The sequence below is a fragment of the Rutilus rutilus genome, assembly GCF_951802725.1.
Source record: "Rutilus rutilus genome assembly, chromosome: 7".
NCBI classification, from domain to species: Eukaryota; Metazoa; Chordata; class Actinopteri; order Cypriniformes; family Leuciscidae; genus Rutilus; species Rutilus rutilus.
In genome coordinates this window covers 9,353,321-9,641,678 of record NC_140221.1, presented here as the reverse complement: position 1 = coordinate 9,641,678, position 288,358 = coordinate 9,353,321, and the positions used below count along the sequence as shown (strand labels likewise).

General features: G+C 39.4%; 11 protein-coding genes and 1 long non-coding RNA gene across 18 annotated transcripts; 6 read left to right on the top strand and 6 right to left on the bottom strand.

Annotated features, from left to right (window-relative positions):
• Positions 1 to 7,278: 7,278 nt before the first annotated feature.
• On the bottom strand, positions 7,279 to 15,463 carry LOC311292987 (mitochondrial import receptor subunit TOM40B). Its single transcript, XM_084412831.1, has 10 exons — positions 15,220 to 15,463; positions 14,774 to 14,971; positions 14,583 to 14,650; positions 14,377 to 14,469; positions 13,357 to 13,458; positions 13,170 to 13,275; positions 10,069 to 10,191; positions 9,825 to 9,901; positions 9,631 to 9,733; positions 7,279 to 8,767 (listed from the first exon to the last, which is right to left on the bottom strand). The coding sequence occupies exons 2-10, from the start codon at positions 14,916 to 14,918 to the stop codon at positions 8,628 to 8,630; spliced, it is 957 nt and encodes a 318-aa protein (XP_084268957.1). The 5' UTR covers positions 14,919 to 14,971; positions 15,220 to 15,463; the 3' UTR covers positions 7,279 to 8,627.
• On the top strand, positions 15,429 to 18,795 carry ufc1 (ubiquitin-fold modifier conjugating enzyme 1). Its single transcript, XM_084412833.1, has 6 exons — positions 15,429 to 16,014; positions 16,228 to 16,295; positions 16,380 to 16,443; positions 16,526 to 16,602; positions 16,712 to 16,802; positions 16,920 to 18,795. Exons 1-6 carry the CDS (start codon positions 15,892 to 15,894, stop codon positions 16,998 to 17,000), a joined length of 504 nt encoding a protein of 167 aa, XP_084268959.1. The 5' UTR covers positions 15,429 to 15,891; the 3' UTR covers positions 17,001 to 18,795.
• gig2p (grass carp reovirus (GCRV)-induced gene 2p) lies at positions 17,177 to 18,728 on the bottom strand (the record flags this gene model as incomplete). Its single annotated transcript, XM_084412832.1, has 1 exon — positions 17,177 to 18,728. The coding sequence occupies one exon, from the start codon at positions 18,726 to 18,728 to the stop codon at positions 18,081 to 18,083; it is 648 nt and encodes a 215-aa protein (XP_084268958.1). The 3' UTR covers positions 17,177 to 18,080.
• An 855-nt stretch (positions 18,796 to 19,650) lies between the features above and the next one.
• Positions 19,651 to 27,550, top strand: fdxacb1 (ferredoxin-fold anticodon binding domain containing 1). 3 transcript variants are annotated; one of them, XM_084412828.1, is made up of 6 exons: positions 19,651 to 19,734; positions 20,699 to 21,002; positions 21,356 to 21,512; positions 21,674 to 21,877; positions 22,225 to 22,383; positions 25,861 to 27,550. In XM_084412828.1, the coding sequence occupies exons 2-6, from the start codon at positions 20,828 to 20,830 to the stop codon at positions 26,912 to 26,914; spliced, it is 1,749 nt and encodes a 582-aa protein (XP_084268954.1). In that variant the 5' UTR covers positions 19,651 to 19,734; positions 20,699 to 20,827; the 3' UTR covers positions 26,915 to 27,550. The 3 variants fall into 3 exon arrangements, with proteins under 3 accessions (XP_084268954.1, XP_084268955.1, XP_084268956.1); XM_084412829.1 differs by lacking the exon at positions 19,651 to 19,734 and adding an exon at positions 20,209 to 20,604; XM_084412830.1 differs by lacking the exon at positions 19,651 to 19,734 and having other exon boundaries at positions 20,700 to 21,002; positions 22,228 to 22,383.
• Positions 27,551 to 29,243: 1,693 nt separating this feature from the next.
• On the top strand, positions 29,244 to 43,634 carry alg9 (ALG9 alpha-1,2-mannosyltransferase; the record flags this gene model as incomplete). Its single annotated transcript, XM_084415430.1, has 15 exons — positions 29,244 to 29,416; positions 30,180 to 30,315; positions 32,995 to 33,129; positions 33,341 to 33,411; positions 33,526 to 33,614; positions 33,763 to 33,898; positions 36,452 to 36,539; positions 36,718 to 36,823; positions 37,561 to 37,683; positions 37,831 to 37,985; positions 39,634 to 39,763; positions 39,976 to 40,123; positions 41,265 to 41,394; positions 42,212 to 42,342; positions 42,783 to 43,634. 15 exons carry the CDS (start codon positions 29,244 to 29,246, stop codon positions 42,904 to 42,906), a joined length of 1,875 nt encoding a protein of 624 aa, XP_084271556.1. The 3' UTR covers positions 42,907 to 43,634.
• A 2,299-nt stretch (positions 43,635 to 45,933) lies between these two features.
• LOC311294277 lies at positions 45,934 to 47,329 on the top strand. The gene is made up of 3 exons (XR_014628031.1): positions 45,934 to 46,087; positions 46,597 to 46,667; positions 46,774 to 47,329. It is a non-coding gene; the product is annotated as an uncharacterized lncRNA (long non-coding RNA).
• A 1,588-nt stretch (positions 47,330 to 48,917) lies between these two features.
• ppp2r1ba (protein phosphatase 2, regulatory subunit A, beta a) lies at positions 48,918 to 66,907 on the top strand. The gene is made up of 15 exons (XM_084414292.1): positions 48,918 to 49,124; positions 50,020 to 50,110; positions 50,250 to 50,350; positions 50,462 to 50,694; positions 54,024 to 54,171; positions 54,397 to 54,552; positions 57,116 to 57,230; positions 57,770 to 57,840; positions 60,581 to 60,715; positions 63,174 to 63,347; positions 63,566 to 63,626; positions 63,827 to 63,981; positions 64,991 to 65,133; positions 65,243 to 65,334; positions 65,817 to 66,907. The coding sequence occupies exons 1-15, from the start codon at positions 49,047 to 49,049 to the stop codon at positions 65,831 to 65,833; spliced, it is 1,770 nt and encodes a 589-aa protein (XP_084270418.1). The 5' UTR covers positions 48,918 to 49,046; the 3' UTR covers positions 65,834 to 66,907.
• Positions 66,908 to 70,204: 3,297 nt separating this feature from the next.
• On the bottom strand, positions 70,205 to 108,230 carry sik2a (salt-inducible kinase 2a). Of its 5 annotated transcripts, XR_014627894.1 has the most exons (16): positions 107,837 to 108,230; positions 106,373 to 106,489; positions 104,874 to 104,937; positions 99,156 to 99,317; positions 89,483 to 89,607; positions 88,654 to 88,777; positions 88,189 to 88,415; positions 87,205 to 87,357; positions 86,718 to 86,876; positions 83,231 to 83,447; positions 81,081 to 81,329; positions 78,060 to 78,187; positions 77,763 to 77,882; positions 75,520 to 75,586; positions 73,328 to 73,422; positions 72,053 to 73,150 (listed from the first exon to the last, which is right to left on the bottom strand). XR_014627894.1 is itself a non-coding variant. In XM_084413199.1 (15 exons), exons 4-15 carry the CDS (start codon positions 99,283 to 99,285, stop codon positions 72,721 to 72,723), a joined length of 2,157 nt encoding a protein of 718 aa, XP_084269325.1. In that variant the 5' UTR covers positions 99,286 to 99,358; positions 104,874 to 104,937; positions 106,373 to 106,489; positions 107,837 to 108,230; the 3' UTR covers positions 70,205 to 72,720. The 5 variants fall into 5 exon arrangements, 4 of the variants coding, with proteins under 4 accessions (XP_084269325.1, XP_084269324.1, XP_084269326.1 ...); XM_084413199.1 differs by lacking the exon at positions 75,520 to 75,586 and having other exon boundaries at positions 70,205 to 73,150; positions 99,156 to 99,358; XM_084413198.1 differs by lacking the exon at positions 75,520 to 75,586 and having other exon boundaries at positions 70,205 to 73,150.
• Positions 108,231 to 125,965: 17,735 nt separating this feature from the next.
• Positions 125,966 to 129,697, bottom strand: LOC311292946 (extracellular superoxide dismutase [Cu-Zn]-like; the record flags this gene model as incomplete). The annotated part of the gene is made up of 2 exons (XM_084412779.1): positions 125,966 to 126,697; positions 129,649 to 129,697. The coding sequence occupies 2 exons, from the start codon at positions 129,695 to 129,697 to the stop codon at positions 126,099 to 126,101; spliced, it is 648 nt and encodes a 215-aa protein (XP_084268905.1). The 3' UTR covers positions 125,966 to 126,098.
• A 7,233-nt stretch (positions 129,698 to 136,930) lies between these two features.
• On the bottom strand, positions 136,931 to 149,636 carry layna (layilin a). Its single transcript, XM_084414582.1, has 8 exons — positions 149,558 to 149,636; positions 149,128 to 149,145; positions 141,717 to 142,014; positions 141,484 to 141,641; positions 140,098 to 140,142; positions 139,193 to 139,276; positions 137,422 to 137,524; positions 136,931 to 137,339 (listed from the first exon to the last, which is right to left on the bottom strand). Exons 1-8 carry the CDS (start codon positions 149,631 to 149,633, stop codon positions 136,988 to 136,990), a joined length of 1,134 nt encoding a protein of 377 aa, XP_084270708.1. The 5' UTR covers positions 149,634 to 149,636; the 3' UTR covers positions 136,931 to 136,987.
• Positions 149,637 to 150,072: 436 nt separating this feature from the next.
• On the bottom strand, positions 150,073 to 163,004 carry hoatz (HOATZ cilia and flagella associated protein; the record flags this gene model as incomplete). Its single annotated transcript, XM_084415374.1, has 6 exons — positions 150,073 to 150,181; positions 151,138 to 151,193; positions 155,475 to 155,534; positions 162,272 to 162,345; positions 162,440 to 162,475; positions 162,803 to 163,004. The coding sequence occupies 6 exons, from the start codon at positions 163,002 to 163,004 to the stop codon at positions 150,115 to 150,117; spliced, it is 495 nt and encodes a 164-aa protein (XP_084271500.1). The 3' UTR covers positions 150,073 to 150,114.
• A 7,181-nt stretch (positions 163,005 to 170,185) lies between these two features.
• On the top strand, positions 170,186 to 172,257 carry btg4 (B-cell translocation gene 4). The gene is made up of 4 exons (XM_084414896.1): positions 170,186 to 170,551; positions 170,636 to 170,773; positions 170,873 to 171,152; positions 171,258 to 172,257. Exons 1-4 carry the CDS (start codon positions 170,379 to 170,381, stop codon positions 171,459 to 171,461), a joined length of 795 nt encoding a protein of 264 aa, XP_084271022.1. The 5' UTR covers positions 170,186 to 170,378; the 3' UTR covers positions 171,462 to 172,257.
• Positions 172,258 to 288,358: the final 116,101 nt, after the last annotated feature.

The following is a 288,358-nucleotide window of genomic DNA, read 5'->3' as shown; positions in this document are numbered from 1 at the left end:
TTTTCATGTTTTCGTCTGCTTGACGGGACCATACAAATTTGTATGTATCTTGTAAAAAATGTTGTATCTTGTATTAGAGCAGTTCAAATTTGTGATGTCATTATGGAGGAGTGGAAGAGGATCCCAGCAATAACCTGTGCAGCTCTGGTGAACTCCATGGCCAGGAAGATTAAGGCAGTGCAAGATAACAATGGTGCTCACATTAAATATTGACACTTTGGACACAGTTTTGACATGTTCACTTAGGGTGTCCGCACCTTTGTTCACAGCTATTTTGACAATAATGGCTGTATGTTGAGTTATTTTTAGAGGACATGTATACTGATATACAAGCAGCACAGTGACTACTCTAAAATATATCCAAGTTTCATTTCTATAGTATTGTCCCTTGAGAAAATATACTCAAATGTTTGCTGAAATGCGAGGGGTGTACTCCATTTTGTGAGATACTGTATATTGTCATGATTCCTGTCTTGTGTTCCCCTTGTCTTGTGTGGACTTATTTCCTGTTCTGTGCCATGTTTTGTAGTCCTTTGTGTTTTTTCTTGTTGATTTGTTCCTGATTGTTCCCAGGTGTGTCTTGTTTGCAAATCTCCCATTGAGTTTATATATATATATATATATATACCCAAGTGTTTCTCATGTTCTTTGTCTGGTGTTGTCCTTAGTGAATGTTTTATGTGAGTTGGTTTCAGTTCTGTTCCCTGTTTGGATTTACTCTGGTTTTTGCCTGTCCCCTGTTGCCTGGTTTTGTTATTTTGTTAATAAACTGCCATACTGCACTTGGATCCTCCTCTTCCTTGTTTCTGAAACACTCTGCATTACATATATACATGCAAATACTTTATAATGCCATGAAGTGGAATAATTCCACCCAGGTAAATCAGGACAAACAAGATACATCCACATTTTACAGTGAGTTTTTACATTTTTCTGTTGCAGTAAAAAAAAAAAAAAAAAAGTAGTAATGTGCATACCTATGATCCACAAACATTCTGTTTCTTCTTTTCCACAATTTTCTGCAATATTACACAAGCAAAAGTGTAAACTGCATGTGTAAGTCTATTGTAAACTAATATCAGCACAGCTGTTATTTGTCCATATAGTCACGAGTGTGCTATTGTTTTTAGACAAGAGTTTGGAGATACTACAAAGTAACTAACATTTCTGGAAAAATTTGCCAGTTAGGTTGTATATTTTTGTCAGCCAACAGAATTTTCTCCAAAAGAAGCCAGTTTTAGGTGTTCTATTTTTTTAAATAAACCATGTACTCTTAAAATAAAGGTTCTTTATTGGAATTTAAGGTTCCATGAAGAACCTTTAACATCCATGGAACCTTTTCACTCCACAAAAGGTTCTGTGGATTATTAAAATAATCTTCACACTAAGAAAAAAATATTATTTTAAGAACGGTTCACTGATAGGTTCTTTGTAGAACCCAAAATGGCATCACTGTGAAACAAACCTCTTTAGAACCTTTATTTTTAAGAGTCATTCAAAAAAATACATTTGAAAATATATATATTTTTTAATTATATAATTAGAATTTAAAATCAAAATGACAGTAATTACGTCCTTGTCATATTTGCATACTGTATTGGTCTACTTTCTTCCATTTATTTGTGATCGGACTTCCGTCCATTTATTTGTGATTGGTCTTCTTTCTTCCATTTATTTCCAGGAACACTGAGATTTTGAAACGTCTTTTGTTGGGACTTTATTTCTTGGAAACACTTTATCATTATAATATGTAAGATACAACAAATTTGCATTCACCCATATAGTTACCCTTTAAGGAACCCACATGGTGATGACCATTACCATATCCTTTTTCAGTCACTATGTCAACTATCTCAATTTCTTTTGGATAATTTGACAAAATTTGTTTTAATATGATCACAATAAAACCTATATGAATAAAAAGCATATTTTGCAACACGTTTTGTAACTCTGTGTTTTTCGAAGGGAAAGATAACTGGAAAAGCATATCATGATTGGGAAGACTGAGGGTACAAGGTGCAGAGAAATGAAATGGATCGTATGCTGGAGAATCTCATCAGACTAGCACAAAACTGAATTATTTTTAATTCTGTAGTCTATCAAGTCACATGCATCCGAAATCTAATACTCCCCTACTATATAGTATGTGAAAAACAGTACCCCAAAAGAGGATTGAGAAACGGCCCACATTTGGAAGATGCTAAAATGATCTGTACTTTGTACCTGCCGAAATGACTGATTATCCATATGCCTATAAGTACAAGTGTTTCTTTATTCTAAGTTAGTTTGAGGCTGGATCCTCTAACTCATTTCTATGAACTTTGGAAGTGTGTCGAATTTTGTCTTCAGTAAACTTGAGCATATTGGTGTCTTTGTGGAGTCAAGGTGTGTTTTTTTCCCAACATTGGTGGAAAAGCGGGCAAGTTTGTTAGGCATCCCCTGGAAAGATGAATTGTTCAGATGAGCACAGATCCTAACAACTTCCTTTCTGTGAGATAAGTTTTTATCAATAAGAATGCATTCTTTTTTGTATTGTTTTTTTCATGTATTTTAGAGGTCTTCAATCCTGCTCCATGGGGACTCACTGTCCTGCAGAGTTTAGTTCCAACCTCAATAGCAGCTATTCAAGCTCTTCAGGGTTGCTTGTAAACGCACAGGCAGGCAGAGTCAAGTCAAGTCATCTTCATTTATATAGCGCTTTTAACAATGTAGATTGTTTCAAAGCAGCATTACAGAGATAAGCGTATAATTTAAAGTAACAGAGATTGTTTTGGCTTTATAGCGGTTCTTTAATAAAGTTATTTTCCAGCTAAAGTTAGTTTTGATTGATTCGCTTCCGTCGCAACGATCATTTGTTATAAATTAGAGGCCGCTAAGACGACACCATTCTCTTGAAGGGAGTGGATTGGAATCCACTGCTGCTTCAATGTATATGTAATGAGTGATTATAATCAAGGTATTAATCAATATTTTTCCTTCTAAATATCAAATGAGTTGAATGACTTCTCTGGAGATTTTTCTTTGTTATAGAAGTTACCAGTGTGATTACTGAAATGTTCTTTTCATGTATTGTTTTTAATGTCAGTATTTGATATTTGAATGTAGCAACAGTGCTTGCTCATTTATCCCGGCTTCCAGAAATTAAATAGGGACTGGTTTTGTGTTTGTGTTTGTCTTCAACGTGTTCAAACAAATAGGGGTCATTGAAGTCTATAGTTTAAGGGACCATTTGTAAGTTAAAGCCTATATTTTCCATTTAGACTAAAGTGTCCTATCCTGAGAGAAAGAACTTGTTATCTTGATGTTTTGAGAGGACTCTCCTGTTTATAGTTAGAGCCTGGCCAAATCCAACCTTGGAAAAGATGTGTGTCGGTGTGTGTGTTAGTCTTCTTGCTTACAGGTTAAGGAACCACTGGCATTGTTGGAGATTGACTGAGTTGTTGTTCTGGACATGCTGGCACCCAGCAACCCAAATCTGCGACCTGGAAGGTCACGACGTGCCTAACTTTAGTGTCAGCTGCATAATCTATGGAGATATGCTTCTGTCTATCTGTATATGTGTGGAAAATTACTATGTTTATCAATTTCTTAGCCAATCAGAATCATTCAACCTGTAAGCAATGACGTAGCTTAGGCCTTGGAAATGGTATAACTGCTGTGATCTTTGTAACTGTAAGTGGGGCGGCCTACAAACTCCTGTGTGAGTCTTGAAGCTGACTTCTGCTCATGAAACTGCAAACTATCTTCAGTAAAACTTTTCTTAATTTTTTTTATAATTCTGACTCCGGGTCTTCTTTCAAACATCTGGTCCTTGGGTCCTAAACTGTTAACCCCTAACACTCTCTACACAGACTTTAAACGCGAACCTGTGATAAACGCTGATGGCGTTCACATGCGCATTAAGAATTGGTTCTATAGTTATGTGCGTTTGAATATATGTGCGCAGGTTTGTAATTCTCTACAAACCAAGCCTAAACAAAGTACTGGTCTTTCCTTATCAATTTTGATACAGAATTTTATTTTGTCACTTCGGGGTAGGTACGCGAAACGAATTTTCCCGACAACGCTTTATCTGGAGTGGTAAAGGGATCCTCCATAGGGAGAGACTAGTTGGCACTTCAGCACTGCGTTGTCATCGGGTCCAGGCGAAGGTCCTTCGTCAGATCTGGATACGGCCTGGATCCGGCAGGCTGCGGGAAAACCTCGGGATAAACAAAGACACTAAAATTAGCGTAGATGCCATTCTTCTTATGATGTAACGAGTACATCAGGATTTATGGGAAGTGTTCCCGGTTCTCCCGGCTGACCTAATCTATGCAGCCTAACAGTGAATTATAGAAGTCTATAATGTATTATGTGAATGCTAGGTCAAAGAGATGTGTCTTTAATCTAGCTTTAGATTAAAGGTGTGCTGAAGCAGGTTGGAAATAAACTTTGCAGGACAGTGAGCCCTCAGCAGTATAGGTTGAAGACCTCTGTTTTAGGGACTGTTTACACAACACTGTTTAATGCATTTTGGGGGTTCATTTACATGACAAAGTTTTGGGGGCCTGAAAACGCAAGCTTTTAAAAATGGTTTTTAAAGTGCAAATTTTTGAATACGATACTGTTATCTTCCCCATGTAAACGACAAAAATGCAAATTTGTGAAAACTATTAAGTCATGCGCATGTGTATTACATGTTCAGTCTATAGGCGCATGTTTTTTACACAGTGACAACGCCAACTACTGGCCTGGCAGCATAACACAGTGTTTTTTAGACGTTTTCACGGATTTGTGTGAACGGGGATCATTACAACGTTGTTGTCTGGAATTATTTTTCCATTTTTAGTATATAGTTGTGTAAATGTACCCTTAGATCGTGCAGTTAACTTGCAATGATCTTGCACCTTTATTTTTTGTCATGTCTCTTCACAGTTTTTTCACATTTTGTGAATGCAATGTACAACACTTCTTTCATTAAAATGATCCTGTATCTGTGACTCATGGAACTGACCTGTGGTTTGACAGACTTTCTCGTGACCACTCAGTTTACAGAATTCCTCACAAAAATAATTAATACTGACAGAATACATTCTCTCAGTTCTTTATTTCCAGCAGTTTTTTACTATGATATTAAGATTTGACATCTGAAGCCAAGGTGTCTACAATACTTCTGACAATAGGCTACAGAAGTGACATTTATTTTAGCAAAAGTAAATGATGAGGGCATGGTAAAAGTCTCCAAGATCGTTTGAATGTGTCCTTCATATATCAAAAATTAAAAAGTTGAAATCTCTTAGTTTTAATAAAAATTAACCCCTACCAGAAGTAGACAAAGCACCCCAAACAGACCTACATTCATCACATTGCAGCTAAATTGCAAAGCTTGGTTGTCACTTCACCTTTTAGTGCTTAATCCTGTTCTGTACACACAGACACACACACACAGTTATTTATGGGAGTGACGACAAACAAAATTCAAGTAGTAACAGCTGCATTTACAAATTTGAATGCAGTGTGTGCACAGAACCAAACTGAATAACTATTTCTTTATGATGTATATAAACATGTATATCAGAGATGTGTCTATCTTCTCTGTGTGCACTGGAAAGAGGCAAGAGCCTTGACTCATTCGCACATTTTGACAAAGGTCTTTCCACACCAGCCTTGCGTCGAGGGTCTAAGAGATTGTGTTGCCAGATATTTCTATGAAAAAAAAAAAGCAAATGATCACATAATAAATTAAATTCAAACGCTGTTTTTTGAAAATAAAACCAAAGTATCACATCCGGCAACTGCCTTTATTTACTCTGTTTACATTATTAACGCCATAAAGCGCCACATTTTATGAGGCAAGCCCAAACAACGAGCCCAAAGACGCTTAGAAGTCGAGATGACAAGACTGCAAGAGAGCACACAGCAAAGCAGCCTTCTGAGCATAAACAAAACACCGCCATTTTGTTTATGGGGGTTTAGTTAAAATTGCCAGACATAATGGTGCATTCAAGTCGAGTCGGAAAGATTGTGGTATTCACAAGTTGAACGCACAAGAACACCATCATGAACGCAAGTTATAAATACTGGGAAGCTTGGGATTTTCTTTACGAGTTTCAGTGAGAAACGTGGCGTAATACAACGATATTAAGAGGTATTTAGCAGTGACATTGTCAGGCTTTTGTATTTACAACAAAATAAGCTAATTTCCTGCACAAAATATGATAGCATTATAATATGACAATATAATGTGTAAACATAAAGTTTACATTGCCTTCATAAATTGATTACATGAAATTTAAATTGATTAAATTAATTAAATTAATTAATTAAAAACGTTAAAAAGCGAAATACACCTGTTGCACATTTTTTGTTCTTCATTTTCTAGAAGTAGTGTTTCAAAACCTTGTGTAGTTAATTAAGAGAAGGTTAACCGCCATCTTAAACTCACCTGACATCGTAAACTCGACTTCTCAACTGGTAAATACGAACTTCCCAGGAGGACTTGAACGCACCATAACAAGCCTTTGGTATTTAATATTACTATAGTTAAAGGTGCTGAATGTATTTTTTTTTACTGTACTAAAGCATTAAAATACCATAATATGTTTGCAGATATTTAGGAAACATGCTAAATTCACATACTCGTTTCTCTGAAAAACAACGCTGAATGCTACAGCCAGTGTCTGCTTTTGTTTTGGTCTGTGTGATTACACCCACTGCCAATTTACCAAATAGTAATTTGACTCCACGGGTTGCCAGTTGGCAAAAAACACAACGTATTGCAGCCATTGAAGCCAGCAAACGAACTGGGTCAGAGATCGCAGATCTCTGCGGGGCAAACAACTCTCTCCAATCATTTTGAATTTGGACTGCAGTACCCATTTCAACCACTAGCTGTCAATATTACATACTGCACCTTTAAAAAAGCGAATACCAAACGGCTGCAAGATGCAAAAACGTTGCTATTGTTAAAGGTGCAATAAGCGATTACTGAGAAACGCTGTTGATCAAGAACAGAACAAACACACCCCGACCTAAAAAGAATCACACTCGTATCTTGATAGCTTCACCCCCAAATTCACAAACACGCTATGCAACACAGGCACCTCCCCCCTAATGAGTGTAAACTGATTGGCTACAAGTGTGTTTTGGAGCTCGGTCCGATCCACTTTCAACGGCGTTTCTCAGAAATCGCTTACTGCACCTTTAACACTGTCAATCATCGCAATTTTGGAAGTAAATGCCTTTTCATACCAGGTATGATAACTAATGATAGCTAAATAAGTGTATACACTCACAGACAATAATGTTCTGTTTATTATAAGCACAAGCTGCAGTTGTCATCTGTCGTTTTAAATCAGGGTTTCTCAAACTCGGTCCTAGAGGGCCGCTGTCCTGCAGAGTTTAGCTCCAACACTGATCAAACACACCTGAGCAAGCTAATCAATGTCTTCAGGATCACTAGAAACTCACAGCTAAGTGTGTTTGATCAGGGTTGGAGCTAAACTGTGCAGGACAGTGGCCCTTCAGGACCGAGTTTGAGAAACCCTGTTTTAAATGCTCAAGCTCTTTAAAGCTAAGCATTTTTTTAACATGATTCTCAAATGTTTTTTTATAGTTGATCAGCTGGAAAAATCATTCTGAAAGTGATTCCAATGATATCGCTCCTCTTTGTCATTTTTGTTATAGCAGTAGTGTGGAATATCACTATTCTCAAAGAATTATAAGAAATATTAAAACTTTACAGTTACAGATATCATCCTCCATGTGAACGGGCCTTACGTCATGTTAATTTAAGGGATATACTCCCGCATTTACATGCGGGTGACACTCCTGACACAATGTGGCCAATATGATGCAGGCCGGATTCACACGATGGCTCTTATGCTTCATACGAAAATGCACTACCACTCCACAGCTCTGACTCTAGTCTGATTTTAGTCAAATCAGAAAAAAAGTCCTGTAATAGCTCATGTATAATGCATCCTTGTGCAGTTCACATTGTCACTTTGTTTCCTTCCATTGTCATACTAGCTGTAGGGGAGTCCGTCCCCTAAGAAGATACGTAAAAGTTAGTTTAAGAAGGAGAGTAAATGGTGTTTTATTTGAATGGAAGTCAATTGAGGGGATAACATGAAAAAACGTTGGACCTCTTTGCTAATCTTCAGTATGTTTGGCTTGACACATTTATATTAGAGTCTAAACTATAACTGGAGTTTGCTACAAAAAATAGATCTTTAATAGAGAAGTCACAGGAAATTTTGCGACACTTGTTTACGTCACTGCATTTGCATGGTATTTGCCAACAGATGCTGAGGCTGCCACCTTGTTCTTAAATAAAGAAAATCTGTGAACATACCTCAGTTATTTACCTCAGGTTACTTAGGGGCATACATAAGACCAAAACAGCTAAACCTTTGAAACAGGATGGAACAAACATAGAGGGATTTGAGTTCCTGGTCTTTTTTAGCCCTCATTCCTGCTGGCCATGAACGGCATGATTGTCCAGTATGGCAAACAGGGCTTTGGTTGGATTTCCTGTTCTGTCCGTAGTCTGTGGTGGACCAGTGTCTTTGGGCAGACGTGAAGGTGGTTTTCTGGGGTCCCCAAAGTCTTAAGCGGTGCCTATATTGTGTTAGGATTCGTATCTAACCAACATTGACCCCAAGGCCGACCTGCAACTTGTCCGCTCTGTGGTTGACAAAGGCACCCATGATCAAGGTGGCAGGCAGAGGGTAGAGACGCTTTTCCAGAACCCCACCAATGATACAGCGGCTGTCCAACATTCCTAAAAAAAAATCAAAATGATTAACAAAATTATGAGTTACATGTTAATCATAAGTTTAATCATTTTGCATTTAAAATACTACTGACTCAACAATGGCTGCAAGTGTTATATTCTGCAATATATACATAGACTACCATTCAAAGTTTTTTTCTAAAGAAATTAATACTTTTTTAATGATTGATTTTAATTTCAAATCAATGCTTCAAATAAATGCTATTCAAAGAATAGAAAATAAATGTATTATGGTTTCACAAAAATATTAAGCAGCAAAACAGTTTTTGATAATGTTTCTTGAGCACTAAAACAGCATATTAGAATGATTTCTGAAGGATCATGTGACACTGATACTGCTAAGAAATCAGCTTTTTCATCACAGGAATAAATTACATTTTCAAATATATTCAAATAGAAACAGTTATTTTAAATTGCACAAACGTCTCTCAATTTTACTGTCTTTACTGTATTTTTCTGCAGTGTGAACTTTTTGTGTAATTCTCTGGATTTAACGGACGGGAGATGACAGGGTTTCCAACTGAAAGCAAGTATTTTGTGTCTGTAGATTTTGAATAGGATTTTTACTTCCTGAACCCTACGGTTGCCATCTAGAATGAGGAGTATGAAAAGCAAAACTCAAATTTGAGTAAGAGTCAATGTTTAAAACAGGTTTAAAAAGAGAAAGGGTTCACATTTTGTCAGAATTCAGACTGGACTGAAATTGGGTCTTTTATGATCGGTTTTGTGGCAAAAGGCTCAACTATGCTAAGATTCAATAAAACAGAGTGACAATTGAATTTTTTTTAAAGCCAGTTACCACACGCTTTGATATTTATATAGTGCACAGTCAGTATATTTGCCATTCTTACCTCTGAAGACCATTTTAGCTTCAGGAAGTTCCATTTGATAACCAAAAGAGAAGGTTGTCTCCTGGGTCCTAGTACTTGCCTCAAACTCCACTCCCACCTGAATCTGCAGAGATGAATTAACAGTCTGCAGCTTTACGAAACTATTGATGTGTCTTGTCACTGAAACAATAACATATCCATCAACACAACCATACCTGTTTGTTTGCCCTGTGGTAGTAGCTAGCATGTGCACCTCCTTTACCAGCATTCAGAGTTGCAACCCAATTTGGCCCTAAGGCACAACATGATATGACATTTGAGCTTTAAGTACCTTTGAGAAACAGAACATTGTACATACAAATAGGATGAGTTTTACTCAAGAAGTAACTGCTTAGGATTACTTACACTGGTGTATAACAAATGGATGACCATTGAACTAAAGCAGAAGACCAATCTAACCTGAGTACTGGCCTGCCAGCGTAAGTATGCCCCCTTCTTCTGCTCGACCTCGATGGTACACCAGTTCTCCCCCCAGTACCAGCTGCGGGGATACGCTTTGAAGAAAGTGTGCAACCATGATAACTGGCACAAAAAAGGCACAAACAGATAACAGCATTAACTAGAGTTTTAATTTTTTTTAAATGTGAGCAGGGCTGCCAATTCACACGCATTTAGCGTGAGACTAATGCAATTGTCGCTATGCAGAAGGTCGGTTATCTTGGCGTTTTGCAATATCCTTGCAGCACCAAAGTAGAATTAATATTAGGAAATTATTTCACAACTTTAATTATATACACCTCAGAAATATACTGAGGTCTGGGCCTCGGGGACCTCAATGGAGAGTATGGCCCTGGGTGTGACAGATCACTGTGGTGGCCTCAGTTTAAGCAGCATGCAAACCGATCATCTCTTCCTTTTTACAACTAGTTATAGCATGAAATAAACATGAATGGACTCCCGAAAATTTTATTGAGATTGGAATCGAGTCATGTGAACTTATGAAGATTGAATCGAGATTGGAATTAAATCGTGTGAAGATACGAAGATTGAATCCAGATTGGAATTGAATTGTGTGAGCATACGAAGTCCTGAAGATTGAATCAAGATTGGAATCAAATCGTGTGAACTCACCAAGACCTGAAGATTGAATCAAGATTGGAATCGAATCGTGTGAAGATACGAAGAGACGAAGGTTGAATCAAGATTGGAATCGAGTCGTGTGAACTCACCAAGACCTGAAGATTGAATCAAGATTGGAATCGAATCGTGTGAAGATACGAAGTCCTGAAGATTGAATCAAGATTGGAATCAAATCGTGCGAACTCACCAAGACCTGAAAATTGAATCAAGATTGGAATCGAATCGTGTGAAGATACGACGAGACGAAGATTGAATCAAGATTGTAATCGATTTGTATGAACATACAAAGACCCGAAGATTGAATCGAGATTGGAATTAAATCGTGTGAACACACGAAGACACAAGGATTTAATCCAGATTGGAATTGAATTGTGTGAGCACACGAAGACCAAAAGACTGAATCCAGATTGGAATAAAATCGTGTGAACATTCAAAGACCCGAAGGTTGAATCGAGATTGAAATCAAATCGTGTGAACGTACGAAGATCCGAAGATTGAATCCAGATTGGAATAAAATCGTGTGAACTCACCAAGACCTGAAGATTGAATCAAGATTGTAATCGAATCGTGTGAAGATACGAAGAGACGAAGATTGAATCAAGATTGTAATCGATTTGTATGAACATACAAAGACCCGAAGATTGAATCGAGATTGGAATTAAATCGTGTGAACACACGAAGACACGAGGATTTAATCCAGATTGGAATTGAATTGTGTGAGCACACGAAGACCAAAAGACTGAATCCAGATTGGAATCAAATCGTGTGAACATTCAAAGACCCGAAGGTTGAATCGAGATTGAAATCAAATCGTGTGAACGTACGAAGATCCGAAGATTGAATCCAGATTGGAACTGAATTGTGTGAGCACACGAAGCCCTGAAAATTGAATCAAGATTGGAATCAAATCGTGTGAACTCACCAAGACCTGAAGATTGAATCAAGATTGGAATCGAATCGTGTGAAGATACGAAGAGACGAAGATTGAATCAAGATTGTAATCGATTTGTATGAACATACAAAGACCCGAAGATTGAATTGAGATCGGAATTAAATCGTGTGAACACACGAAGACACGAGGATTGAATCCAGATTGGAATTGAATTGTGTGAGCACACGAAGACCAAAAGATTGAATCCAGATTGGAATAAAATCGCGTGAACATTCAAAGACCCGAAGGTTGAATCGAGATTGAAATCAAATCGTGTGAACGTACGAAGATCTGAAGATTGAATCGATAATAGAATCAAATCGTGTGAACACACAAATACCTGAAGATTGAATCGAGGTTCTAAGCTTGCTAAGGTTGCTAAGCTGTTCTGAGTGGTTTTAGTTAGTTGCTATGTCATTGTTAGGGTGTCTGAGGAGTTGTCAGAGTGTTGCTATTTAGCTGTTAAGGTGTTTTGAGTGCTTCAGTGTGGTGTTAAGGCCCCGATATACTTCAAGCGAAATCAAAGAACGAACTGATGTGACATTTCGAAAAGGCCAAATCAAAGTCTATTTGGAGTTCCTTTGGGAGTTCGAAACAGCATTTCAAAGCGAATTTTATGGAAAAGTTTGCTATGGCTGGTAAACAACTTCGTACTACCATTGGTCCGTGGCAATTATGTAATAGGTAGCTGTCCGCCTTCTTGCAGCGTATATTTACATATTCAACTAAAAGCAGCTCTCAGTAGTGTGGGTGGTGTCGGATGTTCGCTAACAGCATATCGCTGCTCATGTATTTCAAACTTTGATTTACTCTTAAGCAAAGAACGAAAAATAACTTCACCGTGAGTACATCGGGGCCTTTATGAACTGAACCAGTTTGACCTAAAATATTCACTTGAAGTACACCCTAAATGTTTAAGGTAATATTTCAATATTTTAACACATTCATATGTTCACAGTTCTTTTATGTCGGTTAATGGTCAGATGGCATGCAGGTAAACAAACAAAATAATCACTTTTAGTAAGTGTTATTATTTCAGCAGGTTCTATTTTAAAATGATTTATTCATTATAATCTTTAATTTTAATGATTTTTTCATTTTAATTAATTATTTGGTTTTCTTCAACTCACAAACCGCCTGCGGTTCTCTCCGGAAATCACAGATTTGTAAACCATGCCTTACATACTATTAAAGACAGACCCACTAATGACAAGAAACAACTGATAAAAAAGGTTTATTTTTTTTTTGTTTGTTTTTTTTTACAGAAGGTGACACTTATGGAGTTTAAAATGAATGCAGTGCTACTCAAAAATCTTTGCAAATAATAAATTTTTTTTTTTAAACAATTCAGTAAAATGACGTACAAGGGCAACCGCAGAAGAACCTGTTTTGCATGTTCTGCATTGTGTTGTTCTAACCAAAGCACATTCCTGTGACATATATAAATCAGTCTATCGTCTGTTGTACTGAGGAACACACGCGATCATACCTGATTCCCTGAGAATGTCAGGGTTGGCCAAAGTAATCGCTGCTGTGAAGTCACTGCCTCTATACTCCGTCTCAAACTGCCATGTGACAAATTGTGCCTGTTGAGTCTATATAAAAGAATATGAAGTCAGTCCACATTGTTAAAAAGTGTTTAATAAACTAGAGCAATATTACATACTGCTACTAACCTGAAATACTGCTTTAGCTCTTATTTTCTCACTCAGATGAAACAAAGAGTGTGCATTTAAGCTGCCAGAGGAGTCCATTTCCCCAATAAGCATAGGTGAGTCCTTTATACACAGAAGATCGTTGGATTGTAAATTCATCATATATTATCTAATGCATATATACCCAACACACTTCAGGCAATTAGTCCATTATTATTTAAACCTGTTTATGAAATGTGTTCAAACAAACCTAGTAACTTGTACTGCAGGTTTTTTATTTATTCAATCATTGCATAATATGCAGTATGAGTCATAAGCTAAAGATAACTAACTTTTAATGTTAAATAAGTTACCTAAATCAAAGCCTACTCTAATTTTGGTAAGAAAAGGCATTCAAGTTATCCAACAATGTCAAAAGTCAGCATCAGTCCATATTCATGTCTTTATGAAGTAGCGAATGTTCCCAGAACAAAACATTCCTATCAAGTAATCTTTGGCAGAATATTGACATACTTTTAAAAGGTATGCGTCTCTTGTTTTTAACCGCAAAAATGCATTCTGTGTGAAGGGCCATTAATTAATGAGCATAAGAAACTTACCGACCCCAAAATTTGGAATGGTATATAATGTATGTGAGTGTAAGCACCTTTAGAAGCACTAGGCCTATATAAAAATGAAGTTTCTTATTATTGACTTTATTACTATACTCCTAATTCAACAAAAATCACAAGTCCAATTTTTCCTGCTGAAAAGTGCTGAATTTCTCAGTGTTTAATATGTGACAGCATAGTTGCTTAACTAATATACACAACCTTGTAATGTCATTTGCAGGATAACCCAATCAAATTGTCATGCAGAAGAATAATAATACAACAAATATCGACACCCCTGTCCAAACATACTGTACCTCTTGCCAAGGATTTTTGATAAGGATGTTGTTAAATCCCCTAACCTCAGCTGTAATGCTACAGAAAACCACTTGAACAGGAACAGATGCAAGAAAAAAGAACTGAACATGATCCAGATCTGTCAGATTCTTACCGTTTCTTTGCTGTCAGTGTCTGACTGTAGGTGCTCAGCGTGAAAGCGATAACTGGACGGAGCAACAGCACTGAGGTGAAACGTGTGACTGACCTGAGGAGAGAAGAAACACAAATATTTAGTGCTACATTGTGTTGAAAACGTTCATTAAAATGAGTGAAACTGTCCTGAATAGTGTCATAATTGAACCACATGTATGAACAAACCTTGAAAAAACTGCTTAGGGTCTTATTTATCACCAGTTTTACACCTTCAATCTGCTGTGGAAATACATCTAGAAGCACAAGCAATTAAAATGACTTCTAATAGACCACTTTTTACTTAAAATGTATGTATTTTAACTGAATTTATGAAAAATGCATAAAAAAATCAACAGAGATAGAAAAGAGTATCAGACCTTTACAGTTGCGGTGCAGACCATCAAAGCTTCCCGGGTTAGGCAGCCGTCCATCTCTCCTATCCCACCGTGACAAGGGTCTATCTTGTGGAAATGGGAAGTTTTGGCGCCCTGGCCGGTTTGACAAGGCCAGCACACTGCCCATGGGAACCCAGAGCCAAATGAGAGGACCACACACTTTCAACCTGATCTTCTGAACTGTGAGAGACAAAATTATAATATTATAATAATAATTAATATTTAATAATACAAAACATTGGATCATGCATTCTTCATTCTCTAAGAAATTACACTATCGGCCACATTTCACAAAAAGGATATAAGAAAAGATAATGGGGGGGAGTAAATAATTTTCAACTCTGCAAGTACTCGAAGCAACATGATAATAACGAATGACCTGCACATTTGAGCTCGTCAATAATCATGCATTTTCTGCCATTACTTACGCTGAATAAATGTGGGTTGTGCCGTTACAGTATGCAAAAATGATATCCTGGAATCATACTGAAATATAGCTTTTACATGCAGTGACCGCTGGAAGAGAGTAAGGTGAAAGGATGCTGAGGGATGTAGAGACAACTCAACTACAGACTCTAGCGGCGGAACCAGCTGATCAGTGCAGTCATTTAAAGAGGAGCAGCTATGAAACACCTCCGTGCAGAAACATGCTGCTGTTCACTCTGCACACCGCTGAAAACAAGACATTTGAAGAATTAATGAAGCGTAATGCAAAGCTGTATTACTAGCATCATATCTTGTTGTGATATAATACAATGTATGCTCTTATAATAATAAACTTCACTTTAAATAACAGATTCTGACGTCACGGGGCACGTACATTGGGTTCTCCTGCGTGGTATGACCAGAGCCAGACATTCTCTGGTATGACTCATTTATGCGACTCGGTTCTTTTGAACAGTACATTTCAATGAATCGATTCAGTCGTTCTTTAACTTAATCACGTGGTCCCTCTTTTACTGTCTATGCGTGGTCCCTTGCGTGCCATGTTCCAATAAAGCCATCTGTAAGCGCATGTAGCACTTGTGTAGTGCGATACACCGAAAAGATCCGACTCAAAAGAACGATTCGTTTACGAATCGGACATCGCAACTGTCAACATGGCAGATGAAGCCACTAGAAAGGCAGTTTCTGATATACCGCTTTTAAAAACAAATTCAGGACCAAGAGACAAAGAACTATGGGTTCAGAGACTTCGAGAAGAATATTTAGCTCTCATAAAGGTGAGTTATTTTATTGTAGCGAAAGCATATTAGGGAGTTACGATGCTAGCTGTACGAAAGAATAACCATACGTGTCATTACGCTAAAAGTGTTCAGTCTTATTGACTTATACAGTTCATTATCATTTATGATTAACAGTTTGCATACAAACCATATATAAACTTCATGTTACAAAATATGTGCGCTTCATATAATAATTGCGTTGCCTTGCAGTATGTTGAAAATAACAAAGCAGCTGACAATGATTGGTTCCGTTTAGAGTCCAACAAAGAGGGCACAAGGTCAGTTTTATTACCATTTAACTAGTATCTTCTTTTTAGGAGCTATTATATTTTCATTAACATCTTGCTACCTTTTCTGTGTAGGTGGTTTGGAAAATGCTGGTATATTCACGAGCTTCTAAAATATGAATTTGACTTGGAGTTTGATGTAAGACATTTTGAACTCACTTACTGTACATTTAACTTAATTTCCTGAAAGATAACCTATTTAACTCCATCCCGATTTCCAGATTCCAGTTACATATCCTGCCACAGCTCCTGAAGTGGCCATTCCTGAACTGGATGGGAAGACAGCGAAGATGTACAGGTTCGCTTCATGTGTTTTATAGTTTTTTAATTTCATCACAATTATGTAATATTGTGTTAAAATGTACCTTTATTGTGAAATGATCTTTCAAAACCATCTTTTGTCACAGAGGTGGAAAAATCTGCCTAACAGACCACTTCAAGCCACTGTGGGCAAGAAATGTCCCAAAGTTTGGTCTGGCTCATCTAATGGCTTTGGGAGTAAGTAAGGTTACATGTCTAAAATGATATGTATTATGCCATTCATTTCCTAAACTAATGTGTTGCTTTGAAGTTATTGCATCTCATATTAATAACTAATCTCTGTTCTTTCCAAAGCTTGGACCATGGCTTGCTGTTGAGATTCCAGACCTCATTGCAAAAGGCATAATTGAACATAAAGAACAGCAAAACAGCTGAAAGTAGCTGTAGCATCCCTTGCATTTCATGTCTTAATGATGCAAACACAAATGAGGTTTTAACACGTTTTTTTCTTTTCTTTTTCAAAATCATGGCTACCTACCACCCTGTGGTTTCAAATGTTTGTTTGCAACCTCATAGCAACTGTGTATGTCACATTCACATTTGTACATCTGTTTGTTTTTTTACCTTTCAGGTTTATAATACCTGTTCAATGGAATGTGTATGTATTCATCAGTAAAGCCTGGTATGTAAATAAATGTGTGGGAGTCGGGACCATTTTAAATTGTGGTCTTGGGGAAACCTCAATAGGATTTAAAATGTTAAACTTTTAATTGAAGTTTTATAGCTTACAAAAAAATAAATAAATCATAGTATGCCAAATTATTCACTTGCTCATCTGGAAGTTTTTCTGTTTCCAGCTTTCTAAATAAGAAAAAAATGTAAAAAAAGAAGTTGTGTAGTAGGTTACTGTTCATCCTATAAGTTACTAGGTATTTAGTAATCCGACGTGTCTTTTAGATGACAAGGTACAGTGACAGGAGGTTCCCAGTTCCTTCAGGGCGTAATGGTGAATAAAGCAAGATTTAATGATTTCTATAATCTCAAATAAATCAAATAAAAGAACAGATATTCTAAAGATATCATTGAGGCCCATGAAATATGGCTATAACAAACATTCCTACAGGTTTTGCAATTGAAATTCTCATTACTTTTGAATGTGTAATAAGAACAGGAATAGCTCTGATCATCTATTGTCAAACATTTAATATACTATTCTGATTGCACAAAATGGATGTTTTTTTGTATACATTTTTAACAGGGAAAACAAAATCTTCATTTAGTCATAGGCATTGTTCATAACATCAAATATGGTGCCACATAACAGCAGAAAAAAAGTGATTGTCAGAGGATGAATGTCAAAGATGATTGTGTGTCCCTGAGAACTGTGAGGAAAGTCAAATCTTATATACACAGATAAAGTGGATTTCAGTTCAACTGTAAACATTAATTGCAATATGTCAACAAACCAGCCTAAAACAAGCCTCTGGATGAAGCATCCTTTATAATCAGTTCTGATTAATAGCGATCACACTTGTGTTTGATCATGAGAGCGCAGATAGTCTCTCCACATCCCCAGCATACCTGTACAGCATGAGCAGGACCTACTTTTAACTTGCACACTGTACAAGTACCTGAGGTGTTCAGATTTGTTGGAGCCTTTTGGTTTTGAGCAATGAGCTGTTTGAGTTCAGTTAAGATGGTCATGTTGGGTGCAAGAGCAATATCTGTGACCTCGATACGCGCTGGGTCAAAGACACAGTCCTCTTCTAGACCGCTAGGCACAGCTTTCATGCCACAGTTAGGAGGTACCCAGGCAGTGTCATAGCCATGACTATTCCAGGTCTTCTGCATGGGATGGTTGTCCTTATCAATTTTTTTGATCTTTCCACAGTCGACGCTTAATTTAAGCACTATTCTGTCAGTAGGTTGTGATTTCAGAGGATAGCGCTCTGCTTTCTTCTGGTCACGGCTCACATAAACTCCAGGTCCTAGCATTCCATCTGGTGATTGCTTGAACCCACTTCTTATGATCTGACGAGCTTGTTGCACAGATGTGCCGTGATACATTGTATAGTGTCTGCCTGATTTGGCTTCCTGGTTCGCCTGAAGATGACGATCTTCATCATAGAACGCCTCCCAGCCAAAGAATTGGATGGATGACATTTTTATTTCTCCTGTGGATTAAATGGAATAATAATAATAAATTGATTGTCAGTTTGACGCTACCAGTAAAATGTTTGGACACATCTGCTTAGTCTTTTTTTACTAGTTTCTATCATTTTGAATACTAATAAAGTCAAGAAAACTATAACATAACAAATAAAAGTAAGGAAATGTATGTTAGTTAGAAATGTTAAACAAATCAATGTTTCAATATAAATCAATATTATAGTTTCTTCAAAGTAACCACCTTGTGCCTCGCTTATATAATAAATGGAATTTTACTTTTGTAAAGAAATGAATTGTACGTTTATTAGAAAAAAACAAACATTTAGAATCGCAATGATACCAAACATCACAAACATATTTAAAATGAAACATAAATTCAGTTTGTCCAAATCCAAATATTTCTCTCCTAACGTAGCCTAGGCCTACTGTCAGTTCTTTAGGCGACTTTAGTGTCAGCTTTTTAAAATTAATTATGTGTAAACATTTGCAATAGGCCTATGTAAGCAGTTCCGCAATATAGTTCGTGTAAAACATTACATTTTATTTTCTCGACATATACATTGATCAAGATAGTCCTATATTATTCTAAAAGGAAACAAACCTACCTTAAAATACTTCACGCAAGTGAACAAGAAATTACATGAAACTCCGAGTCTTAACTTTCTTGGGTTATTCTCAGGACTGGAAGCTTTCACTTTCAATTCTTCTTCAACACGTCTTCCTGTTTTGCTGGGGGACAGGGGGAGTAAAAATCTCTTTAAAAAATAAAATAAAATAAAGATTAAAATTGTGTTTCACTTGCTCATCAGGGGAAGTCAAACAATGTGGTTCACCATGCATTTGTTTAAAACTTGAAGTGAAGCTAAATTAATGTGATACGTCAATCAAATAGTGTATAGACCCGCCTTCTTTTTATAAAAAAGTATTTCATTGACCAGAAGCGCTCTTACCCATAAACGGAGAAACGTGGGGACCAGCGATGTTGCCGTGTCCGCTTATTGTAAGCGACTTTTTTCTCAAAGTTGGTCAATAATAGCAGTTAGTGGAAACAACTCTACATAATGTCATTAATCACCATAGTTTCTTTCGTCACGTGTTTCTGCGTTTCCCAACTCTCTTCTAACCCCGCGAGAATTAAAAAAAAAGTACTCACGATTTAAATGACAAATATTTGTAGGATATACATATCGTATTACAAATAGGGTTGAATTCAGGTTTATTGGGATACTTTTACCATTGCCATTGAGATGACTGGGGAGAAGTGTCCCAATCAACCTGAATTCTTCGACGACGTGGCCTCTACAAAATAATACTATTATTTAAATTCCACTCAATATTTTGATCGTGTCCACGTATTTGGTAAGAGGCGATTAAATAAGATTGTATTTGCGATGGTTGAAATCGCCTTCGATTCGATTTCAATTTCGATACTGCTGCTGGTTTATTTTTCTAGTAAGATCTGGCAACACAGCCAACGCATGGTAACGGGAAACTGGAACGTGGACGGTGCATTCATATTTTAATATATGTTTTTTCGTGTTTTTGTTTTGTTTTTTTACCGGACTGTTTACTTTCTCTGTCTCAGGACACATAAAATAGTTATTTACTTTACTACATTCGAAGTGGCCATCGAGATCGCAGCGTATCTCATAGTAACCGGTGTTCTTGTTTACGGTGGCAGAAGCACGGGTTGTTTTCCACTATGCGACATTCCACGGGGAACGAAACTTCACTGCTGCTGCTGCACCCTAGCTTATGACATTGCACCTCTATCTTTCTCAAATACACTGTCTTACGTAAACGTTCCTAAAAAACATCTCTGGTCTTTAGGTCTTGCGCTAGCTCCGAAACAACGTCATTAAAAGCTTTGGTATTTTAATTAGATTTCAAGCTGTATCGCGAGAGATTCCAGAGCGTCATGGTGACATGCAGTCTAATGTTAATGCCGCATTGTGTCCTGCCAGGCTCCCAACGCTCAGACCAAGCTCGACAGTCAACGGGACGCAGTAACGCCTGCTCAAAATGTATCGAAAAGTTTGGTTCTCCAACTAATGTGACAGCTTGCTGAATTGTCCACTTGGCATTTTCTGGAAATGTCCAAGACACGCGAAGTGCTACTTGTTGGGGAAGGCAACTTCTCTTTCTCAGCAGCTTTGAGCGAGAAGGCAGGCGATGAGGTCGGCGTGACCGCCACTTGCTTTCAAAGCGAGGATCAAACATTTAAACACGAGGGAGCCGTATTGAACATACAGCGACTCCGTGAGAGAGGTAGGTTATGTGGTTCTTCTTCATGATAGTTGTCAAGATTGTCTTGTGTACATACTCTTGCAGTGCTTTCTTGCGTCTTTGTTGTCCCGTCTGCATGATTTCTGAAATATATTTGTTACATTTTAGTAAACCCAGAGTTTACAATCTGCTGATGTAAACATTCAAGTATACCTATTCTTCCCACATAAGTATCTTAGCCCTGAATTTGCATGCCTGCAGCCAAGTCCATAAATTTATACAGCCGGTTGCTATGAAACGACCGAGGAGGGTTTAAAAAGCCTCCTTGAATTCTGTATGATAATTCTGCAGAGGACATAATTCAGTATAATCTTTCCCAACAATTCCCATTGCAGGAAATGTTGTTCTGTTTGAAGTGGACTGCACATGTCTAAAGGAGCACGAAGCCATCCAGCATCATCTTTTTGACTGTGTTATTTTCAATTTCCCTCACTGTGGGCGTAAAAGTGGCGTAAAGAAGAACCGCATCCTGTTGGTGAAATTTTTCCAAAGGTAAGTGTGACACACTTGTGGCTACAACTAAGATCTTTATTAGGGTGTTACGTAAGCTTGACTTCCAGCGTTATATAATGTTAATACTGAGGGGATCAAGAGTTTCGAGGTCTTCATATTTCATGTATAATGGATGGATGTTTTGTATGTTTTTTTTCTAGTGCCGTTGCAGTCCTGAAGGACAATGGGGAAGTGCACGTCACCTTGTGCAATGGGCAGGGCGGCACTCCGTGTGACAGTCCAATGAGAGAATGGCACAATAGTTGGCAGGTGGTTGCCATGGCAGCAGAAGCAGGGCTAATTCTCAGTGAAATCCGTCCCTTTGACTGTGAAACGTATCAAGGTTACAGATGTACTGGTTACAGGTAAATAGCTTTGCACTTGGACAAGTGGACATAGTCCACTAAAATGTGATTTGACATGGTGTAGCCTTTATTGATATAGCGCTTTATACAATACTGATGATTTCAACGCAGTTTTACAGTGATAACAGGAAAATTATGCATTTCGGCTGTTGTTGGATTCAGTTCTGTTGAAAAGATCATTACTTAGCCTATTAAATTGGTTCGTTTCATATATAAAGCAGTTCTGCAAAAAATGATGTCATCGTCCAGTTCAGTTCAGTTCTAGAATAAAGAACTTTTAATGTTCCTGTTACAATTATGTAATGGCATTCAGTTTTACATTTAATAAATGAAATTATTTTGCTAAGGAGTCAAGACAAAGGTTTTCATGTAGAGGGAGGTCTGACCCACATCTTCACTCGAAGTCTCCCGCACACCATGCCCGAGAAACTGAAAATGGAGAAACGCATTGGGAAGGAGACCGTTTGTTTTGAGCTTCCGGCAGAGCTGAGTAATTATATGAACAGGTGAGTGGTAACTTGTTGCTTATTGAATAATAGCGATTGAATAATGTAATTGAATATTGAATAATAATTGTGTTTTTCGTGTGCAGACGATAATGTTGTCAAAACAATCCCGCACTAAAAACACTGTATTATGCATGCCAGGCCAGTAGTTGGCGATGTCACTTTGTAAAGAAACACTATGCGCCTATAGACTGAACAAATAATATGCATGTGCATGACGTCACCTTTTCACAAATTCACGTTTTTGCAGTTAACACGGAGACTATAACGGTATCACATTCAACAACTTGCACTTTGAAACCTTTTTTCAAAAGTTTGCATTTTCAGGCCCCAAAACGCCATTGTCCTATAAATGAACGCTTTTTTTTAGTTACAGAGAAGTCACATTCTTTTTAATAATCTGTAACATTCAGTTACTTATTTTCAGAAGTGACTTATATAATGTTATTAACGTCAAACAGGCACGAATGCGCATAGGTGGCAATAATGTCGCAGATAAGACATACTTCACCTTTAACTCATTACCCACCATTGAAGCAATTATCCATAATTTTTGATACAACGCTTTCCTGCCATTGACACAATTTTCCAGCAATCCGTGTTTTCACTTATATGGTAGGGGGAGCTATTCCACATCTTCTGAAAGAATACAGAATCTCTGGATCAAAGCACTGGCGAAGAAGCAGAAACAAGCGATAGAAGCATTGCTTATGCACATGCCTATGTAAAATAACGTGATCATAAAACATTGAACATCATATACAGTAGTCAACATTTGAAGTGGATTAAAACCTTTCATCAAAGTTATACATGAATTTTGAACAACAACTTTGATTAACTTTTTTGATCCACTTTTTGAATGAAATTTACCCACATTCAAGTTTTGATAAAAAAAAAGGAATGCATGAAGCTAGAATAAAATGTTTCTTTTAAGTTTTTGTTGTTTAAAAGCAGAGGGTCTGTTCTTTCTTTTGATATATTACATGTTCAGATATTCATACAACAAAATATTCGGAGGGCAATGAAATCTTAATGAAAATAATAATAAAATGCTGATGGTGGCTGGCAACTTTTTTAAACGCAATTAACATAGCATCTGTTTTTTTCTGTCATCCTTTGGCTGCGCTACAGTATATGATCACGCTATCATTTATTCAAGTGCTATTAAACCATTCATGCGCGATGAGACTCAAAAATAAGAAATTAAATTAAATCTGTACTGGTGCACAATCTGTGAATCTCCTCTCTGTGTGACAGACAAAGAGGACTCATGCTCACAGAAATCCGTTTCAGACAGCGCATGGCCGCTTTGAGTTCTCTTTCATCCTTGAACGGACAAAAACACATAAAAGTATGCCAAAATGTCTGCTTTGTCAAATATCCTCATAAGCACAGTCTTAAATGAGTTAAATGAAGTCTTAAATGTACGTAAAGAGTTGTGAGGATATCGGATATATGTCAGATCCACGTCATGTGGGACAAATCTTAAAGTGACAGCAGCCTAATAAACCTGCTTCTGTTATGCTAATCAAAGAACAAAAGAAAAAGAGAAAATCACTCACTGCCCTTGACTGAACTTTTGTAGCTTTAATAAGGATTAATCCATGTTTAATTTATCATTTATGCAGTGAAGACTGTGAAGATTGATAACTTTACTCAATTTCTCTATATTTCCAACCCTTTAGATCAAAATTAAAAATATATTGTCTTTATGTTGTTTCTACATTAATTATAGAATAATTAATAATTACAGTGAACTTCCGCGAATAATTACAGAAAAATTTGCGGTTTATTAGTAAATTTGTCACATGGACTACAGAAATACCATACCAACACCATTGGTTCTCACATGTCTCATGACCAGATGTCAAGAGCATCATATAAGCTTTACAGCAGAGGGGAAGATTATTAGTGAATAATGACTTGCATTTTGGTCTGTTCCTCACACAGCCATCATGGCCTCAAATGACTAGCAATATAGCAGACAAGTCATATGAACCACTTTTATGTTGCTTTATGCGAGGGATGTATGAAATAGCTGTACCATGTTGTCCGATATTAGAGATTTTTATTTATTTATCAGTCTTTATATCGAATATTTAATGTTCATTTATCATATTTTCATATTTTGATTGCCTTTCCCATCGTTTACAGGCAGTGTTGGGTGTAACTTATTACTAAGTAATTAATTACTGTAATTACTTTTTCCTAGAAAAAGTATGGGATTCATTTAAAATTTTCTGTAATTTAATTAGTTACTTCTGATTTAATTTGCATACAATTTTATATAGATTATGGAACAATTCTATATACAACAATAGTGGAATTAACATCAAAATTTGTACATCTAATGTTAAAATGTATGTTTTTAATGTAACCTTCTCCCTTTAAATACTTTATTCAGTTCAAGAATTTATGCAACTGAATATTATTTATTTGTAAGAATTAAAAGAGCAATGTCATGTCTATCATTGCATTGTTCAACTGGTCGAGGTTGATGTGGGATTTAGAAAGTAATTAGCAATAAGTATTGTAATACTTTTTAGAGAGAGTAATCTAATTACACTTTTGAAGATGTGATTAGTAGCTAGTAATTAATTACTTTTTAGAGTAGCTTACCCAACAATGCAGGTTACAGGTCATAGTTAATCTTTAAAATGTGTACTATTTCATACAATTTTAACTTAGAATTTTATAAATGTAATCTTTAGCAAATATTAAAACATTTTTCATACCGTACATTACAGTGTTGTGATGCTTAAATTGACTAATTTCAAATTTTTTATGGAATATTGCAGTATTTATAATAAATGATTTATATGTGCACATCATTTTTTTTTTATCTCGTGTCTTTGTAATCTTTAATAAAAAATTTCAATAACATTGGCAAACGACAACAATCCAATCAATTAGGAAAAATCAAGTCCTTAGATTTTTTTCTTATCATAATATGGAAGAATAGACTATCGCAACTCCCATTTCATGGCAACTTTAATCTTTAAAACAATTGTTTTATGTCGACAAAATAGGATAGGATTAATTTTTGTCATTTATTTTTTTTGCCATTTAATGGTTGTCAATAACATGAAAATGTTAGTGGCCTGGATACTTTTTTATAGAAGTCATACTGGTTTGGAACAGCATGAGTGTGAGTAAATAATGACAGAATTTCCTGTTTTGCATGACCTATTCCTTTAATGTAATGAGCATTCAAAACCTAGAAATGACGGCGTGATCATGGCATTTATCATTTATATGCAAACTCATCTGTAAATGGTGACATTGTCAAGCTAAGATCACAAATTATAATCTGTTATCAGTCTTACACTATATTATACAAAAGAGATGGGCTGTTCACTTTAAAAACAATAATTGCAATATTTTTGTCAGTATGCTTATGCCTTAAGAATTAAGTGTTAAGTGTTAATGCATTTAAGTGTTTTCATTAATTTACTTGATTCTTGTGTCTCCTGTCAGGAATTTCCTTGGTCAGCAATCCCATCATCCAGTGAAAACTGTCCAGGAACAGTTACTCCGAGAGCTAAAGTCAGTCTGGCCTGTTTGCAGTATAAATGAGGACTTCCCAGAACTGGTAAACTGCCTACCAGAAACACCTGAGGCTTGTGACTCCACTCTGACCCAGTCAGAGGTCTACTGGATTAAACCTACTGACACCTATATATTTGACCAAAGCGAAAATGAGCAAAAGGACTGTGAGTCTATGGATGACCAACAAAGCTTCACTGGCAGCTATGCACTTCGACCGTCTCTGTTGCTGCATGTCCAAGAGATCACCCAGAACGAGGACTTCAGCCCTGGTACGCTTCATGCGGTCAGTGGCCTGGTCTTTCAGAGAGTGCCCATCTCCCTGAGCCGTTCTCCTGCATTCCACCAGCTTCTATTGGTGGGAATGTTCCCTACAGAATCCCATCCTCTCCAGTGCTTCCAAGATTGTTTGGAGTCGCTCCTCGCTTCTTACAGCGTCTCCTTTGAAGAGGCGCAAATAGGCCTAGAGCAGCAAGTGTGGATGAATTCAAAGATGCTTCCCAAGTTTGGGCGGATCGCATCACTACCCTCTTTGTCTTCAGCCCTCGATGACGGTTTACAGTTAATTGGCGTCTCAATAAACTTGGATCATTTAGCCACTGTGATTTTCGGCATTTCTGACTGGCGCTTGCTTTGGAGTGCCGATCCTCGCTTTCTTAAGCATTTCGAGGCCAATCCACTTGGCCCTTTCAGTCCCTTCTCCCTTTACCCACCAAGCTACTCGCATGATGTCAGTTTCTGGATGGACCCAGAAATCTATGAGGAACTGGACTTTCATGCAGTCGTGCGAGAGGCTTCTTGCGGTTCTGTTAAAAACGTGGCGTTAGTAGATCGCTTCAGACACCCACACATGGGTCATGCTAGCCTCTGCTATAGGCTGACGTATCAGTCGTCAGATCGCGCCCTCTCACACAGCCAGGTCTTGGGACTACAGAATCAGCTACGGAGACTGTTACCCCTGCGCCTGCAGGTCACGCTGAGGTGAAGAGGTTTAACTGGATGTATAATCTCAGATTGTAATTTTTAAACATGAAATTTAGCTTCGTAGATGGGAAGAGTGAGTCTTTATTTTTATTTTTTTATACTCAAAAGTGAGTGGTTAATTTTTTTTTTTTTGTAATTAAAATGGGGTATTATTTCCATTTATTTAAAACTGACATATCAAACTATTTGAGCTGAAGGGATTCTTTTGTTGCTGTGTTTGAAATCCTATCATGTTTAAATATTTCTTATGCTAATAAATCAAAGTTTTACATTATTCATATGGATATCCAAGAAATGTTTACAAATTTCAGTGGTACTGTTAATTTTCCTTGTTGTTTAATATGAATTAATTTAGCATGTTGTTTAGGGATCTCGTTTAATTAGGAAACTTGGAGACATAATTATTAATGCACAACTGCAAATCATTTAATCTGATGCATTTTTAAAAAATGTTCTTAAATATTTTTCTAGGTTCTTTGTAGGGCACGTGTATGTTTACAATATATCTGAAGCTGCATTTGATACTGTGATATTTATGGAATGTCTATGTTTATGATCATTTGTGACTAAATTGTATTGTTGCTTATAAGTGTGTCATTTCTATTCCTTTGGCAGTAGCATCAACTAAACAGGATCTAAAAAATAATGGCTTGTTGTCAGATTACTCGAACTAACCCGCTTGGGCAAACAGTGTTGGACTGGTTGGGATGCTTAAACTGCTCCTTAAGCGAAAAGAGGTAAATGTTTTGTTCCGGGTCTTTTCTGAACCTGAAAAGACTGGCCTGAATTCCAGCCATATTGATATATGATATAAATACTGTTTGCAAAATGTGTATTATCTTAGACTCCTATATTATGGCACATATCTAAAAATAAACGCACACCAGAGTAATATTTTGTTACAAACATTTCTAAATGGTCCACCATATGGTCTATCATTGAAGAATTTTTTGAAAAAATTAAAGTGTGTAGCAGTTTTTAAAAAATTATTATTCCATATATCATGACACAATTATCAAACTATTTATCATGAGAATATGCTCCTGTTCGAGAATACTGAGGGCTCATTAGTGTAACATCTTTACACTAACAAATTAAAACAAAACAGGAAAGTGTTTTTTTCTTAATTGGTAAAAAACTATCTAATACTAAAAATGTGGAAGAAATGTCATAATTCCACATGTAGTTGTTTAAATGTAAATTTAGGGCTATTTACTTATAGATATTGCAGATCTATACAAAGCCACACTAACAAACATTATCATGGTGTTATGAAACAATTTATCTAAATGAACTGGTTCTATTCAAGTCAATAATATTGTTTTAAATGACTAAGCCAATCTAACTCATTTTTATGGGGTAAATACCCTTTTAATGTTACAGTTGCCGGTTATGGCTTTTTACAGTGAAACATGGTGTATGAATATCAAGTTGCATGTTATTACCACTGTTGGGTCACGCATTACTATGTAATTAATTACTGTAATTTAATTACTTTTCCCTTGAAAGAGTAAAGTAATGGATTTCTTTGACTTTTTGTGATATAATTACAGTTACTTCTGATGTAATTGTATAGACTACATCGAACAATTCTATATAAGGCAATAGTGGATTTAACATAAAAAAAAAATAACATCTAATTTTAAAATGTAGGTTTTAATGTAACCTTCCACCTTTAAATATTTTGGTCAGTCCAAGAATAATTACATGCAACTAACCCTCAACCAAATCCTAATCCTATACCCTAACTAACCCTATAGTAAGTACATGATGTAGTTGCTTAATATTACTCAGTACTTAAATATATAATTACACTGTAACAATGACACCTTAAAATAAAGTGTAACCGAACAGAATACTTTACAAATAATTTAGTAATCTAATTACACTGTTTAAAATGTAATTAATAACTTATGGTTTATTACCATCATTGTACCATAATACAATGGTACTACTAAGTAATGGCCTAATACTGATATTAATCTAATTAATTGTTCAGCTTGCTTAGATGATAGCCAAATGTATTAAATGAGAATAGATGAGAAAATGTTTATATTAAATGTGTCATGAAATGTTTGTATACATCGAAAAGTACTTTGGTCAAGTCAATGAAAGCATGCTAAATTGGTGTTTGCAGTAAGGTTATTAATTATAGTTATTAATTTAAACTTATTTTAAATTAAAATGAAAACGGAAAACACAAAAATAAAAACTAATTCAAAATACCAAAACAACTACAAAAACATAATAGTATCTCAATTATACTACTGATGTAATAATGTTTGCCATCCGCGTGCTAATGGCTCTCCGTCGAACTGCGCTGTGTAATGATGACGTCACGCACGGCCAGTAGAAACATGGCGACGAAGAGTCTCCGTCAACGCAACAGACGGGGAAGCAAACAAGATGCCAACAACGTGAACAACACACCTACCACTGACAGCCGAGCAACAAAAGAAGACAAGTGTGTTGAGGACAATAAGTCTAGTGACCCCCGTAATGAGTAAGTAACCATAAGCCAGTCCAGCTGACGCGCGGTGTAACATTGTGTAGTGTTGACAGGTCGCTAGCTCGCTAACGTCAGGCTGTCTGGATATAACGTTACGATTAATACAGATGGCAAACACATGAAATATCCACAGACTGTCTAAATAACACGAAGAGACAGAAATACTAAAATGTATATAGGCGACACGAATACAAGCTCGCTTTAATGTAACATGACGACTTTCATTCAATCATTCATTCGTTCAAAGGCAGCTCTTCTACCGGTGTGTAAACGCTGATCAGTTCTCCATAGAACTAACATTAACAAACAATGAAAAAGAAGTTGTGTATATAATGGTCGTTCTTTTAAAATGAATGCTTGTTATTATTGAGCTGGAATACTTTAGTGACACATTTTCAGATTTGACCATTAGCATGTCTGATGCTGTGTAACGCAACTCTCAGGTGCACATTAGCGCATGTCCAATTTCATAATCTTCTTACATTGTCATTAACGTTAGATGAACAGCGCAGGAGGAATAAAATCACACTCCCATTGACATTGTTGTCTATTTTGTTTATGCGAAAAGCTGGAATTTCTCATGCTCTCTATATTAATATGCTTGTGAATGAGTCTAATTCTATGTAGATTGACGCTGTTTTAAATACTAAATAAATTAATTACAACCTTGTGTTACCATGTGCTCTGTTCCCATATTGCTTATTAGTTTGCTCCCAGATAAGCACATTAGTTCCTATCCCCTGGCTCTCCATTACAGGTCATCCAGTAAGGCAGGACAGGTGTGGGCTCCTGAGGGCTCCACAGCCTTCAAGTGCCTGGTTTCAGCCCGCTTCTGTGCTGCGCTGCTCAGTAACATCTCTGACTGTGACGAAACCTACAATTACTGGGAGCCAGTGAGTTACATATTTTCCTGGTTCACAATTCTTTGCTAAGCTCTCAGGGTACAGTAATAAAAATGGGCGGGACCATTTTGGGCTAGTTGATGGTCCTGTTGGCCCGGCACTGCATTCTCATTACGTCTTATGTTGTTATGCTTAGCACACTTTTTTTTTTTTTGGTGTGATTTATTCATTATTGTTGTTTCAATTCTGTTGATTCTGATGTCACCACATTAATATTATTTATCTGACTAACAAAGATTTAGTAAAAATTGCGACTTGTGATTGAATAGTAAAAATAGGTCGAAAATTGTTATTATTATTAAAGGTCATATATATATATATATATATATATATATATATATATATATATATATATATATATATATATACACTCACCTAAAGGATTATTAGGAACACCTGTTCAATTTCTCATTAATGCAATTATCTAATCAACCAATCACATGGCAGTTGCTTCAATGCATTTAGGGGTGTGGTCCTGGTCAAGACAATCTCCTGAACTCCAAACTGAATGTCAGAATGCGTGGCATGGTTGTTGGTGCCAGACGGGCCGGTCTGAGTATTTCAAAATCTGCTCAGTTACTGGGATTTTCACGCACAACCATTTCTGGGGTTTACAAAGAATGGTGTGAAAAGGGAAAAACATCCAGTATGCGGCAGTCCTGTGGGCGAAAATGCCTTGTTGATGCTAGAGATCAGAGGAGAATGGGCCGACTGATTCAAGCTGATAGAAGAGCAACTTTGACTGAAATAACCTCTCGTTACAACCGAGGTATGCAGCAAAGCATTTGTGAAGCCACAACACGCACAACCTTGAGGCGGATGGGCTACAACAGCAGAAAACCCCACCGGGTACCACTCATCTCCCCTACAAATAGGAAAAAGAGGCTACAATTTGCACAAGCTCACCAAAATTGGACAGTTGAAGACTGGAAAAATGTTGCCTGGTCTGATGAGTCTTGATTTCTGTTGAGACATTCAGATGGTAGAGTCAGAATTTGGCATAAACAGAATGAGAACATGGATCCATCATGCCTTGTTACCACTGTGCAGGCTGGTGGTGGTGGTGTAATGGTGTGGGGGATGTTTTCTTGGCACACTTTAGGCCCCTTAGTGCCAATTGGGCATCGTTTAAATGCCACGGCCTACCTGAGCATTGTTTCTGACCATGTCCATCCCTTTATGACCACCATGTACCCATCCTCTGATGGCTACTTCCAGCAGGATAATGCACCATGTCACAAAGCTCGAATCATTTCAAATTGGTTTCTTGAACATGACAATGAGTTCACTGTACTAAAATGGCCCCCACAGTCACCAGATCTCAACCCAATAGAGCATCTTTGGGATGTGGTGGAACGGGAGCTTCGTGCCCTGGATGTGCATCCCACAAATCTCCATCAACTGCAAGATGCTATCCTATCAATATGGGACAACATTTCTAAAGAATGCTTTCAGCACCTTGTTGAATCAATGCCACGTAGAATTAAGGCAGTTCTGAAGGCGAAAGGGGGTCAAACACAGTATTAGTATGGTGTTCCTAATAATCCTTTAGGTGAGTGTATATATATATATATATATATATATATATGTATGTATATGTGTATATATATATATGTGTATATATATATGTGTATATATATGTGTATATATATGTGTGTATATATATATATATATATATATGTGTGTGTGTAAAACAAATTTCTACAGCTTACAATCATCTTTGAATTCAACACCCAATAATGAAATGATGGTGCAATTTGTTTTATTTTTTTTAACCCATTTAACATGTATATATTATAACATGTTTTAGCATATATTATATTGTATGTTTGTGTGTGTGTGTGTATATATATATATATATATATATATATATATATATATATATATATATATATATATATATATATATTTATATAATATATATATATATATATATATATATATATATATAATATATATATATATATATATATATGAAGCTAGCAAAAAGTGGGTCAGAGATTCCATATGTATTATATACATATATATTATATTGTACGTTTGTGCGTATATGTGTGTGTGTGTGTGTGTGTGTGTGTGTGTGTGTATATATATATTTTATACTGTGTGTGTATATATATTATTTTTATGGTGGGACAAGTTAAATAACTCCAGCTTTTAGTTCAACACTTGTTTGTGTGTGAAAATTATGACATAATGGTGCAAAATGTTTTTTGTTTATAATTTTGAACCTATTAGAAATTATAACATATTTACATATTTATTTTTAAATATATTAAATTGTATTATTTTTATGATGTAACAAGAAAATATTTACAGGGCAAGTAAAAAGCTAAAATACTGGTCTAACTGGGACAGCAGAAAGTGAATCCTTATTGTTGAGCCCTGTGTCACTGTTGTGTCCCGTGATGCCCTGGAGTATGTAATAACCCAACCCATTAGCGGCTGTCCTGGTGTAGTTCAGATTCAAGAACTTTTTATTTGTCTTCACTAGAAGGTTGTCATGTCTGTTCCTGATCACAGACAGACTATAGAGTGGTCTAAAAACCTTATGAATGTGCCATTTTGCTCAATTTCAACCTTTTTCTGAGAGCTACTTACTTTAGTATACAAAAGGAAAGTACCAAACATTCTTAAAACATTCTTTTTATCTCTCTGTTTGCTGGCCAGACTCACTACCTGCTATATGGAACAGGGATGCAGACATGGGAATATTCCCCGGCCTACGCAATTCGTTCCTATGCGTATCTTTGGCTCCATGCCCTTCCTGCCTGCTTTCATGCCAAAATATTACAAACCAACAAGGTAAACTAGTCACCAGCCCCAAACTAGGTTCTAGATTGGTGACCAGTTTTGATTTTGTACTTGTAAGCATTTGTAAAGGTGAAGGATAGGCCTATATTTTTTTTATTGTAAAGCTACCGTAATGAGAATCATTTAAATTGTAAAGTGCTACTGTGGGCACATCATGGTAGTATGTGAAGATGTAAACTAATTTGCTGATGTTCCTATTCAGGTCCTTGTATTTTATTTCCTGCGCTGCATGTTAGCATTTACCTGTTGTGTGTGTGAGCTCTACTTCTACAAGTAAGTGCAGAATACTACAAATGGCACCTCAGTATTGAGCTAAAATAGGTGAATTTTACAGTGTGTGACGAAATAAAAGTGGCTCAAAGATCTGATGTCATGGGTCTCACACAGGGCCGTGTGTAAGAAGTTTGGCCTGCATGTGGGACGGCTTCTGCTGGCGTTCCTCGTCCTGAGTGCAGGGATGTTCTGCTCCTCTGCAGGTGAGTCAAATCAAATGGGTCATTTGTGGCTTATCTGCTTGATCACATGGAATTTAGATGATAATTGTAACTGCTTGTTACTATTTTTCTTTTTTTGACATATTTTGTATACACTGCATGTTAATGTTTGTGTATGTGTTCTATACAGCTTTCCTCCCCAGTACGTTTTGTATGTACAGTACTGTGGTAGCTATGACTGGCTGGTTCCAGGGACACCCGAGTCTGGCTGTGCTGGGTATTGCAGCGGGGGCCATAGTGGGCTGGCCCTTCTGTGCCCTTCTGGGGTAAGAAATGGCCAACAGTTTATATTTTTGTATATTGATAAGCAGGGTCAAAAACCCGCCAATGGCAAACAAAAAAAAAAATCTGCCATAAAGATTTATTATCAGCCATGAAACTTTATTTTGCATTTAGCAGATTTATTTTAAGAATTATTTTCCTGATTTTTGTTCTCCACATTTTAGTTTTTGGGGGCTTAAAGTGTCCCTATTATGCTTTTTTAAAATAGTACCCTTCATGCAGTGTGTAATATAGCGGTTTGTAAATGTAAAAGGTCTGCAAAGGACAGGGGTTTAGATCTTTCTCTTTGAGAAAGGAGGTGATGCTGCAATGTATTTTACGAAAAAAATAGTGTTTTTGTCCTTTGATGCATGTAAACTTATTTTAGAAGACCTCCAAAACAAAATAAGGAACCTTTAAAATAATAGGATAATAGCATAATAGGATCTTTAAAGGAGCACTTCACCCATGGGAACATTGATCTTTATTGAAAGTGGGTCATATATGTAGTCGAAATGTAAAATTAATTTTGAATTTGGTGCCTTCTTGGCCGAGGAAAGAAAGAAAGTAACTTCAGGACGCATTTGTATGAAAGACACCAACTCCCACAATGCACCACATTGCACAGCTGCGCAAGCCACTCCCACTAATCCAGAAAGCGCATATCTGCCTAAGAGAAATAACTCTTCCGTCTACAAGGCTAGCTACCACCAGAGCTTGAAATTAATTTCACACAAAATGTCTAGTTAGTTGGCGAACTCATTAGTGAATTACTCTTCATTTGTATTTCTTTCGAAGTGGTGAATTATTGCATTGTAACGTTACCTGGATGTTCAGTCAGATGCGGTGCGAAACTAGGATAGTTCACAACACAAACGTCCGTGTCCTCGACTGATTCACAACACAAACGTCCGTGTCCTCGTCTGATTCACAACACAAACGTCCGTGTCCTCGTCTGATTCAGAGATTTCATCCAGGAGAAGTTGTCATTGTTGAAATTCTTTGCCACAGTCGGACTCTATCTCTGTGTTCGTAGCGGTTCGTAGTTGCATAGTGAGATCACCGGCGCCACCAGTCCGCCCTAACCCGAGCCAGTCCGGGCTCCTCGTCCGCGGCAGGCAGGTCTTCTGCCTCGGCTGCTCTTCGCTATAATGCGGCTTGTAAAGGTAGCCACAAACACCTGATTCAAGCATCAGACTTCCGAAATCCTCTTCCTCTATATCATATTGAGTGCTCTCCTCCGCTATTGTCATAACTTTACATCTGTCTCCACAGCGCCTGTTAGCTTAGCTTCCAAACAAGATGGAGGATATTGCTTTTAGTTTCAGAAAGTCAAGTCCCACCCACTGATCTGTAATAGGCCTGTAGCGTGAGCGGTTCCCGCCCCCTGGGAAAGATGAGGAACGAGTGTCTGTAGTCTCTACACTTTTCAATGAAATGTGACTTCCTGCTTATTATGACGCAAAATGATGATTTTTACGTCATAATAAGCAGGAAGTAAAACACTTAAATCCTTATTTCTCCCATCTCAGGGAAAAATGGATGAAAAATCCACATTTATTATAATATATGACTGGGTTTCTAACAATACAAAGCTTAATGCAAATGGGTGAAGTGTCCCTTTAACACATTTAATCCCATATTATTTCCAGCACATGTATTTATGTGCTCACAACTGAAACCAATTTTCTAACAGATATTATAATATTTTACCATAATATTGTCTATATGCACTAATGTTTAAACCTTTGGGCCAGAAAGTTTTTTTTTTAAAGAAATTAATACTTTAATGTTACAAAATTAGTATTTTTTAAATAAATTATGTTCTTTAAAAAATTTCTATACATCAAAGAATTTTGAAAAAATGTATTACGATTTCCACAATTGTTTTCAACATTGATATAATTTTTTTTTTTTTACTTTGGTATGAAATTGCATATTATAATGATTTCTGAAGGATCATGTGACACTGGAGACTGTGGTAATGGCTGCTGAAAATTCAGCTTTGCATGGAATAAATTACATTAAAAAAAATATTCAAATAGAAAACAGTTATAAGTAATAATATTTAACAATATTACTGTATTTTTTTTAACAAATAAATGCAGCCTTGGTGAGCAATTGAGACTTCTTTCAAAAACATTAAAACCCCAATCTTACCGACTGAACTTTCGGTGCAAATTTCTTTACTTTTTCACTTTATGTAACTTTCAAATCTGACCGTTTACAGAAGATGTTCATCAGGTAAAAATCCCAGGTTCGTCTGTGACCTGGGTCATGTCCTGATCCCACTTCTCTCTCACCATTACTTTATAACTTACTTTCCCAACAATGCAAAGCAAAAAAACAAACATAGCAATAGCAATAAAAAAGTAATCGTCAAACTGTAGTTTAATCCATGAATTATCCTGCAGTTCCCTAATAAATGAAAATGGCTAGTAACTGTTAAATTTACTCACCAAAGTCAATGTTTACTCACTTTTGGCGAAAAGCCATAAAAATAATCCTGATCATCCAACTAGGTGAATTTAGGATCTGTTTACTGATTGATTTTGCAGCATACCCATTGCCTTTGACCTGCTGTTGCTGCAGAAGAAGTGGAAGAGTTTTATCATGTGGACTCTGGTGGCGCTGCTGCTCTTTCTGGTTGGGAAACTCCTAGATCTTTCTGTCTGTCTTAGGTTTCTGAATTGTTTTTTGTGTCCTTCAGACACTGATATTTCATCAATAGCAAAATGGCATTTAAAAATAAAAAATATCCAGAATCATTGTATTATACTGACATGTTAACACTGATAACACTTATTGTTATATTTTTCTGTAGGTCCCTGTTGTTGGAATAGACAGCTACTATTATGGCAAGCTAGTGATTGCTCCTCTGAACATAATACTATACAATGTGTTCACTCCTCATGGGCCAGATCTCTATGGTACGCTTCAAATTATTTGTATATACTTCTAGAAATTATTGACTCATCCTTAAAGGTGCTGTATGTAAAAAATGTTTTGTGGCTGTATTAAAGCATAAAAATACCATAATATGGTTGCTGAGATTTAGGAAACATGCTACGTTCAAATACTTGTTTTTCCACAAAAAAAAAACAACAATGCTGAATGCTACAGCCAGTTATTCAAATTTGAGATTTTTTTTCAATGTCAGAATGTCTGTTTTTGCTCTGGTCTGTGTTAAACCTGCCCATTGCCAATTTACCCGATAGTATTTCGACACCCCGAGTTGCCAGTTGGGGGAAAACAGCATATTTCAGCCTTTGAAGCTAACAAAAAAGTGGGTCAGAGATTCCAGATTCTACCTGACGTACAAAGCCTCAATAATAATAATAGCTTGGTAAAAGTACTGTATACATTAGCTGATTGACGCACAGTGTAAGGCTCGTCGCTTTCCATTGTCTATTGTGCTCCTCAATCTGGCAACCCGTGTATGTGTTGAGTCTGAGGAGGAGGGGGCGCGGGAGATAACTCTTCAATATTTACATTTTTTACTGCAGTACCCATTTCAACCACTAGCTGTCAATATTACATACTGCACCTTTAAAACAAACAAAAATTGTTTACAGTAAAGCACGTAAATGATAATTCTTCTTAGTGCCGTCAGATGGCAACAGTCATCAACAGTTAAACCTTATTGCAGTGTTTTTTTCTCTTACAGGCACAGAGCCCTGGCATTACTACTTTGTAAATGGTTTTCTTAATTTCAACATTGTGTTTTTGTTGGCCCTGTTTTCTCTTCCTCTCACGGCACTAATGGAGGCACTGCTTCAAAGATTCAATGGTAAGTAAGAGAGAATAATGTGCCTTTGACTTGTTTTTTTCATTTAAGTCCTTAAGTTGCCAACTAAAGACCAAACAAAATAATTGTGACGTTGGTGGCGTACTGGGCATCCTGGTAATCTCATGTTTCTTAATGTATAATTTGCAGTTCAGAACCTCGGCCGGCCGTACTGGTTAACACTGTCTCCTATGTACCTATGGATGCTTGTGTTCTTCACTCGTCCACATAAAGAAGAGCGCTTTCTGTTTCCCATCTACCCTCTCATCTGTCTGTGTGGGGCGGTGGCACTATCCTCGCTGCAGGTTAGAATTGCTTCTGCATGAAACAGAAGCTGCATAAGTCTTTTCTTCCCTATTGTTACATTACGTATATCCCAGTGAAACGGCTTCTCGAACAAGAAAAATGTAGGGTGGGGCTTGATTTTGTCCATTGGAAATTGATTGGATCATTGTTGTTTGCAATTGCTGTGATCGCATCCTCGTACCAGTAAACACGTCATCAGAGATGTTGTTGCAAGAGTTATTTAGATAAATCATTCATAATAGATAATGCTAGCCTGGGTGCCAGCCCGAACCCCGCCCACAATATTTTTTGGTCGGGAAGTTCGGTCTGGACTCGCTCCGTTGAGGAGCTATTATGCCCGAACAAAAATTGTTCGGACCAATCAAATTGTCAGGGCGGGCTTTATACGATGATGGACAGATAAGCAACGGTAACGTCATCATCCACGTCATCAACGAGCGCTTGGGTTGAATTCAAATGACTGCCGCTGAAGAATTGAGATTTCACGAGTTCACGCTTACAAATAAGTCAGATAGAATAAATGCATATTTGGCGTGCTGTCTGAGGAGAGGCTTCGGGCTCGGTATTCGGCCCGAACCCAAAGTACTCCCCCCGTATTCCTGGCTGTGGAAGAACAAGCCAAGAGTGAGTGCAGGGATGCTGAAAACTGTCATGTTAGGTGAGTTGACCGAGTGAATAAATGCTTTCCTCTCATGCTGATAGACGGTTGATTGGATTGATTATTTGAATGTGCTCCTCCTGAAATTTGTTTATGAAACATCATGTGTAGATTCCGCCATCGCGTCTGTTATAGAAGATATCGACAGCGCATTAATTTTAAAAGAGGAACAGTGAACCGCGATCGGAAACATGAATGAAAAACATACGTCACTTACTCCGTTGCTCTGATTGGTTGTAGGTCTATCCAATTGAGTGCAGAGGAATTTTTTTTCCTGGTTCGGTTGAAACACGCCCCATAATCAAAGCTCAATGGAGAAGTATCAGACTCACATTCTGACTAGAATTGAGTATGACGACGTCAGGCTAAGATAATGCAGTATTCCATACAAAATATGAATTATCAATTTTGATTTCATAGTGACTTCAATTATATGGTACTGAATGATTTGTGTATATATAATATTATTACAATTTAAAATGATTGTTTTCTATTTAAATATATTTCAAAATGTAATTTATTCCTGTGATGCAAAGCTGTATTTTCAGCATCATTACTTCAGTGTCACAATATGCTGATATGGTGCTCAAGAATTATTACTTTTTATCATCAGTTGTGCTGCTGCTTAATATCTTTGTCAAAACCATGATACAGGTTTTCAGGATACTTTGATTAATAAAAAAGCATTTATTTCAAAAAGATTTTTTGTAACATTTATTAAAAAATGTTTGACTGTAACTTTTGATCAATTTAATGCATCCTTGCTGAATAACAAATATTAATTTATTAAAAACTGATTTCAAACTTTTGAACAGTAGTGTGCATGAAACTTGTATTTGCAAATTAGCACATGTCCAAAAACTACACAGAACTGCAGATCTTTATTAGTATATTTCCAGTTTGCTGGTAAACCTGCATGGAATTTGAATGCGATACTTTAATTGATTCTCCCTTTTAAACAGTTTTCTGTCTGTTTTTTTTCCATATAGAAGTGCTATCACTTCATATTCCAGCGCTATCGTCTGGAGCACTACACCATCTCCTCCAACTGGCTGGCTCTCGGCTCTGTGCTGCTGTTTGGAGTGCTCTCACTGTCCCGATCTGTGGCCCTCTTCAGAGGTAAGGACAAATCGTATAAGGGCTCAACAATAAGCATGTTGAGGGAGATTTGGGCCAAATCTAACGAATTATGCCCCCAAAGGTAGGGTTATAGAGCTGGCTGATGAGGTTGATAAACAAAATGATAAAACCATTTTTACTTAATCTTTACTTTGTGCAGTACAATACTCCCTTTGTGATGTCTCTCACTTGGGGTTGTTGTGTGTGTTAAGGTTATCATGCTCCGCTGGATTTGTATCCAGAGTTTCACCGCATTGCTAAAGACCCTGCTATCCACACTGTTCCAGAGGGAAGACTAGTCAATGTTTGTGTAGGGAAAGAGTGGTACCGCTTCCCCAGCAGTTTTCTCCTGCCCAACAAGTGAGTTTGAGTTCTGATTAAACTCTTAAAGACTGTACATAAATATACACTACTGTTTAAAAGTTTGGAGTCATTCATATTTAAATTAATACTTTTATACAGCAAGGACACATTAAATTGGTCACTGTAAGTGACTGTAAAGACCTATAATGTTACAAAATATTTCTATTTCAAATAAATGCTTTTCTCTTAACCTTTTTTTATTCATCAAAGAATCCTGAAAAAATGTATGGGGGTAATTTTATAATATACAGTAAGGCATACAGTAATATTAAGCAGCACAACTCTTTTAAACATTGGTAATAATACGAATTTTAGAATGAACTCTAAAGGATCATGTGACACTAAAGACTGGAGTAATGATGCTGAAAATTCAGCTTTGCCATCACAGGAATAAATTACATTTTAAAGTATATTGAGATATATAACAGGTATCTTAAATTCTAATTATATTTCTCAATATTACCTTTATTTTTGATCAAATAAATGCAGCCTTGGTGAGCATAAGAAACTTGGGGAAACAAACCCCAAACTTTTGAACGGTAGTATACAGTGCTATGCATAAGTTTAGACACCCATGCTAAAGTTGACTAAAAAGAGGAATAAAAAATCATCTTTTGGAAATTGAACTTAATGCCTTAATTTAAAAAATTAGGAAAAATCCAACCTTTAAGGATACCAATTTTCTTTGTGAATGAATAATGTATCGTAAATAAATAAATGTTCTTCCTTAAAATACAGGGTGCATAAGTTTGGACACCCCTATGTTAAATTCCCATAGAGGCAGGCAGATTTTTATTTTTAAAGGCCAGTTACTTCATGGATCCAGGATACTGTGCATCCTGATAAAGTTCCCTTGGCCTTTGGAATTAAAATAGCCCCACATCATCACATAGCCTTCACCATACCTAGAGATTGGCATGGGGTACTTTCCATAAGATCATCTCTCAATGCAAATCAAACTAGCTATTAGGCTAACTGAAATAAAACCATGCCAATCTCTAGGAATGGTGAAGGCTATGTGATGATTTTTATTTGGATTTTTATTCCTCTTTTTAGCCAACTTTAGTATGGGTGTCTAAACTTATGCATAGCACTGTATCTCTATGATACATACTAACTATATCGTATTAATTTCCAGCTGGCACTTACAGTTCATCCAGTCAGAGTTCAGGGGTCAGCTACCTAAGCCATATGCCATGGGTCCTGATGCCACCTGGATACTTCCATCAGACATGAATGATCAGAATCTTGAGGAGACATCTCGATATGTGAGTGACCTAACACATACACTTGGGACTTCAATTCTGGTTTTATAATTGGTCTTTTTATTTAAAGGAGTTAAATAATTAAAAGGGATTTAAGGAAAAAAAGAAGAAAAAAAAAGAAAGAAGAATGGTAAAAAGTTCTGGGTCTAATAATTGTAGTTGTTAAGTAATCAATTACAACTATTTGCAAATAAGTTTTATTCCTTTTTATTCACTCTTATTTGTCTAATATGTCAAACGGAAAATGTTTCTTGTCATGTCAAATTCAGTTATGAATCCTATAAATTATAACATATTTTCAATAAAAAAAAAATTAAAAAAAATGTAGTTTGGATAACTGGATATTACTGTCAGTCATTTAACATTTCTATAATGAAACGGTTGTCAAATATTTAGCTACTTGCATCTTACCATGCACTCTGCTTTTAAAACTGAAGTGCCATGTTGGAATTGGCACTCATCTTCTGTTTTCAGTAGGGACCGCCTTCTTTGATTTGATTGGTCATCTCAATCATTTTGACATTGAGGAGCGCTGTTAGACCACTGAGACAGACAAGCCTAAAAATGTAACTTAAAACACTTTTTGTCCCCCTCATTGTCTATGGTGGTTACAGCCCTGCTCTATACTGAGTTTGAATGCCATTTTACTTCGGAAAATCAATTATTCAGCTCTATACACCCCTTTTTATATATTTCTTTTTAAATCATGCACAAGTTAAAGTCAGTGTCACTTATCTACAACCTTTAAATGTCTCTGCATATGTCTGTGTTGTAGCTGAATGTGAAGTACATGTCATTTTCCATGTTCTCTGGCTCTCAGGTAGAACTGAAGCAGTGTCATTACCTGGTGGATCTGGCAACAGAAACAGAAGCCCCTCTTGAACCACGATACGCCACCAACAAAGACGAGTGGAGCATTATTGCTGACAAGCCTTTTCTAGACGCTACCAGGCAAGTCTTTAGTGGTGGAGTATATGGGCATTTTCCAAAATGAGTGGAAATTTGTTAACATACAAGAGACACTTGTGGGTAATTCATTCAGAGTAAATTAATTCTGCTGTAAAGAGTCATTGAAAATTGTAGGGTGTGCGCTTATCCACTAGAGGGCCTGCTTGTCCTTTTAAAAGATACTTATGACATCATTCTCAAGCGCTCATAATGAATCGTTGTGACACAGGGTGTCTAATCATCCTAAGAGAGATTATCCTTGACCCAATTTATCAGTAATGAGCTCTGCGTGTCTTTATTGCCCAGTTCATGATGGCGAAATAAATGGTTTCTTTTTAAAGAAACTTTGATTGTGGAATTCTGGTTTTTATGAACTATTTTGTGTATATTTCATCCTTTTCGTGATCCTGTTGCTCTTCCCTTTTCGTGTGTCTCCTACACAGGTCCTCCAGATTCCTCAGGGCCTTTTTTATCCCGTTTCTGTCTGAGCAATACACCACCTACAGCAGATATGTCATCCTCAAACCGAAACGACTCAAAAACACCCGGAAAAGAACGCAAGCCTGACCTGCCTTTCCTGCTGTTTTTTCATAATCACACCCCTCCATAAGTCCTGTCTCTCGCAGTGCTTCATCATTTGGTCCCAAGATGCTCCTCCACATCCTCTTTCTGGATTGTTTTTGTGCGTGAGTGCGAATGAATGAATGGAATGAATGTATACATGTATGTCTGAGTTTGTTTGAGCAACTTTATCAAGTCATGCAGTGTCAAGCCTGTATGTAGACATCAGCATTGCTGCCCATCCTGTGGAGCATGAATGCCTTACCCATCTTCTCCGATCGTCTCCGCTCCATTCCATGCCTTCTGTTCATTCATTCCTGCGTGTGTGCTTCTCTGCATCTCTCTGAAGCGTTTCAGAAGATTTCTGTTTAGATGACCCTTTAAGGACTACAGTCCCTCATTTGAAATGACCTCATCCTTGATCTGGGACAATGAACTGTACTCCATGAATGCAGACCCAAACCAGATCTCATGTGTCCAGAGATATGAACTGCTGTTCATTTGTCCTGTTTGAGCAACTGGCCCAGGCCAGCCTAAGCATCTCAGGATGAAAGTTGCACCAAGAACTGAAGTTTTTTCTTCAGTTCCATCGTCTGGAAAAGTGGACATTGACTGTGAGGTCAGACTGCAGACCAGAACAATTGAGTGTTTACATTCCAAATAATGTTTGTCATCTGAATCATATCAGTGTTAACTGTGATTGAGTCAAATAAAAGAAGACTGTCTTAATGTGTGACTGTTTCAGAGAGGTCATTCCTGGAATGGATGCACTAATATTTGTTGTCTTTGTGAACTTCAAGGTTTTCCCAGTTATTAAAAACCTGGAATTGTTATTTCCAAGCCTGAAAAAGTCATTAAATTATGTAAAATCTTTAATAATAATAGGCTAAAGTAAATAAATAAAAAATATATAGATTTTCTTCTAAATTTCACGTATTTGTATTTAATATTTTTTTTATCTGGTTCTGCTCTTCTCCAAAAATAAAATGAATTATATTATTTATAAAAATACTTACATATTTTTATTACATAAAAACAAAAATTATTACATATTTTAAACAATTCAAATATAATTTTTTTTACAAATAAAAATAAAAACAATTATTTTATGTATAAAAATATATACTTTATCACATATTTCTATCTAATATTAAATATATAAATATAATTTCTTTCCTAGTTGTGCTTTGCTGTAAAAATACAAAGTATTTTACTAACCAAATAGTTCAATAATATTAAATATGTAAATATAAGTTGTTTATATTTAAACCATTTTAGTAAAAATATAAAATCTATTAAATATAAAAGTTTAAGCAAACTAAATTAATTAAAAGACCCCTGATGAACAATTAGAAATTCACTCCAGCAGTTTCTATCAAATGATTCAAATAAAAACTTCAAAAAGTGTCAAATTCAAGGTCAGATTTTCTCTTTGTACGGTAAATGAAAATTCTGTCATCATTTACTCACCCTCAAGTTGTTCCAAACCTGTGTAAATTTCTTTCTTCTACGGAACACAAAAGAAGATATTTTGAAGAATATGGGCAACCAAACAGTTGATGGACCCCATTGACTTCCATAGTATTTTAATTTTTTTCCAAACTGTGGAAGTCATTAGGTCCCATTAACTCTGGTTACCCATATTCTTAAAAATATCCTCTTTTGTGTTCAGCAGAAGAAATAAATTTACACAGGTTTGGAACAACTTGAGGGTGAGTAAATGATGACGAATGTTCATTTTTGGGTGAACATTCCCTTTAACTAACAACTTTTCAGTGCCAAGTAACATTTTAAAATTGTATAACTAAGCTTTATTTAGAAACCACGAGTAAGAGTTTGCTCGTATTTGTATGATGTTTTTGAGTTAAGTGCTGCAGCTCTGGGTTCCATAGAGACTCCGATTTATCACTGAAAACACGCATCATTTCCCGTATGTGTCATTGTTGGTTCTGTAGAGAGAACATAGGTACGCTGTGGTGAATCGATTGTGGGTGTGGGTGTAAACATGCTGAGGGCAATGAATGTGTGGCTCTTGGTATTATTAAACTGTCTACAGTGACGACATGTTAAGCCCCACAACACTACAGGAACTCTGATCCTTTTTAAATCCTTGCATTGACGCTATACACTATGACACAGAACCCCCTTTGAAACATAGATGAGACATAGTTTTCCAGGCACTGTTCTATGCTTCATAGTTCAAATGTAATTTACAGTTAAGTGGAGCAATGATCTAAAACTTAAGTGAATGTGCTTTAAGGAGGCTGTATAGTTTTCTATTACATTTTTATGACATTATACTGATGCCTGGAGTAAAAAGTTTTGGGGTGTAAAAAAGTCTAAGAAAATATGTTAAATTTTGTTGTCCAGGCCTGGAAAAGTCTAAATAATAATTCTTTAAAAGATCATTTTTTTCAGCTTTAGTTAGTGTGTAATGCTGCTGTTTGGAGCTTAAAAAAGATCTGCAAGGTTACAAAGCTCAAAGTCCACTCCAAAGGGAGATATTTTATTTAACAGAATTTAATTTGCAAGAACTACAATGAACGACTCGTTTGGACTACAGTGCGATTTTTCCGGATCTTATTAAGTCACAATGTTACTCATTTAACTTAAGCAATCCCCGCCTATGGAATAGGCTGCAAAAAAGATGAGGCCTGGTTGAGCTGCTGCTATTTTTTGCATTGCTAATGTGTGAACAGCTTGTAACGAAACTAAAAAAAAATAGACCTTCCCCGACTTCCTAGGTTGTTTATGTACTGATTTTTAGGTGAAGGGTTTGGACGGTTTAAATACAAAGGATGTGATGGTTTCACGTGGACTGAGAGCCTCAGTTAAGACATGAAATGAATGCTTACAATATTTACATTCAGGATAATGCCGAAAGAGCTGTTCTGTAGGTCTACTGTAAGCGTAATGTCAATGTGTCATGCAAAGAAAAGGGTTTAATTCACTGTCTCTCATAGCCAGATATGGCCTAGTCTATAGTCTAAACTTTAAAATCAAACTATCATTTTTACTAGCCTACCTCATCTGTAGACATGATGCCGGTAATGCTTTCTTAACTGCCTCTTTCTCACCTCTGACATTTTTGTTTTGTGTGTTTGTTATTGAGAGGAAAAGCACGCAGCATATTACAGAATCCTCTACCGTCGCTCTCAGAAACAGCGCCGGGATGTTCACTGCAAAGGTATTTTCACCTTTTTATTTCTAAGCGAAGAATGGAAAAGAACTTTGCCATGAGTATATTGATGCCTTGAATCACGTTCAGTCTCTTGTACTTTTGCACGAGCGATTCGTTTCTGGCTGCAGTTCACTTAACAGCCACCGGTGTCGCTAAAACAAGAGTTTCTGTAACATACAGATGCATTCATTTTTTACATTTTATATAGATTTAGAATATTATAAAAGTCAGATATTAAATTCATATCTATTTTAATTTCATTAATTTGATATTTTTGGTAATTAATGGTATTTAGCGTAGAATGTTTGTTTAAAATGCCATCCATGTATATGGCTTATTTGATCTATATTAGTCTGGGCACAAAACTGTATCACACTGGCATAAGCACGTCTGTTCCACTCATTAAGTGTCAAGTCCACATTTAGGTCAGTGATCCACCATCTGCAAAGAATCAGATATGATGAAAGCAGGTAAGTGTGTTGTCCTCCTGACCATTTGCTGCTTCATCCTGGCAGGATCAGCCACCTGTCGCTGTCTGACGGCAGACGACACGTCAAAACCAGGAATTACTCAGCCTTTTAAAACCGTAAGCTGTTTTTATTCTCTGTGGCTCTGCCCTTGCTCATAAAAATGCTATTTTGAGAAGCAGCTTCTTGCTAAGATCGTTGCTTGAAAACGCGTCGTGCATCCAGGGCTCCAAACTGATGTCATGGTGATGGTGGTCTGAGTTCCCTTTCCAAACCTGCACAACAACAAAAGAAACTACAAGCTTGATCTCAAGTCACCTTAATAGGGTGAGCTGGATCAATGCTTATGAAGATGAACAGCATCCTTTTTCTAAACACAAACTAACAAAAGCAGGCCCAGTATGAATAATGGATGCCAGTGTGTTTTAACTGAACACAAATTAGCAACTGAATGCAGAACAGATGGTACAGACACAGGCCCATTTAATCATACAAGACATTTTTCTGCGCATATTAAATAAACATGTTCTCAGTTCTCATGACCGTGTTACTTCTGCAATGGGTTTGATTATCATTTTATCTTGTCTTATTGTTTATTTGGTGATCAAGTTTTTAAATGATGCATGTAAGTATTGTCATGCACATTTAAAGTATCTATAATTAATGTGATATGATGTTTTGTTGTTTGTTTGTGGTGTAACTAACAGCTTGGTAATAAAAGCTCTAATATGTATGGAATACAAGCAAACTATCTTTTGCAGCAATAAACATTCCAGACGGCTCTCACAATATTGCTCTTGGAAATTTGATTAATTTTCATCCAAGTTTCTGTACAACTATGTAAATTAATCTGATTATGAGAAACATTGTTATATTAATGGCATACTGTTATAGTTTTTGTTAATATTTGGATTTAGATTTTATTTTTTATTTTCATTTCAAGTAAATGAAATTTGTACTAAAAGGTAAAGTTTTAGTAATTTTGTTGTGTGTGTTTAATATGTCTAAATTAAGTTTTAGTTTTTAGTTAATTAAGCACTTACACTTTGAAAATGAGAAATGTTTCATTGGCAACTGAAATAAAATAAGTTTTTTATATTTTGTTTTATTTCAGTTAATGTTGTTTTAATGGTATAGTTTTTATTTTAAAAAAATAACAAGAAAGGTCTAGAAAAGAAAGGTCAAGTTTTGTGAAGTGCATTGTGGGATACAGTATCAGTTGGCTGTACTGATATGTGACAAAAGTATGTCCAAATTCACAGTAGGCTACTCATAAACGTAGACAAAAATACCTGGATGACCTACTACTTCCAGTGAGATTCTGAAGTGTGCATAAGATGGACATTTTACTATCCCATGAGGCCATGGGAGAGGATGGCAGTGATTGTGAAGTGATGCAACTGATGCTGGTAGGTCACATGATAATGACAACAAGGTGAATGTAGTATGTATGGATTACATTAATACTTTTTTAGCGGTCACAGAGTAATTACTTATTCAAAATACCTACTCAAGAGAGTATATGATTTCGGAAGCATCCTGAATGCTTTAGCAAATGTAAAGACTCATCTAGATATTCTTTGTGCATTAAATGTGGATACTGAGTACACCACGAACACTGCATACTATTTATGGCAGAATAGTAAAAGTAGAGTAGTATGCTATTCCATTATATGAAACAAATGAAATGAGTAATGCTTCTTCAACATGATTTTCAACAATATTCCTGTAAATAAAAATGGTCAAAAAAATATTAATGAAGTTAAAAGATCCTTATACTCCTGGGACAGAAGTTCCACATGGGCTTTAGTCATTAGTGATAGAATTTGTCCCCAAATGTAGCCTAGATGCTTTTGATATGGCGAGATATTTTATGTATCCTAACATTTAAATAGGCTAGCCTACATAGCCTAATTATTAAAAAAAGAACCATTTCAGCAGATGGTGCATCAATCATTCTTAATCATTTCTGGAATATTTCATAAGAACTCCTGTATTATTCATCTTTCAGCAAATCATGTAGGCTATATCTTGGCAATAGTAAAAGCATATTTCGCAAAATATCTTCATGGAGATCGGAACATAAAATATACCTATTTCATAACAAATCTATTTCCTCACAATTATAGACAACAATTGATATAGTTATTCTTATTCTTCATATATTCTGCGTCTCCTATGCCTTTTTTTTTTTTTTTTACACCAGTGGAGTTTTTTCTAATTCTAATAGAATAGCCTTCACCTTACATTTCATTTAATAGCCTACAATAAAACTGAAAAGCAAGTTTTGTCTCAAAATATATTGGATGAATAAATATGCAACATTTAAAAAAAAAAAAAATTAAATGTAAATATTAACAGTTGTATGTATGCAACACTGGGGTGCGCGCATCTCGAGCTCGTGCGTGCGCTGTTTAGTGTACTGGGCTGGGCTCGTGCACAGGCATCAGTGAGAAACCCCGTAGCAGGAACTAGCTAAACAGCGTTTAGCATCCAAGATGGCGGGAGCAGACAGCGACGACTCTCTTTACCCTATTGCAGTGTTAATTGACGAATTAAGAAATGAAGATGTTCAGGTAAACAAAATAAGTAGATTTACACCAATTTCTACTTCTAGAAATACACTCGAACGCGTACGTCTGACTTGACACGAATAGCTAAGCAACCGGTAAGATGGCCTGTCCTAGTTTAGCCTACTGGCTAGTAACGAGAAGATAATTCAGGAATTAAGACACTACAATATTATATATCAAATTGACTGACAGCTAAAGCTGTCATACATAAAGTATGTCATTTAGCACAACCAAATGTATTATTTCATCTGTGTAAAATTACTGCTACCCAGTTTCGTTTGTAAATAAAGTGTGACGCAGAAAAGTTTGTGTGATTGCTAACACGGCTAGCTGTTCTGTGATTTACCTGTTATGTCATTGACTAGCTTAATAGAGAATCCCATAATTTTAGTACAAGACATTTTAAAGCACGGTAAAGGTTTTAGAGAATACGTCTGACACGACTGTTTAATTGGTTGGCATTTGAACACTTTCACAGTTTGTCATTTTCAAGAGACTATAATTCAGTGATTAAGACACTACTTGATGACATATCAAACTTATTAGTTCACTTTTTAGTATTCATTAAACGTGGAATATGTATTGCACATTTTGTGCGTAATGTTAAAATACATTAAAGTACTGGTTTTCAGTTAACGTCACCAATAGGTTAGCTCATTTCCTCGTATTATAAAGATTCAGGACAAAAAAAATCAAGTAAGGAATTAAAAAGTTTAGTGTTTTTGGTCTCAGTGTCATTATTCCTTAGTCTGTCATCTATCAAGCCATTATTTTAGAGAAGACCGGTAGTTTGTTTGGTCCCTCAGCAGGTCAGCTGTTTCACCATCGAATATATTTAGAGTAGACTATCTTCTTAACAGGTTTCTGGTCTTTTTTTCTTTTTTCTTTTTACTTATAGTTACGATTGAACAGTATTAAGAAACTGTCCACCATCGCCTTAGCTTTGGGGGTCGAAAGGACACGCACTGAACTTCTACCTTTCCTCACAGGTAAGGTTTTTTGATGACTGCTGGTTTATTTCCTTGTCAAAAATTACTATAACATTTTTATTTTAGGTGTTGTAAACTATTTCACTCATGAATGCTTCTTGTACATAACTTCCAAATTTCTCATTTTATGATTGATCAGATACCATCTATGATGAGGATGAAGTTCTGCTTGCCCTTGCTGAACAACTGGGGAACTTCACCCTGCTGGTTGGAGGCCCTGAATATGTGCACTGTCTCCTTGTAAGCTTTATGACTTAGAAAATTGATTAGATAAAATAATTTAACTGTGACAAACTGAATTGAAATTTGTTTGCTTGTGACTTTTCTTACTTGCGTCTTGGGTTTTTTCAGCCCCCTTTGGAGAGTCTGGCTACGGTTGAAGAGACTGTGGTGCGAGACAAAGCAGTGGAGTCCCTGCGGAAGATCTCCCATGAGCACTCTCCAGTGGACCTGGAAGTGCACTTTGAGCCTCTGGTAAAGCGTTTGGCCAGTGGTGACTGGTTCACGTCACGTACCTCTGCCTGTGGTCTCTTCAGTGTCTGCTACCCACGAGTTTCCAGTACAGTCAAAGCTGAGATCCGCCAGTAAGTTCAACATATTTGTGAGGAGTGTTTTACTGTAATCCTACTTTTTTTCAGTTTGGAAACATTGATCTAGTTAATTCAGGATTGTTCACACATAGAGCATCCTTTACAAAAAAAACTCAGTACAAAACTCAATACAGATTGTACTTATGCCGGGTCCACGCTGCACGATTTTCGGTCGAATTTTCACTTGCCAACTGTTTTGTGGAAATTGCAGACAAATGTTCGAAATCTCAGATGATTTAGTGTTTGTTTACGCGAGTGACAGTCATGTTGTGTGGGCAGGGCTCGAAATTAAGTTTTTTACTTGGTAGCACTGGTGCTCCCAACTTCAAAAAGTTAGGAGCACCAGCAAAAATGTAGGAGCACCCACCAAAAATTAAGGAGCACCACAACTACAAATTATATATTAACAGATTTAATTTCACTAGGGCTTTACACATCCTTTGGCCAAGATTTGAAATTTGGTCTTCTGGCTCACCCCGATGATATTGGCACATGATTTGTCATTTGCGTACGTCATGTTAATCGCAACTCCGTTCTTTTTCCATGAGCTGCAACATAGGTTTAAATTTAGTGAAGGCAAGCTCTTCTTTGGCGATGGTGTATGCGGTGTTATATTTGACATATAATTAGCTCTGCCAATAGAGCGGAACGACCAGCAGCATCCTGCCGATTAAAAGCCTTAATAATCAAACCTGATTTGTTTGCCACACACCTGTCCCTGCATTTTTTGCTTGGCACTTGGCACTCTATTGCTATTAATATGCTGTATTAATCTTTGTTAATCTTAGTTAATAAAAATACAGCTGTTCATTGTTCGTTCATATTACTTCACAGTGCATTTAACTATGTTAACAAATAAAAAAAAAATCAATAATGTAGGCTATTAGTAGCCTAAATGTTAAAATTAACATTAACAATGGTTAACAAATTAACAGTGCAGTTGATTAATAGTACATGTTAATTAATGTAGTTAACTAGAATTTAATAAATGTAACATTATTGTAAAGTGTTACTGATTTGTTACACGATTCAGACGTCTCGTGAGTTCAGTGTTGGACAGATCAGTTGTTTTAACCATTCATTGAAGTGAATCGGTTCAAATGAGTCATTAGTTTGCGAATCGGACGTGTTATTAGTGGACGTGTAGCCTACGGCACGTGTTGTGTGATTATCCCTGCAGTTTATTTTTTAGCACAATTCACACTCCGCGGTTATTCAGGAGAAAAAAAATCTCAGAATGCTCCACGTGAAACTTTTGTCTTCCGCCCTTTTTCTATCGTGTCAAATGATTTTGATTAATATGCGCGAGGGAGAGAGAGCAAGACAGCGCTCGTGTTGTTTGAAGACGTGAGAGTGCGCGGCCGGGACTCTCTCTCGTACTTATATATGCGCCCTGTCAAGTGCAGCAGTCATTCTATTCTACATACATATGTGTTGATTTCTTGAACGCAATGGCCAATCGGATGCATTTAAGATTGAATCCCCTCACCGCTCAAAATTGACTTTTTGTTCAGTGCTGAATTCTGCATAGGCCTACTGGCAAATCAACTGATTATAGCAAACAAAGTGTAGATATTATGACAGATTCATTGTGCAGCCAGTTTGATTGATAATAACAGAGATTTGTGATATCGTGATGAACTGAGATGTCAGCTTTTTAGGAATTATTAAGGGAGAAATCCGTCCCGCGCAGGTCTCTAATGTAGACTTTAAAAACAAACGAATAACGATATATTTACATTAACAGTAGCCTAGGCTGCAATCTAGTGTATGTGAACCTTTTTGCAGATAAACACAAGTGCATTTTCGGACAAGGTAATGGACAAGTTAATTGAGTAAATCATACTCCCACTATGGTAATTAATATAGTAAACACATTTCCTAAATAGTCCTGTGACTGTATTTTACATTTTATGAAATAGTACCATTAGTTAAAAATAAAGTTTAAAATGCTTCCTGTTCGCATATTTCATAATAAAATGACAATTACCCTTTCTGAAATATTTTTTTTTGTCATCATTCATAGATTTCATGTTAAAATAATATACAGATGCACTACCCTCTTCAAAATACAGCTGATATATTGGTGTACTTATTATTTATTGGAAAGTTTGCCAATGTTTGCTAATCATTAGATTCATCGGAAAAATAATCGTTAGATTAGTCGACTAATCGAAGGAAATAATCGATGGATTAATCGACAACAAAAATAATCGTTAGATGCAGCCCTACATCATTTATGAATGATTTTTCCGTGCACACCATTTGTTTTACATTCATGTGCCTTTGTAACCTTTAATTTTTGCTGAATACATGTAGTAATTCTTATTACTTTTACGGTGAGAATCAGCATAAATTACAAAAGGCAGTGCAAGAGATACTGCCATTTAAATGTATTAAGTTCTGTTTTTGCATTAGTGATGAGAATTTGGGATGAAAATGTGCTTAATCGTCATGTAAATTATCTGACAATGAAAAAATGATCCTAAAACAGGAATAATTTACTATAAAAATAATTGTTTTTTTGATTGGATTAAAATATGAACCAGACTAGGTATGCACCGATCCGATATTCAGTATCAGTATCAGTATAGACTCCAATGCTGCAATTAACCAAATTGCAATTGCCCCAACAAATGATATTTTTCCACTAAATGTTAAGGTTTTATAAATAACAGTGTACCCAAGATTTTTCCTAGAATTTGATGCTTAATTGTCCATTCACCAAGTTTGCAATGTTTTTTTGTTATAGGTTATGATAATGTATTTTTATTCATTTGTTATAATGAAGTAGTGTGTATTTAGTGGACTGTGATCATCAAAATAGTGATCATCAGTTCCACACACACACAGAAGTAAAAAACAGCACTCGGCCCAAAACTCGGTATCGTAATTGGATTAGTTATGAAAAATGGTATTGGTGCATCCCTAAACCAGTTTTTAAGTCACCCCACAATAAATGCATATTAAATGCGTTCAGTCTTGTCACATCACTTCTTTCTCTTGCTTCTCTTGTATCGACAATATCAGCAACTGTAAAACAGGGCTCCAGAACCAATCTTTTTGATAGTTTTTTTTTTACAGAACCTATAACGCATTTTGTCATCAGACAAATTTTTGTCCCTGGTCTGTCTGGGTACAATTTATGGTTTATTGTGATGGTTATTCACTCTGGGAATGAATAGCCATTTAGACTAAGTGTAATTATAGTTATAGTAGTGTTAATGTTAAAATAACCAAAGTGGAAAGGAAAATGACTACCTCATCGTCTTCATTTTCCATTTAATTGGACACATGTTACCACATGTACCGTCTCTCCTCAGGCACTTCCGCACCCTGTGTTCTGATGACACTCCCATGGTGCGCCGTGCAGCTGCCTCCAAGCTGGGTGAATTTGCCAAAGTGTTGGAGCTGGAGTATGTTAAGAGTGACATAATTTCCCTCTTCACTGCATTGGCATCTGATGAGCAGGTCTGGTTTCAGTAATACTAACTAAAATGTACACACACTAATTAAACCACAGCTAAAACCACAAACCACAGCTAAAGGTTTTGAGCACACGTTGCATGACAAGACCAATACAGTCTTGAAAGGTTTTCACTGTGTTTATGTAACTCAGTGCTCCAGCAGAATAGTATGGTAAATATCAAAGTGTTTTCTTCTGACATCTGAATGCAAACATTTACATCACTGTAGGACTCTGTTCGTCTCCTGGCCGTGGAGGCTGGCGTCAGCATTGCCACTCTGTTGCCTCAAGAGGATCTGGAAGCTCTGGTGATGCCCACCCTGCGCCAGGCAGCAGAGGACAAGTCCTGGAGGGTTCGCTACATGGTTGCAGACAAATTCTCAGATGTAAGCATAATTATATGTAGTTAACTATGTGCAATTACATTTTATTGGAAAATCTAAGTGTCTACCGCAAAGTTCTGTTTGCACGCAGTGGGACAGCTCCCACCCCAAATGGTTCATAATTCTCCACACGATCATAACTACACTACCGTTCAAATGTTTGGGGTCAGTAAGATGTTTTTGAAAGAAATTTCTTATGCTCGCCAAGGCTGCATATTATTGTGAAATATTATTGCAATTTAATATAACTGTTTTCTATTTTAATATATTTTAATATGTCATTTATTCCTTTGATGGCAAAGCTGTATTTTCAGCATCATGACTCCAGTCTTCAGTGTCACATGATCCTTCAGAAATAATTCTAATATGCTGATTTATAGGGGTGGGAATCTTTTGGAATCTCACGATTCGATTCAAATAGATTTTTGGGGTCACGATTCTGAATCGAATTTCAATTCAATTAAATGGATAGATTTGATTTTAAACTGAATTTTATTATAATAATTATTTTAGCTCAAATTAAAATTTAACTGGAAAAATAAAGGAAATTAAATTACACTTTAAACACTTTACAATAAGGTTTCATTAGTTTAGTTAACATGAACTAATGAACTGCACGTCTACAGCATTTATTAATCTTTGTTAATGTTAATTTCAACATTTACTAATACATTCAAATCAAAAGTTTTGTGTGTTAACATTAGGTAATGCACTGCGAAGTAACATGAACAAGCAATGTACAGCTGGGTTTTTATTAACTCACGTTAACAAAGATGAACAAATACAGTAACAATTGTATTGCTCATGGTTAGTTCATGTTAGTTAATACATTAATGTTAACAAATAAACCCTTATTGTAAAGTGTTACGTCATGTTTTATTTTATCAATCAATTTATAATATCTATATATTTTATATTTAACCATTTTATTCATAATAAATTCCTGTTTTTAATTTAATAAAATGTGGGTAAAATACTAGTTATATTGTTTATATTTGTTCCCCTGGAACTGTTTTGCCATGTCTGCTTATTATATTATGTTTTTAGAGGGCTTGTTTTGCTTTTTTTTGTGATATCTGAATTAAAATGTCATCGGTTTAAGTTGAGCGTCAAGTTGAGAAGGGATTATCAGCTAGTTCCAATCAGTGGCTGATCGCTTGGAAAATAGAAAAACATAATACAAGCTGTTGCATTCTCAATATTTAGTGACTTAGCCTCAGATACAGGATGTGTTCATTCGCTTTTACAAGCTTGTATTGTTCATTACCACAAACGCCTGTGTAAAAAGTACCTGTACACAGAGGTGGCAAGATCACAAGAAAAGCTTGACGTCTGCCGGTAACGGTTAAGACTATTTTCTATTTGTTAAGATATTGATATGTACTGTTGTTGTCGAGTAAGCTTCATTCATATGCTTCCCTGTAAACTGTCCGGGTGCTGGACTGCCGCTGCCTTTGTTCCGACAACATCACGTTATTAATAGAATCTCAATTCATATGTGAATTGCCATCACAGATGAAAATGGTTCTGTGGCTCAATATTTTTGTGGAAACTGATCATTTTTCCAGTTCAAAAGAACTGCATTTATTTGAAATGGCAATCTTTCGTTACTGCCACGTGTGATAAATTTAATGCATCCTTGCTGAATAAATTTTTTTTTTGCTGACCCCAAACTTTGGATTAATATAGTTTTAATTTGTCTGAAGTTTCTTGCTGCTCTCTTACTCTATGGGAGCAGTTTCAAACAAATCTGCAATCTGTTGAAGCGACTGCGACTAATTTGTGTGCCCCTTACAAGTGCAATGTGAACAAACTGCAATCAGCTAATTCTTGGTGCAGACTGATACATCAGAAGTGACAAGCTTCAATCTTTTATTGTGAGCTTGACTTTAGTGAGTCCGATATAAATGGAGTAACCACTTTGATCGTTAGACTGATTCAAAACATTAAATCTTGTGAGGTTCATAAATTAACGTTGATTCAGCAGTGGCAGAGCTCTACCATTGAATAGTGATGTAGCAATCATTGTTATATGATCTGTGTTTGTGCACCTTTTTTACTTTGTTTTATATTGCTAATGTTATATAAGCTTCCTGGAAACCTTTTCCCTAGTATGCATCAGTGCTAAGGTTCAACAGCTGGTTCCACAGTTTCAGGATGACACCTCATAACAGTTCACCAGTCTCTATAATCCTGCTCTGATACTCATTATTGTGTATTGTTGTGCAACTTGACCTAAATGCAGTTCCATATTATTTTGTCATGTTATTGGATGATTTTGGATTATCCTGAGCCACTTGAAATGTCAGATTTTACTGGAAAAGAAATGTTGAATGCAGTCATATAAATTCCCAGAAATAGACTTGGTATAAAAAGCAATGAACAGGGATTTTGACCTGCTTTAGAACTGAGTTATGTACCTCATCTCACACACAGTGCTAGAATAGACTTGATTGTATCCTAGCGTGCCACGGAAGTGCCTTTGTCCTTCAGTCTGCAGGAAACGCTGAGGTGCTACAGAAAAATGGAAATATGAAATGACATTCTTGTCTCTGTGAATTTACAGTTGCAGAAAGCTGTGGGTCCAGAAATCACAAAGAATGACCTAGTGCCAGCCTTCCAGAACCTTCTGAAAGACTGTGAGGCTGAGGTTCGTGCTGCTGCTGCAAACAAAGTCAAAGGTGAGAGAGAGGCATCAGAGCAGCCATGTAATGCGTGATCCTGAAGTTGAATGCCTCTGCTATTAATTTGGCTAATAGATTTAAATGGAAAATAAGTTATAAGCTGTCTGTGTCGCTATACAAATAACCTTGGCCTCATATACATCTCTCATTAGTCATGAATCCTAATGAGGTTAAATGCATTAAATGAATCAGCAAATTTCAGATTTTTTTCTTTTTTTCTTCATTAAATATCACATTTTTAATTGGCTGAAATTTGCCTCTATTTCTTTCAGCTTTAATGGGTTTAGTTCTTCTCATAAAGAATACAATATATAACTATTTTTGTAATATAATCAGCATTGCGTTTGTTTGTAGCTGGTATTTTAGCAAACTGTTCAAAGACTGCAGATGACTTAAAAGTCCCATCTTGTCTGCAGTTTGTTTGTAAAGTTACTCTTAAGTGGGTCTTTCTCTGAAAATTATGAAATTTTACTAGTATTGCCTATTGAAATTTGTTTATTGTGATGACCCTAATGGTTTATTTTTCATATCATCAGAATTCTGTGAAAATTTGCCAGAGGACAGCAGAGAGACTATCATCATGTCACACATTCTTCCCTGTGTTAAGGTAAAATGCTTCAGTCGACTTTGGCTAGTACATTTATTTTATTCGCCAGACTTATTACATGGAATGCAAGAACAATGCAAAATGAAAAAGTAGATAGGTCTAGATACATATAAAATATGAATTTCATACAATATTAAAGACAAATAAACAGTCTTAACCCTTTCACACGTACGATCACACCGGTGTGATCAGTCTAGGCTGGTCCCTGGAGCATAGGATCACACCGGTGTGATTAGAACGGTCAGTGCATGACGTGATCAACTGCTAAATTCAAATGTGCTTTCGCGAGTTGGCTGGCGCTGAGCCAGAGACAGGCGCGCTCAGAGCTGTCATATATCACAACTTTTCAGTGTTTTCAACCACATAATGTTTATAGTAGGTTTCAGACATATAAGTACTAAAAAACAATACATTTAGAGTTTGTAAAATACACACTGATGTCAAAGGAAGAGGCAATAATAATCCTTTCCATTATAATTAGTTTTATTCATATCAGATACACATTGTGTAAGTAACTTTAAAGTTTACTCTATTCTTCTCCCAGTTCACCTGCCACTTACTTTTATGTATTTTGGGAGAAGTGGATAAATTCACGTGTTGTAAATCCAGCAGATCCGATTCTCTGAACTGCGTCTGCGGCACAAACTAAGATGGCGGCACCCATCGTGCATACAGCTCAACTAATGCGATCGTTATAAAGGTGTTTAAACAACAAAACACTTCCACTTGCATATATTTGACAATCGGAATATCAGATATTTCATGCCATATCTAACAAATTTGTGAATATTTTGAATAAAAAAGGAAAAATGACATAAAAGCAGATCATCATTCATTCAGCTCTGTTGTTGCTGCGGTGTCACGTGACAAGCAATGATGCGTCAGCATGGAAACCATAAAGTGACACATTCTAAATAACGGTTGCCTTGAAAAACTCAAGCTGGGCGGTCAACCAGAATATTTTAAATTTACGTGTGAAATGGTTAAGAACAAATAATCAAGCTAAAAACAATATCACAAATAAACAATAGAACACATATATAAGTGAAATATACAGTGCTTTTCAGGTTCTTTAGGTAGATCTAACACTAGTTTAGTTATACAGATTATGTACAGAAATTATCAAAACTTATCAAATGTAAAAAAAAAAAAAATGTTCTTCACTGTATAAATTAAATATAAATGAATCCTTAAAGGCATACCGGTAGTTACAAAAGTAATTCAGTCAAGAGCAGTGATGGATTTTATGCCTTTAGTTGCTTGATTAACTTTAATAACACAAGACACTTTAAGACATAATGCACGTTCTCTTTCTCAACCGTTTACTGACTACGTTTACTAGGATTCTATGTTTACAAGACAGGAATTTTTGCATCATTTTGTTAGAATTTGTCCGTTCCAGCGCAAGAAGATGTGAAAGAGACTAGGAAACGAAACGCGGCTTTTTGGGTGTGCGCTTTTTGGGTGAGAATTGAGTTCTCCTTTGTGTCGTCATGCGCTTTGTTTAAATTGGCAATGCTTAAGAACACGTGCAAATTATAATCTTCCGTGACGAGGCAGCACTGGCCCAATTATCGATGGTTCCGTCAACTCTTGGCCATCGGGGATTCCTTATTGTCGAGGCCTGCATTTAGATCTAGCGCGTCTATTCACATTACGCTGTATGTGTAAGCCTCTCTGTTTCTCTCATGTTGCGTGTACATATGTGAGAGAAAGCAACAGAGGGCACTCTCAGCCAAGTGACAGTGGGTAAAGCTCAGAAGGCAATGAAATTATATCTGCACTAAATGATTTTGTTTGCCTCAAACTCAATCACAGGTCAGTGAAATCATACAATTTAAGACATGTTTTAGTTGCCTAGCGGGAAATTGTTGCATATGCTGGTCAACAACATCTCTGCAATCTATCACTTTTCAGGCTGATCGCTTTGTTCCTCGTTGTTCCAGTGCTCTTCACATTTAATTGGTGTGTAGTTCCAATCCTGGATCAGTTACTGGCAGATAACTCTTGAGTCAGCATCTGTTCTTTAAGCATCTAAGACTTAAACAAGATCAGATTAACAGTGTGTCATTGTGTGTAGTCTGACCTACTGGCTGTAACAACACTAGATCACTTTTCTTTGTGTTTATTGTAAAATGCATCTTGTTCTGTTGAAAATGTCTTGCGCAGATTCAAACCGCTGTTGGACAGGTGTTTTGGTAGCTAATTTAAGTATTTTTGAGAGTGCCATTTGTTTTGTATATTCCCACAGCATAGATCCAAAAAATGTCAAGATTCATGACAGCACAGCACATTTTATTCCAAACCTTTAGTGTAGCTGAGGTACATTAGAATCTCTCTCATGGTGAGAGCTGTGACATCCTTCATTGCAATAGAAACATTCAACATGTTTGTAATTATTATTTGCAGTATTTATTTTTATAGTAATTATTTTTATATATTTTTTTTATTGCATTAAACAAGATCTTCCATTTTTATTTAATACATTTTATTGAACCCATTTTGAATGTTAGTGTGTGCATATATAGATAGATATAGATATAGATATATAGATATATAGATTATAGACGTGTGTGTGTAACGTGATGTAATAGTTGTTTTTGCTGGATATTTAGTGATTTTACGCTTGATTTAAACTGAGATTTCAGTTTATGTAGCCCTCAAGTATCACAAGTGATTGAGAGTTGTTTCAAAACATTTTTCAATTGATGGCATTGTGTTGTTGCACCTCTGTCAACAGGAACTTGTCTCAGACACTAATCAGCATGTGAAGTCTGCACTGGCGTCAGTCATTATGGGCCTCTCCACCATCTTAGGCAAAGACAACACCATTGAGCACCTGCTTCCCCTTTTCCTGGCCCAGCTCAAAGATGAGGTAAGCCTGCTGTGTTTGTGTGTGTGTGTGTGTGTGTGTGTGTGTGTGTGTGTGTGAGAGAGAGAGAGCCAGCACAGGTCTGGCTAAGGTAATTTGCGTCATGTTCCAGTCACAGATGATACTTCTGTGCAACTGCTCACTTTGATCCTGTCGAGGTGAGGCATTGCTAATGCTAGCCTTTTAGTGGAAAGCAGAAAGCATTGAAGTGAGAGATGAATGGATGAGTGCGGCACACTATCTCACGTCTCGTCTCTTTATTTTACTGGGGCTTTTTGTTGCTTGCTGTTGTCTGTATTGCGATCGCTCTTCTTTAAGTTGCATGGGAGTAGTCTTTGAACATCTGTCAGTTACACAGACTGCATGAAATAAATAGAACAAAGCCACCTCCTGGACTGCAGCTTGCATTGATCCATGTTTTAAAACAGGAAACAGTTTCCTACTTGGTGTTAGTTCTTGCACTGTTGTTCAGGAGTAGTGCTGTGTAAAAAACAAATGTCACATAGTTGTCAACCTGTATGTTGTGATAAATTGACGCTTGTGAAATGATACACTGACATTTAATGGTTAACATCCTTGCTGAGTGCATGCAGAGTTTAACATATATTGCAACATGCTGTTGTAATTGCACAGCAAATTGCTTGATTCGAACAGTTTAATGAATCAGACCAACCATTTAGTGAATCATTTTGAATTGATTACACACAAGTAAAACATAAAATCTGCACTTTCATGTGTGTTATTAAAAAAAGCATATTTGGAAAATGGTATCAGTTAGGGCTGCACGATTAATCGAAATGAAACCGCACGCGATTTGGCAAAGCCTGCGATTTATTTTATGCTCAGCTTGTCAGTGAAATACAGCTCTGATCAGTTGTAAATGCTGCTCCATCTGAAAGCCAGATGGCGCTCACGCAGACACGCCATATATACCCCACAGAAGTAGACAACATAAGTCATTCCAGGAAATCGCTGCAGCTGAATAAACAGAAGATTGAAACGTTGTCGATTTAAAATGTTGTCTTTTGTTGGAGCAGAGGTTCATAAATGCTTCTCATGTTTGGAAAGATGTTTGGCCTGTGTTGCTTTTTCAAATTCACGTAATAAGTGACTCAAACTCATTTGCTACTGATATCAGAGCCATCCGTCACTGACAAGCTTATTATGAAAAAAATGTTCGCAAAAAACCAAATCGGTATAAGCGCGATTTCATGTTAATTGTGATTAATCGTGCAGCCCTAGTATCAGTGTTTGTATCTTTAGTATTATTTATATACTATTATCGCCATTCTGAAAATAGGTCATTATTTTGATTCATCTTTATCCTATGAGTATTTGAAAATGGAGGAGGGTGGGTGCTAGGACATTCTTTGGACAGGAGACCGATCACAGACCGGTCACTGTTTTCGACTTGAAGCAGCGCTGCACGGACCAATCGGTGTATGACATCAAAGTACTTAGAGAGCAATTCGAAGCACTTTGATATCATACCGATTGGTCTGTGCAGCGCTGCTTCAAGTCGAAAACACCCAGGGTCTCAAGAAATCATGAGAATCTCGCCTTCTGAGTTGTCCCAAAAAAAAAAAATCCCCCCCCTCCTGGCTTTGCACGTGCAACTCTCCTGGGAACAGTGACCACAACTATAGAGAGCCATCTCTGGGAGGTCTGCACACATACCTTAACGTAAGAATCTTGTAGGGTTAACATAAGAATCTTTTCAGGGTTTGAAATAACACCTGTCAAATGCGGGTAAAAATCAACTGTGGTGGATGACGATGTGAACTATATTTAGTGGGTTATGTTTCACAAATTGTTCACTCAATTTGCTGGCGAAGTTTGTGCAAACTGCGCAGCAGTGTTGTCACTATACTGGAATTTCCAACTTCGATACGATACCTTGAAAAATATTGATGTTCAATACCATTTTCGAAACCACTGGGAAAACTGCCATATATACCACCATACAGATAATCTATCTCATAATAGATTTAGAAAAGGAGTATTGGATCAGTTTCAGATATTTCAGTATCGATACATATCGAATTACCTGTATTTTTGACAACACTTCTGCGCAGATTTAGCACACATAACTCATGAGTCAATATGAATATTAAATATATCCGAGTTGCGCAGCACCTGTGCATTTCTGGCTTACTTCAACACAACCGCCACTAAGCGGTGAATAAAGGTGCGCTGGTTTGTTGCTTTGAAGGGAATCGTGCAGACCCTGAAGAGTTTGCACTCCTGTATTATAGTATTTACTCTTTTTGAATTAGCTTATATATATATATATATATATATATATATATATATATATATATATATATATTATATATATTATATTATATTATATTATATTATATATATATATATATATACATATACATACAATATAATGTATTGGTTATTTTTTTTGCATGTTTTCTGGAATGTTACAAATTTTGTCATGTCCTTTCTGTAGTGTCCAGAGGTTCGCCTCAACATCATCTCCAACTTGGACTGTGTGAACGAGGTGATTGGAATCCGCCAACTCTCTCAGTCTCTGCTTCCGGCTATTGTTGAGCTGGCTGAAGATGCCAAATGGCGAGTGCGGCTGGCAATTATCGAATACATGCCCCTTCTTGCTGGACAGTTGGTGAGTCCTGACCGTCAGTGTCTCTGAATACTTTATCCTGAAATTGAAATCAGACTGGCCCGTTGGTCAGTTCTTATTTTTCAGTCTCTCTTAAAGCATTTTAACAAATCATCCTATTAACTTATTGACGGAAAGGCGCTTTGGGTCCTGTAAGCTGATCTAACTGATGAGGCATCTTTTTTTTTTTTTTTTTTTTTTTTTTCTTCTCGTGGTTCCAGGGTGTAGAGTTCTTCGATGAGAAACTCAATTCTCTGTGCATGGCTTGGCTTGTCGATCATGGTAGGTTAATTTCCTTTTCATTTAAAGTGTTAAAATGTGTTCAACTCTGGCACAAATGTCCCACACAATGTTAAATGTGAGACTTCGAAAATCAAGCTATTTTAGCAATTCCGTTTGCTTGTAATAGAAATGTTTTAACTGCCGTTATAATGTGTTGGAGTCTGTCAGTAGACTAACACTTTAGTCTCTGTAATCTTTAGTGTATGCCATCAGAGAGGCAGCCACCTGTAACCTGATGAAGCTGGTGGAGAAGTTTGGAGCCGAGTGGGCACAGAACACCATCGTGCCCAAAGTGCTGGGAATGGCTAATGACCCCAACTACCTGCACAGGATGACTACCCTCTTCTGCATTAATGTGAGTCAGACCTGATCTTTAACAAACAGCTGCTAAGTCACAGAGGAATGTATGGGGTTGGTGCTGATGTACTAGCTGGAAAAGCGCAGTTTGCCGTATGTTTTAACATTGAAATATATTACAATCTGTCTTAGTTTAATTATTCTCTTTGTAGAATGGTGCTACATCCATGAAATATTTGTCTGTTATCTAAACTTTTCTTTGGTATCAGTCAGGGTTGTTGCACTCAGATTTTAAATAGACTATTATTGTGGACAATATAATTTACAGTAACAATATTATTGTGTAATATGTAGTAAAAAAAAAAAAAAAAAGTCTATCGGTCAAATTCATCTTTAATGGGGAACTATGCCGTTTTTTTTAGCTTAATTTACCTTAACTGAACAGCTTCGGATTCATTGGAATGGTTATATGACTTTTTTCGGGTTGAGTGGTGGCCGTCTCGCTTCCCTCTAGCGCCTGTGAGCGGAAAAACCACCCTTGCAACTTTGGGCCGGCAGCCACTGCACACGTACATTTATATGCTAGCCTTCTGTGTATCATACATACCTCAGTGGACATGACTCTGTGCGTTCGCCGGCTTCTTTGAAAACAAATGCACATGACCAGAGGTAGAAGATGGGAGGGGGAGAGTTGCCAACGAGTTTTGGCGACGGTGTTGTCAAATATATATTCCGAAGCTGTAGGCGGAGCTCTATAGAGAATCCCGCAAGCAAAAAGCGAGAAAACAGTGAAGAAATTGCCGAAACAATCAAATGGTGATCTTCAAACAAAGCGCATGGGAAACTTGATTTGTTCGTGTAGAGTTTGATGTTAACATGTTGCTAAACTAACTGTGTGATTCTGTAAGCATACAACAGATATTGGGCCACAGATATAAGTTAATTAGTTTTTTTTTTTTGGAAATTGACTAAAATACATCTATAATGGATCTTTTGGATCAAGCCTTCACTTCAGGAGTTTGGGAACAGAGCTCATGATCCCTGATGTGTGAAACTGTCTTTTCTAGGCTCTGTCTGAGGTGTGTGGACAGGATATTACCACCAAACACATGCTCCCTGTAGTTTTAAAGATGTCAAACGACCAGGTAGCCAATGTTCGCTTCAATGTGGCCAAGTCACTTCAGAAGATTGGACCTGTGCTGGACAGCAGGTATGTGATCATCCACATTTGACCAGAAAAAAAAAAAAATTCTCTTCACATTTCTCTTAATGTGACTGACTCACTTTAGCATCATGTTCCCCTGATGTTTTGATTACAGCTGTCTGCAGACTGATGTGAAACCGGTGCTGGAGAAACTGGCATCAGATCAAGATATGGATGTCAAATATTTCGCTCAAGAGGCCATCAGTGGTGAGTTCCACAACTGCTGCTCTTGAGTGTTGTGCAATCAAAAATGCAAACCTAAAAGCTACTATCATTCTTAAATTCAACCTAAATCAGTAGTTAAGAAAGCACCAGATTATAGTGAAGTGGTTATGTTTTCACAAGCTTTGCAATTCGGCACTTCAGTCAAATCACGTTTATGTATGTAGCACTTCATACAATAGATTGCTTTAAAGCAAGCAGCTTTACGGTATTAAACATAAAAGAACAGTGTCGCTTTCAATTAGAATTATATAAAGCAGCCCTCCAGTGTATCTGAAAGCGTTTGGACACGCAAACCATGACGTCATGACTTAAGCAAACTTTTCTGGAAATTGAGCTTTGGTCTGGCTGTTTTAAACTCCAAACAAACTTCCTTTTGGCCTTGTTTTGTTTAAAATGACATCAAACCAGTTTGCTCTTCGATTTATATCAGATCCTTGATTTTTCTTTTTATTCTCTTCCTACAGTTCTTTCTCTGGCCTAAAGTACCTTCTTGCTGAACGTAAGACCCATCTCAAGCTGACCTCCATTGTATTTATTGACATCCAAGACCATCCACTGGACTGTGTATGGAGAAACAATGTGTTCTGTTCCCTATCAGTGAGAAGTGTTTTAGAGAAGCTTGGCTTCTCTAAGTGTTTTTTTTTTTTTTTCTCCAGCTATTCACAACATACCATCTTGCTCTTCGTTCCTACCCTGCAATAGGCCCGGTGAGCCCCTCTTGCTAACCCTTCACTTGCTAACCCTCAGCCTGGGGTCACACACTTAGATGGCGTTTTACTATTCACCTAACAATCTTATGAAGCATCATAGGTTAAGAGAAAAAAATAGATGTATTGATGCATCAGTTGTCTATATTTAACTTGCGTCATCTGTTCTGATGGGCTGAACCATGTTTGCTCTTAGTGCTGATTTTAAGCTCGAGTTGACCTGCGCATGCGCACAGCATGACAAAGGGCCGAATCACTACTGCAACTTTCAACTATCATTTGAATACTGTGTTCCTGTGCCCCGTCGTTCACAGATTGTTGTTAAACCAAGACCCCATAAAGCACTAGCCGATGTCTATTCTTTCAGTGGCGTGCTCTCGTACTGCTCTCAAAGTGCTTATCGTCTTAAAGGGACCACAACAAATTTCCATCAACTGTTTTAAGAGAATGGGCATTCCTAAACGGCCCTTTTTATCTTCAGAAGGCAAGCTTCTCCATTCTGTGCCATTGACCATATTGCACATTTTCTTTTTTTGTTTTGTTTTTAAAAAGATGTTTAACTTTTGTCCTTTATATGAATGCATCTGCATGCCTCTTGCACACAGGTTCCGTAGGCCGTCTGTATATTAAGAAGCTCATTAATCACAGGGCATCTTAAACTCTCTCCCTCAACGCAATGCTTTTTGCCTGTGATGTTGACTGTCCGATTCTTCAGCTTCAGAGTGCAGTCAGTATAGTAGCATATTCTATGTAATGAGTGTCTTTAGAATGTGCTTCGGGTTTTATATGAATATGGTCACATTGCCCTTGATGGAAGGGAACTCAATAAAGAACGTTATATAACCCCATTTCTCTGTGTGTGGACCTTCTGTTATCTGTCAAGCCACATACAGTAAAATGCAATATAGCGCGAGGATGCCTAAGCTGGGAGTGGATTGCAGCAGAGCTGTTTATTGAAGGAGGCATATCATGAGAAATCAAATTTTCCTTTATCTAGTTTTTGCACGAGGTTTTCATTGTACACGGAACTTTCAGAACTCAACTTCTGTCCAAAAATAAAAACCCATCCAGAGGATGCAAAAAAAGTTTATGAATTTTCTTTAGAAACTTGCTTGTCCAGTCACAGTGAGGTCATGGCAGGAGAGATAAAATAATCCATAAATATGAATAAAACAGAGAATATTGTAACTAGTTTATTATTATTATTATTATTATGATGTGATTTTATGTACTCTATGTACACTACACTATTCAAGAGTGTGGGGTTTATTTATATCATTTATTTTTTAACTTTAGTTCAGAAAGGATGCATTACATTGATCAAAAGTGACAGTAAACATTTATAAACCTTACTATATATATAGTAAGGTGTAGAATAAAAAAAAAAATATATATAGGCCTATATATATATATATATATATATATATATAATTTTTTTTTTTTTTTATTATTATTATTTTTTTTTCAGATAAATGCTGTTATTTTGAACTTTCAATTCATAAAATAATTCTGAAAATGCGTAACAGTTGCCACAAAATATTCAGTAGCACATTGACAATACAATCTTTTTTTTTTTCTTCTTTTTTTTTTTACAAATCAGCATATTAAAATGATTTTTGAAGGACCATGTGACACTTAAGACTGGAGTAATGGCTGTTGAAAATTCAGCTTTGCCATCACAGGAAAAAATTACATTTTATAATATATTTTAAATAGAAGTTATTTCAAGTTGTAATATTTAACAATATTGCTGTTTTACTGATTTTTTTTTTTTAGCAAATAAATGAAAAATGAATAAAAATAATAATAATACTGAGTTAATATTTATTATATTGTAAAATGTAATTTTTCCATCACCTCTTTTCGTTTTGTTCTCAAAATTGATACATTTCTTCTTTGCAGACAATGAATAGAACATCTCTTAGTGTTGTGCTGGGTCTTCTACAACACAAGAAGAACTAAATGAAAAGTCAGTCAGCACCAGCAGCTCTGCATATCCTTCTGAAGGATCCTGTTCTTAAGAAAGAGTGCTTGGTTTATTTTTAACCTGTCGAACTCACATAATTGGTACACTCAGTTTGGTTAATAAACCAAAGTGCGTTTTTTTTTTTTTATTCGTTTAGAAATCCAAATCAAGATCTCATCACTAAAGTCCTGGCAGTTTTTAAAACTCATTCATATTTTCACCGGCACATAGTTGGCATGCAAGGTCTAACCGGCTGTGAGAGCGGTCACGGCTTTGAGCGTTTGTTCTGACAAGGCTGTTATCTGTCTGAATTGTGAATGCTGTTGTCGTGCCTGCTGATGAACAGTTTACAGCTGGAACATCACGACTCACATTTGAGTGTTAGTGCCATTCTGCACAGATTAATCATCAGGGGAAATTATCCAGCTTTATGGAACACTCCTATTCATTCAACAGCTATCTATAAAGTTACATTTCACACACGATGGCTGTTCTCAGGTTGACATGACATTTGCAGCATTTCTCCAATTTGTATTAGGATCTAGACCAGTGACAAATTGCCTGCATCAAATGGCTAATTTAAGAAAAACTGAAGTTTCACTGAAACCTACAACTAGATTTTTGTTTAATTACTGTGCTGACAAAACACATTAGTTATTCTCCACACATTGTATTCTGAATGAATTTACAGACAGCGACTAGAACAGTGTTTGGATTCCTGAATAAATTTGCATGTTGAACTAATTGTTTGAGAAAAAGATTCAATTACCCATTCTTGCTTCTTTCCTGAATGAATCAGTCCTTTTGAGCAAATCGAATAATTGAAGGACTCACTCATTAAGCGGCTGTTTACATCAGGCACGGCGTCACCCACTTTTCAACAGGCCCACCAAAAAAAAAAAAAAAAAAAAAAATTAACATATTCTAATTTTGTCAAGAATTATAAAAAAATCGTCAATAAGCTCATAATTGTACTAAAATAGTCTAAATGTTTAGTTTTAAAAACAATTTAAAAAAGCTGGCTATGTCTAATTGGATGTTTCTGCGCAAGTTCAGCAGACAGTGAGGTTCGGGTTTGTTCCGATCAGAGCTCGTGAGCGGAGAGCGCATTTCTGAATATTCCGCTCCGCTCGCTCATTCCGTAGGGTCGCTCGCTCAACCCAGAATGGCCTGCTGGTTCGAAAATATGTGGAATAAGGGCTGCCTCCAACAAATTTTTTTTTTCTAGTCGACTAGTAATTGTTCATTTAAGCCATTCGTGGTCAAATCGCCCCTTTATATTAATTTAATTACTTAAATAGGCTATAGCCTACAGGATAATAAGCGTTATGACCGCACGCATAAAGCTTGCCACAAAGAACCTGTTAAAGTAATGATTATGAATGTGTCTAAATTAGCAAGGATACATTTAATTGTTTAGTAATAAACTGGTGTTTTCTGTGTCGCTGCAAAGATGAAGTTGGCGATGCGGACTCGCCATGAACGCCAGAGAGAAATGCACATTTCATATGGATTTCATAATCAGAGAGTAGCCTATTTTGGTTTGAATATTTTCGTTTAAAAGTAGACATTTCAAGCTTTCTGTAATATATAGCCTATATTTCTCAAATCTGTGAGGCACAAGCTGAGTTTCGGCGCCCTCCAGTTCACATGCAATGCAAGTGATCGTGCCGGCGCCTTATTACATTGTCTGCTATAGCCTATATTTGCTTCTTATTTATTAAATATGGGCAATTGATTGATAAAACATTGATCAAAATTAAGATACAATTTATACAAAACGAAAATCTTTTTAAAAGAGTTTTCTATAAAACAAAACTTAATGAAGTCGTCAAAATCATGTTTTACCAAAAACAGCGCTGTTGCTAGGAGGGCGCCAGCGCCTCTGCCTTTCAGCGCCTCTGCCTCACGAGTGGATGATAGCCCTGAAGACGCCTGGTGGTATATCTTTAGTGGTAGTATACCTTTAGTTTCATCAGGGACAAACCACAAACCAGTGACAGTGTGTTGGGCGCCCAAGGCTCATCGATGCACGAGGGAAACAAAGGTTATCCCGTCTGATCGCGAATGGAATGGAGTCTTTTAACCACTGAAAGTCCATCATTCTCTGTACATGGTCAGAACTGAGGTAGTGTGATGTGAGACGTGTGGTTTGAATAAAAACATCACTCGCACAAATGATTTCAGTCAAGGAGAGTGTGACCTTTATTTCCCCTTGTGCAAGAAACTCAGCATTTTCAACTGAGTATAACAAAATTCATATTGTGATTACATATTGGGAAACATCTTATCACTGAAAACCGACTATAACAAAACAGTTCACTTTTCAATGTCAGTAATAATATCAACACTAGTCAAAGACTGACTACAAATTTTAAATAGTCACGATAAGATCTTTTTCCTCCAAAGGCATAAAATGACAACACTCACTACCAACACTCATATTTTGAACATCAGAACTATTTCTCTAGATATTGCTATACTTTTGAATATAATGTAGGACCATGACAACTATCTCATGTAGCTGGTTCCAAAAAAAAAATCCACATAGTGGACTTTAAAAAAGAACCTAAATGGAGACTTTGGTTCAAGGTATCTTTTAAAAGAGAGTACTTCATACTGCATTTCCAAACAGGAAGTTTTACTTGAAGAATTAAATCTAATAACAAGACATTCTTCGAAAGGAACAATAAGAATTGAAAGGCACAACACGTTAAGTTTCTAAGAAAAAAAAAAAAACCAAACAGTTTGAGTAGTAGTGCACACTGTGTGAGATCATTGTATGTTGATTCTGATTGGTTTAATCCACGTATCTCAAGTCTGAATGTTTACAGTGGCTCTAAGAACCTTGTTCTTTTCTACTTTTCTACTTTTCCAGTCCACTTCGAAGAGTCCAAAGTAGGTAGTGTAATTGTAAAGTCAACATGAAATCAAAATTAACCTTATTTACTTTAACACATGTTGTTTGGTCTTACTGTGCACAACCATCAGTGCATATTATTCCACAGATGATTTGTTTTTGTAATATTTTATCATTGCTCAGAACAACTTTTGTCTGCTGACATCACCTAGGTCATGCATGCTTATTGGTTAATGTTAACCAGCCGTCAAAAAGCTATTTAGGCAGTGAGGTAATACTTGCAATAAGTTTGAATTTCTTACCATTAGTTACTGCTTTAGGTATCATGAAATAAGCGAATAACAATATTTTGCAGCATTTATTAATCTTGGTTAAAGGTAATTTTGTAAATCTACTTTTGTGTATTGTTAATTCATGTTTGTTCATAAATGTTAATTTATGTGAATATAAATCATACATTTTCAACTGCTTTATATGTCTAAATTAACATTAACCTAGATTAATAAATGCTGCAAATTATAGTTTGTTCATTTATATGTAATTATCAAATGTTTACAAATTGAATCTTGAATCAAATTTTAAAGTGTTTGAGGCCATTCAAACAGAAAGTGTTTTTGCATTCCACCGCTCAACTTTTCCAAAGTTTTACTATGTAAACATGCGTTAGACGCAGTGCTGGAAATATGGTGGGACTGAGTCCAGGGAGTGAATTTTAGGAAGGGATGGAGGGATTCCAGTTCAAAATGTAGAAGATTTCCAGGATCCACGTAATAGCCGCCAAATGCTATACAAATTTCATACATACATTTATTGGGTTTTTTTTCCTGCATCTATGGTTTAAAAATATACAATATGTCCCCAACTAGGAAATATAAACTTGCAATTTCGAAAGAGAAGTCAGTATTTTTTCCTCTGAACTGGAAACGCACAAAATTGCGAGAACATAAACTCCAAATTGTGAGATATAAACTTGAAATTCAGAGAAAACCTTTATATTTTATAACTCACAATTGCGAGTTTATATCTCACAACTGAGAAAAGAAGTCAGAATTGCGAGTTTATGGTTATATCTCATAATTATGTTATTTCTTACAAAAAAAGATGTAAACTTGCAATTGTGAAATAAAGTCGCAATTATCTTTAAAAATGTTTCTTTTTACATTTTTTGGTGGAAACAAGCTTCCATAGAATGGGATCTTAGTAGTACTTAGGTCTCGCTTTATATTGTGTTCTCCTGTTTCACAACCCAGACAACAACATGTGACTGGGCCGTGTGGAATCTACATGTACCAGATGTGGGCCGGATCTGGGCCGACACTATGTTGCTGTCTGGGTAACAAGTACATAATTTTCAAAAGGAAAAAATGCTCTGAATTGTTTCATGCTGACTTTTTTTATCGTCCTTATATTTACACATTTCTTTGTTAATGATCTATTATTTAAAAATCACACACTACCAATAATGAAAACTTGAGTAGCTACTAATCATTTAAGTATTAAACAAACTACTTATAAAAACACTGAAACTCATAGAACTCTAGAGTATTATATAGGAAAAGGAATATTGCTTCAATACTGATTTTTAAACTCTATGGTAGCTGCACTACATTTCATATGTGCTTACCGGAAAAAAACAACATATCAGGACACTAGCGCATCTCACAAACATCTTTGAAAATGAAGGTCTGTAAGGGTCTACCAAAGGATCAAGTGCACATCTGTAGCATCTGTAAGATGTGACCCAAACCATGGCATTTTGTTCGTCCCTGAGGGAGCTTTTTTTTTTTTACCACACTTGTGTCTGAGAGCCAGCCTCAGAGTGCTTTATTTCACATTTAGTTTACGAGTACACACCCTTGTGGGGCCTCTACGGTCTCCACCATCTCGCAGTCCAGGAAAGAAGCTTCAGGTGTGTGTTGTGCCGATGGGCTCTCTGCTTTGCCCGTGGAGAGAGGCGGCTGGGCAGGAATCCATGCGTACAGGGGCTCTGTAGGGAGGGACGGGGTGTAGTTTGTTTGATTGTCTGGTGGCGGAGGCCAGTCTGGAAAGCGGGCTGACTTGGGGCCGTAAGCCAGGGACGAGGCTCCAGGCTCCAGAAAAGGGGTTAGGGTTTGTGTCCATGTGAAGGGAGGGCTGGACAGGGGACTGTTCTGGGGGTCTCTGCAGTCCTGGGGAGGGGGGTAACCATCCTCTGCCAGCTGCATCTGGTGGAAGTAGGCCTGTACCTGAGACTGCTTCTGGAGATAGAGCCTCTTCTGCTGCAGTCTGCACACAGGATTACAATTGAAAAGGTGTCATAACTGAAAGTTATAGTGTCGCCCAGATCCGGCCCACATCCGGCACGTGTGGAATCCACATGTACCAGATATGGCCCGGATCTGGACCGACACTATGTTGCTGTCTGGGCAGTTTCAGGACATTTTGAATGCAGTTGTTCCTCACCTGTGCTCTTGGAGTTGTTGCTCTAAAGTGCGTGGTGCAGCCTCTTTACAAAACATCTGCCCACTTCCAAGACCACTTGCCAACTGACTGGCCCTCTGAAATAACAAAAAACAAAACAAGCCATAATAAAAATCTTTTTAAAATAAATATCTTTTTTATACATGAAACTCTAGAATGGTACAGGCTGATGGATCCTTTACATGCAATCACATGTTTTACTACATGGCACAAGCGAATTGGCCTCCGCTGATTCTGCAGCCAGGGAGATTGCTTGCTCAACACTTAAAGGGGTCATGGACTGATAAATTATATTTTCTTTGAGCATATTCTTTTGGCATATAAGAGGTCATTATACTATACAAATATCCAGTAAGTTTCAGAGCTGAAAACTTCCTTGTTAGTCCAAAAAAAGCTTTTATTGTAACCAAACTGTGACAAGTTATTTCTGCTATGTAATGATTCATGTACAGTCAGATGTTCTTTGTCTATGTGTCAGTAAATCAAACCAGTGACTAAACGGTCAACTTCACATTGTTTCTCTTAGTAGGATGAAAATAATCAGTTACATATGAGGGAAATCTATTCTAGGGGCTCTATTTTTTAAGTCGACCATTATTTTAGAACGTATTACTTCCTTGGCGCCGTGCCATGCAGCCACACATGACACATGTATCGCGTTTATTTCCTTTTTTTATTCAAAATATTCACAAACGTGTTAACTACATTATGAATTATATGATATATTCCGATTATCAAATATGTGGAAGTGTTGTGTCGTTTATAATGATCATTATAAATGATCGTTTACAATGATCACTTTATTGTTTCATACACTTGAATATAGCACTTGAATATAGCACTTTGTCAAATTATAATTGAAATAATTGTTATTGCAGCTTCCATAGACATCAGTGTATGGAACTTGAATTTAACAAACAATAAATGTTTAGTTTTTTCTTGATTTAAATGTCTATTTAAATGTCTGAAACCTAAAATAAACATTGAATAGTTGTGATATATGAAAAGCACTGAGCGCGTCCGTCTCTTGCTCAGCACCAGCCAAAGAGAAAAAGCACGTTTGAATTTAGCAGTGACGCACTGAACGTTCTAATCACACCGGTGTGATCATACGCGTCAAAGGGTTAACATCCCGTTTCGGGGGTGGAGGGGGGACAGTTTGAAACTGAGGGGGCACAAATCAGATCCCCCTCGCGGCGCCGACCCTGGTGCAGAAATTGAGTTACAGTGACGATGTAACTGATTGTCACTGTAACTGAAAAGAAAGTCTGATTGGCTACAATGCTCATCACTGCAACCTTTCATGCCATGATCTAAATATAATGCTATAATCAGCACTTTTCACGATTAGTTAACATTGACAGCAGTAATAGTAAAAATGTGGTAAAAGTTTTTGAGAGAGTTCCACATGTAATACTTAGCTGTTTCATATGCAAAGATATTAGCCAATCAAAGCTGTTAGCCAGGGGGATAAAATCAGGGTAAGAAAAATGCCTTTTATTTCTAAACTATGACAATTTTAATTTGTAAAAATCATATTAACATTATAAGTGTTTAAAACATTATAAAACAATAAAGCAATGCAGTTCATGACCCATTTAATCAGTGTTTTCTGTAATCTGGTCCTCTGAAACCCTCCACCTCCCCCAGCTCCACCTGTGTAGATCTGCTATGGGATTTATCTATGCCTATTAATGCAGCAGTAGCATATCTTACATGCTCACAGCAGCATGTCTGTAAAAACTGTAAACCGTAAAATACGTTTAATTGGTTGACAGAAAGTTTCCGTACTATATACGTTGAATAACCGTAATAGATCAAACCTCACATTTAATGTAATTTTATAGTAAAACACTTAAATTTACAGTTTTTTGAAGTGGAAAAGTGCAAGACATTGTATTATTTACAGTGAAAAACTGTAAATCGAAATTCCCAGAATTCCCTGTGTGACACTTCACATTTGATGTATTTTTGTTGAAATAATGGTTTCTTCTTATTTTTTTTTTCCCATTTTTTTTTCTAATTAGTTATGTACATTAGGGTTTTATGTTACATCTGATGTTGTTCAATTAATGTTTATTACATTTTTATTTTTATGTCATGCGTGTTAACATGATGGTGTTTAGTATTTGTGTGAATGACACTGTGCGCCTTCTATATATATTAGTATTTACCTTCTCAGCTTGTGGAAAAGCTGCTTGTGATGAGCTTTGATTCATCATGTGACTTTTTCATCACCACCTGTTGGGTGGTTGTCAGTATATTACAAAGGTACAAAACAGATATTAGTACTTCAATAGGTTGGTTAATTAACATTATATCAGTTATTGAAATACTTTTTCCCCCTGTAAATTTAAGTTAAATTTGTACAACCTAAAATGTTGCTACCGTATTTTTTACGGTAAATTTCTGGCAACCACAGTTGCCGTTTTTTTTTTTTTTTTTAACAGTGTACCAAAAATCAAGTTTATATAAATAACCAATTTTAACAGTTTACATGCCAACCAATAGTCCTGCAACATATTTACACATTCCACTATATTAGCAGAAATACTGTTTTTTGTACATTTTCACACTGTGATATCTAGATCAAAGATATGATGTTAATATTTAGTCTGTATCTATTAGTTTATTCAATAATACATAAAAAAAAGTTATTCATGCATACGACTTGAATACACCTCTTCTTTAATGAGCATTTTAATTTCTGAATTAAAATTCATAATAGAAAAAAAAAATCATAATAAAGAAAAAACCTTAAATTCTTGAAAAGAAAACCAAGTAATTTGACTATCTTATATTATCAATTCTCAGAAAAAAACTGCATCATTGCTTATTGATATTTGAAAAATGTTTGTCTGCATGGCCAAAGTCATGTGGTCTAACCAACACGCAGAATCCAGGGATAAAACGAAGCAGATCATTGGAGCTTTTTTATGATTTAGGCAAGGTTAGTTCAGGTATTACAGTTTTTCTCAATCGATTTGACACATTTCTCCAAATTAATGTGGTTGCTCTCAAAACAATTAAAACAGCAAACTAACCACACTCTTATGTTGGCGAAACAGTTCAATATTCAATGCATAATGAAGCCATGCATTTTATTCTAGTAATGCATTTATCAAAAATACTAACATCTACAAGTGTTGATTTGATAACATTTTCAGCTATAGATACACAAATACAGGAATGAAAATTTGTTCCGCGTCCTTTCATTGTGTTCTTCAAAGTTCTTTAATTACGAGTTTAGTTGTATAGCAATGAGTTTTAAAAATAAATAAATAAATGTACTGCAATCATTGAACTTTATAAATATTGCCTCTCATTTACATCTGGCCAAAGAATTTCATCAACATCACAGCATATATTTTCACGAGTCATGGATCGTGGGTAAAAAAAGCTGTGAATGCTGGATCCATCCTTGTGCCTCAACTTCTCCACAAGCCTCTTCCATCGTTTGAAGAAGACTTACTTGGTTGTAAGAAGCTCTTCTTGCTCCATCTCCTCTTCCTATACCATCTATTCCTTTCCCCTCTTCTCTTTCTACCTCTTTCAATGTTCCTCTCCCTCTCAATATTACCCTTCCTCTCCAAAACCTCTCACTCTTACACCTCTTCCTTTTCCCATTCTTCTTCCCATTTATAGTTTTTGGAATTGATAGATGGGTAAACAATTAGGGAATTTGCATTTCCTGTGTTGTGTGTATTTCTAACTCAGCAGATATTTATTTTGGGCTAATTGAGAACATTTCAAGTGCAACTGAGAATTTAACAAATAATGGAAATATTTGAATTTTGAAAAATAGTGCACAAATGATTGTGATTTTTGTAAAACCAGTAAAAAGAGCTGCAATTGTTTTTTTCCTGATATATTAACGTTTAGGTTGGCTGTATGAACTACTGTGAAAACATTTGAGAATTTGATTCAGTTTAAAAAAAAAATTATGCATGTGATTTGTAATTTGCATGAAATGAAGGAAAATGTACAACCTGTTTAGGACACCTACAAAGTGTTCAGGTTACTGTATTAACTCTTTTGAGAACAGTGACCTGAGTTTGGAGAAATGTGCCAAATCGATTGAGAAAAACTGGTGCAACTCCCCACAAACTTAATACACAGTTAAACAAACTCTTTATTTAAAAAAAAAAAAAAAGTATTTATATGATTTAGAAATGAATGTTCACATAAATTCATAGTGTATGGAAAATAACCTATTATATTTTACTTGGTTACACCACATGACATATTTAGAATAATTAAATGTAAACTTGATAAAATGATAAAAAAGTTTTTCAAAACCATAAGAAACCAACATTAGCACAAAGATTACATTTCGAAAAGCTTGGCTTGTGTGATTTAAACCAAATTTTTCCACCCTTTTGTTTATTGTGGATACTCATATACACAATTGACCCACCTGTAGTCGCTGAGCGAGGTACTGCGTCTCCAAACTCTGTCTCCTGGATAGCAAATAAGGGTGCATTTTACCCGTGAATGTCAGCGTATCTTTTCCACTTAGACATTGGCGTCCTTCTCCCTGAAATTATTAAAGAATAGGTTTTTATATCAGCATAAATACCTTAGTCATCGGTCATCTTCCAAGACTCTTATCCGTATTCTGCCACCTATTTTATTTCGAGTTCAAAGGCACAATACTTATGCTTAAAAATGTAAAAAATTGAAAAACTGAGACCAGCACAAATTGCTCTCTGACCTGGTGACTGAATGGATAGTCCTGTGGACTGACGGTGGGGAGTCCTAACACTATCTGGGCTTTGTTCAGCTCCAGGAAGCCCTTGGTCCTGGCCAGGTTCTGAAGGTGCTGTCTGAATGCCACTAAACCTGTTAAACCATAGGTTCAATAAATACAACAGATTTCGAGTCAGATGAACTGGTAGAGATATTCCTGTGACTGCTGCAGGGGTGGTCTGACTCATTGACTACTGCTATAATTAGTACAGAAGTGAATCACTGTGATTATATTCTGCTTTTAAAAGTAGCCATTATTCATAGAAGGTCAGATATCAGTCAGAATGAGGGTTATTTTATCCACTAACAATACATATTCCAAAACACTGATTATGACATGCAAATACATGCCTGCAGACAGTAAAGTGGTGGGCATGCTAGATTTTGTGCTTCAATCACACACACAGAAGAACAGATGCAGTAGCAGATTTTTTTTTAATCTTTTGCTGCAAACTATAGTTTAAGTTTGGTGAATTCTGACCTGTGCATTTCTATAGTGAAAAGACATTTAACCAATAAATGATCTACATGTAACAGAATAACCTCTTGGCTAAACCTCTTGATCCCCAATCTATATACACTTGCAGTCATGATAGTGTGCTCTCTTTAAAGGGATAGTTTACCCAAAAGTGAAAATTAGCCCTTGATTTACTCACCCTCAAGTCATGCTAGGTGTAAATGACATTCTTCTTTCAGACCAATACAATCGTCTTGGTTTGTCCTGGTTCTTCCAAGCCTTATAAATGGCAGAGAATAGTTGTTTCTGTTTTGAAGTCCATAAAAAGTGCATCTATCCATCATAAAAGTGCTCCACACATCTCCGAGGGGTTAATAAAGGCCTTCTGAAGTGAAGTGGTGCGTTTGCGTACGAAAAAATCCATATTTTAAAACTTTATAAAGTAAAAAAGCTAGATATTATATTTAAATATTTAGAAGGCCTTTATTAACCCCCCAGAGCCGCGTGGAGCACTTTTATGATGGACAGATGCACTTTGATGGAAAAAACTGAAACGGCCATTCATTGCCATTATAAAGCTTGGAATGGCCAGGACATTTTTTAATATAACTCAGATTATATTCGTCTGAAAGAACAATGTCATATACACCTATGACTTGAGGGTGAGTAAATCATGGGGTAATTTTCATTTTTGGGTGAACAACTATCCCTTTAAGAACACTGAATTGGCCCTTTATTTCATTAATATTATATAAGCTGCAAGTACAGTTACAGTGAGGAAAATAAGTATTTGAACACCCTGCTATTTTGCAAGTTCTCCCACTTAGAAATCATGGAGGGGTCTGAAATTGTCATCGTAGGTGCATGTCCACTGTGAGAGACATAATCTAAAAAAAAAAATCCAGAAATCACAATGTATGATTTTTAACTATTTATTTGTATGATACAGCTGCAAATAAGTATTTGAACACCTGAGAAAATCAATGTTAATATTTGGTACAGTAGCCTTTGTTTGCAATTACAGAGGTCAAACGTTTCCTGTAGTTTTTCACCAGGTTTGCACACACTGCAGGAGGGATTTTGGCCCACTCCTCCACACAGATCTTCTCTAGATCAGTCAGGTTTCTGGGCTGTCGCTGAGAAACACGGAGTTTGAGCTCCCTCCAAAGATTCTCTATTGGGTTTAGGTCTGGAGACTGGCTAGGCCACGCCAGAACCTTGATATGCTTCTTACAGAGCCACTCCTTGGTTATCCTGGCTGTGTGCTTCGGGTCATTGTCATGTTGGAAGACCCAGCCTCGACCCATCTTCAATGCTCTAACTGAGGGAAGGAGGTTGTTCCCCAAAATCTCGCAATACACGGCCCCGGTCATCCTCTCCTTAATACAGTGCAGTCGCCCTGTCCCATGTGCAGAAAAACACCCCCAAAGCATGATGCTACCACCCCCATGCTTCACAGTAGGGATGGTGTTCTTGGGATGGTACTCATCATTCTTCTTCCTCCAAACACGTTTAGTGGAATTATGACCAAAAAGTTCTATTTTGGTCTCATCTGACCACATGACTTTCTCCCATAACTCCTCTGGATCATCCAAATGGTCATTGGCAAACTTAAGACGGGCCTTGACATGTGCTGGTTTAAGCAGGGGAACCTTCCGTGCCATGCATGATTTCAAACCATGACGTCTTAGTGTATTACCAACAGTAACCTTGGAAACGGTGGTCCCAGCTCTTTTCAGGTCATTGACCAGCTCCTCCCGTGTAGTTCTGGGCTGATTTCTCACCTTTCTTAGGATCATTGAGACCCCACGAGGTGAGATCTTGCATGGAGCCCCAGTCCGAGGGAGATTGACAGTCATGTTTAGCTTCTTCCATTTTCTAATGATTGCTCCAACAGTGGACCTTTTTTCACCAAGCTGCTTGGCAATTTCCCCGTAGCCCTAAAGTACAATTTTGTCTCTAGTGTCTTTGGACAGCTCTTTGGTCTTGGCCATGTTAGTAGTTGGATTCTTACTGATTGTATGGGGTGGACAGGTGTCTTTATGCAGCTAAAGACCTCAAACAGGTGCATCTAATTTAGGATAATAAATGGAGTGGAGGTGGACATTTTAAAGGCAGACTAACAGGTCTTTGAGGGTCAGAATTCTAGCTGATAGACAGGTGTTCAAATACTTATTTGCAGCTATATCATACAAATAAATAGTTAAAAAAATCATATATTGTGATTTCTGGATTTTTTTTTTTTAGATTATGTCTCTCACATTGGACATGCACCTACGATGACAATTTCAGACCCCTCCATGATTTCCAAGTGGGAGAACTTGCAAAATAGCAGGGTGTTCAAATACTTATTTTCCTCACTGTATATACTATTAAGTTCACATCCTGTTGCACATATATGCTGTCCAAAGTCATTTCGCAAGCATAAATGTAGTGTGTCCATTCCTTGAACAAAGTTTGAGAGAAAGGTGATGGATGAAAAAGCGAAATGAAAAATAATGTGCACAAGAGAACACAAATCATCCCGACCTTGAGTGAGAGAAGTGTCTGAAGCCCTTCGCCCCTCTCTGAAACTGACTAGTGAGTGATTATGAGCGTCCCGCCCCTCTGTGTTGAGCGGCTGCAGGGGTTCAGGAGGCTTCTTGCTGAGGAAGACTGGAGCTGTGGAGCTGGCAGGTGTAGTGCTTAGAGCTGGATTCTCTTCAGGCAAGCTGAAGTCACTTTGCGTTGAACCCATGCTGTACTCTGAGTCCATGCTGCCGAGGGACGGGTTCAGACCTGTGGAGAGTAACTGAAGTTCACTCAAGTATATAGATGTAACAGTATTTATTCAGGGTCCAAAATGAATGGCAAGACTCAAATGCAAGTTAAAGCTGACTTTGGAGAGTGCATAAACCTTATCAAGTTACCGTGAACTTTAAGAACTGCAACATAATGCGTGGTTTACATTACAATGTACAAACAATAATCCAAGCCTCACTGACCATATTCCAGTCCAGACATAAACATAAACACATCTGTTTACCTGTGAATTCTCTGAATATGCACTTCACCTTACTGACTAGACTGCATTTTTAGTTTGTCCTTTTGTTTATACTTTATCCTTTTTGTTTTAAGATTTAAATTAAGCTTTCATTTAATTCTCTAACTTTATTTTATTTACCTTATCTTATTTTTGTTCTCTTTATTATGTAAAGAACTTTGAATTCCCATTGTGTAGTAAATGTGCTTTATAAATAAACTAGTCTAACATTGATTTAAGTGACATGAGCAAAATCCAACTGTCTACTAAAAAAGGTTCACTGTGTGTTAATGTCAGTAGTAGTTTAGCTAGAATTCCAAGTTTCTCTCCAGAACTCCATTCCTTACATAAAAAAAAAAAACATGAGACTGACATGAGTGCAGATGACCCTGTTTGAATCCTTTTCTTTTTTTATTCCATCTAGTGGGCATAAATAAATGAATTTAAGTTTAATTCAACAATATAATATTAAGAGATGCACCGATGTATTGGACGATAAAAGTAATTATTTTCACTAGCTGATGATCATGGCAGATTATATCTTCTGATGAGAAACAAAGCCTCTGCTTTCAAATTCTGGACATTTCATTATAAAACTCAAACAATAAAACAATAAATAAATTAAATGTGACATAACGGATCGATTTAGCGCCTCAGTTTAAGCGGCAGCATGGAGCGCAAGTCTTTTCTTCCACTTTAATACATAGCACAAAATAAACATGAATGAACATCAGAAGGTATATTGAAAGTACAGTACAAGTTGAGAAAAATGTCATGTAAGATCACATTTATCTCAGGAAAGTTATCCAATGTTCACAGGTCTTTAGTTGGCTATAAAAAACACTAGAGAGGAGCTTATTTACTGTTAATTATATATGTATATTTTGAATAAATTTGTCATGAAGAAGTGTTTATGAAAACTATCTTATGTGCAACTGAGTTGCATAAAATATTTCCGTTTTTTATTTGAGTGTGAATATTACATAATAAAATAAATAGTTGAACTTAATCAATTTTAGTTCAATTTCATGCATTTGTTTAAATGTAGGTAAAATCAATTGTGTGCAACCACTTACGCTAATTTTTTTTATTAAATTCAACGAATACATTTTTTTCAGTGTAGTTTGCAGCATTATTTGGGAGATTTTTGTCCTTAAGAAAATCAAAACTCTGTATCGGCAGATATCATTCTGAATAATCGACTATCGGTATCGGCAAAGACATTTAGTATCGGTGCATCTCTAGTATATATAGTATATTCATACTAATCTGCATTAAAGACTTTTACATTGTTACAAAAACGTATATTTCAAAAAAGAAAATTCTGAAATTTGAACTTTCTAATTGTCGTTAAATGCTAAAAAGAGATCAGCATATTTGAATGATTTCTGAAGGATCATGCAATGCTGAAGACTGGAGTAATGATGCTGAAAATTCAGCTCTGTGTTCTCATGTATAATTACATTTTAAAATATAATTTCACGATATGACTGGTTTTACTTTATTTTTTAGTCTTGGTGAGCAGAAGATAAAAACATTAAAAAAATCTTACAGACCACAAACTTTTGATCAGTAATACAGTATATATTTCAATATATATATGTGTCTAGACTATAATTGCCTCGACTCAACATACAGTACAAAATGCAGAACTAACCTGTGATGGGCAGCACAGCAGGTTGGTTGGTGACCTCAGACAGAGTGTGCCGGCGCTGACTGAAGCGAGCTGTATGAAAGGCGGCTAGGGGCACAGTGTGCTCCTCCTCTGCCTCAATGCCCTCATCAATGGACGTCTCCATGACGTTGCTAGGCAGCGAGCCGCTGACCTTGCGGACGACGACCGGAGGGAGTGGGTCCAGTAAGCAGCCATCCACCTGAGATATAAATACACACACACACTGTTGGCAAAACTATTTTGGGCTGAAACAGCTCAGCACTCTTTGGACGTTTTCACTTTGCTGTTTTCAGATCTGACAACTGAAATCAAAGCTGAAAAGCAATAGATGTGACTACTAGCTGTTCTCCAAGAGGCAAACAAGAACGCTTTGAAATTGATGTGAAGTGAAGATTATCAGGGAATAAAACATTTAATTCGACATGAAATGGAAATTCATCTATTTTCTTGATGTTACAGATCTTATTAACAATACATCCATTCATTGTTTTTTTTTACCTTGTAATTTTTATCCAAAATGTCAACTTAATCTTCTAGTGAAACGACAGACTTCTCTCTGATGTATGCAGGATTTCTCCAGTCAGTTTGTCTGCATAAACCCGTCCTTTTCTTACAATCGACTGCAAGCTAACAATCAACATACACTTACGACCCTACTCTGAAGCAGGAGCTAGTTTAGTTTCCCCAAAAGGCATTCCTATAACTAAAATTAGTCCCAGTTCTTGCGGTGCGAACTCGGCAAAAAGCAGGTACTTTCACCAATAATAATAGGAACTATGAAAAAACTTTCCTCCGGTGCGAAAGCCCCTAAAGTACTAGTAAAATGGACTACTTTTTGATACATTTGGTCCTTTTTTGAGTTTGAAAACCATGGTCACTTTTATTCCATGAACTGTATAAGATTCAAAAGTCTACTTTCGTGTTCTATGGAATAAACAACAGAATATAGGTTTGGAACAACATTATTAATTTTCATCCAGTGTCAGTGAGTTAACAAACAACAAATATATATTGTATATTTTTTCATTTCTATCACTGGCCAGTATCGTTTAAAATCAGTATTTAATATTCATTTTCTTCTTTTCCTTAAATATCAACAATTATACTATATTTGTAGAGCAGATAGATATCAGTTATTCTATTCTATCTCCTCTTTTGTGCGTAACATTGATCCTCTTTTCTGTTAGACCAGGAGTTTAAAAAAAACTATACATAAAATATATTTCTTTAATAAATTAAAATAACTGTCCTGTAAAATAAAAAAATTATATTTGATCATTATAATAATTTTTTTATTCTACACTGCAAGTTACAATACTAATATGTATGTCTTAAACTCTTCACTTTCAAATCCTCTAGCTTTTATTTTGGCAGAATATTGGTGAAATCCAGTGAACAGAAATGTTGGGAATGTGTAAATAAAATGAACCTACTGCACAACGAATGATCAAAATGCATTTTGTAAACTCTGCGTTAGACTATGTCTGCAACTCCATGTCCGTGTCATCAGTTTTGACATCAGAGTTATGTAATGCTGCTCTGTCAAATGCCCACAGGCGACCAGCAGCTTTCCTGAATTACAATGAGCCAGTTGAAATAAGTTTGTGAGAGCGTGACCTCAACATGTTTGAAGAGATCCCTAGATTGCCATCTGTTCTGCTCCACAGGTGCTGAGGCTAAATGAATGACTTATCACGCTTCCCCTTCTTCATAAACAAACATTTACATTTTCATTTGGCATTCACTTTAAGTACCACTCACAGTCCATTCAATGGCTACTGTTAAAGTGTGTTTGTTCCCTGGGAATTAAACTCTTGACCTTGGCATTGCAAGCATCGGTTGAGGTGCAGGAGCAAACAGAAAAAGACCTTTTGGAGGCCAAATTGGTATGTATATGGCAGAGTCCCCACAGGATGAGTCAACGCTGCATGTCAATTAAAGGAACAGTAGCTGTGGAGATTGCCTTGCGAAAGCCAAGGTGACAAATGTTGTAGTCACGCTTCTCACGAGTGGACTGAGCACCCAGCACTGATCACATGGGTGGCCCATCACTGGCACATCAGGGGTATTTACAAAAACAGAGCCGTGGTGTTGTGTAACAGCAGGCAGCAAAACTGACAGGCTGGCGTTACTGTAACAACAGCCTGCAAATAGAGGGCTGAAGTGCAGGCTTCATGTTTCCCCATGATCATATTATATTGTTATATATTACAATCCTATCATATTTTGTGCAGGCAATTAACTTAGAAAAGCCTGACAATATCACTGCTAAACACCTTTAAGTATTGTGGTATTCCGCCATGTTTCTCACTGACACGCCTCCAACTCGTAAAGATCAGGGTTTAAAGAAAACCCACTCATATTAATGGCATTGTGGTGGAGTTAATGTGCATTCAACTCATGAATACGATCTTTCCGACATGATTTAAACGCACCATTAACTACAGTATGTAGGGCAGGACTTGAGGAACCCTAGTCTACAGCAAGGAGACGCCGTTTTCGACACCTCTTCCAGACTGTAATGTGCAACGTAGCTCCTATGGCGTGAAAAAACAGGTATGCTTGAGCATTCTGTCCTTTTTAGTCACATCTTGTGACATCACGTCCTGTTTTTGGTTCATTTAGACGTCTTTGGTCCATGTTGCGTTCAGTCGAACCGCACCAGAGTTCGTTTGTTTCTTGTTTGGTGCGCATCAGGGTTCGGATGGCAGCGTTCAGAGTGACATATTCAATGAACCGCACTAACAGAGCAATCGCACCAAAGGTTGTTTTAATCAAACCAAACCTGTCAAGTGTGAACACAATCTAAAGTGTCAATAACTTTAAGTTGTACAATCTGTGCTACACAAATATATTTACATACCACAATATAAACGATATAGCAAAATCGCTGCCACAATGTACATCATCATATCGCCCAGCCCTGCAACCATGGTATAAATGGTTCAGCAAAATCTCTGCCGGTTGACATATTCCAGGTGTCACGAAGCGCATACCGTCATATCGCCTCTTACCAGGTATCATATAAATACCCTTGCCTCTGTCTGAGTCATTCATATATGAATGATTAGCAATGAGTGCTTGAGATACCTACACTGACGCAAACCCCCAGTGGTGACACCAGCCGCTGAAATCATAAAGAGCATTTTTTATTATTTAATATATATACGCAGTTGTTATTTTAAGAGGCTGAAATGCTGCGGAGATACTGCGGGTGAGTAATGAGGAAGAGATCAGGCTGACACGCAGGCAGAGGAACTTCACACGCTGCAGACAAAAGCTCTTATTGCCGTCATACAGCAGCGCCAATGAGTAACGCTGCTATTTAAAACATGCAGGCAGAGCTTACGAAATATAGCCTCAAGCCCGAAAGGAGGATGAGAGATTTCTCTCTGTGCAAGAAGAATCCATTTAAAAACCTTTTTTCACTCTTTGTTTTGGTGCTCACTTCAGTTGCAACATAACTGACCTTGGGAGTTGCCACGTCTTCCTCTATGAGCGTCTGATCTGGGGAAGTAGGGGTTTGTGGGAAGGTAAATGTGTCTGTGGTGGACTGCAACAGAACAGGTGAACGCAGGTGACGTGCTGCCTGAGGAGGGACGCACGCTTGGGAGGGAACCGCCATGGTCTGTAAAATACCAATAAATATCACAGTATTTTAACTATCATGGTTGTACCTTTGTTACATGGACAGGTACTTTTAAGTAGTCTTAGACTCTGCATATGTCAAAGTACCATCTGATACTACATGAATATGTAATGAATATGCTGATGAATCCATAAAAAGAATCCAAAAATGTCTCAACGTTCACAAGCAACCCACCAAACCTTACACAGAGGTTAAACTGAAAGAAGGATGGCTGGAATACAGATTTTGTTTCTCATGATTCCAATATTTACATTTTTATACCAACGCCATTTCAATATGTCTGGGAAGACTTCACAGATGGGGTTACCTTGACAACAGTCTGCTCAGCGACGGTGCTAGGGCGGCGCTGGCTGGCGTGCAAACGCTGTTCCACAGGGAAACTGCTGCGATGCGCTTTCAACCGCTCCACAAGCAGGTAGTAGATAGCAGCAAAGTGGTTATAGCTTTTGTTCTGGAGAGACTGTGACAGGAAAGGCAAGGAGAGCAAGACAGACAAGGAAAGAGAACACTAGAAATGTCACATTTCTATCAGTACGGTTTGAAAAGATTCTGAAAGGCTATACTTTGGAGAAATCAGATTTGGAATTCAGAGGAGAAATTATTTTTAGAAAAAAAAAAAAAAAACCACACTACTAGAGTTCAGAATTGAAGAATTGGCTCAGGATTGTCAATTGAATCAAATTGGGCTCACTCACAGGAATTTGAATTACAGAAATGTAATAAAACACAAGGTTTGTGGAAAAACATAAATAATAATATCACTGTTTTTGACTTGGATGTTTATGTATAATTATTTCCCCCCAAAAAATATGTAAATCCAGTAAAAAGATTTTAATTTTGACTTGCAGCACAACAAAATGTCTTCATAAACTTAATAAAAATAAATACTGAAATTGAAAATTTGATCTAATTATCAAAGAATATATTGAGAAAATTAGAGAATTTTGGTTCTCAATGAGTGATCTTCCATAATAGTACATAAAATGAGACATTTAGTTTATTAAATATAATTAAATGTATATCATTTAAATATAAATTCCTATAGCTGGCTATGTCAAACATCATTTAAGGTTTTTCATAATAGCCCACATGTTTTGCGCATCACTTCAATTCAATTTGAAATTTATTTTAATTGAATTTTCAATTTCATTTGTACTTTCTTAAAGTCAAATTTGAATTACAGGTCTATATCCTGTTTGCAACCTTAATTCAAATGCAGTTTGATCTCAGGAACTGCACTGGAATTAATCACATTCCAAACCCTGGCCAAGTAAAAAGCTGATCAACTGACCTCAATAGTCTTCTGCTGGTCGATGCCCAGGCTGTGCATGAGTCGCAGCACCTGCTCACTGTGCTCACCCAAGCCTGATTTGCTCTCGCAGGGCAAACCCTGTCTGTAGAGCACAGGCCGCTGGGACGGGACCTCCTGCACCATCCAGCGATGTTCTTTGATCTGACTCAGGGACAAACGTCTGGCTGGATCTAGAACCAACATCTTCCTGATCAGGTGCTCACAGTCTGAAAAATTATACATTGAATACGATGAGCTCAAAAGAGATGCTGCCTCCTTCTGAAACTTTATCTTCTGGTGTAAGCAGCAATGTACTAATTATGTAGCATTTAACCCCCAACACTGTCTTTCAGTATTGATTCCAAATAATATAGATATTGAGGTGGTTGATAAATACCTACTGTATTCATGCCAACTCAAACATGCATGAACAGTCATATAATTGTGTTACTGTGACTTCCTCACCCTCACTCATGAAGTAGGGGATGCGGAAACGACCCTCCAGGACCCTCTGTCTGAGAACAGGAAGGCTAGGGCCGTCAAATGGAAGAGCGCCACACACCAACACGTACAAAACCACCCCCATACTCTGCATGACACACACATTCACAGAAAATCAATAAATAAACATAAATCTCTGCCTAGGAACTAGCATAAAGGACCACCCACACACAATGCAGGAAATAATAATTATGTTTTCAATCAATTAAATGACCATTAGTTGTTGACGCAATTCTCCATACTGACTGAGATGACAACTCAACAACCGGGAAGAATTTCGTCAGCTGTCTAATACATACATATTAGTTTGATGCCCCTGAATATGGTATTACCATGCTTTTTTGAACATTGAACATTGCTATAGAGCCTATATTGCTGCTAAAAAACCCAGCTAAAACCAGCCAAATCTGGTTGGCTGGTCTTCCAGCCTGGTCAAAACTGGCTTAACAGGCTGGCTTTAGAGGGGTTTTGACCACTTCTTTAGATGATCAGGCTGGTCTCAGCTGGTCAGGCCAGGAGTTGACCAACCAGTTAAAACCAGCTGTACACCAGCTTGGCCAGGCTGGGAGACCAGCTTGACCAGCTTAAACCAGCTCCATTCATCTTAAAACAGCTAAGACCAACCAACCAGATAAGGCAGATTTTTTTGCTTTTTTTCCCCAGCAGGAGCTTTACGTGATTATGATGTAACCATGTAAATAACATGGTACATGAATATTGTACTCAGTTTTATATATATCAAATTACTATAGTATTTCCATCTGATATAGTCACTGTACTGCCAAGCTCTTACCCAGATGTCCAGTTGCGGACCCTCATACTGTTGTCCTTCAAACACTTCTGGAGCTGCATATGGTGGGCTTCCACACCAAGTGGTCAGGGGTTCCCCGGGACGGAAGAAGTTTCCAAAGCCGAAATCTGTGCCAGATAAAAAGAAAAAGTCAATGTCAGCATTGACTTTGTATATAGTATACATTCATATATTAATTCAGCGTGGAAGACTTAAAGTACATAAGACATTTTTTTTACAGGCATTTACAGGCAAAAGAGGTCCGTTGTCTATTGTCAATAGTGTAGCCATGTATGAAGCTCAGTTCACACAGAAGTCACTTTCAAATTAAGTAGCTTTTTATTGGTCAACACAGCAAATCTGTGTGACCAGCATGAAACTGTTGCAATTATTATGCAAGTCAATATTCTGCATATTTTACCAATTCCAAACCACATCAATCTAAATAACTACTGTTGATTTTGTATACAATAATTTATAAGTGATATGTAATAGATAGCGAGGCTGGTAGTGAAAAACGTATCGGATCACAACTGTAACCCTTGTTCCCCGAGAAGGGAATGAGACGCTGTGTTGAAGATGACTCTTTGGGGAATGCCTCCAGCATGATAGCGTCTGAAGCACGTGTGAAATTAGTCCAATCTCGAGTGGTGTTGCGTCATGGCATAACGTGACGGCATGCACAGAAGCTACAAAGGGGAGCCGGCACACAACAGTAATAGCTTCTGATAGGTCGAAGCAAGTAATTCTCAGGCACTTAGGAGGTGTGGCAAGGGACACAGGGCCTCGTTCTCTTCTCAGGTAACAAGGGTTAAAGTCGTACCTTTTAGAGGGAACATGCACTGCTTAGAAGACGACACAAAATACCCACTGTGCCACACTGACTAGTGCCTATCCTGGTGTGAAGCTTGCACAGCTCAGGACGAGAGGACTTGAGAACCCGGCATGGAGGGCAGATCCAAGCTATAATATCTAATGAAGGTGTGTGGGGAGGCCCAGCCAGCAACATCACAGACTTCTTGAAGGGAAGCCTTTGACAGCGATTCTTTAGAGGATGCCATTCCTCTAGTTGAGTGGGCTCTTATCAGCAGAGGTGAGGGAAAATTGCGCCTCATATGCTGAGGAAATAGCCTCCACAATCCACCTGCTAATTGTCTGCTTTGAGACAGGAGAATCCTTCTTAAGTGACCCTAAACACACTAATAGCTGGTCCGACTTCTTCCAACCGGAGGACCTACGTACGGCCTCCAGGGCGTTGGATCAGCCGACACATGTGGTGAAGGATGAAAAGCCTGCACGATCACAGACGGTGCCACATTCCATGGCACCTTGGGCACATAGCCTGCCCTAGGCTGGAGAAGGGCCTTTACCCTCCCAGGAGTGAACTCGAGGCAAGAGGGAGAAACAGAGAGAGCCTGCAGGTCCCCAACTCTTTTGAGGAATGTAATAGCTAGCAGGTAAGCCATTTTAAGAGTCATTAACTTCCCTTATACCTCGTCAGTGGGTTTGAAGGGTAGTAGGGATAATCCCTCTAGAATCATGGCCAGGTCCCAAACAAGAACCCTGGGCTGGATGACAAGCCTCATCCTCCGAGCGCCACAAAGGAAACAAGCAATTAATTGCTGTTTCCCCAAAGGGCCAATACTTAAAGATAGGTTGGAGGCAGCTATGGTAGCCATGTAAACCTTCAGTGTGAACAGCGAAATACCACCAGAGAAACATCCTTGGAGGAACTCCAGCACTGAAGCCACTGGGCAGTTAACTGGGTCTAACTGGCGTTCTCTGCACCATAAAATGAACACATTTCACTTTAAGGCATAAAGTTTCCTCGAATTATGTAGGAGAACACAGACATATTGTGTGTTCGCACTAGAACATGACGACCCCTGAGGTCCGGGAGGAAGCACAGCTATCATCCCCAGGCAATTTATGTGCCAAGAGAAATGATGCCCTCTCCACAGGCCTCTGGTAAAGCGACCCTCCTTAACTGCTTTCAAGCCTGTGAGGGATGCATCTGTAGTCACGATTTTTCGCAGACAGAATGCTCCCAACACAGGACCCTGGGACAGGAACCACAGTTTCTTCCACATAACCAGAGAACGAAGGCATCTACGCGTTACCCTGATCATGCGGAACGAGTTTCCCCTCGGGGAGAACCCCTGGTGCTGAGCCGTCACTGTAGGGGTCTTATGTACAGCAGGCCAAAAGGTATTATGATGGACGCTGCTGCCAATAGCCCCAGCACTCTCTGAAAGTGTTTGAAAGTGATGGCTTGGCCTAGCTTGATGTTGGTGACTATGGTCAAGATGGTCTCTATCCTAGCAGAAGACAGCTGTGCCTGCATCGTAGTAGAGTACCACACTACCCCCAGGAACATAGTTCTCTGCTGGGGAGACAGTAAGCTTTTCTTGACATTGAGTCTCAACCCCAAGCACCTTATATGGCGAAGAACGACATCTCAATGCCGAACTGCTATCTCTTCCGATGGGGCTATGATTAGCCAGTTCTCTATATAATTTAGTATACTCATGCCCTGAAGTCTCAGCAGAGCCAGTGCTGCATCCATACATTTCGTGAAGGTGCGAGGGGATAACGCTAGGCGTACGGAAGAACCAGGTATTGGTATGCTTTTCTTCTCGAAAGCAAACCTCAGGAACTTCCAGCATTGAAGAAGGATGGAAATGTGGAAGTACGCATCCTTGAGATCTATCGTGACAAACCAGTCCTCTGACCTGATTTGACTCACGATAATAGGGATAGTTAACATTTTGAACCTGAATCTCCTCAGAGACCAATTCAACACCCTGAGATCTACTGTATAATGGGGTGCAACCCTCCATCCTTCTTGGGAACTATGAAGTACCGGCTGTAGAACCCGGCCCCCCTCTGCCGAGGAGGAATACATTCTATGGCCTCCTTCACTAAGAGGGATTGAACTTCTAGCTCCATTACCTGACCCTGTTGGGGTTGACGATGGTCCACACCACATCACTGAATTTCTGCGGACGATTGACCACAACATTTTCACTCGAATTTAATTTTGTAATCCCTTTTCACTGTACGCATGACCCACTGAGATATAGGGAGATTGGGAAGATTCCTCCAAGCTTCCACATACTCTACTATAGGGGGATCAGTCTCTCGATTATGACTGCTTAATAATTATGCACAACTGAATATAAGGCGTTTTTCACTTTCAGCCCTCGTTAACAATTATATATCACTTTTAAATGATTATTTACAAAATGAATAGTAGTTATTTAGATTGATGTGGTTTGGAATTGGTAAAATGTGCTTGAAAAAAAAAATTTAACAGAATATCGATTTGCATAATAATTATGCATGCACTGTGTGTGGGGAAATGTTTCATCCTCATGTGAAATACCCAATTGCATGGATTTCTATTGAAATGACTGGATTTCACCAAGGAAAATTCACAGAACAGTAGTAAATGTGATCGCAACTTTACCTGCATATAAGTGAATGCATCCCTTTTTTTTTTTAAATCACAGAAGCTGTCATTTAACTTTGAACAGCACAAATAGTTTAAGAACCTAAGCCACAATGAAACTAAGTGTGTCTTTGTCAAGCTTCTTCAAAGTGTTTTTACACTTGCTGTAGAATATCGGAGTGGTTCTTACCCATTTTGGTATCATTAATGTGGGCGAATTAGCTCAAATCAATTGAAAGACCAAAGCTTAGGCAGCTGACTTGTTGCCTTGCTGCTGTATAAGCCATTGCCTTCTTAGGGAGTGTTTGCGTTCAAAGTTACCTCACGAAATTGATTTAGTTCAGGTTTCTGAGGCAGAATATCGAGCTAATGATCTACAACAGAATAGAGAGAGCTTTAGTGATAACCAAGCAAATATTTAATTATCACAATACAAATTTTTAAGAGCCTGATTGGTTTGGGATGAGCTATTCAACAAAGTTTGATACTTGAGGCTAGGGTTTTTTTTTTTTTTTTTTTTTTTTTTTTTTTTTTTATCCCTAGTGCGAAGCAAACAATAGTGTTATGCAGCCAATATGGAAACTAATTGCATTTTATTTGACAGATCTGGTCACTGGTGCAAACTAATATATAACACAAGTAATTGTAAATATAAACTGTCCAGATGGCTAAATAGATTCCTGGCTGTGTGTCAGCTCGGGGAGGGTCTGCGTCTACTCATAGACAACCAGCGGTGACGCATTTCCCCTGATCTTTACTCCCGGCATATAATGGACAGGCTCAATTGTGTAATGTAATCTATATAATTTAAAGATTAATTGATGCACGTCACCGCTGACTGACGTAGAGTAATGATTGCATGGGGGCGGGAAGAAAAAACTCATATGCTGTAAGGGTGGACATAAAACAGGATATTGTGTTCTATGTCCACGTAATACAGAAATCAAATTCTAAAAACACGTTAACATGTTATACAAAACACATAAGTAATGAAGACTTGATTAGTCAGAGACTGTTTTTTCTGAAAATAAGTTACACCTGACTGTCACTCCGGGTCAGAATTGCATTGTTGAGAGAAAATAAGCAATGCACTATACAAATAAACATGGGCTCACATATTACCTCTTTCATTCGGGACAAATCCAAATTAATCTGCTTTGTGCATTTTTTTGTGCTTAATGTTAAATGAAGTACCAAACGAAGGTTCGGGAGGAGCCTAAACATTCAGTCCCGTCAATCATCATTACAAGTGTACTATATAAGCACCAGACACTTCGTCATCCCATTGACAAATTCTTCCGGCAGCCCTCCTCCTCCCAGTCTCCTACACTAATTCTCTCTTTCCTCCTATGCGCAGTACTGTTATAGGGTGTTATAACTCTGAGCTTGAGCCGAGCCTCGGGATCAAGCCTCCTCCAAAGACAGCAAGCCAAGTTAGTTTACCATTAACTTTTAAGGCTGAATAAGGGTGAACTTGTGAATTGCATTATATCACTTATATAATATTTCTTTTATATTTATAACTTATATCATATCACTTATTGAAATATAAGTCGCAGCACATTTGAGATAAATACGATAGCAAATACTAATTTTCCAAAAAATACGATAGCAAAATTTCTGTCATGTTCATCCTGCTCTTGTACCTTTATTTTGTAATGTGGACTTTAATTAACCCCTATCTGCAAACTATTGAAATTTTTAAAAAACACTTAAGTACAGATATGACGCAATGAAGCCTCGTTTACTAAACTCACGTGACTTTATAAGTTTGATACATGTTTTGAACCACTGAATAAAACAAAATATTCACAAAGGTTTTAAAGCTTACGTTTCGAAAGCAGCCACCACAAATTGTGAAATCTCCAAAACTATTTGTTGAGATAACATATCAATAACATTAGCAATAAAATCTGATTTTATCAATTATAAAATTGCATTATCTCAAATTGACCTAAAAACTGTATTTTCAAGCCGTCTCCATTGATTCACAGATGATTACTCTATAAGTAAGGTTTTAAGAGATACCAACAGTATCTAAAACTGTGCTCAGATTTGCCAAGATAATGTCTCCAATGAAAAGTTGGGTTTCAATATAATGAACTCAAACATTTCTTATTAACTTCTTCCCAGACCAAGTTATCTGAGCTATGCTGATCACATTCATTTTATATCTCTGCTCTTACTGTGTTAATGATTGTCTCAGTTTCTAAGGAGAGACATCAGAGAAAAAGTTGATATGCCAATGAAACATGACTGTGAACTCCAGCAACATCTGCAATAAAATTTCCCTTTGAAAAAAATAAATAAAAACCCTTTCAGAAATGACTCTGAAAAATGGAGGCATGTCTTAAAAAGCCTCTGCTGTGATGAGAAGCACTTCACTTCTGTTATTTAAGTGCATAGTGACACAATGGCAACGCCCTATAATGCATTTTCTGTGTCTCTCTCTCAGCTTGGTATGACATAAATACAGACAAACGGTCTGGCACAAGGATCCATTCTCTGCAGTGACTGGTACTTATGGAGCACAGCATGTTAGACGCCTCTCTGTTATCCTCCACCCCACCAGCGTCTAGTAACAGTCATTATTTTACATCTCAACACTACAACTGCATGCTTGAAAAGGACAAAACTAAAGTTGACTGTTTGCATTGCATACGTATTATGTCACTTTATGCGCAGGTATTTCAGCAAGCTATTTTGTTGATTTGTTAATTGTTGTAAAAGGGGACATAACAGACGCAGTTTCTGCCAATCTCATGTTAGGCTAATCTTGAGTACCTATAGAGTAGTATTGCATCCTTCATATCTCTGAAGAGACTAGTTTGATAAGATTTATAAAAGACAGATTGTGAACAAAACACAAATGAATCTTCCAGATGATTCGTTCAAACATAATTCTACGTAGAACTCAACACTCCAGACCCCAAATCAACAGTCTAATCTAGGGCCATAAATGGAGGGGGCTCCAGCCAGTCTGACCTAACCAACGAAAACCCCCAGCTAAGAACTTTATGGCCATGCAAGCTTCAAAGAGATGAGATGTAAGTTTAGTCATGTGACGCATATTGTTCCAATAGATATTTATGTTTATACCGGTATTGTGCCTGTAATGTGCTATTCACGTTCACACTTTTGCTAAAATGTGTTACTTTGCACACTCTTCATATCACCGTCCTGCAAAGATGACAGAAAATATACTCACATTTTCTGTCCTGCGGCAATACATGAGAGCAGTTGTGTTTTAGACCAAACATATGGTGACTGAGTGGAACCTGGACGCGTCAGTGAATGGTGAGGTATTTTTCTAAATAAAATTATCCTGTCAAAAGAATTGCGCGATAACTTTGTTATTTATTTTTCCATCTGTATCATCTCAGTGAGCTTTTGTAAGGTTTTACGCATGCGCAGTAAGGTGAATTGAGCGTTTTCAGGCATTTCAAAAGTTACTCATCCACACTGAAACGTTGGGAAACACCTGAAAACGCTAGTGTGGACGGAGAGCGTTTTTAAATGAAAACTCAGTTTTTAAATGGATCCGGATTAATGTAGACGTAGCCCCAGTCAGCAGTGTAAATTCTCACAATTTACCAACAGTGGTTTGAGGACGGACAAACCACAAACCGGTGACAGGGTGTTGGGCGCCCAAGGCTCATCGATGCACAAGGGCAACAAAGGTTATCCCCTCTGGTCCAAGCCAAAAGAATTTACTGCATGGCACAAGTCACACAGCATTTTCATGATGGTCATGGGAGAAATGTTACCCCACAGTGCTTCACACTCTGCTGCGTAGCTTCAGACGAATCAGTGTGCCTATAATGACCCGTCATTCATCGAAAATGGGTACAATATTGAGCACATGAGCATTGAAACTGAATCTTGAAGTAGAAGAAGGTCTCCTGGTCCGATGAGTCCCGTTTTCTTTTACATCACGTGGACGGCCGTGTCTGTGTGCGCCGTTTACCTGGGAAAGTAATGCCACCAGGATTCACTGTGGGACGTCGACAAGCCGGTGGAGGGAGTGAGATGATCTGGGCAATGTTCTGCAAGGAAACCTTGGGTCCGGCCATTCATGTGGATGTAAATGTGACACCTACCTAATCATTTTTGTAGACCAGGTACACCCCTTCATGACAATGGTGTTCTTTGGTGGAAGTGGCCTCTTTCAGCAGCCACACTTCACATATTGTTCATGAATGGTTTGAGGAACATGATGAAGTGTTCAAAGTGTTGCCCTGGCCTCCAAATTCTCAATCCAATTGAGCATCTGTGGGATGTGCTGGACTAACAAATTCAATCCACGGCGGCTCCACCTCACAACTTACAGGACTTGAAGAATCTGCTGCAAACGCCTTGGTGCCAGATACTGTACCACAGCACACCTTCAGGGCTCTTGTGGAGTCCATGCCTCGGAGGCTCGGCGCTGTTTTGGCAGCACACGGAGGACCAACAGCACATTGAGCAGTTGGTCATAATGCTATTGGTTCATCTACAGTATGTATATATGAATGCACATGCCATGGACACAACACTGTTGAAACTTAATTCATATTTTGCACAAAATTGACTTAAAATGTGACACACTTTTGTCAATAGGTCAATCATTCACAGTTAATGGGTAATAAAGATAATCAAAATGGCTAACTACTGGCCATTTAATCATCTGGTCAATATATCTCCCTGTAGTACGAATCACACTTCCTCAGATACTCAAAACATCTAATAGTATTTCCCAAGGCAAGTTCACCATATAGCTTTGCAGTGTACAAACAGGGTTACGTGAAAAGTGTACTGGATGAACTGCATGAGTTGTGGTCAGTCTAACTTAGGAGTACGTCTGTGTTTAAGGAATGAACTGTGCAACTAAATCCAGTTTGAACTGATGTCACTGAGTAAATATGCAATCCTCTGATAGACTTTGGCTGGCATTATGTGTGTGTACGTGTGTGTGTGTGCGTGCGTACTGTTAGAAAAAGATCTGATTTGACTTGTGAAATGCACCAGAGCCAGTGAGGATCGGGCAATTACACATTTTTATTCCAAGATAAAATATATTTTATTCTGCTTTCACTTATATAACAGGGTATAGTATATATGAACTCTTTGACATGACCAGTAGATTTAATTTTCATTCACATATCATTCTTTTTGCCCAATCTAACTTTCTCATCTTGCACTCCATGTGCTTAATCATTGCTAATGTTTGCCCTTGAAATTCAAGGTAAAACCTGAAAAGTGATATTTCTGCGCCAGATTGCAGCGAACGGATTTCCTATCCAAAACACTCAAACCGCCCCCACAGCCACTAAACAGCTTATTACAGATAGTCTCGCCCCAAACTCATGCTATTAGTTGAGCCAGAAGTTGACATTTCAGACTGCTCAAACAAGCAGAGCAATATTTTGACAGAGACAGAGCTTACACTCTTCATAGAAGTCAACAAATGACTTGTAGTTGTTTCATCATATTAAACAGGGTAGAAGAAAAGAATTTCGACATCAAGAAACGTTTAAAGGTGCAGTAAGCGATTTCTGAGAAAACACTCTTAAAAGTGGATCGGACTGAGCACCACAACACACCCGTAGCCAATCAGCAGTAGCGTTTACACTCAAAATGGGGGAGGAGAGAGAGTGAGCAAGATGGAGATTTGAAGAAAGACTGTAGAAAGAGAGATGTCTGAGAGACATTACAAAAGAGAAAAGGTCAGAGGAATATCACTGGAAAGGAAGGGGTATGATCAGGCAAGAGCTTTAGGACCTGCATTAATATTAGAAAAGCTTTCCAGCACTGGAGAGAGCCAAGCAGGAAAGCCTGAAAATGGATGCCAAGGTTGTGTTGCTTCTGCTCCATACATGAGTAACACTGGTTTTGCTATGTTTCACAGAACCAACATCTGCTGTTATTTGAATGTAAGAGGTTTTCAGTGTCATTGTTTGTCTTGCTTGTACACATGCTTGTATATATTCTTGTGTACTGTTTGTTAATTTTTGTTCTTCCTTGTCAATCATTCATCATCTTCGCATTATTTTGCTTTGATTCAGCTATGATAAAGAGACATCCTTTCTTTGCATTGCGTGTTCGTGCATTTTGGAGATGGAGCAATGAAGGGAAAGACTGATTTCAAATATCAACAGTGTTCCTCAGAAATCGCTTACAAACCAGTTGGTGTCACTGACACCAATCACAACACCATGTTTTCACAAGGAAAGGTACATCTCTTACCTGCTATCTTCATATTCATGTGAGCATCCAGTAACAAGTTCTCAGCCTTCAGGTCTCTGTGAACAATATTGCGTTCGTGGCAGTACTCCACCGCTGAGAGGATCTGCCAGAACTTCCTCCTCGCATCCATCTCGCTGAGCCGCCCGCGGCTGGCCAGGTAGTCTGTGTTGCCAGACAGGGATCAGGTGTTATTGGGTCGTCATCTGCACATCCAGGCAACATGTCACAGTCATGAATTTTTCATGAAAATGGTATGCAGATTCTGACATTGAGCAGGGAAAGGGCAGGGAAACATCTGTTTAACAGGACTGGTCAAGATCGTATCCCAGATCGTATCCTAGTCCTGATTAAATTCTGTATTGGGCTTGACAAAAATACAGCAGCGAACAAAATCTATTTGAAGCTGAACAGCTGGTCATCACAGTCATTTGAAATAAATCGAAATGCAAGTAATTTACTTCAAATTAAATCATTTTTATTTTGCCTTGAGATCTGCTTATAATGTTAGTAGTTTGTTGTGCCAAAATCAATTCATGTTCAGTTTCAGATATAAACTCGCAATTGACTTTTTTTCTTTCAATTCTGACTTTTTTTCTCAGAATTGTGGGATATAAACTCTCAATTGTGGGTTAAAAAGTCCAATTCTAAAGAAAAAATACTTTTTTTCTCATAAATACGAGTTTATATCTCACAATTCTGGCTTTTTCTCTCCGAATTTTGTGATTTAAACTCGCAATTGCGGGTTATAAAGTCAGAATAGTAAGATATAAGCTAGCAATTGTGAGTTATAAAGTAAGAACTGTGAGATATAAACTCGCAGTTGCGAGGTCTAAAGTCAGAATTGAGAGATATAAACTCGCAATTCTGAATTTTTTTCTCAGAATTGCGAGTTTATATCTTGTAATTCTGAATTTATAACATGTAATTGAGCGTTATAAAAAGTTGCAATTACCTTTTTTATTTTTTATTCTTACATACTTTTATCATTTTAAATAATTTTTTAATTTCTATTCAGCTTTCATTTATTTTTATTTCAGTTTTAGTAATTGTAGTACTTCAACTTATTTTATTTTAGTTAGTTGTCAAGGAAACATTTCTAATTATTGTTTAGGGTTTCCCGTATAGTATTTGTATCATATTTTATTTCAGCTTTGTTTCATTGAATGCAAACCATTTTGAACAGATAACAAAAATAACACTGGTTCAGATATGTTTCTGAAAGGTACTGTATGTTTTCATAGTATATCGAGCTCTTTTTTTCTCAAATGATTAAGGGAAATTTATTTCCACAAACAAAGACCCCTTTAATAACACATTATTTTCTCATGTCCTTTTTCATGCATCACAGGTGTTTGTGTAATAATACCTTTTGCTATGTCAGAGTGACGTGAATATGCAACCACCAGCTTTTCATGAATTTCAAATCCAACAAAAACAACCTGTATATTCATTCCCTCCTAAAACAAAAAGCCTGCCTGTCATCCACAGCTGACCACACATTCAAAACAGGACCTGATTGTCAGCCATGCCTGCTTGAAATGCGAGTCGAGCACTGATAAAACAGCAGTCCTCTGAGTTAATCAGTTGACAAGGGCATGGAGATGCCAGTTGCATGCGTATGCATGTGTGCGTCATACGGGCCATGTAGGAGACTTCAAAGGGTGCGCTGTGCATGCGAATGCGAGGCAGTGTGCAGCACGAGTAGGATGGTACGATATTGAGTTGACAGATGGCTTCACATCTCTGGATTGACTATATGACAACATGTCATTTGCACCCAGCAGGTAGGATAAGGAAATTGAACATTAATCTGTATCATACCACACATGATATTTTAACCTAACAAAAATGGAACATCCAGAATGGAGGGAAATATGAAAGAAAATTACTGGGCAGATCAAACATTAAAAAATATAGATATGATTCAAGTGAGAAGGAGGTGAGCAAACAGCACAAAAAAAAAAAAAAAAAAAAAAAAAAAAAAAAAACACTGACCCACTTAATTGAATGAATCAGTTATGTTATTTACTACATTTCTGTAGAATTGTATTTACAGAGAATTGTGATAAAGAGCAACTTGAAGGTCATTAACCTCATCTCAGGTATAAACCCTCAAAAGCAGCAGATATAACAATATCTCTACAATTATAGTGAGAATATCAAATGAGCTGACCTAATCCAAACTAATACCTTTCAAAACCAAATAACATGCAGGTAAAGTTATTCAGGTGAAGTTTCATATTCAAGTAAAGTTTCAGGTAAAGTTTCAAGAGGTACTTATGTACAAGAGGTATTCCTAAATGTCCATTCAAGCAATGGCCCCACAAAAATCAAAGGTCCAACATATGAAATGAATAAATACATGTGGAATTCAAGATAATTCACTGTAAATGTTCAGACTGGCAGCAATAAGACCTTGTAAGGAAAAAACAAACAAACAAACAAACACCTGGTACAGTATATGTTGCTTCAAATGCCCTGTTTCTCCACGTGGAGAAAAACAAACAAACATGTTTGTAATTATATTAATTTATGATAAACGATTCGTGGTCTGGGTGGAACCAATCTTGAGAGCAGTCCAAGTGACCTTTGATCTAAATCATAAATCAAATAAGTGACTAAATATTTAGCATTCAAATCAACTTGCAGTAGACCTTTAAATGGACAACACAATGTTTGACCGCATCATTCATGCTCATTCATTTCTATGGGCAAACAGAACATCCTGAGCATGTTTAATTTAATTGGTTCCATCAAGTTATTTTTGTAGTCATTTTGTATTTTTGATCTAATTTTACATAAAATGATCTTGTGGAAGTCTGAAATAAAGAGTCAAGAAAGAGATGTTGCATCTGATATTGCTTCCGGTTCATTAGAAGTACACTGGAAATGGAAGGTTCAGCTTAGTGCAACTTTAATGATGTTAAACTGACTGTATGAAGCAAACTGTGAGCTGAAGTATCCACAAAATGAAAAACAACACTGAAATCAGAGCGTGAGATTTATCTGTCAAAGTGATGCACGTGAAATTTGTGTTTGTTTCTTTATCTACTGGTCTCGTCTTCTTTCAGTCTCATCATTGGTTCAATTCATTTTATATATTAAAATAAAGCTATGAGTGGGAGCCAACCGCCTCATGGGCAGCGCTCCGAAATATAGTGACCCGAGTTTGAGTCCCGGCTCGGGGACCTTTCCCAATCCCGTCCTTTCAATTACCTATAACTAAGGTATAATCTCAATAAAGGCAAAAACGTCAAACATAAATCTAAAAAATCTAATAAAAATTTAAGTGATGTATGCATTAAGGGCACTCTGACCTCAAAAAAACACCCTGCCTGTATGAATGTACTCTGATGTATTCTAAAGTTACATAACCAAACAGTTGATGGAACCCAGTGATTGCCATGGTATGGAAAAACAAATACTGTATGTCAATGGGGCCCATCAACTGTTTGGTTACCAACATTCTTCAAAATATCTTCTTTTGTGTTCAGCAGAAGAAGGAAATTCAAACAGGCTTGGAACAACTTGAGGGTGAATTTTCATATTTGGGTGAACTGTCCCTTTAAGTCTCTGTTAAACTGCCTCCTTGTTGTTATTACTTACCTTTAACTTATAACATTACAGAATTGAAGTCAATATAAGCTAAAAACCTTATTGTCAATCCATGAATAACGCTTTTTCAGTTATGAACGTGCTTGTTTAGATTGTATATGCTAATCAAGATTGAGTTATGAGTGAGTTCCTACCTATATCTATAAATGGTCACCATGATTTTGCCAAGTAAGACATGTTCCTGGATCAACATATTTTGTCTAAAAATGTACTCCTAACCCTGTCCCTACCCCTAAACCTAACCATAAGGTATCCCTAAAATCAGAGGGAAATAATATGTAAATAAAAGCACCTAACCCTGGTTGTAAGCCTAAACTTGACATAAACTCTAAACTTGTCCCTCAAATCTGATTGGCTGATTGGAATGTTGTTCCAGGATCAACACAAATGTAGATCAAGAACATGTTGTATGTGGTGAAATTATATTTACCATCTATAAATAAAGGCTTTAGATGACATGAATTTGCAATTAAAATGCATAGATACTGCTCCTATGTCCCCACCAATGTTAAAATCAAGCCTATGCCCTTGCTAATCTGTTACTGTTTGATTGGATGCACATCCTTTGATGTCAACAAAAGATTCTGGAAAAAAGTTACTTATTTTACTTATTCTACTTATTTTGACATGACACATTGACATTTCCGCTGGGAAACAGTATTCCTCACCATATGCGTCAAATGATGTCTCTGCCGGTGGGTGCCCACAGTCCATACAATTAATTATACTTGTGTATTTTTCTCTGTGCGCTTGATGAATTCATCACACAAAAGTTATTTGTGTCTCGCAAAGAGGAACACACGGACAGCAAATAACGGTAGAATTGTGTGTATTGTGACCCGCCGGGACCCGATGTGAGATCCACCTATCAGAGATACCAACATTCAGGTTTTTTCAGAGATACCAAATGTTTGGAGGTTTCACCATGACAACAACTTCTCCTTGGTCTCTAAAAATGACTGACATTACTTTAGTGATCAAATTTAGCACTCTTATGGAAATATGATTATATTTTGTAATTATCATTAACATTTTTCAAATTGTTTATCATAAATCAACATCTCAGGAAAATGTTATGGGGTTTCTAATCAAAATATAACTTTCTGTTACAAAACAGGGCATTGATTTCATACATGGACTTAAATACCAGGACTTAAATCATGTTTATCAGGTATTTGGGGAGATACACAACAACAACAAATGAATAGGAAAATAAATGATATATCATTATTTCTATACAATATTGCTAATTATAACTCCCATTATTACACTTCTTTGGTTATAAATACATTGTATTGAATGGGTTTACCCATTTATAGCCATTTTACCCACATATTGCATAGCGTAAAATGGTATATTAATTCTTATGCTCTTATGCTCTAGTCTAAACAATATAGTGACATGAAAAAATACTAAATTCAAAAAACATATTTTTTTCGGCTTCTCAGGAGAATATTCTAATTTGACCCAAATACATCGAAAATTCACATATTGTACAGAAAGAGTATGTTATTGTAAACATCTCGTCACTGCATAGATTTAGCGCTGACTCTCGCAGTACGTGCGCTAAGAACAAAGTACGCATGTTGTCAAATACGAGGAGTATATTAACACAACTGAAGACGTACTGACAAAATCATAAGGATGTCTCTGTAAATTATTATCTTATTCCTCTTCTTTGGCAGCAGCTGTCATATCATATTCTCTCTCTTGCTTTGTCAAAACGCAACCTTTTGCCCCTTAATGAGGCTATAAATCTCATTCACTGTCTTTCAAGTATGACTGTAGCTTTACTGCATGGGGCTGTTATGGGTGAGATGATTGTTTCTTTGGTCACGTAGCTCTCATCTAAAACACCAGGACCTTTTTCCATTACAGGTGCCATCAGAGGACAAAAAATAGCTTCTGCTCAGCTCATCCATTAGCTTTAAGTGAGTGAATCAGTGTATAGATGGATGAGATATGCAGAAATGTGGTTTGACCATCTCAATCCACTGCAGGCATGCATTCACTGCACATGCAATACTTTACAGTGTGGGGTGAATATATGGATCACAATGAAATAGCGTTTGTCTGCACATATAATGAAACGGACGCACTCACCAAATATCTCTCCATTTCTGGCATATTCTGTGACTAGATAGAGCATGTTTTTGGTCTCCATGACCTAATGAAAGAGAAGAGACGTGATTCTTATCCATTGCATGAATGTGGAATGCTATGGCAATGCAATTCATATCACAAAAACCTCAAATCACAAGTGCACAGGAGACGGACAGCATTTTCACCTGTCACTATAGTGTTCACACATTTTAGATACATAGGTGTAATATTTCTGTAAGCTATCTTTCTCTACGCTGCTGTCCTATCTCTGAGAGCACTAGTACCATAGCATTAACATTTCTTCTGTAAATATTGTCATAAAATGTTTTAAACATTTCTGTTCCTCATGATGTTAAAAAGCTTTTGAGTTTGAGACTTGAAAAAGACAAATACAATCTATACAATCACAAATATTACAATAAATAAATACAATAATGAAAATGTAAAAGTTGTGTCAAATAAATAATTTGTCTATTTTATGTATTCATTAATTATATTAATGATAATAATAATAATAATAATAATAATAATAATAATAATGATAATAATAATAATGAGTATTATTATTATCCACTGGTGTTGTTTCATAGTTTTATTGACATTATTTATTTTATTGATTATTACTATTTTTACTATTATTATTATTATTATTGATAAAATAAGCAAAAACAAACAAATAATACGCTATAAAATAAATAATAACATCAACAAAACTATGAAACAAAAACAGTGGATAATAATAATAATAAAAATTATTATTATTATTAAATAAAAATAATTATACTTTAAATGAATAAATGTCAACAACAATATGAAACAACACCAGTAGATAATAATAATAATTATTATTATTATATTTATTATTATTATCATCATTATCCACTGGCATTAGAAATAACAAAGTAGTTGTGTCCAAAACGTTGACTAGTAATGTATATCAGTGTATCATTGTATCTACTACCATACTTGTTACCATGATATCACCACATAATCTTATTTTTTGTAAGGGAATGTTTCTTCATTTCATAGCACTATTTTTGCCTGGTTGTGACGTCTAGTGTTGACCTAATGACCATGTGGGCAGTTGGTAGATTTCTATAGGTTACTGATATTCCCAGTTGACTCTGCCAAAGGAACAGTGAGCAGTTTTTAGTTTTTTTTAGAAAGCTGTATGTATAATACCTGACAGACAAATCACAATATGACCACTGTCATGATTGGACTGCTGCTGATGCTGTATTTGTGTTGTGTAACTGTTGATACTGCATCAGCATCCAGGCCCAGAGTGACCTAAAAATCTTACATAACATGACAAGACTAACCCTATAAAGTTCCCAGCCGAAACCACTGGATTCAACAGGCCTTATTCCCTAGAAAAATCTCATGGAACAAATGCTAATACAGGTAAGAAACAAAAATAGCTGGGCAGCTGATTATCAGCTGGTTATTATCAAAAATGTATTATACACACAATATGCACACGCATGGTCATGCAGTACCTGGTAAAGCTTGATGATGTGAGGATGGTCCAGCAGCTTCATGATCTCCACCTCCCTGTAGATCTTCTCTAGGTTCACCGCATCTAGCTGGGTCTTGTCTATGATCTTAATGGCCACCTGCAATTCAGCAAATGTAAATGTTATGTCTATTGGGCTTTTATTTTGAAGCCACTGATGCATGAATTATTTATAGTTTCCAGAAGAGAAAAAAAAGGATTATTCACCAAGCTGCACCACAACAATACAATGAAACAGTCACAATTTTGGACCAATTAGCTTTTAAAAAATTAAAAGACCACTAAGGTATGACATTTGAGTATATGACTTAACTGTAATAAAGTTGATGATTTTTTGTGGAAGATTTCAAACTAGCATAAAAGCATTGCTCACAGACTGCTTCCTGTCTCATGTCTTTACAGCATATTTAAAAAAATCATGCAACTGCAAATAGATATACAGCTGTTCCACTTTTGCTTCTAAGTGAGAAATGGTGTTTGGTTTTATCTGAATTGATCTTGACTGCAGTCACTCTAAAACTCAAGTTCAGAGTAAACTGACCCTGGCACAGCAACAATGTAATACTAATCTAAACAGACGACAGAGACATAAGGGCAGGTCCGATTATTTACAGAAAAAACACATCAAGCAATGAAACATTTAATTTATTTAAAGTAAATAAATACATTTATTTAAAACAGCGACCCGAACATGCAAAATGTGTTTCTATACTTATGATTTGCCACTGTGCCCTAGATATCAAAGGTCACGGTTGTTGTTGTTGTTGTTGTTGTTGTTATTGTTGTTGTTGTTTTTTGGATCTATTAAGCTATTCAAAAATATATTTTAAAACGTAGCCTAATGCATGAGACAAAAATCAGCCTGTTTTATTTCACAAATAACTTTTCATTTAAATAATTCTTAATTAAAATGCACACACACGTACATTATGCACACACACACACACACATACATTATATATATATATGTATAATGTGTATAATATATATATATATACAAACACACACACACACACACACACACACACGTGTGTGTGTGTGTGTGTGTGTGCACTCAAGATGTAAGTCAAATATTTTAGTTTGTGGTTACACCACTCGACATTGTAGAAGTGACATTTTTGTTTTGTTCAATATGGTATAAACGTTGTTCAAAACTGTATAAAACCAACATGAGTAGCTACATTACAAATGTTAGAACTTGGCACATGTTTGACAAAAATAGCATTTTTAAAAATATAGATTTTTTTCATCTCGCAGATCCCATTTGTCACAGACCAAAATACAACTTACAAAATATTTAGGTTTAACAATGATGGGCTGCACTCTTCCCCTTTCTTACAACACAGATAAAAGTGTAAATGTAAGTTGTTTCCAATGCACGTTAGCGCATGCACACTGAAAACACTAGTGTGTGTGTGTGTGTGTGTGCGTATATTAGGCTACTCACCTCAGATTTTGTGATGCGATGTCTCGCCAGCTTCACAACTGCAAAATTGCCTTTTCCCAGCGTGCGCTCAATATCATAAAATCCCACGCGAACCGGTGCCCGCTGCGACGGCTTTTGGTCCTGGGCGGCCATGACCATAGTTTTCTAGTGAACTACTGGATAAAGATGTGTGTGTGGATGGTTTGGCCACCTTCACCTGCTCTTACAAAGCAATTGAAGTGGCGCGTGTGATTTCTAATGCCAAAGCTAAAATGCAAATGGGGCATATGGGTGGCAAGGGCTCCTGCACATTTCTTCGTTGCCAGATCAGGGCTCTACATGACTGAAATGAGACTGAAATGAGAGCGCATTCCGCTCTGATGCGCGGAATGATGTTCTGGCGCTCGACATGCATTGACGTCAGTGCAGAAGGGATTTTATAAAGGGGCGGATCTCACAAAGCGGCTTCAATGTCCGTCGCGGCATGTCACCAAGACAACCTTATCCACTGTGTACGTCAATCTCAAATCAAATTGCGACCTCTACAAACACTTCAACTCGGTTGCGTACATTTGACCTTCAACAAATTAAATGCATTTTATTGTTTACATTGATGAAAACCATCATCTTCTTCAACATAAATAGTTGCGCCGACAAGTACGCATTTTAATTCATTTGTGCTGCTTACGTTTTTCATAGAGGTCTGGTTTTGCTCAATGCTTGCAAAAAACAACTGTCATAGTCATAGATAAAAATAAATGAATGAATGAATCACACATGGATAGAGATGCTCTCTCTGAGCTTGAAATGCAGCTGACATCATTATATTGCTTCATATTTAGAATATGTTAAGTGTTTAACACCGCAGTGTAGACAAATGAACCCTAATCTATTATGTATACCAAATGGCTTTGCGATTTTTGCAATATAACAACTTTGAATCTACATTTGGGTATCTATATTAGATAGAATTATTATTTTTTTTTTTTCATTTAAAAATATAATTGTTTTAAAATAAATAAAATATATTAGGTCTATATATGATTTAAAATAGAATTTAAATAAAAATATTCCTATAAAAATATACAATTTATTTAATAAACATCTGTAGATATGCGCTCACCTGACTCTTGAGCATGTTGTCAGATAGCGACCCCTGCTGTCAAAAACGGCTTCTGCTGTTACGTTCTTTTTTTCTCCTTTTTTTTTTTTTTGCTGTTAAACCAACCAAATAACAAATAAATAAATAGTCATTTCTGAACACTTACATACAACAATGAAATACAACAATGGATAACAGCATAAATAAAAATAAAGGAAGACATTAAAAATACAAATTAAATATGAAAATACAGTAGAAGAAAATACAGAGGTAGTGAATTAAGTTACTTAACATTCTACAGATTGCCATACAGCTTCACAAATTTGACACTTTCTTTGTTGTTTGTCTTTTTAGTATCATAATTAAGTGGTTAAAGCCACAAAGAAAATTATTTAATTTTGGTACTTTTAAGTTGACATTAATACATGCATACATTTATATTTATGAATAAAATATTTTGCCAATAAAATGTATACATTTCCTATATATTCTATATTATAATTACAATGAGAAAAAAAAAATTATATCACAATGTTACATAATATCTTATTACTAGGCTACACCAGGGCTGTTGCATCACAATAAGTCAAGTCACCTTTATTTATATAGCGCTTTTTACAATACAGATTAAATCAAAGCAGCTTCACAGTGAAAACATAATAATACAACAAAGTTTGTTTCTAGAAGAAAATTGCATCATCGTCCACCTTAAGTAGGGCAGATCAATAATATTGTTGAATATTAAATGTCATGTGTGAATATTAAGCAAGCCAAAAGCCAAGGCAACAGTGGCAAGGAACCAAAACTCCATCAGGTGACAGAATGGAGAAAAAAACCTTGGGAGAACACAGGCTCAGTCGGGGGCCAGTTCTCTTCTGGCCAACGAGCAAACAGTGATTCAAGATGCATTACAGGTCAGAAGTCAGATTGGATCAGAACATCTAGAATATTATCCAGTTCCATCTGGTTGGAAGTCGGAGTCATCACACCGGTATGGAGACGAGTTTGATGAGGATCAGTGCTGATGGCTGTCGTGTCGATGAGGCCTTCACTGGGCTGATGAGGCTGGCACTTCAGGGATGGGTCGTGGATGGGTCCAGGCGCAGGTGCACCATCTGATCTGGATACGGCCCGGATCCGGCTGACTTCAGTAAACCACGGAATAAACAGAAAGACTAACATTAGCGTAGATGCCATTCTTCTTATGATGTAACGAGTACATCAGGTGTTATAGGAAGTGTCCCCGGCTCCGGCTGGCCTAGTTTATGCAGCCTAATAATCATTTAACTGATTTGAATAATAGAAATGTAATGTTCTATATGAATGCCAGGTAAAAGAGATGCGTTTTTAGTATAGATTTAAACTGACAATGTGTCTGCTTCCCGGACAATGTTAGGAAGACTGTTTCAAAGTTTAGGTGCTAAATAGGAGAAGGATCTACCGCCAGCAGTCGATTTTGATATTCTAGGTTATCTTGATATTATCAAGATTTGGGAAAAGCCCGTAAAAGTCCTGGCAGAAAGCGATGCATAAAGATGTAGTGTACATCCGAACCATCTCTTTAAGATGATTTAACGAGTTTAGACAATTCTTCCTCTCCTATAGCAATGAATGAATTACATTTTTGATGCTATACTGTAGTAGTCGGTTGCATAGTTATAATTTCCTCTCTAATATTATCAATCTTGTAAGTAAAGAAATTCATAAAGTCATTACTGCTGTGCTGTTTGGAAACATCCGGTGTTGAAGCTTTATTTTTTGTTAATTTAGCCACTGTTTCGAATAAATACCTAGGGTAGTGTTTTCTTCTAAAAGTGTTGAAAAATAAGCAGATCTAGCATTTTTTAAGGCCTTTCTGTACGCAATCGTGCTCTCTTTTCACGAAATGCGAAAAACTTCTAATTTTGTTTTCTTCCAGCTACGCTCCATTTTTCTGGCTGCTCTCTTAAGAGCCTGAATGTGCTTGTTGTACCACAGTGTTGGACTATTTCCTTTAATCTTCTTTAAGCGCAATGGAGCAACTGTGTATAAAGTGCAGGAATTAAGTTAATAATTTCTGTTGCAACATCGAGTTCTTCTAGGCTATCTGGGATGCTGACGATATGAAACTGATTAGGAAGATTTTTTATAGAGCAATCTTTAGTGGCAGAAGTGATAGTTCAACCATATTTATAACACAGAGTCGGCTTTGCAACCTTGGCTAAATTAAGTATACATGAGATTAAATAATGATCTGAGATGTCATCGCTCTGCTGCAGAATTTCAACGGCATCAACATTGATTCCATGTGACAATATTAGATCTAAAGTATGATTACGACAATGAGTAGGTCCTGACACGTGTTGTCTAACTCCAACAGAGTTTAGAATGTCTGTAAATGCTAATCCCAATGCATCTTTTTCATTATCTACATGGATATTAAAATCACCAACAATTAGGACTTTATCTGCAGCCAGTACTAACTCCGATAGAAAATCAGCAAATTCTTTGATAAAATCTGTATGGTGCCCTGGTGGCCTGTATACAGTAGTCAGCACAAATGTCAAACGGGATTTATCACTTACGCAAGATAATGTTACAGAAAGCATCATCACTTCAAAATAATTAGATTTGAAACTAGAATTCTGAGTAAAACTATGTTATAAATTACAGCAATACCTCCCCTCTTTTCCTTTTAAATGAGTGTCACAGGCCGGGGTGGGCCAATCAGGCTGCACCCACCCCTGGAACCCCTCTTTCACCCTTGGGGGGTCGGACAGAGGCCAAGCAAGACAACAACAGACAGAATAATCAAAAAGGTATATTTTATTTATGAATTAGAAGGTTAAAAGTCTTAAAAGGTAGAGGTCCGGTGAGTAGGATTTCTTCGGTTCCCAGGCCAGAAGGGGAGACTAAAGGGGTTCGTGGAATTGCCGTCAGGTAAGTGTATGGTACGTATGTCTCGGAAGGAGGAAGAGAAAGGGGGGGGGTTTACGGCCAGGAGCGTGGGTCTTCTGACCAAGGTCTTTCACCGCCCACCAGACGGCGGCGGCTTTCCCTTCCGTCTTTCCCAAAGGCGGACAAACGCACAGGGCAGGCGAAAGGATGACCAACTGGATTCTTTTACTGTAGAGCAGCCAATGGCAGTTTCTCACAGTCTTCCTCAGAGGCGGGCTTACACACAGAGCTGATAAGAGGAGTTAATTCTGCAAAGCAGACAGGTGAGCATTCATGTAAATCTTCGTGGTTCACATAAGACAAGGGACTTACAACTGGAGTCTTTGACTGCAAAGTAGCCGATGAACAGTTTCTCACAGTCTTCCTCAAAGGCGGGCTTACACACAGAGCTGGTAAGAGGAGTTAATTCTGCAAAGCAGACAGGTGAGCATTCATGTAAATCTTCGTGGTTCACAGAAGACAGGGGACTTACAACTGGAGTCTTTCACTGCAAAGCAGCCGATGAACAGTTTCTCACAGTCTTCCTCAGAGGCGGGCTTATACACAGAGCTGGTGAGAGGAGTTAATTCTGCAAAGCAGACAGGTGAGCATTCATGTAAATCTTCGTGGTTCACAGAAGACAGGGGACTTACAACTGGAGTCTTTCACTGCAAAGCAGCCGATGAACAGTTTCTCACAGTCTTCCTCAGAGGCGGGCTTACACACAGAGAACTGGAGTCTTTCACTGCAAAGCAGCCGATGAACAGTTTCTCACAGTCTTCCTCAGAGGCGGGCTTACACACAGAGCTGGTGAGAGGAGTTAATTCTGCAAAGCAGACAGGTGAGCATTCATGTAAATCTTCGTGGTTCACAGAAGACAGGGGACTTACAACTGGAGTCTTTCACTGCAAAGCAGCCGATGAACAGTTTCTCACAGTCTTCCTCAGAGGCGGGCTTACACACAGAGCTGGTGAGAGGAGTTAATTCTGCAAAGCAGACAGGTGAGCATTCATGTAAATCTTCGTGGTTCACATAAGACAAGGGACTTACAACTGGAGTCTTTCACTGCAAAGCAGCCGATGAATAGTTTCTCACAGTCTTCCTCAGAGGCGGGCTTACACACAGAGCTGGTGAGAGGAGTTAATTCTGCAAAGCAGACAGGTGAGCATTCATGTAAATCTTCGTGGTTCACATAAGACAGGGGACTTACAACTGGAGTCTTTCACTGCAAAGCAGCCGATGAACAGTTTCTCACAGTCTTCCTCAAAGGCGGGCTTACACACAGAGCTGGTAAGAGGAGTTAATTCTGCAAAGCAGACAGGTGAGCATTCATGTAAATCTTCGTGGTTCACAGAAGACAGGGGACTTACAACTGGAGTCTTTCACTGCAAAGCAGCCGATGAACAGTTTCTCACAGTCTTCCTCAGAGGCGGGCTTATACACAGAGCTGGTGAGAGGAGTTAATTCTGCAAAGCAGACAGGTGAGCATTCATGTAAATCTTCGTGGTTCACAGAAGACAGGGGACTTACAACTGGAGTCTTTCACTGCAAAGCAGCCGATGAACAGTTTCTCACAGTCTTCCTCAGAGGCGGGCTTACACACAGAGAACTGGAGTCTTTCACTGCAAAGCAGCCGATGAACAGTTTCTCACAGTCTTCCTCAGAGGCGGGCTTACACACAGAGCTGGTGAGAGGAGTTAATTCTGCAAAGCAGACAGGTGAGCATTCATGTAAATCTTCGTGGTTCACATAAGACAAGGGACTTACAACTGGAGTCTTTCACTGCAAAGCAGCCGATGAATAGTTTCTCACAGTCTTCCTCAGAGGCGGGCTTACACACAGAGCTGGTGAGAGGAGTTAATTCTGCAAAGCAGACAGGTGAGCATTCATGTAAATCTTCGTGGTTCACATAAGACAGGGGACTTACAACTGGAGTCTTTCACTGCAAAGCAGCCGATGAACAGTTTCTCACAGTCTTCCTCAAAGGCGGGCTTACACACAGAGCTGGTAAGAGGAGTTAATTCTGCAAAGCAGACAGGTGAGCATTCATGTAAATCTTCGTGGTTCACAGAAGACAGGGGACTTACAACTGGAGTCTTTCACTGCAAAGCAGCCGATGAACAGTTTCTCACAGTCAATGATTCAGTATTTCACAACGTTTTTCTTCTCTGTAAGATATATCATAGTTAACTTCTTCACACAATCACAGTATTGTAATGCAGGTCAGTAGATAGGCTCCAGCAGATTTAAGTGTATAAATTCACACAACGAGACCGTGCATCACATCACTTCATCACTGTAAGTCATCACTCCAAGGGGAAATACAAAGCTTAAGGCCGTTGCCCATTTCCTAATCCGCATTTACAGCAACCATCTTCATATGTGAAAAGTCAGCGATCGAATCTTGTACTCACAGTTCTCATCAAGTTTTCCTTATTCCAGCGTCTTCCCTCTTTCCACGAACGTACCTGAATCAACACCTGCCCTTGAATGACCGTGCCCGCAGCCCATTCACTCTCATCACAGCTCAGCCCCGAACTCAGCTCCAAACATTGCTGTAAGCACTGCACAAGCACCACCCCAAAAAACACCGCAGCTTCCCTTTACCTCTCCTTTTATGCTCCTCTTAGACAACGTGTCTCATTCTCAGCCCTCGCTCACCTCGGGCCCAGCTGCCGGTGATCTCGGATAATTAATTCCTGTTTACGGGGCGCTTACGCTGGTTCAGGCTGTGTAGGTGTTTCACTGTTTAGGTTCCGGGGGAGTCGCGACAAATTTTAGTTCCGCTTTACAGGGGACTGATGTATTTAGTCACCCCGTGACATACCCCCCCACCAATCCGTTCTAGTCCCTAGAACGCTATAGTTCGATCCATTCTCCATACCGCCCCGGAGGCTGGCCCCGATTGTCCCGTCGGGACCGTCTTGGGGGCGAGGGGATTTCGGCTGGCTCTTGCTCAAGAACCGGTCCCCTTGGGACCACTGCCCATCCTACCGGTGGAGCTTGGGGGGCTCCTGCTTCGGCGGGGGTGACTGTGTCTACCGGTCTCGGGTAGTTGGGGCAAGGGCGGATCAGGTTCCGATGCAATACCCTCTCTGGGCCGTCTTCTCCTTCAGGACGGAGGACATACACAGGCTGGTCAGGTCTAGGTTGCCGCTGGACCACATATGGTTGAGGTTCCCATCGGTCGCTCAATTTCCCCTTCCCCTGACGCCGGTTGTCCTTGACCAGTACCCGCTCTCCTTGCAGCAGGGGCATTCTCCGGGCTGTCCGATCGTAGAGCCGTTCGTTCTTCAATGCTGCGCGGTCAATTCGGGCCGAGACCTGCTCGTAAGCCAGGTGGAGACGCTGATGGTGGTTGCTCACCCAGTCAGTCAGGTTAGCTCCCGTCTCGGTGGGGCTGGTTCCCAGTAGTAAGTCCGTAGGCAGCCGTACATGTCGTCCAAACATCAAATATGTTGGGGCGTATCCCGTGGTGCTATGTACACTATTATTATAGGCCTGGACTACAGCCGGGAGATGTGTCATCCAGTTACTCTGCTGTTCTGCCTCCAACGTTCCGAGCAGGCCCAACAGGGTCTGATTGAAGCGCTCGCAGCCTCCATTCCCCTGGGGGTGATAGGGTGTGGTGTGGGTCTTCTTGCAACCATATAACTGGCACAGCTCCCTGATGACTCGGGACTCGAAATTAGGGCCCTGGTCTGAATGTAATACTTCTGGACACCCGAAGGGCTGGAACACATGTCTCCACAGGGCGGTTGCAGTGGTGGTAGCGGTTTGGTCTCTGGTCGGGACGGCCCATGCATATTTAGTGAAGAGATCGGTCACTACAAGGATGTTCTGGATAAAGTCAGCCGGTCGCCCCAGTGTCAGGTAATCCATCGCCACCATGTGCAGAGGGGCCTTGGCCCGAATGGAGACCAAGGGTGCTCGTTCCGTCCTCCGAGCCTTAAACAGGGTGCACCGTGGGCACTGCGAAATAAACCGTCCCACGGTCCTCTCCATGCCAGGCCAGTAAAAGTATCTCCGTATCAACGACGTTGTCCTTTCCTGGCCTTGATGTCCCAAATGCGTATGATACGCTCGAAGTAATGCAGGGGCTTGTTCTTCCGGTACCACCACTTGACATACCTCCTCCCCCAACGTTGGATCCTGTACCCGTCGACAGACGACCCCCTCCTTAAGGGTAAGCCTCTCCCATTGTCCCAACAGCCGTTTTACCCCTTGGGATTGCCCACGCCGTGCCTCTCTTTCCGGCCAATCCCCCTGCTGTAGCCAGTCTCGTACCTGTGCCAGACCCGGGTCCTCCATCTGACGCTCTTTCCACCGTTGGGGGTCCCAACCCCAACTCACGGGAGCCCCTTCCTCCCTAAGGTCCGGGGCCGCTACAATCCCCACCATCAGTCCCTCTTCTGGCGATATAGCCCTGCCAGGAACCGGTCCAGCAGGCTTTCCCTCCGGCAGCCGAGATAGTACGTCAGCGTTCGTATGCTCCTTCCCTGGCCGATACTGAAGCTGGTAATCATAATTGGCTAACTGAGCCACCCATCGCTGTTCGACGGCTCCCAGCTTGGCAGTCTGGAAATGGACCAGCGGGCTGTTATCCGTCACGACCACCACCTTAGCTCCCCAGAGGTAGTCCTTGAACTTCTCGCTGACAGCCCACTTCATAGCGAGGAGTTCAAGCTTGAAGGAGCTATAGTTGGCGTCGTTACGTTCGGCAGGATGTAGACTTCGGCTGGCATAAGCAATAACTCGCTCCTCGCCTTGTTGCTTCTGGGCAAGCACTGCTCCCAAACCCAAGTTGCTGGCGTCCGTATAGAGCGTAAACGGCTGGGAAAAATTGGCATACGCTAAGATCGGGGCTTGGAGCAGCTCCTGCTTTAGCCTCCGGAAGGCTGATTCGCAGGCGGGATCCCACAGGATGGAGGAGGTCCCACGCCCCCGGGCTCGGCCAGAGCCGGCCAGCAGCTGGTTCAAGGGTTTAGCGATTTTTGCGAAGTCCTTAATGAACCGTCGGTAATACCCCACAAATCCTAGGAAGGACCTTGCTTGTCGCACGGTCCTCGGGGCAGCCCACTCCTGGACAGCCGACACCTTATCAGGATCCACTGCGATCCCAGCTGCACTAACCCGATGCCCCAGAAACTTGACTTCCTTCTGGAGCAACTGACATTTCTCGGGCTGCAACTTCAAACCATATCGTTCCAGGGACCGGAATACCTGCTCCAGATGTTGCAAATGAGACTTAAAGTCAGGAGAATATACTATGACATCATCCAGGTACACGAGTGTGGTATCCATAAGCTGGCCCCCCAAACAGCGTTGCATGAGTCGTTGGAAGGTAGCTGGGGCATTGCACAGGCCAAACGGCATACGCTCCCATTCAAAGAGGCCGAAGGGAGTAGTAAAGGCCGTCTTCTCCCGATCTTTTTCTTCCATCTGTACCTGCCAGTAACCGCTAGCCAGATCCAAGGTGGAGTACCAGGCAGCCCGGGTAAGGCTAGTCAGAGAGTCTTCAACCCGCGGCAGAGGAAAGGCATCTCGTTTGGTCACTTGATTGAGCTTCCGGTAGTCAACACAGAATCGCCATGCTCCGGTCTTCTTTCGGACAAGGACAATGGGTGCCGCCCACGGGCTACTGCTCTCCCGAATGACTCCCTTTTCCAGCATTCCTCGTAGTAGGGTCCGGACTTCCGGGTACAGAGTCGGTGGTACGGGACGGTAGCGCTCCCGGCTTGGGGGAGCATCTCCAGTCGGGATCTGATGCTTTACAATGTCTGTCCGCCCATAATCCTCCTCATGTGCAGAGAATAGATGTTCCCATCTCACCAGAAAGTCTTGAAGCTGTCTTGCTTGTTCTTCCCCCAATCCCTCGCCCCGCAGGGACTCCCCAGCAAGGTGGGCCGGCAATCCTCCATCTGTCCTGCTCACCGGGATTTCAGTTTGGGCTAAAGCCACCTCCACAACTGTGGGTCCCGCTCGGCTAAACTGAACTTCCCCTTCCTCACGAATTTGTTGAGGGCCAATTACCGTGATCCGGGCCAGGCGTTGGTGTCGATGAAGATCCACTGCATAAGAATTCGTATTACGCAGTCTGACGGCCACCCGGCCCTGATGTACAGAAGCCAAGCCGCGGGCCACCTCCACAGCCTGACAATCGGGATGAGGCTCCACCAGGATCCATTCCTTAGACCCGTGAAGCTGAGCGGGAAGGCGAGCCCAGATGATAGCCTCACTCTGAGCCGGAATGGACAGTACGTATCGACATGCTACTCTCCCCACACTCTCTTGGTCCCGTCGAGCCGCTGCCATACAAATCCGGCGACAGTCCGCCACAACCCGGTCCCATTCTCGTTTTTCCTCCCTTGGGGCCGTCGGTGTAGGTCTCGTTCTGAACAATTCTTCCCAGCACTCAGAAATGACGTTCATCCCCAGTAGGGCACGATGAGCCCCCATACAGGTGTCCCGAACAATCACAACTCCCTTCTGCGGGACCCGAGTCCCCTGGACCTCCAGGTCCGTAACTAGATAGCCCACATAGGGAATATCCAGACCATTAGCCCCCCGTAGAGTTAACCAGGGGGCATCCGCGGCAGAAAGATCTTGAACCCCGAATAATTCTCGGGACAGGCTTTCAGAGAATAGCGTCACCTGGGACCCGGTGTCTAGAAGGCATTGGACTTCGGCCCCATTGACTCGAACTGATACCAGAGGACAGCGGCCGACCAAATGATTTTTTTGTCGTTGATGAAAAGGGTCAACTAAGGGGGTCCCGACCACTTGACCCACAGTGGCCGGTGACACTAAAAACCCCCTTGTGACCCTCGACGTGCAGAACACTGCCGGACATAATGGCCTGGGGCACCGCAGCCATTGCAGATAGGACGTCCCTGCTCGTCCCACTGGAAACGGAGCCCCGATGGCCGGGGTGGTCGTTGTTCTGGAAATCGACCCCCGTCAGAGTATGCTCGCTCCCGTACCGGTGGCGAAGGGCGGTGAGATTCACGGCGAAGTTCTTCTAAAAAGGTTTTCGACAGTTCGGTCATTTGGTCACGGACGTCTCTTCTCAATTCGTCTCGTAAGGCCTGCTTCCAATCTGGTGGAGCAAGAGGTAAGGGACCGTCGGCCGCATTTGTGGCCATGCACTGGGAGGACTCTGGGATATCAGCATGGTCTCGTTCGAGAGCTAATGCCTCCTGGCGAAGCTCATCGAACGTCAAGACAGGGTTGCGGCGTAGTTGGATCCGGAGGCTCTGGCGTATCGGGCCATCTCGCAGCCCCAGCAAGAACTGATCCTTCAATAGAGCCTCTTCTTCACCAAGTCCATGGTCCTGTCTCCCCTTCAACCGAGACAATTGTTCCCGTAACTGCAGGGCAAAGGCACGAATAGTCTGGCGAGGCCCTTGCTTGCAGTTAAAAAATTGTGTGCGGAGAACAGCTGCGGGAGTCGTGTCACCATACTGTCCTGTTAGGAAACCGAGGATGGCCTGGGCGGTGGCTCGAGTGGCTTCCGGTGCTGCTTGCACTTCTCTCCTTGCTTCGCCGTCAAGTGAATTTAAAATGAACTGGGTCTTCTGGGTGGCATTTAACCCTTGCAGGCCTGCTAAGTACTCTACTTGTGTCTTCCATGCCGACAAACTAAGTTCCGACCCTGGTCCTCCATATTTTTGAGCCCATGGAGCTCCCATAAAGATGGGCATAACCTGTGGGCGACCCACCGGTACATCTTCGTCTGCCATTGCTCGGCCTCCGTCTACTCAACCCAAGGTGAACCCTGCCGACTGCGCCAAAAGATGTCACAGGCCGGGGTGGGCCAATCAGGCTGCACCCACCCCTGGAACCCCTCTTTCACCCTTGGGGGGTCGGACAGAGGCCAAGCAAGACAACAACAGACAGAATAATCAAAAAGGTATATTTTATTTATGAATTAGAAGGTTAAAAGTCTTAAAAGGTAGAGGTCCGGTGAGTAGGATTTCTTCGGTTCCCAGGCCAGAAGGGGAGACTAAAGGGGTTCGTGGAATTGCCGTCAGGTAAGTGTATGGTACGTATGTCTCGGAAGGAGGAAGAGAAAGGGGGGGGGTTTACGGCCAGGAGCGTGGGTCTTCTGACCAAGGTCTTTCACCGCCCACCAGACGGCGGCGGCTTTCCCTTCCGTCTTTCCCAAAGGCGGACAAACGCACAGGGCAGGCGAAAGGATGACCAACTGGATTCTTTTACTGTAGAGCAGCCAATGGCAGTTTCTCACAGTCTTCCTCAGAGGCGGGCTTACACACAGAGCTGATAAGAGGAGTTAATTCTGCAAAGCAGACAGGTGAGCATTCATGTAAATCTTCGTGGTTCACATAAGACAAGGGACTTACAACTGGAGTCTTTGACTGCAAAGTAGCCGATGAACAGTTTCTCACAGTCTTCCTCAAAGGCGGGCTTACACACAGAGCTGGTAAGAGGAGTTAATTCTGCAAAGCAGACAGGTGAGCATTCATGTAAATCTTCGTGGTTCACAGAAGACAGGGGACTTACAACTGGAGTCTTTCACTGCAAAGCAGCCGATGAACAGTTTCTCACAGTCTTCCTCAGAGGCGGGCTTATACACAGAGCTGGTGAGAGGAGTTAATTCTGCAAAGCAGACAGGTGAGCATTCATGTAAATCTTCGTGGTTCACAGAAGACAGGGGACTTACAACTGGAGTCTTTCACTGCAAAGCAGCCGATGAACAGTTTCTCACAGTCTTCCTCAGAGGCGGGCTTACACACAGAGAACTGGAGTCTTTCACTGCAAAGCAGCCGATGAACAGTTTCTCACAGTCTTCCTCAGAGGCGGGCTTACACACAGAGCTGGTGAGAGGAGTTAATTCTGCAAAGCAGACAGGTGAGCATTCATGTAAATCTTCGTGGTTCACAGAAGACAGGGGACTTACAACTGGAGTCTTTCACTGCAAAGCAGCCGATGAACAGTTTCTCACAGTCTTCCTCAGAGGCGGGCTTACACACAGAGCTGGTGAGAGGAGTTAATTCTGCAAAGCAGACAGGTGAGCATTCATGTAAATCTTCGTGGTTCACATAAGACAAGGGACTTACAACTGGAGTCTTTCACTGCAAAGCAGCCGATGAATAGTTTCTCACAGTCTTCCTCAGAGGCGGGCTTACACACAGAGCTGGTGAGAGGAGTTAATTCTGCAAAGCAGACAGGTGAGCATTCATGTAAATCTTCGTGGTTCACATAAGACAGGGGACTTACAACTGGAGTCTTTCACTGCAAAGCAGCCGATGAACAGTTTCTCACAGTCTTCCTCAAAGGCGGGCTTACACACAGAGCTGGTAAGAGGAGTTAATTCTGCAAAGCAGACAGGTGAGCATTCATGTAAATCTTCGTGGTTCACAGAAGACAGGGGACTTACAACTGGAGTCTTTCACTGCAAAGCAGCCGATGAACAGTTTCTCACAGTCTTCCTCAGAGGCGGGCTTATACACAGAGCTGGTGAGAGGAGTTAATTCTGCAAAGCAGACAGGTGAGCATTCATGTAAATCTTCGTGGTTCACAGAAGACAGGGGACTTACAACTGGAGTCTTTCACTGCAAAGCAGCCGATGAACAGTTTCTCACAGTCTTCCTCAGAGGCGGGCTTACACACAGAGAACTGGAGTCTTTCACTGCAAAGCAGCCGATGAACAGTTTCTCACAGTCTTCCTCAGAGGCGGGCTTACACACAGAGCTGGTGAGAGGAGTTAATTCTGCAAAGCAGACAGGTGAGCATTCATGTAAATCTTCGTGGTTCACAGAAGACAGGGGACTTACAACTGGAGTCTTTCACTGCAAAGCAGCCGATGAACAGTTTCTCACAGTCTTCCTCAGAGGCGGGCTTACACACAGAGCTGGTGAGAGGAGTTAATTCTGCAAAGCAGACAGGTGAGCATTCATGTAAATCTTCGTGGTTCACAGAAGACAGGGGACTTACAACTGGAGTCTTTCACTGCAAAGCAGCCGATGAACAGTTTCTCACAGTCTTCCTCAGAGGCGGGCTTACACACAGAGCTGGTGAGAGGAGTTAATTCTGCAAAGCAGACAGGTGAGCATTCATGTAAATCTTCGTGGTTCACATAAGACAAGGGACTTACAACTGGAGTCTTTCACTGCAAAGCAGCCGATGAATAGTTTCTCACAGTCTTCCTCAGAGGCGGGCTTACACACAGAGCTGGTGAGAGGAGTTAATTCTGCAAAGCAGACAGGTGAGCATTCATGTAAATCTTCGTGGTTCACATAAGACAGGGGACTTACAACTGGAGTCTTTCACTGCAAAGCAGCCGATGAACAGTTTCTCACAGTCAATGATTCAGTATTTCACAACGTTTTTCTTCTCTGTAAGATATATCATAGTTAACTTCTTCACACAATCACAGTATTGTAATGCAGGTCAGTAGATAGGCTCCAGCAGATTTAAGTGTATAAATTCACACAACGAGACCGTGCATCACATCACTTCATCACTGTAAGTCATCACTCCAAGGGGAAATACAAAGCTTAAGGCCGTTGCCCATTTCCTAATCCGCATTTACAGCAACCATCTTCATATGTGAAAAGTCAGCGATCGAATCTTGTACTCACAGTTCTCATCAAGTTTTCCTTATTCCAGCGTCTTCCCTCTTTCCACGAACGTACCTGAATCAACACCTGCCCTTGAATGACCGTGCCCGCAGCCCATTCACTCTCATCACAGCTCAGCCCCGAACTCAGCTCCAAACATTGCTGTAAGCACTGCACAAGCACCACCCCAAAAAACACCGCAGCTTCCCTTTACCTCTCCTTTTATGCTCCTCTTAGACAACGTGTCTCATTCTCAGCCCTCGCTCACCTCGGGCCCAGCTGCCGGTGATCTCGGATAATTAATTCCTGTTTACGGGGCGCTTACGCTGGTTCAGGCTGTGTAGGTGTTTCACTGTTTAGGTTCCGGGGGAGTCGCGACAAATTTTAGTTCCGCTTTACAGGGGACTGATGTATTTAGTCACCCCGTGACATGAGCCTTGTGTTTATAGCAGTAATCTTGCGGGGTGGACTCATTGAAAGTAATGTAATTGTCTGGTTTTACCTAAGTTTCTGTCAAACACAGAACATAGGTTATGGTGCTTTTGAAGAAAGGGATTGAATATTCAGCAAACCCAAGCTTTTTCATTTGTTCATCTGCATTATATTTGTTTTTTATTTGTTGAACATCAATCAAATTTGTACCCTTAAATGGGTTTGGGAGTTTTTTGTATTTCCTAGTTCGGGGAACAGACACAGTCTCTATGTGATGATACCTAGGTGAAAGAGTCCTTGTGATGGGATTTATCTGACCTCAGTGACGTGAGACAGCTAGCAGACAGTCGGTTTATTCAGTGAAGGATGGAACCATTCGTGGTAGGCTGGATGAGCGGTTCCGGTTCCTGAAGGATTTGGATCAGGGGCTGGGTCTCTCCCCTGACACAGTGGACGAGCTGCACCGCACCACAGATCTAGCTCTTCGGGCCACCAGACAAACTGATGCCTCGATTGGAAGGTTGATGGCAGCGATGGTGGCCATGGAGAGACATCTGTGACTGAACCTGGCTGACATTGGTGAGAAAGAAAAGGCTTTTCTCCTCGATGCCCCGGTTTCGCTATCTGAACTTTTCGGCGCCCCCGTTGAGACGGTAGTAGAAAAGTTCAGAGAGGCGAAGGCACGCTCGGCTGCATTTAAATCATGCATACTCATGCAACATGCATTCATAAATCATAAATCATGCATCATGCATTCACTGCGATCCGAATCCATGCCCAGACAGCCAGGGGGGCCTGGCCCATCCTGGTTCGAGGATTGGAGACAGGGCCAGAGGTTCAGCGTCACCTCTTGCACTCCTCCTCCTCCTACAAGGAGTAGGTTGCAAAGAAGGCGCGATCTGGAAGAAGAGGGACCTGAGGGAGGTGATCCAGCACAGGCGCTCCCAGCGTCAGGGTGAATAACAACCATCCTCTCCTCTCTTCTTCCTGTCCCCCCTATTTTCTTTACCCCAGGTGTTTCTTACAGCAGGCCTGAGGCCTGGACCGATGATGATATTTTCCCATTAAATGGAACGCTTCTGAAGGTCTGGAGCCGGGCTTGGTAGTGAGCGCGCCCCTTCTAGCTTTTGGGTGGTAGGCCTTCATTTTAAGAATGTAATTAAGGCCGCCGCTCTACGAGCAGCATGATGATCTTGTTAGGTCATTATAAGGTTGTTTAAATTGTGTCCATATTTTAAAGCGTTATATTCTGCATCTACATTTTAATAATAATAATAATAATAATAATTTGTTACATTTATATAGCGCTTTTCTGGGTACTCAAAGCGCTTTACATGGAAGGGGGTATATCCTCAACCACCACCAATGTGCAGCATCCACCTGGATGACGTGACGGCAGCCATATTGGGCCAGAACGCCCACCACACACCAGCTTACTGGTGGAGAGGAGACAGGGTGATGAAGCCAATCAGTATATGGGGATGATTAGGAGGCCATGATGGACAGAGGCCAAGGGGCAAATTTGGCCAGGATGCCAGGGTTACACCCCTACTCTTTTTTAGGATTTTTAATGACCACAGAGAGTCAGGACCTCGGTTTAACGTCTCATTGGAAGGATGGTGCTCCTAGACAGTATAGTGTCCCGATCACTACACTGGGGCGTTAGGTCCCACATAGACCAAGGGTGAGCACCCCCTGCTGGCCTCACTAACACGTCTTCCAGCAGCAACCTGGTTTTCTCAGGAGGTCTCCCATCCAGGTACTAACCAGGCTTGCTAACCTCTTACAATAACAAAGGTGTAGGTTGATGACGCATAAGCGGAATTATGGAACTTGTCGTCATGCCGAAGGATCTAATAATGTTTATGGATGAGTGAATACACTGATGTTTTTAACATGACTGTTGTATGAAGCAGGTCACGATTGCTAATGAGAGACAGATATCCGTGCCACATGCGAGTCCCGCGGATATAAAGGAATAAGGACATTTCATTCTACCGATTTACCCGCAAGTGCTGAATTAATACTCACACATACCCCTTTTCCACCAGCATGAACCGGGTGCCAGTTCAGAGCCAGAGCTTCTGCCAGTCTGGAGTTGGTTTGTCTGACGAGCTCTCTAAGATCCGGTTTGCCTTTCCACAAGGTCACTGTATACATCTCATGTTGCCCAGCAATGCTAGCGTGGCAGCACCAAACACAAACACACCAGGCTTGTTCGAGATGGTTCGGCTTCTCGCAGACCGATCGGCTCATGACATCAAAGCACTGCGAAAGCGATCCAAAAGCACAAGGACTCGTATGCTCTCGAAAACACCACGCCGATATTGATCCTCGTTTTAGTTCTCCTTTTGTCCCAAAGTCTGCTTGCCATAGTCCATAATGTTTGAACGAAACAACTCCATGAGCGTGCCACTAGACGCAACGCAGTTGTCGCCGTCTGTCGCCATGGTTACTATGGCAGTACGAGCAGAAACCAGGTATAACGCGGATATTATGTCATTGACAGGCGACAAGTGAACAGGGACGAGCCATTATTTAAAATTGGAATTTCTCTGAAATGAAAAATCTTTGGGAACTTTTGGGATACTGGAAGTACACAACTGCAGGAAATAGATCACACTTTGCAAGTGATTTTTGGTTATTTTATTACAAAAATCTTACATCTTGTAGCTTTAAACACCTTACAAGAAAACCAACACATTTTAAAATAATTTTCTTTGCATTTTGATTCCCTGTTAACTGTAGTAACAAACTGTCAGAATAATATACCCATTTGTTGACATTTAGTGAGAAACCTTATAATTTAGAAAATAAAATCTAATGTCAGAGGTTATGTCTACCTTCAACAATCCTCCCTTGAGATGTAGCCACACCCTCCAGTGTCATATTGCATCAACCAAAACCATTTTATCATTTAAAGAAATCGTGTATCTTTAATTAAAGGCCATTGTCATGCTCTTAAAGCGTTAACCCATTGAGCACAGTAAATCAAACTAAACGGCCCACTTTACCTACATTCACCCCTACATTTAGAGTGCATTTACTATTGGAAGCTATGGCCAAAAAGCCTCTGAAAAGACCAAAAAAAAAAAAAAAAACATGGGAATGTTCAGGTTATGAAATATACTTTACTTTAATGTAGGACACATACAAAGAATACACAAGGTTTTCACCTTGATTATCCCACACATGATTATCCTATTTGAATCTGCCCTTCCACCATATCCGACTCCCTCATCTTTGACTCTCAGTTCCTTCCTCCACATCTTTTCTTGGGGAGCGCTTCAGTCTTCTGCCACAGACTTGGAGTAGTAATACCAATCACACCGAGAGCAATTACCTGTCCAGCATTCCCACTGAGTTTACTCTCCTCATCTGAACCCATTCCCAGATCATCCTCCTCCTCATGAACCACCACCGCACGTCCCAGAATGGAATAAGGCCTAAAGAGCTTGGCGTCTGGAAGCGTCAGGAACTTCCCTATAACTCCTTGCTCGGAAGCAAAGTTGCCCAGGTCTCCAGGATGATGAAGGTGGTCAACGCCATTTGGATTATAATGAGGACCAACAGTGATGCTGCCTTGACTGAGGTCTCCATACTGATGGATGTGCATGGCACGCTCTTCATGATCGTTGGCAGGCAAACCACGGAGGTTGATTTTCACTTCTAAATCTCCACTGGGGAAGAGCTGCTTGAAGAGGATTTGCCCAAAGATCTTTGGCTGGTTACGTGGCAAATTGGGGCTGGGAATTACTTCACAAGTGGCATAGATTGTGTTGTCGAACTCCACGACTTCTGGCTGTGGAGCTTCGGCAGGCAAACAAACTTGATTTTTGGAGAACTCTCCTCCAAAGAGAGGAGCACCAGTATATGCAGCACCAGCAATAGCAGAGGGAATATTAGGATGATTTTCTCAATGTTGATCTTTAAAGCCTACAATGAAGAGTGGATTCAGTGAAATCATGCCGTTTGGTTTAAGAATGTAATATTTTTGATTAAAGGTCAAAGCATTGAGAATGGAAGTTGCATTAGGTAAAATAGCACAAACAGATTAGTTTGCAACAGAAAACCATATAAGAACCCAGACAGCAACAGTGTCTGCCCAGATCCGGCCTACATCTGGGCCGTGTGTAATCCAGGTGTACCAGATGTGGGATGGATCTGGGCCGACACTATGTTGCTGTCTGGAAAACTCTATAATTTTTGAATTACGATGTACCCTTGTGAAAAAAAAAAAAAAAAAAAAAAACCGCTTATTGGTATTGGATGTGTACCTGTAGTATCTTGAAAGTACAATAATAATAATAATAATAAAAATAAAAATAAAAATAAAAAACCTGTAGGTCCACTTGCAGATAATAACACTGATGAATTATAAAAAGCCACTTAAGTGTACACACCGTACACTTTCATAAATGTCACACCTGCCAACCAAAGTGCCCATGATATATACACACACAAACCAATGACACAGAGGTGGATGTAATCACACTAAAATGAGACCAGGCAAAGGTTTATGGAAATGTAAAAGGTCTAGGGAGAAGTGCCCTCTGGTGGCTATCATAGCACTTCTGCTGGCAGGAGTGACATTAAGTACATGTACACTTTAAAAGTAATGTCAAACTAAGAGTTTTACTTTAAAGTACATTATGTTTTAAAAATATTTTTGTTGTGCTTTAAAGACATACACTTAATTTGATCTGTTGTAGCCTACATGTTATTCAATATTAAATATAAAGTTAATATTTTCTGATTCTGATTCCGATATTTTTCACAAGGACAGGTAAAATAAGAGACAATATCTATACTTTTGCTTAAACTAACTTTTTTTAGTTGTACTAAATCAAGTCAGTTGATGAAGAAAATGTAATGGAGAAAAAAAACACGCCTAAAAAGCCTAAAACAGCAAAGGTGCATTAGCTAGGGTGACCATACGTCCTGTTTAACCCGGACATATCTGGCCAGGATTTCGAGATCGCCCTACAGTCACCTTTCTACAGTCACCATTCATTATGTTTACATTATTACGTTATTTGACACTGACACGTACGTGCCAGCTTTGCAGGTCATGCATTCTGATTCACACGGATCCCGATCGAGACGAAAACACAGGAATTTTCTTAGCAATGCTTACACGCACATCAACCGATCACTTGTTTAGCGTTCATGTAAACACTACATTCAGATTAACCAATCGGAATTAATTCAGTACTACTGAATCAAAAGGTGTACATGTAAACAAAATGAATGGCGACGAGAAAGCAAAAGCCGAATCGCGGATATTTTGGGCGATCTCGAAATCCCGGCCGGACATGACCTGGAATATGGTCACCCTACATTAGCGTATAGCTGAAAAGTTGTCCTCAATCCATGTGGAGCCTGAGTATTGCAGTCGCAAAAATACTACAACGCTTAATCCATGTGCAGTCCTGAACTGGGGTTGAGAGAATGTTCCTTTGCAATCACACTTTTGGCTGCTCTTTTAGGAACTCGTGTTGAGCTACAAGTTAACCATGATAGTCTGTAGTCACTAATTAAGTTCACCTGTGTTTCATTTAGCTCCCTGTGTTTCATTTAGCTCCCTTTGTTTGCCTGTTTATATATAGCACTCAGTTTATTCAGTTCTTTGTCTTGCAATTGCACAATGTGTTCTCCAGTGTAGATTATCTCCATTGTTTTGTGTTTATTAAAAGAAGTACTGCTATTCACCTTATTTTCGAACGCGGAAGTAAATATGGGTCCAGTTTCCGGTTTTTGTGCGGCACTTCCGTTTCCTCGCTTCTCTGGGCTAACTAACGATATCGATTGCGAAGGATTATGCAGAGTTGACAGAAAAATGTTACACATGCCGTAGCAGATGAATACAACAAAGAACTAAAGCCCCGCCTCACCCAGGTCGGGTTCTGGACCTGGTTGAAAACACTCATGCATCTAGCTGGTAGATTGCCAAAACTTCGCCGGCGCCTTCAGCACCGCCCTAAACACGGTCGAGCCAACGCTGGACTAAGTTAATATATCTATGGAGGTAGGCTATTTTGTCATGTCAAATGTATTAATAATGTCATCAGAATGCAACCAAAGCACATGATAGCAATAAGTAGATCATAGATGGCTATAAATAATTATAAATCATACAAAATAAATGCCATGATGATCATGCCATGATGACTAGATTTTATACAGGGGTTACTATAATGATTTTGTTTCTCCTTGGAGTTTTTATTCAGACTTCGTAGCCCAGCCACTTTTCTGGTATCGGGTGGTCTTCTGTAGGTCTTGTGTTCACGAAATGAAAAGAACAAACATACGGTCGTTTCTTCAAATGGGCTGCGTGGCGTGTCCGTTATTTCGGCTCCCATGTTAACCGGTTATTTAGAGCTTGCACACTGCCTGCGTGACACGCGCGTCTCAGGGAAAATGCGTGCATGCTAGAAATAGAATCGATGCCTATTTTTCACGCGACACGCAAGCGTTTCGGAAGCGTTTCCAGGCAAAATAGAATAGGAAAATATGTTTGTATGTCATTTTGATATGAATACATATTAATGACATTTTGATGTTTGAATTTAGGTTTTGACATAAATGCAGATATAGCCTAAATGTAAAAAAATATATATATATTATCGATTTTCAAATATTGCACCTGTCAATACAGAACGAAATATTCTGTAGCCTATTTTGCCGTCAATACTGCCGACGTTGTCTTTGCTGCTATATATTTATGTTTAACATTAAGTGCCTTCCACAACTCTCTCCCCATATGTCGAATATATCACCAATGAGGCTTATCATGTCACCTAGCAGCAGCAACGCCTCGTCAGAGACGTTTCTGGTGTGCAAAGACATAGAAAACACCACGCAACAGAAACGCCACGCAGCCAGTGTGTCGCCGGTCGTATAGGGCGCCTGATTATTAAAATGTCAATAATTCGATGATTAAAACACTCCTGCTCCAAGTAAATCTTTCTTTTGTGCCAGTTATTATGACAACCTCTAACTGCACAAACAATCCCGGTCTTCCTCGAAGCCATAACGATGAGTTTGTTGTTACGAACAACGCTCGCCAGTGACCGGAAGTGCCTTACCGGAAGTCTCGCACAAAATACCGTCAACTGGCTGCGTCCGTATTTCCGTTAAAAATAAGGTGAATAGATTCCTCTTCTCTTCATTTGGTGGCTCATTTGTGACTCATTAATTCTTAGTGTACAATTCCACTTGACGTTCATGCTTGACACCACTTCTTATAGCAAATATTCATCTCACATAAGTGAATAGCTGATAGTTCTTCTTTTTCAAGAAACCATTTCTACAGACTCTGATGTACCAAGCCTGACAAGCCTATATTACACATGCAATTGGACTGTTATTTAATTGTCTTTGAAGGCAGAAGTAAAAATTTCTGAGGGAATGATTCTTCTATGGCATTGATGTTAAAATCCCCTTTTAGTAGATTGAATGCAGGTAAGGTGGGACACTTGTCATTTAGATACAGTAGATGTTTATTTCTTTTTATTACTTTTGTTAACTTTAAGGTCCGACTTTAATATTTCATTTTGAATACAGTTGATATGTGTTATTTGCAAGGTATATACCAATAAACATTTTGAGATCATGCACTCCAGACAAATTTCTTTTCAGGTAATCTGACCAACCCCTAATTTATCAAAAATGATCCTGGATCTTAAAAACACATGATTTATTAACACATCACACAAACATATTCCACAGCATATTTAACAGACCCAAAAGCACATCGATAGGCTATGATGAGTAATACTCATCAGTTCACTCAATGCATGTGTAAAGTTCAAAACAACTAGAACATGTTATGTTGACATGAAATTTTATGAAATTTGAATATCAGATATCTTAATGAACTCTACAACATATTACAAATGGAACTACAACACATGCAACAACAAATAGGCTTACAAAAATTCAATAAGAGGAAAATTTAAAATGGTAACCATATTGTAAAACGTTTTTTTCTGTCTGTTTTCTCTAAACACTGTAAATTAACTTAAATTGTGTCCATATTTTAACTTTAGACCTTGGTTCCCTGTTTAGAAAGTATTAAGGGGTATGTTTGATAGGTATTAAATTAGGAATTTAGGGCCCTGAAGTTCCTGTTTTTATAGGTAGGCTTGCATACCTTATCATAGGCCTTCTCTTGTGTTAGGTTTATGTAGTAGGTGGTGCCAATGTGTGTGCATGTGAGCGGCAAAAAGGTTTTGTTCCGCGTGAGATGGCTTCCTCCCATTTGGGTTTGTCTCCTGAGGCCACCGCTTTGTATAAGCACTAACCAAGCGTTGGCCCTCATCGGGCCACCTTGTATTTGTATAGCAGGTCTCCTCTCACTTCTGAGAGTTGTAAGGGGCCGCTCACATATCGCGTCTTTTGCGCGCGCAAGTTCGTTATTTCAAATGTAGCCGCGCGGTATGCGCGCTCATAATGGAAGCGACGCGGTCGCGGTGCGACGCGCTCGTTTTTTCCAAGCGCGTCCGCGCCGCATCGAGATAAAAACATCTCAACTTTTCAGAATGCCGCAAGCGCACCGCAGGTCACGTGACAAGAACCAAGCTTAGCAACGACAGACGCCTCCGGAGCGCAACCACCCGAGCGCTTTGGAAAAAGGAGAACGCGGCGCGCCTAGCGTTTTCGACGCGTTTTTATGCGCGATATGTGAGCGGCCCCTTATGAGACTATGGGCCCTATTTTAACGATCTGCAACGCAAGTATCAAGCGCGAAACGCAAGTAACTTTGTGGGCAGGTATTGGGCGCTGTTGCTATTATACCAGCGGGATAAATGACTCTTGCACCTGATGCAAATCTAAAATGGGTTGGTCTGAAGTAGCTTCATTATTCATAGGTGTGGTTTGGGCGTAACATGAAATAAACCAATCAGAGCAACATCTCACATTCCATTTAAGAGCAGGCGCGCTTGTTCCATGGCGGAATGCTATTATAACGGCGGATTTTTGTCAGGCGCACGCCAGGAGCGGTTCACAGCCGAGGAGGCCGACGTTCTCGTCAGGGCCGTAAAAGACAGAGAAGTGACATTGTATGGGGATGGGAGAAACCCACCCAAATAAGCTTCGGTTAAACAGGCGTATAATAATTTGGGTAAATGTGTAAGCTAGATTTATGCCTATTTTTTCACATCTTCATGGACACAACAATGATTTCCCACGTGTGTTAATATTGTTCCTTGTAATAATGTATGGTTTTCTAAAAATGAGAACTGCTGCGTCAGTGTGTAGGCTAGATGAGATAAGCAAAATGCATGCGCATTGTGCACACACTATATTGATTATGGCCAAGTATGCGCCCTTAAAATAGCATATGAATAACATGCGCAACGCGCCACTGACTTTAGACTAGGTTTATCCTGGTCAGTGGCGGAATTGTTTTCTAAACCTGCAAAATAGCACCAGGGAACGTTTGCGCAACGTTTGCGCCGGAAGTCCGCTGTGCGCGGGTGCAAAATAGGAATGATACATGCGTCGGTGTACAAAGTCAATTGCGCTGGGTGCAAGATAGGGCCCTATAGCTTTGAATTTCAGACATAGGATATTCAAGTGCCATCCCCACAAAGGCTGCCTTAATATCTGGCTTAGGCATGTGTATTAGGAGTTTGTTGGAAATGATCTGCTGAGGGTAGGCTCTTTATATTTAGATCATCTACAGCTTATCTCTGTAAGGTCTAATTTTTTCTAGTCTCCTCTTTCTACAAGAGTCGTATAGCCTAGGCCCGCCTCTGCATTAGGCGATTATGCTAGTAGATGTTATGGGTAGAATAAATAGCAGCATAGGTAGCAGCCTATTCCTAAGCCTCCCATGCAGACATATTCTGGGTGTTGTCAGACCTGTCTCTCTCTGGAAAGAGAGAGTTGGAAGCAGTAATGCTGAGGTCTCCATTTTCAGAGGTGTATATTGTAGCTAATTTCCCAGCTAGTCTTTAGGTTGGATATCTAGGCCCCTTGAATTGGTTTCAAGTCATAACGTGAAAATGTTGTTGGCCTCATAGCTGAGGCCTCCATTTCCCTTGGGATTAATGTTTTTTTGACTACCCACAGCTCTTGTCTATTCACCCTGCACCACTGGAGCTCTTTTTAGTACTCTCTCCCATTGGGACAAGTTTGAGTACACTAACCTTAGAGCCTAAGCATGCCATGGGCTGACGCTTTTGATAATTGAAGTTGTAGGCCTTTCTATAGGCCTCCTCGATAGTCAGGTAATGTAAGATTGTACTCCGCTCGTTTAAAGCATCGATAGCGCTCTAGCTGAGTACACTGTCCATTGGCAATGTAAAGTAGGAAAAACCGGGCCTATAGTATTTATATGAGTACATGATATCTGAGGCTAGTTCTGCTAACAAGTATCGCTATCAAGTAGTAGGCTTTCACAGGCCTCCTTGAAGGTGGTTCTACTATCTTGTGGGTTTTTAGCAGTAAATAAGATCATCACGTTGTAGGCTCCCTTTGAGCCTCCCTGATTCTAGCCCAGAGCCTGGTCAAATATATATATATTATTTTCCTAGCTACCCTAAGTCTGGTTAGAAGGTTGAAGGACTGAAGGTTGCCCAGCCTCCACAATGTTTTAAAGCACTGTGTAGATCCAGGATTGAGTAGAGTTACTCCCCTCGTTTGCAAGGATGCCCGTCTCTATGTTCCGGTTTCACTATTGGTTTTGTGAGAGACTCTGTTTGGGAAAACAGACAGGTTGTTGGCAACACTAGGTCAGTAGATTTGATCAGGTCAGCCCCCCTGGTGGCTTGTGGGGTTGACTCTTATGTCCCCCTCAGAAAGTGACTGGACGGGACTCCTTTCGGACCCCGTGGCCATATTCCCTTAAAGGAACCCCTTCCTTAGCTGTTGGTTCCAAGCCTTTGAGCAGCCTTGGTAGGCCTTCCATTGTTCGGAGGCCTTTTTGAGGCTTATAACTTGGGCAGTGACCATAGGGAATAATGTGACCAAAAGTTTTCTTTGGCGTTTCAGGTTGAAACTGCCAGTTCAGACGTTTTGTCCTGAGCCATAATTGGCCATAATTATGAACTCGCACTGCATGGATGAGGGGAGTCATCGACGCAGTGCGAGTTCCCTTTTGAAAGGGAACGTCTAGGTTACGACTGTAACATCTGTTCCGTGAGAACAGGGAGCGAGACACTGCATCGTTAGCCATGCCTCGGGGCTGCATGCTGAACAGTCCCTTCAGACGAAAGTGGATGACATGTTCTCTAGGCGCCCCTTTTATACTTCCGGGTCGCACTAGTAGTGACGTCATAGGCTGTCGCTGGTCAAATTCGATTGCCGTGATTGGATAGCTTTTCAGACACCGGTTCACGTGGAATCCCCAATCATTCGACGCAGTGTCTCATTCCCTGTTCTCAGGGAACAGAGGTTATAGTCATAACCTAGATGTCATATGACATATTGTTCTCCAGCTGCTTTTGCTGTTCTCCATTTACCACTTTCCCCGGTTAAAACACTGATTGATCGATTACATGAAACATAATACATTTTGGTAATAATTTTGTAATTATTTGTAATAATTGCGGAGATTGTCTGTGATCTTAATCCCGTGCGAATCGGCCATGTCTGTAATTTGTAAAGTAAAAATTCCCCCGCAAATGACCTACCATATTTCGCTGAACACCGAGGTCCTGTGATAATATTAGTCCCGTGCGAATCGGCATCTCTGTGATTTGGCGGGGTCGTTTATAATTTTTTCAAGGTTTTTGTTTCCTGTGCACTTTTTTATCCATCTTTCGCGAAGAATGGAGGCTGCGTTGAAGTGTTTTGATGGTATTTTGGGGGCTGGGTCATATCATATCGCTGTACACCATGATACGATACAACTATACAATTTGCAGAAAGAGAAAGCTGAAAACCATCAGAAGAGCAAAAACAAAAATAATGATTAGATGGAGATGGATGACATGTATAGCAGCATGTGGTAAGGAACATTCTTCTGTTTATGATATATCATACAGCTAGACCTATAATAACGACAAGACATTCCCAAGCAATAGCCTATTGACATCATATCCGGGAGATAAGTCAGTAATTTTGAGTAAAATCACAGGCTTCATTTATCCCGTGCGAATGCGCCACACGAAATTCAGATGTGGGTGGGTAATTTCTAAATCACACGAGGTCCCCAGATAATACTAATCCAGTGTGAATAGGGCTTTCAAAAGTAACCTTCTCTGTCTTGTCTGTCGGTTTCAGTCTCCTCTTTGCTTCTCGACTTTTCACTGTGTGAGAAAATGGATGTGTGGCGTGAGAGCTGGCAGCCCTGTACTACACATGCATGTAACTGACTGGTGATATATTTGCCCAAATATGAAAGTAAATATATTTAGTTTCAATTTCATTCATTTGTTTTTGTTTATTAAGGCTTCATTAACATCACTGCATACACATTACAATATTTGCATAAGAATCTTGAAGGCTGTTTGACCATTCATTATTTCACTGAAAAAGACAGTCTGCAAGAGATTGTCACAGTGTAATTAAGTACTGAGGCCGATACAGCACATCCAGTAAAAGCAGCATAACATGGTCATGCAAACCAATCAGTTTGTGTTCATCCTTCAGAGTTTGGCTTTAAAGATGCATTAAAAACTGGTAAGTGCATTACTGTTCTTTTCGCAATGGTCATAGGAGCCTATGAAAACTAGGTAGATAGTATAGGCTTAAATAAAAAAGGTAAACAAGTGAATGTCAGATAATCATTACCCGTAAACTTAAGATGTTGTTGCATTGAAACTCTGGTAGAGAGTAAATTGATGGTAAATCTGTAGAATTCTAGGAATTAGTTTTTCTCATTCATTTAATACATTTCGGAAATCTAAAACATTCACACATTCCACACATATTAAGGCTCCTTGAGCTCTAGCGCAAACCTGATTTGGTAACCTATCCACTTTTTTTGCAACGCTGAAGAAAGCTATTTTCTTTAAATGTGCGAGACTTCCGTTTCGGTTCATTTATCCGCAATAAACAAATAACTAGAAGAATAACAAAGTCCAGTAAATGGTGAGCAACAAACCAGTGTGTTTATGATTACGATAACTATCAAACATTTTCCTTATAAAGTAATATGCTTATATTGTTATCATTATGACCAAGTTAAAGGTAGGGTAGGCAATTTGTTTTATAAACACTTTTTGATATACTGCTTGAAACTCTTTTCACATCCTGATAGCAATCAATAATAGAAGTGATCTAAATATTAAAACATTTAGGCCTACATATATATTCTGTGGAATTCACAGGACCAAAAAATGTTTGTCCAATCACTGCATTCGGTCTGAACGCCACAAAGAAACACTTTTTACAGTTCCTCCAGAACCAAAACAAGCTTATGCTGCGTTCACACCATGTCGTAACCGCAATTACAAAATGGCAACCCCGCGAAGTTCTACCCGGAGCTGTTCACAGCCTGACTCAGACTTATGCGTTTCTATGTCAACACTATCAACGCCGAAATTAATCTGAAGCAGTCAGGTGGTACAACTAGAGCACACGTTATTTACGTTCATTATTATTGTAATGCTATGCGCTTTAATACATGAGGTAATTTGACACTCTTCTCACGCCGCTTTCAAATGCTGCTTTGTGTGTTCATGTATTTTGAAGGAGGGTGGGATCTCATGCTTTCAAAGCTAGCTTGCTATTGCTAGCCTGTTCGAAATTTCCTACCCTACCTTTAATTGGACATGACATTAACTAACAATGTACGATACTATAGCTGTATACTTTGATACACTCATCACTGGCTGATAACAGAAAATGTACTAAATTTGAGCTTGGAAACAAGCATTTTCTGCAAAGCTGTTTTGAAACAAAATGTGTTGTGAAAAGCAAACTTGAATTGAACATTAAAATACAGGTAAGATACAAGTTTTTGTACAGGTACAATAACTGGAAGTGAATGACACTTGAAGCCTTACACATTCAAGTTACAAATGACCACACTCATTCTTATGTTAAAAATAAAGTGGATACTTGAATTATAGATAATATTGGATATCTGGCACCAAGGAAATACTTGGGCAAGACATCGACAGGTAAGCTATTATCATTCTTAACAAGAGAATACAGTGTTAAATGCTAATGTCATCTTTTATATCAGTAGCCATATAACTCATCCATCCATCCTTGGTCTCTGTAGTATCTCCCGCTTCCACGGCCTTGCAGCGTGTCATACATATCGTTGGTCACAAAGCCGCTCTCAGTGCTGGCCAGTGTCACAAAACCACTTTCAGTGTCCCGGCCTGCCAGGTTGTCATAATCTCCGGTTGGAGTGTCTGGAGAAGAACCCAGGAAGGAAGTGTTTTTGATGTCAGGCCGTGTGCCGGCCAGGTCTGATTCATGCTGCCTTCGGATGACCTTGTAGACGTCAGGGCTCGGGCTGTTGCATCTTTCTCCAGGAGCCCAGTATCCTGGATCCTTTGGAGGGGTCTCAGTCTGTTCTTTCTTCCTGCATACATAGATTATGTTTTTTACTATCAAATTTAAAATGGCAGGCTTTCTTTAGTGAAGAGATCAGTGAAACAACGCACCTCTTTGTGAACAGCTTAAAGCAGAAAACTCCCGTCGCCACAATCAGCAGCAGTAGAAGTGGTATGGTTGGCAGCACAATGTAAGCGATATTGAGAGCATTGTCTGAAAGACATGCAGGATATTGGTTAATATGAAAAGTATACAGCCTTTAAACATCATTCAAAAGTTTGGATTAATGTTTCTAAAAGAAGTCTCTTATGTAATGGCAAAGCTGAATTTTCAGCATCATTACTCCAGTCTTCAGTGCCACATTATCCTTAAGAATAATGTTGAGACAGTTTAATGCTTTTTGTGGAAACCATGATACATTTTTCAGGATTCTTTGATAAATAGAAAGTTCAAAAGAACATAATTTATAAAATAGAATATAAATAGAAATTAAAATGACTTTGTTGCTAAATTATTATGTTCCAAATCGTTATTAGAATTAAAAAAGTCTTTACTGTCACTTTTGATCAATTGAATGCATCCTCACTGAATAAAAGTATCCATTTAAAAAAAAAATCTTACTGACCCCAAAGTTTTGAACAGTGGTGTATACTTTTTTATATTTTACATAAAAAAAAAAAACAGGTATTCAGTTTAGCGGTGTCCAAACATCTAAGACCACGACTGAAAATATGTCTACAATTCTAACTCAAAAGATTTTAGAATAAATTATATTATCAGCATACCCATTTAAACGGAAACTTAAAATTCTTAGTATGGGTTATGTCAATGTGTTTAAAACCTGATGATCATAATATGCAGCATGATTTAAAATGATCCAAAAAGCATCTTGTGCTTCAGCTGAAGCAACAACGTCTGCTCATCTGTATAAAGAGTCACAGGATCAATGACACAAATGTACTTATTGATTAGTGACCTATAAATAGTGCAGAAATATCTGTCTCCAATCTATAACTCATAACAACTCAAACCTGTATGACTTTCATTCATCTTCAAAACGAACAAAGATATAACATTCTCTCTTCTTTTTTTTTTTTTGTCTATCATTTGAAATTTGAAACGGACCATATTTGATTCTCTGTGTCACGAACTGCTCCGAGACACGAAGGTTGAGGATCCAAATGCAGTTTTATTGAAAGGGTAATCCACAATCGTAGTCAAAAACAGGCAAAGTTTCATAAACACCGGGTAATCAGTCCAAACAATAACAGGGTCATAGGGGCTAAGGGGCACAGGCAAAAACAGAGGAAACAGAAGACCCAAGGTAAAGAAAACCAGGAGAATGCTTGGAACTGCAGTGTGACACTAAACAAGACATCACAGATGCATGAGTTAAGGGAAATGTAGTATGTGAGGGAATAACAATAGTCTAATGTGGAGTGCCCTCTGGTGGCTGTCAAGGGCACACCAGCTGGTGACCGTTACACTGGTTGTGTCTGAAACATAGACTGTAAAAAATAGGGGGTCTGAAATTGCCCCCTTCACCCTTATATTGCACATTTTATGTTTATGTGTTTTTATGACCATTTTGAAGTGTCAAAGTTTTGATAACATCTATTGAGGGACAAAATCTCTCAGTTTTCATTAAAATATCTTTATTTGTGGTTTGAAGATGAACAAACGGTTTAGAACGACATGAGGGTGAGTACAAGACAGAAATTAAATTTTTCGAATTTTAATTAGAAACCGTACAACTACTATATGTTTATACCGTGTTTAACTGAAGAAGAAAAAATGCCAGTCTTTTGGACCTACTCTATTTAGTTAATAGGTATCCATGACATGAGAGTCTTCAACCATGTCTGTGAGAAAAAGATTCACCTGGAGGTTCAGATACGACCCTCATGCCATCATCCTTTTCTGTGACAGAGGGGTATCTGGGTATTCTGGGTGTCGGAAAAGCATCTGTAATATACGAGAATTAGGTTTTTGTGTATTATCTGGTGTAAGACATCAATAAAACAGCACATTAAACAAATTAAAAGTATTAAACAAAGAAACAAGCACATACAAATAAACCAATAAATGCAGACTTTCCCATAATTCACAAATGGTGGATTAAAATGAGTCCATCCAACATTAGGCCAGTGGTTCTCAAACTTTTTGACTCCAAGGCCCCTCTTTGTCCAAGACAACATTTGAAAGTCCTGCTATGTAAGCTGATATGTACGTTTGATACTTTTGTTGTAATAAAAATTAATAAAATCAAAAATATCAGTTTAATGATGTACATGTTGTAGTATTTTGTTTTGCATTGTAATTCATATTACCCTTGAGAAAAATAAGTACACCTTAGCATACTTTTAAAAAATAATACTTATTACGAAAATATGCTTAAGGGATAGTTCACCCAAAAACTAAAATTCTGTCATCATTTACTCCCTCCTCAAGTTGTTCCAAACATGTATGAGTGTTTTTCTGTTCTGGTGAACACAAAGGAAGATATTTTGAAGAATATGGATGTCAGTGTTGCCCCACAACTGTTTGGTTACCCATATTCTTAAAAATTCCTTTTTTAGTGAAAAACTTAATGGTGAGTTGGGTGAACTATGCCTTTAAGTGCGAATTGCATGTAATGTAAATCTAAAATTAGTTTTGTTTTAAAATATACTCTTAAATTTGAAGTACAATACAAGTGACATTTTATATGTCAAAATTTTTACTAATTGTTCAAAGGCACTATACACTATACACATTAATAATAAAAAAAAATATATCAAGCTTACCTTTAAATGTTTCATTTTCTGCAGGGATTGGTGCTGGAGGTTTATCTGAAACATCACATGATGACCATGTTATATCACACACTAAACAGGGGTACATTTCCCAAAGATCGCAAGTTCCGTCACTACCAACAGAGCAAAACTTGCGACTATAGTTGGCTAACGATGCTTTTGGGAAACGCACCCCAGTTCTTGTTGCTCTAGGAAGCTCTAATCAAAAATTTAAAATGTGAATGGTAAATGAGAACTTCCCCAAGTCAGGATATTGTGCTCTCCAGATATGTGGACTCTTCTTCAATGTAAGCGAATGGGATTTATATGCTTTTTTTATTGTTTATTAGATCGAAATCATAAGCCTGTTTGCTTTAAAAAATAATAGCACGGCTCTCTTTATAAAGCTGCACTGTTTTCGGTGCAGGATGAGTAACATGTAAGGGATAATGTACATCCAGACAGTTGTTATCACAGAATAAACCCCAACAGGGTGATCAGGTCTTAATTCACCCTGAAGGGGTTTATTCTGTGATAACATCTGGCTGGATGTACATTATCCCGCTTATTACATGGCTACTTGCCACATAAGTAAATAATTAGATATGAAATAGACCATTGATCTGAGTTTAAATATTTGATTAGCTCTTTAAACGCAAAGCTTCCGCAGAGAGAGCAGTTGCTAGCAAGTGGCAAGTTCAAACTAGACAGACATTTAAGGGATATGGTACTGTAATAATAAATAAAATAATAATAGCTAATAAAATATAAAAAACTCAAATCAATATTTTGTGTACAGTTATTTAATTATGTCATCCGGTACCACGGTCTCGCTCTCTTGTTTCATACAAATGCAGCTGCTGCCAATATGCAACGATTGTTTTGTACACTGTAATGGATTATAAGATAACAAACAGGTGTCGATTTTAAAACAGTTTAATCTCAAATTAATATTTCTTTTATTCATTATTTATGTGGCAAAATACTGTGTAATAAGTGGTATGACTGTACCGTATACCTTAAATGACCGTAGAGTTTGAACTTTGAACTTGCCACTTGCTAGCAACTGCCTTCTCTGTGGAAGCGTAATAAGCAGGATAATGTACATCCAGTCGATTTTTATCGTAGAATAAACACCTTCAGGATGATGCAAGACGTCCTGATGACCCCGTCAGGGTTTATTTTGCGATAACAACCGGCTGAGTCCATTATACCTAACATAACATACCGCTGGATGGCACAATTGACCAATCAGAATCAAGTATTACACAGCGCCGTGTAATTAACAAGTTTAATGCTTGGGTTTGTTCAAATCACCAAACTAAGAACTGTATGAGCAATATCATAAGTAAAATGAATTGACTGAGAAATCATTTGAATAAAATATGCCATCCCAACCTTTGGTGTACTTGCAGATAAAGTTGTTTTTGGTTTCACAATTGTCGTCATTCCACTGGAACATGTAAGGACCACCCTGACCCGGAGGAGCAGAGGGCTGATGATACATCACTACACACACCTCATACCCACAAGAAGGCTCATCCAAATGCCAGTTCCTGTCACACACACAAAACAATAAGCAAAAGGACCTACATAGGGAATGTGTCCATCAAATGCAGCTCTCGTCACACCTGAAGGTTGCTTGGCTTCCATCCAGCCAGTAGTATTGAGATGGGCAGTCTCCGTTTTTCTCCTCATAGTCTTGATCCCTACGAAGCCCAATCCAAAAGTCACCATCTGATGCTTTTAGTTCATGGATGAAATTTTCTATCAGTCTCTGCTCAGTCTTAGACTCAATACTGAGAAGGTCTCCGCCATCACTCCTGCAGGCTCGACTTGCATCTTCAAAGTTGAGTTTACGTCGGCTGTCCTGAAAGTAGGCAATTTTATAGCAGGGCTTCTCAGTGCCACGCTTGCATATCTGTTGACCTTAAGAGACACATTATAGATGTTAGAAAAGACACCGTAATGTAAATACACTACTCACAATAAGTTAGGGATATTGTTACTTACATGAGTGCTATTCCTATTTGGTCTGAATTTTAATGAAATAATTAAAAGTATCCTTTGATATTACTAATAATGAATGAGAAGAAACACCATTTTCATTAGTGTAATATTTATTACCCCAAGAATGTAGACAATAACAAGGGTAGCCCCAAATAACAAAAATTGACAATGTCAGTAGCGGGTGTTTCCACCATTTGCCGCAATGACAGCTTGACAGCGACGTCTCATGCTCCTCACTAGCCTTATGATGTTGTCCTGAGGCAATGCGTTCCACTCTTCCACAAGTGCTGCACGCAGTTCTGCCAGGTCACGTGGGGGTGGGGTACGATCATCCAGTCTCTGCTTCGGCTGGTCCCAAACGTGCTCCATGGGGTTCAGGTCAGGGGACATTGCTGGCCATACCATATGAGGCACTCCGACTTCCTGAAGTCGAGCTGTGACAATTCTGGCACGATGTGGTGGAGCATTATCATCCATGAACAGAAAGTTGGGGGTGTGCTGGCGGAATTGGGGGATGATGATGGGTTCTATGATGTCTCTGAGGAAAGAACGTGCAGTGACTGAGCCATCTACAATAACCAAATCAGTTTTGCGCTGACTGGTGATGCCTGCCCAGACTGTTACACCTCCTCCACCAAAGCTAACCCTGGGGACCATGTTGACCTCGGCGCATCGCTCACCTCGCCTTCTCCAGCAACACTGACGAGTGTCGGGTCACCTTGCACAGAAATGATGGTCGTCAGCGTTGCTGGAGAAGGCGAGGTGAGCCCCCACACCCCACATTTTTGGTGTAATAAATATTACACTAATGAAAATGGTGTTTCTTCTCATTCATTATTAGTAATATCAAAGGATACTTTTACTTATTTCATTAAAATTCAGACCAAATAGGAATAGCACTCATGTAAATAACAATATCCCTAACTTATTGTGAGTAGTGTATATTGAAATATATTGATTCATCCCATGGACTTTTATTTAGAACACTTAAAGGTGCTCTAAGCTATATCACGCGTTTTTTAGGGCAAACATTTTTTTGTCACATACAGCACACATCTCCTCACTATCCACTAGCTGCCTGTCCCCTGAACACACTTAAAAAAAACACGGTCTCTGTAGACACCCCAGGCTCCACAAACGGCAAGGAAAACAAACTGGGCTAACCCGCACCACGAAACACAACAAACTGTTCCAGCCAATAACCGACAAGAAGGATTTGGGGTTGGGGTTTGGGGGGATAGTGCGCGGATGAGGAGGAGGGAGGGTCTAGCTAGCCTCCGTTTTGTTTGGTACTTTAAATGTCAACAAGAAGTGACATCACCCAAAATCACTTAGAGCAATCGCCCTCAAGTTGTTGAACACAAAAGAAGATATTTTGAAGAATATAGGCCAAACAGTTGATGGGCCCCACTGTTACGATATTATGTGACACCAAGCTGTGCGACTTTGGTGTTTCTAGTTTATCTTGTATTGTTTCTGCCGCTGTCCATTTTTTACTTTCTTTCGCAGGTGATGTGCTGATCGGTCGCCTGATTGGCTGTCAACCATCTGAGAGGAGGGTTTTGGCGTGCTGACGTCTGCAAGCGAGATCCAGTCATATGGTTACCGGAAACCCGGGAACTATAAAAGGAGTCATGAACGCACTAGACGGCGGCGGCCTTTTTGTTTGTGAACTTGACTTTGTGTGCAAGCTTGATTTTGGTTTTTGCTTGTTTTCAATTTTTGAGAATTTATCAAGCTCTGTTAATGTGCTTAAAGTCGGTCATATGAGATCTCGTTGTGTTGCCGTCCTATTCTTTTTATCTAAATGTTTGAGAGCGGTAACGCTGTGTTTTTGGAATGATAAAGGAAAAGGAGAGATGTCACGTGACTTACATCGCACTTAGGTTTATTTTCTGTTCAAATACACTACGTTAAGGGGCATGTGCCATTCGTTGTACTTTTGTTTTTGATAGTTAGAGTAGGGAAGTATACAATGTCTCGGACGTCGAAGACTTTTCCTTTCTACATTTTTCTTTTGTATTTGTTAGGTTAGTTTAAAACGGCATAGAAAGATTATTTTGTTTTATTCATTTCTTTGAGTTGGCACTGTCCAGTTATTCCCTTTTCCCCTCCCAGGTCTGTGATAGTAATATAATTTGCTGGTTTGTTTGGTTTACTTTTGATTGTAAATAACTTTAATTGTTTCTTTATTTATCTATATATATATGTTCATATATAGATATATCCTTTGACTGGTTGCACATAATAAATGTGTTCAAACGTTCTGCTGCTTCCTGGTTTCACTAATTTTCCAGTGTTCCAATAGTAAGTATTGTTGATGGGTGACATAATGTTCCCCTTCTACCTTCCTAGACTTTTAAAACCATTAAGGGTCGTAACACCCACTGACTTCCATAGTATGAAAAAAATAAAATAATAATAAATACTATGGAATTCAGCCCATCAATTGTTTAGTTACCTGCATTGTGAGTAAATGATGACAGAATTTTAATTTTTGGGTGAACTATCACTTCAATAATTTTGTATTTAGAAAATGAAACAAAAACAAATGTGGAGTGGAGTGTGTCTCAATCAGCTCCCTAGTTCAGTAGTCAGGGCACTGATCAGGGAGTCTGCCATTTTAAAGGCTGTCTCAATTGAAAAATCCTATTAGTGCACTGAAACGTTCGCTCCCTAAAGAAAATACCCAAAATGCAAGGTGAAAACCAGGGAGCTCACTATGTTCCCCTAATGGAAGTTCTGAAGCACGAAACATAAATCATGTGAGCCAATTTACCACACACAATGCATGTGATAAATGTTTTTTCTTTAAAACCATTATTTAATTATATTCCAGCATAAACATACATCACTAGGCAGGTAATGAACATAATCTAGCTAAAATGTATAATTTATTTATGGCTGAAATGATGCATGTACATGTAACAAGCAAAGTATTTTATCATTATGTACTTTAAATAACATTAAAAAATAATGTTGGAAAGATATCAGTTCTGTTTTTTTTTTGTTCATAAATACCAATAGTGATGTTTTACGAGGACATTGTCATGTAGCCATAAATAGTGTCAAAGTGTCCCAATGTGAAGTAAACCAGGGTCCTTACTGTCCTTAATTTGTGTACACGATATACTGATTCATGGCCTAGGAAGCTGGGATTGAGACGCACCTCATATCTCAAAAAGTACATGCAATACTTTTAATGCTTATCTAAACCTTAAGAGATGTATTTTTACTATACTCATGTATGGATTTACTGTACATGAAGTCAAAGGGGAAAACATCTCTGGTTACTATCGTAACCTAGGTTCCCTGAGAGGCGGAAACGAGACATTGCGTAGCAACGCTGTGGGAACTCCTCCCTTCTCCACTTTTGCTGAAATCTTATGGGCTAACGTCAGCTTGGAACAGGCTCGCGGGCAGTATAAAATGCACGGACGCGACAATTGTGTCAGAATCACGACTTAACTGAACAGCTGATCAAACAGCGAACATGCCGGCTAATGCAATGTCTCGTTCCCACCTCTCAGGGAACCAAGGTTACAATAGTAACCGGAGACATTCCCTTTCGAGAGCGGTAACTCTACATTGCATAGCAACGCTGCGGGAACTGTATTAAATCCCGCCGTGAGAGTAGTGAAGATAAGCCCTGAGAAACTGGGTCAAGCTACACCAGCCACGGAAGAGACAGACAGTCAGCCAATAGCCGCACTAGGAGTGCTCGCATCTGATAGGCGGAACTAGACCAATGAGACATCAGTTCCGACCCTATACAAATTTGCATATCCCTGACAGGGTAAACAGCGCTCTGAGCTTCAGCGTCATGCAAGGATGACGGCTCAGCAGATAAAGCGGGCAGGGAAAAAACCTGTGCTTTGAAAGGTGTAGAAAGTGACTTCGGCACATAGCCCCGTCTCGGCCGGAGAGTGACGGTGCAGTCGCCGGGTCCGAAACAGATACAATTATCGTTCATCGAGAACGCGTATAAGTCTCCAATGCGCTTCGCAGAGGCGAGAGCAAGGAGTAAAGCCATTTTCAGGGAGAGCTCCTTCACCGCAATCAAAGCTAGGGGCTCGAACGGCGGTAGAGAGAGAGCCCTCAAAACTAGAGCTAGATCCCACGGCGGCACAGATGGCGGCCGTGAAGGACAAAATCTCTTCGCTCCCCTGAGAAATCTGGTCACCAGAGTGTGCTTACCGATTGCCTGTCAACCGGGAAACGAAAAAAGCAATAGCGGCCACATACACCTTCAGCGTGGATGTCAAACTCCCGCTGTCTGTGCTGTAGGAAGCGCAAAACATCCAACACGGAACAAATCACCGGGTCGATATCGATGTCCTGGCACCATTTTGCTCAAACTCCCCATTTTAGAGCGTTAAGGTGCCTAGTAGAAGGCGCGTGTTCCTCCGCGAGTGTGCCCTGCACTCGTGAATGCAGAGTGTCTCGCTCATTTAATGTCCCTGAAGCAGCCACACATGAAGGTTCCACAGCTCGGGCCTGGGGTGCCTTATCGTGCCGTTTGCCTGAGACAGCAGGTCCTTCCTGAGGGGGATTTGCCATGGGGGAGCCACCATTATCTCTCTCAGGTCCGCAAACCAGGGCTGGTTCGGCCAGTTCGGGGCCACGAGGATCACTGACGCTCTCTCCTCCCAGATTTTGCATAACACCATAGACAGAGGCAGAATCTTCACCGGGACATAGGCAGAATCTTCACCGGGAGGGAACGCGTAAATCCTGGCTTTCGGCCAACGTGAGCTCAGAGCATCTCCCATCAGCGGAGAGTGAGATAGCGAAAAGAACGTCTGACAGTGAGGGTTCTCGCTTGTGGCAGACAGATCCACGTCCGCCCTCCCGAATCGATCCCAAATCATTCGCACCGATCCGGGGTGAAGCCTCCACTCTCCTTGAGGAATCCCGTTCCTCGAAAGCATGTCCGCTCCACGGTTTAAGAGACTAGAGATATGCACCGCTCTGATGGAGAGAAAGTGTCGATCCGCCCACAACATGAGACTTGCCGTCTGTTTGAAAAGAGCTCTGGAGCGCACGCCACCCTGGCGATTTATGTTCGAAACCACAGACATGTTGTCGGTTCGAATCAGTACATGCTGCTGCTCCAACCTCGACCGAAAAGCTTCCAGGGCTAAGGACACCGCCTTTAATTCCAAACGGTTTATGTGCCACTCTCTCTGTGACTCCGACCACAGACCTGAGTCAGGCACGCCAAAGCACACTTCTCCCCAGCCTGAGGTCGATGCATTCATCGAGACCATGGTGTGTTGCGTCACTATTCCCAAAGGCACTCCTGGGCTGAACATATCTGGGTTGGCCACGGTCTCAGTGCGCTGATGCAAGTGTGAGTGACCGGAATGCGCGTCTGACCTGAAGACCACGCCCTCGGCGGGACTCGAGTTTTCAGCCAAAACTGCAGCGGCCGCATATGCAGCAGGCCCAGTTGGCACACTGAAGAAGTCGCCGCCATCAGTCCCAGAAGCCTCTGAAATTCCCTCAGTGAAACAGACCTGCCCGGTCTGAAATGGCGAAAAGTCGATGAAATTGTCTCTATATGCTCTTGAGAGAGGTGGGCTCGCATTGCCACCGAGTCGAAACACACGCGCAGATATGTTATAGTCTGACTCGGGATAAATACGCTCTTCTGCACATTCACACGCAGTCCCAGCGTATCCAGATTGCGAAGCAGCGTTTCCACGTGACTGATTAGCACATCCCTTGAGTGAGCTAAAATCAGCCAATCGTCCAGATAATTCAAAATGTGCATTCCGCTCATTCTGAGGGGATAAAGCGCTGCCGCTGCTTCCACACACTTGAATATCCGTGTTGAATTATTCCCAGTAGCCACGGTGAAACGCCCGGAATAGCCCTCCACGCGTCTAGGAAATGACACAGTGGTCGCGTTGTAGTTATGGGCTGCGACTCCGCGCTGCTCTGGGGCAGGGCGAGTGACACAGTGTTGGGTGTAAGAGGAGGAAAAAGCTCTTTTTGTGAAGGGATACATGTTTTTATTGTAGAACTCACACAGACACAGCATTTACACAAACATTGCATTTGTCGCCTACAGGAACATAGGGGACACGATGCAGAACATGACGCTTAGAGGGCGGGGCCTCCAGCGAACTGACTCTCTCGCGACGCGGGCTTCTCCTCTGACCCTGATGCTTCCTCCCAGGTCCCGTCCACTGCTTGCGGCGAACATCCGGTACGGCGAGCAGTGGGCGCACATGAAGCCCGTGAAGGCCGCCTCGCCATGGGCGAGGCCCAGGCAGGCGACGCAGAACTCATGTTCGTCGGGCGGGTCTATGGGGCCCGCACAAATTTGGCAAGTTGACGCCATCGCGTGCTTAGAGAAAAAGGTCACTAGTCCTCCTAGTGCAACTTCCACAATGGCAGCGTGAAGAAAGAGATTCTGACGCAATTGTCCCGTCCGTGCATTTTATACTGCCCGCGAGCCTGTCAGTATTTGCATACTTTGTGACAATTGGCCAGTTGTTCCAAGCTGGCATTAGCCCATAAGATTTCAGCAAAAGTGGAGAAGGGAGGAGTTCCCGCAGCGTTGCTATGCAATGTAGAGTTACCGCTCTTGAAAGGGAATCCATGGTGCAATGCTTTAGCAGTCTTAAAGTAACAACAGCAATGACAGCACTGAAAAGTGAGACTGAACTCAAGTGCATTGTCAGTACAAAATGTCGGCCAAATGGCAATCTTTTTTTCTCAGCAAATCCAGGGACTCCCAATTTAAAATAAATAAATAAACAAATAAATAAATCCCTTTCACAAAGAACATTAACAACATCGTGTAGCAGATCATTACTCAATTGAAAAAAGTGCTACGGGTTTGTGAAATAGACTACAAGTAGCCTACCTTTCCGTGAGTGTAAAATTTAAATAAAAAATTAAACGTAATTATGTTTCTGTTATGATTAATTTTCGCTCTATGGATACCATATAAATATATAGAAATGAGATGGACTATTATTTAATTTAGAGAAAGCCATTAGTGTCTGAGGCAGAACATACCTCTGGGCTCGTAAATGTCTGCACCGCAGGGAGGATGGACAGCACATCGGGTTTACAAGTGGTGAAGAGAGAAAACAGCCACTGTTAAAGCATCATCTAAAGAAGTCACTCACTCCCTGTATTCAAGCATCTAATTCAAATTACTTGAACAGGAAAACGAACGAGTCTGATAGTTAATTGAGCGAAAACAACAACAACAAAGTCAATGAAAACCCTAAAATAGAAAACGGTTTCTAGCATAGACTATTATAAAGAACCTCAGGTTGTCAAAAGGGCACATACTGCAGTATAGATTAAAGTAATATATAAAATCTGACTTGTTCAATTTAGCAAGCTTTTCCTCCAAATATTACTACATATAGCCTAGATTTTAATATTTTAAAATAGGTTAGTCGAATGCAAAATGTTCTGTCTTAAATGTGCAACTCACCGCCCAGAATCTTTGACGCGCACGCGGAGATGCTGAATAAAACCAAAACGCAGGCACATTTTCTCGTCAGTTCCATTTTATTACATTTGATCAAACTTCCATGGGTCTTAAAAGTAATTTCACGAAGACAATGGGATTCCGCGAAAATAAAAAAGGAACATCCAACACCAGGAGGGCTTCATCCAGTAGAAAACGAATCACCTGTCCCGTTTTCCGCTGAAATCTTTGTGAACATCCAGAGAGGCAGCTCAGAGTGAGACGAGGGCGCGTGATTGAACCATAAACACACAGACGAACATAACACGTCACCAACTGACAGTAACTAACACGCCATGGGCTTTTATTATTTGTAGATATGAACAAATTGCGTAACAGTTTACAAGTAGCCTATACTGTGCTTAATGATCGTCTTCAGATATAATTGTAAAAAAATAAAATAAAGATATAGACTACACATAGGTCTATGCTCTAGGTATACATTTAAGTAAACTTCTTGAACATTTGTCTACTATGGTAAAAATACATGTTCTTTATGGACTAGTCTTTCATCAATTTGTTTACTGGAGCTTCTGAACTTCTTTCTGGTCCTCATCCACAGGTGATGAAAATCCCTCTGGAGCCAATCTAATAAAAATACAAAATAAAAAAAGATAAATTGATTTCAAGGTTTTCGAAATTGAAATTGGTTATTAAATGTAACTAATCCTAATCCAAACACAATCTAAATGTTAATTAACATTACTCAGTAATTAAATGTATAATTGCACTGTAACAATGACACATTGAAATAAAGTGTAACTATATAAAACAATATTTTATATTATTTTAAACAAAATAATGCATTTTCTGTTCTGCATTGTATTTAGATGCAGCAAACAAGTTAATCTCAGCATTATCATAATATGTGTCATGCTTGCACATTCAACTTAATGTTGCTAGAAATCTGCTGCACAGGCTAATTAAAGTCTTCCTACATGACATTAAGTAAAGGATTTTGCAATGATGCATTTATCAGAAAGGGAATTGTTTTGGATAATAGGGCAGGTAATCAATGCTGGTTTGAGATGTCTGTACAGAGCACGAAAGCAGAGCAGAAAAGATCAGACATATTTCAGATCAATAACTAAGACTCAATATAAGCTTAAGTTGGTTTTCCAATAACCCTTCATCACTCGGTCTGGAGATCAATTTTACTAGGCTAAGAATCCATATAATAATGAAAATGTTAGAAACTGTCGGTTATTTCCCCTCTCTCTCAAGCTGACATACAATTCCCCCCTTACCTGTTTACATGTTTAAACAATACTTGGGGGTGAGGCCCGATGTGGTTCTCCCTTTTATAATTGGATGTGATTTATGATGTCCGCAGCAGTAAATTACTATAAGCACACAATTACTATTACTTTTTTATATGCAGTAATACACTGCACTGCACAATCACCTTTAATTAAGTTTATTGCGCTAGTATCCCTAAGTTGCAGTGATAGATACAGTGGAAAATAATTTGCTAGATGAAATTATAATCAGGTACAGTATGTTAATCTCTGACAGAGAAATTAAATAACATTTTGTAGAGGTACCTTTTTTCTACTGGGTTGCCTTTTCTTGGTTTGTGTTGGTAAGAAATCATCTCCTTCTGTTGAATATACATATTAATTCTGCATATTAAATACAAGGGACTTGTGACACACACACACACACACACACACACACACTGTTTTTCTGTTTTATGATGACTCCACAAAAAACATTCAATATAACGTTTTTAAGTAAAAAAAAAAAAAAAAAATAAATAAATTGTTTAGTATGACTTTTCTTCTCATGGGGAACGAAATTTTGTCCCCACAACATCAATGTCTGTTTGAAATACAGTAAAACAATAAAATAATGTAATATAAAAATATTTTTACAAATTAAAACATTGTTTTCTATTTAAACATATATGTTTTTAATATTTTTTCATTGTCACATGATCCTTCAGAAATCATTATTATATGCTGATTTGGTGCTCAATAAATATCAATAAATATGTATTATCATCATCATTTGTTTACTTTTTTACTATTATTTCTTCTTATTACAGTTCTTTTTATTCGCTTTGGTACTATTTTCACAAGTAAGGTGTACATTTTCAAAACTCTTAGTACAAAAATCCGAACTGATCACACTTGTAACACAGCTAGTCATTCTTTCAAAACCTGATCTCATGCTTTCATTAAAGTTATACACTTTTCAGTCCACATAATCATTGTTTCAAACACAATATTATTTGTAATATGTAATGAGAACATTTGGATTAATCACAGAAACACAACAGTATGATCTTCTTTCAATTTAGTACTTTTAACAATCAGTTCATTCAACAGCAAAAAATGCAGGAGTCAGGACACATGTTTCAAATCACCGTTGTTGCTGAAATAATTACAGTAATACAGGCTACAGTTGCCACATTAGAAGTAATTGAATCCATAATGTTTGTAATAGTATCTATCCAGTGTGTTATCAAAAGGTGTGATGAAGTACAGCCAAGATGTTCCATGCTAACAGAGTTTGCTGGCAATACAGTAAATGATTTCACTCTATACCATTTGACTGAATCTATACTGTAGTGGACCTTTACAGATGAAGGTTGAGTTACAGTAATTCAGCAGTCTCTACCATGGTAATCTGTTTACAGTATTGTAAAAAATGCTGTATTTGATACCATCTGTCTCCCTTCTACTGACGCATCTCTGATCAATCTGATGTTTTACAGTCATTGACTGTTTCCTCTCCTTTATACTCTATTCTGCTTTACAGTATTTGCACAAGTGGCAAATTTCTCTGTATCTTTCTCTCTCTCTCACTCACACACGCACGCACACACACACACACACACACACACACACACACACACATGCGTGTGCACACACTTTGAGCATCGTGGTGGTTATTATCTATAAATCACTTGTGTAAAAAGAATTCATTACATTTGGTTATCCATATCAGAAATTGCAAACAAGTTCTATAGAAACTGTATTGAATCAATATCTATAGAAATCTATAGGTGTACCAAATGATTAATTGATTAACCATTAAGATCAGTTGGATTAAATAATAGACAAATGTATTAAACTGAACAAGAAGAGATGCAAATCAAAAGTTTGATAGTAAGAGCTTTATGAAAGGCAGTAATGAAACATTTATGTAGATGAAACACTTATTTTGTGTTGTGAAAAGGATACTTTGTGATTTTGAGTATTGTACTTACACAATTGAAAACATGATGAAATGTTTGAAAAAAGAGCACCTTTGATGATCTGTTGTGATATTAGCACTAAGAGTTTGGAAAATGTACACCTAACTTGTGAAAATAGTACCAAAGTGAATAAAAAAAAATGTAATAGCCTATATATTTTTAACAGCATAAATACTTTTGATCGATTGAATGCATCCTTGCTGAATAAAAGTCTTAAAATCTTTAATAAAAGACCTAAAACTTTTGAACAGTACTGGTAGTAATCATTTTTGGGGGGCTGGGATGGGTTGTTATCCATCTCAGTTTTGGCTGTAAAATGTAGTTTTCAAGTTTAAAGTTAACACATACAGGGGTTGGACAATGAAACTGAAACACCTGGTTTTAGACCAAAATAATTTATTCGTATGGTGTACGACTTTTTGCAGCCAATACAGCATCAGTTTGCCTTGGAAATGACAAATATTAGTCATTCACAGTGGCAGAGGGATATTGAGCCATTCTTCTTTCAGAACAGTGTCCAGTTCATTTATACCTGGTGGGGGAAAACGTTTTCTGAGTTGCTCCTCCAAAATACCCAAAAGTGGTTACAGTGCAGGTCATGGGAGATGTTCAACTTCACTTTCATGTTCATCAAACCATTCTGTCACATGTCTTGCTGTGTGTATTGGTGGAGTATATGCTGATTCACTGCATCCTCTTCAGGATACAACTTTTGAACCATTAGGTGCACATGGTCCTCCAGAATGGTTCGGTAGTCCTTGGAAGTGATGCGCCCATCAAGCACAGTAGAGACATTGCAGCCCAAACCATCACTGATCCACCCCGTGCTTTACTATGGGCACGCAACAGTCCAGGTGTTAAGCCTCTTTGGGGCTTCAACACACCGTAACTCCCACAGATGTGGGAAAGACAGTGAAGGCGGACTCATTAGAGAACAATACATGTTTCACATTGTTTATAGGCCAAGATTTGCACTGTTGGCAATGCAAGCGACATTTGGCATTGGCATGAGTGACCAAAAGTGGCTATAGCAGCCTGACCATGAATACTGACTCTGTGGAGCTCCCCACAAACAGTTTTGGTGGAAATAGGAGAGTCAAGGTGTGCATTTAATTCTGCAGTGAGTTGGGCAGCTGTGTTTTTTTTTTTTTGTGGATATAATCCGGGTTAGTGCCTGCACATCTCTTTCAGACAGCTTCCCCTTGCATTGACAGTTACTCCTGTTGGATGTGGTTCATTCTACGTGGTGGTATGCCGACATTACCTTGGATACCATAGCTCTCCATACACCACAAAGACTTGCTGTCCATGGGGCGTATTACACAAAGTTTCTATCTTAAGTCTTAAGTTAAGATCTGACAAGTTAATTTAGGATTTTTCACAAATTCGTATTACAGAAGCAAATCTTAAGTTGATTTAGGATTCTTATCCTATCTTACAAAATGTAGTTAGGAAATATTAAACCCCTCCATCGAGTTCAGTAACCAACTCTCAGGTCTGTTACCAAGCAATCAATGACACGCAAACAGCTGCTATGAAGTAAAATGGAAAAACTGGAGAATGGAGAAACAAAATAAGTGGTGCTTTTCATTAAGTGAAGTTTTGATAAGCTTGGTAGAAAAGGCAAAGCCTAATCCTTTTATTTCATAGGAGTCTGTAACTATTTGTCAGAGTTTTGTTGTCAAAATGCAGCACATCATTTGGGTGTTCACAAAGTCTTTCAACCATCAAACATCGCTGTTCTTCATCTTGTATCATTAATAAATGTGACGCCATTCTCAGACAGGGCTAATATTGTGTGATTTTTACAGGCTTTCAAATAATTTTGAAGTTAGGACACCATTGGGGTTGTCTTAAAGTTAAGACAGTTTTTAGGATTTTTTTTGTGGAGTTAGGATGCTTCTGTAATACCCTTTTCCTATCTGTAGTTAAGATAAGATTATGCATTTATGAAATATCATTTTGTAATAGCTTTTGTCCTGAATGAGGTCCTAACTGAAATTGCCATGGTTACCAAACAGATAAGATAGGATTCTAAAGTTAGGATCTTTCTGTAATGCGCCCCCTGGTCACAGATGAGTCAGCGAGACACGCACCAACAATTTGTATTCTTTTGAACTCTTTTGAACTCTGTATGTCTCCCATTATGTTGTGTGGAATATGATCCGCATATATAGGCGTGAAACCTCCAAAACTATTGCCCATTGTTTCAGTTTCATTGTCCAACCCCATGTACATACATGCATACATACACTATGGCCTTTCTAAAGAAAAAATGACTTCAGTTCAACTTGTATTAGCAAACTAGGTTTGTAAGGTACTCAGCAGGAGCTGGATAAAGCACCACTACCCCATAATCATCAGGCTGCTCCCGAGAGAGACATCAAAGTCTTGAGGAAACCCACCCCCTCCTATACTTTCCTCATCTATAGGGGAGGATGCCCTAAGAAATGCTGAGGCTCTAGGGAAAAAGTGCTGAGAAAGAAAGAGAGAGCACTCTAATGAATGAGAGAGAAATAAAACACTTGGCTGTCTGAGGAACCCTGTCCTGCAGCATCCAAATATGCAACGGCTGTGTTAGCAGAAGACCCGAGATGAGGTTAAGGCTGATCCCAACTGAACTGAGAGACCTGAGCGGATGTTTTAACCTAATGGGGCCGAGTACTTTATTATTCTTACCTTAATTCGCTCATCCCTCTGCTTTTTCAGAAGTGCAATAATCTGGTCACGTTTCTTGGCCTAACACAAATACGAAATATGAATCAGAATCAGAATTAAATTTATTGCTAAGAATGTTTATACACACAAGGAATTTATCTTGATGGCAGAATAAGCTTCCAGTGTACATTGCATAATAGTTACTGGAGTTATGTATCAACACCTACATTGATGCCCATCCGTAAAAGATGGTTCACCATTATACATATAATTGTGTTGAGTATAACAGCACTGCTGAAGTATATTCCAGCCAACAGCTGCACTTACTAAACAAGCCTCACAATTTTGATTTAACGCCCATAGTTTCTGGCTGCACTTAATGTCATTTCATTAAATCCATTACATGCTTGTAGATTATAACCATTTTTCAAGCCAATGTCACTTTATGGCAGGTTAATCAGTTATAGTAATGTAATGTAATGTCGTTGTTGATTATAATCACCCAATGTAAACATCTGTCATACTGCAATCTGCTAAAACTTCATTTTCCACATTGAAGTAAACACTACAATCACCATGATGATTGTAGTGTTAATATATATATATATATATATATATATATATATATTATTTTAAATGTTTTAATTCAGCCTCAAATGCTTCTTTGACAGTGCAGACTGCAGAGCCAGATTTTATGAAAACCTCCAATGTATAATCCTCTGATGAGGGATGGGAATGAGTTAATTTGCTAAGAGTAATCTCATAAAATGGATCTGTCCTCCAGAGGGCCATCCATCTTGGGGATTCCAGGTTGATTACTAACAGCATGAATACAGACATTACAGAGAGGGTACTGCCCACTGAACTGCTCGACACACTATCTTCGGATGCAAGGAGATGAATGACGGACCAAATTGTGAAGAACACATTAAACACCAGTTTATATAGAATATGGAAGGCTACAATATAGCACATGGTAGAGATGGTAAAAATTATTAAACTGAACAGACGGTCACACATTACATTGAAGCTTAAGATCATGCTAGAAAACATAATTATTAAAAAAAATTATGAAAAATAATTGGACCTGACTCTATGTACATTTTATCCTAAAATTGTGATAAAACAAAATTCACAGACATACATTCATTAGCCTATATGTCAACTACCATTGAAGAACTGAAAATGTTTCTTCTCTAATTTCAGCTTTGTGACATGTAATAATCTACGTCTATGAATGAAACTCATATTTGGACATTTTGCATAACCGCATTGTAATGTTTTGAGTTCTGTTCATGTTTGAGGGTATGTTTACACGACAACGATATGCTTAAAACGGAGAAGTTTTTCCTTTGAGGTTTACCTGTACAGACGACACCATTGTCAAAACGATCCCCATTCACACAGATTCGCGAAAAATACTAAAAACGCTGTATTCTGCTGCCAGGCCAGTAGATGGCGATGAAACAATATAGACTGAACACTTAATACGCATGTGCATGACATCATCGTCTTCAGAGATTAGCGTTTTTGTTGTTTACACGGAGACCGTTTTAAAAAACTTGCACTTTGAAACCCGTTTTTTAAAAGTTTGCGCTTTCAGGCACCCAAAATGCCATAGTCGTGTAAACCAGTGTTCTTCAACCCTGCTCCTGAAGGACCCCCAACACTGCACGTTTTCTTTGTCTCCCTAATCAAACACACCTGATTCAATTCATCCATTATCACATGGGTTAATGAGCTGATGAGGTGTGTTTGATTAGGGAGACAAAGAAAACGTGCAGTGTTGGGAGTCCTTCAGGAGCAGGGTTGAAGAACACTGGTGTAAACGAACAGCCAAAGGGCATAAAACGTTTTAATGAAAAACAGTGTCATGTAAACAGCCCCTCAGGCTTAAATACACAGGCAAACAAGAGGAACTAATGAGACTGATTAACAAGACACACCTGAACTCAACTAACACAATCAGTAACCATAGAAACAAACAGGGAGAGAACGAAGAAGAACTAAAGTAATTAACAGATTAGAAGATTAATTGAGAAACTCAAACTGAATTTTTCTTAAGCCAGAAGAGCTGAACACTCTTCTATGCTGGCTGAAGCATAGATTTTTATTAAGCGGGGGAGGATGGTAAGTGGTTAGAGTCTCTGGATCGAATTCACAGTAGGTGGCGGTAATGTGCGAAATTGGTGCGAACCGCCAAAAAAACGGGAAGAAGAAGAAGAAGAACTCAAACAGAACTCAAAATGTGACATGCATAATATGACCACAGTTTAAAAAAAATCTTTATGCTCATCAGGTTCTGTGGCAAGTGCGGTTTCTTTAGTCTGTAAAACAAAACAACAAGTTTCTTGTCCCAGCAGTGCCGCCTAAAAGGGACAAATCAATGCTTCCTTATTATTGTACGCAGATGAATTGATCTGCAAGACCAATGATTTCCTGCTAATCCGATTAGTAGATGTGGTTAGTGCAGTGTTGGGAGAGAAAGTAGCTATGTAGAGAGATTCATCACTGCACAAATGTAGGGCTTAAGAGCATCTAAGCAGGCTCTTAAGGATTCTGCCAGCTAGATAGCATTACAACTGACTCCTCTGTGAGAAAATTTACACGAGCCAGACAGCGATGGAAACCTTTAAATTAAATCTGCAAATTTATTGGATACCTCTGTTTGAAAGCACTGAAAGTGCACAATCAATCAGCATAATAACCGCCTGGTAATATGAAGCACAACATATCAGGAGCTTCAACAGCATAAATGATGCAAGGATGCATTACTGTACACATCACAATTTAGGGTATGGGGTGTGTTCAAATTCCTAGCATCAAAGTATCAGCAATAGTTATAGTGCTTGCTGTAGCACCATTAAAATATCTACTTTTTACCAGTTCTAGTTTATGTTGTTATCTTAAATTATCTGTGATGCTCCTCAGATATAGGCTACTCATTGTGCTAATGCGGTGTGCTGAGCACTACTGGCGAACCCAGCCTGCCAGATCCACACTTAGAAACCCTGCTAATCTAAAATAATCTTTCATCAGAGATCTATAACTGCCCTCCACAGGCTGGCTCATTAGCTTTTTATGCAGCAATGCACTGTCTAGAATTAAAGATCACAGCAAAGGGAGAATCAAGACAAACTCGTGGCATCTAGTCCACACTCATGATTACAGTATGCAACATGCAGTGGATATAAAAAGCCTACACCCCTGTTAAAACAGTTTTTGTAATGTAAAAAACTAAACAAACATAAATCATAGCAAACATATCATAACAGACCATAAACATCACAATCACAGCTCTTACGTGTGCTTGTGAAGACATATCTCAACAGGTAAATGTAGGAGTTTAAATAAAAGGTCCAACATATTAGGAATACATATAGCTGTGTAGACATCTTAGAAATAATTAAACAGGCTAAAGGGAATAGTAAAATGATATGGAAGTGTATTGACAATTTCCTTGGGAAAGAGTGGACTAAAAATGGACCTATCAAACTTAACATAAACATTGACAACAATGAAACACTCGCACCTGGAACACAAGCCACTGCAAAGGTCAGCTTAATGGTTGCCAACATGTTTTGACTACTTCATCACTTCAATTCTGGAACTAAGTAAACCCTCAGAGCTGCTTTTAACACCACCTGCAGCCATTGTTGGAGGACCACAACCCACTCTGGTGGAAGTACTGGACTTTGAATGTGTAAATGAAGGCAAGGTCAACAAACATTACATCACTCTCTAACTCGAGAGCAAAGGACTCATGGGGACTTGATTCGCTGTTATTAAAAAAATATAAAGAGGTCTTTGCAGAACCAATTGCGCACATAATTAATCAATTGTTTAGAGAGTGTGTATTCCCATTTTTACGCCCATTTTTAAATCAGGAAACACAAAGGACATTAAGAATTATAGACCCATCAGTATACTCCCTGCAGTTTCTAAAGTTATTGAAAAAATTGTCGCCGAACAGCTGATTGAGCACCTCGACAATGGAAATATGTTACACCCCATGCAATTTGGCTTCCGATCCAAACACTCCACTGACACAGCTTGTTGTTATTTCCTCGAGGTGATCAAATCCAGTCTGGAGAAGGGAGGGGTGGTTGGGGCCGTTTTCTGGATCTACATAAGGCATTCGATACCGTTAACCACTCAGTGCTGCTGACAAAACTGTGGAATTTCAATCTCGCTGCAAACACTATTAGTTGGCTTCAATCATACCTAGCAGACCGTTACCAGTGCGTAAGAATAAATGATAAAACTTCACCGTTCAGATCCTGTACTACAGGGGTACCCCAGGGGTCTATTCTGGGGCCACTGCTCTTCAGTTTGTACATCAATGACCTACCTTCCATCTGCGATGACGTGGAGGTCTTGATGTACGCTGATGACACGGTTTTATATACTCACGGTTCCAATGTCAATTCTGTCGCTGCTAAACTATCTGTGGCAATGAACAAAGCAACAGAGTGGATGAACAAGTCCTGCCTTATACTGAATACAGAGAAAACGGTCACAATGTATTTTTCAAACAAAAGAATTTAAAGTGCTCTCCCAAATATTTATGTGGATAGTTACATGATCTTAAATACCTAGGTGTGATCTTGGACCCTGTACTAAATTTTAAAAACCATGTTAAAAGGGTATGCCGTGTTTTGAAATTTAACATCGCTAACTTCCAGCACATCAGAAGCTCTTTATCATTGGAAGCAGCAAAATCGTATTTCCATGCAATGATTATATCGCATATATTGTACTGTATGTCATCATGGTCTCAAGCCAAACAAACTGTTTTAAACCCCCTTAGATCATTACATAATCAGGCCTTGAAAATCCTCGATAAAAAGCTTCGGCGGTACCACCACTGCAATATACTTGAAAAGTACAGTATACTAAGCTTTGACAACCTGATCAGGTATTCTGATATCCGTTTGGTTCACAAAATCCTTAATGATGCTGCCCCACCCCCTTTAAAAACATATGTACAGCTACGCTCTGAACTAACAAACAGAGCGTTGAGGTCTGTATCCAGGGGTGATTGCAATGTTCCCAAAAGAAAGTCTGCCTTCTCTCAATCAGCCTTCTCCTATAAAGCCATCAAAGAATGGAATGGGCTTCCAGACAATCTAAAGAACAACGCAGATTTTCACAGCTTCTCACGGGCAGTCAAAGACTGGCTTTTAGACCACCAGTCCTGCTCACTCTAAAAGCACCAGATGGGTATCTGGCCATCAGATGATACCCTCGTGGGTACCATTTGATGGCTTTTACACTATATTGTGTTTTGTGTGTTATAAAAAAAAACAAAAAAAAAAACAACTGTTGCTTGCACTCCATATATTTAGCACTTTATAATATTACAACTAGCTAATTTTGCACACAAATTGGTTATTTGCACTTTATACTGGTATAGTGCACCTGCCTTTTTATATTGTATTAACCGTCTTTTGTTATATAATTTTTATATGTTAATTGCCTTTGTTATGTAATTTTAACTCTGTTATGTAATTTTAATTGTGTAGGACTACAGATGGAAATTAGCATAGTGCTAAATCTGGTGCAGCCATCTTTTTAATGTAACTGCACATTGTCCTGATATAAAAAAAATAAAATAAAAAAAAAACCTTGTGTCATGAGAGTAAGCAACTGAGTTTCTAACACTGAGTAGAGCGAACGTGAAACCCATCCAAAGAATCTGCACCAGGCTCATTTTTTTACACAACGCACCACCCAGCATACCCGGTTAAAGAAGTCACCGCTGATATATAAATAAATACATAGCCTATATATATATATATATATATATATATATATATATATATATATATATATACACACTGCCCGGCCAAAAAAGTTTGGATTTAAATAGGCAAATGCTTAAGATAATAAATAAAATTAAATAATTGAAATAAATGAAATAAATGAATGGAATCATCATTATTGCAGGTAATTTTTATGTTTCTAGCATCTTATATGTTTGGCAACAGTTCTTCTAACCCAAATTGATGGAGTGTGTAGCTTTTCATTTCTTAACCATGTAGGAAGGAAGACATTGATTGGAGTAGAATTTACAGAGTGCTTGACTCTTGCATTGTCAACCATCTACTCCAGCACATCCCAAATACTTTCAATGAATTTAAGGTCTGGAGTCAGAGGAGCCCATTCATGAATGAAAATGATTCTTCATGCTCCCAACCATTCTTTCACAATTTGAGCCTGATGAATATTGACATTAGCCGCGTTTGCACTGCAGGAACTTTCCCCAGGAACTAGGGACTTTGTGGGGCTGATGAGTTGATTAGGAATTAGGAATAGGAAGAGTTGGAAAATGTGTAGTCTTGGTTGGGAAACACTGCTTTAGACCGTGATGAAAAGACAGACACCAACAGGTCTCGGGGGAAAAAGTTCCTAGGACAAATTGTTCTGGGTCATTTCAGTGGATTGTCATCCTGCAATATGGCCATGATGTGTCTTCCTACATGGTTGTTTAAGAAATTAAAAGCTACACACTCTATCAATTACGGTTAGAAGATCAGTTGCCAAACATATAACATGCTAGAAACATAATAATCACTGCAATAATGATCCAATCATAGACACAGTATGCAATATATACCGTATATATATATGCCTATAACATTGTGGTGTATCTATGTAATCCCTACATAATGAAAAAAACAGAATACTTTATAGACAGAGTATTTCTGCAGAGGGTAAACAAGGTTTGTTTGGAAGAATTCAGCAGAATAAAACAGCATTTTTCTTAAGTACTCAAAACAGTTTAATGAAGCTGGTTTGTTAACATGAGACCTCACCATCTCCATGTATTTCTGTCTCTCTTCTTGTTTTTGCTTCAAATAAACATCCTGCTGGATTGCATCATCCCTCTCTACCAAGAAAACAAACAGGCAAAAGCAGATTACATTCAATAATAATACAATACAATACAATACACTCATACAATCATAGCCTGCTATACTTACTTGACCATGACGCTTGCTTTGCGGCAGTATTTGTGGCTAAAAAATAAAATAACAGCTAACGTTAGATCATTCTTCTTTATCTTATCTTATTTTGTTCTAATATTTATCTTTAACTTATCTTTAAATTAATCCTTTTCATGCGCCACCACAACGTTGGAACAGTATTTAGAAACTACAATTTCTACTTTACACGACAAAATATAGGCTAAATTACTATTAAGCCCATAAACAGCATTTCTTCTAATGGTGCAATTAGAAAAAGCACTGTAAGCACAACATTAAATGTGTTTAGCTGCTAAGCGTTTCACAGCTCATTCAGACAATTTGCACGTACAAAATACATTAAATGAACGTCACACTTACAGTGTGGGGTATTCGCAACTTTTAACCGCTGCCTGATGTCAGCAGAAACGAGGCGAGACTCTATTGGAGGCTGTAGGGAAAGGGAGTTCCAGAAAACCTTTGCATATGCCACATCTTCTTGTGACGCTCCATCAAATACCGTATAATGTTTTTCGATTTCTGAAAGACTGTCTAAAACCTCTTCGTTTAGTTCTTCAGTCATAATAGTTAACGAGCTTTCTGTTCTAGCCATAGGTAACAGCCACGTGAGGATGTGTTACGGACGGTTGCCATGGTGACTAAACGCTCAGACTAGTAAACGGAAGTGCGGGGATTGGCAACTCTGCAAAATATTCATAGTTTTAAAGGAAATAAAATAATAATAAAAAATAGTAAAGACTTATTTATTTATTTTTTAACTGTAAGTTTAAGTTAGGCTAGACAATTTAACAGATAATAATGTTTTCATGTACATTACTTAATTGTAGAATGTAGAACTTCATATAGAATGTGTTTTGAAATTAAAATCTGTTTTATACCCAACAAGACGAGCCCGCAAAATATTTTTAGCCTACAAGTTTGTAATAATTAGTTTATACACAATTATTAAATTACATATCATTTAAGATGAACAAAAGTAAAATGGCGTTTCCAGAAATCCCTGATGCGTTTCATTCTGTTTTACTTAAATGGTTGTTTCTTCTTATTGTAATCAGTTATGTTTTCTGTACATAGAAATCAAGAAATATCATTGGCTACAGGCTACAGTAGCCTATTTGTGGCTGCCCTGTACTGTTTGTACTATTATCAATGTCATATTACTGTGTAGCCTACAAATCATATTTAATCATATTTATATTAAATCAATCTAAAAATATAGGCCTCCAGCAATGTGTAAATGCAAGCACACACACACAAACATTTTTACAGCATTTTTCTAATGTAAATTTAAAATAATACAATTTGAATTACTTTTTTTATTTTGCAGAGGCAGACTTTTTCTGAACTCAGTTATCAGTTGACAAATTCAAATGTTGTTGAATAAATATTTATGCAAATTATACAAAAATGCAATTTATACATACCACCAAATCTAATCAATTGAAAAATCAGAAAGATGTGTAATATGTTTCACTTTATTTTCGGGTGCATTTCATTACAAAGATCATATTATAAAAACACAGCAAAAACAAATAGTTGTTTTACAACTGGTCTTCACCTGGTAGTGAGGTTAGTGATTACTATAAGGATTGTAATCAACTAACTGCACTGCCTGATGACCACACAGTAGCCTCTGGCAGAGTCCATTTCCATCATTGTTTTAGCCTCTTGTCTCCTGCAGAACCTGCACAAATCCACCAGAGTCATGTCAGACCTGCATCTCACAAAAGCAGTTCTTAAAATGACAAATAGACCAATACGATACATAAACACCGTCAAATAATTGTATCAGCTCTGTGTTTCCTTGTAGGTCGTTGTGTTGGCAGTATGGTTAGTGATTGTAGATTATATAAAACAATCAGCTAACAACACTGCCTACAAACCAACCCCAACAGGTTAATATATCAACACATTAATCTGTTTCTACCATGTAAACCTAAAGGAAGAAAAGACAAACAACAAAGTCACTTGGCAAACAAACAATAGCCTTCATCAAATAGGCCTAAATCTATATTATAGGCTGCATACCAAAATCGAAGAAAGAAGTAATACCCACTGAATGTTAAGACATAACAAATATTAATAATTTTAGTCTTTCAGTGATAAGTCACCTGACTGAATTCTTCTGCACTCTCAGGTTTGTGTTCATCTGTTGTTGTTACCACCCTGCTGACGCCACATCTCCAGGTGGGGTTGAATGTGAATATACCTCTTTTTAATTATAGGCAACTTTACCTGTCAAATAAAACAATTCATAAATGGAAAACGAAGGTCCTCATAACGATCATTTAAAGTGAGCCAGTCTTACGTGAAGAAACTCATCGTGAGCTCTGTCCCTTCGTCTTTCAAAGTCCCTCTGCTTTGGATTCCAACACAAGCTGTCTGTATTTATAGCCAGGGCTGATATTGTATGGTCAAATTCAGCGCCGTCTGAGGCGGGAGCCGCTTGAGCGCGAACTACGGCGCTCACCGCTGCTGATACTGGCGCTATTTCTCCTATACAATGCAGAGATGCGCGCCATACAAAGAGCGAAACTATAAAAGCGTAAAATCAGTGGAATGTAGGCCTATTTAATTGGCTCAAACCAATAAACTCTTAATAAAATTACTTTCACTAAATATAAATAATACAACGTCATCTTTACACTTGTGCACTCCCCCAAACACTGAACTAAATAATATTTTGATTAATCTAACTTATTCTGAGCACACACACAAAAAAGTAGGCTGAGCCTTTTTTAAGATTTACGCAATTAATAGTAAACTTCCATCAAATTGAATTGAATAATTCTTACATATTGTTTACATTATGAATTAAGAATTTTAAATGAGTAAAAAAAACTAGAGCTTAATAAAACATTTTGTATAAATGGTAAACTTAAATATAAACATATTTTCTTTCTTTCCTTTTTTTTTTATTTATGAATACGAATCACATAAACTCCATTCCCTTATTCCATTTAGATTTATACAAAATGTTTCATTAAGCTCCAGTTTTTTTTAATTCATTTAAAATTATTAATTAATTATATTAATAATAGCCTATGTAAGTATTATTCAAATCAATCTGATGACATTTTACTATTAATTGAAATGCGTAAATCTTGAAAAAATATTTTTTTTTACATGGAGACAACATATAGGCCTAGACTTTGTAATTTTCCATGAAGAAAAAAAAAAAAGTTTGACATAGACTAGACGTACCATTCATTACGGTGTACAATATTAAGGTCCCTTACAGAGTTTTAAAGATGTAGCCTACATCTTGTAGAAAATTTAGCAAGATGTAGCCCTAGGCTACCTATTTTCAGTGATCGACACCAAGACTGGCTGACTATTCCTCACAGCATTGCTCTAATAAATTAATAATAATAATAATAATAATAATAGGCCTAATAATAATACTAATAAATACTCCTGCCAAGTATACTTATATAGTTCGATTGCCTCATCTGTATTTCCCAACAGCTTCTAAAGCTAATCCAATCATATTGTAGAGTCGGAATGATCAGTTTATACAGTAATATCAAAGGATTAAAGTATGCATTGCTCAGCAGTTACCTGTTATCATTCCTTAGGTTGAAAGAAACAAAAGTCAAGCGTAACGAGGCTTGGAAACAACAAACTGCCTCTGAGGCCCATATCTATGTCAACACTGAATAGTTATGTTGTTAGTGGTTGGGAGGCAATGCTATACAGTGTTTAGTGGACAATGGCTCTCTGGACAACGTTACCAGAGAGACCATTCCGTCCACGTGAAGACAGGTCTAGGCTTGCCCACAGGGACTAGGTAAAAAAAAAAAAAAAAAGGAGGACAAGTTTGCTCAGCTGTTCTGTGAAGCTAATCAAATCTCTGTATCAGGGGTGCAAACACATGTATGGTCAAAAAAGAGAGAGGTAATCGAAGCCCTCGTCCCGCGGCAAATATCCAGATACTACATTGCCACCATCCCCTACCCACCCCTATAGGCACATAGAGTCAAATGAAATTTAGAAAAACTATCTTGCACTTCTTCTTCTTGCTTTACTGCTACTTCCTGAAAACAATTTCACCTGATGATTTGAATAGCTCTTTTTGTAAAGAATTAATAATTCTAGGATGATTGGGGTAATTGTGTAGGGTAGGCCTAGTGCATCTGCATAGAAACTAATAAACAAAATACAAATATAAATACAATAAAACACAAATACACGAGAAATAAAGCAGTGCTTTATGTTTTTCAGGTAAATTAACTGTATTAAGTAGCTATTAATACAGTTTATCTTTTGACAAAACGTGATTTTTCTCTTTCTCTTTTGTTGTTTGATTAACTTTGGTGACACAAACAGCTGCAGGTATATTGGGTGCTGTCCCTTTAAGACGAATGCACGTATCTAATACCGGTAATGACACGCATCCGTTTTATTTTGACTGCGTTTACGGGGAAACTCGTTGAGACGGACACTGGCTTATTTTTTTCGTGCACATGTCTGTTCAAACACAAATAGATAAGAAAGAAAAGGGAATTCTGTGTTCACGAACTTCACGTGCTGTCTGCGACTGCGTAGCTCTGTGCGCCGACAGACCATCTACATTTGGATGTTAAACATAATATATATAGCCTGATACAGCAAAGACAACGTCGGCAGTATTGACGGCAAAATAGGCAATATTTGAAAATCGATAATTAGGCCAATTTTTTTAATTACAATTATATATGCATTTGTCAAAACCGAGAGACTTTCAAGCATCAAAATGTAATTTATTAATATGTATTTGCGCCTTCTATTTTGTCTGAAAACTTCCAACACTCTTGCGTGTCGCGTGAAAAATAGGCGTCGGTTGCGGTTCTATTTCTAGCACGCGGTTTCGGCGCGGCTCGAGAAGTGTGTGTGTCACGCAGGCATTGTGCTCTTACACAAGCTCTAACCAGTTAACATGAGAGCGCCGACATAAAAACGGACACTCCACGCCGCGCAGAGAGAAATGTGATGCAGTGGCAGATCCAGAGTGAGACAGAAACACTAGTGGTTCACGCTTGCGCACATACTGCTGGTTTGGCGCGCAGTGTTCTGATTCGCTATTTCCTATTTACTAGTTGGTGGACGCAATCCAGAATTACTGTTGGTTAAATTATAATCAGACCCTCTCAACCCCTCCCCCCCACCCCCCCACCCCTATAAAAAAAAACTCTTCGGATCTGCACGATTCACACAAGTCACCCAAACTGACGTGAAAAAAGCGGGAGGCGCCGAAAAGCGCGCTGTTTGCACCCCTGCTGTATGTTCTCTATATTGTTTTGGCTATCAACCTGGGGCCCGTCCTTCGTACGTTGCTTATTACATCCGAGATCAAATGACACATCCAAGATGATATCATCGTGCGATTCATGATCCGGCTAACTCGGTTCTTCGAACACACTTGCTGGATATGATTAGAATCGCTGGATTGATTTATCTGAGATAATTGCGCGTTCATGCGCTGGTTAAAAGGGGATATGTATCGATAGTAGAAACATTGATCAGCAACGCTGCTATTGGCTGCTCAGCGTGGCCAAAGAGCGCGCTCAGTTTTTCTCCTCAGCAGAGCAAGAACTAATAGTCGAAGTTTATTCGGAATTTTAATGTTTAATCAAAACGCCAGGGAACGTCTCAAAGTCTGCAAAAGCCAGGAGAGAGGGCTGGCAAAGAGTAGCAGACAATTTAAATCCGTTAGAAGTGGCCATGTTAGATGTTTTATCACTTATTAGACTATATTATTGTATTTTAACAATTGCATAATTACTTTGTGCATTGTAATGTCAGTCACCACACTAGAACATGGGAACAAATAAAAGTGAAGTACAAAAATATTCTACATAATGGTAATTATAGTCTCTTTTATAAAATGCACTGTTAAATAAATGGTTGTCTGTTTATAAAAGCAACCAAGAAAAAGGCTGAAAAAAAAAGATCTTAGTAGCCTACACTGTAAAATATTTTTTGCTGCATTAAATTAAGGCTGTATAGTCATTTCAACTGTTAAATCTTGAGTAATGATGAATTGCTTTGACTTGTGAAAGTGAAAACTGATAAACTTATGTTAACGTAAAAATATTTTGCCATGAGTTATTGATCACATTTTTCCAGAGTGTAGTTCATTGTAATGACATTGTGTTTTCCTCTTTTGTGCACTTTTACATAATACACCAACACTTGTATCTGTTCCCAAGAAAGTAGTGGCTGAAATATGTGCAGTAAGTGGACATTTTCTAACTTTCCAAAGGAAAGAAAGTATAAGACTTTGTAATGTCCATTTGTTTCCATTGCACTGGACAGTGAATAAACCCTCTCAGATAACTGTCATATGGAGGAACTAGCCTGCAAGTGCATAAATAACTTTACTTAATTTATACTTGTATGCTTTATGGCTGCAATATAAGTTGCAGGATTCCACATCTACAGAAAGGGCTACAGAAGAGTCTGCACAGACAGAGGAGACATAGGCCTACAGGTGGGCAGTGTATAGCCAACTTTTCCTTTTTATTTGTTGCATGAGGCATGTGTCTAATATCTCTTGTTGCAGGCACTTGACCACTGGCTTTTCTTTACAAAGAACAACTGAAATAAAACTCAAGGAACTAAGCATATTTGTCTTTTATTAAACATTTAATGAAAAGTGTGTTTTTTTTGGCAATGTTGTGTAATATGGCACATGCATAATCCCCTTCATTGAGGCCTTGATGGCAGTCTATGCACCAATCACGTTAGTGAAGCCTGAGTGACATATAGTGTAATCGGCATGGTCATGATTGCATGATCTTCATAAAAAATTATGATAGCCTAAAAAAAAGAAAAAAAAAAGAAAAGAAAAAAGGCTTTTAAAAAAAATGCTTTACAACATTGGGTCTTAAGTGGCTTGGAAATGCCAAAAAAAAAAAAAAAAAAAAAAATTTTTTAAACCTAAAAGCGCCAGGTAAATTCCGAATGACACGACAGACAGCACTTTCCATCAAGTTCTCCGCATCTCACGACAGACAGCACTTTCCATCAAGTTCTCCGCATCTCCAATAGTGTAAAGGAAAGAGCCACTCGCAAATAATCTTAGGGCAATGCAAACAGTTTGTGCTGTAGCCTAGTTAAAGCCCGACTCCGACAAGTCGAAAATAAATGTGCGTTTCCAACAAATTAATAATGTAAACGACAATCTCACGAGAAAAAATATATATATCTCAGAAAGTGCACTATCGCGCTGCGCTGGACTTCCCGTATCATCAGCTCCGCTTATAAAGCCGCAGTCTAATCCTGATAACATGAAATAAGCCTGCTCCCGAGCAGGTTTAAGATTGCGCACCTGTTGCTATGACAGCAAGTCCAGGATGAGCGTCGAAGAACCAAACAATCCAAGATCATGCCAAATCGCCAACAATCAAATCCAGCTAAGTGAGTTAGCGACGTACGAAGAACGGGCCCCCGGCCTACTAAATTAGGGATGGGTGGGTCTGTCCGAAAACAACCCAATATCATGGTAATAAATGGGAGTCCAGACAAAAATAAATCTCCACTCATTTACAATAGGCTACATATTTGTATATTGGTTCAACATGGGTGGCATTTACTTTCATTAGTAACAAATTCCTCTATGTTGAACCTGAGACTAATGATTAGTAAAGACTTAATTTTGAACATTATCAGTTCCTCCCACAATTTGAAACACCTGTTCAATCTAATTACAGATCAGCACATCCTGAGACATCAAATAGCTGACTGATGTTCAAAAGATTAAAATTCTTAGTTGTGGAGCCTAATATGATCTTGCATAGCTGTAGCAAGACACCAGAGTGATAGGCTTACTTATCAAGTAGCTATAATACAAAGCAAGTTTGTTAGTTGTATTTTTTTAATTGCCTACTTTTAAGATTTTTTTAAAAAAAATCCATAAATTAATTAGCTTGTCTGATTGACTCACCACTTGAAAATGAAGGAAGAGATTGCAGCAACAGTCTTTTTTATTGCAAGACTAGCAAAGAAACATGGTAAACTGGATCATGTTCGGAGGGAGAAATTTGCTGTGGAACTAACTTCAGTGCTCTTTGAAACTTACAAAAGTCATTGGTACCCAGAAAAACCAACCAAAGGACAAGCTTTTAGGTGAGTAGCCTAATGCTAACTTAACTTCTGAATTAAGTGTAAATTTAAGTAAACTGAGTAATCAAGGACTTTTTCTTTTCTTAGGTGTCTAAGGATGAACAAAGCTCAAACAAGAGACCCAGTTATTGAACGTGCTTGTCGCCAGAGTGACATTGTTTATGAAAATCTTGGATTACCAAAGGAAATGACCATTTGGGTTGATCCGGGAGAGGTGTCCTGCCGGTAGTGCTAAATTTGCTGGCCTATCAATGAAGTGCATAATAGTTTGTATGATTTGATTGTAGCACTTCCAAAACTGAAAATGTTGTTTGTTCTCGAAAGGTATGGTGAGAAGTCAACCCCATTTTGTGTTACCCAGTTGGAGGGTCAAAAGAGAGATGGGGAGTTCTCTCGTAGGATAAATAATGCGGTGGAAAGGGCTTCATCGGACTACCACTCTGGAACCTCCTCTGATGAGGAGGGAGGAAACACCAGCATGAGCAGCACCGTGAGCAGCACTGTGAGTAGCAGCAATAGCAGCAATAGCAGCAATAGCAGCAGTCTTTCAGTTCCAGAGCCCAAATGCATCCCGACGGTCTCCAACCCAAACAGTGTATACCAGGTAACAAAGTCCATATAACCACTTTTCAGTCCCTTAGCATGTCTTTAACCCTACTTGATGCTTTCTTAAAATTGCACTGGTTTAATTGCTGTTTTCCATCTCTAGTTCAGTGAGTTTGGGCAGCCCCCTCCCATGCAAAACTGGGGGACATACCCTAAAAGAAAACCATATGCTGCTGAGGGCTACCAGCAGCATTCTTCAGGTGGACCATACCCATCTCATAAGAGTTTTAAGGGCTACAGGCCCTCCTACGGCTTCTCTGGTCCAAGGGTGGACCGATTTCACTGGGTTAGCAAGAACCGCTCTTAGAATTTAATTTTAATATCTCAGCGTGTCATTGTTTTGCTGAGCAGCTATGCAGGCATACGTGAGTTATTGAATATAACTTGATTTAAATGTAATGATTTAATAAATTATTTATGGAGTCATGTGGCAATGCAATTTTAAAGTAATTTTATTAAATGGTTTTTGTGGAAAATACTTTCTAAATAAAATCTGTTTTAATAGAACTTGTGTGGAAGTAGTTGAAGTTTATGCTTATGCCACTAGATGGTGACAAATATACAATATCATACCTCTTGGCAAAGAATTTCTTCTCACTTGTAGTTTCAGTTAAGCTTTTACGTTCACGACTGATACAAAATTGTTTTGTAACTATGTAGGCAAAATCTCAATCTACAGTGGTAACTCGGAGCACTTCATACTGAGTTTCCCTTCACTTATGCTCTAACTTTTGTACTAATTTAACTTAATTTCACTGTACTTTCATTTGCGTAGTCTTTCTCAAATGATCTCAGTGAATTCTGTGTACTGTATTTGGCAAATCAGAACTATGCAAGTTGGGAGATCCTTTTTCTTCCTGGGTGTATGTTTCTGAATTTGACTAGCAGTAGTCTTTCTGTTGAAGGAAAATGGAGTGTGGTTTGAGATTCAATTACCCTAATGAATTGCAGATGCCTGTGAGGTTAAATATTTAGACTTGTCTACCATCTGAATCCTGTGAAGTCTTTTGACTGGAACTGACATTGAAAGTCTTTTCTCAGATTGCATTTTCATTATTCATGTAAGCACTGATTTACCTCTGCTTTTGTCTGCAATCTCCATTAACTGCCTCTGAGTGGAGAACCTGCTAAAAATAGTGCAGTGTGTGGGCATTACTTGTTTATTGCATGTAAACATGGTTTATGCTAGAGACTTAACTGCATTTCATAATTGTTGCTGTGGGCCCTCAGTTAAGCACAATGCAATGCATATTTATCAAATGGATACAAGGAGACATCTAAAAGAAATTATTACAGTACAGAAAATACACAAGACTTTCAAGTTTTTCCTTCAAACCATAATTATGTAATCATTTTAGGTCTACTTTTAAGCTGAATTTATGAAGCAAGTGACCATTTAAAATTTTATTTTAATGCTGAACGTATGGAATTTGTCCAGAATTACTATTTAACAACTTGGGATGACCAATATCTGATTAACTTGTTTTAGAGTGGATTGGAAAACCACATTTCTCCCTGAATACCAGTTGGCAGCCTGAACATTTCACTGCAACAGTATTTGGACATGGTGCTGTGGATGTGTGGGTCTCCCTACACAGAAGGTGAAGTTAGTGATGAAGACACCACACTTCAGCAACCCCCTTGCTCTCATATGTCAGTGCCCATGGGATTTTCATAAAGTAAAAGGTTGTCTTCCCCAAACCACTCCAAATGGCCTGTCCCAGAGTCCGCTCCAGTCCAAGAGTTTCGTCCAGAGTCTGTTTTGACTCCAGAATAGAGTCCAGTGTAGAGCACAGAGTTTGCTCCAGCCCAGGAATCAGCTCCTGCTCAAGAATTTCGATCAGAGGCTGCTCCTGTCCCCGAGCTCAGTCTAGAATCTGCTCCAGTTTCAGAGTCCTCTCCGAGCTTGGTTACGAATTCCCTATATCCTCTAATTTGGAGACTACTGTGAATGAAGCATGAAGGAGAAGACAAAGTAGGAGGGAAAATGTCCTCCCTCGAACATCCTGAGAGAATCTCAAATCCAGTTGTCGTCCAGAACTCTATTACCTCAAGGACTACTAATTTCCCTCCTCCCTGATTGTAAAGCCAATCCAAATTCCCTCACCAGAGGCTGATTCTGAAGTTCCTGCTTGTTTAGTTGTGACCCAAGGAGGTTGTTCCAGTGTATAATGCCTGTACCATTTCGACCAGGGAGGCCATTCCCGTGTTCCCTATAAGCCCAGTCAAGGCAAAAAGGGAAGTTTTAGAGTTTCCTACCTGTCCGGTTACGACCAGGACGGTCGTGCCTGAATCCCCTGCCTGATCAGTGTCGACAAAGGAAGCCGTTTTAGTGATAGCTACCTGTCCTGTGTCGGCAATAGATGTCAGTCCTGAATCTAATGCCTGTCCCATTTAGGCCACGTAGGCCGTTTCCGAGTTCCCTACCTGCCCTGTCACAGCCGATTATGCATATTCTGTTTGCCCTGTATCAACCAAATAGATTGTCCTGGAGTCTTGTGTCGGCACCGTCTCGCAGACAAAGACCGTTCCGAGTTCCCTTGTCTCAACCACGGAGGCAGTACCTAGCACCCTCTTCCCGATCATAATAACTTCTTTTATGTTCTCTATGCATGTTCTCTCTGTTTTAAGATATTTTGCCAGATGTGCCAGGGTCCTCACTACTGAGGTCCTCTAGCCAGCTGGCAGCCCAGACACCCTGTCTCTCAGCCGGCCCTCCAGATGTCAGCAAGACAGCCAGAACTCCTGACGTCAGCAAGTTAACCAGCACTCCAGATGTCTATCAGTCAGCAGGCAGTTATGGGTTCAGGGGTTTCTTTGTCTAGTTTAATGGACTTTTGTTTTGTAGTGTACTTCTGTTTCACTTGTTTCAGCGCTTCCCATTTCTTTGTTTAGTTCCTGTTTGCCTTTATTCTCTTATGCTGCGTCCCAATTCGCCTACTTATCCTACAGCCTAAAAGTATGTACTCTTTTTGTGAAGAAAAAGTACACACTTTTGAGAGTGTAGCAAAAGAGTAGGCAAGCTTTGGGACATACTACTTCGTCATGAAGGGGTGGATTGGAATCCACTGCTGCTTCAATGTATATGTAATGAGTGATTAATAATCAAGGATAAGCATTTCTACATAAATAATTTCTATATTCAATGAGTGATTCAAATATACTTTTAACCATATGTTTGCTGTGAGTGTTAACCAGCTGATTTTAGGTACATTCTGATGTGACCCTCAACATGTGTTGTCTATATATCTGTTTCTAGCTGACAAGTTGTAATATAACATCAACACAAGTTGGTTGTAACATGGGTCATTGTAGCTGTGTCCCAATGTGAAGGCTGCATCCTCCGAAGGCCGTATTTGAAGGCCGATTGCGTTTGAAGGATGTCCCAATTCAAAGACTGCATCCTTGGAGGGTCGCATCTGAAGGCCGATTGCGTCACCGCGGCGCGACGAAGGATGTCCCAATTCAAAGACTGCATCCTTGGAGGGTCGCATCTGAAGGCCGATTGCGTCACCGCGGCGCGATGAAGGCTGTCCCAATTCAATTCTGCATCCCTCGAATGCCGGTTGCGTCATCGCGATACACAAAACCTGTGTAAATATGTTCACCATGGTCCATTTGTGTACATAATAAAAATAATACACTAGCCTACAAAATCGCATCAAGGTAAGAAGTGAACATTTGAACCTTTGAATAGGCTATATAAAGGCCTATGCAAGTTTTCTTTTCACATATCATCACATTATTTACGTAAATTAACACCCAATACTTGAACAGTTTAAAGTGTAATCCGGCCCAGACCAGCTTAATTTAGCTGGCCATGGTCTTGGCTAAACCGAAAATACATGTCCTCCAGTAAAAATGTCAATCATAAAAATGACAATGGCTAATTCTGGCTCCATAGCTGTTTACTCAATTATATCAAATTAATTATCAGGATGGCAGCTGTCCTCTCGCACCGTTGCTTTTTGCTAGGAGCGGTGATCAGGAACACCTGGTTGCGCAATTAGGAAATCCTACGAAGGCTACATGGTGCGTCCTTCGAAAGACGCATAGGCTGCAGCCTTCACATTGGGACACAGCTTGTAACAATTCCAATGTGTCCAACCAGGGACTAGTTACAAATCACCTGATTCACTTCACACATGCTCTGTTTAGTCCTTATTCCACATGTGATAAAGTACAGCCCTGTGGCAAACACAGCAGATGTTGAAAAAACAATTTTGAGGTAAGAAAGTATTTTTTTTTTAACTTTGTTTATTTTTATTATGGGAATTTCTGCTTTGTAGTTAAACTCATCTAATTTAAATTATGTTTATTGTGTGTCTGTGTAGATTTTTTTTCATGCAAGTTGTTAGTGCTAATGTTTTGCCTGTTAGTTCTAAGGTAAGGTAGTTCATGGCTACATGACTCTGGGTTAGTTGTAACAACAATGAAATGTTACAACCTAACCCTAACACCTTACACACACACACAATAATTTTTTTATCATGGCGAATACTATAACGGACAGTAACAAACGTGCTTACACAAACACAAAATGTTCAAGTTCAATTTATTATGGTCAATTACTGAGAGTACACACACACACACACACTGTTCAATTTTATTATGGCCAATACTATGACTGACAGTAACAAACATGCTTACACACAAACAATGTTTGTGTTCAAGTTCAATTTATAATGGTCAATTACTATGACTGAGAGTGACACACACATCAGTTATATTGAAAAGTCAGTGTTGAATAAAAAGCGTGCAAAATAAATGTTTTGTCCTAATTCTGTCTTATTTCATTATCCTTATTGTTGGTTTTTAATAAAGACTCGGAGTACTCATTTTTCAGTAAAACGCACAGAACAAAAAATGCATCATCCTTTACGTAGGTTCAACAACATATACAGCTTTTCTTCAGTTCTAAAACGTAATCGGCTACCTAATGTAACCTCTGTTCTCTCTAGAAGAGGGAACGAGTATTGCGTAAGTTGCTTACGCTACGGGTAAAGTCATCTTTTCTCGAGATATGAAGCCAAAAAATTATCCTTAATTTTTATAATCTTGTCAACGCAGTGCAGCAGCACGCAGACCTAGAGCAGGCTATCTAGCATGCTCATTGGCTGCCCTGCGGCAACTGCAGCAGCCTACCACTGAGCCTGGCGTGACGTCGCGCCCTCACGCGTCACAGCCCGCCAGAAGGGGCGTGGTTTAGCGTATATCAGGAAGGGCTCAGAGGCTGCTCCCCTGGTTTTCGTCGACTGAAGCGAAATGAGCTCGTGGTGCGAGCACGGTGGGTTACGCAATACTCGTTCCCTCTTCTAGAGAGAACAGAGGTTACATTAGGTAACCGATTACGTTCTCTTACGAGAGGTTCTCTCGTATTGCGTAAGTTGCTTACGCTACGGGAACCCCCTTGTCAACGCCGTGCGCGCCCAGCATCCACTGTATGAGTCCCAGGGAAAGCCCGGGGAACACGATGAGTGGGAAACAGGCAGCCAACAGAGTGGCTAGCGCATGTACATAAGCACACAGTAGGGAGTGCAGAGCGGCCCAGCCGGTCTGTACTGAACTGACACAACCCTTATAGTGCAGCTCAACCAGGAGAGCTAAATCGAGTAGAAGTAGCCCACGCACGAAAAATTGTGGGCAGGGCATACATTGACTTAGACTGATAAAAGTTTAGCCTGCAGGGCGGGAACTTCCAGGTTGTAAAACCTAACAAATGTAGAGGGGGAGGCCCAGCCTGCCGCCATACAAATGTCATGAATAGAAATCCCGCTGGACCGAGCCCACGATGAGGCTATGCCTCTAGTGGAGTGAGCTCTGATGCCCAAAGGGCACTGCAGGTTTTCAGACGCGTACGCAGCCGCAATATCGTCCACTATCCATCTGGACAGACTGTGTTTCGAGGCGGCAAGACCCTTGGTGCGCCTACCAAACGAAACGAAAAGCGTGATGTAATTTCTCAGTGCTCTGACAGGGCAGAGGAGGTTATTATCGACCTCGCTGCCGGATGCCGGCAAGGCTGAGAGAGAAATGACCTAGGAGTGCCCATCACTTTGGGGACGTAACCGTGCCTCGGTTTGAGAATGACTTTTGAGTCATTAGGTCCGAACTCGAGGCACGCGGCGTTAACTGATAACGCGTGTAAGTCACCCACACGTTTGACTGACGACGGAGCTATCAGAAAAATGTTTTTTGAGCGTGAGGTATTTCAAATCCACAGTTTCTATAGGTTCGAAGGGATGCGCTTTCAAGGCCTCCAGTACCAGAAAAAGATTCCAAATAGGATCCGACGGGGGCCGCGGGGGGTTCATCCTCCTGGCTCCTCTGAGGAAGCGGATGATGAACTCGTTCCTTCCTAATGCGCGGCCATGCGTCGAGTCAGCGAACGCTGAAATGGCCGCAACATACACTTTGAGCGTGGAGGGGGACCTGCCCATGTCCAGCAGCTCTTGAAGGAAGCAAGCACCCACGAGACCCCACACGTTTGTGGGTCTAAATTTTTCATTTATTAAACACAGACCATTTAGACGTGTAGAGCCGTCTCGTAGAGGGAGCTCTAGACTGCGTGATCGTGTTCACAACCCCTTTTGGCAGGTCAACGGGTATCCGTTGAGTATCCATGCATACAGAGACTAGCGCTCTGGATGAGGATGCCAGATCGAGCCGCGTTAACTCCGGGAACCACGTTTGGTTCTCCCAGTGCGGGGCTATGAGGAGCACCGAGTGGCGCGTTTCCCTGATTCTCCCGATGACCTGTGGCAACAGTGAGACCGGGGGGAAAGCGTACAGCGGGCCGCTGGTCCAGGCTTGGGCCAGTGCATCCTCGCTCTTTGAAAAGAACCTTGGGCAGTGAGCGTTGTCTTTTGACGCAAAGAGGTCGACTTTCGCTTTGCCAAAAAGGCGCCACAGTAACTGGACTGTCTGGGGATGCAAAGACCATTCCCCCGGGGGAACATTGCCTCTGGACAGTCTGTCTGGACCATCGTTCAGGTGACCGGGCACGTGCGCGGCTCTCAGCGCGCGCAGTGAGTGCTGAGCCCAAACGAGGAGGCGTTCCGCCAGGGCGCAGAGAATTTTGGATCTGACACCGCCCTGATGGTTCACGTAGGACACCACTGACATATTGTCCATGCGGACTAGTACATGGTGATCCCGCAGGTATGGGAGGAAGTGCTTCAGCGCATTCTCGACCGCCAGCATCTCTAGACAGTTTATGTGAAGGCGTTTCTTCCGGTCTGACCAGAGGCCATAGACCGGTCTGCCCTCGAGGAGAGCCCCCCAACGTAGGTTGGAGGCGTCTGTCGAGACCACTTTCTGGTGCGAGACAACTCCCATTGTCACTCCCGTGTGGTACCATTCGGCCGCCAGCCAGGGCTGCAGGGCTGAAACGCAGCCCTGATTCACACTGATTCGCGAGCCGCCGGCAGTCCAGGCTCGGTGAGGCACTCGCGCTTTCAGCCAGCGTTGTAGCGGGCGCATGCGAAGTAAACCCAGCTGGAGCACAGCTGCAGCTGAGGCCATGTGGCCCAACATTTTCTGAGACGGTCTCAGTGGAACCCGACTGCCCGTCTGGAAAGACGTGGCGAGATGTTGAATGCGGCGCGCGCGCTGCGTTGACAGTCTGGCCGTCATAGCCACCGAATCCAGTTCTATTCCCAGAAAAGAAATTGACTGACGGGGCAGTAATGAGCTCTTGGTCCAGTTGACCGAGAGACCCAGGCTTTCCAGATGGCTGAGAAACGCTGTTCTGTGAGACATAAGCGCTGTCCCTGACTGTGCTAGTATCAGCCAGTCATCCAGATAGTTCAAGATCCGCATACCCTGTCTTCTCAGGGGAGCGAGGGCCGCGTCCATGCACTTCGTGAATGTGTAACGGGAACAGGAGTTTTAGTATTGACCCTTGAGGTACAACAACAAGAGACAAGGGTGTATAAACTCAGTTTTATTAACAACCTTTAAATACATATAAAACACACACACTATATATAGATGTATGCACGTATAGGCAGAGAGGTTAGTAACGTCTATATACGTGGTCCATGATCACGCTAGAGATAGCAGATGATTAAGTATAAATGAGCATATTAAGCAAGTAGCACTACTGCTATAAAACCAGTGGTAAAAATATGGCGCCCTCTACAGGGAAGTGAAGTCCCAAGGTCACAGTTATCTCAACGCTAGTAGACGCACCACTAATAATGCTACACTCGTGTACAAATCACATCACACACATGATCACACTTTCATGAAAACAAGGGTTAAATAACCATAAACGTATGTGACAAAAAAATACACAGGATCACACAGCATAACGCAATAGACCAAACCAAAAGCGACATGCACACTCAGTTAAATGCTACTACGTTAAACACACTGTTTACACGAGGAATACCCTTTCACCACATTCACTGTTCAGGAAAGTTATAGCGAGCAGCCAGACCTTATAACCTAACCTGTCTGCCTAATAAAACCCCCCGTTTCTATACAGGAATTAAATTAACAGCCCAACAACCACTCACGGCCAGTCCACAGTTCGAAATCACAGTAGAAGGAAATCGCCGCCGTTTCTGTCTCTTCGTTCCTTGTGACGATGCAGGGTATCTCGCACCTCCCGTCGACAACGTTCTTCCACGGATGGTAACCGTGAAAACTCGGAACTGGAACTGCGAGGAGGGGAAAGTGGATCAGTCAACTCTTCACAACAATATCGCGGGGTAAAGCCCCCTTGTTCGCAAGGCAGTCGCAAAACTACTTCCCTTTAATGCGAGGAATAGAGTGCGTTGGAATAATTCTTTCGCCGTCTTCACTGCATCCAAGTAGATAGTGACCGGCTCGCGGCTATCTGGGGAATCGGAGGCGGTGCAATACCAACGTCTCCGCTCTCGTGGGTTGTGGTACGTGAAGTCGTGTTCGGGCTCTGGCTACAGATCTCCGGTTACCAGAATCCATCAGCTTTTATCCTCTCCAGCCACTAATCACGAAGGCTGCTGATTATTCCCCATTATCAGCCGCACCTGTGGATGAACATCTCAAACACACACACAGACATGTGTACAACCCCGCCCCCCCAGACAGTTTATTCAACATCTCAATTACGTGTAGCCCCGCTACAAATGTACGGGGTGCTAAAGACAGGCCGAACGGCAGGATGGTGTATTGATATACCTGACCGTCGAAGGCGAATCTCAAGAATGGCCTGTGACGGGGTATAATCTGAATCTGAAAATATGCATCTTTCAGATCGAGAGAAATAAACCAGTCCCTCGGGCGAAATTGCGCAAGGATTTGTCTGGTTGTGATCATTTTGAACCGTCGTCTCATGAGAGCTTTGTTCAAATATCTCAGATCTAAGATAGGTCTGAAAGCTCTGTCCTTCTTGGGCACGAGGAAATAACGGCTGTAAAAGCCCGTCTCGCTCAGAGAAGGATGCACCTGTTCTATCGCCCCCTTGCACAGCAGCTTTGCTATTCCTGCTTGAAGTAGGTGAGCTACTTCTGTATTCACTCTCATCTCGGTCCGTGCTCGAAGCGCGGGGGACGGCGAGCGAATTGTAGCAGATAGCCCTGCTTTATAGTATTCAGCACCCATTCTGACACGCCCGGGATCGCTTCCCATGCTTTCGCACGCATAGTTAGGGGTTGAATGGTCTCTGGGTTCAGATCGCCGCACTGCGCGGGATGGGGAACCTGTATCAGAGGAGATGGAGGAGATGGCACCGCGCGCGCCGCCGGTGCTCGAATACGGAGGCTCGCTGATAGCGGTGACTGGCTGGGCAGCACTTAATGGCTCGGTCGCTGTGGACGGAGAACATTGTGTGGCGAGAAACCCGTGACGCAAAAGCAGCGTCGGGGGTAGCATGTTTATTGGTAAGTGCGCGGGCACAGGGCTTACGTTCACAACACGGCCAGTGTTTGGGAGTTTTAGAGGATCTGAACCCCGGGACAACCGTGTGACAGAGCGGGCAGTGGGTATGTGTGGGCACGGGATCGTGGGCACATTTCCTACGCTTAACACTTGAGCTGACGTCCCTTGTGAACGGCGCAATTGCGCGGCTCGAACAGAGGGAGAGAGAGTGGGAGTGGTGCGAGGCATTTGAAACAACGCCTCGCTGGAAATTTCTCTTTTAGAAGAAGAGAGAGTGTGTGTCACAGCGGCGAACACACACAGCAGAAAAAGGATATGACGCCGGATAGCGTAGCAGGCACGGATGGCTGAAGGCGGCGAAGACGACCGGCTTCCTCAGACGCTTTCCTCGGCCTGCTGGTCGTTTGCTTCAATGGCGGCGGCTTCTCTCAGAGTCCAGCGATGCGAAGAGCTTCGCTGAAGAGACGAAAATCAGGGGAGCAGCCTCCGAGCCCTTCCTGATATACGCTAAACCACGCCCCTTCTGGTGGGCTGTGACGCGTGAGGGCGTGACGTCACGCCAGGCTCAGTGGTAGGCTGCTGCAGTTGCCGCAGGGCAGCCAATGAGCACGCTTGATAGCCTGCTCTAGGTCTGCATGCTGCTGCACTGCGTTGACAAGATTATTAAGGATAATTTTTTGGCTTCATATCTCGAGAAAAGATTACTTTACCCGTAGCGTAAGCAACTTACGTAATACGAGAGAACCTCTCGTAAGAGAACTACCAGAATACAAAAATATGCTTAGAGCTCCCCCTAGTGGTTATATTATCAAACTTAAAGGAGAAATTCACATTGGAGACAGCTTGATAACTTTAACAGCTTTAACTGTTATCATCCCGGTGGATATCATGTGTTACATCTCACCCCAGGGTATGTTATAACTAACCCAAACTGGGGTGAATTGTAAAATTTCACTCCTCGTGTTTAAAACTAAACCATGCATTTTCTGTTTGTGTGCCAAAGATAATAGCTATGTCATTTGATAGCAGACATTTGTAACTAGTTTGGATCATATTTTGAACACACTGGCTTAAAAGTACTCCAAGATATAGACAGAAAGGTCAAACATTTTACAACCATCCCTGGTCTCCCCTATGAACTTTTAACTGGAACGCCGTTCAGGTTGGAGTTCCTACTCAGAGACTCGGAGGCACTGCAATAACCCAGACTTCAAAATCCAAAGTGGCTGCTCAGTTCATCAACAATAATTGAAACTGGTAATATATTGTTTATTAGCAATTTTGTTTTCTGTTTGTGTTTCAGACTCAATGTTATACATGCTACTGTCCAACCTCTATCTTTGAACATGATAGTTCAGCATTATCTTTTTTTAAAACACTTTTTTATGCACATTTTTAGAATTCATATGCATCTTGGCATTTCCATCCAGCATTTTTTAATGTACTATCCCTAAATTTGTTCAACAATAGGAGGATGGAATCATGGTATGACCCATATCAGATGTGGCCAAAATTACAACAACATCAGTGGTTACATATAAATATATTTAAATACGAGTAGTTAGTTTGATCAAAATTACTGCTAGGGACAATTCAGTTGTCACTGGATATTTGCAGGGACATGTCCCTAGCATTCCTACTATATTCTATGTCCTTGGACGGACTGCATCATTACGAGAGAGTGTTATGACTTTCTCTTTGAATCACGGAAAGGCCAAACATAGCGAGGGAAAAGTCTCCCACAGTTTTCATAATTTTTTTTCATAAAATACATGGATGTGTTTGAATGGCTGTAAGTGAGGAAATATCCTTTTCGAATGGTCTTTTGGCATCTACTTGCTGGGAATATAAACACTACTCAGACAAATTTTGACCCCTTCGTGTGGCCCAGCACTGCAACATCGGCTCAACCAATGGTGTGGTTTGGGGCGGGACTAGCCAGAAAGAGTTTTATGAGAGTTATATCCTAAGCAGGGCAAACAGTAATGGTTTTTTTCATTTCTCTTCTTCAGATTTGTCAGGCATGTTTGCAATATGTGGTCTTGATTTCTGCACTTAAATGTAGGTGGAGACTACAGATTTAGCCTGGTGAAAAGTACATGTGCTCCATTGCATGCAAATCCGGTTGGAGTCATTTCCCAATTCTACATACTTCTTACCCTCCACCTCCTCCCATCACTTCCTGTTTACTCTCTCGCTATCTTTGCCAATTAGAAAGAGGCCAAAAAATCAAGTAGTTTACGGTCCTAAATCTAAAGATTATGTAACACATCCAGCATGGTTTTATATTAACTCTCTGTATCAATGTCATAGTATAACAAACAAGTGCTTTCCAGCTTTCCAGTTGTTATGCCAGTGCGAGTACTGTGTCTGGTTCACATCAGCTCATAAGTGAAAATTTTCTACTTAAAAACACACAAGTTCTGTGATGGTTTAACCTTAAAGACACTAACTAGTTAAAGGGGATGTGTGTAATTAACTTTCTTGCATAGTTTTTTGTTTAGATTTTTAAAGAGACCCAATCAAACACATCAATCTTCATTAATGTTATCATACATTTAAATGAAACAAGCAAAAAAAAAAAAAAAAAAAGCTTTCTTCATTATAATTCACAATGCCTGTAGCAGAGAAAAAAAATAAGTCATACAAAATAAGTATGACTCCCTTTTCCTTGAAGAACTATGACCACGAATCCACACATATATCCAAACTTCAATAGAGCAAGTTTCATTCATTCTGATTCACACAAAAAACAGCACACAAAATCCATCCAATGCATTGAAGCACCTATACTGTACATGATTTATTTAAAACAATAGAGTCAGGTTGAGCTGAACTGAAAGCTGTAACATTTATCAAACATTCTCTGCAACATTGAGCTGTGGTACTTGTGCAATTGACTTAAAAAAAATAAGAATAAAGTACATTACATTTAAAATGAAAAGCAAATAAAATTGAAAAGAACAAATCAAATTAAACAAAATAATCATATAATTGGAACTTCATTCGACTAAATTAGTTGAACTTGGACCTTGAAGTTCCAGGCTTACAATCCCATACGTAAACATTTTTTGTCTGAAATAGACCTTGTTTTGCAAAATTTATTACAGGTAAAATGATAAATAAGTACATTTATTCGTATTGTTTTTTTCTGCTCAGTAAACCAAGGCCAAGGCCAAGGCCCAAGGTCCATTTCAGACAAAAAATGTTTACGTATGGGATTGCAAGCCTGGAACTTTGGTAACCAGGATTGTTTTCTCCCATGCTAAATATTAGACAATTACATACAGTAATAGTACAAATATACCTAAAGTAATAAGAAATTATATTAAAGTCATAAAAATGGATAAACAAACAGTATGGTAAAATAGTATATGTGCTGATGCGAAACACTCCGAGAGCAAACGCCATTCTCTGAGGTACAAGTTTGAATTGCAGAGGTGTGAAAATAAGCATTGTAGAACAGTGCAGACTACATTGAGCAACAGTGAAAATATTATACCTATACACAAATATTATAACGTTGCTTTGTCTTCAGTTTAAGAATCTGACTGTCTTTTGAGGGCTGATATGAGAAGTGCCTTTTCATTCAGAAGAAAGTGTGTTCAAAAGAACTACAGTTTTCTGGCTATAATCAGAGCCGCTGTAACAGGGCTTTAGCAACGATTCCAAGGACACCGAAAGAGGGAGGGATCCGGGCAGGAATAGCAAATGAGGGGGCCCCAAAACAGAAGGCTGCCAGCGATTTTTGCTTGTAATTAATCTACAGAACATTCCATATTGTAGTGCCCTATAGTTTAAGCGCCAGCCATTCTATTTTTCTCACATTAGTATCAATGGTTGCACACAGAATGTTTTATTATCAATGGTTGCACAGTAAACGTGAATTTTGTAATTAAAAACAATGTATGGTAGAAATAATTTCCAAATGTGGTGCTTAAATGTATTTTGTATTTATGTATTTTCCTCAAAATTAAAAATGTTAAGCTATAACATATAATGTTATAACATCTAATGTTAAGCCCCAATAAAAGAGTTTAAAAGTAGACTAAAAACAAATGGGGAAAAAAAAAAAAAGGATTATTTAGGCTATAACAGAGTAAAAGTAAATGTTATGAAATAACAGATGTCTCAGCATAACACTTGATGACCCATCAGATGTTTAGTACAATATAATAAATTATGTCTCAAGGACCTCTGGCACACAAACACATTAGACTTAGACTTTAGACTTGACTTTATTGTCATTCTCACAACACGAATGAGAGGAACGAAATAAGAACTCAGGTCTCGGTGTTGACCAACTGATTAATAAATACTTAAAAAAAAAAAAAAACCTAAAAAAACATTTCCTTCATAAACCCTGTCATACTTAAGACATTTCCAATTAAAATAAAATAATTTACAAAGACAGTATCAAAATAGCAGCAAGTTAATAAATAAATAAAGTGCAGTGCTAATTCTTGAGAAGACAAAGGCATGGCAGTGTGGAGGAGGTCATTAGTCTGAGGAGTATTCATGTGAGGAGTGGAATACTGGAATCTGTCTGCCTCTGCTTTCTTTTCTTGTGCTTGCTTCCCGGATAGACTAACAGGATCACATGTTTCCAATTGTCTATACGGGCTCGCATGCGTAAAGGACCTCAATATAACGGTGCAGAGAACGTTGGGGGGAGGTGAGAGACAACACGGCATTTGAGGTTTTCTGCACTCCAATCCCAGACAATTTAGTGATCCTTGTTGTTGGGTGCAATGTGTCTGGCATAATGCACATTTTGTTGATGAAATATGTGATAAAGTTTAAAGTTTATGGGTAATGTAGGGATACCTATATCTTTTCTCCTGTTTAGTGGATAGTCAGGGAGTGAGGGAAGTTGTTGTTGGTTTTTCTTTCTTTTAACGACAGGCAAGTTGGTCTTTATTCCCCTCCAGGTAGAGGTGTTTTTGTTTTTTGGTCTTTGTCCTCCTCCAGAGGTAATGTTTAATTTTATAAAAACATAATTTTTATTTTATTTAATTTGTTATATAAGAAAATAAAAGGCAGACATGCCACTTTGAACTCAAACCTCAATGTTTGGTTTTGTGACTCTGGGGCTGGAAAGCTGGAGATCCTCAATGTTTCTCCACATGTTTATGTCGTTTTTTCATTTCCTATTTACCCCTAGACCAGGGATGGGCAACTTTGATGATAGTGAGGGCCACAAATATTTTATCGTCACAATCAGAGGGCCAAATGTGACCGTGCACTTCCACCAATGGGATATTGGAAAATTAGAGGTACCATTTTAGAAGAAAACATATGTATGTATGTCTGTATAGACTCTGCTTAGTGAATCAACCTGCATATCCATATTCAATAATTTTTTAACATAAACAAACAAAAACACATTACTGTGGCAAACATTTTTTATTATTATTCCAGTGCCAACATGTTGGGCTCTCAAAAAACATTCAATGATGGCACAAAACTGAAAAGTAGCCCATTAAGTGAAAAAACTTAATGGGATATTGGAAAATTAGAGCTACCATTTTAGAAGAACAAAACATATGTATGTCTGTTTTACAGACTCTGTAATGTTTAGTGAACCAACCTGCTTTTCCATACTCAAATATTTTTTTCTGCTTCTATTCATTAATTAACTTTTAACATAAACAAACAAAACACATTACCGAGTAGAAAACTTTTTTTTTTTAATTATTATTCCAGTGCAAACATTGTGGGCTCTCAAAAAAACATTCAATGATGGCACAAAACTAAAAAAGTATTAAGTGAAGCATACTTTCCACCATAGGCTATATCTCACCTACAGGGGGGAAAGGTTTAAAGTTAATGAGATACTTGTGGTCTCTCCTGCTGGCATACAATAGACTGGATGTCAATGTCAATGTTAGTGCAGCCAATCCTCATGAGCTGAAACAGAACGTCATCGCTGATCCTGTTTCTCTCTTTCGACTTTATATGTTTCATTGTGGAGAAGCTGCTCTCCCAAATGTACGTGCTCCCAAACATGCTGGCCATTGACAGTGCAAAATCCCTGAGAAGTGGAAAGCGGGACTCTGGTAGTAACCTCCAAAATGAAATTCCCCTCTCACTGCGCTTTGCTTGAAAAAACGGGTCTGACTGAATTTCGCAGAGTTCAAGCTGCAACTCGGAGGAGGGTTGCTCGCTGACAGCAGCAGAGAGGGGTCAGTGAATAACGCTATTCGTGGCTGCATGGCGTGGAAATCATGGAAGCGGCACTTAAACTGCTGCTGCAGTGTTTCGATGTCGGCTCTGTATTTGTGAAAAATGTTCTTGCATTCAGGGACATCTCTCCGCATCTCTTCACAAGCGGGAAAGTGTGCCAAACTTTGAAAAGCTCTAATTTACGCCGAAATGCATTCATGTGTGCGTAAAGGTCGGATACAGTTTGGCCTCGCCCCTGTAACTGTGTGTTCAGGTGATTGAGGTGTGAGGTAACGTCCCTAAGGAAGGCCATATCGCAAAGAAACTCTGTGTCTCTGAGTTTTCGGGTGTAGGCACTTGTATCGCCTCGAACACTGTCCTCCAAAAACACAGGAATTTCGGTGCGCAACGCAAAAAACCGCTCCAGACACTTTCCTCGGCTCATCCATCTAATCTCGGTGTGCATTTGTAAATCCCCATACGCCGTGCTCACTTCATCCAAAAAAGCTACAAACCTCCTGTGACTGAGAGACCAATTCCCTCCTCGGATGAGATTTGTAACTTTAGTCACCAGATCCATAACGTGACTGAAGTTAAGTGTCTTGGCACAGAGAGCCTCCTGTAGAATTAAAATAAAGATTAGATTCAGCGCTAAAATCTACACATATCCTGTCATATTAATCTCATAAGGCCGCCCATATTCATAATCATAAAAAGTGAGCTGAAGATAAAACAACTCACCTGATGGATGATGCAGTGCAGTATAGGACAGTCCACCCCACTCTGTTGAAGGAGCCCAGCGAAACCATTGTGTTTTCCTTGCATCGCAGGTGCGCCATCAGTAACGATGGCTGACAGCTTGTCAAAGCCACCATACTCATTCACAACACTGTTAATGGCATTGAAAATATCCGTCCCTTTAGTAGTGTTGTGCAACGACACCAATTTTAAAAGTTCTTCGTGTACAACAAATGAACTGTCAATCGTTCTTGTGAAAATCAGTAGCTGGCTAATATCCATCACATCTGTGCTCTCATCCAACGCTAATGAGAAGTATTTGCAGTCATGCATGACTTGTTTCAGTTTGCCGTCGACGTGATTATGGATGTCAAAAATTCTGCGTGTCACTGTGCGACGGGACAAGGAGACAGTTTCATAGTTTTTAGCCATATCCTCGTCTCCAAATGATTTGGCCATTTCCATTGCACACCTCATCACCATTTCGCCATCTGACAAGGGCTTCTTGGCTTTAGCAAGCTCCAGTGCCACAGAGTAAGACGCCTTGAGGGCAGACTCCTGTGTGGATGTAATTCTGGTAAAAATACTCTGTTGTTGATTGAGCTTCACTTTAAGGTCAGCTATAACAGCGGCCCTAGCAGCTCCGGTGTACTTTCCATATTTGTCCCTGTGTGTGGTATTGTAATGGCGACTTGAAATCTTTGAATACTGATCTTGTTTCCAAACACACTAAAAACATAGGTCTACCTTTGAATTCTGTAAACAGATAATCTGTTTCCCATCTCGTCTGAAAAGTACGATTCTCTTGATTCAGTTTTCTTTTTTTACCGCTCATGGTTCTCTCTCTTCATCGTTGACTATAGTGAAGCAGGTCCGACTAAGGCCTCTAAGTGTTTTGCATAGGAGGCGCCCTCTATCGGTATACTGTATCATTACCATTTGGAATTGGTTCAGATGCGGTAAAACCCACGAAACCAACATTTCTATGGTATTTGAAAATTGACCCGCGGGCCGCACTGAGTGAGGAGGCGGGCCGCATGCGGAGTGAACTATAGGGGACGACATCTGTGTGCAGCGAACATACACAGAGAACTCAGTTACAAAACAAAATAATAAGATTAATTCTCAACTCGTGTGTCTTACACACGTTACTATGTACACTTCAAGGACCAGATTTACTAAACAGGGCAAACTCCAAAAAAGCGCAGATGGGAGTGGAAAGTTCTGCGCATAATCTACTCATGACTTCCATAATGACCAACGCAATTTACCATGTGCAGCGCAAATTAGCGTCTGGTTTAAGACATGTTTTTTTGGGTGGTAAATAACGGCACAAATACCAGTAAACTGACTAGTGCAAACCTCAGTAAATCACCATGCATGATTCCTTTAAGTACTCACTAGGGATGTAAACGGTTAATCGATTATCGATTAATTGTCGAAAATAATTTACTAGATTAAATTAAATTAATTGTCGGCTAATTTAACATTGTGAACGTGACACGAGATTCTCGCGGGCGGCGAGAGACCCGACACAAACTTGAGGCGGCAAAAAAGAAACCAAACATGAGGCGGTCAAAACAGAGTGGAGTGTGGGAGCATTTCAAATGAATTAATGATGACAAAGACGCCCAATGTAAACTCTGCGGTACTACGATTAAGTACAACAGCTCTACGAGTTCGCTAAGATACCACCTTCATAACTTGCATGCAGCCGTGTTGCAGGGAGAAAGTCTGTCGCCTTCACAACCTACAATCGCTGCTGTGGTGGGAAGGCGAGTATGTGATCACAGGAAAGCGGAGGGCATTACTCAGAGGATTTGCGGCATGATCGAAAAATATATGATGCCAGTTAGCACCACTGATGGTGAGGGATTTCGGGAGTTAATACACTTCATGGAGCCAGGATATAATATCCCTTCTCGAGCGACCATAACTACCCACTTGGAAGTACGCTACAAAAACAAGAAGGCTGAGCTAAAAACACAGTTAGCCGTGGCTAAGACGACGGATTGTTGGATGGCACTGACTACATAAAGCTACATTACAATCACTTGCCACTACATTGAAAATGACTGGCAGGAAAAGTCAGCAGTCCTTCTCACGGAGAGCCTCTCAGAGAGACATACAGCTGATAATTTAGCTGACAAACTCAACCAGGCTGTGGAGTCATGGGGACTCACCGGGCGTGTAATAGCATGTGTGCATGACAACGCTCGGAACATTGTCTTAGCAAACAACCCCGCACGAGTCAGTTGGAAATCAGTTTCTTGCTTTGCACATACTTTAAATCTGGCCGTCAACGACAGATTCGTTGCTACTGGTGTCAACCGAGTAATTGCAGCTGCTGGCAGGTTGGTCAAACACTTCAACCACAGCACACCAGCAACGAAAGCGCTAGAAGCAAAACAAAAACAAATGCAGCTACCAGCTCATCGGCTCATTCAGTCCTGTAAAACCAGGTGGAACTCTGTACATGCAATGTTTGGCAGACTCGTAGAACAGCGATGAGCCGTGTGTGCTGTACTATCAGACCGCTCAGAGACCAAGCTTACAGATGCGAGGACGCTGGAGTTGAGAGACGACTTCTGGCAGCTGATGGAGGACATGGCGTCAGCACTGGAGGCTCTCAAATGTGCAACTACTGTCATGTCTGGAGATACTGAAGTATCCATATCCAACACGTACCCCATCACATTCAGTCTGATCAACACGCATCTCAAGACGGCAGATGGAGACAGCAGCAGAGTGGCGGAATTCAAATCTAAAGTGCGCACTTCGTTGGGTGAACGGATGAAGGTAAGCTATGGTCATTAATTAATTAAACTCTTAATTGACATCTCATTTGAGCTATATATATATATATATATATATATATATATATATATATTAACAGATTATGGGGTGAATAACTTATCACTTATCACTGACACATTGTCACAGTGTAAACTGCGTTTTTATGCAGTTGTACCCTTGTCATGTCAAACCTTATTAAATAAAACTCTGATGCTAGCTTTCTCCTTTATTTAATTTTAACAGGTTGAGTCTGAAGACCTCACATCAACAACACCAATGATAGCAACGATGCTGGACCCTCGGCATAAGCACCTGGGATGTCTGATCCCAGCAAGCAGGATCTCAGCTCATTCCAAACTGCTTGAACTGGCTATGGCAGAACATGTGGGCTCCACATCAACAAATGAAGCCACCACTGGAGATGATGTGCCAGTCCAGGGAGCTGCACTTCAGAGACACACTTCTGCTATGACTCTTCTACTGGGTGAAAACTATACCACCAGCAGCAACGATGACATAGAAAAGGAAGTGGACATGTTTCTGAAGGATCCCTCACCACTCCTTGATTCCAGTCCCACAGAATGGTGGAAAGTCAATGAAGGAAGGTTTCCGAGGCTGGCAAATGTGGCACGACGATATCTGTGCATACCGGGCACGTCTGTCCTCAGCAGCTATTCTCAGCAGCTGGCCTCACTGTAAACAGGCTGCACACACAACTTACTCCTGACCATGTTAATATGCTTATTTTCTTGAACAAAAATATAGGGGTCTAGGCCAGGAGCCTATTTAAAACACATTGAGACAGGAATGTTTTTGTTTCAGGAGAGGTAGCCTATATCTTAATTTGACTGTTCTAAGGGACGCCCTCTAATTTTACTGTCACCTTCCTCAGGGATGATTTAAGTTGTGTTCATTTCTATATTTGAAGTTTCCAGGTCTAGTAATCTTACTGTTACCTTACATTCTCAGGAAAATAGTCGCTTATCAGTTAATCGTTAATTAATCGAATAAGGTCAATCAACTAATGATTAATGAATTAATCGATAATTTGCATCCCTAGTACTCACCTCCCATAAATTCTGCATCTAAAAGGGAAACTCCTACAAATGCATATGCAATGGTCAGCAGCAAAAATGTCCACCCCTTTTCAGCGCTAATATTTCACTGCGTGTCTTTAGTAAATCCTGACAGTAGTTCCCTTTTGAGAAGGGAACTTTTGTATTGAGTAGCTAATGCGCAGTGGGGGAAACTCCTTTCCTCGAGAATATTGAAGCTTATCATTTAAAACGCAGTGCAGCTGCACAGCAAATACCAGCAGAGCTACTAGCTCGCCCTTTGGCTGTACTGAGGCAACTGCACAACCTATGGCGAGGCGGCTCAGACGCACGAACCAATCAAGAAGCTCGGCACGCAGCACGTCAGAGCCCGCCAGATTGGGCGTGGCTTATAGCTATAAAAGCCCATCTATTTTGCCATAAAACAGATTTTATCTCCTTCAGAGACCTTCACGTCACTGCCTCTTGCGAAGCCTTCGCCGTCGAAACACGCCTCTCAGCTAGAACGAGCCTTTCACAGCGGAAAGCGCCTTCTTCACTCTGCTAGAAGCCGCTCCTATTCTGTCACTGTTCTCCTGTGGCCATCCGGCGATCAAACGCTATATCCTTTCACTGCAAAACTGCATGTTCGCCATTGCAACACACAGCCTAAAAGAGAAATTTCCGGAGAATATGAGTGTTGTTGCAAATGCCTCGTTCTCTCTGCACCTCGTGTGGATACCATCTGCACGAGTCGGATGGGCACACGGAGTGCGCCAGATGCCTGGGACTCGCTCACGCTGAAGCTGCACTCTCTGCACTCTCTGCTCTTTCTGTGAGACACAGCTAGTCCTCTTCAAGGAAGATGGTGACACAGCTCCTCACCCTCTTCCCTTTTCCTGGCCTTCCCTTTTCCCGCCCTCCTCGGGCCGCAGAAGAAGTGCCGCAGCCAACGGCAGCCCGAGCACACGAAGATAAGCGAACCCACGCCAGCCTTGTCACCGCGGGCTTCACTTTCTCCATCACAATCACCCTCGCCGGTCATGTTCACTCAGGCTGACCAGTGCCTCTCTCAGCAAGCGGTGGGTCTTGTCTCCTTTGGTGGATCGGACAAGGAAGTGCACGACGACAGCCTCTCCATTGCAGCGTCCGAAGAGGAATGGTCGGGCTCGGATGACCCCGCCCTCCTTTCCCAGTCAAACGCTGGTGTCGCCAGAACTAATTCGGAGATGCTTTGTATCCTCACCGCGGCCGTGGCGGACCTCGGGCTCGAGTGGGCTTCGACCGAGGAACCTGTTAAGAGCCGATTGGATGGATGGTTTCTGCCTGGACGCCAGCAGGCCCCCCCCCCCCCGTCACAAACCAGCGCCCTTTTTCCCTGAGGTACATGAAGAGCTCACGAAATCTTGGCACGCCCCTTACTCAGAGTGCACAAGCTCTTCCACTTCCACAAAAAGGGATACAAGAAGCTGCCTCCTCTCGAAGAGGCAGTCGCCACTCATCTCTGCCCACCCACTGCTGCTGGATGGAGAACTAGAGCAGTTCAACCATCCAAGCCCTGCCAAAACACTTCAGGCCTCGCTGGACGCACCAATTCTGCTTCTGGCCAGGCTGCTTCGGCCCTGCACACCATGGCGGTGCTGCAAGTTTTCCAGGCTAAGCTTCTTCGGGCTATGGACGAGTCTGGCCCAGATCCTGAGTTGTTTAACCCTCTGGGGACCAAAAACGCGCCCGCGCGTTTTGCTCGTTTTTTTTTTTAGCAATGAAAAATAAACACAAAATGCTCTGTTAATTTTGATCTTTCATTTTCGTGTAATACATCAATCGATCCTGTTCAGTTTCTATTTTTTTTCTGTATACTCACAATAAAAATAAAGTGTTTTGCTTTTTGACAAATAAAGAAAAATTAACATGATGCTATTTCTGCCTTCTCTCTGTCAGTAAACTCCCATTTGAAACGCGTTCGAAAATGATCTATAACTCCGCGAAAATTCAGTCAAACAGGCAAACAGACCCACGGGCATAAAGCTTGAGATCGCAGCTTTTAAATTTAGTAATTTATATAAAAAACAAATATTATCAGCTTCTGTAATCTGTATAAAAAGAGAGCGACTCCAGTCGAGCTCATTACGAGCCATTCAAAAGTAATTTGACCACGCCCCGGAGAGCGCGTGCTATTCAAACGCAAATTCTGAGAACCATTTCAGTCTGTGAAACGCCCCCACATCAGCTGTAAACAAAGAGGCATAATATAGCCTACCTTATGGAGAATCAGTTTCCGTGCTGATATGAGGAGCAATATGAGGAGCAGATCCCGCTGAGGAGTGAGGTAGGCTAAGTTATCCTTTCTCAAGTATTAATGTGGAATAACGTTATGGAATAACGTTAGTGTTGTAGGCCTATGTAAACAAAAAGATGAATCGCGTTTCTATAATATGAATCGCGTTTCTGTGAGATGAATGAAGGGTACATATTTGTAAAGACTGTTTAGCCTAAATATGAATCGCGTTTCTGTGAGATGAATGAAGGGTACATATTTGTAAAGACTGTTTAGCCTAAATATGAATCGCGCGTCTGTGTGTGAAAGAATAAACTGCTTTGCTATAGCCTACTGAGATGAGTAAAAATCGACTGAAATATGTTGAAATAAAATGTATTTGTATAAGCAACGTATTAAACTGCAAATTAACATTTATAGGCTATGCCCTAATATTTCATAAAAAACAACGTTACAGTCAGGCGAAGTATGAAAGACAACATTTTGTTGACTAGATTTGGGTACAGTTTTTACTGTAGAATATACTGTCACATCAAATAAGCTTTTCTGCTCATATATATATATATATATATATATATATATATATATATATATATATATATAAAATACTATTTTGTCAAAAATAAAGTCATAGACTAAGATGTTCCAATGTTGGCTATATTCAAACTAATGAATACATATGATAAAATGTAGGCCTATAATCTTTTTTTTTTTTTTTACAAAGAAAGAGTACTTTTTTGCAGAAATATTGCTGAAATTGTAATTATTGTTGTAATTGTAACCTTTTTAATAAAATAGCAAAACATATTTACAAGATAGATGTAAGCAAAATCTTAAATGGTCAATATAAGTCTTCTTCAAAATATATATTTTGTCCTTGCATTGTGGCTCAGTCAGTGTCACACCTGAATGAATGGCTAATTATGCAGAGTCATTATGCAGAGTGGGTGGTAACATTGTAATCTAAGGTGTAAACTACTCCTCCCCCTCGCATATTGGCTTTCCAAGCAAAACCTGTTTTACACCATTTAAATCAATGTATTTTTTTTTGTGAACGATAAAGCAAGACTATTTTCACATAATTTTGAAGCTAGAACTCGAAGAGACAACATCCATTAGTCAAAAGTCTTGTGGGCACATATTTTGTATGAGTTTTGGGGTCTTATTTCAGCAACTTTCATTTTTATTTTTTTAAATAACCACGCATAAACATTATTCTCTTAAAAATACAAACATCTACATACATGTTGCTCGCATATTATGGTAGGCCTGTTTGTGCTATATAGAGTGAATTTACACCTTTGCCATTAACATGTTTATAAATAACTGAAAAAAGCACAAATGTCAGAGCATGTCAGAACATCTCAAGGGCCCCAAAAACAGCTTGGTCCCCAGAGGGTTAAAGACCTACGCAGTGCCACTGACTTAGAATTGCGCGTGATAAAGTCCATTGCTCAGGCTATGGGCAGAGGTATGGCTAACCTGATCGTGCTCGAGTGTCATCTTTGGTTAAATCTCACGGACATCAAAGAAGCGGACAGGATGGCGTTTCTCGACGCACCAGTCTACAGGAGTGGTCTCTTCGGCCCAGCTGTTAAGGGATTCTCAGAGCACTTCACCGAAGCACAGAAGTCATCACAAGCTATGACGGCACTTCCTGCATTAACGCTCCAGCGAGGCCTCGAGCCGCCCCAAGAGAACGTCGCCTCCTCTGCTAGCAAAGCCAGCGCCTCGGGTTTATCAGCCCCGCCCTGCGGCTGACACCCATCGCCGCTCATGGCCAGCTAAGCTCTATCCACACCCGCAGCCCCAGGGCCCCCGACCAAGGATTGTGTTGGACCCTGAGCCTCCGAAAACCTCCTAGCAACAGGGGAGAAGAGAGAGGGTCTGAGTCTCACCGCGGCCGGATTACCTTCGAAAAGAGCTTGCTTAAATCTTCCAGCTCCCTGTTTAGTTCAGGCGGCTGGATATTTTTATATTGTAGACAATGGTCCCGTTGCGCTGCATGCGCCCCTACAAACAAACGCTGTTTTTACAGTGACCCAAATAAAGCACAAAAAGAGTATGTTTCAAACACACAACACCCGGGTAACCGGTCCCCCTTCACTAGGCGGCCCATCCCCAGTTGTCTCTCTATCTCTATTCAATTGGGCCGAGGCCTGGCAAGCCAACCCCGTCATGAGTATGTGCACAAAACACGGGTAATAGGTCCCCCTATGCTAGGCATCCCATCCCCAGATTTCATTCAACCCCTAGCCACACGGGTCGAGGCCTTGCAAGCCATCCCCAAAGTGTCGAATTGGGTAATGAACACTATAAAGCAAGGCTACTCGCTCCAATTCGCTCACAGACCCCTGCGCTTTCAGGCGGTCGTCGAGACTTCGGTGAGAAGGGATGTGGCTCACGTGCTTCGTACCGAACTGCTAAACATACTAGCAAAAGGGCCATAGAGAAAGTTTCCCCTGCGCTAAGCAGATCGGGGTTTTCCCTACTCTCAGGGAACCGAGGTTACATAAGTAACCGAGTACGTTTTTTAATGCCAAAAGAGAGTTTGCGCTGGTGGAGTAAATTTGGCCACAAAGGTTTAATATGACGAATTATCGATTAAACAACTTTCTTTCTTTACCATAATCTCTCAGCTTCTCTCTCTGTTCGGCTACACTTGTCACTCACTTTTCACTTGTATCCCCTGAACAACCACTCACACTACAGAATACAGATCACACAGGTGAGGGTGGGACTTAACTCTCATTAACCTAATAAAAAAAAAAAATCTAACTTGTATACCACATATTTCACATGTGCTTATAAATCATACTTTATGTATGATAGGGTTCTTAAAGGCATACATACACACAATTTTACATCAATATATAGAGCTGTATACTCCATTCACATTTTAGCTCTGGACTAGAACCAAACAAAACCAAAAATAAATTAATTGAAATAAACACAATACCTGTTGAATTGTATTGTACGTTGTTACAGCTGCATAAAAAAAAATCTGTTATTGATTGCAGATTATTTTAATACTGGGGTGGCGAGTGAGGCCACTAAGCAAGTTATAAAATAAGGGTTGTACGAAAAGTTAGGGGAGGCTGGTATTTTAGCAGATGGTTCACAGGATAATGATGAGGAGAAACCTCAGGATGCAGACACTAAGGTGGTGTAACCATACAATCCCATGTTGGAGATTAGACTCAGAGAATTAGATTTACAAAAAAAAAAAAGTATGTGAGGCTCAAATTATTAGGCTGCGCATTATAAAAGCGGAGAAGGATCGTGAGATTCAATTGCGTAATTAAGATCTAGGGGCTCAAGCTTTATTGAGAAAGCCAGTGCCCATGCCTCATTCTCCACCTCTCTGTACTATGGTGTCCCCAGTTTCGCCAGTTAGCCCCACTCCGCCTTCTAATGATTCTGCGTTTGACATCAGTAAGAATGTTGAACTCGTGCCTCCTTTCAGAGAAGCTGAAGTGGACGGTTATTTTGTAGCCTTTGAGCGCATAGCTAGTAAGCTCAACATTTTGAAAAATGGTGCCTTTCTCGTAAAACTGACACCTTTGATCAACTTCGCAAATTAGTTTTGCTAGAAGATTTTAGAAAGTGCATCCCTGAAAAAGTTGTGCAGCACTTAAATGAGCAGAAAGTAACAATGCTTGCGGAGGAGGCTGCTGTATTAGCTGATAAAGTTTTTTTTTTTTGCAAGAGTTGCAAAAGTTTTTCTTCATCAGCTGATAAGTTTGTGGGGGAAGTGTCCCCTTCCCAAGTTTTTTCGCACTGGAGGAAAAGTGGAGCTTTCCCCAAAACGAATGGTAGAAATTCTGTAGCCTACATCAAGGAGACAGGCGATCTTGTTTTTACCGCCTGGATATTTAATTTCTGAGTGTTAGGTCCTGTTCCTTCTTCTCCTTTTTCTTCTTTTGTGTTTTTTTGGTGGTTGGCAAACCAGCTTGAGGTGCATTTCCACCACCTCCTGGGATGGAGTGTGAAGCCTAGATGAACGAAAGGAACAATTCAATTAGAGAGAAAAAAAACAACAACAACTATCTTGTGTTCCTTGTTCCTATTTGCTGCCACCCATCTGTTGGAATCATTATCATCTCTGTGTATTTAAGTTCCTGCCTGTGTTTTGGTCAATGTCCGGTGATGTCTATGTTAAGTGTGTGTTGCTTCAAGTTCGCCTATCTGCTGTTTTATTGTTATCAAAACTTTGTGTTGGAATATCTTTGTCTTCTTCGTCTGTTTGCCAGCAATCACCTGTGTGACCCTAACATTTCTTTCCCATAAGCGTAATGCCAGCCAATGTTTTATGCACTGGCTGTTAAATGTAAAGAAATACAACCTGGACATCAAGCATCAGAAAGGCACTACATTTTTTGTAACGGATGCATTGTCCAGAGCGGTGCGTGCTGAAACATAAGAGAGAATGGAAGCCTACAATTTTATTTGCCCTAAAAAGATTTTTCTTTTTCAATTGGGGATTCATTTTTTTTTTACTAGTGTTATGTTCAAGGAGATGGTAATGTTTTTTTTTTTTTGTTATTCATGTGAGGAATGTTGCTCGGAATCTGTGTGCCTCTTTTTTTCTTTCCTTTGATTGCTTCCTGGATAGACTAACAGGACCACCTGTTTCCAATCATCTACGCAGGCGCTGTCCGCACTCTGATTGGTACGCACCAAAGCACACCAAGAGGCCCAAAGCACCTCAATAAAATGCAGCAGAAAGCGCTGGGGGAGGTGAGAGACAACACGACGTGCCACTTTGAACTCAAACCTAAACGTTTGGTTTTGTGACTCAGGGTTGGAAAGCTGGAGATCCTCAAAGTCTCTCCACATGTTTATTTTGTTCGTCGTTCCCTATTTACCTCTATATTAGGTGAGGACGTAACATCAGCAAGTACACTTTAAATTTATCAAAAGTAAATAGATTTATATTACAAAAAATAATAATAATTCAGCATTGATAATAATAAGAAATAGTTTCCCCTCATCAAAGCTATTTCACAACTGCTATTTTGTTTCAGAGTGGGTTTATTTTTAAAAGTTAATTTCTGGATAGGCATTTACTTAAAACATTTTCTTTTTTTAATAAAGTTAATCGATTTTGAGAATACAATTTTTTTAAACCCACATTAACATTTTGTAGACCTTATAAAAAAAATAGACAAGTACATGGGGCGTCAAGTGTATCAATCGTGGACCAAATGAGTTACTTGACACAAAATTAAGTCACACTTAAATGCATTTAGTGCACAAAATATTTTATCATTTAGTTGTAATGTAATAATTTAGTGCCTTATGTATTTATGTGTAAGAAATGCATAATTGTAACTGCACTTTGTCATAACAATGCATTTTGTTTCACATACTTCATTAATTCCACAAACTTTGCCACACTGAAAAAAATTTGGAGTGATATTTACTTAAAAAAAGCTAGGCAACTTTTTCCACTCAGAAAATGCTAGTAAATTTACAAAGCTTTGCCAAGTAAAAACCTAAACATATTTATCAGTAGCTTTAATTAGAAATATTTAAGTACAATTTACTTGGAATATGGAATTAAGTAAACTTTACTTAAAGGGATACTCCACTTTTTTCGGAAATATGCTCATTTTACATCTCCCCCAGAGTTAAACAGTTGAGTTTTACCGTTTTAGAATCCATTCAGCCGAACTCCGGGTCTGACGGTACCACTTTTAGCATAGCTTAGCACAGATCATTGATTCTGATGAGTCCAGTAGCATTTCTTTCAAAATGACCAAAGAGTTTAAATATTTTTCCTATTTAAAACTTGACTCTTCTGTAGTTAAACCGTGTACTAAGATCGACGGAAAATGAAAAGTTGCGATTTTCTAAACCTATATGGCTAGGAACTACTCTCATTCCGGTGTAATAATCAAGGAACTGTGCGGCTGTACCATGGGTGCAGCAGGCGTAATGATATGACGCAGCGCCTGAAAATAGGTCTAATAGGTTAGACAAACTTAGTCCCGGTCACGTTGGAAGAAGTTACCGAGCTGGGGACTATTTTCAGGCGCAGCGTCATATCATTACGCCTGCTGCACTCATGGTACGGCCGCACAGTTCCTTGATTATTACGCCGGAATGAGAGTAGTTCCTAGCCATATAGGCTTAGAAAATCGCAACTTTTCATTTTCCGTCGATCTTAGTACACGGTTTAACTACAGAAGAGTCAAGTTTTAAATAGGAAAAATATTTCAACTCTTTGGTCATTTTGAAAGAAATGCTACTGGACTCATCAGAATCAATGATCTGTGCTAAGCTATGCTAAAAGTGGTACCGTCAGACCCGGAGTTCGGCTGAATGGATTCTAAAACGGTAAAACTCAACTGTTTAACTCTGGGGGAGTTGTAAAATGAGCTTATTTCCGAAAAAAGTGGAGTATCCCTTTAACCTAGTTAAGTGAACGTAACAAAGAAAATAAGTAACTTTAACTTGGCTAGTAAAAGGTTGATTAATATCGATTTAGTTGAAATTTCCTTTGCATCACATTTCACTCAAACAATAATATTGAATTATTCCAGTCATCTATAGTATGTGCTTTACTTAGATTATCTAAGTTATTTATACTATAGTATGTCAGATGTTAAACATCATGTGAATGCAAAGACCTCAATACTTGGTAGACAATACACAATGACGGTAACATTTGATGGATCGTTTTTGTGTTTGAATGTGTCATTTTGAGCAGAAAATGTACTCAAAATGTCACAAAATGGCAAGTTACTAATCCTAACAACAAAAGCAATGATAAAACAGTGTAAATACAGCTGGAAACCAGTGAAAAATTAACCTCATTAATTATTCAAGGTCCAGTGCATGATGGGAACCCCAGTATCAGAAAAGTTGAGTAATTTTTACTTAATTTTATTGAGTTGATATTTACGCTTTAATTTCTACTCGCTTGAATTAAGTACTGATATGGAATTTACTTCGTTTTTTAAATTCTTGCCTGAACTAACTTTTTCATGTAAATTACATTGTTTTTTTTCAGTAGTATTTACTTCACCAAAAAATAATTTTTTACAGTGCAGCTTGCACCCCATTGAAGTAAAGACTACATTTTTTTTTAAGGAAAGGAACATACTTTTTTTTTTAACGTATTTTTGAATGCAGTCACATGGTTCAGAGTTGAATATTTTTGATCATGAACCTGCTAAAGAAGAAAGAGATCTACATGATGCTAAACCTGAAAAGACTTCACAGGTAAAATAAATGCAGTGTCTCATGTTAAATACATAAAATTTGTTTTAAATTGTTTTTGACTATATGTTTTGATGGAATATACAGTGTTTACTTCCTCAGTATCTGCCGCAAGCAAGAACAGAAACGGAACATCTTGCACAAACCCGTAGGCATCTGAGTGGTCACATAGCGAGAGGAATGTACATGGCCCTCTGAAATACTTGATTCTGATTGATAAATCTCAACATTCAGCAGTCTAATATTTGCGTATATTGATCATCGTCCGTAGCAATGCAGTATCAGACCACAAATCTGGGTAACTGAAACCAGTGCTATATACATTCATGTCTCTCCTATCACACCATTGCTTACAAAAACATGACTGAATATTTTCCTTTACATGTTTGTCTTAAACTTCTTGGCGAAAAGCCTCTCACTTGATCAACTTTTCAGGGCTTTTATTGCTATAACAACCAACTGACTGAACGTTATCCCATTTTTTTACACAGATGCTTGCATCAGAAGTACAAAGTACAGGCAGTCGGTTGTTATCACAAAATAAACCTTAACCAGTCTACCATTTATTTATTTATTTTTTATTTTTTTATGATCTAGAAATCCTTGAAAAACGTTTTAGTAGTCAGGACGTAGTAGTTTAGAACAGTCACAGAACAGTGACTTCGGGGTCTAGAAGTAGCTTTTTCAGTATAGCAGTTCCCATGTTCTGCTTCACTCATGTACTGTTGGTGGGGGAGGAGTTATGTAATGATTAAGAAAATAATTAAATGTACTCAAGGGATATGCATGAATGGTCCTCAAATGTAGTGTGTGGGAAATGCAGTAATGCAATGTTGACAATATACATCAGGAACAGATTTAGGACAATAAGGAATTCAGTTAGAATCCTAAAGGAGGAGACACTCCCCAATCTCATGAAAATGCATTAATATTACAGAATGTGCGTGGTGATTTTGCAAATTGAGGTTATGCAACTTTAACTTAATGATTTCTGATAAACTAACATCAAGAGTGTTAAGGGACTGACTTTTAGATGATGACTGTGGTGTATCAAGAATATTTTATATATGAAGCTCAGCTTTGACATAGAACTGTGGCCTAGTAAAAACTTACCATAGAATACAATTTATCATGGTTGGTCTCTAGCAGAGTCAAAACAGATATGGAATACCCATTCAAATATAGAAATACATTCCCACTGCTTTCACAACTCTGGATGTCCAAGTACTGGGTCTGTTACAAAAAACGAATTTGTTGCCCACCAGAAAACACAAGTATCTGACCAGTGATCTCATATTACAGAAATGTCTATGACCTCACTTCTGCAGACTGTGATGGAAAATTTTTGACAAAACAGATGGGTGAAATTACATTCAATAAAAGTTGATGTAGTGATCAAAAGTACTTTAATATCATGGCAACATTTTACGTATAAAAAGTTACTTAACAAAAGTATAAAATATAAGAACCAAGTTGGTACATTTTACATTTTTTTGTATTTACGTACACAATACTCAAAATGATAGAACATAAACGGAGAAAACCATTAATGCAGAAATGCAGAAACCCAATACATGTGCCATGCCAGTTACATTTTTCATGTAAATTTTTAACATAGTTATGTGATTACAATACTTTGAATATATCGCAAGGTACATCATCGTAAAAGTAGGCTACTTCTTTGTAAATAGACTAGACTAATTCAAATGGAGATTTCATTACATTTTTGTCATAAAACATTATTCCCATGCATGAACAATGGACTTGAGTGCAAAATAAAAATAAAAGGAATAAAAAAATAAAAAAGGATATTATAAAACAATACAATGTTAAAAATTTGATTTAAAAGTTTTAAACTTGGGACTTTTACATTTTTCAAAGACATTTTTTTTTTACTTATCAAATTTATATTTCTGTAGCTCTTCATTTTCTGAACATTGCATAGACCCTATAATATAAGCAACATTGTGTGGCTACCATTGGTCAATTGATTTTGAAACCACAGCTGGTCTTCATCATCTCTGGAGTTGAGTATTGTAGTTAAGTGCTGTTTGAAAAGCAAGAAAACCCCCCCCCCCCCCCAAAAAAAAAACACTGAATCCCTTCACAAGCATATGGTTATGATGCTTACATTTTTTGAATCACCAGCATTACAATCAGCATAATTAAACCAATGAGCCCCAACACCAGTGAAGCAATATTCAGGTTTTTTGCTTTCCTGGAGGAGTCTTGAGCTTTTCCAGCATCTCCAAGGGTATTAGCATTATCTGCCTACAATAACACAAATATTAATAAAAAGAAATGCAGATTACAAATGTGTGAATTTCAGTTATTGATAGCTGTTTTTTAAACAAATTGTAAGTGACTTACTCTGCATGAGTAGATGATTGCTGCAACTCCAAGTGGCAAACAGCAACAAAAAGTGTTGAAGATGGACCAGGCAAGATAAGTGGGCTCATTCCTGCGGGATTTATCCATTTTTCCAAGCTCCATTGATTTTGTTTCCATATATGCCAAGCTTTAGGTACAGAGTCAGTGCAGGGTGGGTCGAGGAACTTGTTTAAATAGGGTGGGATACTGTCAGAGAAAGAGAAGAAAAAAGCCAGGAGAAGGGAGGGGTACATAAAAGGGGGTACATTTTTCTCATGGAGGTTACAGACCATCAGTTTACTCACTAAGCTGTTGCATACCCTTACGAAAAAGAAGTATACTTCGTTAATTTTATGAAGTATACTTAAGTAATGTTCAAGTATATTTTTAAGTATACTTTATGTAGTAAGTATACTAATATCAATGTGTACTTGTAGTAAACTTGTCAGTGTACTATTTCAGTACTGCTTGGGACTAAATTGGCCCACTTTTAAAGTATACGTTTAAGTGTACTTTAAGTGTAACAGTAGTAAACTTTAAATACACAACTAGGTTTCTCATTTGTAATGCATCTGTACTACAAGTGAACTTATAAGTATACTAGTAGTTTACTATCTTAATTCAAGTAGTATTTTTTTAGTTTATGAAAGTACACACTGAAGTGTACTCTCAGTAAACTACTAGCTTAGTAGTTTATACTGCAAGTATACTTGTAAGTTTTCTTTAAGTGAACATAACATTATACTTATAGTTTATTATTTATATTTGATTTTTGCACTTGCAGTATACTACTATGTTCAAATGTGGACATTATTTATATGTGGACAACACCAGAAACTGTGAAGCTTCTTTGAACACAGGGTGGGCACCCACAAGTACGGGGGGGCTGAAATCGCCAACAGAGACCCTCTGTTTCTTTAACGGGGGAATATGAAGGGCAGAAGAGAAGTCCGGCGGTACTGCATGGACTCAAAGCCCCCGTGTCCGTGCATCAGGCTGGCCACTTGCGTTTGTTTCTGATTAACAGTTTTATTGATTCTCAGAAACTTTCCAGAATACAACACAATATCTGTACAGAATCAACATTTTTACTTTTTTACTCCGATAACACCCACCCACCCACGGCATGGTCACACTTGACTATATACTTAAGTACAATGAAGATAACTTCCAGCATATAATGAGGAAAAAGAAAATAATTATATACATACCATCACAATTACACTTTTGGCTGTGAACATGTTTCTTACACATAATTATTACTGCCCCTTTTCCAAATAAGTTAAATATCTGGACCATTTCTTATAGTATAGATTTAGTTTATCAGTCTGTTTATAAGACATATTTTCGAATGCGGACACTCTACTTAGTTCTGTTACCCATTCCTGAAAAGAAGGGGCCTCCTCCGACTTCCAACTCCTAAGAATTATTTGTCTGCCAATCATTAAACTGGTTTGTACCCAGTACATTATGTGTTTGTCTCTTATTTCATTATCTGTCCACCCACCTAATATAAACAATTGAGGACATAGTGAAATATGAGTATCCAAAAGTGTGCAAATGTGTTCATGAACCATTTTCCAGAAATCCTGCATTTTTGTACAAAGACCACAGAGCATAAAGTTAAATCTCCATCCTCAGTGTTACACCTCCAGCAATATGGTGTATCTTTTAACCCAAGTCTATACAGTCTGGAAGGAGTCCAGTAGAAACGGTGCACGATCTTAAACTGTATAAGACGTATCTTTGCATCCCTACATGCCGTTTTGACATTCTTTAACACTCTATTCCATTCCTCATTGGCGAGTATTAGGTTCAGATCTCTTTCCCATATTTTCTTGAGAGCTAAAAAAGCTCCATCCCCCAGACTTTGAATCAACCAGGAATAGTACACTGATGCTTCATGACCCTTCCCATATGCCGAAATTACCATGCAGTGTACGTCTGCTGACTCAGGAAGCTGTGTACTAGAACCAAAAGTAGTACAAAGTAAATGTCGTAACTGTAAATACCGGAAAAACTGAGGTCTAGATACACCATACTGCTGGTGAATGATTTCAAATTACTTCAGACTACCATTTTCATAAAGGTCACTTAATCTAACGACACCCTTCTTAATCCATTCTTTCCATAGAAAGGTTTTTTGGTAACACTTTATAATAACTGCACACTATTAATCATTAGTTAAGCATTACTAAACAGTTAATTCATCATTTATAAAGCATTACTAGAAATAATAAGCAGTTTATAAATACAGCTATAAATGCTTTATTCTTGATTTATAAGTATATATATAATGTGTTTAATAATTGTATTTTCATACTTTATTAATGATCAATTTATCATTTCTAAATGAAGCATTGCATTATTTACAAACCAGTTACATTATTTACAAACTAGGTGTTGTCATTGATTAATAAGATCACTTAGAAAGTGTGAGTAAATGTAGTAGATTCAGGGAGTTATAAAGCATTTAGTAGTGGTCAGTTCACTATGTGTGTGAGCTCATCTAAAGTGAGGACTAGTTATGCTTTGTAAAGCATTTATAATGGAGATTTAAAGACTCAGTTTTCTTCTAAACAGAAAAAAGGAAACAAACACAACACTGTGATCCAGAACATAGAAATATTAACAGCCTTTATATCTCCTTTATAAACGCTTTACAAAGCATAACTAGTCCTCACTTTAGATTAGCTCACAAACATAGTTAACTGGCCACTACTAAATGCTTTATAACTACCTGAATTAACCCTGAATTACAGTAGAAATACATGTTAATAAAGCATTTATTAACACACTAAGTAACTATTACTATATGTCTGAATAATAATATGTATTTAAACAGTTTATTAATCATTTACTCACACTTTCTAAGTGATCTTATGAACCACTGACAACTCCTAAATAACGCTACACTGACAATTTGTAAATAATGCTATACTTCATTTAAAAATGATAAATTGATCATTAATAAAGTATGAAAATACAATTATTAAACACATTACAGATATGCTTATAAATCAAGAATAAAGCATTTATAACTGTATTTATAAACGGCTTATTAATGTCTATTAATGCTTTATAAATGATGAATTAACTGTTTAATAATGCTTAACTAATGATTAATAGCGTGCAGTTATTATAAAGTGTTACCATAATACGCAATTTAGGGTTCAACCAGATGCTTGAACAAGCATTTAGGTAAGGGTCAAAGCCTCGCAGACGGGACATTTTTAACCATATGCAAGTGTGAAATAATAGGATGTTTTTTCAGCTCTCCTTCCAGTTTAATGGACAGACTCTGTAACAGTGAGATCGAAGGCAAGATAAATTGTCCGATCATATACCAAGGCGGGGCTCGCTCAGGAGGAAGTGACCAATGAGCCAGGTGTCTAAGACTAAAAACATAATAATAAAACAAAATATTAGGCAGTCCTAGACCACCTTTCTCAACAGGTCTCTGTAACTTATTATAATGCCTTCGAGGTCGCTTACCATTCCAAATAAAAGCCTTACATATTCTGTCAAACAGTTTAAAGTAGGAAAGCGGTATTTGTATTGGGAGAGACTGTAATAGATAATTTAGTTTTGGCGTACAACTCATTTTAACTTGGCCACTTGCGTTTGTGATCAGAAGGGGAGGAACTAGAGGGTTTCTTGGCTGCGGGCGCGGCGAAGGATGTTTTCCCCCACGGTTTAGCAGGCGGGGGATTACCGTGCTACGCTGGCGATTTGCCTCGAAGTTTGGCTCTGACTGGACCCTGGAAATTACAACTCACTGCGGGCGGGTTAGATGGCCGTGGAGGGGGAACCTGGCCACTTCTTGCTATCGGGGCTACCTGAAGCTCCCCGGGAATTCGACAATCTCGCCGCCATTTTCCCCATCAGAATTTGACTGTTCGAAATCCACACTCTGAGTAGCGGCCACCTTATGCCTGCGGCGCCGGAGCTTCTTGCAAAGCGCCAGGCAGTGGCTATTTCGGGGAGTTCCAGTGCCTCCTCCGCATGTTTGAGGTCCATGCAGACCATGCAGAAAGGGTGAGAATCCCTGGTGGCGATGAGCGTGCCACACATGGCCGGGCAGGCACGCGATAGGCCGTCACCAGAGGAAGCCGCAGATTTTGAGAGCGCCATCGAAATGGGCAGTAAAATCCCAACGCTTTGCAGCCGTGACAGAGGGAACAAGCAAGAAAAAAAGGCGGACAGCCTAATGTGAAGTGCAGCGTGGGCGGCTTGCAGGATGACACAGCTGAAATGGAGAGCGAGACAATCACGTTCGGTGGAGGCCGATCTGAGTGATATGTCCTCCTGAAGACAAATGTGAACATCCAAACAAATCCACAAGCTGTGAGAAAGAAGTCCAGAGGCCTTGAGAAGCGAATGTCAACTGGAGAACAGCAGCGCATGCAGGCCTTATATGCTCTCAGGTAAGGGGGTTGGCCGCACGCTTCTGTATGTCTAGCCAGACTTGGTGCAATTGGATGCTTCTGCAGAGGTCAGATATAGATGCCCTTCCCATAGGTGGATCTCGAACACAAGATTATGAAAGAGAACACATCTTTCAATTCAACCATTAATCGTTGGCCTATAGGTCTATAATTACTCAACAATTGACATTTCTATTACAAATATATACAGTATATTGTTATGTCCGACTGAGAATCGAACCTGGGTCGCCTGCATAGCAGGCGGGAGCTCTACCTCGGTGCCACAAGGTGGTGTGTTTTGCCTCAGAGTGCAGAGACAGAGACAATAACTCAGTTCAAGGGTTTAACTTGAAAAGTGGGGCAAAAGTATCCAACAAGGAACAGGCAAAATCAAAAGTAACAATCCAGGCAAAGGTCAAAGTCCACTATAACAGTCAGAATGAGTGAATAATCCAGAAGCAGGAGGCAAACTCGTAATCCAAGAAACAGGCTGGTACAGGTCGGTAACAAGCAACACAGGGAAAAAAACTCTGAGAATAACTCACGGACAGGTTTAATCAACAGGACTGCACCAGTGTCAACTCAAGACTGAGCAAAGAACTCAAGACAACAAGGGTTTTAAATCTAGCAACTTAACAAGGTTAAGGTGAAACTAACAAATCAATAATGATAACATGTGACAGGCATAAAACAAAAAACACTGAGGACCTCACATGGCCAAAAAAGGAACAACAGTCACATAATTCATGACAGTATATAGTGAGAGACTGTCCGTGAATTGATTTTTTTGAGGGTAGGTCACCAAATCTTTCCCCAACTCTCCTCATTACATGGCTTGGGACTCACACACACGCACATTCACACCGACGGACAATTTAGCATCTTCAGTTTACCTATACTGCATGTTTATGGATTGTGGGGGAAACCAGAGCACCGAACACACCCACACAGATCATATAAATTATATATAATTTTGATCTTTGCTTTGAAAATGGTGTTAAAATTTAAACAATGTTTCAAATTCTAGTTCTTGTAATGAACTTTCTTATTCACTCTATACTTTCATAGTTCAGGGAGTTGTATTGGCTTTATCCTCAATATCTTCGTTATCTTGAAGATTAAGATCGCTCATCATGTGAAAAATAGTATTGTTTGAAGATGAATTATGGGGGGTGGGTGGGGGCAAGCTTTCCACAGTTCCCCATTGTGTGATGTACTGGCAGTGTTGTATTACATGCTTTAGTCATGATGAAATGACAAGAGTAGATCTGTTTTGCAATGACAGAACTGTAGAAAATGTCTAAGTTTTAACACTGCTTGTTGTTGGCCTCAAAACAGGCTGTAGAATTTAGTAAAATGGCAAATATTTTACATCTTGCACCAAAGAAGAGGGCTTAATTTTTCACTAAACTACAACTATAATAAACACTTATAAATGAAAATAAGAACATAGACCAGGCTTTTGATATGTTTTTAATTAATGCAGCATGTTTAGATTTCAGTCAATCTGGCAAACCCTCGGACTATCAGGATAGATCTGTGCTGGCCACATAGGAAACTGGCAAATGGGACCTACATAGCATAGTGGAGGGGCCTCAGTGTGTTGTTTTTGTTTCATAACTATAATAGATTGAGAGCAAAATGTTTCAAACACGAGGGAAAAGAAAATACAAGAGGAATGTATATACACTGAAAAAATGGTGTAGGATTTACTTTGAATTTTCACTCAGAAATCGCTAGTAAATTTCACAATTTACAAAGAAACAGCAAATAAAACATTGGATTAAACATGACATTTTGAGGTAGAAAGACTGAAACAGTATTTTCTTGTAAAACATACTCCAATAATCTTACCACCTAAAAGGGCTGCTTCCTGTAAATTGCAGAGTATAACTAACCCTTCCTTGTACAGTATGTTTGACATATTCTTTTAATTTTCAAACTGGCTGACTTTCTATCGCTTATAGAGAAACCAAATTTTGACCCTCATGCATAAATAGTTTTTTTAAAACCTTTTATGTAAAAAATAAAATAAAAAAAATATTCCACTGAACTGTTAATCTCATTATTATTTACATTTTTAACAGTTCAGTGGCTGCAACAGATTACTTGCTTCTATCTGCAGGATGGAAGGAGTTGAGACGTGGATCTATTTGAAGATAATCCAACAAATTATCAAACAAACCAACAGGAAACGCAAAATGCAACAACAATAGGCATACTAAGACAATAACTGACAAACAAGAATTGAAAAAGCAGCAGATAACGAGGACTAAACAAGGGATAGGTGAACATAAATCAAAACCTATCGCAACCAAGGAAAACAGGAAATAAACCTAGGATATATGAAGACAGATTCAACAGGATAAAAAAAAATCTAAATAAAATCTAAATAAAAGTCTCTGGGTGACACAGAGGAAACATGACATTACACCTCACCCGGTAGGGGCCTCTTGGTGGACATGAAGGGAACCAATTGGGTCCGACTCACAGCGGCAAATGGCCTAGACATTCCCATTATAGGATGTCTGGAACAGCAGACATTGAGTGTATGGGGAAGACGTTGCATGGAAAGTGTGTGTTTGTGATCAGAGAGAACAACCCCAATGGAACAGAGTTGAAAAGATTACCTGGCATTGTTGGGATGAATGTGTTGAGTGACCTCAAAGATCTATTCATGGCCACTGGAGGTATGAGAAAGATGGACCGGTATAGCCATGGTGTCGGGGAGGCAAAAGTCCAGCGAATGTTGGCTAACATTCAGATGCAGACTGAGGCTTTGAGCTGTGGAGACCAGATTGGTTTTGTGAAAGTTGCTGGGAAGAAAGCAATCACTATCCCTCCAGTCAGTGAGCGTGTTTTGGAAGGTCGCTGTAGAATACCACCGAAAGTAAGCTGCCAAGTGTTGGTTGAGGCCTCATCAGAAGTTAGCTTACCCAAGAGTGTTTTGATTGCTAATGTGCTCGCCAAGGCGGCTGATGGTAAAGTCCCAGTCAGAATATTGAATTCTAGTATGAGAGCTGTGAAACTCATGCCGCGATATATAATAGCAGCACTGTATAAGCCACAGGAGGTAGTCCCAAAAGTGCTTGTCGAGTATGAGGAGAAAGAGGGTGTTCTGCATGTCAAGGTTGTGCAGCAACATCAGGTAAAAGTGGAGAAAAGCACCACAGAGCACACACAACAAATCTTGAAGATCTCACAGAAACTCTGGGACATACTGGCAAAGCACAGTGACGTGTTTTCTAAGAACGAATGTGACTTCAATTATACGACAGCTGTCACACATAACATCTCTACAGTAGGGGTGTAAATATTAATCGATTTGTATCGATGCATCGATTATACAGCCGACGATTCGATGCATCGATGCGTCCGCAAGAGTATCGATTAATGTGTTTATTTTGCCGCCTGTCTGTTCGCCTGTCTATTTTCAGTTATCCACTCCGACATATGCATACAACCTACTCTTAAGCTGCGGGTGGCGCTAACCTCATTATTGTCTTCTACTTCACACCGCTTCACACGCATTACTTACGTTTCACAGTCTATGTATGTTCACACACATTGTTGAGTCTGACTTTCAAGAGCGATGGAACCGTCAGAGCGAGCTGGCAATGAAAGCGAAATGTTACACACTCCAGTCGGCGTCAAGTATAGTATTTTGGCTTCAGGAAAACAGATGGAGCAGTGGTAAGAGATGTTGCCATTTGTCTGATTGCAATTTATTGTAACGCCCGTTTCACACATACTCCGTTTGCAGTGTGTATTTTTTTCCGTACCCATGTTAAAAGGGTTACGCCGGTTTCACACTGCACGCGGTTGCGGTCCGTCGATCCGTTCCAGTTGCGGTGCGTATACAGCAGTGCAGAGATCGTTTCCGCACCGAGTCTATTTCTGCTGTGCTGCACGCGCTGAATTAAAGTGACAGCGCATGTTTCGTGGTCAAAATGAACACAGACTGACCTGAAAATGTAGTAATTTCACCATAAATGCGTTTAATTAAATAAAATGTAGTAATCTCACCATAAATTTATTTAATTTAATTCTACTATTTTTCACAGTCATCTTTTTTACTTTAAGACCGGAGTAAACTACAATTTACCTCAACAAGGCGACATTATGAACAACACTTGTCTCATTCGTGGAGGTGGAAAAACAATTTCTTTGTGACATGCAAGATTTATTGTATTAAAATTTAAATGCAAAAGAAAAGGCATGAGAGTCGGCTGTTTTTGTCAATTTTAAGTTTTAATTTAAAATGTTTGCGATTTTAATATAAGTAGGCTACATGGTTAAATATTTGACCACTTGCTTGAGCAACTTAATATAAGTAGAAGTAATGCATGGAATAATAGCCCTACATTATTTATATTGTGTTTAAACGTGCATACGTCCATTAAAGAGTGTATATGTGTACAAAGAGAATCGCAATGCTGACAAAACTTTTTTTTAATAAAAGTTGCTACATAACTTCTGGATTTGAAATAAAAATAGTAAGTATGTGTTTGTGGTACAGCCGTGGATCAGTTATGCATTCTCAATGCATTATGTATTCTCAGTAAAAGGCAAATTATTTATTATTTTTGTTGATTTATTTGAAACTTAATAGATATCATGTAAAAATATCTAGTATTGAATCGTATCGAATCGTATCGCGGGGAATTCTGAAGTATCGAAAATAATCGAATCGTTGGCTTAAGAAATCGGTATCGTATTTCTCAGAGGAAGTGCGCACATGCTTATGGCCAGTCTCCAAAAAGCAGCAGAGAGTACAAGCATCGGTACAGGTGTCGGTGACAAGGAAAGTTCCTGGACATAGCTGGAGTGAGATAGAAGAGCAACAAAAGGTTGACCTTAGTACAGGACCTATCTACCGCGCTGTACTGACCAACAATAATCTGAGTCCGGTCGAGCAGCGAGACATGAATGTGGAATCAAAAAAACTTGCTAGACAGTTCATACGACTCAAGCTTAAGAAAGGATTGCTGTTCCAAGCCATCCTTGATCCACGAGACGTAGAAGAAATTTGTCAATGGGTGGTTCTGGAATCCCTGCGTTTCAAGGTGTACGAGAGTCAGCATGATCATTGTGGCCATTCTGGAGAAAGAAGCACGCTGGAGCGCATGAGGAGAAGCTATTACTGGCCAACAATGGTTAAGCATGTTCAAAGTTGGATTCATGAGTGCAAGAGATGCACTGTCGCAAAGGAAGTTTTCCCTAAAATTCGAGCCCCAATGACATGCACTAACGTTTCTGCCCCACTGGAAGTCCTCACTATGGATTATTCTCTCTTTTTCAACTATGGCTGCCCTGCACGACTGCATTCCGACCAAGGTCGATGTTTCGAAGCCTATGTCATCAAAGAGCTGTGCAAAGTCTATGGAATTGGAAAGAGTCACACAACTCCGCATCACCCACAGGGTAATTACCAGTGTGAACGATTTAATAGAACTATGCACGACATGCTAAGGACATTACCTCCAGAAAAGAAAAGGAACTGGAAGCAGTATCTCCCTGAGTTGGTCATGGCTTATAATAGCCGTACCCACACTTCAACTGCCATTCTACTTGATGTTCGGGAGGGATGCTCGAATGCCGCTGGACATTCTGGGTTGGAGAGACTTGGAGGACAGTGGAGTTGACAATCTTGATGACTTGGTGAAAGACCATCACAACAGATTAAAGACTGCTGTTTAAGTGGCCAACCATGCAGCACAAGAAGCTTCAAGAAAAAGAAAAAGAGCCTATAATCGCAGATCGCATGGAGCACTCATGAGACCTGGTGACCTTGTTCTGTTGCGGAACCATTCACAAAGGGGAAGGAAGAAGATACAAGATCACTGAGAATCCCTACCTTACAGGTATCAGAATCACGCAGATACTCCGGTCTACACAATTCGTCCAGAGAAGGTGGGCCCATGTAAAGTTGTACACAAGGATCAACTCAAGCATTGCACTTTTCAGTCATCACCACTACCCTGCACATCTAGACGTAAATCTAGAGAACATACAGAACAGGAAAACACTGATTCAGAAGATCCTTATGTTCTTGAAGTCCCTGTTGTTACATTTGCACCTACATGCACACAAACACAGGGTGTCGAGGGGAAGATAGGGATGGATTAGACACTGTAGGGACCATGACAAAGAGGTGTCAGCTGATGGTTCAGTCAGTCAGTACTTGGGTCAGTAAATTCAGGTGAATCTGATGCAGAAAGTGAAAATGAAAGTATTCCTGAACCTAGACGTTCTCAACGTCAGAACAGAGGTACATTACCTGTTAGGTATAGGACTGACTATGTCTTAAAATAATTCTATGCAAAACCTGAATGTTTCGGAAGTTTATTTTAATGTGAATGTAAATAAAACTTCCTAGTTGAGTAACTTTGAACCTTTTCATTGTTGTACTGATGTTTTGCACTGTGTGCAATATTGTAATATGAACAATACAATTGTACCTTTATCATTCATGTTAGTTCATAGTACATTAACTAAGGTAATGACAGATAAAATAAGAATAAAAACTCAATTTCAAATGTATTAGTAAATGTTGAAATTAACTAACAATAATACTTTTACAACTTTTATTAATTCTTTTTTTAATTCTTATTTTATCTGTGCAATATTATATATATAGTATATGCTATATATGCAACCTTAGTTAATGTACTATGAACTAATATGAATGATAAAGGTACAATTGTATTGCTCATATTAATACATGCAGTAAAAACGTATATTGTATATTGTATATTGCATTATGCATATAGTTCATAAAAGCTAGCTAATGCTAAAAACGGAATCTTATTGTTAAGTGTTACCATTTCATATAATTCCAAAGAGTCATGCTTAAAGGTGCCTTGTGTAAAAAAAAATCAATTCATACTCCACATTCCATACCAGATGGGGGCAGTATACCTCCAGAAAGTGTGTCTACTCTAGAGTATGAATATGACATCTTCAAGCTACTCCCCTTCACCTTTACCAGTGAATATGTTCATATTCGTTTTGTTCATATTACATTTTTATCGTTAGTTTGAATTACATTAATTTGACAGACAGCATTCGCTGATGTTGACCAAGCTAGCACCAACGTAACCAGAGCTGCCAACTATCCAGGGCCGTGGGAAGAGTTTTTAAGTTGGGGGTGCTGTAGTGGGAGGTGCATTTTTTGCGCGTCAGGTGGACACCTCTTAATAATGTCTAATGTCTAAGTGTTAATAATTAACAAAGTAAACACACACTAATAAGAATGAAACATATTTATACCAATCTTGTAACCAGACTCCGTTGAACACAGCAGACACGTACAAATAGCCAAGATAGTTAAACATCTATTGCTTTCAGACAAGCAAAACACAAAACTCGATTGGTCTCAGTCACGTAATGCAGCCACTTCCATTTGTTAAACCAAGCTGGTGTGAATGCACGATTGAAAGTTTCTGTTCCAAAATGTCTAGCAGCTACTAGGAAAAACAAAGTTAGATGGCTGGAAAGGCTCCTCAAATGCATAGCGTGCTAAATCCACCACCAGTGCTAGCAGCATTGCATGGAGGAGCGGCAGGCTCGTGAGGGTTGTTACCGCAGGTCTTGGCGGTCTCTGAGGCAAAACTAGCAGGCCTACTAGGCTCTGGCGAAGAGCTGGTCGGTGTCGGGATGCTTTCCTGTATTCTCTGGACTTCCGTCGTGCTCTTTTTAGAAGCTGGTGTACCAAAAAAATCCAAAATTCTTTTCTGTGCCATTTTGATATCTAGATACCTTCATGTTTTTTTAATTATTATTTTTATACCTTCACTGTTGCAACGTCTTCGCCTTGACGTTCAACGTGAGGTCAGTTGACAATGATGCATTCTGGCTGACCCCCCAGGGCGAGTTTTTCAAGGAAACCGTTATTTAGAATGTGTCACTTTATGGTTTCCATGGTGACGCGTCATTGCTTGTCACGTGACACCGCAACAACAACAGAGCTGAATGAATGATGATATGCTTTTATGTCATTTTTCCTTTGAATATTTTGTGAATATTCAAAATATTCACAAATTTGTTAGATATGGCATTAAATATCTGATATTCCGATTGTCAAATATATGCAAGTGGAAGTGTTTTGTTGTTTAAACACCTTTATAACGATCGCGTTAGTTGAGCTGTATGCGCGATGGGCGACGGCATCTTAGTTTGTGCCGCAGACGCAGTTTAGAGAATCGGATCTGTTGGATTTACCACATGTGAATTCATCCACTTCTCCCGAAATACATAAAACTAAGTGGCTGGTGAACTGGGAGAAGATTAGAGTAAACTTTAAAGTTACTTTCACAATGTGTATCTGATATGAATAAAACAACGTGTCTAATTATAATGGAAAGGATTATTATTGCCTCTTCCTTTGACATCAGTGTGTATTTTACAAACTCTAAATGTATTGTGTTTTTTTTTAGTACTTATATGTCTGAAACCTAAAATAAACATTATGTGGTTGAAAACACTGAAAAGTTGTGATATATGACAGCTCTGAACGCGCCTGTCTCTGGCTCAGCGCCAGCCAACAAGCGAAAGCACATTTGAATTTAGCAGTTGATTACGTCATGCACTGGGACCAGCCTAGACTGATAACACCGGTGTGATCGTACGTACGTGCGAAAGGGTCAATAATTATTTAGTTGTACTCAAAACCTCCTTGTGCATAAACTTCTTAGGTTAATAACAAACAGGAAAAAATAAAAAAAAATTTTAATACGTTTATTTATTTGCATCTGTCAGAGAGTGCTGTAATGTCTGCATTTTCCAACGGGGGTGCTGCAGCACATGCAGCACCCCTACTTCCCACGGCCATGCAACTATCACGCATTCACCGTGAGACACACGCAATTGACACTTTTCACACGCTCTCACGCCACACATCAATTTTCTCGCGCACAGAAAAATCGCGAAGTCAATTTTATTACGCAATTCAAACAATAAATACCGTTTTGGCGCTTGTAAATGTTACGTGACAGATCCCTAGCGCACGTGAACCGATCATCTCTTAGCTAATAGTAAAAAACACGAACACTGTTGAAAGAGACAGTAGGCTACAACTTACCGAAATGTATTCCTCATACATAATATCGACCAATCAGTGTTTTTTATCAGCGTGAAGAGGTCAATAACATAGCTGGAGAACAATTATGTCAGATTTACCTCAGGAAAGCCATTTAATAAACATAATATAGGTTGTTATAATAAACAGTAGAAATGTTGCAAGTTCGGAGTCGAACCTCATTTCTTTCATGTCCATTAGTTGTCTCCAGCGATGGAAAGCAGTGCCAATGTTTACTCTGGTTCTGTTCCTTTTTTTATCAGATTTTATTTGCGATTCCGAGCGCGTTTTATCCCTGCAGCGGGTGGGTGTGGTGGTGGTAAGGGTCTCTTGCCAAGGGCTTCAGCCATTCTTCCGCTCTCTTCCCTGAACTGAAATGTAGTAGTGGGCTGTATTTTCCACACGATTGACATCAGGTTCAAGTACGTCCACAAGCCGTGCGAGTTATTCGTGTATTGCAGTTGGGCTGGTGGTGGTTATGTTGCCCGCATACCGCCTCCCATGGCCGAAACTGGTATTACGACACCTGTCGGGCCGTGGCTAGTAATTTAGCATGCTAATTCAGGTTAATATCTCTGCAGCACTATAACTTGTCATTTTTTTAATGACATCATCGCCCTTATTTCTTCTCATTCTTTTGATGCGTGTAGCTCATTTTTGGGATATTTTTACCTCAATTTTTACACATGGCACCTTTAAAGATGGCCATTAAAATTGAATAAATGTAGACCATATTACATGTACAGTCTCTCACTTTATTTGCTTCTATTTTAGAACACTTGATGATTATCTAAATCAATATAACTATGTATTGTAGTGATAAAAAAAGAAAGAACTTAAATCGAATGCGTTCTGATTTGTTTATATTTCTGCCGGCTACATGAACATATCAATGTTGAGGAAGCACGTCACTAGCTTTAAATATGCAACTTCGCCGGCTAATGAATGCATAAAAGTGACCAGCTGGATACAAACTAATGCAAATAGATGGTAACAATTGCGACATGTAACAATTGCGACATAAAACATTTGGGTCAGGTTTGCCTGTGTTTTTGTCACATTGTTTTAACCGCTTGAGGTAGGCTACTAATGTTAGAGTCCTCACAGCCTCAATGACAAACATACTGCTGTTCTTTCTCTGCTAATGCAGCATCTAGTCAACAAATGAATTACTTTATAATGATATGGCAATATGTACTTTAGTGTTCTGTATTCATACCGTTTCATTGTCAGTGTTTTAAATGCGCATCTGAAGTGTCAGCGCTCTCCGTATAATGTGCTCTCTCCGTGCAGCACGCAGCCTCACGTGTTAACAACTCAGCCAGGGTTCCTACTTTTTTTAATGTTTGAATCCTTTGTATGGTTGACTGACTCAAAGAAATTTAGTAGGTTTAATCACCTGCTTGGCACCCCAATTAATTAGGTCAATCTGTTACAGTTGAACATCTGCGTGTGCTGTCTGTGAACGATTCCACAGGTATAGCTACATTCGATTTCATTTCACAACCAAACAGATTATTATGCCCAGTACACGATACCACTACTACATAGGCCTAGTACCAGTTTTTTGATATATGCATTAATTTATACATTAAATCAGCTATCATTGTTCACAGAGTATGAAATGAACACCCGCCAACCAGCAATTTGTGGGTATTGCGCAGTGGCGGCAACCTGTTCGTCTTGAAAAGTAATGCCTTTGCTTAGACACAATTAACCAGTTTACACGCGCCTGCAGGAACAGACAGAAGATGATCCATCAATGTGCATTTTATCACTGTGTTCAGATGTTCAGTAGCAGTTGTGAGTACATGTGAAAAGTTTTCACTCTTCTCTGTGTCAGTGGTTCCCTTTACATGCCTTTAAACACAAAACTCTGCAGGTTCACTTTATTGTCTAATAATCCAAATGTAGCTGTATGTTACAGGTGAAATGCCTCTGAAATCGCTGTTTCTAGTCTTTAATGCTTACTTTTGACAGTATACTGTAGGTCAGCGGTTTCTAACCTTTTGTCCTTTTGCCCCCCCACACACACATACAAGAAAATATTGAATAAAAATTGAATAAAAATTAAACTAATAATAATTATAAATCAATATAATTAAAGTATTCTAATCCTTTTGTCCTTTTGTCTAAAACCATAAACCCCTGTAATTATTTGATAATGTCAAATTGACACTTGGGTACTATTCACACAGAGTAAATGGAAATGTAATGCTATTTGTATTAAGGGGAAACTGTCTGTGCAATTGTCAAAGCAATGTAGATGGGCACTGCAAAAATTATTTTAGTTGTAACAAACTGTGCTATCCAAGTCACTCCAGGAGGGGGCACAACAACCTTTTAAATACCCTAAAAGTTCACCCTCACTGAAAGAGTGAAACAAAGAGGGCTGTTGTATTATAAATAACATGCAGCATTCTTCCATCCATCCATCCATCCATCCATTAATCAGCCGTTTTTGTTTATGTTGTTAAGTTTGACATGTTGATGTCTTAGCTTCCTGCACGTTCACTTACATTTGGGAAAATTAATGAAAAGGGTCAGTTTAACCATGGGAAAAAAGACTTTTATAACAGAGGGATGGGATGAAGCAATGCCAGTAGTAAAAAAAATACTACTGTATTGTAGAAAGACATTGGTGAAAAGACAAAATCCTTGCATTTAAGTAATTCAAAAATTAAATTATGCAATAGATAACACATCACCATTTACTTTACAGCAATAATTTGTTATCCTTTGAAGTTAAATATGGTTACTCATTTTAATACACAATGTACAACCTTTAATTAAACTGTTACATTTTACTTTGAGAAGGTGAAAGTTCAAAATCAAAGTAGAAAACCTGAGCTGATTATACATGTATTATTCAACTCTGCAGTTCAACAGAATGTTCTTGAAGAATGGCACTGCAGGAATCTGATACATGCTGTTATAGATATATGTGCTTTTCTATATTGTTTTGAGTCAGTCTGACAGTGAATCTATTATTTATGTAGCAAATTCTTTTTGCAACAAAGTCTTTATGGTCTGTAAGAAACCATGGTGTGTAAATAACTAATGTTCAGATAACTGGGTTCAAAGTTGTGTAACAGGATGAAAGTTGTTTTGAGGCCAGTTTTGCCTTAAGGTACACACATTCTCAGTGATTGTTCAAGTTGAGCAGCGTTGGCACAGCATGTCTTTTCTACCAAATAAACTGAAGTTTAAAGATTACAGACTGCACCTAAAAGCAATGTCTTTCTACCCATCATATCCAGCTGTTTCATATGTACAGCAGCATTCTAGACATGCAGGAGGAACAGTTCAATCCTTCTGAAACCTTGCCCTTGTAAGTGAACACCTTTAATTTCCTTCTCCAGGTGACATTATCCTTTATTGAGGATGTGCTTTGTGTATTGGCCAAAGGGCTTATTACCTTGTCTCACTTAATGCTTCTATTGCATTGTGTTAGAAGTCTCACTTCTTAGCCTATACTATTGCAAACTGTAATCCATTGATTTGCAAAAAAAATTATTTTAAAAGATTGTTTTGGCATACTGCAAAATACATTTTACTTGGTTTCTAATGTTTTGAACTTAGTAGGATTAGAATTTTTAGTGATGTAAAGCAGAACCTATAAAGGCACAAATTACAATATATTAAGTGTACATGAGCGCCCGGTGATCGCCTGGATCTCACAACCTGGATCTCACAACCTGGATCAAATTTTCATAAATATTTATAAATAAACCACAGATTTGAGCTTTAAACAGAAATGTCTAACGTTTGTTGCTTGATAGACGCTACAACTACAACTTCCGCATTTGTCCAGGACTCCACGCAGTACGAGCGGAAACCGAGGGTAACGCGGATATGACGCAATTGACTGGCGACTCCCAGCTCACCCCTGCTCTAATGCCCCGTTTCCTTGGTTAAAATCGCAATTTTCTCACGATTTAAAAATAGTTGGAAACATTTGGGATATTGTAAGTAATCAACTTAACAAAATATATAACACTGGCCTTGAGATTATGGGATATTTGAATGCAAAATTCGTACATATTGTACCTTTAAGATTGTTCACCCAAAAATAAAAATGTATTTACTCAGCCTTGCGTCATTCCAAACCTATGACTTTCTTTCACAAAATAAAATATTCTCAAAAATGTTGGGATCCAAACAACATTGGACCTCTTTTACTTTTGGCCTGTGTATACCAACATTAATGTTCTGTAAATTCTGCCTAGTTTTCTAATGCATTCTGTCAGTTTAGACCAATAAGTAAAAAATGGCAGATGGATGAATGAAAATACAAATTTACACTCTGACACTAGGTAGTGCTTATAGAAAAGCAGAAATACCTCAATTACCGCAATACATAAAGTGCTGCAGAACTTTCCTTTTAACACCCAGCCACTTGTCATAGGCCATACACTGCAGCTAAATTGCCCTTTATTTATAGCTATTCTATTCTTTAGGATATTGATATAGGAACTATGGTTGTCAAGAGAATTTCATTCACCATGTTTTCCTCTTTAAACCAATATAAAATGTCATACCGGTATTATCTGTAAAATGTCATTCACCATTTTCCCCTCTTTAAACCAATATAAAATGTCATACCGGTACCATGGCGACCCTTACCATAAAGAAGTTTATTCAAGTGTGCTATTAGTATACGTCTTACAAACTAAAAATAAGAAAGCATACTTTCAGTCTTCTTGTTATGTACTTCTCAGAAATATACTATGGAAATATACTTAAAATTACACTGAAGTGTACTTGACTCATACTGACAGAAAGTCTAAGTATATTTGGCCTATACTTGTACACAATCTTTTGATCGAGATGTACTTAAAGTATAAATTAAGCGTAGCGTCAGTTCTGGCTAGGGTGACTACCCGTCCCGCTTTGCATTGTAACGCACAGCATTTTCACCCCTTGTCCTGCACGTAGCATATTGATAAAATGTCTGTCCGTCCGTCTTGATGGATCCATCCTTCCCTCCATCCAGTCAATCCTAGGTCTTCCCTGGGGTCAGCTGTCCCCTCTCGATGTGGAGGAGCAGCGGCTCTACTCTGAGCTCATTTCGGCCATGGTCACGGTTTTCATCTGTCTATTGGTTTTTAATTATCATATTAAGTAAACTTGCATGCGTTCTTTTGCCTTTTTTAAGAAAGCATTTTATTTATTCTTTTTGCGGCGTAGTTTTTCACCTATATTTAACAGCACTTCGTCAGAAGTACAAATACAACAGCCATTTTTTTAAAATCCTATCCAGTGGTTGAAAAGAAAGGAGTAAACACGGTCACTAGGTTGTGACGGCTGTCAATCAAAATGTGGACCGGTGATTCGTTCCATGTGTTCCCTTGTCAGAAAACAAATGGATCATTCGGTCAATTAAAATGTTTATTTAACAGAATTTATCAACTTGTTGCCTGCTGTGGTTGTTTTAATTCACATCCTTTCTAAAAATATGAGTTTTTGGTTTAATATATTCTATATGAGACTGTCAATTATTAAATTTTATGTTGTTTTATATTTTATTTGTCCATTGTTTATTTTGTTGGATTTTAGTTGGACTTGGTCAGAACTGTTTCAAAAATAGTTATCTGCATGATGCTTGCTGCCTTTGGGCTCAGTGATGTTGAATTTAAATGACATGTAAAATAAAGACATGCTATGTTACATTGTGATGTAATGGTGTTTTCTGGAAGGGACTAAAGAACAAAGAACTTTTATCAGCTGAAAGTCAGAATACAAATGTTTTTGGGTCAGTGGTTTGTCAAGATGAGAAATTTTAAAATCTTGCAAAAACATGTTTTAAAAGCATGCACCGGGTATGTTAAAAATGACATTTGCACCATTTTTTACGAAAGTTAAGACTGAATGTGTCAAATGGTGTAACTGCCAAAGAATGAGAAATATTAAATATTTTATCCACCTAGGTGGCATGTAAGTGTACATTATTTTAATTTCTCACTCAAAAATAGATTTTATTAGAGTTATCTCTAAATGTAATTTTTAGTGTTTTTGCAATATTTGGCAGGACATATGCTGAAAACACCTCTGTTTTCTAAATTATCTTTGACAAATTGTGTACAAATTTTTAAAAAACATGTTATTACACTAAACTAGATTATTACATTTTATTCCATATTAATTTTCCTGTTTATAATTATATTTTAATGAAAAATACTGGTTACGCCAATTGACAAAAACCAGTTACACCACCTGACCATGTTGCTTCTAGAGTCAAAGGCCATTGTTTGTTGAAGAAATTGTGACTGAAAATCAAGCATGACAGTCAACAAGTTCAGCAGAAGTAGTTTTATTTTTGTCAATGCTGAAAAAAAAAAAAAAACTGAAAAGAGCTGATGAGGTTCATTCTTGTGTTATGCAGCATGTTTGAGCTTCAGCAAAAACCGATGAGGTTCATTCTTGTGTTACGCTTTAAGCTTCAGCAAGAACCAATGAGGTTCATTCTCGTGTTACGCAGCTTGTTTGAGCTTCAGCGAGAACCACTGAGGTTCATCCTCGTGTTACGCAGCTTGTTTGAGCTTCAGCGAGAACCACTGAGGTTCATCCTTGTGTTACGCAGCTCGTTTGAGCTTCAGTGAGAACCACTGAGGTTCATTCTAGTGTTACGCAGCACATTTGAGCTTTAGCGAGAACCAATGAGGTTCATTCTAATGTTACGCAGCACGTTTGAGCAGCACGTTTGAGCTTCAGCAAGAACCATTGAGGTTCAATCTCGTGTTATGCAGCAGGTTTGAGCTTCAGCAAGAACCAGTGCGGTTCATTCTCATGTTACGCAGTACATTTGAGCTTCAGCGAGAACCAATGAGGTTCATTCTCACATGTTTGAGCTTCCACAAGAACCATTGAGGTTACATTGGTTACATTGTGTTTGCAGCCTCCCACTATGCAGGGCAGCTGCGGCGTTTCAGTGCTGTGTGTTTGTTTGTTTGTTTCGTTGTTGTTCGCTGTTTTTTTTAAATATGCGGTTTAGCTACAATCGGGATATACTTATGAACATTAGGGGAGAACAATGCCTGCCAGCTTGATCCCCGAATTCCTGTTTTTTGCGGATGATATCATTAAGTCAGCGGCAAGAGTCAAGCGACGCAGTCGAGCGAGAGGGAGGAGAGCGGGGGCTCTCCACAGGTGGAGGAAGCGGGGACACAGAGTTTCTTTCCCTGCTGTCTGCCTGTCTAACGTGCGCTCCCTCAGTAACAAAATCAACGAGCTTAATCTGCTGTTATGGACCAACAGGGATTTCAGTATGAATGCGGCTTTTGTCTTCACCGAGACCTGGCTGAATGTGGACATCCCGGATTCAGCTGTGGAATTACCTGGATTTAATTTAATCAGAGCTGACCGCGACAAAGGACTGAGTGGGAAGTCATCAGGCAGAGGTCTGTGTTGTTACATTAATTCAAATTGGTGCACTGACATTTCAGTGTCACACAAACATTGCTGCCCCTTTGTTGGAGTTCATTGCCATGGACTGCAGGCCATTCTATGCCCCTAGAGAGATTGCCTCTATTATATTTGCATGTGTGTATATCCCACCCGAAGTTCACACACAGGAGGCGCAGTACGCCCTAACGGAGCTGATCATAAACATCGAGAATAAGCATCCTGACTCTGCACTTCTCGTTATGGGTGACTTCAATGCCTGCCATTTGAAACATGATCTGCCCAAATACAAACAACTAGTCAGCTGTCCGACTCGTGGAGAAAATATACTGGATAATTTTTATTCTGTCCACAAAGCAGCATATCGTTCACTTCCCCGTGCCCCCCTCGGGAACTCTGATCATTGTTTAATTCAGATGGTCCCCACCTACAAACAAAAACTAAAACTAGCCAAAGCAGTTCAGTATACATCTAAAAGATGGACGACAGAGGCAATTGGGATGTTACAAGACTGTTTAAACACCACTGATTGGGAATCCATGCGTGCCTCTTGTGACTCCATGGACTCATATACAGACACTGTGTGTTCATATATTTCCTTTTGTGAGCAAACCTGTATTCCCACCAAAACTGTGGTGAAATATAATAACAACAAACCCTGGTTCACAAAATCCCTCAGGCTGCTCAGGAAGACCAAAGAGCAGGCCTACAGGGAAGGAAATGGAGATGAATACAGGCTTGCCAGACAAAAGTTAAATAAAGCCATTAGGAAAGCAAAAGCTGCCTACAAGGTGAGGATGGAGAAACAATTTGGCACTAATGACTCCTCTTCAGCCTGGAGGTTACTGAAGAATTTGACAGGATATAAAAATAAAATACAAGTCATTCCATCTGTTAAACTGGCCAATGAGTTCAATGTATTTTATACCAGATTTGAGAGATCTCCCTGCCCTCCCCCTTCCTCTTGCTCCTCAAGGTGGGATCTGGCTCATAATCATGAATTCCCACTCAGGGAGGAGGAGAACATTGCCCTTCAAATCAAGTCCCCTTTGATATTGAGGAGAAGGATGTGTACCGGCTATTTAGCCGGCAGAATGTAAGGAAAGCAGGTGGCCCCGATGGGATTTCGCCTGCCACCCTGAAGCACTGCGCTAGTCAGCTCGCTCCAGTTTTTACATACATTTTTAATCAGTCAATTGTCTTATGTAAGGTCCCGGGTTGTTTTAAGGCATCAACCATTATTCCAGTACAGAAGAAAAAAAATGCCGTGGGCCTGAATGACTACAGACCGGTGGCTCAAACATCAGTGGTCATGAAATGTCTTGAGTGGTTGGTTCTGTTCCATCTCAAACCCATCACAGCTCCCCATCTTGATCCACTGCAGTTTGCTTACAGGGCAAACCGCTCAGTGGATGACTTAGGCCTGCATTATGCTCTGGACCATCTCGACTCTCCTGGCTCCTATGTAAGGATGTTGTTTGTAGATTTCAGTGCCGCCTTTAATACCATTCTACCCGAGCGGCTGCGGAAGAAGCTGTCACTGATGGGGGTGGAACCCTCTATCTGCCGCTGGATTATGGATTTTCTCAGCAACAGAAAACAGCATGTGCGGCTTGGCCAGCACGTCTGATCCTCGGATCACCAACATTGGAGTACCTCAGGGGTGCGTGTTGTCACCAATTCTCTACTCACTGTATACCAATGATTGCACTTCCAACAACCGTTCCATCAAGCTGATTAAATTTGCAGACGATACCACCTTGGTCGGCCTTATTAAGGGCAATGACGAGTCTGCTTATAGGCAGGAAGTGTCTCATCTGGTTGCGTGGTGTGATAAGAACAATCTGGAGCTTAACCAACAAAAGACAGTGGAAATGGTGATAGATTTTCGCAGAGCCCCCGCCTCTCTTCCACCCCTAACTGTCAAGAGCTCTGTTGTTAAGGAGGTGGAGTCATTCAAATTCCTAGGCACTGTCATCACAAACAACCTGAAATGGGAGGAAAACAGTTCTTCCATTATTAAGAGGGCTCACAGTGGAATGTTTTTCCTAAGGCAGTTAACCAAACTGAACGTTTCCAGCTCTGTTCGGTCTAGGTTTTACAGAGCCACTGTGGAAAGCCTTCTTTCAACATCTATTACTGTATGGTTTGCCTCAGCATCGGCCCAGGCAAAGAACAGACTGCAGAGCATTGTGCGCACAGCAGAGAGGCTGACTGGACAGAGACAGCTGTCAATCAATGACCTGTATGAGGCCAGAGTCAGGAAGAGGGCAGCTAAAATTGCTGCTGATCAGTCTCATCCAGCAAGTGACATTTTTAGGCTGCTTCCCTCAGGAAGAAGATACAGGGTGATGAGGACAAGGACCTCACCCCATTTCAACAGCTTTTTTTCCAAGAGCCATTTCCCTCCTGAATAGCTGATCCAGTGCACATACTGGTCTGGCATGTATACGACATCGTGTTGAGTCGGTTTCATGTGTACGCATTTATTTCTTGAGATGACGCTGTGTGTACAAATTTTTTTTAGAACGAGGAAAAAAAATAGATCGGATAGGGAAAGCTCTGGCTTCGTGTGGATGTGGTCTGAGTGTGTCAGATAAGACAGGCATGCAAAATATGCAGTGCTGTAGGTCCCCAGGACCAGGATTGAAAAACACTTCTCTAGAGAACATCTGGACCTAGGCACTGATGATCTTTGGTGTTGAAGCAGAACAAAGCAGAGAAAGCCTTAGGGATAAATTGGTGGCAGAGTGATGATGGATAACCAGGACAAACTGGTACCCAGAGCTGCTCATTTTTAATGGGCCCACAGTGGCTATGTTTATATAAACAACTTTTGTTTTAATCGGACTGAATTCATTCCGATTGATGACTCTGAATGTAGTGTTTACATAAACGCTAAACAAGTGATCGGGTTGATGTGCGTGTTTGTGTCACAAGCTTCAAATCGGAATTGTTTTTTTGACATGTGCACACTGCAAAAATATACAGAGTTTCCCGCTGTTTGCGCATAACCATTCTTCTACATTGGTTCTTTATTTGTTTTAAACAGCAGGCTTATTTATCCATTTCTGGTCATAATTTGGAGAGGAGATAATGAGCATATGAACCGTTTTGCCGTGCTGGTTAAATTAATCACGCAGGAAAAATGCCCCTCCCCACCCCAAAACAAGATGAGGTAAGAACAAGTTTAAATTTATATTGAAACAATACAACGAAAATAAATTAATACAAAAGTTTTATATTCAATGTTGTTGATTTTTACACCTTTCTTCCTTTCAAGGTTTTATGGCTGTTTCTCGTTGTTAAGGTAAGTTGATATTTCTCTTTAGATTGAATTTGATGAGTCACTAATTAGAATAATAGTCAAATCTGTTTAAATATTGAACCATCTAATTGACTTCTTTTCTTTATTTTAATACCTCCTTGATAGATTGTTATTTTAGTTAATCAACCAATAGAACAATGACCCATATAACCTCAACACAGATTTTAAATAAAAATATAAAGGTTAAACAAAAAACTAAAAAACACATTTTTATTCACTCTGAACGTAAAATACCCTGAATTGTCCAAAAGTCAGATGTTTTCTCAAATGAACAGATCAGTTCATAAACTCAGTTCCAAAAGTCCATGAGGTGCTTAATTCAGTTGTCCAATTCTATCCCGGGTGGGACAAAATGAATTGATGTGCGATTCTACTCCTACCGTTCAAAGATGAGCAAGTTCAGTTTCTGTTTCCCTTTCAACAGGGAAATCAAAGGATTTGTTAAACAGGCGGCTCGCCAGTCCAACCCCACCGATTAAGCATACAGGAAGAGCTAAGACAATCCACAATCCAGGAATGCTTCACACTTCATTCGAATTACATGCAGAGTGGATCACATTCATCAGCTGAACATCACAGAAATGAAAGCTCTAGCTTAAGTTCTGCCAGGAAGACTTAATTGTTACGTCACTCTACTTTTATCTATCCAATCACATTCCAACACTTGTGGTATATAAGATCGGTACTTACTCATGTTTGAGTTCGCAGATGCTGACGCTTCAATTCACCACCATCCTCCCCACCTCCTCCAAATTGAATCCTTCCCTCATCCTCCTCACCACCACCACCAGGATGGTCCCTTCCATACCTCACGGGGGTCGGCTGCGCCCCTGCCTTGATCTTCAGGCAGGATATGCAGAGTCCGGACCCTCAGATTACGAGCTACGGACGGGGCCTACGCCAAAGAACTTTATTGCTTGCTGGGTTGCTAATAAATGGTTAATTGTCACAGTATTTAGTCTCCCGAGTCTTTCTGGTAGAACTCACATGGAAACAAAAGCAGAAGAAAAAAACCTGGCCTTTAAGATACAAGGCCAAAATAACAATTAGCATTTGATATCATATACAAATCAATTCAGTTTATACACAACTTCTAATAAAACACTGCAAACAATGTCCATTCATATAACTCTGTGCAATAAATTGTCTTTGTGCAATAAATACATTTTTGCATACTTGCTTGTAAACATCTTATTTAACACACAAATACACTTTAGGCCATTCATTTCATATAAATTGCCTAATTACGGCTTCCATTTTACATGTAGGGCTGTATTTGCCATTAATACTGCACCAAATAAACAAATTTGATGTAACACTTAATATGACCTTGAATGGACCTTATTGAACCATACTGAAATGAAAATTAATGAAAGCTATATTAACTCACCAAGGAACTTGTTTACATGTACATCGGAAGAACCAGGGAAGTTCCAGATGATACACGTTCCAAAATGTCACTCAAACATACACTGCTTCTCTCTGAACCCTTCGTTAGCGATATAACGTTACATACACACATGTCGTATTAGCTTTAAGCTAGCGCAAATATTGCGTCATTAACATACGGTCAACACACAATGTGAACAATCACATCACCTCAACTCGTTTTAACAGCTACTTATTTCTACATCGTCGTTCTTACATCAGTTCTCACTCAATTTGGAGCTTTAAATCTCCCGGAGCAGCAACAAGCATCCGCTTGCGTCAGAGGTTCACGGAGAAAAGAAAGATCTAGAATGCGTGGCTCTCTAATAATGCGTTCACACCAAACGCGAATAGAGCGTCAAATTCTAAGCATACTTGGTCTCAGTGTGTTATTGTTATTGATAGCTCCTCAGGATATAATGATATTCTGATAAATACAACAAAATTGGCGACGAGGAGTGGAAATATTGACTTTAACCAACCTTTTACGGAGAAGATTAATGTAAACGAGTGTAGTAAGTTACTTGCTGACATAGATGAAGAGTGCACGGTGTGGCAGAAGACACTAGCAACAACCGAAGAGTGGGACAATTAGGATGGCGACTATCGGGCATATTGATGCTTTTGACGAGGCCATCGAACAGTGGACAACATATATTGAACGGTTTGACCACTTCACAAAGGCAAATGATATCGACGAGGAAAAACTAGTGCCAGTGCTGTTAAGTGTAATGGGCACTAAAACGTACAGCCTTCTACGTAACTTGATTGCGCCTGATAAACCAGGAGAAAAAACATATCAGGAGATTGTAACGATTGTAAACGCAATCAACAGGAAGGGGAGACCGTTGCACAGTACGTAGCAGTATTAAAACAACTCTGAACATTGTGACTTCGGTACGCATTTGCAAGATGCCCTACGAGATAGATTTGTAAGTGGATTAAACAACGAGGCGATACAAAAGCGACTTCTCACAGAGGCTGCGCTTACTTTTCAAAAAGCAGTAGAGATAGCTGTTGCCGTGGAAACCGTCGCACGCGAAGCACAGCAGCTCAGCAGTTCGCTTAAAGTCAATGCAATGCATGTTTCCTCGCCCAAACAGCGACGTAATTGTAAGAGATGTGGAAAAACGAACCACACAGACAAGGACTGCTGGTACAAGGATCAAGCCTGCCATTCATGCGGAAAGAAAGGCCACATCGGACGAGTATGCAGAAATAAACGGAACTTGAGAGAGAAAGAAAGCACGAGAGTAAGTTTAAGTCAAGTAATCGACGTAGTAAAGTTGATAAGAGGCGGGTGCATCATTTGGACACAGGTGGAAGATAAAGTGGTGAGTCCAGTACAGACACTGAAAAGGAAATGTCACTGTATATGGTGAGAAGTGAGCAACTGGCACCAGGGCCGGCGCTAGCTATAGGCAGAGCAGGCGATTGCCTAGGGCCTCGGGCTTTGAGGAGGGGCCTCCATAACCGTAACATCCCCTATATAGTCCACCAGTCAAGACGGGCAGAAATACTAGCCTCATTGTTCATTGGATATTGTTGAATTGTCACTCATCTGCAGTTAAACCAATTAATGTTTCCGTTTCAAAGCGGGTGCCGGCTTCTGAAAGTCTGTGTAACGAACGCATCCATCAGGTGCTGCGAAGCAAAAGCCTAAATAGGCACGCAAAGAAGCACAAGCTCGTAATACAGGTGTGTGAGTTGTCATCTATTTTGGAGTGATTGCAATATATTCTAAATATAAACTCGTACTGTAGATCAGCGTCATTTCTGGAAAAATCATTCACCGCTTTATTACGAGTTTAAAAGAGCGCGAGCATCATTAACGTGCCCAGACGCGACGCTTTGAATTTGCGCGTACAATGAATAACATCGCGTCGGGAGCTGACTAGTAAAAAAGCTACAAAAGTAAAAGACAAGACATTTGTATTCAAAGTTAAAAAGCCTAAAAAAGCATTTTTAAATGTTTCAGATAAAGGATCTCATATCTATGGGTCTATCTTCTAAATTCTGCTGATGATTAGATTATACCCTGACATCATAAACTACTTACGCCAATAATATCAGTTTATATATATTTTTTCTGCTCAGTAGCGATCGTGTCTTTCTCTTCCACTTGATTTGTGTATAGCATATTTAAGGTAACAACGCAATACATAATAATATCATATTACTGATATTAATAATATGACAATATCTGCAGTCAGTATTGATTAAATGGGAGGGAAAAATCCTGCCCATACCGCAGCTATGAAAAAAATGATAAAAGCACTTATGGTTCATCTACTGAAGTGGTATTCTGTAACTGTGAATAAAACGGCAAAATAACAACAACAACTACATCTTCATTAAACAAAAAAGAGATTACCTTAGATAAAGTTTGATTAATATGTACAGTATCGGTAAAAAGTCTGGACCCATTAATATTTGTAATGTTTTCGAAAGAAGTTTCTTATTATGCTCTACAAGCCTGCATTTATTTGATAAAAAATACAGAAAAAAACTCAGGAATATTCAGCAAGGATGTGTTAAATATATAAAAAGTGATAGTGAAGACTTTTTTAAAACAACTTTTTGATAATCAAAAAATCCTGAAAAAAGTATCACAGGTTATAAAATAAATATTAAGCACCATTTCTAACATTTGATAATAAATCAGAATATTATAAAGTTTTCTGAAGGATCACGTGACACTAAATTCAGCTTTGCATCACAGAAATATATTTTAAAGTATAGTAAAATAGAAAACCATTATTTTAATTAAATAAATCCAGGCTTGATGAGCATAAGAGACTTCTTTCAAAAACATTAAAAATAGTAATGTGTCCAAACTTATGTACTGTGTAAGTAAAAATATATTAAATTTAAAATTAAATGTTGTATAAATAAAAAGGTTAGGAATCATATTTGTTTCAAGTGTTTTTTATTGGGGTGGGGGGCCTCCAACATTAATTTTGCCTAGGGCCTCCTAATGTCTAGAACCGGCCCTGACTGGCACACATTTGTATAACGCCAGAAATTGAAGGGAAAATGATTGAAATGGAACTGGATACAGGTGCTGCAGTATTGTTGATTTCAAAAGGAAAATATGACAGTAACTTGCAGCATGTTCCTCTGCAGCCAACTGACATAATCTTAAAAACATACACCGGTGAAGCACTAGCGCCAGTAGGGGTTATCAGTGTAGCGGTTAAGTTTAACAATCAGTTGGCAAAATTGCCTTTGTAATGTTGTTAACAGTGATGCACCACCATTATTTGGTAGAGAATGGCTGAGAGCTATAAAACAAAATTGGCAAGACATAAAAACAGTCAAGCATGGAGCCACAGACACTATGGAGAGTGTGTTAAAACGACACTCCCAAGTTTTTGGAAAAGAACTAGGCACCATGAAAGGAATTGAGGCAAAAATTACACTCAAGCCTGACCATACTCCAAAATTCTTCCAGCCACAGGTAGTACCTTATGCAATTCGACCAAAAGTGGAGGCTGAATTGACACGTTTAACAGAGATGGGAGTGATTTCACCAATGCAGTACACTGAGTGGGCCACACCAGTGGTACCAGTTATAAAAAAAGATGGCAAATCACTGTGTGGTGATTTTAAAGTGACACTCAACCCAGCCATTTGTGTGGATCACTACCCAATTCCACGCATAGAAGATCTTTTTGCATCTCTGGCTGGTGGTCAATTATTGAGTAAGTTGGACTTGTCAAGCGCGTACTTGCAGATGCCAGTGGCACATGAGTCGAGAAAACTACTCACCATATCCACTCAAAAAGGGCTATTCTGCTATAACCGCTTACCCTTCGGGATTGCCCCAGCCCCTGCATTATTTCAGAAAGCAATGGATCAAATCCTTTTGGGAATTCCAAACACTCACTGCTATCTTGATGACATACTGATAACAGGACGAAATAATGTGGAACACCTCAAGACATTAGACCAAGTACTCACCAGACTGGAGGAATATGGTCTGAGATTGCAGCGTGAAAAATGTGAATTTTTCAGACAGTCACTGGAGTATCTGGGTCACTACATCGACGCAGCTGGATTACACAAATCGCCAGAAAAGATCAAAGCCATAATGGAAGCACCTGCACCGACCAATGTAAGTCAATTACGCTCTTTTCTTGGGATGATCAACTACTATGGCCGTTTCATTCCAAATCTGGCATCTGTTTTGAACCCCCTCAATGCTCTTTTATGTAAAGAAAAGAAATTGTGCTGGAGCGTGGCATGTGAACAATCATTTCAGAAAGTGAAGGATCTCCTTACCTCACCAGCTGTACTCACACATTATGACCCAGAATTACCAATTCGTCTCGCCTGTGATGCTTCCCCATATGGGGTGGGGGCAGTGATATCACATGTGTGCCCTGATGGGGAGGAAAAGCCAATTGCTTTTGCATCCAGGACACTCAGTAAAGCTGAACAAAATTATGCTCAGATCGAGCGTGAGGCCCTGAGTATAATTTTTGGAATTCGCAAATTCCATCAGTACTTATACGGAAGAAGGTACCTCTTTACGGATCATCAACCTCTAACGGCTATTCTCAGTCCCAACAAGAGCATTCCATCCATGGCAGCAGCTAGAATGCAACGATGGGCTCTGATATTAGCCGCCCATGGCTATGTCCTTGAGTATAAGAAAGCAGCCTTACATGCCAATGCAGACGGACTGTCGCGGCTGCCATTACCAGTGACACACGCTGAGAAAACGGACACGGTGGATGTGTTCTATGCTGCCCAGATAGCCACCCTGCCTGTCAGTAGTGCTGAAATTAGACGTGACACCTTAAAGGATCCCACTTTGTCTCCTGTGCTGGACATGGTTTCAACTGGACGGTTCCCAAAATTTAAAGAGGTACCTCAAGGCTTGCTACCTTTGGTGACACGTCGCAATGAGCTCACAGTTGTTCAAGGATGTTTAATGTGGGGAAGTCGTGTCGTGGTACCAATCAAGCTTCGCAACCGGGTGTTAGCTGATCTGCATTTGGGCCATCCTGGGGTGGTAAGGATGAAACATCTGGCCCGTAGCTATGTCTGGTGGCCGGGTATTGATGGACAGATTGAATCTCAGTCCAAAGCATGCCAGTCTTGTCAGCATATCCAAAATGCCCCCTGTCCTGCGCCACTTCACCCATGGGTTTGGCCAGCTCATCTGTGGGAGAGGATACATGTGGATTTTGCCGGTCCTTTTGAAGGCCATATGTACTTCATAAGATAAGATAAGATAAGATAAGATAAGATAAGATAAGATAAACCTTTATTCATCCCACAGTGGGAAGTTCCTGCTTGTCCTGATAATTTGCAGTAAAAAGCAAAAGTTTGAAGCAAAATTGACGCGCGTCTGAGGTGAAATCCACTTCTTGAGGGAGGGGCAAGTGCTAGGCGGTTGCCTGTTTGCAAGATGGCTGATGTTGATCAAGCATTCATCGATAGAGTTACCGCTCTATTTGCTCTGGAGAGTAGAATATCAGCGTAGGGGTCATCGTCGCCGTACTTGGGTCCACCAGACCCTCCAGAGGCGTACCCAGTTTGGCGAGTTTCACCATTTGCTCCAGGAGCTGTGCCTGGATGACGGCCGCTTTCAGCGGTACTTCCGCCTGTCCCGCGTCCAGTTTGAGTACCTGTTGTCCCGCATCTCGCGCCCTCACCCACCTAATCTGTAATTTATTTTTGTTTTGGTGATAAATGGAGTCAGCCTCCAGAAGTAATTAACCTGTCCAGTGATTTTTTTTCTCACACAACACTGCCCAGACACGAACTATGTTCTTATACACTAAAGTATGTTGGTTGTCTTTACATTAGAATAATAATGTTTCATACAATCTAGATTTAGATATGGAATAAATAGCATTCAATACAAAATTAATGTCTCACATATTGAAATCAAGTTTTTATGTGATAAAATATTTGCTTTGTTGTGCCACACCAGACATTAGTCATATTACAAAAAGAATGTATTGAGGCCAAACATAAAATACGTTTTTTGGCAAAACATATAAAATAACATTATAAACTGAAAAGCGGAACTGCCCCCGTTTATGACATCACTTCACCACGTGACATCAGCAAGCAGGCTCCTGATTGGTTAACACGGCGCGAACTGATGCCAAAGTTCAGATTCAACTCGGGGGTCAGATGCGAATTCAAACGTGTGAATGCACAAAAAGCACCAAATAAAATAATTTGCGGCAGATGCTCAATTCGCGAATGCGCGAATGAGGCGAATCCGCGTCCACTGCACCGGTCCACAGGACCTCCAGACGGGTGTGCCGTGATAGCGGACGTTTCAATGACGTTACTCAAAATGCGATCTCATTGGAGGCTTTGCAAAGGAAAATAACGCTATTGGACATATTTATACTATTCAATATTTTATATTTCTCTATTTTTATATCATTAATTAATTCGTTTGCAGTCTTATATTTGCTCTGTCAGCAGCTTCCATACTTTTAATCTGTTTTTTAATTTGAAGTTCATTCTGTCTCTGCCTGTACCCACTGGTAACCTGGGTTACACTAGCATTCTCTGTCAGCACTGAGGGCTTTACATGTGATAAATGCAGGGAGATAGTCAGGCTGACCGAGAAGATTTCAGAACTAGAGACACAAAACACTCTTTTGTTCCGATTACCATAACAAATTGATTCTCCCCACTCAGTGACGCATTGTTCTTGGCGATTCTATTACACAGAACGTGAAAATAGAGACACCAGCCACCATAGTGTAGGGTTTGAGGGCGAACCAAACACAAATGAATCTTCCAGGTGATTTGTTCAAACATAATTACACACAGAACTCAACAATCCAGACCCCAAATCACCAATGCAGAACCATAAAATCCAGGCTCCAGCCAGTCTATGCTAACCAACGAAAACCCCCAGCTAAGAACTTTATGGCCATGCAAGCAATTAAAGGAAGAACGTTGTCAATGTTAGATAGTTTGGAAAAGACTGATTGGTTCAGAGATGGCAAAGCTCAGGGGCCAACCAAGATAACGGCAGAGGTTGCTTGATCCCACGACAGATATACAAAACAGACCTCTTTCTTCTTAAGGACCTCTGAACGACCCCAGGGTTGGAATCTCTTAAAAAACCACAGAGACTGAGACTATAAAATCATCCCAAAACAATTCTCGATGGACTTATAATCAAACATCGTGCAACTACATAATTCTATATTGTGTCTACAACCTATATGTGTGTCTAATATGCTTAGATCCCATATAAGTCATGTAATTGTTATAACTATTAGATGTATGAATGAAAGTGTGTCTCGGTTCCTATCAGTACAATCGTATGTTCTTAATTCAAAAGATGGCTTGATTGAAATCTGTGTAAAATGTTTTGTATTCTTATAATAGGAATGATGTCTAAACTGTGGCCTCTGTACTCTCTGCTAGAGCTGGAGAGTAAGGAGATCACAGATAACGCATGATTTACGATGAGAAGTGAAGAAAATGCCACCTCTCAAATAAAGACAGTGTCTAATTGGTCAGAACTCATCCAGGAGGCTGGACAAACATTTGAGTTTAAAATCTTAGGACCCAAACAAATCTTTGGGGGGAAAAAGAGAAAAGTAGATTCAAAAACGATCATGGAGAAGCCATGACGGAGTAACCAGACAGACGAGTAACCATGTAGACGAGCAGACGAATTAACCCAAATCAAGATCAGAAGAACATGGGTTGAACAGCTTCATTCAAGGCATCTAACAACTCTCGTCTCAATTTTCTTTCTTTTCTTAGTTTTCTTTTCTTTTCCATTGTGAGTCTCGTTTCTAAGTTAAGTTTTGTGGCAAAGTTTCGGTCCACGATTCGACTGCAAAGCCCGCTTCCAACTTCAAAGACTTTCCATCCATCCGCCAGCACACCACGTGATTGGCCGCCTCAGACGTCTATCCAGACACGAGGAGACGCCAGCCAATGAACCCGGGAAACCCCTTTTACACGACAAAGGGAATCCCCAAAAGGAATGCAAAGACAAGCAAATAGCCTCCAGACTCTTAAGCTGAACTGGTGCATTGATATAGATTTAATAACCCGCCTAAGAAACGATAGAAGGGTTAAATTAATGATTGATGGTTCGTTCAGGTCATGTCTTATAAGTGCATATAGAAACTTGGGATTTCATCATCTCACTCTTAAAACTCATTCTTTCCTCACTCTCTTTTTTTTTTGCAACTCGTATGAATGTGTGTGTGTGTGTTTGTGTTAGATATTAGTTTTATGAGTTAGAATAATCAATAAAGTCTTGTTTGTATTTTAAAGAGAAGTCTTACTTGTGTTATGTGCTTACAAATTTAATGTCTTAAACTGCTGATCTAAGTTACCTTGCTAATAAATAGTGTTTCACTATAGTTTGGATATTTATATCTGCTGCAGAGCTGATAGTTACGGCCGGTTCAAATGAACGCTGGACAAGTAATTTGCATGGCCGTAATAAGTGATACTTTCGAATTCCCTATAAATTAATTAAGAATTCCTCTTGAGCTAAATTGACATGTTGGAAACCCCTATATTACAATAGTCACATGTTTGCCGGGAGCATTTAATTTTAAGATAAAACGTTGTCAAAATTATTCCAGTTCACATGGCTATGCGGAAGCGATAAATAATTCTGTATTATACATTTTTAAGGCCAGACAAGTAATTTGTTGAGGTCAATTTGTAAAGAAAGACTACATGCCTGCGCACATAAATATTCAAACGTGCATACCTATAGACTTAACACGTAATACACATGTGCATGGCGTCCGTGTTTTCACAGGTTTGCGTTTTTGAAGTGTGCGCAGAGATAACCTTTTTTTTTTTTATTTCATGGCTTGCACCTTAGAACCTATTTCAAGGTTTGCGTTCTCAAGCCATCAGGCACTGTTGTTGTGTGAATAGGCAGATCGGAGTGCATTAAGGGTTTTCAGTTAAAAAAAAGTGGCCCCTAAGTTAATAACTAATGATTTTGCAACGAAATTGAATCAATCAAAACTAACTTTAGCTGGACAATAACTTTATTCTAGAGCTGCTGTAAAGCCAAACAATCTCTGTTACTTTAATTTCCTATTATCACTATAAAGCTGCTTTGAAACAATCTATATTGTTAAAAACGCTATATAAATGAAGTTGACTTGACTTGACTTAACTTAACAGTAGTGTTGTAGTACTCGAGATCGCACTTTTTAAAGGTCTTAGTCTCGCCTCGGAATCGACTGCATTTTTACTCGGTCTCGTCTCGGTCTCAGACGAAGAGGACTCGGGATTTTATTTCAAGACCGGTGAAGACCACAACTGAGGCATATCACGAAATTATTTGTTAACATCATTACTGTGATTAGACGTTAAACTTCCGACCAAGAGCTTGACTCATGTCTAATTTTAAATGTTTTTCGTTTTTACTGATTGTTTTACGGTGGCAATCCCCGCCCACCCCGCACACACACTCCACGCATGAATGCGGGAGACAGGAGGAGAGCAAGCTGTGCCGTCACCGTGGCTGTCGTCGGGGAGATGACAGCTAAATCCAGGGCTGCCAACTCTCAAGCATTCACAGCGTGAGACTCACGCAATTTACACTTTTCACACGCTTTCACGCATCCATTTTCTCATGCACAGAAAAATCACGAGGCAAAGAGGACACGGAGACTGACAGACAAGACAGAGGTTACTTATGATATATAAAAAAAATCAGCTCTCAGATTCTGTCTATTCTATTACGAAATTCAAACAATAAATACAGTTTTGGCGCTTGTAAATGTGACAGTGCCTCAGTTCAAGCGGCACGTGAACCGATCATCTCTACTAGCTAATAGTAAATAAACACGAATAAACAATGTTGAAAGATACAGTATAACTTACCGAAATGTATATTCCTCATACATAGGCCTAATATCAATCAATCAGTGTTTTTCAACCGTGGAAAGAGGTAAAACAGCTGGAGAACAATTGTCACATAACATTTACCTCAGGAAAGCCATTAAATGACCATAATATGTAACAGTTGCAGAGCTAAAAGCCTTCCTTGGTTTAATTTACATTCGTGGCACGCAAGGTGGAAAAGGGATGGATTTGGCAAGCTTTTGGTGAGCCGAGTGGGGCTGCGCTTTTTTCAAGGAGACCATGAAAAAGGTTTCAGGAAATAATGCGATTCCTGCGTTTCGACAGAAGGGAAACCCGACGCACACACCTGCGAGACAACAAGTTTGCCCTTATGAGTGATGTTTGGGACAGATTTGTCCAAAACTGCATCGCCTGCTACTGGTGCCGACATTACTGTGGATGAGCAGTTATTCCCTACAAAGTCAAGGTGCAGCTTCATACAGTATATTGCAAACAAATCGGACAAATTCGGAATCAAATTCTGGCTTGCTGCGGATGTCGACACCAAATATATGGTAAACGGTGCGCCTTATCTGGGAAAAGACGAGACGAGGAGGCCAGGTCAACGACTTGGAGACAGTGTGGTGCTGAAAATGGTCGACCCATACCTGGGGAAGGGAAGAAACGTCACCACCGACAATTTATGTACTTTTTGTACCTTATAACTGGCCAAGGCACTTAAGGCCAAGAAAACCAGCTTGGTTGGCACGGTAAACAAGATCAGATGAGAGCTCCCCCCGTGCGTGAAGGCGCAAATGCTGCTGTTCAGCACAGAGGTGCTGAAAAGTGGCGATGCAACACTGACCCTGTATCAGTGCAAAAAAAAAAGTAATGTCTGCATCCTCAGCACTGTCCACACACAGCTGTTGGCATCACAAGTGGCCAGAAAAGAAAGCCAGAGACGGTCACATACTACAACAAGACGAAGGAAGGAGTAAATGTTCTAGATCAAACGGCTAGAAAATACTCAGTAAAAGCACCCTCCCGTAGATGGCCAGTAGCTGTTTTCTATAACATCCTCGACCAGGCTGCAATCAACGCGCACATATTGTACAAGAAGTGCACAAATGAGCAAGTTTCGCGGAGGGACTTCATCACGCGACTGGCGAGCGAACTTCGCTTCGACCACATGGAATCAAAAGCCACACAACTGGTGGTGCGAGAGCCAGGACCGGGGCAGGAGCAGCAGCAGATGGAGAGAATAAGGCAGTGCCAAGTAAGGAGGAACTGCAAAAAAATAAAACCAAAGAGACATGTGCCAAATGTCACAAAGTAGTGTGTTGGAGCTGCACACGAAATGCGGTGTTTACCTGTGTGGACGGTGCGTAAGCGTCAATGAATAATGCTGGGTGTTTGCCCAGCATTTTGTTTGTTAATATTTTTTGTTCACTAAAACTAATCGTTCTAAAGCAGTTCGTTTTCTTGTTTAGCTAATGTTCATGTTTTTTCTTAGCCTGTTTTTGTGTGTACTGTATTGTGCTGCATACGTGTTGAAAATGAAAGTTTTTACAATGTATTCAAATGTATATAGGTAGTGTTTTTGTTATTGTATATATGTTATAAGTTATTGTATCATAAGATTTGTTTTTATTGTACAAAGAAAATAAGAAAATATTTATCAATTAGGCTGGAAAATACATTTTCACATTCATTTGAATAAAAATTTTGTGTCCTAGCTGATCTTTATTATTACCTATCATAACATTGTAGATCCATTTATTTTTTGATTTTGTATTGATTATTGAACTTATATACAAACAGGGCCGTACTAAACGGTATGAAGCTTTGACGTTTCCTGACTTTTTTGCATGTCTATTCACGTGGTGAGTGCGGTGAAAAAAACTATTTTTGAGCAAAACTTTCCTCACATATAGAGAGGCAGCACCTGTCGGGGAAATCTTTCTTTTGTGCTTGTTTTAAGGGCGATGACGTCATAACATGACAACAGGAATTAAAAGCTTCATTGCAAAACTTAAAGAGAAGGTTCAAATGTAGATATTACATGATGAAAATGATGTTCAGTACGGCCATATGAACGCCAAAGTATGAACGGTCAGAATGACCGCTATGGTCGTTCTAGTAGTTATGGAATTCCGGTAGTTCTAGTGTTAAGTAAAGTTGTTATTATAATAAAAAACGCATTATATTTAATTTGAGTTATTTTTAACCTTAAATAATACTAGCAGCTGATAGGGCTCTCTGTATGTTTACAGCATTATGTGAGATTTTTTTGCCTATCTTGTGTACCTAATATTAATCCAAATTATTGAATATTGAATCAAATCACAAAAATTTTATAGAATTTAAATTGTGAAATTTGTGTCAAGCAATAAAAATTGTAGCTTACCAGAAATTGTACCATGTAAACATTGTAACATGTTGTCACTAAACCTAATAAAATTCTGTTTAAGTACTAAAATGTTTTGAAAATCACAACACACTTATTGTGATGCAAGTTTTTTTATTTTATTTTATTTTATTTTTACATCCCCCCAATCCAAACTGGGCGATATTAACCAAAAACATAAGTCAAACCACATGTGAGATATTTACAAACTGTAATCAAAATAAAATTCAAATACAGGGTTTCCTTCCCCATTGCACAATAAAGCTGCACAATATGTACCAACATGTAAATGAAATATATATATATATAATTTGCCTACTAGGCAAGACTTAATGCATGGATATGTTTGATACATATTCCACCACCTGTTATTCACATTAATATAAGACTTAGGCCTAATGGACTGTGTCTAGATTAATACCTCATCGAGATTAGCATTTTTACGGAACTTTGAGTTTTAAAATGGCCGCAAATATGCATATTCCACATTTTATCATAAGTGTGTCATGCAGTGTGGGGACTTGCACTGGTCTTGGTCTTGACTCGGTCTCGGCCTGTCTTGGTCTTGGTCTTGACTTGGTCTCGAGTATCTCGACCCTTCAAAGTCTTGGTCTTGTCTCGGTCTGGGCCTGTCTTGGTCTTGGTCATGACTTGGTTTCAGTTTAGGTGGTCTTGACTACAACACTACTTAACAGACGCTGAGTGAAAGGAGAATATTAGAATTACGGGACTCTCGTTTATATGACACTTTATTCAACAGGAAGAACAGCTTTTCTCCGTAAATAAATCTTGTAGCAGAGCTACAGAAAGCATTTTTCAGTGGTGGAAATCCATTAGCTACTAAAACTTCTTTGTCATTGTGGAGAGCGCAGTGCATGGTTGCATATCAACAACAGACCGAAAACCAGTGAGTATTTGGTGTGACCACCATTTGCCTCACGCAGTGCAACACATCTCCTTCGCATAGAGTTGATCAGGTTGTTGATTGTGGCCTGTGGAATGTTCGTCCACTCTTGAATCCCATCATGCTCAATGGGCGACATGTCCGGTGAGTATGCTGGCCATGCAAGAACTGGGATGTTTTCAGCTTCCAGGAATTGTGTACAGATCCTTGCAGCATGGGGCCGTGCATTATAAAGCTGCAACATGAGGTGATGGTCGTGGATGAATGGCATAAGAATGGGCCTCAGGATCTCGTCACGGTATCTCTGTGCATTCAAAATGCCATCAATAAAATGCACCTGTGTTCGTTGTCCATAACATAGGCCTGCCCATACCACAACCTCACCACCACCATGGGCCACTCGATCCACATCGTTGACATCAGCAAACTGCTGATACAATGCCATACATCAGTGGTCTTCACTATTTTTTACATGAGAGCCGCACTGATAGGACAAAATCAGTAGGAGAGCCATTTTTACCGCAAAGTATGAAAAGTTACATCCAGTCATAAATACTTGCTTATCAATCTGTCACCTCAGTCAATATGCAATAAATACAAAAGGGTGGGGGAAAAAAATTCTTTATGATTTACCAGTCAAATTTGTAACTGAGACAAAATGATTTCCCTTAATGACAATTTCCAGAATACATTCATCCCAGAATGACCGTAAGTTATTTTTTTCTACATTAACCCATCATGTATCTAACCATCCAAGAGCACATGCAGCGTTAAGAGCTGGAAAGACGCCATAACTGGCATCTCCGCAGAGACTGGATACATTTACTGTACATGCACAACTTTTGTTTCAGTCAGACTGAATTCATTCCGATTGATGAATCTGAATGTATTGTAGTTTACATGAACACTAAACATCGTGATGTGATACCTGATCGGGTTGATGTGTGCGTTTATAAGTCAAAAGATTCAAATCTGAATAGATTTTTTTGACGTGCACACACTGCACAAATATATAAAGTTTCCCGCTGTTGTCGCTTAATAACCATTCTCCTACATTGGTTCTTTATTTGTTTTAAACAGCAGACTTAACATATATCCAATTCTAGTCATAATTTCGAGACTATGAACATATGAACCGTTGTGCCATGCTGTTTGTATTTATCACGCAGTAAAAATGGCCAAAACTAGTCGTCTGTGGATGAGAATCTGAAACTAGGACTGGTGAGCCGTTGTCCTGATTCACTTCACAGATGCTGAGTGAAAGGAGAATTATAGAATGACAGGACATTCATTTATATGACACTTTATTCATCAGGAGAATAGCTCGTTCAGCGCGTCATACGTCGTCTTTTCAGTTTTAGTTTTCAACCGATCAAGTGTTTACTTGTTCTCTTGATAAACCACCCATTTCAATCCGATCGAAATTATTTGTAATAGAGCTGACACTTTGAGTTTGTAATGGGTTATGTTATAGGCCAACTTGTTTTTAATGTTTTTATGAAATATCTGTAGTGACTGCATGATCATATCACCGTATTTTTTACCGCCATGCGAGCCACAAATTAAAGCTTGGCGAGCCGCGCAATGAGTAACACTGCCATACATGCTGTCTGCCATCTGCCCTGTACAGTGAAAACCGGGATTCATCCATGAAGTGAACACCTCTCCAAAGTGCCAGACGCCATCGAATGTGAGCATTTGTCCACTCAAGTCGGTTACGACGAACTGCAGTCAGGTCGAGACCCTGATGAGGATGACGAGCATGCAGATGAGCTTCCCTGAGACGGTTTCTGACAGTTTGTGCAGAAATTCTTTGGTTATGCAAACCGATTGTTGCAGCAGCTGTCCGGGTGGCTGGTCTCAGACGATCTTGGAGGTGAAGATGTTGGATGTGGAGGTCCTGGACTAGTGTGGTTACACGTGGTCTGCGGTTGTGAGGCCAGTTGGATGTACTGCCAAATTCTCTGAAACACCTTTGGAGACGGCTTATGGTAGAGAAATGAACATTCAATTCACGGGCAACAGCTCTGGTTGACATTCCTGCAGTCAGCATGCCAATTGCATGCTCCCTCAAAAATTGCGACATCTGTGGCATTGTGCTGTGTGATAAAACTGAACATTTTAGAGTGGCCTTTTATTGTGGCCAGCCTAAGGCACACCTGTGCAATAATCATGCCGTCTAATCAGCATCTTGATATGCCACACCTGTGAGGTGGATGAATTACCTCGGCAAAGGAGAAGTGCTCACTAACACAGATTTAGACAGATTTGTGAACAATATTTGAGGACGGAAATAATAATTATGGACGTTATCTGAAAAAAGTGGTGGGTACAAAATCTCATGACGAAAGTGGGTACGCGTACCCTATGGCTGCTATTCATCAAAGAGCCTGTTTAACTTTTAACTATAAATGTTCTACTGTCTATATAATAAAGTACACAACCAAGCAATTAAAAAGACCGTAACATTGACTTACCTGTCGAGAAGAAAGCAGGCAACTTCAGGGTCTCCTTTGAAAGCTTTCTCCTGCATTAGCTATCCCGACATTAACCCTTGTGTTTGTAATCTCCGGTCACGTTTCCTTTTACGGTCTATTTTGGACTTTTTCGACGACGAGGACTCATCCTGTGACTCAGCATATGTATGAATGAACGGTGTATAAATAACCGTGCAGTGCAGCCTTTTAAACTTGCCGCGGCAGTGACAAGCGCCTCTCACTGCTCTGCTCCTCCGCGTCTGCTGGCTTCAGTCACGTGACGCTGGTTCTGAACGAAAACGCGTTGTGGAAACGTGTTGGCCTAGTACTTTTTGTCCCTCTCTGCTATTATAGTTTTTCAAGATGGCGGAACTACATGGAAGCCTCCGTGGACCTACCCGTCCCATGTATATAAAGATAATAAATTCTTCGTTTACGAGGATTAGTCTGATCATTGGCATAGGTATTTGTACACCATTGAGGGCATATTTATTATTAAAAATATTGATTTTAGATAATAAAATACATAAAAAGCTACACATAGTCCCTTTAAGCTCTTTTTGCAGAAATTTTAAAGCTTTAATTCTCAGATATATTATGAAATAGTAAATTATCAACTGTGATTGTTTGGTTAAAATTGGATATTTTCTTTAAAATAAATTAACACTTAAACCAATGGATTATATTGTAATGATAAGGAAGAAAATATTAGGGAAGCTTGTACAGATCAGACCAAAGGGGCAATAAGGACAAAAAATCAACACTCTGCCTTAATTTTATGTGATCAGACAGATTGTGACTGTGAGCATAAATCAGATTTGGCAGGTCCTGTTTCTCCCCCTCGCTGTACTCTCATTAGATGCTAAAGCATTCATGTCATCTCAAGTTTAAGGGCCATTCTTTACACTTGAAAGAGTGCACATCTCGAAATCCTCAGGCCACATCACACTGCTATCAAGCAAAGTGACTATCAGCATATTTACTTATCATCTAAGGGCACTTCAAATGTAATATAGCCCAATGATAGCACTGTTTATTTGGCCACACTGTCTGTGTTGTTTTAGGGCCCAGTTCACAAATAGAATTATGTTAGTCTGGTAACAGTCCAAGCCAAAAAAAAAAAAAACCACTATCTCTTTAACTATCTGACAATCTTGATAGTGACTATCGGCCACTATCTTAATCTAAAACATATTTTCTTAGGTTTTGCTGCCTCTTGTTCAGATGTGTTTTTTTTTTTTTTTTTTTTGACATTGCGTGGGAAATTACACTCTTTGAATTTGTGTCATGTAAAACAGACAAACACAATATTTTTTACATTTCCTTTTATTTTGGTTAATATTTTTGTGTTTTTAACCATATTAGCGTCTGTGGTGTTATTATAATAGCTTGTAGATTTGATTTTAATATAAATAGTATTTCCATAATGTCTCCGGACCTTGAAACTATCACAATGGTAGTAATTTCTGCCTCTCGTTTCCCACTCCAATTAAACAATGAGCCTAATTTCCCTAATGTACATAGATTATTATTATTTTTTTCGCTGCAAAGAATGACAATTACTTAATTCAAATATGTTGTTTAACTGCAGCATGATTAGTGAATAAAACACAGGGGTTTGTGCAAAAGTAGCACGGCTATTTAGTGAATTCATCCTTGAATGTTAATCATAAATTTGGGCGTTGGTGATGAAAGAGAAAAATGAATGCACATTGTTCACATTATGTTCATAGATGGAGAGGCAGAAGCCTAAAAGCAAAGTGGGATTCTAATCTCTGTCTGTGGGAGTGTTCTTTCTGTTCTTGGTGTTAATTTGGTGTGATCCCCATCCCATCGGCCTTTATTGTGCTTTGATCCAGAAAGACAAGCAGTTCCACAACTCCCCCCTCTCTCTCATACACACTTTCCTTTTCTCTCTGTACTGCTGTGAGGGCATCAGGTGGTGTCAGAACTCATCACGCTGAAGGCATCACCATTTCCAAGTGCAGTTCATTTGATTGTCACATCTAGAGGAGACTCACAACATCCTAACAATGGAGGTGGTAGAGAGATTTAGAGATGGAGAGCGAAAGCTCGTACAGGGTTGTAACCTGTGCACTACTAACAGACAAAGATTTATCTACCCTGATGTCCCACTCCAAAGTGATTTGGAAGTGACTGAGGTGTTGCAAGATGGTTTCAACAGTTTACTGCTTTATTCCAGTTACTTCATCAAACTACTAAATTTTCATGACACATTCTTTAAATGTAAATGAACTTGGCTAATAATCTACAGCTTCGAAGACAAGGAGGCTATAATGGCAGACAGACATGTTTTCCTTGAAGGGGAATTCAAGTTTACAGTTTCTGTGCTGCTTTGCAAAAACATAGCCATCAATGTTGACTTGAAACATTACAAAGGATTTCATCAGCTGAGACAGAGCTTCTTCAATGTCAGGTATCTAAGTTATTTGGGGTATTGTTAAAGATTCCACTCAGAAGAATGTGTAATTTGAGAACATAGGACTTAGTACAAAGCAAACTTGGCATTCACCTAAATCTGTCATTCTCACTGGCGCATCAACATGCAGAAACACATTTACAGACATTTTCTTGATGCATCATTAGTGTAAGCCGATGCTTGATGCAGTAACTTGCCATTTTAATTATGGTTACCCTCTGAGTATTTTTCTTTATTAAGATGCATTTTCAGTGATCCGATCAGTGGTCAGTCGAGATGCATTACCATTTTCACCTAGTTTTAAAATTATAGGCATCTTCTGTGACCATTAACATTCAGATTTCATCAAGACACTCTTCTTATATCATCAAACTGTTCATCAGTTTTGCTGGAGAGCAGAAATGCAGTGCACAAATACGATTGTTGCATAGGGTCTAGCCAGACAAGTTCAAATATTTCAAAGCACTCAAGGCTCAAATTGTATCTGAAATTATGATCAGAAATCCATGCAACTTCCATACTACTCTCCATTAGAAATTAATGACTTCCGATTTGTCTGCTTTACACTGCACATGCATTGTAGTCACATTTCTGACTATGTAACGACTGAGACAAGTCAGACACAAGTATTTGTTATAGTTTAACAACTGATATTTAGAACTCAGTATGGGAATCTGAGGCCCCATCCCCCCAAACAGGTCAAGACGATCTTAGTCACCCCAGCAACGATCAGATAAGGAGTTTTATGGCTCTTAGTAATGTGGACAGGGCCTCTGCTGCAACCCCTGCTACAAAACCTACAGATATTAGAACAGACTCTCCTGCATTAATTTATCGATGAACTGATTAACATGAAAGACCTGCAGACCTGAGCACCGTCTGCCATGCTTTCATACTCCCAAAGGGAGTCCGACTGCCTTGTCTTCAATCCAATCAACTCCTGGCCTTCTCGGCACTTCAGAATGCCGTGCCGTCCAGTGTGCCCTCACCGTCCAGTGTGCCCTCAACAGGCCAGGGCAGCAAGCTTCGACTCACAACAGCCATGTGCTCGAAACCACCATGCAAGTTCATCTTATCTTCTCCACCCAGCAGAGAAGAAAACGACTGCAACTTGTACAGTGACTTTTGACACTCACGGACCCATCAACGAACTCAATTTTCAACCACTTCAAGAATTTTATCCACTGCACCGACCATGCAAGTATCAATTTAATGAGGTGCTCTGAAAATGATAAGCTGATGGTTCTTTTCATAGTTAAATAGATATCTTCTCCATAGTTCTATTTCCTGCTTCCGGTTCCATAACACTCACCATTTTACTTATGCATGTATGCAGAGGTGGTAAAATCCTAATAATGTATTTTAATAATAAGATAATTAAATTTGTATTTTTTGTAGATCATCATAGCCTAATGTGTTTCCCACATTATTTTTGTGGGTGGAGCTTGATACCTCTAGGGGCGTCCGGGGGCCAAGAATTATTTTTACATTTTAAAGATAAATTCATTAATCTGGTGCACTTTGAGTCACCCGAATCCACTGCTAAAAATAAATAATCCACCCGCAAACCGCCCATATTCTTTGATTTAGATATCTGCATCTGATCATCACATTACAATTATTCAAACTCTTAGTGTTAAGCATGATAATGTGGTAACATATCCCACTGAAGTAGGCTGATTTAAAATGAACATTTATTTAAAATAAAAGTTCTTCTTTTGGCAAAATTACATTTCCTTAATAGCCTAAACAGAGGCTTTACTCCCTTCAAACTTAAAGTGTCAATGTTTCATTACATCACTGTTTGAAAACACAAATTTTTTGTACCTTTTATAAAGGGCATTTTCCCCCTAATTTTATTAAATGTATGCTCCATCTTTCATTTCAAATTCTTAAATTTGATCAATATATTCAATTAAAATAATAAGACACTAGGCTGTTACCAATCAAATTAAATAATTTACATTGAAAAATTATAACTGTATTAAATTAGATTATTTTAAATATTTTTGAATATACAAATAAGGAATGTTGAAAAGAATGATACTTTATGAAACTAAACCGCCAGAAGGAGGCGGCAGGCTCGTTTTTTTCCTTATGAGTGCAAAAAAAAAAAAAAAATCAAAAAAAAAAAAAAATCTTATATGCTTGTGTTATACATCAATCGATCCTGTTTAGTGGGTTTTTTTTTGTGTGTATGCTCATAATAAAAACAAAGTGTTGTGCTTTTCGCCAAATAAAGAAAAATAAACATGATGCGAGTTCTGCCTACTCTCCGTCAGTGAAGTCAATTCTGAAACGCGTCCGAAAATGAACTGTAACTCAGAGAATACTCAGTCAAACAGACATACAGACACACAGGCATGAAGCTTGAATTCTCTTCTTTTAAATGAAGTATTTTTTATAAAAAACAAATATTCACAGTTTATATAATATGTATGTAAAGAGAGAGATGTCAGTCGTTCTCATCTCAGCTAATTAAGTTGTAATGTGACTCCGCCCACGGAGACCGCGCTATACAAACGCAAATGTGAGGCGATGCATACAAACCTTTGAAACGCCCACATCCGCTGGATAAGGCCGGTGAAACACTGGATGCGTGGCGTAAGCGACTCAGTTGCATGGCGTGTCCTTTTTTTTTTCGGCTCCCATGTTAACAGTTTAGAGTTTGCACACTGCCTGTGTGAGACACGCGTCTCAGGCGTGGCACGAGCCGCGTGGAAAACGCGTGCATGCTAGAAATAGAACCGACGCCTATTTTTCACACGACACGCAAGCGTCTTGGAAGCGTTTCCATGCAAAATTGAATAGGAAAATCTGTTTATATGTCATTTTGACACGAATACATATTAATAAATGTCCTTTTGATGTTTAAAAGTGTCTAGGTTTTGACATAAATGCAAATATAAATCGATTTCCAAATACTGCTGTATTGAATGAACAGCTTTTAGCAAACTCTATTGCTATACTGAGATGAGGAATATATACTGTATGTGTTTTGTCAAAAATAAAGTCATCAACTAACTAATGAATCCTTTACTTTGAAATACGTATGATAAAATGTATACTTTGAAATGTATAGTTTTGAAAGACGTTGACTAGTTTTGAATAGATTATAAAGTATGTATGTGTATGCATATATATATGTGTGTGTGTATGTGTATATGTATATATATATATATATATATATATATATATATATATATATATATATATGTGTGTATATATGAAGAGTTCAGATGCAAAAGCCTCTAAATGCCATCTGAAATTTTCTTCTAGAATGATCATTTTTATGAAGCTTGTATATTTAAGTTAGCTATAGGTGACACACCTGAATGAATGGCTCATTAAGTATGCAGTGAACTACTAAATATGCATGATGCTGTTGGAGCGTTTACGCCCCATCCGCATACACTGTAAAAAGTGATTCTGAGTTTTAGTCAGGTGGACTAGTAAAATCATGTCCTGTCAACTTGCAGTGTCTCACTACACAATAGGATGAGTTATGACAACCTCAACTTGAAGGGAAATAGACAACTTTAAATAACGTGTTCATATAACAACAAAACATAGGTTCTATCAACTTTCTGTGTAATGCGCATGTGCCAGAAACTCTACGTCATGATGACGTACTATTTGAACGAATTTGAAGCAGACGCGCCATCGCCATTTTCTGCACGAGAAGTTGCTGATGCAAGAAAAGACGAAGGAGCCCGCGTTTGAACGAGTAGGCTACAGGTGGACTTTTATGGACTGCAAATAATGAAATGAGTAAGTATACCCTGATTTGTGCTTTCTTTCATGTTAAATTAGGCTTGTTTCGTTAGCGCACCTCTTCCGTATTTTGATTCCAGGCACATTTTGACCACATTTGGCAAACTCGATTAACGTTATTTATCAGGAGCCACACGCACTGCCAGGCAAATTTCTGCTCGCTAGACAGAGACACCGAGCTGCTGTCGAGACGTGAGCACCGACTCAGTGAGCAGAAAGAGAAGTCGTCATTATAAGTTAATGTTGATAAATAGATAAAGTGTACATAAGTTATTTTTCTTAGCGTGTTCTTAATCGTATCTCATTATCGTTAGAAACACCTAGCCTAATAATAACCAGTAAGTTAATATCTGAAGCAGCGCCGCCAGTCCATATTTGTGTTTAACATAAAAAAATAAAATAAAAATGCTCGATTGACTTATATTTCTTAAACACCCAGTTGTTATTTTTTCAAATGACATAGGCTACCATATGGATGTTTTGAGCACGTGCAAACGGTGTGTCTTCTGTAGGCCTTGTAACTTGTGATGTAAGTTATTAATATAAGTCATAACTTTTTGTAGTGTAATAATCACATTATTAAACTTATATGTAATTTGTGTTACCTGTGAAGCCCTGAAGAATCATGAAATTCAGAATTGCGTTATTTGTAGAAAACATTTTCACATAATAAAGCTATATTTATAGCATTGCTCACTTTTATATTGACAGCAACATCATCTGTATAATTCAATGCATCACCCAGCCATAGAAATAAAAAATGTTGATATTGTTTTCCTCATTGTATTTGGGGAGTAAGATGTTTTAGGGCTACATGATTATGGCAAAAATCATAATTTTCGAATAGGCAATTCCCTTGAAATTTTAATTGGCGATTATTAATTACGATTATCTGCATAATTTACATTGAATGATGTTTTAAATAGCTTTATAACAGTGGTTCTCTAAATTCGACCCACATTTTCCTATGGTCATCAAGTCACGACCCTATTACTTTATGGATATTTTTATGCCTATTATAACAATTGTAGACACAAATAAGTGCTGTTCTATTAGAAGATATGGGCAAACTTAATATCCTAGGATTATATGACCAGTTCTTTCATGTTGAGTGGGGGGGGCGCCGGGAACAATCGCGCTCGGGCTCGTACTGCAACAAACGAGCCCAGTGTGAAAGCCCCCCTAAACTAAACTGCCAGTGTGAAAGCACCCTTAGACACTCCTGATTTAAGTGCCATGAGCGTGTTACACCCACTATTAAATCTTATTTTGGTGCTGAACAAAAAGATAGCAAACAACTGTTGTTGCACCACATCACTGGTAAATTACAACAAAAGTGTACAAGTATAAATGCGCAAATTTGAAATTAATGTTTGTGTGTTTTTTTTTTTTTTAAACAAGACAGAGGGAGGGGGAGAAAGGATAAACGAATAAAGAAAAACATTGGATTGAGGATTGAACCAATAAAGCTGGTACTTTAACTATCCTTTTATTTTACAGACAACAAACCAAAGGATGCCTGCCGTGGTACATGCGAGAGAATCCTTCAAAATTCATGAAGATATGTGAGGTAAGCTGAAACCTTTAAGGCAAAACAATGAAAAATTTAAATCTCTTAATTTGCAGGGGTCTGGGGACTGTAAATTGTTTGTGTAATTGGTTTTAATTAGGCTAATGGTCCCTTGTTTTGTTTGCATTCTATAAAGCCCAGTGACATTGAAGAGGAAGTGATCAAGGGTGTGGTGATAGGAATCCTACTGGTTGTGGAAAATGTGATGGAACCTCAGTCAGCGTTCTACAATGACGTTGTCCTGGTGATTGAGGAAGAAGTGGTAATGCGTCACCTGAGTGATGAAGAATGCTTTTCTGAACCTGATGGGCCTGGTGTACGCATTAAACCTTGACTACCCAAAGAAATTCAAATTCACTTTTGAAATGATACAGCACCTGTTTATTGGTGTTGGATCAGACTCTTGAACTCAAGAGTTCCCTCTTTGAAGAGCAAGTTGCTGAGATAAGACTGAAAACAAACAAAATCTTTTCTCCTTCTTGCTACTGTTAAATCGTTGCACTGTTTTAAAGTTTAAGATCATTTGTTATTTTAGATCTCATTGTTTTAAGTGTAACGTTAGTATTCTTGATTTTCAAACAGACTGTATTCTTGTTACCTTGTCCTGCTTGCTCTTTCTTTGTCATGCTTCTACGAGTTGGAATTGAAGACACTGTTTTTAAACAGTTTAATCTGTGAAGTTTTTTAACACAGCTTATTGTGAATTCTTCATGTACACTTGTTCCTGCAATGAAAATATCTGATAATGACAAGGAGAGTTATTTGTACTATTTGGCTCTAAGATGGGTCTGTGCATAGAGAAGTTTGCACTTGTTTGTGTGAGCTGTATATATGTGAGGGTTTTTCTTGTGGTATTTTTTTTTTATCTTTGCAAGATAATTCTTTGTGTCTGTGTCTTTTGGGTGCAATGCATCTGTTTAAAAAAATAAATGCTGAGAGTTTCAATTTTGCAGTTGTTGATTTCATTCAAAATTTGGTTCCAGATAGATATCTAGAACTTCTTGTTAAATAAGCAATGAAGTCCAGTAAACTCAAATAGTTAAGTTATGATGTTGAGGAAAAATGACTATTTTATGTCAATTAGACTTGGTTAATGGTTGTGAAAACATGAAAAATTAAGTTCAACCAATATGTTTCTCAGTTGACTTAACTGAAAATTATAAATTCTTATTAATTGATACAGTACGTTGGTTCAATTTACTGCAAGTTATTTCAACAAATACATACAAGTTGAGAGAACTTAAATCCTAATGTTGGCTAAACTTAACTGAGTCAATGCAACAAGATGACTTGACTAAGTCAAGTTGTGTCAACAAATCATTTTTTACAGTGTATTGGCTTTCCAAACTAAAAGTGTTTCACAAAACTTAAATCAATGTATCGTTTTATGTGAATGATTAGGCAAGATGATTTTCACATCATTTTGAAGAAAAAACTCTAGGCGACGACATCCATTAGTCAAAAGTCTTATTGCCACATATTTAGTATGTGTTTTGTGGCCTTATTTCAGAAACTTTAATTTTTAGTTTTTTCGATAACCATGCATAAACATTATTCTCTCAAAAATGAAAACATGTACATACATGTGGCTCACATATTATTGTAGTCCTGTTTGTGCTATATAGAGTGAATTTACACCTTTGCCATTAATATGTTTATAAGCAACTGAAAAAAGCACAAATGTCAGGGCATGTCAGAACATCTCAAGGACCCCAAAAACACCCCAGACCCCAGAGGGTTAATGAGCGAGTCATTGAGTCATTCATTCAAACGATTCGTTCAAACGGCTGATTTATTCAGAATGAGGCAGTTTATGAATGGGTAACTGAATCTTTGACTTCTTTCAACTCTTTCGTTCAAAACGCTGAATCATTCAGTAATGCAACAAGTATTGCTGTGAGATTCTCTATGGTTCTGCGGTGATCTTTGTTTGGAACTATTTTCGCTGCTGAAACAGAACAAAAACAGTCATTGCGTCTAAAATGTAAGTGACTTAATTTTAACTGTTTGTTTATTGAACTGTTATGAAATCAGTCTCGGTTTCAATCTTGATGGCATTCAGGAAAACAGCTCTCTGGTCGTGTGTAGCCTAGGCTATATATTGTTTCTTAACTATAATATGTTATAAATAACTGCGCGAGCCTCAACAGCGCAACTTTGTTACCGTCAGTACATTAGGTAGGCCTATATTATTATCAACTATAGGCTATCAATCGCCACTTACATTAAATGAAATAAAACAGAATCATCCTCACATTTTCGGTGATTCCCTAGTTATTTTTTATTGTAGAGAGCCGGACGGAATTTGACGGAGGCGGCCGCCACATAATTCTCTATGCTTGAAAAACCCTGCATGTATGTATGTATGAATGTATGTATGTTCGTTTAGTTTAGTTATGTTTGTGATTTAGTTAATAAAACTTGTGCACAATTATGTATTTGATTTCTGAGCCTTTGCTTGCAACAAAGTTCCTTTTACGATCTTGATCTTGTTACATGCTCTAAGTGCTGTACATGCTAAGAAATAATAATTTTTCGGTGACCATGAAAGATACACTTTTCTTAGAATAAATGAATAATCAAAGAGTTCGTTGGAACTGATTAATTGATTGTAATATTAATTTAGCTTACCTCAAAGTTAATCTAATTAACTGACCCAAATATTAATAATTAATCATAATTGGTAATTATGGATTATTATTAATATTTCCCCTTTGAGCTAATATTGTTACAGATGGTGGAGAATCGTAGGCATCGTATTAAACATTGTATGCAAGCAGACAGTAATCAATCATGTTGTCCCATACGTTTTTATTAACATGGTATACATGCACGTACAAGTTTCTGATAAAATCAGCAAAACTATAGCTTGAATATGCCTTCCTACGAACGGCAGAAAGTTTCTCAATGCTATAATGCATGTTTAAATCGTACGATAAGAAACTCCTGATATTAGCGAAGCAATCCTAATTTCAGTTCTAAATCGAGCGTAAGCCTTCTCTGACGAAGAAATCTCAGATTAGCCGCACGTATAAATGGTACCAGAACTAATTCATCTGAGGTGGGCGAAGAAATCCCCATTTTCAGCATTTTTGAAGGTGATAGAGCGATGCCGATTAAGGCCTTATTATTCGTTACGTCATTGTATTCATATTAAACCACTGAACCGCTCATATGAAACAATCACGTCGAATTGGTGGTATAAATTCTAGCCTAGCTAACTAGAAATTTGCCATTGTCTGTAAAGGGACTGTGCTGTTTTGATTTGTGAAAGAGTTGCATCACTTGCATGCAACTTCATGTATTTAAACTGGAGTTCTCAATGCAAACCTTCATCACAACCCGATCGCTGCTCCGTTCGATTTGTGTTGTTGGTTGACATGAGTCTCTTAGCAACACATGACACCAGGAAGTGCGAGCAGGCACTTTTGATAATCTGATAACAGCACAAAACCTCACAGACCCTTGTGTAAAGCTTGCTCCCTAGCAACCCTACACCAGAGGTGGAAGTAACGAATTACAACTACTCACGTTACTGTAATTAAGTAGTTTTTTGGGTACTTGTACTTTTTTGAGTATATTTTTAAATCTGTAATTTTACTTGTACTCAAGTACATATTAAGCTAAGTAATCTACTTCGCTACTTGTAAAATCACATTTCGTTACTGAGTACAATTTGAATTGATATTCAAATCTTTGAATGGCATTTCGGTAGCCAATAAAAATATTCGATCGTAAACGGACCAATAATACCCCTGATATTTGGACTGAATGAAAGCCGCCGCAGTCGCAGCAGGTTTTGAAGAGCTGATCATGAAGGAGGCGAGGAGCTAAGAGTGATTAATGGCTGGACTGAAAGTTTGGAACAACAAACTACATAGTATTGTCAAAATATCAATATTTTACCAGCTGCGCGTTCTCATTCTCTCATCTCAACGACAGCGAGTTTGACACACCCGCCCCCTCTCAGCGCGGGATTGCAGGTAGGCCTATTACGCATAATTTTATTAATACCTGCAAGTTTCTATGGCATATTTTAATGGCAAATGTCACGAACAATATTATAACGCGAGGGCACATTCATGTAATCGCAGAAAACTGGACGCGAGCTCATATACGAATGAACTGGACTCGGATATTGAGTGTGCGCTCTCGGACTGTGTGTCATATCATGTGTAATCGCGAATCTCTCCAAGTGGTTCTCACTGCAGACTCAAATGACGTCCAACTCCAATCTCTCCATGCTCTTGAATTAAACGCTGTCAAAAGTTATGAAAAATCTATAGTCGTTTTGCAAATTAAATTCAGTTTGAATTGAAATCAAGCTTCCTTGTGCTGTGTGTGAGCTATTGCAACAGTTCACGTTACCCTATTGTAAAGACAAATACACTGAGTGATTAAATATTAGATTATTGTAATGGTTATTGATCAATGTTTAAATATGTAAACAAAAGCCTAAATTAAAATCTCACCTTATAAAGTGGACGTGTCTCTTCAGAAGACTTGAATTAAACTTTTCCATTCAAATAGATTACTGTTACAATGAGTGTTGTGCTTTTCAATGCTTGAAAATAAATAATGATTGCCTTGACAAAATGGATGGACAAAAATGTAGATATTAAAATATTTAGTATGTAGTAGTTTTCCCGATGGTATTAAAAATTATAGGCCTACTGAATATTGACATATTTCAAGGTGTCATATTGAAGTTAGAAATTCCAGTATCCACTAATTAATGTCCTTTGACAATAAGGTAAAAACGTGTTAAAAGTAGCTATTTTCTACATAAATCTATGATTTTGTTGAATATTTTTATTGGTAATGCATTAACTATCGCCAGCTAAAAAGTAATTAGTAACTAGTACTCTGAGTAGTTTTTGAGAAGAGTAATTTGTACTTTTACTTAATTACTTTTTTGACACCAGTACTTTTACTTGTAATTGAGTATTATTTCAGCAATGTAACGGTACTTGTACTTGAGTACAAATTTTCAGTACTCTTTCCACCTCTGCCCTACACGCATACAAGTTAAATCCCTTTACCTCGACGGCTAGCTTTTAGCGCCGGCTAAAACTTAAGACACGTGCGAGCGTAAAGTGTAACCTTTAAACTATAGACTTTGGGCCTTGGCCCTTGAAACAAAGGGATAGTGATTTGAACACGAGTAACGAGAGTCAAAGCTCCTCGAGGCTTTGAATCAAAGGAGTCAATTGCGTCACAAATGATTCTTTGTTTTGAAGCGCCCTCGTTGGTGACCCCTGCTGATCAGAACAGTGTAAGTGTAGAGAAAACTCAACTCAATGAAACACCTTTCACAAACCAATCGCAAAAGTTTGATCAAAGGTGTAAGCAAGTAATAGCAACGCACAAACTATCTAATACCTTTTAATATGAGGTATCTTTCAAGGCACGATAACTTAGTAAACTGTAGGGATCGTTTTATGAAAGATTGGTCAATCAGACCAATAAGAGACTATTAAATTCGCCTCTTCCTTTTATCAAATGCTTCATTAAATGTGTACGAATCTATAAAAGTGATACAAAATCACGTAGAAATCAAATACACACTGGTTCACGAACCGTTGAAATTTAGAATAATTTCGAAACAGCTATGATGCGCAACGAAGCCCGTTTACTGAAATCCCGTGACTTTAGCAGTCTGATACATGCTCAGAATCACTGATTTGAGACAAATGATTCACACTGATTTCAGAGCTTCACGAAGCATGTCTCATAGGCGGTTTAAACTACTCTGTCCTCTCTCTCTCTCTCTCGACCCCCTCCCTTTTGGTTTCACTTTTAGTTGAAACCCAGATACCTTGGTTTTTATTTGTGTTTCATTTATTTCGACTTAAGTCAACCCCTATTTTATTTTGTGTATTTACACCTGTTGAGCGTGAATATTCCTATTCAGTTAAAGGTACAATACGCAACATTTTCTGCCGCTAGAGGGCGCTAAATTCCAAACAACAACAACGGCGTAGCTTGATGACAATGTGAAGGAGCGTGGAATGATGGGAACTGTTGTTTTCAACTCCACCGTGGATGTAAATCAGTCAGACGGGAATCGAAAAATCATGTTCATGGATGAGGTTAACTTCTATTTTGATAAATGTTGCGTTTAATAACATGCTTTTTGTGGCGAGGGGGGGCGTGGTTCTGCGCATTCTGTAACGGGAGAGAGGGAAACGAGACGAGCGGGGCATAAGTAGGTCAAGTGCAAATAACGAACACCTGTGTCTTATTGCAGTATTACTGGCGTGGAGAGACCGTGCTGGAACGAGAGAGAGGGACAGAGGACTCGTACGAGAGACAAAATTGGACGCAGAGAAAGAAAACCGGTGGATCCGAGCTCTCTTTTTTTAACTGTTTTGTGCCTTCGCGGTTGCCACGGTGAATGCGCGTTGTGCGCGACTTTTGTTTGTTTTGTTTTATTTTAATAAAGTACGAGTCCCAGTCACGCCGACCCCTGTCTTCTTCCTTCCTGACTCTTGAACCTTATCACACTTTTATTTAATTAAAATGAATTAACAGCAAGAAAAGTAAGGTTTAATACTAAATTGGTTATCATAGATGTTACTGTATTTGTCGAAATCATTGTTGTGATAACGCTGAGCAGTTTTACGTGTTCTAAACAATTGTTGTAAAAGTACATTCGAACATACCCACATCATTTGCCAAAATACTGATTAATCTTTATGTATAACACATGCTATATTTATTTACATGGCCATAAACACCAGACGTGATAAACAATGTCAATAAACTTACACAAACCTAAAGCAATAATACTTTCCTTGCATAAACATAACTTACCGAATGCTACATTTGGAAAATATTAAATTAAGCATGCTTTGTCGACAGAACCAGCTGCAATCAGTAAAGAATAATTGTGTTCCATAACGACAGCACGAAACAAGCTAACGTTTATTGCTTGATAGACGCTACAACTACAACTTCCGCATTTGTCCAGGACTCCACGCAGTACGAGCGGAAACTGAGGGTAACGCGGATATGACGCAATTGACTGGCGACTCCCAGCTCCCCCCTGCTCTAACGCCCCGTTTCCTTGGTTAAAAATCGCAATTTTCTCACGATTTAAAAAATATTTGGAAACATTTGGGATATTGTAAGTAATCAACTTAACAAAATATATAACACTGGCCTTGAGATTTTGGGATATTTTAATGCAAAATTCTTACATATTGTACCTTTAATATTTTTATTAACATAAAATATGTTTAGGTTATTCAGACAACAAGCTAAAAATCTAAACAGATATCCTTGTGCTGATCACACCAATCAGGAGAGTGTCACATCTGCATTGCAATTCCCGAAAACATGTTTACATTTATTCATCCATTTAGCAGACATTTTTATTCAAAGTGAGGATGAAAGCTTCATTAATAAACATGTTTATTTACGTCCTAAAATGTGTATTTCATAGCAATTGGATGGGGAATCCTTGAGCTTGTCATATTTCTAACAATAATAATTCAGCCCAGAATGGGTTGAAAAGAATATAGGTAAACGTAAACAGAAATACAGTGCAGGAGCATTATATACATTATGCAATAATATGATTATTATATGAATAATATGAATATGATCTGTTTTGGCCGTTTCATTGTGTTTGGTTTTTAATTGTGTCATTAGTTCCCTTTGTTTGTTCCATGCATTTGAGTTCTCCTTTATTCTCTGTCCATTCTTGTCAGTTTTACATCCATTTTAAGATGGTTGTGATTCAGTTTTCCTGAGTATTCTGTAAGTTATGAATTAAATAATATTTCTGTTGTTTCCTTGTCTTCATGACCTTCTTACACAACCGTACCGTGACAAAACAACGGACCACAACAAAAACGGACTTCAACAAGAATGGACTTACTGGCAGTCCGGCTGTTTTGCCTGGAGCAGGAGCAGCAACCCCTCGAGACCCACACCAGTGGATTTCTAGACCTGGCGTGCCTCACTAGCTTCCCAGACAAATTGTTGAGCGTCATTTACCATACAAGCCTCAACGCGGAAACAAAGGCGTGCCTGCCCAGTGTGGGTCCTCATGAACAATTTGCCAGAGCCCACTGCAGATGGAGGAAGTGATCCTGACGCGAGGAAAGAGCCGGAGCCGACAAAAATGGCCGCCCCAGACCCTGAGCCTCGACAGTCATCTGAGCAGGTGTGTGAACTGGCAACTTGCAAAGTTTGCGGTTAGGGAGTGGAGCGCCACATATGCTCCTGCCACAGAGGTCGAGCTGCCACTGGATTTTAGATTTTGTTGTTTTGATGATGCTTTTGAAGAGGATGATCTCCTGCCCCCGCTGATTCCTCCAAGCAATGCTCTTCCTTCCTCCTGCGTGTCCTAGGATCCCTCCCTTCTTCCCTCTCCCACCTCCTCTTTAAATTCCAGTCAGTTCCTTTGCCCAGTCACCCTCTGTGGTGTGGATTAAAAAACTCCAGCCCTGGCCCGTGGTGTTCAAGCCCTACCTGGCCCCAGCCCGACAACGGCTGCAATTTTTCAGCCCGACCCCGACCCCGACCCTGACCCCGACCCGAGACCAACATCAATATCACTTTAAGCTCTCTCTGATGCGCGCTCTTTGATGCGCACTCTCTGATGCACGGTGTCTCTGCTACACGCACGTCACACGCTACTAAAAGGTAAACTTTTATTATAGGCCTGAAACATCATGCCCACAAATATTGAACAGACTGTCCATTAGAGAGAAGCATAAGCATGTCGTAGAGAAAGCGCTACGGGATCCAACCGCAAAAATAAATAAATAAACGGCCTACCTTTCTTTGCTTTTAAGTAACTGAAGAACAATGTTCAAATCAATGTTCGAAAATGAAGAACTCTTCGCCAACTGGCTAATGTTAAATAATATAAAAAAAATATTAAAAAAATCCGACTTCTCCCTGATCCTCTGCATGGTCAACTGTAACCTGTTAATGCACGTGAGTGACGTGTGCGTATATGCGTATTGCGTTTGTGTTGCTTAGGCGATGTATAATATTTAGAATATAATAAATATAACAATATTTCATACACACTATGTGACGTATGCTCTGCACGTATATTATGGGCACAATGAAAGGAGAGAAGCTAAATAAGCCAGAGTCCGACCTGAGCCCAATCTGTAAAAAAAAAAGTCCAGAGCCCGGCCTGAATGGGCTTAGCGTGTCTGGTCCCGTCGGGTCCCGACAGGCTTGCAGACCTCTAGTGTGGATCCATCTTGGGCCAGCCGTTTACCAACACCATCTGGATGTATGAATCCCCTGGCTCCGCCCCAGCCACTGATCCTATTACTACACCTTGGCCCGTCGTCCAGACTCTTCCGCCTTGGCTCCTCCCTCCCTCGGCTCCACCTGGGACCATCTGCCTTACGGCTCCAATGGGCTCCCTCAACTCTCTGGATCCACCTCGTTTGGAATTTTCCTCGCATATGCTACGGACTTGCAAACCGTCCGCTGTTCTCTGCCTTCGGATCCACCTCGGCCCTCAGTCGCTCTGGGTCCACTTCAGCCCTCCAATACATTGGTTCCACCTCGGAGGATCGTAGCCACAGCTCTTTCACGGCCTCCGAAGCCTTCTGTCTCGTGCCAGTCCATTGGATCTCCGTCTGTGCTCTGGGCTCCTTCTCCACCGGCTCCTTCTCCACCCGTCATCCCCAGGGGCTTGTCGAGGAGATTTACATCATGGCTCCTCCCTCCCTTGATCAACCTGTCTGGACTCTGGATATCCACCAGACTCCTCCTGCTCCTGGCTTCCCCCTGGCTCCTCCCACCCTCCACTCGACCACGGACAATATTGATTGCCCTGACCTGTATTTGTTTTTCATTTGTTCCACACCCTCCTCCAGAGCCCCCTCCCTCCTCAGATGGACACTTTAAGGAGCTGACTCTTTAAGGAGCCAGCCTTCCAAGAGGGGGAGCTACTGTTACAATTATAGTCAATCATGTTCTGTTTTGACTATGTTTCATTGTGTTTTGGTTCTGTCTTCCTTGATTCTGCTTTTATGTTCTTAGTCCCTAGCCGGTAGGTGATGGAGAACTGGAATCGAGTGAAGAAAAGGGCCTACCTGGCCTGTCTGAGATTTAACCTTTTAGCTTCCCAAAGAAATTCCAGATTGCGGTGATCGGTAAGGACGGTAAAAGGATGGTGGGCCCTTTCTTCACTTTACTTTACTTTACTTGCAGGGACCGATGACAGCTGTACACAGTACACAGGCTACACAGTAATTTAAATGTGGCAAATTGTAAAGGACAGTAAAACAAAGGTAGAACACCATACAAAAAGGTAGCGTTATTTGACAGAACACCGGCACAGTAACTTTATATTGACGCACGGCTAAACAAAGGCAGCATACCATAACTCAATTTGAGCATTCCAAAGTTAAGCCAAAGAGCGTTAACTGGGGTTATGGTGTTCTGCCTTGGTTTCTCATGGGCTTTAGGAAGTTACTGTTAAGACAACCCATTATTTTCTCGAAAAAACAACGAAATTGACTCACTATACTTATCCACATGATAAAGGAGGTCCTTGAATGTGCCAAAAATATCAATAACTCATTTTCGACCAAAAACAAAGTTACGGCCTTTTGCCTTTGCAAACCGAGCTCCAATATTAGCAGATCTCCTTCCCTTAGCACTTTGATTTGTGTGGATGAGAAATGGACCTCTGAAAGCCAGAAGATTTACCTCCGGAAGTGGTGGAAGTGGTGACAAGATATGCTCCAGGCCTCTTAAAACTGACATCAGTCATGAAAGTCACCAATGCCATTCTACCAGAATGTGAATGTGATTCACTGACACAAGGACAATACAATGTGATGATCAAGAACCATGTAGGGCAGTGTTTCTCTACTGGTTTTACAAATTTTACACTAGACTTAATTATGACCAAAAGAGACATGCCCATTAATTTCGAATGTCAACATTTAGTGTGTTCGAGAGAAATCATCCATTCACATATCTATATTTGGTCTGTCCAATCATTGCACTTTCCACAGATAATTTGTTTTATACTGAACATTGTTCCATCATACACCCCCTCATATCGCTCCAGACGTATGGCATTTTTCCACTATTGAGCTCAAAAGATATCAACAGTTGGCACTGATGCCAATTCTACTGAATCTTTCTTCTTCAGACCGTTGACTTCACACCATCTGAACATGCCTAACATAGAAGTTCCTCGCCATAGAAAAGCACCTCTTCAATGGACAACATCACAAGTGTCATGATTCACCTGTCACCTCTGCACTACAGTTCCATTCATCCTCCCTGACTCCCACCTGCACCTACTCCATAATCACCCACACCTGCCAGCAATCACCCTCATCTGCTCCATACTACAAGAGCCTGCACCACACACACCTTTGTTGTCTGGTCTCAACTAGGACTCACCCAAGTTGTGGATATTCCTTACCTGAGATACCTACCTTAGTGTTCATTCCCCTGTCTCCAAGATCAATCTTTGACATGAACGAGCTTTACTGTCTGACTCTAGAAATATGCTGAACAGCTTTCTGTCTGTCCACAGACGTCTAAAGATGACCTGATACAGGTGGACTTTGAAGGTGGGCTGCATTTTTTTGTCCTGTCTCCAGTTCTCCAACTCCCTGTTAGAGGAAAACTTCTTATTAGTTAAGTACTCAGTGCTATACTGGTGTGTAGGGTGCATGTGGTGCAATGTACCTGTGTTCACCTGCTTCATCTTCAGCATCGTGTTCCTGGTTGTTGTTTACCTGCATATACTTACCATTCACCTGTGTATAATGAAACTTGCTTAATGTTACTCACTACTTCTGCGAGTCTGTGTACTTTTACAAAGTGCATGGATGATGCCTTAGATACTTTATCAAAATAATCAAAGGAGCCATTGCTATGTATACGGCATCTACAGTATAAGTTCAGGATAAAAAAATAGAAAAAAAATCAATACTTATCTTTTAACTTTGCTAATGGAGGGGAAGTTCTTAACCTTCTAGTAACAGTCATATTTTGGTAATGCGTCATTCTAGGATGTTAGTTTGGGTCCATTTCTGTCACACATGACCGCTTCAATCCTTCCAAGAATCCAAGAGGAGCAGTACAATTTTTCTAAGTGCATAACTTGCACAGCTGGGTGAGGATATGGCTCCAAAGATATGTACTGTCATGCGATACTCTAAGGGAGTGAGACTCACATCACCTCCTGGCCACCATAGAAATCTTAAGTCGTCAACGTGTTCTTCTGCTACATTTACCTGCTGAAACATTGCTTCAATGTTACTCATGATTCCAACCGGTTCCTGACAAGATCTCATCAACACTCCTGTGAGTCTATTTGTAAGATCAGGGCCTTGTAGTAACTCAGAATTTAGAAAGTACCACTGAATGAGGCTCCACAATCAAAGACTACCTTTGTCTTCTTTTTCTTTGGATGGTATACGCCATGATGAGGTAGATGATAGACTTGACCTTTTATGCCTTTGAGCTGCTCCTTTGGTACAATTTCCGCAAACCCTTTACTAATAACATCAGAAAAAAAGTTGGCATATTCCTCATGAAATACAGGGTTTCTTTTGAATTTTCTTTTTAGGCCTTCAAGATGCTGCTCAGCCATTTGTCGATTGTTTGGTAATTCAACATCATTCCTCTTGAAAGGTAATTTGAGGTTGTAATGTCCATTAACAATTTTAGTAGAATCTTCAACAATTTTCATGAACTGTTTCTCTTCCACTGACATTTCTTTAACATCTTCATATGCTTTCTCACTGAACTCAGCATTAAATTGTGATATCATTAAATCACGCAGACTCACCAGTGATATTCGGTTGACCTGAACTGAAGCATCGGCATCATGTCCACCACTTGTTCCCCTTAGTGGGCCATTAACTACCCATCCAAGCAATGTCCTCACTGTGTATGGCCTGTCATTATGGCTGTTGATAATTTCCCAGGGCTCTAGGACCTTGGAGGCATTGGTGCCAATTAAAAGGCCAACATCTGAGTTGATTGTGGGAAGTGACACCCTTTTCAGGTATGACCATCTTGATAATTCATTTTGTGTTGGACTGTTGTATTTGTTGACAGACATGGAAGTTTGTGTATACACATCTGGAAGGGTAATGGAATTGTTCTCATGTAATGCACTCACTTCCAAACCAGATATCACGTGACTAAACATTGTCTTCTCTTGGTTTATTGTTCACAATAGTATGTTGGTCTATTCTTCCAGTCATTCCAAGTTGATTTATGAGAGCTGTGGTGCAAAATGTGGCAGAGCTGCCTGGGTCCAGAAATGCATAGGTTTGTACTATCTTGTTCCCATTGTTTGCCTTCGCTTTCACTGGAACAATTGCTTGTACATCTTCCTTTTCACCGGCCCCAATATGACCACAAGTGTTGGAAGAGATTGTCTGATTGGCATCAAGAGGTGGTTCTCTAGTTACTGTTCCTTTTATCTACCTTTCCTATGTGAAGTGCTGTGGGGTGTTTTCGATGGCAGATTTTACAGGTTTGGCGTTTCGTGCAGACTTTACTCATGTGTCCTTGAACAAGACATCCAAAACATATCCATTTTTCCTTTATGAACTGGATCTTGACTTTGTGCATTTTCTTTTTAAATTGAGGAAAACAGATGGCCATTTATACAAAACAAGCAGACAGGATCTTTAGGGTTGAGAGCTTTATACTGTGAGTTTTCAGCAGATTTTATTGCACTGTCCACAGTGGTAGCAAAACTACTACTAGAAGATTTTAGCTTGAAAGCTTTGACTGTAGACTTTGGCTTAGTTATGTTTCGGCTTGTTGGATCTTGGAAATTACCAAAAACAGGGGCTATTAATATTTTGATTTGCCTTTCAATGAACTGGACTAAGATTCAATGAATCTGACTCTGTAATTCCCTCCATCTTGCTGATCAGAGACCTTCGTTCGCCATCTTTCTCTAAGCTTGTAAGGCAACTTGGATATAAGCTATTTTAGATTGAAAGTAAGGTCCAACTCTACTATGAATGCTGTCTCTTCCATAACATTACAGCATCCTCTAAGGTACAGTCCAAATGATTGCAGAGCCTTTGGATCTTCTGGTTTGATGGCTGGCCATGCTAACGCCTTTTCAATGTAAGCATTAGAAATCTTGAATTCATTGCCAAAATGTTCTTTGAGAAGGGCTTTCGCTCTTTGATACCCTCTTTCAGGGTCCATGTGAAGACAAGTTCTTTAGGTTACCCCCTGGTGTATTGTTCTAGAAAATACAGTCGGTCTTGGACATTGTCAATCTTGTATTCAATAACATGTTAAAAAAATCTCAAATGGATCACAATCAAATACTTTCACTTCCTAAGGAGGACAAAAGTGTCTGCTTGACGAGAGAGAATGTAATACTGTTTTGCTTTTGTAGAATACTATACAATGTTTAATCTCGTGTAGGTGTTGGGGCAACTTTAAGTGCCAGGGGCCTCATGTACAAAGGCTTGCGTTGAATTCATACTAAAACATTGCGTACGGACAAAGCTGTAAATGTGCGTACGCACCAAAAAAATCAGATGTATGAATCTCTGTGTACGCAGCATTCCACATACATTCTCTTTGTACATCCCAATTAACGCGAAATTGAGTGCACATGCACGAGCACAACACCACACCCTGTCTCCTCCCTCAATTAAATTAATTTAAATATGGTAATTAGTCCAATTTGGCAAAAGAAACCTGCAAGAACATGGCTAAAGCAAGCAAGAAACGAAATTTCACTGAAAATTAATTAGAGGTGCTACTATCAGAGGTAGAAACAAGAAAAAATATTTTATTTGGAACTTTGTCCTCTGGAATTAATAACAAAAGAAAGAAAAAAGAGTGGGAGAGTTTGTATGATGCCGTCCACGCGGTGGGATCTGAGAGTCGCACCGTAAATGAACTGAAGAAGAAATGGTCTGACATAAAGGTGGAAGTTAAGCAGAGAACTGCTGCGCACCGACAAAGTGTGGGCAGAACAGGCGGTGGTACAGGGGCCGATGAACTTTCACCCTTTGATCAGAGAGTTGCCTCTATTGTAGGAGACACGTTAATCTCTGGAATCATATCCGTTGATGTGGGAGACTCGGATATACTACAGGACTGCCAGCAAGGTGACTAATTTAAAAAATGTTTCCTTAACTTTGATACATATAGCCTACCAGCCACCATTTAATTTTAAAATGCATGCAATGTAGCAAAAAGTACACCAGAGATTTTACGTATCCACTGCTTTTATTGCAAATGCGTGTACCCATTAATAAGGAACAGATTCAAATTACTGTTAACATGTGCCTGTGTTTATCTGGACTTAGGAACCGCAGGAACAACAGCAGGAACGTCCACTGGCATGCACTCAGAGTCCGCACCACCCGAGCAGCCAGAGCCCATTCAGTCCAGCGTCTCCGGTGTCTCTAATGCTCCCCCCAGTGCTGAAGCCCGTCCATCTGGCCGCGTCTTGACGCATGCTGTTCTGGAGTCACAACAGCAAATTGTTAGGGCCATTGGAGAAATTAAGTCACCTGAAAAATGTCACTGACGCACTCACAGAAATAAGCCATTCATTAAAGGGATTGGTCAAAAAATGAACTTTGTGTCTGAGTACCATTTATATTGTCGCAATTACACGTTGACGGGCCTGAATGGCTTGTTGATTGTGCTGCACATATACTGGTCCTGGGTCAGGGTCATCTGGCGGTGCCCCAACCTCACCAAGGGGTATGCCATGCCTGTGCGCGACATTGTGCAGCACTCCACAGGCCAGTATGATGCGGCAAACCTTTTCAGGGCGGTATAACAGCATCCCCCCGGTCCTGTCAAGGCAGCGCCACTGACACTTCAGCTGCCCAATCGCCCGCTCCACAACTGACCGAGTGCGAGAATGGGCATCATTGTATCTGCGCTCTCGGTCAGTTTGTGGGTTGGTGAGGGGGGTTAACAGCCACGTCTTTAGTGGATAACCACTGTCTCCTGATGGGCAGTTGAATAATTACATAACTTACCAAGTAGCCACCCATCGAGCACCCTGCCAGCTTGGAGTCTCATCACAACCATGTTGTTTGTAAGGATATAGGAATCATGGGTTGACCCAGGCCACCTTGCCACAATATTTGTTAGGCGCATTTGTGCATCACATATAATCTGCACATTTATTGAATGAAAATGTTTCCGATTCACATATGCAAATTCTTCTTCAGATGGCGCCTTTATAGCAATATGTGTGCAGTCGATCGCTCCGATTACATTAGGAAAACCAACCATATCGCAGCAAATTGCGCTTTAATGTTTGGTTGGTCACCTGCATCGTATGGTAACGTTATATAACGTCCCATACAGCTGGCATTGCACGGCTCAAACACGACTGGCTTATTCCTGAGCGGTCTGCCAGTTCTCTTTGGAAAGAACCAGTTGCCAGGAAACCAAGTGTAGTAAGCACCTGTAAAGGAACGGGTAATGCGTGGCTCCTCACTGTCTCTCTTTCCAAATTCGGACCCAACTCAGCGCAGAGCTCCAACAGTATAGCCCTTGGAAATCTGAAACGGCTGATAAGCCAGTAATCATCGTGGGCCAGAAAATCATTGTGGTCCCTAAAAACTCGTTCTCTCCGGATTCGTCCATTGAAAATGTCCTCTAATAAAGCCAACGCTGCCATTGCTAGATGGGTTGTATCAATTTGCACATGCTTTATATATGTTCTTACTTAATTGCATAATTAATAGAATATTTTAATAATACTCGTGTGACAATAATATGTCAAATAATTTATCAATTACAAATTATAAGCAATATCTGACAGCTGGTGGTCCGATAGAACAATTCGTAGTGTAATGTTTGCCACTTCACTTTATTGCCTCTATGAGTCGCCAACGGACAAAAATCACGACAAATGTACGTACGCCAGGCATGAAGTTTACGTGGAGGAACGCACATTCTTACGTTAATTTCACTGTTAGTACATCTGACCGTGAACGTGAAAGCTGGCGTACGCCGTGTTTTTGTGCGTACGCAGTGTTGATACATGAGGCCCCAGGTGTTTTTTCCCAGGCTTGTGAGCTTGAGCTCTATGAGATTCCACTTCAGATTCAGATGTCTGGTCAGTCTTGTAAGCAGGATCAAATCCTTCTGAACAAGCTGTGTGAGTTTCCACTTGAGCGGACGTATGTGGTCTTGGATCTAAGATGACATCCTTTAACATCCTTTTGAGGAGGCCTTTTTGATTTCAGGACCATTGGATTCCTTGAAGAAAGGGGTTCTTTGGGATGCACACTTTGAATATCCACTTTTACTGATTCTTTTTGAATTATCTGTGTATTTTTTAAAACAGAAGTGTCTTGTCCCCTTTTAAAATAATCATCCATTCCATCTACAGGATTTACCTGTGGATCTCCTTCTAAAACACTGATTTTAGCAGAAGCAGCCGCCAATTCAGCCTCCATTTCCATTGTTTCCTTTTCTTTTCTTTTTTTGCTCCTTTTGCAGGTTGAGTATTTGCTCCTTTTCTTCTAGTACATGCTTCTCCTTTAGTGCAGCGTACAGTGCCTTTACTGCTGTGCAAAGGCAAAAGAACGTAACTTCGTTTTTGGTCGAAAATGAGCTATTTATATTTTTGCCACATTCAAGACCTCCTTTATCATGTGGATGAGTATCTTGAATCAGTTCCGTTGTTTTTTCGAGAAAATAATGAGTTGTCTTAACAGTAACTTCCAAAAGCCCATGAGAAACCAAGGCAGAACACCAGTTACCGCTCTTTGGCTTTGTTATGGAACGGTACTCTGCCTTTGTTTAGCTGCACATCAATATGAAGTTACTGTGCCGGTGTTCTATCAAATAATGCTACCTACCAGATTGTACGGTTATCTGCCTTTGTTTTACTGTCCATTAAAATTAAAATTACGGTGTAGCCTGTGTACTTTGTACAGCTGCCATCAGTCCTTCTAACTTCTGATGTCCTCAGAGCTTTGTCCTGCACAAATGCGGTCAGAACATTTAGTATGGTCTAAAACCGAACCATCGACAAACGTGCGATATCGATCGCGAAGGATTAGGCAGAGTTGACAGAAAAATGTTACACATGCCGTAGCGGATGAATACAACAAAGAACTAAAGCCACGCCTCACCCAGTTAGGGAACCCGGACCTGGTTGAAACACTCATGCATCTAGCTGGCAGAGTGCCAAAACTTCGCCGGCGCCTTCAGCACCGCCCTAAACACAGTCGAGCCAATTCTGGATTAATATATCTATGGAGGTATTTTGTCATGTCATATGTATTAATAATGCTATCAGAATGCAACCAAAACACAGGATAGCAATAAATAGATGGCTATAAATAATTGTAAATCATACAAAATAAATGCCATGATCACTAGATTTTATACAGGTGTTACTATAATGATTTTGTTAATAGTGATCAGCAACCAAATATTAATAATGTGGAAGTTACTGCCTTTTGCCTTGGCATGACTTCTCACTTTTTGCTGACAATACAAAGGCAGAGTACAGTAACTTTAAAATAGTGGTCAAAAGTCAAGTTTGAGCTCAAGATTTTTTTATGTATATAATTTTCATTACTAAAACATCTATTTGCCAGATTTCCAGTGCCCTACCTATAATTAATTTGGCGGGACAACTAAAATTTGGCTCAAGGTCATGGTGCAAAGGACCCTAGGTTGAAATTACTCCGAACCATCCCTTTAAGATCCCTTGAAAGGTTACATGTACCCTGAGAAGGGAACGAGACACTGTGACACTTTGCCATATTTCAGGCATGCCTGAGCGTCTTTCTTACTTCAGACAATTAGAATCGGATGACATCTATTTCAGCCACCTATTTGTAGTCTTGATGCAGGCTTACACTGTGTCACCCGAGTGCACTTTTGGCAATGAAATTATGTGTTTCCACACATTCTTCGGACACTGGCTCACGCAGATGCATTCCCGTAGTGTCAATGTTATGAGGCAGCATCTAATTCCCTTCTCAGGGGACCGGAATACATATGTAACCTGAGACGTTTCTTGTAGTTATAACTATTTAACAATTTTTTTTAAACCAATCAAAGGAATAGTGGAGATTGAATTACAAATTTGACAAAAACATTAATGTATATCAGTAAAGTATTTATTCATTATAATGCTTACAGGAATTTAAATTAATTATTTGCTGTTTTATATTTTTGTCAGTTTACATCTAAAAAGGAATCCTTGATTGTAACCACGACAATATCTGAGGCGAGCACCACTATCCCTGTGATGGCCCTAACCACTGCGGTAGGGGACATTGAAAAGGTGAACAATATACAAAGTAAAGCAAAAAAACTATGAGTGGACAGCATTATGGCTAAACACTCATAAAACACTAATTTAAAATGTCTACTCCATCATGTACATATTCAGTGCAGCAGTGATTGAAAGGGACATTTAAATTTTATAGATTCTTGAATGGGAAGGAAACGAGGTAATCAAAATAAATTCCATACTAGGCCTCTCTCGCTTTCCCTAATTAGGCAGTTCAGACATAGTGACAATTACTACCAGTTGTGCTGCATGATAAAGTCTTGTGACAGTAAGATGAATGACAGTCAGATGAATGAATGTGAATGAGCAACCATGTTCAGATGCTTCAGGTGCTTCATATCATTTCAGCTCCCTCAATGACTTCATCCTTGGTAGGATTTCTGTTAGTCTCATATTTCCAAATATTTTGCAAGAAGTGTGATCAACACTGCAGCTTCTTCTGCCAAGAAATGTCCACTTAGCCAGGAAGAGAAGAGACTGAACACAATAGTTTTTTTTTTTAGTTTTTTTTTATGCCATTTAGACCAGCATGAAACTTGTGTAAACTGGCTCTGCAATTTCTGTCTGCCCAAAAGTAATGCAGTAGTACAGCAAAGTAAAAAAAAAAAAAGTCAGCTAAGTTTCCGTAAAAAAAAAACAAAAAAAACAAATAAAAAAACAAATAAAAAATCGTACAAATGTTACTTATTAAAAAGAATATGCAAAAAGTACTAGAAATTACTTTTGTGCACCGTATGTATCAGCTAACTGTTGGTGGTCTGTAATCTGAGGTCTGAGGCTTCACTGTGTTTTGGAATCTTGTTTACCACAGTGTTTCTGTGTCACGGTATCTTGAAATGCTCTTCATTCTTCTTGCTTTGGCTCTCAACGAAGGCGGTCGCATTTTCCTACCCTCCTCTCCCTTATCTTCCCTGCTTTGCTCCTCTCGTCTCGTCTACTGTCTTGTACTTTGAGAGACTCTCTCCGCACTGCTCTCCAAACTAAGAAATTATGGATTTGATCAACTGGTCTCTCAACGCAATTGACACCATCTTCTCGACGAGAAGCTTGGGTTCGGGGGAACCTGACTGCCCTGCCGGAACGTTCGCAGCTGGCTACACGATGGACGCATGGGAGAGGTGGGGGGTCGTGTGTCTGGCGGCTCTTTCCGTGGAGGACGTTGAAGATATCTACCTATTCGGAACCATGATAACAGGTTTTCTGCTGTTTGGATTAGGCATTGCCCTGGTTTATCGAGGAATTAAGAAGACGGTGACAGCTGCCCAAAGCCCCACATGGCTGCCCGTTATGATTGAAGCAGTGGGCAGAGCTGTTGGCACTCAGACTGTGACTATGAACCACAATATGGATAACATCATGGAGAAGCTCACAGCTTTGCAAAGGCAAATGGATCGTTTCGGAGACCCAAACGGACCAGGAGCTGTGTAAATTGGAATGCGGCTACTCGTCCCAAGACCAAACAACCACAATCTTATCTGCTTTCGGCCCCCCTCTATCAGCACTGGCCTTGGCCGAGGCCGCTGCTGGAACAACAACTCCCTCTGGAGAGAGCACTGCAAAGAGACGCTCTTGCGTTCCTTCCTCGACTCCACACTGACACCTGCTGATTGTTGACTCTGTCTGGGACCTGATCAAGGTTGTCTCCATGGCAACTGCTGTGTTTCGCTATGACATCCTGCGGACTGAGGCACCTAGATTGGGATGCCAGGCGTAGCGACTCTTCAGGCCCACACATACAGAAACTCTTACATAGATACAGATATGCAATCACCCTCCCCCACCCCCCATCCCACGCCTTCGACGCTTTTTACCACCAGTTTGTCAGGCGGGTCTGTGACCAGCGCCGAAATGGCTGCAGGACCGGATGGCTGCTTGCCTGTGCTGGGTTACCTCCAACCCCCTCTCCCCTCCCCCCTCCCCTGTTGCAAGTCTTGTGTGTTCATGTTGTGTACTGATTATGTGCAAATTGCTGAGGTGTTTTACTGTCCCCAAACTGTACTCCCTATTGGAGCATAGTCTGGGGGTTGCCTTTTTTTCTCCTCAACTCTCCTCATGTTATGCTGTATTCTTACTAACTTCAGGTCGGTCCTAAATTGCATTTCGTTGCCTTGTACCTGTACTTGTGTAATGACAATAAAGTTGAATCTAATCTAATCTAATCTAATCTAATGATAACACATCATCCCACCGAGGCCTGAGCTGTGTGTTTAACAGCATCTGAAGAAGAGACGCTTCCGACTGGGGAATACACAGTTGTACTGTTCTCTCTACATGTTTGCTCTCGAAGTGTGAACATAGACAAACAGCAAGCCAAACTCTGTTCAAGAGCCAGGATATGAGCGTCTTGCTTCTTTAATGGTACAACATGTAGTGCAATTTACATGAGCAAAAAACACCGGCCATTGAACCGAGTAAAACTGTAAATAAAATATTTTATATATGAAAGAAATATAAAAAACTTATTAGAAATCAAAATGACATACTTATTAGCAGTGTAACAAGTAAAATGTATACAGATACATTGCTAACTCAGGTTAGAAGCATTATCAATACAATGCACCAGTGTTGAACGGCAATAACATAAACATCTTCAATTATATCACGTTTAAACTCCTGCAATATACACTAGACAGATAAATTATTCAAATAAACTTACAGCCAATGCTTTCGTCAGGGATTATAAAGATTGATGCAACACAAACATATCTCAAGCGTTCACTGCACCATGAGCTCACCATTTCCTGTTACCCAATGCGCATTGCTCGTGAAGTCCTCACATAGGAACTTACATAATAGCGGCAGTTAAATAAAACTTACACAGAATATTAAACAATCTTTATAAATTATATTATAAAATATTTATAAACGTAGATGTCCATTGTAAATTATACACAGCCTCTAACACAGGCAGAACACTCCCCACCTGGCATTATTAATGCCACTATAACAGTCCGTGGTTAGTCTTACTTAGTCCTCTTTAGCTAGGAGTAAGATCACATCAGAAATAGGCCGTAAGAATGTTTTCACGTTACCACCTGAGGTTGTTTTAACTTCTATCTTGCGGACCTTTCCGTCACTGCTCGGGAAGACGGATGTGATTAAGCCCAAAGGCCAGTCATTCCTTGGGAACTGAGCTTGTTTCAATAACACAGCATCTCCAATGTGCAAGTTTCGGTGAGTTTCGTGCCACTTGCATCGATGTTGGAGTGCACTGATGTATTCTTTTCGCCATCGGCTCCAGAACTCATTGGCCAATGCTTGTACTTGTCTCCACTGACATCTTAGGAGATCCTTCTCAATGCAGTTCTCAATTGGGACAGGTACTCCTGGCTTTTGGGTAAGGAGCATTGCTGGAGTGAGTACGCATGGAAAATAGGGATCCGATGAGACGGGAACCAGAGGTCTAGCGTCTATGATTGCGGACACCTCTGCCATCAGAGTGCAAAGTACCTCATGAGTCAAGTGAGCATGTTTCTTCTGCAACAGCATTGCGTCTAAAATCCTGCGGCTCACGCCGATCATCCCCCCATGTGGGAAGCGTGTGGAGGATTGAATTCCCACGGACAGCCATTCTCATGGAGGTATTTCAGAAGACTAGTCTGGTTCTCTTTTGTTGGCTGCATGCCCAATTCCTGGCTAGCTCCGACAAAGTTGGTTCCTCTGTCTGATCTGAGCTGTTTTGCTGGTCCCCTCACAGCAAAAAAACGCTGCGTTGATGCAACTGGCAGTGTTCATGGATTCTATAACTTCTATGTGTACTGCTCATATACTCATACACGTGAAGAGTATACTGCCGTGCAAAGGCAAAAGACCGTAACTTCGTTTTTGGTCGAAAATGAGTTATTTATATTTTTGGCACATTCAAGACCTCCTTTATCATGTGGATAAGTATCTTAAATCAATTCCGTTGTTTTTTCGAGAAAATAATGAATTGTCTTAACAGTAACTTCCAAAAGCCCATGAGAAACCAAGGCAGAGCACCGTAACATCAGTTACGGCTCTTTGGCTTTGTTTTGGAACGCTCGAAATGGAGTTACGGTGCTCTGCCTTTGTTTAGCCGCGCGTCAATATGAAGTTACTGTGCCGGTGTTCTATCAAATAATGCTACCTACCAGATTGTACGGTTATCTGCCTTTGTTTTAATGTTAAAATTACGGTGTAGCCTGTGTACTTTGTACAGCTGCCATCAGTCCCTCTAACTTCTAATGTCCTCAGAGCTTTCTCCTGCACAACTGCGGTCAGAACATTTAGTATGGTCTGAACCCGCCGTCGACAAACGTGCGATAACGATCGCGAAGGATTATGCAGAGTTGACAGAAAAACGTTACGCATTGCCGTATCAGATGAATACAACCAAGAATTAAAGCCCCGCCTCACTCAGTTCGGGTACAGGACCTGGTTGAAACACTCATGCATCTAGCTGGCATAGTGCCAAAACTTCGCCCAAGTTCGCCGGCGACTTCAGCCCCGCCCTAAACGCGGTCAATGCTGGACTAATATATCTATGGAGGTATTTTGTCATGTCAAATGTATTAATAATGCCATCAGAATGCAACCAAAGCACAGGATAGCAATAAGTAGATGGCTATAAATAATTGTAAATCATACAAAATAAATGCCATGGTGACAAGATTTTATACAGGTGTTACTATAATGATTTTGTTAATGGTGATCAGCAACCAAATATTGATAATGTGGAAGTTACTGCCTTTTGCCTTGGCATGACTTCTCACTTTTTGCTGACAATACAAAGGCAGAGTACAGTAACTTTAAAATAGTGGTCAAAAGTCAAGTTTGAGCTCAAATTTTTTTTATGTATATAATTTCCATTACTAAAACAACTATTTGCCAGATTTCCAGTGTCCTACCTATAATTAATTTGACGGGACAACTAAAAATCTTTAAAGTCATTTTTCTCAGTTCCACACTCTAGCGACTTAAGGTCTTTTGCCTTTGTAGGGCAGTATAGCCCACCTTTTGTTTTCAGCTACCCCACCTCTGGTGCGTCGAGTGACCACTGTCCATGGACCAAAAACATCTAACCCCACGTAGGTAAATGGAGGAGATGTACTGAGGCGCTCAGGAGGTAGATCTGCCATCTTCTGGACTTCCTGCTTTCCTCTGAGTCTGAGGCATGTCACACAATGATGAAGAATGGAGTTTATCAGTCTTTTCCCTCCAACAATCCACAAGCCAGCCGATCTAATTGCTCCCTCTGTAATCTGTCGGCCTTGATGGTGCACTTTGGAATGGTAGTAACTCCCCAACAGTTTGGCAACATGACTTTGCTTTGGGAGGATGATTGGATTCTTCCCCTCTGATTCAAGAGAAGAGTGTCTCAGACGTCCACCAACCCTCAAAAGATCATCGTGGATGTAGGGATCGAGATTCCGCAGCCCACTTGAACGGAAAACTTGTTCGTTCCTCTGCAGAGCAGCATACTCCTCTGGATATAGGTCTTTCTGGACATGCAGAAGAATTAATCTCTTTGCGGTTGTCTGCTCTTCAGGAGTGCGTATTTCGCTGCACTGATGCCATCCTTTGCATGCATGTGATGTGCTGATGGAACTTGACGTGTGAGAACGTGCTTGATGAATCAGAAAGGAAACGGCTCTTAGCAAAGATTCCCAGGTTGAAAAGCGTTGAAACCGTTCTGAGAAGTGGCTTCTGTCAATTTGAGTAACAAAGCTGGTCACACAAGGTCTGATTTCTGCATCCGCCTTAGAATTCACCAGTTCAAAGAACTCACATTCTTGCGCTTGGGACAGTTTGTAGAGAAAGCTGGGTCCTGTGAACCATATAGTGTCATTAAGCTGTGATGCAACCACAGATCTCGTTGCTAGATCAGCTGGATTCTGATCCGTAGGCACATAATTCCACTGATCTGGAGAAGTCGACTGGCGTATCCGTTGAACACGCTTGTGCACATAAACGAAGAAGCATCTGGACTCATTGTAGGCTCAGGACGGCTCAGGACGAGGTGAAAGCTTTGCTTTGCCCAGCACAAATCCCACTTTGGCCTCGCCTTCATCAGTGAGAGCTTGAATGTAAGCCACTGCCCCTATGGCCCAGTTCGAGGCATCTGAAAAGACACACATCTCGGTGTATGAAGTGTTAGAGAGTGAATGACGTAGGTATATGCGTGTGATGTGAATGTTACTTAGCTTTTGAAGTGAGGTTCTCCATTCCTTCCACTTGTTTCTTTTCTCTTCAGGAAGGGCTGTGTCCCAGTCATGCACCTCTTTAGCCAGCTCACGTACTAGCGCTCTGCCTTGGATCGTCACTGGTGCCATCAAGCCCAAAGGGTCGAAGATGCTGTTCACGGTGGAGAGCACTCCACGGTGAGTGTAGGGCTGGTCGTTAGTTGCAACTTTGAAGGTGAAGGTATCTGTCTTTATGTCCCAGTATAAACCCAGACTTCTTTGAGTGGGCCAAATCTCATTTCCAAAATTCAGATCTTGGAGGCCAGAAGCCAGGTCTTCTGGTGGGAAAGCTTGCATCACTTTGACACTGTTTGAAGCTATCTTATGGAGCTTAAGATTCGACTTGGAAAGTGATTCTTGAGTGCGCTTTAGCAGGTCGATCGCTTCAGCTTCTGTGGGAAAGGACATGAGCCCATTATCCACGTAGAAATGTCTGTTGACAAAGTGTGAAGTGTCACTTTCGTACTCTTGCTCACTTTGCTGTGCAGCTAACCGTAGACCATATATGGCCACTGCCGGAGAAGGGCTATTCCCGAAAACATGTACTCTCATACGGTATTCTACCACTTCTTTGCTCAAGTCATTGTCTCTGTACCAGAGGAATCTCAAATAGTTTCTGTGATCTTCTCTCACCAGGAAACCATAGGACATTTGTTGGATGTCTGCCATAATTGCAATGAGATCTTTCCTGAACTATTGCAGCACACCTAACAGGGAGTTGTTTAGGTCAGGGCCTGAGAGGAGCACTTGCTCCTTTAATGGTACAACATGTAGTGCAATTTACATGGGCAAAAAACACCGGCCATTGAACCGAGTAAAACTGTAAATAAAATGAAAGAAATATAAAAAAACGTATTAGAAATCAAAATGACATACTTATTAGCAGTATAACAAGTAAAATGTATACAGACACATTGCTAACTCAGGTTAGAAGCATTATCAATACAACGCACCACTGTCGAACGGCAATAACATAAACATCTTCAATTATATCACGTTGAAACTCCTGCAATATACACTAGACAGATAAATTATTCAAATGAACTTACAGCCAATGCTTTCGTCAGGGATTAGAAGGATTGATGCAACACAAACATATCTCAAGCGTTCACTGCACCATGAGCTCGCCATTTCCTGTTACCCAATGCAGGAATTGGCATTGGAATGCGCATTGCTCTAGAAAATGCATCAACATAAAAGTCCTCACATAGGAACTTACATAATAGCGGCAGTTAAATAAAACTTACACAGAATATTAAACAATCACGAAATTATAATATTTATAAACGTAGATGTCCATTATAAATTATACACAGCCTCTAACAGAGGCAGAACAACAGTGCAGAACTTTGTTTGTCAAATGTGAAGTATTTACTCTATCTGTGGGCCTCTTGTAAATCAACCATGTGGGGGTTTTAAGAGGGATGTGATATGTGATTAAGCCAGAGCAGATGAAATACCATATCTATAAATTTCAACATGGCTAATCTAATGGCACTTTTGTGTAGGAATTTGTGATGCGATATGGGAAAACCCATCCGATGGTGCGTTTTCAGTAAGGTAAAAAAATAGGTTGAATGTCAGTTTTTTTTGTCAAAATTGAGCTTTCATTAAATTATTATTCTATAACATCTTGTCTATCATCTCTGAATATATCTTGGCAAAATTCACTTGTTTAGTGCAAAAAAATAGCGATTTATAAGCTGAAAAGACTCTTTTTCTAATGTTTAAGAACACGCCCGGCAGAGGTGCAAAAAAATCGGCCTATCAAAATAAACCACATAACATCTAGAATGAAGAAATCCAACGTTATTGTGAGATGTGGTCATGCGGAGCACAAGAGAACAACAGGGTCTGAAGTAGCTGGTAACTTGCACGATCTTTCTCGCCTCAATCTGCTCAATCCTGGTGATTTCAGTGCCCTAACCGATGTTATAATGGACTATTCCATTCCAATAGTCATGCTATTGTCGTGCGCTGTTTGCTTTTCTAAATGTAAGCTACAATATACACTAGTCGTGCTATCTAAACATACAAGGGGTAATCAAAAGTTCAGAGACTATGCTCATGATAAACAACGGCAAACTTACTTCATTTACAGTTACTTACTAGGTTGTTCATAGGAGACTTGCACTGTCAAACCTCTGCAACTGATCCAAAATGCTGCAGCTAGAGTGGTCTTTAACGAGCCGAAGAGAGCACACGTCACTCCTCTCCTCACAAATTTGCACTGGTTGCTAGTTGCCACTTGCATCAAAATCAAGTCACTGACGTTTGCCTACAGAACAACCACTGGATCAGCTCCCTTTTACCTAAACTCATTACTTCAGACTTATGTGCCATCCAGAAACTTGCGCAAGTGAACGTCGTCTTGTGGTGCCATCTCAAAGAGGCACAAAATCTCTTTCTATGACCTTTACCTTGACTGTTCCCTGCTGGTGGAATGATCTGCCTAACTCAACCAGAGCTGCTGAGTCTGTAGCCATTTTCAAGAAACGGCTGAAGACGCATCTTTTTCGACAGCATTTGATCCAGTAATACTAACACTTTCTCTACTATTCTATTTATATATATATATATATATATATATATATATATATATATATATATATAAAAAAACATATATCTTTTTTTACATGTACTGCGTTAGATTAAACTGAGAAGGGTCATAGCACTTGCATATTGTTGTCCTACTGTTAGTTTAACTGCTTCTATTGTTCTCATTTGTAAGTTGCTTTGGATAAAAGCATCTGCTAAATGAATAAATGTAAATGTAGGAGCATGGAAGGCACATAACCTAGTCTAGTTATTATTATTGCAAGTTTTTACAGGTATTAGGCGTACTGTCCAGGTGAAATAGCCAACTTGGGTGATGTCATGGTTGAGGTATTAGGAGTACATGTCTAGTTTAGCCATTTTTGAAAACATTTAATATAGTCTAACAGTTAATGATTCTTCCTTTCTAATTTCAGATGATGACCATCCCATTATTGAAGATGTATCACAGGTACTACCACCTATACCAGCTGCAGTTCAATATGAAGATGGAGATGTCCAAGAGTTTGTATGTACTTGCAAACACAATGATGGTTTCATAAACTAGATGTACCGCATCGCGGTACAAAATATGACCGCCGCTCAGGCCTGCACTGGCTTTCCACAAAAATAAATGACGTGGAGTAATTTGGCTGTATTGCGTGTTTATGTATATACCTAAAAAAAGCAATAGTATGTGCATGTCTGTCTGTGTGTGTGTGTGTGTGTGTATGTGTGTGTGTTTGTGTATGTGTGTGTCTGTGTGTGTGTGTGTGTGTCTGTGCGTGTATGTATGTGTGCGTACATGTGTGTGCGTGTGTGTTTGTGTGTGTGTGTCTGTGCATGTGGATTTGTATGTGTGTGTACGGGTGTGTGTCTGTGCGTGTGGATGTCAGTGTGTGTGCATGCTTGCGTTTGTTTGTATTCCTGCATGTGTGTGTGTGTGACAGTATCATCCTAAACCAGCAACCCTTCGCTCAACAGCACCATCTACAGGCCGATGAGTGTACAGTCACTAAATGTGCACATAAATGAATTTATTTTATACCCCCCCATGGATGAAATTCTACAAAACTTAGCAGAGGATACCCCCAGAGGATGTCAAGTTAATCATACACATGAAATATGGTGCAGTTCTGAACATCTCCACTGAAGATAGGGGCGATTAAAGCAGAATAATATTGCATTTTCATTTTTTATGGGAGGGGCGCAAATCACAAATGAGTGATTATGGGCTAGGTTGATGTGGGCCCTTAAGAGCAACATACCATAAAAATTTCTTCATCCTCGGTGCCACGGTTCAGGTAGTTATTTAGGAAAAGCTGCATTTTTTTGGGTTTGGGGGGGCCCAGCGCGGGGGGGGAGTGGCCCCCGGGGACCAAACGAAAATTTTCCTTAGAAGTCTAGTGGGGCTACATGCCCACCAAATTTCATGTTCCCCGGTGTTTCGGTGTCCCTGGTATCGTTGACGAAAAATTTAAGGGGGCCCCAGCGCGGGGGGGGGAAGTGGCCCCCGGGGACCAAACGAAATTTTTCCGTAAAAGTCTAGTAGACCAACATACCATAAAAATTTCTTCATCCTCGGTGCCACGGTTCAGGTAGTTATTTAGGAAAAACTGCATTTTTGTGGGTTTGGGGGGGCCCAGCGCGGGAGGGGAGTGGCCCCCGGGGACCAAACGAAATTTTTCCTTAGAAGTCTAGTGGGGCTACATGTCCACCAAATTTCATGTTCCCCGGTGTTTCGGTGTCCCTGGTATCGTTGACGAAAAATTTAAGGGGGCCCCAGCGCGGGGGGGGAAGTGGCCCCCGGGGACCAAACGAAATTTTTCCGTAAAAGTCTAGTAGACCAACATACCATAAAAATTTCTTCATCCTCGGTGCCACGGTTCAGGTAGTTATTTAGGAAAAACTGCATTTTTTGGGGTTTGGGGGGGGGCAGCGCGGGGGGGGAGTGGCCCCCGGGGACCAAACGAAATTTTTCCTTAGAAGTCTAGTGGGGCTACATGCCCACCAAATTTCATGTTCCCCGGTGCTTCGGTGTCCCTGGTATCGTTGACGAAAAATTCAGTAAGGTGACGAAAAAAAAAAAAAAAAAAAACTTTGACAATCCCTATATGACCGCTTTCGCTAGCTACGCTAGCGGCGGTCATAATAATAGTGAATCTGAGGATGAAGTCATTCAACCACATGTGAAGAACCGTCGGGGTCAAGGTTATGGAATTGAACTAGATGTCTGAACTGAAATATTTCTTTAACTGTATTCTAACCTTGAATTCCCAAGAGTGGGGACATATTAATTTTGATATAAGTGTAAATTCAAAAAATAAAAGTGAATAGCTGTGGTTCAGAACACTTGAACCACTAATTGGATTTTATAGACTTTTATAGAGTATAGAATATTTTTTTCTATTTTAAATTGTTAATAGAGTATGTAACTTATAATAAGGCTTTTTTCCTGTCCTTTTTGGAACCCAGAATATGTTTAGCTCAATGTCCATGCTGTTCTTTTTCATTCAACTAAAGAGGATAGTAATTCCAAGCTCCAAAAAAAAAAAAAAAATGTATACAATAGTCCTGGTTGTCGAATCTGATTGGCTGAGAGCATTTTCACAGCCATGTGATATTCCCCCAGTAACAGCACTCTAACCGCTTCACCATTTGTATCACTCTTGCAGCGACTGTCGAGCAAATCCAACATATGTTTTACAAATACTATTGTTGTGTCATGGAATATAGTTTTTAGAAAACTATCCGAGAATGTAGTTATTTAGACCTCAGATATGACGATAGACTCATATGTATTTAGTACCTATTTTAGAATTTGTTTAAAAGTTTTCGGAGATTGAGCTCCAGGCCATCAGCGGCCGTTCATCGCTCATGGACCCGCAGACAACAGCTTCATCTCGGCCAGTCCTTCGGAAATTTGCCACTGGCTCTTATGTATCTCATTCATTTGTGGTATATCAAAAGGGCAATCTTTGGTCTTATTAATCTATTACATGTTCCAGAGCAAATCGATTTTGGTTGAGGGGAAAATCAAGTTTCTTAACTTTATATTTAGGTTATAAATAGCCCATTTAATCCCACATTTTTTCTTGCAATTTGAGTATGCATTTTACTCCTTAGACCTCCCTAACACACAAATTATTGATCCACAGTTAACATTTGAAGCACATATAAAACACATCTCTAAAACTGCTTTTTATCATCTGAGAAACGTTGATCGACTCAACGTTGAACGAAGAAAGACCTTTTCTCTCTTTTGCAGACACAGAAAGGCTTATACATGCCTTTATTACAACTGGGTTAGATTATTGTAATGCCTTGTTCTCTGGCCTTCCAGCTAAATCTCTGAGCAGGCTACAGTATATTCAAAATTCTGCCGCCCGTGTACTCACTTGTACTTCTCCTCGTGAACACATTACACCGGTGCTTTCACAGTTGCACTGGCTTCCCATAAATGCGAGAATTCATTTTTTAATTCTTATTTTAACATACAAGGCACTATATGAGACTGCACCAGAGAATCTTTGTGATCTCATTAGCCCTTATACTCCATCACGTTCTTTCCGTTCTGCTAATGTAATGACGAGGCTGAGGCGGTATTAGAATCCATTTGCGGGTGTTTATTAGCAGCAGGTTTTAGAGACAGAAACGTTAAGCCAGGCAATAGGTCAAAATCACAATAGCAGTCCAATCTAGCGACATACACAAGGGTAATCCAAAAGGCAGAGAGGAGTAAACAGGCAAAAGGTCCAAACACAGTCATCAGTCCAAAAACAGGCTACCAGAACAAGAGGGGTAATCCGACAGGCGTAAATCAGAAAATCAGGGAGAATCATACACAAGATAAGCAGGCAGAAAACAATGGAAACGCTCGGTAAGGCAGATGAACTGGCAATACTTCGCAAAGTGCAAACACACAAACACTTCTTAAATACTGTTCAAACAGGAAATGAAAGTAGAAGCAGAGGGAGCGGTACACAGTCAATACTTAGGAGAAGGCTCCCTCTGCTGGCGTGGCGTTACAGAACCCCCTCCCTTTGGAGCGCCACCTGGCGCTCGACGTGGACGTCCCCGTGGTCGTGGTCGTGGTGCTGGTCGATCGGGTCTGGCACGATGAAAATCCTCGATGAGAGAAGGGTCCAGGATATTGCGGCCGGCTACCCATGATCTCTCCAAGTCCAGAGCCCTCCCAGTCTACCAGGTATTGGAGCTGACCCCCTCTCCGCCTTGAGTCCAGTAACTCATTCACCTTGTAAGCTGGAGTTCCATCAACGTCCAGTGGAGGTGGTGGCTCTCGAGCCTTAGAATTGGGGTCAGCCCCTGAGTGGACCAGTTTGAGCAGGGAAACATGAAAGGATGGAGAGATACGATAATTAGCAGGAAGCTCTAATTGGTATGTGACCTCGTTTATTCTTTTTAGAATTTTGAATGGACCAACATACCTAGGAATGAGCTTCCTGCTCGGTAGCCGCAGCTTGAGGTCCCTGGTAGAAAGCCAGACCCGCTGTCCTGGTTGGTAGGGAGGATGTGGGCGACGTCGTTTGTTGGCCTGGAGTTCTTGAACTCTTACAGCTCTCTGAAGACGGACGTGTGCACTGTCCCACACCCTCTCACTATGCCGGATCCAATCGTCCACTGCAGGGACCGATGAGGGTTCGCCAGACCATGGGAACAAAGGAGGTTGATACCCAAGGACGCACTGGAAGGGGGTCAGGCCAGTTGAGGAGTGAGTTAAAGAATTTTGTGCATATTCTGCCCATGGGAGGAATTCCGACCAGCGGTGTTGTTCTCGGCTGCAGTATGATCGAAGATATCTACCTATTTCTTGGTTTAACCCTCTGGAGTCTGAGGGGTTTTTTGGGCCCTGGAGGTGTTCTGATATGCTCTGACATTTGTTGTTTTTTCAGTTATTTATAAACATATTAATGGCAAAGGTGTAAATTCACTCTATAAAGCACAAACAGGGCTACCATCATATCTGATCAACATGCTTGTAAATCTTTGTGTTTTTAAGAGAATAATGTTTATGCGTGGTTATTTGAAAAAATAAAAATGAAAGTTGCTGAAATAAAACCTCAAAACACATACTAAATATGTGTATACAAGACTTTTGACAAATGGATGTTGTTGCCTAGTGTTTTTTCTTCAAAATGATCTGAAAATCATCCTGCCTAATCGTTCTCATAAAACAATACATTGATTTAAACCTTGTAAAACATTTTTTTTGTCAGAAGAGGTTTATGCGTGGGAGTGGTAATGGCTCATCAATATTAATGAGATTCAGACCAGGGGTGTGACAGACACTCCCCCACTGGCTAATGGGCCATCACGTGCCTGAACAAAGAAGAGGAGATTCAAAGGTTTTGTTTTTCAATCTGTTTTATTGTAATTCCTCTATGTGGAGGAACTAAATGTTCTAAATTTGCAGGTATCTCACAGTAAATGCTTATGCCCTGTTGATGCGGGCTCTAAGCAAAATAAAGCAAAATAATGCAAAATGAGCAAAAACTAAAATAAAGGCAGATAGAATATAGTTACATGTCTTGGTGCCATTTTTGAAAACAGTTCCTGTTCGGCTGAAGACACAAGTGAACATTACATGCCTGGCATTTCCAAGGTGTGTCCTGCCTTTTACCAAGCTGTCCTTTGCAAAGCACACATATCTTGCGACCAACTGTGCAAATGTTCTTTGCATCTGAGATCAGCTCCGCTCCTGAAACCGGCACATGGTCAATACTGGTTGGTTTTGGTGCTACTTTCTGTGACACACCACAGAGCTCTGCAATAAGCTGTTCCATGAACTGTTTATGGGTCATGTTACCACATAGCTCTTTGTGGATAAGGAAAGCATTGGTGGCAGCAATGTCCAAGAAGTGTAGAAAGATCTTTCTGTACCACTTCATTGTTTTGTGTTGTGCAGTGTAGTACTGTAAGAGCTGATCGGACAGGTCCACACCCCCCATGTGTTTGTTGTAGGCAGTCACAGGTGCAGGACATGGAAATGTCGTTGTCCTCCATGTATCTTTTGTTTTCACCCTCCTCTGTGCAGTGTCTCCTGTATAAGCAGATTGAATGATGGAACAGACAGACACCTCTCGTGTGTCCATCCACTTCACAAATACAAGAGGGCCATCCCAAATCCACCTGATGGATCCTCTGGCAGATTTTTTGGAGAGTGAATTAGTTGCATCACGTGGGCAATCCTTCCTGTTGTCCCTGTAAGTCCCACATGCACCAAACTTCATTGCAAACAGTTCTTTGAGGAGCTTTGGGCTTGTGTAGAAATTGTCCATGTACACATGGTACCCAGAGCCTAAAACTTTACAGTCCAAAAGAGATGTTACAGCATCATGTGACAGTCCATGGCCTGAAGGAAAGTTGTTCTTTCCTGTGTACACAGAAAAGTCCAAAGTGTATCCATTTGATGAGTCTGCAAGAACAAACAACTTGAAACCCCATCTGGTTGGCTTGGCTTTCATGTACTGCGTCATACCTGTATGTGCTTTGCATGCCACCATTCTCTCATCGACAGCTAAGTTTCTTCTAGGATGATAGAAGGCTTTACAAGCATGACGAATACTGTCCATGAGAGGTTTGACCCTGAAAAGCCGGTCATGTTCAGGTGTGCCCCTCTTTCTGTCATTCTCCTTATCTGCATCTGGGTGACTCATGTGCACATTCCATGAAATGGTGCGGTATCGGTCTCGGGACATGATTGTGGCAGGAAAAGGCAAAGAGAAAAGACTGTCTTGCCGCCAGTAGTCGCTGATGGAGCTGATCTTCACCATAGCCATGTAAAAAAGCAGCCCAATGTAGCGGTACATCTCACTGATGCTGACATCAGTCCATTTATATTTGCGGCCTTTAGCAATTGCACCAGCAGCTTGAGCATTGGTGTTGTGGCACAGAGTTGACACTGCATTCTCAGAAAAAAACATTTTGAAGAGACTCAGAGGAGTGTGTGCATCAGCAGGACTCAGCTGTGGGCCAGGTTTCCGTGCAGGCAGGAATCTCAGAGTCTGTGGAACCATATCAATGTCAGTCTCTGTTTTCCATGACAGAGTAGACTGCTTGCTGCTTGTCTGAATGTTTGTCTTGGCCCTCTTTGCAACAGGTGTCTGATGATCACCATCACCTTTATAGCTGTAAAACAAACAAACAACTGTGAGCATTTTTATTACACAAAATAACAACTGCTTTTCAATCATTAAAAGTAACATTGGCCAGATGCAAAGCCATACAGACACATAATGTTTGTATGGACTATGTAAAACCAGAATATGTAAAACCAGAATAATACTAATATCTGAAAGAAAGGGAATAAGTGTACTTACTTTTCAGTTGTTCTCAAAACTGAACGACACCTATCGCGTGCCCTCCCAGTGCGAGTTGCAGTGATGCTACCACATTCCTATAAAAATAATAATATTAATATTAATAAAGGTTGAACAAAGTACTAAGTACACATGCATAACTGATGGACAGTCAGCATGTTGATAAAACAACATCAGGTCTAACATCTGTAAAATAGTGGGTAAATATGTACTTACTCTTTCTGATTTCTGCATGTCCTCTTAGTGCGAGTTGCAGAACCTACATCATTCCTTTCAAAAAAAGTTAAAAACTATTATTAT

Excerpts from the sequence above, each read along its gene's own strand:
- LOC311292987 (XM_084412831.1), bottom strand. The coding sequence starts at position 14,918 with ATGGGCAGTGTGCTGGCCTTGTCAAACCGGCCAGGGCGCCAAAACTTC. Across the intron at positions 14,470-14,582 it reads CCCTAAGCAGTTTTTTCAAG|GTCAGTCACACGTTTCACCT; the intron begins GTTTGTTCATAC and ends TTCTCTCCTCAG. Across the intron at positions 13,276-13,356 it reads GAGCTAAAGCAGTATTTCAG|ACTCAACAGGCACAATTTGT; the intron begins GTTAGTAGCAGT and ends TCTTTTATATAG.
- ufc1 (XM_084412833.1), top strand. The coding sequence starts at position 15,892 with ATGGCAGATGAAGCCACTAGAAAGGCAGTTTCTGATATACCGCTTTTA. Across the intron at positions 16,015-16,227 it reads AATATTTAGCTCTCATAAAG|TATGTTGAAAATAACAAAGC; the intron begins GTGAGTTATTTT and ends GTTGCCTTGCAG. Across the intron at positions 16,803-16,919 it reads CTCATCTAATGGCTTTGGGA|CTTGGACCATGGCTTGCTGT; the intron begins GTAAGTAAGGTT and ends TTCTTTCCAAAG.
- fdxacb1 (XM_084412828.1), top strand. The coding sequence starts at position 20,828 with ATGTCCAAGACACGCGAAGTGCTACTTGTTGGGGAAGGCAACTTCTCT. Across the intron at positions 21,878-22,224 it reads TACAGATGTACTGGTTACAG|GAGTCAAGACAAAGGTTTTC; the intron begins GTAAATAGCTTT and ends TATTTTGCTAAG. Across the intron at positions 22,384-25,860 it reads CTGAGTAATTATATGAACAG|GAATTTCCTTGGTCAGCAAT; the intron begins GTGAGTGGTAAC and ends GTCTCCTGTCAG.
- ppp2r1ba (XM_084414292.1), top strand. The coding sequence starts at position 49,047 with ATGGCGGGAGCAGACAGCGACGACTCTCTTTACCCTATTGCAGTGTTA. Across the intron at positions 49,125-50,019 it reads TAAGAAATGAAGATGTTCAG|TTACGATTGAACAGTATTAA; the intron begins GTAAACAAAATA and ends TTTTACTTATAG. Across the intron at positions 50,695-54,023 it reads GTCAAAGCTGAGATCCGCCA|GCACTTCCGCACCCTGTGTT; the intron begins GTAAGTTCAACA and ends GTCTCTCCTCAG.
- sik2a (XM_084413198.1), bottom strand. The coding sequence starts at position 107,974 with ATGGTCATGGCCGCCCAGGACCAAAAGCCGTCGCAGCGGGCACCGGTT. Across the intron at positions 106,490-107,836 it reads ATCGCATCACAAAATCTGAG|GTGGCCATTAAGATCATAGA; the intron begins GTGAGTAGCCTA and ends GCTGAATTGCAG. Across the intron at positions 73,151-73,327 it reads CAACAACTCCAAGAGCACAG|ACTGCAGCAGAAGAGGCTCT; the intron begins GTGAGGAACAAC and ends TCCTGTGTGCAG.
- layna (XM_084414582.1), bottom strand. The coding sequence starts at position 149,633 with ATGGAACTGACGAGAAAATGTGCCTGCGTTTTGGTTTTATTCAGCATC. Across the intron at positions 139,277-140,097 it reads AGAAAATGAAACATTTAAAG|ATGCTTTTCCGACACCCAGA; the intron begins GTAAGCTTGATA and ends CGTATATTACAG. Across the intron at positions 137,340-137,421 it reads TTTAAGCTGTTCACAAAGAG|GAAGAAAGAACAGACTGAGA; the intron begins GTGCGTTGTTTC and ends CTATGTATGCAG.
- btg4 (XM_084414896.1), top strand. The coding sequence starts at position 170,379 with ATGAAGGAAGAGATTGCAGCAACAGTCTTTTTTATTGCAAGACTAGCA. Across the intron at positions 170,552-170,635 it reads ACCAAAGGACAAGCTTTTAG|GTGTCTAAGGATGAACAAAG; the intron begins GTGAGTAGCCTA and ends TTCTTTTCTTAG. Across the intron at positions 171,153-171,257 it reads ACCCAAACAGTGTATACCAG|TTCAGTGAGTTTGGGCAGCC; the intron begins GTAACAAAGTCC and ends TTCCATCTCTAG.